Genomic DNA, 257213 nt, shown 5'->3' on the forward strand with positions numbered 1-257213 from the left:
GCTCCTTCTGATTCCCAGCGCTCTCCAAAAGCCCTGGGATGTCTCTTCCACCCCTGCTGACACCCACACTTCTCCCAGCCAGGATGAACACCAGCCCTTTGGTCTGCCTGACCCTTTCTCTGCTCTGTGGTGTCTCCTTCCCTCCCTTGCCCCACCACACTGTGTTTCAGGTGCATTCATGGACCACAGCAGCTTCTGCTTATTCCTGCCAGAAGAAATCCAAGCCATGCCCAGTGTAGCAGCCCCCATGGCCTGCCCACCCAGATTAACCCATGGGTTAACAATGAATAAAACAAGACAATGACGTGCACTGAGGATAAATTGTGCCTATGAAAGTGAAATCTGTAGCAGTTAATTTGGACACCATGCAGGACAGCATGTCCCATACTTGTGTGGATTTACTTCTGTTATTTCCAATACACATGTAAATATCCGCTCTCGTCTCCATACCTTCTAATTAGGGAGGTTCTAGGATTCACAGTCATTACATTTAGTAATGACTGTGAATAAACTTTTAAAATGTCTAGATTGCAGGGCACAAAAGCTCTTTCATGGCCTTCATTCAGAACCGGACTTCTGCTGCATTCTTGCCATTTAAAAAAGACCCTGATCTTGAGCACTGCATCTTGTGATGCACAAATTGGCGACAGGAAAAGGTTTCTAAACCAACATAACTCATTATTGATAATACAATAGTTGTATTTTATCTACAGATCTCTGATTTAGGAAGTCATTATTTTTCAGAGCCTTTGCCATAGCAAGGGAGAAACACTGCACAGCATTGTTCAACATTATTGTGTAAGAACAGCATATTATTTTACAGTATTTTCATAACCTAATTCTGTTCCAAGTACCAACTGGATCATGCAGGAGGGCTTTTAAACACTAGCTACAAATACCCCATTGGTACCTGCTTCAAAGCAGTGAAACCTCCCCACTCCTCACACACGATTCTCATCTCATCTGAAATGCACATATTTACACAGAGCCTCCCATGACTACAAGGAATCTGCTCAGATTTATCAAGTGTGTGTCCCAAATTCATAAATTATCTGTATACTCATCTAGACTATGGACTCCTCTCATACATGAACCCTTTTGACACAGCTCCTTCCCCTCTCCCCCTCTCCAGCCTCACCTCCTGCCTCCCTGCTCATTCTCCTGCACATTTGCATTCCTGGCTGTGTGTCTCCACATTCCCGCATGACCTTTTGGGAACAGGGGGTCACGATGTCTGCTGAGCCACCCAGCCCTTGTTGAGTGAGCCTGCGGTGCACGAGGAGCACGTCTTCAATTCACAAAGAAAAGCCAGCTCTTTATGGCACAGGGGCAGTGATGCTGAGGACAGTCAAATTCCTGCTGTATCTGCAAAGCAGCTCCTTTAATTTAAGCAGGAAAAAAAAGTGTCAGTTGTTTTCATAACAGATCTAGAATACTTGTATAAATTATACTTCATTTTATACTACACTAATTACTTAACTGATACTAAGCTGATACAGCACCATGTGAAGTGCTGACTAAACTAGTCCCATAACCTGTTCCCCAGAAGTTCACCCTTCACATGCAAACCTACTCCCAGCTTTTGTCTCCTTCCCCAGAAACCTTTCAAAGCACACAGGTCAGCCACATGAAGTTGTTTTTCTGGTTCAATTTATGCTGCAGAAGTGAATCCCAGTGTGGCAGGACTGAGGGTGGGCCCTGGTGTCACTCTTGGCCAAAGCCATGGCATTAGCAACGTGGAGCATCCCTGTGGCTTTTCCAGACTGGGGGTTGAGGGAGGTGAGGAAAGATCCCTGTCCTTCAACATAATCAGATACAGCAGCAGGGCCCCCTCCACACATTGCAGAGATGAAAATGCATACAGGAGAAACACTCAAAATTAATAATTACACATTACAATGGTCACTGTTGTGCAGGATCACTGCCCCACTGTGCTCCTGCCTCCAGGTGGGTGCACCTCTGGCAAAGTCAGTGTCAGATACACCCCAGAGCAACCAGGGCAGCCCTATAAAGAAAAGACATCTATTCTTGCTTACATTGGAGTCCTGCACATCTATTCTTGCTTACATTGGAGTCCTATTTTCCATCTTCTCTTCACAGCTGTGAGGGGCTCTTTTCCCAAAACAGCAGGTCAGAGATGAGCCTGGAAGGATTAACTTCATCTAAAGTGTTTGTCCGTACAGATGTAGAGGACAGACATGGACGCTGTTCTCAGCCAGCTTAATCAACAGGAATCCCACTCCCTGTCCGTATTTTAGATACAGATAAGGTAGCAACAAAGTCTTCTATGCAGTACTTTGGTTTTTGGCTCTAGCACTGAGAAGTTTACCACTCTCACATGGCTGTCCCATGGGCTTGTAGCTCCTCCCAAGAGTTTGTGTTTTGACAGCTGGTGCAAGTGCCTGTTGCAGGGTTCTGAAGGTCACCCTGAGCTGGCAGGAGAGGTGCAACCACAGCGGTTCCTGGCAGTGCCCCGACTGCTGCAGGGAGAGAGATGTATTTTCCACCAGTCAGGTCTCCAGACTATTCAAACCTCTCAAGCCAATTTCATAAAATCCCTTTGACACTGACTTTCTGCTGTGACTGCATGTGAAAGCTGCAGGGGAGTGCCTCTGTACCATCACTGGCACATGCAAGAGAAAGGACGGTTCTGAGAACCAGCCTTCCCCTCAGGAGCATGGGTGAAAGTCTGTTGTAGCCTAAAATGGATGCAAACCCAAAGCACCAAAAATACAGCTGAAATGAACTTGCTGTCAGCTCCTCTGTCACACTCATTCTGTTCTCAGTTCCTTCCTACACTGCTTCAGGCATGGCAGTGCCATCAGGTTGCGTATTATTCCTTTCTGTTTGTTTGAATAAAGGCCTTAGACTTTGGTATCAGACTGTGGGTCTCATCACACCAGGACATTGAGCATACATATAAGAAACAAATATCAAGGTTTGGACAATACAAAAATCAACTGGACATGAAACTCAAGAATTTTTTTTTCACTTAGGAATGTGTTTTTGTGACTTTGTAGAATAATTTTCATTTTCAGGACATAGAGAATATGTTAGCCCTGGGCAAAGTGCATGCATCCAGCTTTAGGTACCGAAAAGGACTTGCATGCCCACCTGGCATGACAGGTGTCTCTCCAACAGGAGCCATCCTGGCTATTTTCAGAGACAGAGATGCTCCAGGGAATTTGCTGAGATTTCAGTGTCTGGGAGGACAGTTGCAGCTGTTCCTCCAGCTGGCCAGAGGAACAATGCTGGCTCAGGATAACCCACAGCTGGGGTTGGTCTCTGTGGGCTCCTTGAGGCCAGGCTATGGTTCTCCTTGCTGGCAGCTGTACTGATGTGGAGGTGAACAGCACTGGGTGGCTGCAGAGCAAGGGGTGTTGGCTCATGCACTAGAGAAAAATACTTGGAAACAAGCAGACAGTGCTGGTAAGTGCCCTGGCAGCTACAAGCAATCAAACAACTAACTAACTAACTAACTAACATTCTTTCTCTCTCTTTCTTTCCTTCTCTTTCTTTCTTTCTTTCTTTCTTTCTTTCTTTCTTTCTTTCTTTCTTTCTTTCTTTCTTTCTTTCTTTCTTTCTTTCTTTCTTTCTTTCTTTCTTTCTTTCTTTCTTTCTTTCTTTCTTTCTTTCTTTCTTTCTTTCTTTCTTTCTTTCTTTCTTTCTTTCTTTCTTTCTTTCTTTCTTTCTTTCTTTCTTTCTTTCTTTCTTTCTTTCTTTCTTTCTTTCTTTCTTTCTTTCTTTCTTTCTTTCTTTCTTTCTTTCTTTCTTTCTTTCTTTCTTTCTTTCTTTCTTTCTTTCTTTCTTTCTTTCTTTCTTTCTTTCTTTCTTTCTTTCTTTCTTTCTTTCTTTCTTTCTTTCTTTCTTTCTTTCTTTCTTTCTTTCTTTCTTTCTTTCTTTTTCTTTCTTTCGAGGGTTATCTTGAGGCACAGATTTCTTCTGTGGGACCTAACCAACATTTTCCACAGGGCTGGGGAAAGTGGAAGGGAAATGGTGGAGTGGGGCTGGCATGAGCACCACCAACCCAGCTGCAAAGTGAGCCCAAGAAAGAAACCACAGGGGCCAGATTGGAAACCTCTCTTGGACCACTCTTCCTCTCACTCCTGCCCCTGGGGCTGGTCCCTGAGCTGTGCTGGGCTTGCCCTGCCTGTGTTGAAGCACAGTGGAGTTTCTAAAGCCAACATTCAGGTTTCTGTATTAGGACTGAAACAAGGACAAGTCCACACTTCACCACACTTCATTAAAATAATGAGTTTATTTGGGCTTGTGCAAGTATCATGTGGTGTTCAAGGCCCAAAGCTGAAGGTGTCTGTGTGACAAGGGTGTTGCACTCAGATTTTAGTGAAATTCTACCTCCTGTACACACAATACTCCCTGGGCATCTTCACAAGTGTATGCTCCCAGAATTGCTCTCCCCAACAGTGATGTGAGCTCTGATTTATTCTGTGAATAAAATCCAATCTTGATGAATTTTCTGGTCAGAAATTATTCTAGTTTTAACACTACTCTCTTGTGTCCAGGACTCCAACATGAAGCTTCCTGCACTTTTCCCCTGCCTGGTGCCTTTTTCTGTGGGTCAGTGTCCCTTGAATTTGCTTTCTGGGAAATATTCCCTGCCATGACAGAGCATCTTCAGCAGTCCCTCCCATGCTGTGTGTGGGATCTCAGCACCTCAGGACCACCCTTGGGGGGCTCGGAGGTCCTGGAATGTTGCCAGAAGCGTCTGGTGGCTGGACTTTGATCCTGCACGGGAGACGACACCTGTATGAGGATGGGAGGATTTCACTGGGATAAATGGTGAAGAGATAGGTTAATTAGAGTGTACAACACAGGTTTTAGAATTTCGGTACAGGGAGGTCTAGAGAAGTAAGATGGAGGAATTGAGGCGTGTCCTGTCCTTCTTCTTCTTCTTCTTGGCCTCCATCTTCTGTGGTGGTGGTGGCACTTTGGGATTGGTTCTTACCAGAAGTGCACTTGTCAATAAGGGTGAAAGGTATTGGGGAAAATAGGTAAATATCTTATACGTAGTTTTGGGTATAAAGATAGGTGACCGCCCCGAGGGCTCTCAGTGTGCTCATGGCTGGCGTGCTGTGCAGACCTCTGTCGGGCCGAGAGAAAATCTTATAGATAAAAACTAATAAACACTGAAGACCGAGAAAAAACCTGAAGACTCTTTTCGTCCTTTGGAGCACGAGCTGTCCAAGGCCATCCCGAGCCTTTCCAGGCCATAAAAAACAGCCGAGAAAGAGACACTGTGGAGCTGAGATCCCACCACTGGAGGTGGGAATATTTGTTTTAAACTTCTTTTTCCTTCCTCTGAGACATTCCCTTTATTTTCTCATAACATAAAAGCCAGAGCAGGCAAAAGTCAAGCACTGATGTATAAATTTACTTTCTGCAGTTTCCCAGACCTCGCAGAAGACACAGCAGTGTTCCTACATAAAGCACTTTTCACTGGAGGGCAGTGATATCCTAACTTTGCATTTACTGCTTCTTTCTCCAGCAGCAGGTGCTTCCCTGGTCTAGATGGGTGCATAATGAGAGTGTTAACCAGCTGTGGCTGTGCCCTGTGTGGCTGTGAAATGCACCCACCTCCCACATCCTGTGCCATCAGGTGGCAAGGATATCTGGAATGGTATTGCCAGTTCCAGGCAGCCCTCACAGGGTCTGTCTGCACAGGAAGGAATCCTCAAACAATTTTGATGAGTATTTTTCCATCAAAGCCTGCTATGTTATTGAAGGTGAAAACTTCTGTGAAACAGCCTTGATTTTGGACCAAAATCTCAACATGAAAAGTGCAAATAAGTAACCTAATGTAATTCTGAAAAGCAGGTAACAAAGACAGAATGTTTAATTTGTGTGCTTTAGTTTACTCTCTTTCTGCCTTTTTAAATCTTCCCTTATCCCCCTTTTTTAATATTGTCACACTTTTACAGTGGGATGACAAAAGGAAAGAACCATTCCAAAATAGTTGGAAGAATGCCACCTTTTTTTTTTTTAATTTCTCTTCACATTTTAAAACTTGAAGTGAAAACTGAGACTTGATGTGAAACAAATGTCAGTTTTATTCTGATATTTTATGTAAGGAAACCAAACACTTGAGTGTGGGGAATGAGGAGGGGATTGGAGGAAGTCACATTTTCCACCAGGCACCCTTAAGGTATCTCGACCGTAACACCGATATCCAATTTTCCAAACATAACTTTGAAGTAAAGGAGAACAGCAGCTGCCCTCTCCTCTGACTCTTTCAGCACCCTCCTTCAGTTGCTCAGAACAGTGAAATTTGTTTTCCTCGCCTCATATTCAAAATTCAGACAAAGGGAACATTTGGCCCTCATCCTGCACAAAGCGATGGGCAGGGACTGCAGTGGGGAGCAGGTGTGCAGCTCCTGGTAGCTCTGCTCTGCTCTGGGATGGATGCTGGAGGTCCTGTGGCAATGCGTGCCACCAAGCTCTGTGCCCTGAGGAACACAGCACTGACGCAAGACTTCTGCCCTGAGTGTCCTCCTGGGTGCTATGCTGCTGCAGACACATGGATTGCAATGACTTGGGTTACTCCAGCGCCTGCAAAAAGCACATTCCGTGCTGTGCAAGCAGCAATCAGCCCTGGAGATCATAATTGCCAAATGCTTTTCTGAGCAACTTAGACTGTAAGACACTCTTTACAGCAGATTAGTTGAAGTAAAACATGCCCTCTCCCGTGTCTGGTCTGTGAGCACGCAGGGTTTGCCCAGCTTGCCTTGGCCCCAGCCCTCTGCAAGGCAGGCACTCCCCAGAGCAAGCTCTCACCAAGGCAGCAGCAAAACCTCCACAAACAGCAGCATTCCTCCCAAAAGCCACGGACAAGGGTCCCCACCTGTAAGAGTGAGCTGCAGGGCAATGAACAGCACGAGCCCAACAGCCCAGGAGATCCCTGCTCGCATTCCATGGTTTGCCCACGTCTGCTCCACAGCCCAGACACTCCTTCACATATTGGCTCACGCTGCTCTGAGGGAAAGAGAGAGGAATTTTCCACCCTTGCTATCAGGGGCTAGCCACAGCAATGTGAGAGCCTGGCTGCCAGACAGCTGCCAGCTGGAAGCAGGGCTCTCAGCACAGTGTCATCCAGCCCTTCTGGGAGCAAGGGGCAGGAGAGCAGCCCAGGGAAATGCAGCTCCCCAACCAACCAGACAGCGATGGGTGGTGCTGCTTGGACAAGAGTCATCCTGAGGAATAGACTCAACCTGATGTTTAGGGATCAGAACGAGCCTTGAATGTATTTTCCATTCTCAGTGGTTATAACTTCTTGTAGGGTCATTCCTACACTGCAAGGCTGCTGGAGAAATGTGGAATCAGCACTGCTTTTACCAGGTTTTAAAAAAAGCCTCACAGATAGGGCATTGTTCCTGTAAAATGAAAAAGCAGTTGTGATTCAGCCCTATGTGTCCAATGGATCAGGTTAAATTATTCCAGTCTAAACCCACCTTGAAAATAAATATTTTCCTCCTCATTTAATTTCTCTAGCATATGGTTCATTTCTCCTAATCATCTTCTGAGCAGGAAAAAAAGCTCCTGTGATTGACAGCACAGACAGCAACAGATGGTGCTGCCTTTGTTCAAGCAAGACGAGAGAAATAACCCCATTCAATAGCATTGCTTTATCTTCTTAGTCACTTTTTTTTTGTGATGAGCTATGTCATTATCTTTTGAGTCAACTATTCAGATACACACCAACTTTAAATTTAAGAAAAAAATAACAGAATAACCCATAATTCTAGTTTTGTATTCTTTTCCAACACCTCTCACAAGTTTAAAAGCAGATGGTTTCTCACACAAGCATCTGTAAGTGTGCTGTAGTACCCTGCAAGACATTCATGGGGCAAAATTCCCCAGTGATTGCTCAAGGATGATGGCACTACTCACTACACTGTACCATGCAATGCTTATGGGAGGTAAAAAACCCAAGTTTCACAAGTACAAAATAAGTTAGTTGTGTAAGTATGTATCCAGAGTAATTGTAGACACTGTTTTGAAATGGATTAGCATAAGAAGATAATTTAGATTAAAAGTGTCCAGCAAGTTTCTGCCTTGATTTCTCAAAGAGTGGGTTTTCTACACACAGTTTTTTCTGTGCAGTCTAAATATAGCAGGGCTGGCAAGCAAAGCCCCAGTAATCCTGACACACAGGAAGTATCCTGAGTAAAGGAAAATTTCATATTCTTAATCTATGGTTTTGGTCATCAAAACTAGTGATCTCTCTGTATTTTCTGATCTTGCTCTTTCAGAAGCTTATCAAACCCACACGGCTGCTCAGACACATCCTCCTCCTGTGGGCTGGAGGAAGGTTCTGAATGACCTTTACAAGCCTCCACAAGCAGCTCTGAGATACAGCCTAATACTGAATTCCCAAATTCTCCCTGGTCCTTGGGGCCAGCAGCTCCTTCTGGAGCCCCTCCAGCATCCTACCTGCTGAGCACAGAGTGCAGCTCCTGAAGGAGCCCCAGACCAGAAAACAAACAACCTCTAGGCTGAGCAGAGGAAGATGAAAACACAGGTTTAAGGACTTTCCTCAGGTGGGACTGGCACTGGAAGTTTGGTGCTGTGCTGGAGGACACGGGCTCCATGCCCACCCATGCCCAGCCCTGTGCCCGTCGCAGAGCTGGCACAGGGAGAGCAGCCCCTGGCAGTGCCTGCCAGCAGCAGCTGCAGCTGCCCAGGCTCCCTGGCAACATCCTCCCGCAGACCTCATGCCATGGCTCACGCCAGGCTCAGCTCCAGCTTTTCCTCAATTAAAAGGGATGTGTGGCACCGGGCCGGATCTGTCTCCCTCATCACCAAGCTGCAGGCACGCAATGCACTCGGGGCATGGAGACAAAGGGGGCTGCCTCCTCCCTCTGGTGATGAGGCTTGTATCAAATAATCATATTTTAGATAGCTGGGTCTGGCCTCAGGGGAAATGCTGCTTTCCCCTTTTTCACCCTCTTTGCCTTCCCTCTGCTCCAGTGTTTCAGTCCAGGGCAGGGATCCATACTGGATTCCTGGGAGCTCCTGTGGCAGCTCCTGCTGCTCTGCTCACTGCACACAGAGCATCCTAGCTGCTCTGATAGTAATGTCAGACCATTAGAAATTCTGGTCGTTTTAGGGTTTCCCTTCCCCGAAAGCAAATATTTCCTCTCTGCAGCACCCATCATAGACAGATCCCGTGTCACATAGCAAATTCCTTCAAGGCATGAACCTGTTTGGATGCAGAAATTAATTTACAGCAGAACCTGCAACTAAGCCAAGCAGAAGAGTGTATTTTAAAAGAAATTTGCATATGTGGTGGGCAGTGTCTGGCTCATACTGAGGGCTCAGTTCAGGCTTGCTGCTAGAAAGGAGGCAGATGAGGTCCCTCTGCCCTGTGGATGCCTTGCAGAAGGGGGCTGGCACAGACGTGTCTGACAGAAGCTGTGAGTCTAGCAAAGTGTTTGTGGCCAGCTATAATTTCAACTTTAGCAGATCACTTCAGGTTTTCCCAGGTCCAGTTACATTCACTGCTGTGGAATGGTAAAATCTGTGTTTCTGACTTGCTGGGTTGGGTGAACTCCTTTAGCCTCAGTCTTTGATGCTCCTCTTTGCTCTGCCTGCACAACCTCCTGGCATCCTTCTGCCGAAGGGAATTGATTTTTCCTAGTTTTCAGGAAAACTCATGCTTTGCTGTTTCCTAGGACACAGGCAATCTGTGCCACGTGGTATGTTTCAGGAGGCAGGGGGAAATGGGAATGAGAATCCCATCAGCTGCAGCACATGGTAATGATATCACTTTTAGAAATTACTTGAAAGGATTGAGTTTCATCTTTCAGAGGCACCCTGACAAATGCATATTTTCTCTGAAAAATAATTACTTAAAGCAGGGATCCGTGGCTGGTCTCCTGCATCAATTTTGTCAGTAGACAAGTGACACTGAGTCTTCAGAGGAGCTAAACACTGCTGCCCTGGGGAGAGGGGGTAAAATTTGCCCCAGCCCCAATTTGCCCAGCTGGTGGAGATGATCCTTGTCACTGCCATCCAAGTTCCCTAGTGAGGTTGTGTTCCACCAGCTTTTGGCAGGCAGGCTCTGCAGCTGCAGCAGCAGATCCACGTCCAAAGGTGCAGAGTTTGTCTCCCTTGCTCACCTTGCTGGGGCTGGAGCTCCCTGGGAGCTGCCTGCTTCACCCGTGCCTGCAGCTGGGCACAGGGAGCAGCAGAATGAGCTGATGGCAGCAACAGCTCCGCTTTTCCTGCCCCCACCCACCCTCCTAACCCAGCCTGAGGGGAGGTGGAGGTGAAGGTAGAGATGGAGGTGGAGGTGGAGATGGAGGTGGAGGAGGAGAGGAGATGGAGATGGAGGTGAAGGTTGAGGTGGAGGTGGAGGTGGAGGTGGAGATGGAGGTGGAGATGGAGGTGCAGATGGAGGCGGAGATGGAGCTGGAGGTGGAGATGGAGGAGAGGCTGGGCTGGGCTGGGCTGGCTGCTTCGTGCTTCGGGAGTGTCTCTTCTCACAGATTTGCTGACAATCCTGTGGCTGAGCCTTTCATAAAAATACTCAGGTTTCTTTCCCACCCGAAACTGAATTTGACATTACCGAAGAAGTTAATAGAAGTTACAGATGTGCAGTGATACTTGCTGAGCCAAAAGTGTCCCACTGCAGATGAACTCTTGGCCATAATTCAACATCCCATCTGTTTTTCTTAGGAACTAATGAGCTACATTAAAATCAGATCATTCATTTAATGTCTGCTTTAGCAGCTTCTGTGTCCTGAGGTTTTTTGAGGCTTTTCTAGAAATGTGCTAGAGAAATCAGCTCTCTTTATTTCCCTCCAAGGCCTGTGTTGCCTGAATGAATCTGAAACAATGATATCTCTTATGAACACATCCAGACTTCCACTCTTGGAATCATGGAATGGGTTGGACTGGAAGTGGCCCATAAAGGTCACTTGCTCCAATCCCCTGCAATTCAGCCTTGAATGTTTCCAGGGATGGAGTATCCACCAACCCTCTGGGCAACCTGTCCTACTGTTTCACCACCCTCACTAAAAATTATGTCTTTATAGCTAATTTAAATCAAACCTTCTTTATTTTAAGGACTCTTTTCCTATCACAGCAGACCCTGCTAAAAAGTGTACCTCCATTGTTTTTATAAGCCTCCTTTATGTATTGAAAAGCCACAGGAAGGTTTCAGCAGCCTTCTCTTCTCTGGACTGAACAATCTCATCTCTCAGCCTGTCTTCACTAGAGAGGTGCTCCAGCCCTCTGACCATTTTCAGCCTCACCAGACAAGAAACTCCACCTTGTTGTCTTTAAATTGCCAATATGCCAAGATGATTGACTTCTCAAAAAAAAAAAAAAATCAAAATAACCCAAATTTTTTCCTAAAAATAGCAACAGTAATAATTTAACAAAAAATTAAATTAATTAATACACCTCAGCAGCAATTGATGTGGAACAAAAGACTTATCTGAGTGAGCTTTTACCTGGTAAGGCTTGTAGAAGGAAATGGTTTATTTCCATAAGGTATTATTAAAAATTAAAAGCAGCATGTCTTTCCATAGCACGCTCCTAACAAAGCAAATTGACACAGTCCTACTGTGGGTGGCCATTACATTGCATTGCATTATCCTGGAGAGGTGATTGTGAAACTGAACATTCTGGCAGGGGATGGGAGCAAAGGCACCAGCTCAGAGTCCACCCATTTCTTAAATGAATTTAATACTTTTACTTTATTATTTGGAGTAAAACCTCAGGATGTGTGCACTTCTCAGGGATCATTTTCTCCTGGAACTGGTGATGAGGTAGCTGATGAGGCAGGGCCTCACTGTCCAGTCTCTGTGTTTGGGCTTACACTTTACTGGAGACAATTATTTGCTTATACAAGGTCCTCAGCTTCTCACATGAATTTTAGTTTTTTGTTACTGAAAGAGAAGCTTTTTGGCTGCCCTGTTTGTTGACAAAACCACAGCATGGGAGGAGCAAAGCAGAGGCTCCTGCTGGCCTCAGCAACAGGGTAATTGTGCCAGGTGGGGTGGCATCACCCACCATGTGGATCCTGGCACTACAAGCTTGAGAAACATCTAACCCTTCCTAAAAGCAACAGGGAGGTAAAAAGGAATGAAAGCAAAGCATAAGAAATCACTCAATTCAAGAAAGTTCACAGATTTCCCCACTTACGGAAGCGCAGGGAGAACAAGAACCAGAACTGCTCTGCGAAGGATTTATCCACAATCCTACAACCCCATGGCTATTTCTGATGGAAACACCACTCTCTGAGGCTGGGCCACCACCAAAAAGACTATTCTAACCCACTTTGGGTTATCCAGGGCATTTGTCTCACCATGAAGGTGAAAAGATGACTCCCGGTGTTGCTAGCAGAAAGAATTTGGGGAAATCCTTCAGCATTTGAAGGCCTAAAGGGCAAATACCTTAGGCAGCGTTGTTTTCACCATTAATTTTTACACTGCCTGCTGAACTGTAGCCTTTTTTATTTACTCCATGACAGAGCATTTTATTCATCTTCTGAGGCTGTGCTCACAGAAATGGATTCACATGATGCATCTTCCCCAAGGGCAGGCACCATGGGCTGGAGACACTGCCTCACTGTGATGCCTTGGGATTTTGGCTTTCATAGTTCTCAAACCCTGTACTGCTTTAGGGTATAGCTCTAAAGCTCCATAGCCTGTCAGCCACTGTTCTCCTGTTTTACTCAGACAAAACAATTCCTGTCCAGGCTGGTAGCTCAAGGACACCCTACTGCCCCAGGCCCCAGAAGGTACAAACAGAAGTGAATTGTGGGGAGAGGAAAACTGGGGGTGTATGACTTCATTACCTGAAGCTGTAATTGGAGGATTAATCCCTAATATGCAAATAGACCAAACTTATAATTGTCTGAAAAACTCATGACCATCCTCCACCTTGATGTAGCCCCTCTTGGAGGCTTTTGACCAAGGTGCATCTGCTGAAGGCCTTTAATAAACACTGACTTTTATTCTCTTAATCCTGCCTATATTCTGTCCTAGGTAGCCACTCCAAGGCATCAGCAGTGCCTGGGAGCAGGAGAAGGATCTTCTCCAGGACTGAGGGACACTCTCTCCATCACCTGACCAGTGCTGAAATGGCATCACTGCTCTCAGAGGCCCTCTGGCTCTGTGCAGCACCTCTTCCCACCACCCCTCTGTCCCAAAGAGGCTGTCCTGGTGGATCTGGCAGGGTAAAACATCATTCCCTTGATACACAGCCGTAAATAGGTTTCTCACAATCCTTAACTGGCAGCAAGGATGTGGCAGACTGCTCTTGTGTCTTTGACAAAGGGAAAACTCCAGATGACGCAGACCCTTGAAGCAGCAGCAGAAGTAGCTGTGCCTGTGGCACTGCTAGGGAACAATCCAGCCAAACCCTTTAGGTCTAGCTTGCTTTTATTTCCACTTCACTCCCTCCAAATCAGTCCAGGGGCTGTCATAAGGGCATGAACATTTGGTAACAAATGTGGCAGAAAAAAGCTGGAGGAACTCCAGAAAGTCTTGCAGGAGCTGTCCCCTCAGCCAGAGTCATTGCTGACAGTCTCGAGACCAAAGGCTGGATGTGGTTGGTAACAGGTCTAGAAATGGTCTGCAAGTGTCTGAACCATTGTATCTATCCTCTCCTATGGATGAATAAGGGATTCCTCTAATGTATAAAACCATTGTATAAAAGTGTAATATAAACCCCCCACCAGGGTGATATAACATATATAACATCTTTTTCAAAATACCTTTTTTTTTTTTCTTCACCCTATGAAGAATATTTAGAACCCAAATTAGGGAGACAAGCTTAGCTTTTCCTTGTAGGAAACTCATTCTTCTCTGTTATAAATGGTGCTAGTTGGCTCGGCTTTAACCCAGCAAGGGCTGCGAGCCCTCTAAGACAGTTTTACTTGTCTTCATTCCATGTGGCTCTTTCCCAGTTCTTATTACAGCATAAATTTTAAAAAATATTTTTAGTTCAAGCAGGCAAGCAATGAATGAAAGTGAATGTGCCAGATGTCCTCTCAATTCTGTCCAGTCTACCCATTTTCTCCCTCTTCTAGGGTAAACAGATGGTTGTGGACAGGGTATTTATCACAAACCTTTTACAAGGAGAATAAACAGAACAAAAAGCTAGGCCTTAGCAGCACATTGAGCTGCTGGCTTTATTTCCCAAACTTTTTCCCAACCTTCCTAAGGCTGGTTTCTTAGATCCTCTCTCAAGCTGGCCATTTGGGGTCTGTATTGTTGGTAGGTGGTGATGGACATGCCTCCTCCTACCATAGTCTGATTTCTTTTATCCCTTTCACGACCCAGGCATGGTGACACAGGTTTTTATTATTTTGACTGCAACCTGGACATAGTGTGTTCACACTAAGCAAGGGCTTGGACCTTTTGCCTAATGATCTCAGCAGAGCTCACCAGGAAGCTGAAATGCAAACCCAGAGTGCTGCCACTTTCCTGACAGCCCCATGTCCCAATATATTAATAAAACAAAGACTTGAATAATCAGATATAACCACAACAGTCAACAACTATCCCAGTAACAAGATCTTACCATGTTAATGGATTATGGATCTGCCACAGTTCATTTTCCTCCTGGGCCCAAGCAGGAGAGGGAAAGCTGGGAGAGTTTGACCATTAATATAAACTCTGTTTTTTGCTTGATAGTCTGCTTTCTTGAAGATGTATTGTTTTTCAGAGACCTTTGGAATCTGAGAAACTCTGTTAGGAATTATTTGTGTGACACTGGGTCATGCAAACTCTGGAATTCTGCTTACAGTCCCCAGACAAATATTTTACAGTTTATTCTGAGTATGAGAGCACACTGACAACCTTTTGTCTTTGTGCCTTTCATTGTGCAGGGCATAAAAAAAAAATCTGCAGACCTGAAACTGCTTCTCAGCTTCCCACCCAAAACCAGCACAGCTCACCTGAACTCAGGACCCCTCCTGCATGTGCAGAGGTTGAGTTGAGGGTGCAGTCAGAACAGGGGCTCTCACAAGACGTTCATTACTGCTTGTTGGGTGGTTAAAATAATGAGCAATTGTTTCTGTGGTATTTTAGCTGTGTACAGCTTTGGTCCTGGCCAGGGCAATGGAATTGCAGAGAAGAGCATATTTCAAGTAATAAATTTAAACATTTTGAAACTTGAGGGGAAAAAAAAGGTGAACTAAGAGGAAGCCAAAGACTAGGGTTAGATCTTGTTTAATCCAAACTAGGATATCTATCCCTGACAAAAATGTTGACCACGGCCATTCTCTTGGCACCGTGTCTGTTCTCTCCCCACCCTGCTTTCTTGGAAGTCACTGTGCTCTGGCTCTCCAATTAGAGACGGATAACTGATGCATTGCACACTGGAAAAAGCTTATCACGCTGCATTATTTGTTCCATCATGAGCCCCACCACCCCTGTGAAATCTATTTCTTCAAGTTTGAAAGGGACTTGGATAAACCACCTGGCCATCCCATCAAGTGTCTGCTCCAGGCAGTTTGTCACAGACAGTGAAAAGGGCATTGATGGAGTGAATGTGTCTCTGGTACATATTTTGGAGCAAGGGTTTGTGCAATGAGCTGGCAGAGGCCGAGCTGTGTTTTGGAGCATCTGGAGCTGCAGACTGCAGCTCTCCCATAGCTGGGAGCTCAGGCCTGAGCTTCTGCCCTTTAGAGGGTCACTCAGTTTGGGTATATGCACGGGGTGAGAAAAATGTTTTCAGGCTGTGAAAATGGAGGGATGGGGTAGCAGTGGTAATCCCAGGCTGCTGGAGCATGTCAGGGTACTGCCCCAGGGAATCCAAGGGGTGCTGGACAGTGCTGCAGACACAGGACCTCAGCCCCAGGTCTCATTTCATATTGGAAAGGAAATTTCAATGTCAAGCAAGGCAAGAGAACTTCCTGACTGATGGAAAAGTCAGAGTTAGGAAGAACCCACATCTTTTTGAAACGTCATCTGCACTGGGTGAGGGCAGAAGCCATGTAATGGAGCTGGATTTGCCCTCATTCTCCACAGCTGGTGGGATGGCTTCCTTTTGTAAGTTTGGGAAACACCTATAAAGCACACTTCTCTGCTGTGTACCTCAGGGAGCTGGTGTGACTGCAAACCACACACAGCTTGGGCACCACAACCAAACTGCACAAAGCACTCACTGCCCCACCACTGCCTGCAGAGCTCAGTGGCTGCAGGTCACAGGAGGACAAAATGTTTAACCATGGAGAAGGTGATGCATGGGCAGTGACTGTAAGCCCTTTTTGGGTGACAAAGACCTGGAAAGTCCCATGAATCTGTCCTCCCCTTGGTGGCCCACCCTGGAGCCTCTCCTGCGGAGGAGGGTTGTGGGTTTTGCCTGCATCCCTGTTACTGACCAAAAATGCCACAGAAAAAGGAGCAGATCGCAGAAGATTTCAGTGAAAACTCTTCATTTGTGGGTTTGGAGTGGTCTGCACAGACATGGGAAAAGATTTCAAAGGTGCCAGGATGGGGTCTGAGGGCTCTGCCTGAGGCTGCTATAGCACTGAGCCAAAGGGCAGTGCAGTGCTGGGTGCTGCTCCTTGGCACCAGAGAGAGAAGATTCCATTCCTGTGCAGCTGCAGGAGGGGTGGAAATTCCAGCCAGATCAGAGGGTGGGCAGCCCTATGAGGGCAGGATGAGGAATGTACCCAGGGAGCAAAGAGCCTGGAGAGCTCTTGTGGCCTGGGAATCTGGAGTTGGTCAGTGTGTTATGGTGGCACAGGACAGGCTGACCCTCATCCCTCCTCATCCCTTCAGCTGTGGCCTGTCTCTTTTAGTGTCTCAGTGGAGACCTGCTTGTGAAACTGCAGGTGCAGATTATCTCTGTGTCTGCTATGGCAGAATTATCACTGCAAACAGGATTATCTGCAAGCAAAGGAGCCACTAATGTTTGATTACAGATACAAGCCTCTCTGGGCCACAGAATACTTTACATTTTTTTTTGGTAGTAATACTTCTGTTTTGTTGCCTCTTGAAACAGTAGCCATCAATTTTACATACTAACCTCACCAATAACCCATTTACCCAATGTCATTATGAATAACATGGTTATAAGAGCCAATCCCCTTTGTCATGGAGCAGTTTTTGCCTGCAGACAAGGTGGGAAGCAGCTTTCCCTCAACAGTTTTTGTGTTTTAGCAGAAATCTCATTACCTGACATTGACAGACGCATGTGCTTCACTTCCTCTTGGAGTGCTGATGAGCAGAGAGAGGCACATCCTGCTGCCAGACACCAACGGGACAAGCACAGTGGCAGCCATGTGTGAGTTCAACTGGCAAAGGGTGATACTAGGTGTGCAAAGAGGAAGGGAAGGGGTCAGATTTTATTTTCTTAGTCAGCACACCTGCAACACACACCAGCCTTGCACCTAAAAGCAAAACCAAACCTTTTAATTCAGTCCTTTTCTCCAGATCAGGAAGATCTGTTTATGTGTGAAGAATTTTCAGTGTTTCATTTTCGTAGAAAGTTAATTCAAAGCTCTTCTATTTTGATGTCTTTTTATTTTAGATTTGGGCCACATGTTTGAATGAGTGTATTTGATCATTTGGAGATTGAGAATGGAGAATTAAATCAATTCCTCCATTGTTTTTTTTTACTTCTGAGTCCAGAATTTCTGCCTTCTGACAATGATTTTGTGGGACGGCTATTCCTAGCTGAAGGCACAGAGCAGAATAATGGGCAGCAAATATTCCTGCAGATGGGATTCTGTTCAAAAAGATTGGAAATAAAAGAGCAAAGTCTAAACTCTGCTATAATTGGGACCAAAAAAATGTATGTAGCATCAAACCACAAGAGCAGGGATGGGCAGGGACCAGGTGCACTCTATTAGTGAGCAAGGAAGAGAAGGAATCTTTCTTCCTCCTAATAGCTGCCAAGAAACATACTTGTTTCAGCTTTTGCATGAAATGATAGATGGTGGCTTTGAAGCCTGAATCTCTTTGGTTTTATTCTTTCTCCTTTTGGGACATGGGTGCTGGGGATGTTCATTACTCACATTGGAAACATTTGCCACAGGAAGCTCCTGGAACAGACTTTGGAAAGCTATGAAAGCCCTAATGTCAGCCCAAAACATCAGGGCTCTCCCAGCACTTGCTGAATCAAATTATTAAGTGCCAAGATAAATTAATGTTTTTCATCCCAAATTTTGCAAAATCCAGGGTTTTCAAACCCCCTTCCTACCAAGAAAGTCCTCTCTGTTTGAAAAGTGAACCCCATTTTGGTGGCAGCAGCTTCTGCAGAATCTGCAACAATGTTTTCTGAAATCTTGCTTCACTCTTCTGTAAATTCTCTTCCACCTCAGTTCCCTTGGTGAAATAGCCAGAATATTTGCATTTTTTTTTAAATCAGGGTTTTCAGTAGTCATAAAGCATAGGCTAATGAGCATCTTCTGCAAGACAATTTAGTTAATTAATATTTATATGCTGCAGCAAGGCTCAAGAGCTAATCTATGAAGTGTTATTTAATAATTCTGAATATCTGCCTTGGGAATCCAAGATTGAAATTCACTGCAATTGAATTAAGTTTCAATTAAGGGTTCCTGCCATTAAATCTTTAACACAGGAGCAATAAACACAACAAAAGCATGAAGCAAGAAGATGCAATTCTGCCTGGCCAGCCTGTGGGCTGAGATAATCAGGATAAGCACCTCTGTTCCTGGCAGGCAAGAGTGAGTGTCACTGGGACAACTCGGTCACGTTTACCCTTGGGGCAAGCACTGAGCCCACAGGAGCTGAGGTTTCTGCTCCTGTGCCACTCTTGGCTGGTGGAGAATGAGCAAAAGGGAAGACTCTGTCCCAGCCCCGTCGTGTCTGTGGGGGCCAGCATTGTCCCTGGGGGAGTGCTGCAGCCCCACATCCCTCTCTGTGCGCTGCCGAGTGGGAAACGGCCCCGGCCAGCGGCAGGGTACGTGCCCACAGTGGCACTCTGTGTGCTGGTGACACTGGCCAACAGCCCCAGCTGCAAAGGGCTCACCCCCCTCACTCCTCTGCAGCCAGGGCCTCTCCTGTGGCATCGCCCTGCTGTCTCCCAGACAAGGAAGCAGGACATGGAACAGAGAATCCCTTCTCACCATCATTCAGCAGCTCTCTTACCACCACTCAGCAGCCAGCACCTTGCAGGGCTGGGGATCATTCCTGGGAATAATGGTGCCTTCCTCAGCAATGCTGTTGCAGCCAGGTACTGGTGAAGACTTGCTCACAGACCAGGGAGCTGCTTGCTTTTGGGGAGGTTGTGGATGCGTGTGCAGAACTGCATCCTGCAGTTATGGCTTTCCAGAGAATACCAGTGGGTGGTTCAAGAAGTAAAATAAGGATATTATTATTATACACATATAATTTGATTCTTTTAGTCTGAAATAAGCCCCCGGTAAATTTATATTTACTTGGCAGTGAAAACATACAACTTGGTTTGGCAATTACATTTAGGAAAACATTAGGAACTCAGGGGAGAAAATACTACTTGGCCAAGCATGTTTAACTAATGCTGAGAAATGGGGCTCTGTGAATCTGAATTCAACCCAGTTTTTTAAAGCTACTTACCCGGTCTCCTTCCACTGCTGGCCAACTGACAGAAATTCAATATTTTTCTTCTAGTGAATGAAAAGCATAGTCAGAAACAGTCATTGGGTCAGGTTCATATGCAAAAGCTCCTCTTGTGCTTTTGTTTCCTAATTGCTTTTGGAAGGGTTTTTCAGACTGGGCTGACGCAGTTGTGTGTGTGAATTTCCTGGCAAATAAGAAAGGTGACTGTGTCCAAAAGACATTTAAGAGTGTGAATTCACAGCCTTTCCATGTCTAATCAAGGAGCGTAAACCATTAGCCACATGTTCCTCATTTCCATCACATTTTTTCACACTTAAACAAAAACATGCCAAAGGAAAGGTGCTACATTTTTTAATGCCCCCAAATAGGAACCACAGGAGTCCATTAAATGCTGTGGTCATTTCCAGCATACAAATCAATTTTCCTTGTGGTGGTGAAGTGGTGAATAATGCCTGGTTTGTTTAAAGGAGCATGACTGATTTTGGATGAAGGATCCTGTCACTTTGGCATTTTTAGTTTTATTTATTGCATGCAAGCATATAAAACCTGGTACTGGTCTCAGTGCCAGGCTTACTAGTGGAAAAGCTGAAAGGACCACATAACGTCTGGTGCAGCAAAGAAGTTCTCCTTCTGCAAGGCATTTGCTGGACTCCTGAAAAACTATTTTGATTAACATGGCAGAGAAGGATTTCATCAGTTGGCATCTGCTGGCTTTATTTTTTCTTCCATTTTGCCTGTGTCAAGATGAATACATGGAGGTGAGCAGAAGATCTTATAAACCAGTGGCCAAAATATTGCAAAGTCACCACCAGACTGGTCACAAAGGTTCCAGAAGCAGGGAAATATTGAAACAGCGGCATCAACTTATAGAGTGGACTGTTGTTAATAGCACATCTACAGACCACAATGTCCTGAGACCAGAGGTAGATGATGTAGAACTGACTACCTCAGATAGAGTCCAGGTACTCTGAATTAATCTTTTAAAGATATCTTTAAAGCTAATGAGAAATTTTTTTTTTTTTTGCTAACATTACTAGTGATATATTTATGGAATAGTTTTTATTAAGGCTGTGTATTGGTCTGTATCCTGCTGGGCTGCTTTACAGGATCTTTTAATGAGCTGGTAGAACCAGCAGTGGTTGGGGACATTGATTTCAACACAGGCAGCAGTGCTTTGTTCTGTTGAAACTGTGAGCTTGTGAAATCATATATGCTGAAATACAGTCTCTTAATTATCCCAAGGTATTAATTATTTAATATATTAAATATATTAGATATTTCTAACTCATTCAGATGTGAAGGAAAAGACAGCATTTCTAGAGGTATTTGGAGAGATTCAATTAGCAGAGAATAATTTTACCTTAAAATGATGTATATAAAGAATATTTCTTGAGCTTGAGACAAAAATAAGGAAATTCTGAATGTTCAAAAATTTTATTCTAAGGAGTAGCTTGAAAAAAACAGATAGTACTGTAATGAGTAGATTTAATAATATAAATCAACTGAGAATTTATAAAGAAAAAAAGCTTGCAATGAAATTGTAAATAGTCTGCAGTATCTGCATTTGAAACTGAGAATATTTTTATGCCTTTCATGGCACTTTACATACTATAGTCATTAATTTATAACACAGGAAAAATGGCATAACTTGATTTTACACAAAATATTGCAGTCCAAATTTGAAAGAAAAAAATCTGAAGGGCAGAAGATTAAGCTTTTTCTAGCACTAGGCAAAACAAAATTCCACTCAAATGAAGGAGCTTTTTTGATCAATGTGTCTTATTAACAGCAAGAACATGAGTGGTTTTTCCTACATCTGATACAAATATTTGAGTCCTGTTCACCTTTTATCCTTTGGGGTTTTAAAATTTATTCAGATCAAAATATGATATTTTGAATTGCCAAAATCAAAGACATGCAGATAAGTGTTGAATAATACGGTTATTATTATGATAAGCAGAGAGGAGGTTTGATTTTCATCCTGTCCTGGGCTTGAAGAACTGAAACACATCCAAGTAAGGGAATAGGTCTAATACACTGTATTCCCTGTATTAAAACTCCACAGTGCCTTGCATTTTGTATTTCTTGGGCAGGAGTTAAATGTTCCTCCAGTGCAGTCAGCAGAGCAGATATTTAACTGTAGGCATGTTAAACTGTGCTTGCAGAGTGTAAGCAGTGTAAAACATAAGCTGTACAGTCCAAAGAGCCAGCCAGTGTGCAGACCCCTTTGCTGCAGGGAGAATTCTGTGTGCTGCAGACCTTGTACAGAAGATTCCCCTTTAACACCACACAATTTCAGATAATGCAGGGTTTAATGCAAAACCACAGCTTTTTAGGGCTCAAACTTTCCCCCACAGAAAGTGTGCTCAGGCTGCATGTGTCTCTTGTCAGAGAGTTTAATGCAACTTGTCTGGAGCTGCCTGCTGGGGAACACGTTGTGACAATAAAATCAAGCCCAGTGATCCGAGTACAGCTGATGGCAGCCATTTACCTGCCAGCCCATCTCCAAGAAGCAATCTTTTGTGGGGAAATGATGCAATTTTTGGCTTACCAAAATGAAATGGAGCACTAGCAGATGCGCGACAGGGATAATCAATCACACAGTGGTTACGCAATGTGTGTTTTCCACTTCCAGACTCCAGGAATTTCTAGGCAGAGGAAGAACAAAGGTGGCACTGACATGTTTTAATTCATGTCAAATCTCTCTCTTTCCCTTGAGTTATATGGAAACTATTCAATTCCTATTTCCTGCTTTCTTAGTTATTTTAGATGGAATAACTCTACCCAGCTAAAGAGAATTTAGGCTGGGGAATTTCACCCTCTTGATGAAGTGTTTCAAAGGTCTCATTCCCTGCTGTGGAAAAGAGATGATAGTATTTGTTGTTACTATCTATTGTATGTTATTGCTATTTGTTGTCTTTGCTGCACCGAGTGCAAGGCCAGCTTCCACACTGCTGTTAAATCATGTAAAATATAACATGCATTTTTCAAGAACAAGAACTCTTAGTGACTAAGCTGAGTCATGTCAGACCATTTTGCCACTTCAGGTTGCTCTTTGAAAATCTTTCAGTATCACTAGCCAAGCAGTGTTTTAGCCTGAATTTTGGCAACTTTTGTTTGTTTCTTTGCTTGGAGAAGGGCATGGAGGGCCTAAGAGCCCACAGAGACAGATATTTTGCATTCAGAAAGAAGCCAAGAATGGTGGAGGTGCATCACTCATCTTCTGCTTTGTCTTCGACAATAAAACAGAAATTCATAAAATTAATCAGGAAGTCAAAAAGGGTCAAAGGTTGGGTCTCCAATTATGACTTGTTCACAGCTTTAATTTAAGGGAATTTCATAGACCATCTGTTGCCTAGATTATTCTCCTACATACTAAATCATGGGAAATTCAGCAGATAGCTTCAGAAATAGTTCCAGTTTTCTATCAGTGTTAGGATATCAATGTGGCAGATGCATTTCACAACCTCCTAAATTATATTCAGGTTCTGGCAGCAAAGCCAAAGATTCACTGACAAAAATTATGCACAAATGGCTGCAAAGGATGCCTTTGGCAAGTAGATTGCAACTAATCTCTATGTCACATTTGAGTGTAACTTTATTTTAGGAACATGTTTTTCATTTAAATGTACTTTTCATGAAGTTCTCTGATTTTAAAGATTAGAAGAAAATCCTAAATATTACTCATCCTTGGCAGCTGACCACGAATAATTTTTTCTCCTAGTGAAAGAGTAAAGGTAATAAATTAATTACTTTATGACTTGCATTAAAAGCTATTTTTAAATCAGTGGAACTGTTGCATACAACCAGACTGGCAGGACTTGCCTTATTTCACACCTAAGAACCTGAAGAGCTTTTTTGGAGGTAATGCCTGATAGCACTTGGTTATGACCATTGCTAGTATCTATTTTATTTTAAAATAGCTGTTTCTCTAATAAAGTTGTTCAAGATTTCACTACATTGTCTGAAAAAGACAAATTGCATCTGCACAGAGAGAGTCTCACCTGCAGTCCACTTTGCTGGATTCATGTCTTCCCTCAATTACAATCTCTTCTAAGTCTTTGGATTTTTTTAGGCTGATATGACTTATTTGCTCTTGGGAGGTGTGTACTTAGCTCACCTTCCCATTTAACGTGAATATGAAACACTATCTAAAAGAAGATGGAGATTTTAATCTCAAGGCAAAAATCAGTTATTCTTTTAGGGGGTACAACATGCTTGCACAATTCCAGTCCTCTTGTACTTGGCTCCCTTTCAAGGACTGAAAATGGGCTGAAACCAGAGCCACTTCTTGTCTCATACCAGGAATGTTATAAAAAGTGCATTTGGTGATTGTCAGTTATGTCCTGCCTAACAACTGGAAGAGACAAAACAGCCAGAAAAATACAAACAGGTTCTCCAGGAAGTGGGAGTTCAAGAGGCAGAGCCTATTTTTCTCATTAAGTATAGACCTTGTCTAGAATTAATCTAAAAAGCATAGCCTTGACCAAACCCCATAAGTATGAAGCCCTTCTGCCCATTGGCAAGTCTTAACTTTTCCATAACTCTTTGAATAGGAAGGATATTTGTTTAGCTGTCAACTCAGCCTTTATTCCCATGGTAACTTCACCATCACTGGTTCCAGCTGGACAGGGCTGTGTCTGTCCCCTTGGAGGAGCTGCAGTATTTTGGTGGTGTCATGAAATGAATTTCCTATATCCATAAGTCCCTAAGCCTCCTGAAATCAATGAATTCCAAGGGTTTGCTTGGTATTATCCAAAACACAGGCAGAGTGTTTCAGATGACATCAGTGATGACACTGAGGGCAGGAATACAGCACATCTGTGGGCTCATTTCACAGCTCCGATCCTGACAGGGGCTCGTTTTCTGACACTAAACCAATAAGTCTGCATTGGGCAAGGAATTTGACAATGATAAAGATTAGGGAAAAGAAAGGGAAGGAAGGCAAATAATAGAGTGATTAAAGAAAAGTAGTAGTTGGATTGGTGTAACTATCCATCTCCAGATTTTAAGAACTGAAGGTTTGCATCTCAGGATATTAGGAAAGAATTGTAGGGAAAAGAAACAAAGATGGAACAAATGAGGAGGTAGAGAAATAAAATCAAACACTGAATCTTGGCTTTATCTGACATACTGGAAAATCTATGATAACTAAGTTATGAAACTCAGTCAGAATTGAATGAGTCTCCATTAGTACAAACACAATAATATGGAAAAGAAAACCACTCAAACAAAGCCATTATTAAACTGATTGCTACAGTAGTAATGAACTGATTACTTTATTTGTGTTGCTGTATTGGTCAGCATATAGGTTTTCATGGGTTCACATTCACCATTACAAATGATCAAAAACCCCTAACACCTTGTGTTAAGTTCAAATTGTTGTCTTGTGTCTTGGCACTTTTTTAGGGTCTCCCAACTTTAGTAGCCTGTAAATACACAGGTCTAGGATCATGAAGAGGAATATGCTGCACAGAGATTTTCTTAGTATCTTCTTTGTGTGGTCCAACACAATTTTATTTATGTTTAATAGAGTTCACTGCTGAAGGTCAAATCAAGTCCCTTGTGTCCTACTACTGGTTGTACATAGGCAAGTTTTGTCATCAAAGGTCAGTTAAAATGTGGGATCAGGATGTGAATCTAATTGAAATATTCATCTAAATTTCATTAGATGTTATTGATTTATTTTAAAAACATTCATTATTTAACAGGATAAGCTGGGATTTTTTAATATTCGTTATAGATTTTTGAATGCTTCAAGAGCTATTCCTTTAAATCTTCCAAAAATAACACCTTCAGGGATCACCTGTGTGAGAATTTCATGCCAGATAAGAACTGTTTTAAAAACTTACCAAGTATATAAACAGAAATACATAATGAAGACCCTGTAACCAACATGCCTAAGATTGATGTCCTCCATGAATGAGCTACTTAAAGCTTATTTTTGTGCACTTAGCCCCCCCAGCCTGGACCGCAGAACCCAGATTGCAGCTCCTGCTGCCGAGGTGACTTTGGAGTTCGACTCTACCAAGGGCCCCCAGGACCTCCTGGGCCCCCCGGGATGCCAGGTAAAGATGAAGTTTAACCCATTTTTTTATCAGTCTAATTGCAGGCCATAAATTACAGGCTATTCTATGAAATATCAGAGAGTGGTCCAAACATCAGTATCTGGGGATAGATTCAGGAACAAGTTTTTCTATCATTTCAGAGGAGACAGATATTTTCCATTGAAAACCTATTTGTTATTAAAATTCAGCTTTCACAAATTCATACTGAAAGTAATCTTATCACACCTCTAGGAAAAACTGGTCTCTCTTAAAACAGCATGAAGCTCCCAATAAACCTGGAAGAGCTTGTTCCCTGGAGCTGATTATTGTCATCACCTTTGTATATCCAGCTGTTACTGTGTTACTGTTTTCAAGGGCTTTTCTTCATCTAGCATACTGCTAGCTAATATTTTACAGAAACACAATGCTTCTGTTCTCCCACAGAAATTCCTTCACTTTCTTCTTTCATCTTGTCTTTCATATTAAAAAAGAAATCCCCTTTTTTAACATAAAAATGTCTTCAGTAGAACAGCATACACAAGAAAGTATATACTTTGATCTGATAATTGATATGGAAATATAAGAGCCTAGAGACGGGAAAATGTTTGTTTCATGCTGGTGTCAGTTTGTTATATCATCTGCCTTCAGAGATTTGGAAATCACCATTCCTGAAGCAGAGGTACAACATAAATTAGCAGGTCACTGAAAGACAGACTTGTCTCTTCTTGAAAAACTTACATCTTCTGTTAACACAATGAAAATGCAATTCAGTGATCCCTTACTTACTAATAAATTGTTGGATTCTTAGAAGCAGGATATGATTTCATACTAGAGCCACGTTTTCAAGGCTGCAGTGGACACACTGGGGCATGGCCTGGTCCCAGCTTTGAGCTTCCTTCCTGTCTCAGTTACACTTTCTGTCACTGCAGGATACCACAAATGTACATCTGGCAGCAGCCTCCTGCACCCTGGGATTTCTGTCTCCTTCATTTGCTGGATTTCATGTTGCTGTGCCTGTAAGGGGAACAGCAGCAGTTGCTTTTCCCCTTGATTGAATCAAATGTTGCTTGCAGACTTCTGTTCTGAACTGGTAGAGCAGCTCTGGCTTCATATAAAGGATCTTGTTATTTTTAAGAGCTGCAGATTCCTCTATTCAAACAAAAAAATGTGCATAATTTCTTTCAGCATTTGGCTTCCTTGTTTGAAGTTTTTTTTCTTAATAGAAAAACTCTGAAGGATCACTTCATCATCAGATTTGATCTCAAACAACACTATTCTTCTTGTAAATTTGTAACCAGAGAGAATAATCAAAGAACAAGCAGAGTGGCAAAGAACCTAATTTCAATTCAGGTTGAATTAGAACAATGATGACATTAATTAATCCCCTGAGCAGAAAGATCAGGCTTTTGCTGCAGGACGAATAATAATTGCTCAGTGGTTCTAGCCAACTTTAAAATCCTGTCAGCTGCATAGACATTTGCTTAGTAATTTAGTCAGTCAACACCAGGAAGCAAGTAATACTGCAGATGCATGAGTATGTTTTGCAATGAGTTGTTTTACTCATTTACTCATAGGAAGCCATCTCAAAAAGTGCTTAATTATAAAAATTTTGTCTCTCTTTAAATCTAGGACTATGTAGTCAAATGGCCCCTAGCCAGCAGCCTGCAAATACACACTGTCCTCTTTTTAGCACAGATTTTAACAACTTTAATGCTACAGCCATTCATCATTTGTGTGGATTGTGTGTTTTAAAGATAGCAAAATCTTATTCAAAATTAGCTTATCCTATCATGATTGACTTAACTTACCAGAAAATTGGTGTTTATGCTAAAGCAAAACTACTTCTGCAGGCTACTTAGTATGTGGCAACTGAAAGAGGCTTTTGCTTTCCTTGAGCCTTCTCTCTGCTGAGATCTTCCTGCACATCTCCCCCACAAAGCAATTACTTGAGACACCACCAGTTTATAGAGCAACATGAGGGTTAACTCCCAAAATCTATGTCCTTCATCAAAACCTTTACCATCAACCTGACCATGCAGCAGTTTCTTATCCGGTTCATCTCAGCCTGGGGTTTATGGCGCTGAAGAGCTGGTGGAAGAGGATCCTGTCACACTTGTCTGTTAAAATATGATAAATTCTTTAAATAAAACAGAAAGTTTTGCTTCCCTTCAGGAAATCATGGAAACAATGGAAATAATGGAGCAACTGGCCAGGAAGGAGCCAAAGGTGAGAAAGGAGACAAAGGAGACATTGGACCAAGAGGAGAGCGAGGCCATCATGGACCCAAAGGCGAGAAGGGTTACCCTGGGATTCCCCCAGAGCTGCAGGTACAACATCTCTGGCTCCTAATGGCTGCAGCAAAACTCAGATTATGGTTTTCTTCCCTGAAAAAACAGCACCTTATTACTGTAAGATACTTAAGAAGCAAATCCCCTTGTAAATTAATACTGTAACAGGCATATACAGCCCTTGTCCTTACTGAAAAAAAAGTGCTCTGCCAGATCTTTCTGGAAAAGAAAAGCTTTAGTCAGAATCCAGCTGAGAAATAGGCAGGAAGAAACATATATGCTTCCCTTTGAGGGCAAAAAGCCAGTATCTGGGTTATTAAAAGAGAATAGCAGGGACTATCATTTTCCTACCAAGCTGTATCACATAAATAATTGCACTTCCCACAGCATATGGAAAGAGTAAAGGAGTCATGTTTCTCAGGGTAGCCGGGCTTTATGAGACTCTCAGAAGCACATGTATCCAGCTACTCAAATTTTTTCAGTGCAGTAAAAGTCCTTTAGTTTCAAAAGATACCCCTCAGTAGTTGTCTGTATATTTATATGTCTAGGTATTTTAAATATGTTTAGGGCCATGTAGGTTCTGCCTATGAATGAGTAATTCAAAAGCCAGATGAGCAATTAAATATGAGTTCAAGCCTGACTTGTTGAGCTCAACTCTTGTATTGGCACAATTTCACAGCTCTTGGATTAAAGCCTCTTCAAATCCCAGGAATCTCGCAGATGGCAGTTAGTTTGTGTATGTATATATAAATATAAACGTATGTGTATATAAATCTCTATACACACTCACACAGATACACATATATACATATTCATACATGTGCATATACATATAATATATGGATGTAGAAATATATATAATATATGCTCATGGTATAGCTGAATATCTGATAAACATACCTTTAATTACATTCAACATACATCCTTCTACAATTTTAAAATTAACTACCACAGTTTTTTTTCCTTACATAAAGACAATGGTAGTATTGTAATTAAAACTGAGTGATGACAGAAGATGAACAAGGAAAGCTCATATTGTAATACCTATTTCCAATACTTAAAATTCCATCACTCCTTTTATCAAATGTGTTTAAAAATGTTTACAGTATTTCTTACCACCATACTTAAGAATTTTAAAGTCAGTGGTGGTATAGGAGGAAACACTTTTGAGTACAAAACTGTTTTAAGTACAGGATTATTTTGAAAAACTTTGTGTATCCATGTTGACCTGCTACTTCATAATGAGACCTAGTGAGAAAAGACATATTTTTCTGCTGTTCTGTTCAGCCCACAAAATGTTACTCAGGGTCAAAGAGACTGTGAAATGGAATCTAGACAAAAAGCAATAAATTCCATCAATCTGCCACTGCAGCTGCTTTCCTTTAACAGACTTTGATGTGATCCTGGCTGAGAAGCCAGATATTAACAATTTGCCGTAATAGAAAATGCATCCATGCAGGGGTAAGGAAAATCAGCCCAAGCTTTCAGCTCACATCTGGAGCTCCTTAAATTTCTGAACAGATGGCTAACGATTTCCGTTGTTGGATCCAGACTTGCATTTGATCGTCTGTTTTCATTTTGTTCTGGTTTGGATCTGAAATCAAAAGGAGTTTGGGCTGTTTTTTTTTTTTTTTATTTTTTAAATACCAGCATAGCTGGAATCTCACAAAAATGTCATTTTTGTGATGGGCAGTAACAGATGCAATTGAACACTTGTCATTTAAGAAGCTGAGATAGAAATAAAAAGCCAAGTCTATATGTAACCTTTTGGCAACAAAGTGCAGCAATTCTGATTCTACACCATTTGCTCACATAATGGGGGCAGGGGAATGATAGACTTACAGAAAAGGTCACTCCCTTCCCTAGCCAGGCCAGCTGGCAGGGTCATTCCTGGTATCTTCCTGAGGATAATTTAAATTGTCTGGTGTGGGATGTTTTGCACTACTTCCTATGAAACATTTCTATGACAAGAAGTGAAACACGAAGTTGAAGCACAGTTTTAATTTTCTTATTTTCACCTCTTGGTCTCCACCACCCTCTGTTTTCAAAACTGAGGGCAACTGACAAGACAGAAAAACCATGGAATATGGAGTGTCAGCTGCAGCACTTCCAGAGGACCTCTAATAAAAGTCCTTCATGTATCTCTAAGCAAGAAACACTAATCTTCATGGATTTTACTGACCATTGTTCATTTTCACACATGCAATTAAAAGCAATATCCAGTTTAAATACATTGAGGAATACATAAAACTATATAAAACGTTTTTGTCAGAAACACCATTTCAATACTATATTGCTGTTGCATCATTCTAGCAAGACTTAAAAGTAAATAAAATCTGAAATTAAGGTTCTGAACTGCAAACACTTGACCATACACTTACTTTACAGTCATGAATGGTCCAATTGAATATGAGAACCCTAGTCTTCTTCCAGTTTCATTCAATGGGAGTTTTGTTAACTGGAGTTTATTGGCCTTGGAGCAAACCCTAGAAGAACATCTCTGTCAGGAAAATAAACAGACTGCAAATACAGGAAAAAAATCTGTTGCCTCGTTGTTCTACACACGTGTTTTTCATGAACGACTGCCTGATTAAGAACTGGATTTTTGCAGGTCGCATTTATGGCTTCAATGGCTACTCACTTCAGCAACCAGAACAGTGGAATCATCTTCAGTAGCGTTGAAACCAACGTTGGGAATTTTTTTGATGTCATGACCGGGAGATTCGGTGCTCCAGTGAATGGTGAGCATTTGCAAAACAGAATAATGTGATTATTGGAGCTGTAGAGAGACATGTGGTCAAAAAGGATGAGGCACATTTAACTGCCTTTGCACTCCGTCTGCATAGCTCTTGCTACCTACTCTCCAGAAAAATTAATTGAAAGCTGAGCAAGCCAAGAGTGGTCTTGCCAGCCAGTGAGACCAGTGCTGACACAAAGGCAGGAGGAAGAGGCATGGCCAGAGCTGGGGAGGGAGCAGGACTGTCTGCTTTGCTGTGGCTCCTTAGCCCTTCAGCCACTGTGATGACAGGACCACAGTCTTAATGTTATAGCAAGCAGCAGCAGCTTCACAGTTGCCTCCTCCACCTCCTGCCTCCTGTCAATCTCTTCATCCTCATCCTCCCCCATGCCAATTCAGCTGAGAGCTGACCTGCAACAGATGTGTGGCTGGAAATGAGGCACTACATCTCTTCATGGTTATTTCTCAGCTGCATCAATCCCCCTCTTATGCAGCTGTGATGCAGGAAGAACACTTGCCATATGCAGAATTAAAATTAATCAGATTTTGGAATGCTATAAGCAGAAACAAAATATCTGCTGACAACTGGAAGGCAGTTTTTGTCTACAGCTGTTATGGTTTCTAACCAAGAAGCACAAATGTGCAGCATGATTACTTCTTTCTATGAAGCAAACAAGTTGTTTTTTATAACCTTTTCAGGGGTATATTTCTTTACTTTCAACATGATGAAACATGAAGATGTGGAGGAAGTGTACGTGTACTTGATGCATAATGGTAATACAGTGTTCAGCTTATACAGGTAAGTAAAGGGCCAGAACATCTCAATGTAAAAACATTTGTACGGTTGTGACAGCTTGCTCATCTTTCAAGAACTGTAAAATTGTTCATTTTTTTTGGAAGAAATTCTCTAGGGTAAAATAACCAACAAGAAAACCTATTTTTTTGCAATCCTCAGCATGCATATTTGGACCATACACACCACAGATGCTGGACCTAAAGTTCAGCCTTGATCACCATTTCCTCAAACTCAGGGTTTAGCACAGCAAGTCAGGGTTGAAGTTCAGTGGTATCATTCTGCTAAAATATGTCTTCATCCTCATTTTGCTTGTCAGAGAAAGGAAATAATGAAGTGTCCAGTGACTACTTACAGTCATGTTAACACGAGGGAAGAGGAATTTACTTTAAAGTTGGGAAGTGTTTAAGCTGCAGAAGTAAGGATGAGTGAGAAGCAAAGGTCTTCCATTTACTGGCCTTTTTATCATTAGCACACCACCACAGGCAGCTTCATCCCCAATAGATCTCTGCAAAAGGAAAAGTGCTTCATTTCTGTTTCCCCTGAAGCACTGATGTCAGAAAAGGCAAGAGGTAGAAGAGAGGAGGCAAAGCCAGGAGGCTAGCCCACATCAAATGTACCCATATTCCAATGAAAGGCTCAGTAGGGAGCAAGCTGCCTGTGTCTGCTCACTGCCTGTGATGGGAGTACAGGGACTCAGCTCTGAAAATTAGTTGGGATGAACTCAAGGGGAAAAAAGCATCACAGGAAATCTGTAGTGTTGTCATCAATGAGCAGCATTTCATTTTAAACAAAAAATTTGTTCCTGTGCCCTGGAAAAAAAATAAGTTTCAATTCCAGAACTTCAGAAAGGAATGAAATAATGCATTTAGGTACGGTGAGAAATTTGACTAGGAGATCAAATGCAGAAAGTTGCCAAAATTTCCTTATAAAGCTGAAAAAATGTTGGAAAGTCTTTCAACAAAGTTTTGCTCAGGATAACAATGTACTTGGATTTTTTGGTAAAGCTGTTTCTTTGGTCACTATTGAGAAACAAAAACCTGACTTGTTAAAATATTCATCCTTAGCTATGAATCCAAAGGGAAAGCAGATACTTCAGGAAACAGTGCAGTCCTAAAACTTGCCAAGGGAGATGAAGTTTGGCTGCGAATGGGAAATGGAGCCCTCCATGGGGACCATCAACGCTTCTCCACCTTTGCTGGGTTTCTTCTTTTTGAAACCAAGTAAAAAAAAAAGGATACAACCCAACAGATGTTTATGTGAAAAAACATCTTTTTTGGAACTTGTATATTTCACTGGACTGTGAAATAACTTTACAACATTGGAGGATCAAGAAGCCTTGTTTTGATGCAATGTGCTGCTACCTGTGTATCAGAGATAAGCTGAATACATTGGGTAGCTGACACAGATTCACAGAGTATCTATTGTCATCTGAGTTGCACCTATTTAATCATCAAATGTTGCTATTGCTCTCTTCCCCAAAAGTGATGAAAAACAAAGGAAAGTGAGTTTAAAGAATTTAAAGAGCGGTTTACATGAAGTCAATTTCATCTCTAAATATATTTTAGTTATATGTCAGGAATTGAACAACTGATTCAAAAGTTTTGGATCATTTATTCAGTTCATCTTAAATGTTCATTTAAATTTGCATCATGGAAACAGGCCTGAATGTATTATAAGCCAGCTCAGGTGAGACCAGATCTAAAGGAAGAAGTTTGTACTGGATTGGAATGAGCTCAAATCAAAGCAAAAAATGTGAAAATATAGATGTCAAGGATTCAGGTTTATTGCATTCCCATCTCAAACCTCTGAAGATGTATCTGGTGTCATTTTTCAAAGATTTTTAGCACATATTTATGCTTAGTCTCTCTCTGTTAGAAGAAGAATGTCAGTAGTTCTTGCCTTAGTAGCAGCTTGAAGCTAAGGTTTAGTTTGCAGTGTGAAGGGGATCAGGCAGGGGAACTGTAATGTTTCCCCCTAGCCTTAGAATTTTTAAAACCTGATGTAAACCAGTGCAGGGTGTCAAAGCAAAGGCAGATACGCTAGAGAAATCAGGATATACCAACAGCACAGAGATAAACAAACTTTGTGGTGTTTGGAGGTCCTCCAGAAGGATATACCTTATAATATTGCATATTTACTTAACAGTGAAGTTGTTGAAACAGTTTTCCTAGCAGTCTTCTAAGAATCAGAATTTCAGGAAAAACCATTGCAAAGCAGCAGCTAAGCCAGTTCAGTATTTAAACTGGTGAAAGTAAATGCTAGCTGGCTTAGTAGTTCTGGTCCCAATACACTGGGCCACTCTTCAGCATTCATGCCACTGACTTTTCAAAATTTGAGTACCTGAAATTCTATCTTGCTATTTTCATTTGAACGAGCACTAAAATCAATACTGAAGTTTGAATGTACCTTGTTCTGACTCTCCACACAAAAATGAATGAAATATAAATTCCTTTTTACAGACATTACATTTTAATCAGATATGACCTGCCATTAATGTATAACAGGAAGATGGAGTTAGGAAAATATTTACTTGAAATTCTTTTATACTGGATACAGGTATCAGTAGAACAACAATAGAGCAAATGAATTGAAATCTGCCCCATGAATTTATATGTCCTTGTACACGTTCCTAGCGTATGTAACCACATCTTATGAAGAAAAATGCATGTTGATACTTGATGATTATGACTTGTGATTTTTTCAGTTTTATGCATCAACCACTGAAAATATTAGCTTTAATGAACTGTTGTCTGATGTGTTTTAATAATTTCTTTATCAACTTGGATCAGGTCTGTGCCACATAGGTTTTCAAAACCTGAGACCATGTTATTTTGTTAAGCTTACTTTGTAAAACATACATTTATTCAATAAAGATTAATGGTTCAAAGCTATATTGGTTTGCTGACATCTGTTTTTACCAAGGACATTACCATTTGGAGACAATAGGGAGATGTTCTTTTTAATATGCTTTTCCTAAGCATTCATTTGCTACTGAATGGGAGAAAGTCAGTATTAAGGATTAAAATACATTTACTTTATATGTGTGTATATATATACACACATATATACATAAAATTTAAATCTGTAAGGTTTCCTTTGGGGACTTACTCTTCTTTTGTAACATGGCCATTTTAAGCCATTTTGATCAGAAGGAAGCACTTAGAAACTGTATGACAAACACTAATTTTAAGCTACTTTTTATCTTATTATCTACTGTAATAGCCATAATATAAAAGAAAGTCATGTTTTGCCTTAGCCATTTTGTATTGTTTTCATGAGTTTTGTGCAATGGCCTGTTAAGAGGGGAAGGTAACTAAGAATTATCACAAAAGCTCCTTTGACAAACAAAGAGCAGTTCCAATGTTAAAGCTAAACAGTTTTTTACATTAAAGTTAAAATTCCTAGGTTTTGACTGAAATCTCAGCAGTCTTTTCTCCGCAATTTACTGCATGCAATCTCCGCTGATTAAGTGTCACAATACTTTACAAATAAACAGTTAACTTACGTATTCATTTCCTTCAAAAGAAGAAGGAAGATCTTCAAAATACAGCAACTGATGTGAATACGAGTGTGTGTGTGTGTGTGTGTATGTTCTTCTCTAAAATTAACATGCTTTATATTCAGTAAGTCATGTGGAATATATGATCTTTTTTCTCAGAAATGTTCATGAAGATTAGTCATCTTTCCATTGCTGCTGATAACTGAAAGACTCTTGCTTAGCAGATGCTCAAGACAAAATGTCTTTTACAAGAGGCTTTTATCCCCTGTTATAAAATACATGGTATCTTGTAATTTGTGTTACAGCTGAAAAACCTTCTGGAAACTGCAAAGCTGTAATTTGGAGTATACTTAATGGCTTCTTGTCTCTGCTAAAATGAATCTGTATCTCTCCCCCTTCCTGAGCTCCCAGATTTAACCAAAACTTGGCAAGACCCACAAGTCCCTGCCTGCCATGAGAGCTGTGGTTTGGCAGGTGATATTCGACCTCTGTGGTAGGTGCTGGCATCCTGGCAGCAGAAAATGCTTCTCAACACGGAGCCAAGTCCTGTTCCTCCCTTCCCCCAGAGTTCCAGGATCTGCAGTGACATCCTTGCAAGCCAGCAACTCTCATCTCCAGCTCTGTCATGAGCATTTTGCAAAACAGGGTTGCGTTCAACTCAAGAGATGCTGAGTGCACCCCCTTGGCAGGGGTAAAACACAACCTCTGTGCAAGAAAAACATGAATTAGAACGAAACCAAACGTGAGAAAAATGTCACAGGCCTGGGTCTGAATTTCATGAATGGTGTTTAAAGAAAGTTTAATTAGAACTCTGTGAGAAAAGAAATAAGTTTATGGTTTTACTTCCAGAAGTTAAGTCTGTGGACTGACTAACTGAAAAAGCAGCTTAGACTGACAATAGTTTGCGGGCTCAGCCTCCCTGAGAAGCCTGCCAAAGGGAGATCTTTAAATAAAGTAGTATTTTTCTAAAGAGAGAATAAGGAAAAAACTTTACACTTAGGTCTTTCATCTTCCCCTTTCTTTCATTGAGCTACCCATGTTACAATCTACTGTTTTCTGAAGCAGCTTTTAATAGAAGTAGCTTTGAATTAAAACTTTTTTGCCTCCTTCTTAGTTCAGATTATTAAAATGATTCTTTTGTGCTCAGCACAAAAAAAAAAAAAAAAAATCACACAAGGACAAAACATGCAGGGAGTCATTGAGTGGTGTGTGAAAAGACCTACAGTTCTTAATTTTGGTGAATCCGTTGCAAAGTTCCTCTATTTTGCAGTTAGTTCTGCTTCAACAACCAAAGAAAATACCTGGGTGATCACTTCAGATTTAAAAATCTGAGACAACAAAGGCTGTCATGTTCACATACCAGTGAAGAAAACTCTAGAAACTATCCTCATAAATTAAAAGAACTTGATAAAAGTGCACTTCCTAGTATGACCAGGTTCACTCTTACACCAAAGGGTGAGCGCTCCTTTAATTCTTGGGCCAAACCACACAGTTTTAGAAGGAATTAGAGCATCTGCAGCCCCCCATTAATTTCCAGTCTTCTGCCACTGGACTGATAAACTCAGTGCACAGATGTTGACATGAAGACTTAAGGATGAGAGTGGGAGAGGCTCAATTTTGTGCATCTGCATTTGGAACGGAGCAAGTTATCCTCCATGAACACATTCACAGAATAATAAAACCCACATGTGGCAAGGTTTTATTAAACAGAGACTCCTTGTATCAGCTGCTGAAAAATTGCACAAATTGAGGGCTATTTTCCTGCTTTTCTGGAAACAGTCCATCAGACATTAAAAAAAAAAATCCACAAAAAACAGTTTTTAAAAAGAATCACATTGCTATAACACTAAGAGTGGAAACACCCATGTTCAAATTATCTTTGACATCTCAGCTTCTGCTTCCTGTGAATGTGTCTCATGGTGTGATCCTCCCATCATCTAGTCACATGCTACCTCTTTGGCCCTGTCCAGCAGCAAGTATAAGATTCCTGCTGAATAAGGACTCGCACATATACTGGAATGTGACAGGAAGAAAAATATAGAGAACATCTTCATTCAGTGACTCCATCCAAATGTACAGTTAACAAAGTGACTTTACTGTAAAAATAGTGAACACTAATATGTAAGAAAGATTAGCAGAATTAAATTAACTGCAGCTACCTTCATTTTAGAATACTTTATAAGAGGGCTTTTTTTCCCAATCCTGGAAGTTTTTTGACAGAAAAACACTTCAGGCTCTTACAGCATAGTAAAGATGATGAAAGTCAAGGAAAGACTAGAATTTCAGGCCAGGAAACGGGAATTCAGAGATTGTGCCATTCTGCCTTGTGCAAGTCCTGGTCTGCAGCTGGAAGCGCTGGATGGAATTTAATTTGTCTCATGTTCATTTTTTAACTAGAAAATAGTAGAAGCATAGTTGTTTTAAGGAAAAATTTTCATATACTGCATCATTTCAGATCAACATTTTCTTTCCTCCAAGACAACCTGCTCCTCAGAATGCATGTTCTCTCAAATCATTAAAGACTCACAAAATAAGTTACAAGTATTAGGTATGCCATAAGACACACCGTAAATGGCTAATGGGCAAGATGATGGAAACAGTTAATAAAAATAAAGATTTCTCAAACCATTGCCCTAGCAATGCAGGAGAAATTGTCTCTGGTGAATGTGGCAGACAGTGTTATCTGGCAGGAATGGCTCACTGGAGGTAAGTTTAGGGCACGGTGGCTAATCAGGAGTTCATGTGGCGTCCAGCACAGATTTCAAGCTCAGTATTCAGGCAAATAAAATGTGGAAATAATCCCGGTCTAGAGTTTCCAGCCTCTACAATACTAGTTAACAATAAACTCACAGGAAAGTATTCATTTTCTCCTGATTTCCAAAAATAAAGATTAGCTATATAAAGTTTCTTGCCATTCTCTTCATTTAAATCATGAAAGCACATTAGTACCATATGCTCTGTTTCAAAGGAAAGAAAAATATTTTGCTTCAGGTACAAGGGTTGAGGTCCAAAGTACAGAAACCACCGTCACAGGCATCAGTAATTTGTAATCCCAGTAACCTGAAATTCATACTTACCAGAGTAGGAGAGGGCAAATTTCGGACAATGTGAAAGTTAAAGGCAACGCCTGTTCAGCAGAGCTGGGACAGGTCACCACCTCAGTGACTGACTGGACTAAAACAAATTGCAAACTGCAGTTTTTCAAGAATATGTCTACTTTAGTGAATAGGGCAGCTTATACTATTACCTTCTGTGGATGAGACAGAGATTTTATTTCTGCATCTGTAATTCATGATTTCAGACAGACAGCCAGATTTTCAAGTAGCATGAACTCATAGCTGCTTTAGAAGGATGTAATGATCTCAGGATAGATTTTTTTGCTGCTGAGCGGTGGGATGTACACTTGGGAGAGCAGCAGTGCACAAATCCACACTCACACAGAAGCACGGAAACACAGAAAAGCAAAGTGATGCTCCAAACTGATGGATCCATTGAAATGGCAGAGGTTAAGGTGCTGCGTTTAGCAAGAACATTGTATAAGGGACAGTGTGTCTGTCACAACAGCACAAGGAACGAAGTTAGAAATGTGCAGGATCCCCCACACCACCTCTGTGGGTATCAAGCACTATGAATGGAGCACAGCTTCTATTCAGGCAAGGCATGAATGCAAGCTTTGGGATAAAGCAACCATGTTTCAAAGCTTTTACAAGCTTGGGGCACAAAACTATCATAAAATTCCATGACAATATTTAAAGTTCTCAATTTCAGTTTAATGCAGGTATCTTTCAATTTAGTAGAGAAATTTCACCTGCTACTTACATCTTCAGGCAATTATAGTCACAAAGATTTGAAATATTATAACCAATGTAATTTTTGCTTCCTCCTTTAACAAAATCAATACAAACCCTACAGATATCATGTATTTAGCCATGCATTAGGATGGACTAAATTGTAAACAATATACATGTGAAAGAGGAGAATCCAGACTTTGTGTACATCTGTAACTTCACATTGCTGCCTTAGTATTTTTCCAAAGGACTGAAATGTATGGATAATTGTAATCAACAAATCTGAGACCAAAAGTAATAGTCTGGCATGCAGTGTGCATTGCAAAAGTGCCTACAGCTCTGCAAGATATATTGATATAAGTCACAGTAAAAACAATTTCAGTCTTTGCACACTGACTGTGAAAGATGCATTTCACAGGATGACACAGACAGCAACTCACTGATGCAACAGAATAAAGCACACACGAGCACTCTGACAGTGTGGATTCAATCCCAAAACAACTCCTTTCACATACACATTACCTCTGCAATGGTGAATTCATGTGCCCTTCCCTTTGCTGCTGCTTATTAATTAGAAGTATTAAATGGCATCACACAGATGAACATCACACTGTTTTTTGCACACTGCAAGCCCATGGTAGAGAAGATCTTATTTATAACACATATTTTCTGCTGGCCAACTTGCTGCTTCAGGAGAATTTGCTGGACTCAAATTATTAGCCTTCATCTCATGGTTGATTAGAATATCTGTTTCTCTCTCATGCCTGTTTATTTTTTGGTTTGGTAAAATCCAATTTTTCAAACTGGAGTTAATGCTCATAAAATGCTGCCCTCACCTCCCTGAGACTGAAATAACTTAATAGGGTTCTGACTTAAATGTTTCTGCCACAGATCACTTGCTGTAATTCTGGATGACAACTAAACAGCAGGTGCAAAGGACTGCTCAGTTAAACCATAGCAAAATCCAGACATTTTCCAGTGTGTGATTATGGTGTTATTTAGATGGGGTAAACTAAAGAGCATCAGGTGAAATCAAAGGTGATACAACAGAAATTGCCTGTTCGTATTCAACACAAACTCCAAGACCTGAAGGTGTGAGGAGACAAATGAAACTGAAAATTAGTTAGAGAAACACAGTGTCACAGTGACATCCTAATGTCTCTGAAAACAAACCCTTACATGGAATGGCGTCTCTAAGGGAGATGGATAACAAACAAAACTAGCCAGCTTCATTTGAATGAAAATGCAAATACTTTTCTCCTGGCCATTTCTTGTGGGTACCACCATAGTAGTAGACATAATCAGCGCCTGCATTACAGGACCTGGTGTCTGCGCAAAAAATGAAGGGTGTATAACAGACCTGTTATTATAGAATGAGAAAAATTTCTGCATTCAAATTAGCAGACTTTACAGGTTTTCACAGTCTAACCAATTTAAAGAAATTTATAATGTCAGCATGAGTTGCTCTGTCTGTATCCCGGTAACCTGAAATACTGGGAGCAGAGCCTAAGTTTGAAAAGCTGTGTCAATACAATGCCAAAGATTTCATTACCCTTTCTGGATTTATGTCGGTTCCTGCAAGCAGCTGATGCCACAAGAGTAACAGGGCCAGGCAGCCCTCCTTAAGGAAACATCTGGTGAAAAGAAATCCCAAGTTTTAATCATGTGTCCAGCTAATATCCCACCCTGTGACCTGGGGGCCTTGGGTGTGGGGGTTTTGGCCCATGCAGGTGCCCCGGGCACGGCTGGAGCCCCAGGCTGAGGGCTCCTAACCTTTTTCCTAGCAGGCACAGGGACCTGTGGCCCGGCCAGGAGACCGGCTGGACACGATGGCACCCAGCGTCAGACTTCAAAGTCTGGACTTGACGATGCTGGAGGTCCCTTCCATCCTGAATGGTTCTGTGATTCTGTGACTTTCCTGCCCTTGGGCTGTAGGGATGTAAACGCCCATGGTTTCCTTTGTTCGGGGTCCCTACATGGAGGCAGCGGATCACTCTTTGTTGTTTGGTTATTGCATTGCGATTAAATTATTTGAAGGATTTGCTCGTCTGGGCCTCTTCTATAGGAGAGCCAGTGTGAGTGTGAGGGGCTGCGCGGCTGCCAAGGGCCTCGGTCCCAGCTCCGGTGGTGCGGGTCTGACGGCCAGGGGGGCTGGCTCCTGCATGGTCGGACAGGGAGATTCCCCCAAGAGCAGCTGCGTGCCGATCCCGCTGCAAGAGAACGCCTACGCCTCCTCACCGCGAGCCGGCGCGGCGGGCAGTGGAGCCGCCCGCGGGCGATCAGGGCTCGGGGTGAAGAAACACCCGGAGAAGTGGGGCCGGTGCCTCCGAGCGAGGGGCGGCAGGAGCCCGCCCCGGCCCCGGGGCCGCGCGGGAGCGGGCGGGGCGGGCCCCGGGCCGCCTCCGCGATCGGTGTATGGGCGCTCGACAGCGGCCGAGGAGGCCGTGACGATGGCGCTGAGCGGGGTGCGGGTGCTGGAGCTCGCCGGGCTGGCGCCCGCACCGCTCTGCGGGATGATCCTCGCCGACTTTGGGGCGCAGGTGGTGCGAGTCGACCGCCTGTCCCAGTCCGCCTCGGCCTTACCGCACGGAGACGTGCAGGCCCGCGGGAAGCGCTCCTTGGCGCTAGACCTGAAGCAGCCGCAGGGCGCCGCGGTGCTGAGGCGACTGTGCGGCGGGGCGGACGTGCTCATCGAGCCCTTCCGCCACGGTGAGGGGCCCCGGCCGCCGGGAACCGCGCCGGGGCGGCGCTGCGGCCGCGGCAGCCCGGGCCGGGCCGTGGGGGGCGAGCGGGAGGTTGGAGCTGCGGGGCCGCGGGTCCCTTGGTGAGGGGCTCCGGTCAGTCGCTGAGGGGCTCCCGTTTGTCTGTGGCCTCTGCGATTCTGAATGGGAAACGGGTAGGGAGCAGCTCTGGAGGCGCTAGGGGCGCATGCTGTGTGGGGGATTTGCGCAGTGCAGCTGCCATGTGAAACCACAAGGAGGAACCGCCGAGAGCCCTCAGGCAGGGCCGTGCTTCTCCCCGGCCGGGCTCTGGAGGAGCCGGAGGGTGTCCGCGCCGAAGGGTCACACCGGGCTTGGAGCCCTGAATGAGCAGAAGGGTGTCTGAGCCGGGGGGTTACACCGAGCTGCGAATCCTAGGCGAACAGGAGGGTGTCCGAGCCGAGGGGTCACACGGAGTTTGGAGCCCTGAATGAGCAGAATGGTGTCCGAGCCGAGGGGTCACACCGAGCTGGGGGCACCATCCTGTGTGATATGCAGGCCTGTTGCTAAAGTGCAACTCCATTGTTGCTGTGCCGGTCAGAGTTTGATCTTCAGAGTTCCTCTGACGACAGGAGATCTGACATTATGGGTACACATTTACAAAGCACAAATCCCAGGGAGAGGAATATAAGAGTTGTATGTGTTAAATAGAGTAGTATGATTATGTTATACAGGGTTACTCTGATTCAGGATCAAATCCAGGTTATGAACTACAGTCTTCATCTTTAAACATCATGTTTAATTTTGGAAAGTTGCGCTCTACAAACTGATCACTTCCTGCCAGTCTTAAATATACTTTATGCAAAACTTCCTTGTGTTTTTGCAAGTACTTTCCATTTTTAACATTAGGTTAAAAGTAAGACAAATTCTTCAAATAATCAATTACAGAATTTTTCAAAACGAATTTTTTAAAGAGAACTTTCAGTTCATTTTTTAATTATAGTGTGCATATTTCCTAATTTACCACATATAGGCGTGCATAACATCTGATTTTCAGTAGCAAAATTGATGCCATTTTAAGATCAATAGACGTCTCATGTTCCCTCCATGTTTCCTCCATTTATAAACCATACACAGGCACTCACCTAATGGTTATGTCAGTATCCCTGCGTGCTCCTTGAGGGTGCTGTTCTGTTAGAAAAAATGCCGTTAAGGTCAGGTTGGACAGGGCTCTGTGTACACAAATCTAGTTGAAGATGTCTTTGCTCCCAACAGGGGCTTGGAGTAAGTTACTTTTACAGGTCCCTTCCAACCCAAACCATTCTGTAATCATGCTTCATTGATGAGCTAGCTGAAATGTTTTGGAGATTTTACAGACAGTTTAGAAATAGGATACTGTTGTTTAGACATCATACATCGTGGACAGATCGTGTGTCACAAGTAATTATTTTTCTTCAGAAAATGGGTTTATTCTTACCTTACCTTACCTTACCTTACCTTACCTTACCTTGTTTTTTACTCTACAGAAGCTGAGCAAAAAGAAAACGGAAGTTAAATTCCACTTTTTCCTTGTAGCTAGTCTCCTGGTTTTTTTGTTAATGAAATTTTGTTTTCTTTGTTTTTATGGGCACTTTGATGGGTTTTTACCTCGGCTGGAGGTACAGGCAATTTTGTAAATAGATAGTAGGTTGTAAGGGCCTGTAAGTGAACTACATAAATCTGTGGCCCATCATGAGACAGCTGGAAAACAGAAGCTGGGGGCCCGAGCTGCAGAACAGTTTCTTGCAAGGCCTGTGTAACTTTGCAGCAATGACTTTGTGACAACAGAGGGGTTATTTGTCACCCCGTTTCCATTTGTGTGCTTGAAAATCATGCATTTTGCCAAATTTCACTGCTTTCCTCTTGGGAGTAATCACTTGCCGCTGCCCAGTAGTTAGTGCAGTAGAAATGGATCTGTATGAAATTGGTGATGTAGTAAAAATGTAGATTAATTTTGTGAAACAAGCTGGAATAATAGATTCTGGGGTGGAGCAGGAATTGAAATTATGTTATCCCTTCAATTCTGAAATATGTGGCCTTGCAGTGCCATTATAGACTATTGGTAAAAGTCTGACCAAACTGCACTGAACCAGTAAGAAAGTACAATTCACATTTGCAATTCAAATTTCTTCTCTTAAAACCACTGCAAGATTAAAATATTAGTTTTGATTTCTGTAAATCCATGCTGATTCAGCTTATATACCACTGATTCTAAAAATTCTTTATTCCCTGCAATAAAAAAGAACACATTTACTGGTGTGTGGTTCCTACAGATCATCTGTGTGTGGTTCCTACAGATCATCTGTGGAATAGTGGCATGGTCCAGTCACATCAGTGAGTTAAAACACACAGGAACAAGAGCTACTGAGAAATGGTGAGGAAGGTATATTGCAGAAAAGTACAGATGAATATTCAAGGGATTTGGATACAGAAAATGTTTTTTTTCCTTATTTTACTAGCCTTGGGTGGCTTTCTCGTGGTAAAACAGGAATAAAAGCTGAAAAAAAGATCCCCTAAAGCCTAATTTCTGCTTGGTTTATATTAAAAATTTATGCAGTATGTTGGTAATTGATAATGTTTGTGTTGTAACATGGACACTGAAGTAGAATGTGCTACTTCAAAAAGTGCAGTTGAGTTCTGCTGTTGCATAATCTAACTTTGAGCCATTATGTTTTGTGTAATATTAAATGTGAGTTTGAATTCCTTGCTTATGTCTTTTGAAGGTGTCATGGAAAGGCTTGGGCTTGGCCCAGAGGTCCTTCTACAGGAGAATCCCAGACTCATCTATGCTAGACTTACTGGTTTTGGCCAGACAGGAAAATATGCCAAGTCTGCGGGTCATGACATCAATTACATGGCTTTATCAGGTAGGCTGTAAAATTTCCTGTTAAATAAAGCATCTTTCCTCCCTTTGATCAAGACTCAAGGACTTGATGAAAGCAGGTAGCTCAAAATTTACCTGACGTACAGTGTGATAAAACAGCTGATCTGAAGTGTCACTGTCGCTCTCAGTGAAATGGGGCTTTCCTTTCTCTGTGCTTTTCCTTGATGCTTTCAGTCAGCTCTGGCACTTGCCTAGCCCCTCTGTAAACTTCCTCACAAGTCAGAAACTGGTCAGAAGAAATGAGGGTGTCTGTGCCAGGTTGTGACGGTGAAGCATTCAATGAGGGATCCAACCAACAGTCAGCACACCAAAGGAGGAAACATGTACTGGACATGTTTTCCTGCAGCAGCCAACTGTTACAGGCTGGATCAGCATGTCTTCCCAGGCTGTACATGATTTTCCTTCCTTGGTGCTATTCTATCTGAATAAAGTATCCGCCTGTTTATCTGAAGGGAGGACTGAATATTTTCTTCAGCACCCCTCTCCTAGAAACTCTGTATACTTATAATCCTGAAAGGGCTGCAGATTATTTTATGTGCTTGTGAGCAGATTTTTTTGAGCATAGAAAAACGAGGCAGCACAAGACAATTGAGATCTTGTGCTTTTTTGCTTGTAAATATGTCTCCACTGATCCCAACTGAAAGGAAGTAGGCTTCAAATAAAGTGGAAATGCTGCATTTCATTAAGGTGTTGTGGATATTATGCTGGTTTTAAGTGGTATGGCTTTACAAGTATGCAGTAGCAAACAGAAACAAAGTACACACCTCAGGTGCTGCCCATCCATGCATGGCCCTACCTCCTGCTCTTCATGCTGCTTTCTGTCACTGATGCCTGTGAAGGAGGAAATTGGCCCAAAAGTTCTGGGCTTCCCACTGGATAAAGTAGTTCTTGTAGCCCCAGGAAAGGGACGGAGCAGAGGCAATGCCAACGTGGTGGTCTGGTATCTGCTACTATGAGGAGTCATAGTGATGTGGAATTAAATTTCTTTAGAAATGGATTCAATCTTCCTTCATGGAAAATTGTTGGAGAGTAGAAAAGATTAAAGAGAAGATGTCTCATTTGAAACACTTTGATTTCATGTTAAGATGATTTCAAAGAATTAGGGTATTTGTGTCTATTAGTGGAGGGAAAGACTTGGTACAGAAACAGCATGATCCATCCCTACCTTAGTTTGTACTACTTTCTGGTTTACAAATAGAGTGATTTTTAGCTCTGGATCTGATTTAATCAGTAGTCTTTTGGTTAGTGATAGCTACCTAAAATAATTTTGCTTGAAATTTCACAGATCAAGTTTTTCTGCCTAGAAAGAAAAAGAAAAAAAAAATAAGAAATAGAGCAAGGTGTTTGAGAGGGGTCATTCCTCAAAAATGAGATCTCATATTTTGAGTATTTTCTAGTAAGCTTTGTCTTTCTTTAAGTAGAAAAATATTTTGTGTTAGGAACTCTAAAGAAGTCGGTATATTAATTTTCTGGTGCCTGTGACAACTTTTTAAACTATTAAAAGGAAGGTTTTAGGCAGCAGCAGGGGTTTTACTCCTGCACTACAGGATTTGGAAATTACTATACTGTGCACTCTGTTGCCCATAGGAAGTGCATTAGACTATTTGTTAATTAAACAGTCCATCAGAACCATGCAATTCTCAGGAATTTCTGACCATGTATTCTGCAAGTCTCAGGCCGCAGATGCAGGAGAGGGGTGATCACACTGCAGTTTCTTGCTTGCCCAAAGGGAATTGCTGTGTGGGAGCTATAAAGAGTAAGGTTACAGTATAGAGGTTGCTCAGGGTGGCAGAGAAATGCTAACAAATTCAAAGCTCTGACTGAAGTAAACTGGCTTAGCCTTTGCTCTAATTCCATTTGTTTCTGCATAATTGCTGGCATAAACATAGGTTCCCTGTGTTTACATTGCATGCAGTCAGAGATAACCTTCCTGAGTTAGTCACCTGTTCCTATGTGCAACCTTTTTTTTCCCAGACGTAGTTGGAGAGAGAGGATAGGACTGAAGAACAGTTGTCAGTGTGACATCCTTTGTTATGATTATTAGTTCCTTTTTTATGAGCACATAAGACTATACATCTGCATTTTTGTTTTAAAATATTCAAAGAAGAACACTTTATCAAAGTGGCTTTGAGACATTCATAGTGCCTCTTTATGGGTGAGATCCAATGCATGTACAAAGTACTAATATAGAATTACTGCACGCAGGGTTGGATTTTTATAAAATTTTATTTAAACTAAAATTTTGTCCCTCCTTAGTCAAAATATCAACGTTTAGCTGTGAGAGTTTTGTTAATCTCTTTAATTAATTACATCTTCACTATTGTGATTTCATATATTTTCACTCTTCTGTGAATTAAAGAGTCAGCCAAGCAGAAATAGGAAACATTAGAAGATTGCTTTATGCCTTATTTATTAGCATGGTTTGAAAAGAATGAAACTTTTACATGTAGAAATGAATGTTTATAATAATTTTATGCTTATCCTCGCTTTGTTTTCTCTTTTGTCAGGTGTGCTGTCAAAGCTGGGTAGAAAGAATGAAAATCCTTTTCCACCTGTAAACCTTCTGGCTGATTTTGCTGGTGGAGGTGTCATGTGTGCACTGGGCATTCTTATAGCCCTCTTTGAACGTGCCAAATCTGGCAAAGGGCAGGTCATTGATGCAAGTATGGTAAGTTCTCAAGGAACTTGGGGTTTCTTAGGCTTGCTTGGGTGTTCTCCTACTCAAAATCTGGGAAAGGGAGGACATTGTAAGGTTTAGAATTGAGAAGTTGGGAAAGGGAAAGTGAGGGATCTCCTAAAATGGCTGTTCCTTCACATGCAAGCAATTCTCATGTATCGCTGCTGCCATAACATCCTTATGTCACGGAACACATACTGCAGCCTCTTCCCCTCTCCCTGCTTTTGCCTGTCTGCCTACTTCACAAAGTATTAGCACTATGTATTTGAAGAGTAAGTGTGGTGTATGGAGATAGGGTGTGTAGTAAACAATTGGCTTACTGCATAACAGCAAAAATTGCAGTACTCTTGGAGTAAAATCGCATTAGCTTTCTTCAAGATACATCTTCTTATGAATTTGTGACAGGTCATATCTTATTTAGAAACACTGTTTCCTGGGATAGTTACACTGCCTGTGGATCATTGCCAAGAAGTCAACTTCAGACACTTTGTGAATGTGCTGTAAAATAAATGAAAGGCTAAATTAGCTTAATGAATATTTTTCCACTGAAGGCCACCCACTTAAACACAGAGGAAAAATAACTATTTACATTAATTTTTGGAACTTATGTTATCTACGGTTGTTGTTCCTCTCTTGTTCTTCCATTTTTCTTTTTAAAGAGTGTTGCAATTAAAATTGACCTCCATTTGAGGCATACTGCCTTAGTGAAGACTGAGGTTTGGCCTTAGATATAAATTGAAAAAAAAATTACATTAATTGAAACAAATCCCCTTGTTGAAGGGGTCTTGAAGAGAGTAGAGCAGCAAGAGATGTTGGATTTCTTGATTTCGGTAAGTTTTTTACAAATTCACAAGATGTTTTCAGAAGCAGTCCATGGCATTGTGGTCTAGATCAAAATTTTATGGGAACAGTGCAAAACAGGACTAATGTTTTTACTGCAACACAAGTTTTTAGTACCTGATTGCCAAAATGAAAAACTTAACAAATGGAGTTCTATAGATGTTTGTTGGGACTTTCTTCCTTTTGTTTTTGTCAATTAGCTGAATGATGGATGAGCGACTGTGTTTAGTAAATTTACAGATGATACACGTATGTGAAGGACTGCAAGTGTGCTGGACTTGGGTTAGAATTGAAAATGACCTTTTCAGATTGGAGCAGTGACCTGAAAGAACTGGCTGCCATTCACAGACATTGCTGCTCTGTGGTCCTTTGTAGGCAGAAACAATTTGCTGCACAAATGCAGTAACAGTGAGAGAACAATTGGCGAAAGTACAATCCCGGGGGTTCGTAGTAGTCACAAGCTGAACATGAGTCAACAATATCATGCTGTTACAAAACACACACATACTGTATTAGGATGTATAAACAGGAAATAGAGCCAGCAAAGTTTCTGAAGCAATTATTCTAACCTAGTCAATGTTTATGAAGTCTCAGCAAAACAATGTTTCAGACGCTGACCATCATCTTTCAAAGTTGCTAATTTGAGGGAGCCCAAGTAGCACAACAAAAATTATGACACTAGAAACATGATCTAAAAGAAGAATTGAAGGAGACTGTGTATTTGTGAAAGAAAAACTGTGGAGAATTGTGACAAGCCTTCAAATACTGAAAAATATATTTCTTGTAGTTTGTAGTATTATCAAATTTTCCTTATCATAATTCAGAGAATTAAAGGAATTTGTCAGAAGAGAAACCAGTTAAGTCTGTAATGTTCTAATGAAATTTGTAGCTCATTTGGAGTGGAATGTATTGTGGGGCTTTTTTAAGCCCTTAAGATAGTCTCTTCCAGTTTTTTCTTGTCTCATTAGAATTGTGGAATTTACAGTTCCCTGCTGATGTGCCTGGTGACCTGTGACATGGACAGAATATTGTCCAGTACCACAGGATGTACTTTACCTGATATTTGGTCATATTCCCCATTTCTTGAATAGACTTTCACTGACACGGTTGATAAAAATTATCCATGCATCATCAGCAATAACGACTGCAGTAAATTGACTGGTGGATGAGCCTGGTTTTACACCTAAGTTATTTTTTTTGTGGAAGGAATTGTTTTAAAAATCACAACACTATGCCATTTCAGCTGTTTTGTTTTAAGACTGTTTTTTGTTTAAGAGACCCTTTACTTAAGATGTTGTACAATTTAGGTAGTCTGAATATGTTAAAGACTCAGACACATGGTAGAATTTTCTGTAGTAGAAACTGTGCAAAAAGTAGACACTGGGTTCAGCATTTCATCTGTCTGTCTCAGAATTGTGCCTGGCCTGAGCTGATTCCTGCTGGTTGCTGTCCCTTCTCATTGACCCTGTGGGGATCATGGCTGTCTTACAGGAAGCCAAATAGTTGCCACGTGGAGTGAACACTGCGACGTGACACAGTAGGCAGAATTGTACCTCTGCATTCCTGCACCACGCTGGAACAGAGGCATGTGAGTCAGGCCACAGCTGGGGTTCTCTAGAGTTTCAGCCACAGAGCCTTCTGCTGGTGGTGGGCATCTGACTGAGCATAACTCACTCTTTGTGAAGAGACAGCCACAGGAAGGCATGCTGGTAGCGATAGCTTGCATAAGAGTCTCGTGGCAGGAGCATTTAGCAATGCAACAGAAGACTTGAGGTTCCAGGTTTTTCTCAGCCTGGAGGTACTCAAAACCAAAACTCCCACATCCTAGAAGCCTGCATCAGTCACGAGGATAGTTTAGCTTGGTATGGATTCATTCCCACTTTTGTTTGAGCTGTTCTCAGTCTGTGGAAAGAACAGAAGGCTTGCGGAGCAGACAGGTCACCCATTAGGGTGATGCCTCTGGATTCTTGTGCCTGCTTCAGAGACTGCAGATGTTCTCTAACGTGAGGGAGACATGAAACACATAACTGTTATTATAATCATTCTGCAATTAGACTTAAGTGGAGTCTCTCCATGTTACCCTTTTCATGTTGTAAAAGAAAGTGACCACATTAGTGAGTGTGTGATGTTATTTTTACATGCCTTTGGAGGTCTGGTGCAGATGTTAAGACACTTTTTTTACTTGTCTCTGAATTGTGGTGGGCCTCAGGCAGAGCCTAACTGTCCAGTTGCCCAGACAGGGGTATTTCTGAACTCCCTGTACCAGTCAAAATCAGATGTGCTGTTTTAAGTGTTTCCTGGTAAGTAGCACATAGTTATTGTACAGCTGCTGACTAAGAGTTTTGTCAGCACCAAAATCTAATTTTCAGTTAGAGCTTATTCTAATGTTTTCCCCATATTTTATTATCCTTACTTTTATTATCCTTACTTTTTGTGTAATATTATTTTTTGTTAATATGAGCAGTGCAAGATCAGGTCATTAGTAAAACAAACTTTATTTTAACATCCTTGCAATAATTTTGCAGACATGTAGATGAAGGTATGCAGTATTTTCTCATATGAAAGTACTTTAATTGACTTTAACATGTGGCAATGAGGATGGAAGTATTCCTGTCCTTGAAGCAGAGCCCAAGTAACACACATTAAATGAAGAAGCCCTCTTGACTGCATGCTTCAGCAATTTGCATGTTTTAAATTTTTGCATAGAAAGGTATAAACTAATAGTAAATTTAGTAGCCTGCATGAAAATTTAGTAGCCTTTTTTTTTTGGCACAGTATCTGTGCTTTTCTCTGTAGACAGTGTTAGGTTAGTTTCATGCAGCTGAAAATGCATGAATCAAGTGATACTGAGAATAATACAGCTCAGGTTTTAATCTGTTCTGCTGGTGTGTTTCTGGCCATACACTATTAGCTGGCTTATCTTTGCTTACAGTAATTTCAATACATTTGAAAGAAAATTAATTGTGCTGATGAGCAAAACTGTAGTATGTGATTTATTTTTAAAGACTTTTGTACACTCTTGGTAATTATTGAAAAGCTGAACAAACTGAATTTTCATCTAGGTGTACTGCACAAAGACAAAAATTTGAGGAGCAATTTGGAATGGGATTAATCATGTTTTCTAGCACTGTATTCATCAAAGTCTTGTCTATGTAGAGATTCTGTTGCTGTGTGTGTAGCTGCCAGTGATGACAGTGGGGGAATAGTTTTTGTTTTAACTTAGTGTTGAAGATTTTATTTTACTTCCTTCAAATTTTCTGCTAAAAATAGCACTCTTCCTATAATCAGTGTATTTATAGGAAATAAAAATTTGGTATTTATGGGATTGTACAGATACCTTGTTTCAAGAGGTTTAGAAGGTGTGATTGCTGTCTGATGCTTAATGTTGTATAGAGGCAAGAAGCTTTTCCCTCACTTGAAATTACTCACTCATTCTCTAAACTTGCTAAATGAGGAAGCTTTGTGCATTGAAGGTGTGTTGTCCATCTGAAGCTGCCTGACTACATTTATGTTCTTTCTTATTCTCTAATTCTAGGTGATTTCACATATGCAGTGTAAACAGTAATTGAAAATTTTAAGAAATGGTTAATGACAGAACCTTACCAGAGGTTCTGTCATTAAAAATCTTAGCAAAAGGCAGAACTGGTAATAGCTTTTTGTTGCTTTGTTTTATACAGAATTTAGGTAACATGCCAGCTAATTTACTGGAGCTTTTTTTTTTCTCTAAATCTTCAAGGTAGAAGGAGTATCATACCTAAGTTCTTTCCTGTGGAAGACACAAAATGTGGGACTTTGGGACCAGCCTCGAGGTGAAAACCTGCTAGATAGCGGTGCACCTTTTTATGAAACCTACAGGACCTCTGATGGAAAATACATGGCTGTTGGTGCCATTGAGCCTAAATTTTATAACCAGTTAATAAAAGGTGAGTTAGTTGGAGCAATTGTTTTATAACAGCAAAGCATGATTGAGAGAATTCTTTCACAGTTGGTTTTGATTCATGATGCACGGTTCACAGACCTTCCAGATCATCAAGTCCAGCCCATGCCCTGCACCTCAGCTATCCATGGCACTGTGTGCCACATCCAGACTTTTTTTTTAAACACACCCAGGGGTGATGACTCCACCACCTCCCCAGGCAGACCATTCCAGAACTTTGTCACTCTTTCAGTAAAAAGCTTCTTCCTAAGAAATGGGAAATGTGATTTCTTTGTAAAAGCCAAACACTTCCTGAAGTTAGCTGGGTAGTTGTGTAACAGTTAATTATCTTTCTAGCCATTAATTTATTTCCTTTTCAGCCCCAGCAACTACACTTAAATTGCAAGTCTTCTTTTGGACTTATTGTAATGGTGATGCACTAAAAACTTTTTCTGCAAATCACTTTGTTTAAATGATTCTTATACTTTAAAAAGACCTTATTCTTTGCAATTGCAAATAGAATTTCAAAAAATTTCTATTATTTGTACTGTAATTAAAAATAAAACCTATTTAAATTGTTTCAGAAAGGAATGTTCACAGTAAGTAGTTTTAGTATTTCTTGACAGAAAAAATTATTGTGGAAGCAAATTCTGCTTAAATAATTAATTTTCTCCACACAATTTCAGACTGCTTTTAGTGTCTAGTTGTGGATATAATATTTATATTTGACTAAGGCTCTTTAAATATCACCATAAATCATGATTTATCTTTTCAAGAAATTAGAATGGGTTATGCAAAATGTTTAACTGTATGAAATGAAAACAAATGTTCAGGTGCATCTTTACTTTTGAACTTGTTTTGTGCTTCAACCCTTTTATCCCATGGACTCTTAGCTTCTTATTGGTTATTTAATTAAATTTTTTTTCTGTTGTGGTTCTCTGGTAGATTGCCATGCTTTCCATACAGAATTTATGAAAATATAAAAAAATCTTGAAAGAATTTAGTATTTATTCTTTCTTTGCACAGAATATGAAGGCTATAAGAAGTTCTCAATTTAGTTTTAGTTTTGTTAATGAGTTCAAGGAGTGTCAGCAAAGGATTCCTGAAGTGGGCGCACCCGGCGTTCTGTGAACCGCGTTATTCGATGCATGGCTCCTGTGGCCAGTCAGTGAGCCTGCCAGGGGAGTAGTTCCTTATTCTTGCCCAGTCTCTTTCCTCCTGATTTTTCCTTGAATTTTAGCATTCCTTGAATTGTATCCATGCTACAGTTTGTACTGGTTTTGCCTTGGGATAGCACTGAATTTCTTCCCAGTAGCTAGCAGGGGTGTGTGATTTGGGTTTGTGCTGGAAGCAGTGCCATTACACAGGAGTGTTTCAGAAACTGGTGAGCTGCTCTTGCGCAGCACTGAGGACTTTTCTCCTCCTTAGCCCACTGCACCAGTGAGAAGGCTGGGGCTGCACAAGAAATGGGAAAGGATCACAGCCAGCACGACTAACCCCAGCTGACCAGAGGGACATTCTGTACCGCAGGACATGATGCTCAGAAATAAAACTGGAAGGGAGGTTGGTGGGTGGTCACTGCTCAGGGACAGGGTGCGCATTGGGCAGTTGAGGGCAAGCAGTTGTTCTCATCTGCAGCTCTTGTGTTTCTTGTGTTATGGGGTTGTAAGGTGGGGTTTGGGAGTTTGGGATCCTGGTGAGCAGGATCCCAAAGAGAGCTTGTTCTTTATTCTTTGGCTTTGTCTCTTGCAGCCTGTGGTGCTCCCCAGGTTCTTGTGCAGCTGTAGCTGTGAATGGCTACTTCTCTTGTAGCTTAAAAAAGTCCATGCTGTTGTGTGGAATATGTAAATTGGGATATGCTGCTACATGAAATATATGAGGAAGGCTTCTGGAGTGACTCAGGGACATGTCCAGCATTATGTTGGACAGATCAAATGTCAAGTCTGGAAATGCCACTTTCTTGGCTGAAGAGGATGATGCTTTTTTGTCTCTGAGAGTCCTAAGAATAACTTGTTTGTGAACTCAATTTGTAAGCAACTTGACCTTGAAAAAGAAAGTTGAAGAACAAAAGTAAATATAAAACTATATCAAAATAAAATGCAAGCCCTTGCCCTTGGAGTTAGGTAATTTGGAATTCCAATAAATATCTTCAGGGAAAGTGCTTGTATTAAGTACAAAGCACATGAGAAAAAAATAAAGCTGTATACTCAAATACCTATATGTTTGGCTTAAGTGATCAAACACTGGCCTGCAGTATTCATGGCCTGCGGTATTTTGTTCTTTGGAGACTATGTTGAATCACAGTTAAGCTACAGGACTGGGATAGAATCTGTACTTGTCCAAAAAGCACCAAAATTCTGCAATGAGGTGTGGTTCTGTTTGTGACTCTTTGTCAACTTTTTCTGGACAGTCCTGCTATCTTTTATTGATCATTGTTATGGGGCAAACTTGGGCTTTTCCCTTTCAGCCAGGTTATCTAAAGATAAGCCTGTGATGGATGAAACCAGTGGCCAGGTGATACAACATGGTCACTGATGGTCTCTGTCTTCTTTAGATGACTCTTTACTGAGGAAAGTGCTAAAATTCTGGTTTTCTTGTAGTTGTTTCTCAGAAATTTAGAACTTAGAGCAACTGTGAATTCTGCTTTTGTTGGGGCACCCACACTGGACAACTTCATTTTCATGTTTGAAAGTACTCCTTATGTTTACAGTGCAGAGAAGTTGCTTGATTTTAACAGCTGAGGTTTCAAAAATAGTTATTCCAGCAGGAAAGAACTAGTGTGTATCAACTTCTAAGTAGACAACAACTGCAGTCATTGTTGCATGTGTTTCAGTCTGTTTCTGCCATATTTAAAAAATCCAACATATATGCTGCAGTCTTTGAGGAAATTTTGCTTTTTGCCATTAATTGTATCCCTATCTTTGCTTGTTTACACTCATTGAGTTTCCTTTGTTTATTTTGTAAAAGTGTGCTGTTTAAAGTAAATGACCAAAATCAAGATTTTCTCACAATATTTAATTTAAAGCAGCTGGTCTTTTTGTTATTTTGTTTGAGGTGCATATTGTGATCTGTTCAGATTTTCACGTAGGAAATATTTATTCCTTTCAGTACTTATGATTTAAATCTTTCTGAAGCAATAGTTCACTAAATTAGAGCAGCAGAACCTTCTTGTGACTTAGGGATTGTTTCCTTTCTGGGATACCTATTGCAGAAATTAAATACAGAATTTAAGTCTTTGAATATTATAGGGAAAAGTGCTTGTGAGAATTGTATTGCTTTTTCACAAATCTGAGGATCTTTGATTTAGGCTGTCATCTGTTCCAGGCATTAACTCCAGCTTTGAAGTGGGTTTAATGGTGTGGTCCAGTTGCAATTTCCATCATTTTGTTTCATAGCTTTTCTCCATATTTCTGGTCACTTCTGCTGGTGAGCAGTTTGGTGCTGTTCCAGATAAAATATATTCAAAAACCACTTGATGTTTCTCTGTCCATATTCAGAGGGTAGATTAGTTTTGCCACTCCCATAGAATGAGAGTACAAGCATATGGGTGTTGCAGATGTCAGCTGGAGATTTGAAGACTGCAGAATTGAGAAAGGAGTGTGATGTCTGAACAATTTGTCTCTGCTCACAGAATTCTGCTTAGCCAAAGCAGAACTGATTTCCTTCTGGTTTTGGTTCAGTGTTTCCCTGGAGACTTCCTGCAGGAACCCAGTGCTGGACCCAAGTGCAGCTAATGACATGGTGAGGAAAGTTCTAAAGGAGGCTGCAGAGGGAAACTAAATTTAAGAAATTAGAGCACATTAGTTTGAGAGTATTGTTGGCTTTGTAAATTGTGCTCAGCAGGGGCAATTGCCAGAAATGTATTAATTAAATAAATTTCAAATAAATTTCAAAAGTCTTTATGAAAAACTGAAGCTATGTAAAACAGATGAAGTGGAAAAGTATTTTGAGCTCACTATTGAATATTTGCTATTAACAGACAAGCTGTAGTCGTTTCGCTGGTATTAATTTTATTACTGCAAAAATCAGACAATAAATAGCTAAAATGCCTTGGCATCTGTTGAAAAATCTGATAGCAGAAACATTTGCTACTAATGTTAAGCCTTAATCTTTCAAGAGAAAGAGACAGCATGTCTTTCAACTGGCCTGTGAATTGCTTCTGCGGGTTTGTTCTGTTTTTCAGCAATAGATGCTTAGTCTGCTGCAGCCAGACTACAAGGACTGTGAAGAACACAGTAAATACTGTGGAGCAGGTGGGAGTAAAGGTTTGATTCTGAGTTATATGGTGTGAAATCAGTTACACAAGGTGAGCTTAGTGTCCACTTACATTGATGTGGAAAGCACTGACAGTCACTGAAGTCCTGAACTTCAGTTCCTACTCTATAGTACCCCTTTCATACTACTTTTCAGTACTCCTATTTGTATTACTTCTGTTTAAAAAAATATTAGGAAAAAATTAAGAAGCCATTGAAAAACATTGTTTATATAATTATCAAGGATTTCCACAGGACTCTCCATTTTGTGATTGTTAAGTATTGTGTACTGTATTAAAAATCTGCCGGTATACTGAGTGCAATATCACATTGTTATTGAGACATTCAACATGGGCAAACACTTTCCTCATTATGTTTTAGACTCAGTTATACATAATGTTATGTTCTGTTTTATTTTAATTTATTTATTATGATAAGCCTTAAACATTGTACAAATTCTGTAGAGGGCCAGTCTCTGCTGCATCAAAACATTTGCAGTTGTGGTAATTGAGTATGGCAGCTTGGAGTACAGCTGTGGATGCATTTGCAGTGAGGCCTGGTAGTACTGTGGGCCTGATCAACTGTCACTTCCTAAAAAATTCTGAAGTTTTAGAAACCTTGATCAGAGAAAAAACTTTACATAGTAAGTTTAATGAAAATCCACTGCTTTCTTCTGAAATGTGGGATATTCTGAAATTCAGTTCCCTCTCACACTGAGAACAAATTTTATTTAGCCAGAAAAAGAGCAATGGCCTTCACCTTGCAGCTGTTATTTAGGCCAAAATTAAGGTTTCCCATGCTAGATGATTTTATTCAGTCATGTTATGACAACATAATTTCAGAATGACTCTGCTATGACCATACATTTTTGAAAAGAAAATTAGCAAGTTAAACCAAGAAAATCCTGAACAAAACTCTGCTTTTAAAATATATGACTGAAATAATATAAAAAAACTGTTTCGATTTCTGACATACCAAACCAACTTCACTGATTGATCTAATGAATTTTGCTGGTTTCTTTCTCTTGAAATCAGTGCCTGATTTTACTAGAGTTTTTTAAGAAGTTCTGTAGAAATAGAGATTTCAGTTTGCTCCATCAATAAACGATGTGGGGATATATGTCAATAAACTATAGCATTTGAAGGAGATTTAAAGCTACATTATTATAGGGAGACAATTTTTCAGTTTTCAAAATTAATTTCAAGGTGTGCTAAAGTAGGTTGATTAGGCTTTTCCATACAAAAACTCCTAGATGAAAATTTAAACCAAAAGACTTGGAACTAAGTCATGATTGCTTTATAAAATGTTCTGTGTAAAAGAGACTTTGCTTTTGATTACACTGAGCTCCTGTGCTCCTGTGGTATCCCAGACAATTATGTGCTGTGCAATAGTTTCCTTGTTGAGTCAGTCACTCCTGCTCTGATTCTGCTCATCTGCACCACAAATGGTGAGCACAAGCTGGAAAATGAGGAGCTGTAGTGCTTAAATGCTCTCAGTTCATCCTGTTTAAAGCTGAAGTCTTCAGTGGTAAGCAGAAAATGAGCATGTAATATTAAATTCCAGGTTCTGCATATTGTTCCAGTTTGCCAGAGAATGTGCAGTGAGGCTCAGCCAACTTCCCATCTGCCACAATCATCAAAAATAATTGTGTAATGGGATAATGGTAGAGCTCTGCTCATGTTGGACTGGCTGCTAGAAAGCAAACCAACTTAATAAGAAAATGAGTGCTGTGAAACAAAGTTTCCACTTGACAAGATTTCATGCTTTGAGACAGAAGCTCAGGTAGTGAGTATTTCCTTTTGTGGAAGGTAAATTTGCCTCACCTCATAGTTCATAAGTAAACTATACTGCGCTGTAGGTCTCTAGTAGAACACTTTGAAAATCAATAATAAAATTAATTTTGAACATACTGCTAGCTTTTATGTGATCATGATGTTCAACCAGTGTGAGTTACCTTCAGCTGATCTCATTTTTAGGATTACATGAATGGTTATGGACACAAGAGTGTAAGTTCAGTGATTTAAGGTGCTTGATAAGGGCATTAAGGGCTTGATAAAACCATGAGGACTGATCATTTGTAGTATCATTTATCCTGATATCCATAGCTCTTTCTAATAAGATGTGAGAATACTCATTTTGTCTTTGACTGTGATGAATTTCTTGTGAGAGCGAACTGCAAGGCTGTGTTTCTGAGTCTGGAGACTGGCAATTTCTGTGTGTTTTCCTTTGAAGTACCAAAGTGCAATTTCAAAGCATGTATTAATTTTCAAAACTATGTTTAATAATCTTGTGATCAACAGTGAAATTCTTAAATACTGTGTTAAACTGGGGGGGGCACTGTGGGCCCCAAGTGTATTGTACAGTTTATGAATGGAGAGAAAGAACTTACTGAGCAGAAGAAAAGGAACTATCTCCCTTTCTTGTATGTTTAAGCAGCAATATATCTACCTCACTCAGTGGTAAGGAAGCTGTAGAAAGACAGGATATTTAAGGTGTTTTCTGCCTATCTGCAACTAAAGGCAAGAGGAGATCTGCATAAATTCTGCCTGCAAACAGCCCTCTATTACCCAAGCTATATATTTCCTTTGCCTTTTATAGGGAACTGCTGTTTTCTAAGAAGCTAATTTTTTTGTTACTTTGAAGCATTATGATAATAGTTGTTTTTTCATCTTTTGAATTTCTCAAATTATCTTCTTTTGTATCCCTGCTTTTTCTGAATTTTTCCTGCTGTGTTCATGCTCCTGGATTTCAAAATGTGACTGTTAGAACAGCCTTCAGTATGTCACTTCTGATTTCTATTCAGTATCATATATTCTGCTTATACCTCCATTTGAAACTGTAGTTTCCATTTGAAATTGTCTCGATTTGAAACTGTAGTTCAATTGCCTTTTCTCTTTCTTGTGTTTTGCCTCCTTTTTGAGATAATCTCTAAAATAAGTGATAAAAATTCTTGCATCTCCTTGAAGTAGCGGAATGAAAGGGCAGAGACTTCAGAGAGCAGAATCCATGAGAACAGAAAGAGGTATTGGAAGCTGGCAGCACAGAAGAGCTGTAAGCTCCCCAGTGGGAAGGGATGCTTAGTTCAGGGATAGACCTGGGACTTGCCTGGTTTAGGAAATTGTCATTACAAGGCCTGTGTGCCTATGCTTTGCCCTGGTGTCTCAGAAGGGATGTGCTTAGTGCTTACCTGGGTGGTCCTTGCAGCTGAGATGGAAAGCAGGGTTATTGAGCAGCTGGTGAGTGGAAGGGCTGAGGGAATTGGAACCTGGGGAGTGAGCTGGAGCAGAGCGAGGAGGAGACGCTGCTGGAGCCTCTTTGGACAGTGGAGTGAAGAAGCAGATCACTCTTGCAGTAACCAGGTCCAAAGTCTATCATCTGTCATGTGTGTCCCAATAGTACAGGATCCATTCAGCAGATTTCTGTGTTGCCAATGCCAGGTAGAGAATATGATCCTACTATCAAGCTTTTCTCAGGACATTATTACCTCGAGACAGCTGCTGCTTCTGTAAAGTGTTCATACAAATGAGTGCTTGTTATAGGTATGTACTTAAAAGGCTGTAGCTGATGCAGTTTAGTCTAATTGCAAGTATCATAGAACATTTTATTATTCTGCTCCTTGCCCTGCACAGATACCCAAATAAAGTTCAGAGTGACTGTAGTATTGCCTGCAAAATACTGTCTTCTTGAGGAATACACTTAGTTGTGAGAAGCACTTAGTGAATTATCTAAGCTATACTATAGTTAAACTTTACTTTTCTCCTTTCAGGTCTTGGGCTAAATTTAGATGAACTCCCTGCTCAGTTGAGTTTCTCCCACTGGCCTGAAATGAAGAAAAAATTTGCATCCATATTTGCACAGAAGACACAGGCTGAGTGGTGCAGCATATTCGATAGCACTGATGCCTGTGTGACCCCTGTTCTATCCTTCGAGGATGCTGCCTCACATCAGCATAACAAAGAAAGAAGTTCTTTTATCAAAAATGATCCGGGAGAGATAAGTCCTAGACCTGCTCCTGTTCTGTCTAGGACTCCTGCTGTTCCATCATGTAAAAGAGATCCTTTTGTAGGAGAGCACACAGAAGACATACTTCTAGAATATGGGTTTACTAAGGAAGAGATTGCTAAACTTCGTTCTGATAAAACAATAGAAATCAAGGACCTAAAAGCTAGTTTATAATCTCTGACTATGCATATGAGATAAATTTCAGGCTGATACTGTAAGCTTTTGTGCTTTAAAATTGAACTATATGACAAGTAAATGTTGGCATAATATTGATTTTAAGTAATTTATATGTTTAAAATTGTTGGCATTTTAAATTTAATTTGAAAACAGTGAGACTTGTGTACTTGTGTACCTGGATGATCTGTTGTCTAGAATGATACTATAGTTGTGTTCTGAAGATCTACACAGTTTACTTGTTGAGCACCTGTAAACTCTCAGAATGTTGTTTAAATACTGTAACCTTTGGTTTGATTATTTTAATTCTTGGTTACACCATTGATTTGTAATACATGTTGTAATTACTTGAAAGCAATTATTTTAATAAAATATAGTTATATTCTTCTTAAATGAGTGATTGTGTTGTTTATTCATTAATTAGAAGGGATTTTTTCATCTATTTTCATATTAATTTATGTTTCATATTAATATTTTTCATATTAATGAATTAATTAATTAAAGTAATGTTTTATCATGCTGAAACTATGGTCTAATTAATGCTATTCTTTCATGTGCTGCTGCAGAGCTATTATCTCAAAGTTGATCTGTTTAACAGCCTGACTACATTTTCTCAATACAGTCTCCTTATTATGCATTACATTCGGACTATCACCTTGGCTAGAAACTAAATTCAGAATCAAACTTTTTTGTTTTTAAAATATCTGCCAACTAATAATCCTTTCCTCTCCTTATGGAAAAATGGTAGGCAACTTTGCTGTGCAGGTTTTAAACAATGGTTATTTGGTTTTCATTTCCTTCAAACTTAAACTTTCATTTGAAACTATCTCTTTCAAGACAAAAGAAAATATACTTTTAAAAATAATTAATTATATGGCATTATTACAGTATTGTCCAAGGTGTGAGGAGTTATAACATGAAGGGTTGGGTATTTAGATAATTTTGAAGTTTGGTTTGTTGGTTACAAAGGCTTCCAAAGCTGAGCTATACTTTAGCCCATTTTAATGTGTTGTGCAAAAATGTCAACATTATTACCATAAGAAAACCTTTTACATTCTACTACATAAACTACAGTCTGGAAGCAAGAATTATCTAGTAGGTCCTGGCAAGTTGTCTAAACCATCAGCAAAAACACCTGGGGTTTCCAGCTCATAGTCTAGTGTAAGCTACTGAACATTATACACAGTTGCCATAGGACTTGACAAGTTTCTTAGTCCCAGATATATCTGATTGTGTTGGAGAAAAATCAGCATTGTCAGATGTGATGTCCATCATGGATAAGTTCTGAAACCAGAATTACTGATGTCAATTTAAAACCTTGTGTTTCTTCAGGATGGGTTGGATCAGCTGCCTCCCTCAGGTGGCTAACCTGAAAGGTACAGTTTGAGTAAGGTCAAGAAAGTCTTTCAAGGCAAGAAAGACTGTTTAAAAAACCCTCTTATAAGTAATTCTGATACTCTCTGTTTTCAGAAACCAAGAAATAATCAGTTCTTGTGAGGGCAGTACACATCACATACAAAAAAGTATTCATCAGTTGCTGCTTGACAGATTCCTGCCAAGTGTTATATCTGCCTCTAAGGCTCCAAGGCAATGGAGCCTTTACTCATCCTTATGAAGTGCCTTGAAATCCTCTTCCAGAGAGATAGGGATTTTTTCCCCCCAGGATAGTCAGTAGGGAATGGTCTGATGCTCATGTTTGCTGAATGGGAAGATGAAGACTGGGTTCCTGGTGTCACTGACATCTTACAGCAAGATCTTTCAGCAAGAGGAGCAGCTTTGTGTCAGGCTAATCCTGCTCCCGGACCATGTGATGTATGTTCCCGTTGTATGTGTGCTTCGTGCGCAAACAGTCATTCCTCAGTTGTGGATAGTCGGGAGCAGCGCAGACGCCCAAGAGCTCAGATCAGCTAATGTGAACACACGCTTCCCCGCCCCCTTCCTGGCATAACTTGTGATCGCAGAGCCATGAAAGTATGTGATCCCTCCCCCAGCACAGACCGATCCCACCCGGCATATGATCTGGGCCCCATGTCAGCCAGAGCAGGCAGCACCAGCCTGCCACGGCGCTGCTCGCAGCCGGAGCTATGACCTTAACGAAGGAGAGCTTCCACGGGGCTCTCCTGCCCGCCTCTGGAGCGGCCAAGGCCGACATGGATGGCCCCAGAGAGAAGGAGGAGGCCCCAAGGCAGGCAGTGATGAGGACTGGAGCAGCGGTGCCCAGGAGGCGAGCGGTGGGAAGGCTGGTCATGCACAGCATGGCCATGTTCGGCCGGGAGTTCTGCTATGCCGTGGAGGCCGCCTTTGTCACGCCGGTGCTGCTCAGTGTAGGGCTGCCCAAGAACCTCTACAGCCTCGTGTGGCTCATCAGCCCTATCCTGGGCTTCGTGCTGCAGCCCGTGGTAGGTTCAGCCAGTGATCACTGCACCTGTAGCTGGGGCAGGAGGCGACCTTACATTCTGGGTCTGGGCATCATAATGCTGTTAGGCATGGCTTTGTACCTCAATGGGGACGTGATGATCTCAGGTGAGTGAGGGGCATGTGCTGTGCTGACAGACAAAACTCATCCTAGCCTTTCAAATCAGAAAAAGGAGAGGGGTTCCCCTTTTCCTTCTTAAAATGCACTGTTAAAATTTGGTATCGTGTGACTCGGGTGCACTGAAGGAGCTGGGGAGCGCCGTAATCTCTGTGTACATTCAATTCTAACACTGCATGTTATGTACCCTGTGCATTGTGTTCTGTAGTCTGTGCATGTGATTGCAGTCTGTTGTATGTTGGTTTGGTTGCCTGACAAGCTCCTTCAGGTAAAGATTTGCTTAGGCCATAGAAGTTTTCATGAGCTAAGATCTACCTTGTTAGCTTAAATGATAGTATTGTTTTTGTGATGTAATACATACCCAAACTGAATCCCTGCTCATCCCTGTTTTAGATGGATTAGTATTCAAAATACTCGCCTTCAATTATTGCAGCACTGGCTTGACTCTTGTACCGTGCTGGTGAAAAACAAAAATCCTTAACTTCTTGAAAACTCAGTTGCAGCTGAAACAAGCAAAATCAAATAGGAGTGACATCCATATTGTTACATTTTGGCTCGGGATATGGCTTCTTAAAGTCTTGATACAAAGTTGTTGCTGACTAGGCAGATGGGGGAGGTGTGTGTTTTATGGATTGATTTATTCTCTCTTCCTTGATATTATTGATATATACTTGATTTGAATATTTGAATATACTTGATTTCATTGACCCAGAGAGAGATGTTGCAGTCAACTCTTGATTATCTAAAGCAATATAAGGGTTGCGCAAAGAGAACAGACTGAAAGTATTACAAAACGCATGTGTTAGGCTACCAGAGCATGCCTTGGAGGTGTTAAGGAATAGATTTAGGATAGTGATGCTCTTGGTTGTGGAGCTTGAAGCATTCTGAGCAGTGTTGGCTCAAGGCAGTAAGTCAGCCTAGCCCAGCTCAGCACTACACAGACTCAGCTCTCCTGCTTCTCTGATGAGATTCTGGTGTCACTGGACTCTCCTGTGTAACCAGTTGTTGTTTAGATTTTGAAGTGTCAGGAAAGACTAAATGTGGTTTTGCAGAACATGGCACTGTTGCTGTCAGAATGAGGGTGTTTTTCTTTTTTTAGCTTTCATCGCTGAGAGAGACAAGCAGCGGACGTGGGCAATAGTCATTACCATGCTGGGAGTAGTGCTTTTTGATTTTGCAGCTGATTTTATTGATGGTCCAATCAAAGCATATTTATTTGATGTCTGCTCTCATCAGGATAAAGAGAAGGGTCTGCATTACCACGCCCTCTTTACAGGTACACTGATCCCTTCTTTTCCTCCCTGCCTCTCAAAGGAGGGGAAGGTAATTGCTTGGGTTTTATCCTCCCTGTGTTTCTAATCTTGAATGAACTGATCATCTGATCCTGCACTTCAGTCACAGGACTTTTGTTGCTGGGTTTTCACTACTCCAGAGAACAGCAACTTGTGATTGCTGCTGCAAAAATCTGAGGAAGGCTGCAGGCACAAATAATTACAGCAACACAGGCATGATTTAAGAGCAGTTAGTTATTTTAAAATGTGAAATAGGGTTTGTCAGTTTGTTTTGGGTTTTTTTCAAGTTTTTTGCTGAGGCAGAAATTCATGGATGTAGCTTATTTCATTGCTGTTGCACATAAAAATAACATTTTTGATTTGTCATGTGACATGCAACAAGAGCTGCGCAAACCAATTGATTCCTATTCTTCAGCAGTGCTCCAGTATATGCTGCATAGAAACAAGAGTTCTGTGTAAAATTCAGAAGGTCACAATTCCCACAAAATAAGACCAAGTGGTTAAGTTCAAACTCCTGCAAATGAAGTTACCAGCTTCATTTGTTTTAGTACATTTTTTAAATGTTATTGTGTTACAGAAGGACATAAAACTGTTGGAACAAGCTCAAAGGAGGGCCACAAAGTTGATAAGGGGACTGGAGCACCTCTCCCATCAAGATGGGCTGAGAAGATTTGGGCTGTTCAGCCTGGAGAAGAGAAGGTTGTCTGGAGACCTCCAGTATCTGAAGGGGGGCCACAGCGAAGCTGGAGAGGGACTCTTCTTTAGGAGGATGTGGGGAAATTTAGGCTGGATGTTAGGAAGAAATTATTCCCTGTGACAGCGATGAGACACTGGAATGAGTTGTCCATGGAGGTTATGGCTGACCAGCCCTGTCAGTGTTCCAGGCCAGGCTGGATAAGGCCTTGAGCAGCCTGGTCCAGTTGGAGGCATCCCTGGATGGGTCTGGATGATCTCTAAGGTCCATTCCAACCCCTGAACATTGATTCCATGGAATCATCTGTACAATGTGAGCCCTGTGTTGAGGAAATGCACAGGGAAGGCACGTGAGGCCGTGTACCTGTGGAGTGACCCAGGAGGAACCTCCTGCCATGTCTGAGAGTAACCCCTGTGAAAACACTAGACAAAAAGCAGACTAGATGAAAAGTCATGCAATCTTTTTACAGCAGATTTTTGTGGGTACTGAACCCCCAGCAGGAGCAGAGACTCATAAACTCAGTAGCAGTTACTCTGTTGAAGGAGGGAGGTGTAGTAGCTAATGAAAAAGGCTGATTTTGGACACATGAAATACCTATATCCAGGAACACAGTTTATAAGGGAAGCTTAAAGCCACATGGGAATTAAATCTGTATTATCCATTGAAACAGATAAAATGTTAAAGAATCACTTGTTTGGAAAAAGAGAGGAGTGAGTGTTTATGTATATTCAGCACAACTCTGGTTGCAATATTTTTTTGGATGATACTGAAAAGTCTCCAAGTTTGAAGCTACAGATTTAGCTGACTCAGTGTACTGATCTGTGAAAGGGAATGTGAGACAAATAATGTGAAATAGGACAGAAATGGGGCAGAGTGTGTGACTTGGCCCAGCATCCTGTGTTCTCCACAGCAAGTTCATCTCAACCCTTCCTAACAGAAAGTTCCCTGGTCTGGTGTTGAAATCCTCCCTTGACTGGAGTTCTACAGCCTCCCAAGGCAGTCTTCTCCAGTAATTTACTGGCCTTGGTGTTTGTGTTCCCTAAACTGCAACATTATTATAAATTCCCTACAGTTTACATTTATCATTGCCCATTTTATCCTTATTAGACACAGACAGCAATCTTCCCATTTCTTGTCCAGGTTCTGTTTTAGATATTGTTTCTTTTTCCTACTTTAGTTCCTCCTTTCCTTTTATGCTTAATATTTCTGAGATTTTACTCTCCAGTTTGCTTTCTGTTTAGGGTTTGAACATGAAACTTGATAGCTTTGAAGTTATGAAACCCATGGCCACTTATTCAAGTGGAAGAAAGAGTGCACACAATCAACATTTAGGCTGCATTCCAATATCATGATGCTTCTTTTTCAAAACAGCAAAATCATTCTCTAATGTCAAACATTCTGTCTGCAAGCATACACTGAAAATAATGTTGTGTAGATTTTCTTTAAAAAGTTATTAATAGCGTAATTGGTTTTTATGAGAACAAGCAAGGATACAGTCCCCTGTGAAATGCCCAATAGTGCACAATGAAAGAGGGCCGTAATCAGACCCAGGAGGGTAAAGAAGGTACAGAAAGCCCAGAACTCAATCAAAATCCCATGGTTTTGGGGGAAGCAAGTGCAGGTGCTGTTAGTTTTTGTCAGATGCAGGGCTTTGCTGTAGACTGTTATCGGATCTCCTAAGCAGAAGGGTAGAAATGCTTCTGAGTTCTGGGGAAGGGGCTATCCCATGGAACTCCCAGCCATCCATGCCCTAGTGCCACCTGGTTAAGGAGGTGTCAGGACCCTACAAAGGTGCCAGCCCCACCAGAGCCTGTGCTGAGTGTAACAGAGGGCACGATCCTGTGCATCTCTGTGTGTGCTTATAGTAACAGAGAGGAGAATTGTAAAAAAAACAGACTGACTGAAAACTGGGTTTATTAACATCAAGGAACAAAGTAGCATTCTCATTTTACCCGTTAGTCTACCTCTTCTGAGAAAATTAGTAAATGGGATTACACACTTATACTTTTTTCCTTTCTGTTTTCTTTACCAAGTGGTGTTGTACTTGGATTTGTGTAAGTAGAAAACAATGCCTTTGGGTTTATTTCCTATTTTAGAAAAAAATCACACGGAGGCAGTATTTCTGTTTGGACTAAGCTAAATACATTTTACAAATTCTAAACTATAGAAACTCTCAAAAGAATTTTAAAAATGTTTGTTCTGTGAAAATAAAAAATGAAAACCACATATTTCTTGTAGGATTTAATTTAGTTTTACTTGCATTATTTACCATTTCAAAGAAAATAGAGCTTGAAAGAGTCAAAAAAAGAAATGGACCCTATTTTGCTGTGTATTCAGCCTATTTCTAGAGAGCTCTGCCTGACAGATCTGAAGAGAGTTTTCAAGAGATGTTTTAGTAACTGCTCATGTATGTGTTTAGCTCAGTATTCCTATTTCTTGTGATAAATATCTGAAGAGTGATTATTCCATCAATTCTAGAGGGCATCACATATTGAGGGTATTATGTGCTCTTTGTTTATTTTGTCAATGCCAGTAGACATTTATTTTTTCCTTTTTTTTTCTCCCACCATTGTAGGTTTGGGAGGAGCCCTGGGTTACCTTACAGGTGCTATGGATTGGGGTCAAACCATACTAGGATATACCTTGGCATCAGAATTCCAGGTGATTTTCTTCTTCTCAGCCTTGGTTCTCATAATCTGCCTTACTGTACATCTGTGCAGTATTCCTGAAGTCCCACTCAGATACGAAAACGAAGAGGCAAAGTTCTTGTTGGAAGAGACTGAACCCCATAGATACCACTCCATAGAGGAGGAAATAAGGAATGGTCACTTAAAACCAACCTGTATGGAAATAAGGGCTGCAGCCAAGCCCGGGAAATGCGCGGCTGCGTCACGCACACAGGTGAGTGCAGAGGAGACTTTACAGCTTCTATCTTGGCATCCTTGGAGACCCCTTAATTAGCTAATGCTGACTGTTTGTAAGGCCCAGGCACAGAAAAGAACCCTCCACTGGGATACAGAGACAGGAGAAAGTCTGCCTGCCTTTTTTTTTCTTTTCTTTTTTTTTTTTCTTTAGAAAGTATTGCCAGCAAGAGGTATGAGACCGGCTAGTTCTGATGCACTGATCCATTGGCAGGGTATGAGGGAGAAACTGGCTCCATTTTCTGCTCAGTGCCAGTCTCCTGATGTCCTCTTCATGTGAATTTTGTAGATAGGATCTACTTTTTCCTTTAGTCTTGGTATAATTAGAATAAAGTTGTGGGCAAAGACTACAGACCATTAATATTCAATGTAGGTCTCTAATTCTCACTGAAGTCCACATGGTTTTGTACATAATACATGTGAAATGTGTGACACTTGGATATTCTGCAACTCAACATTTTTTTGAGCACTAATGTCTTTAAAATTCCTACAGCAATTTAAAAAATTTTAAAATTGTCTACAGCAGTGTTACCTTGCTACCAGAGTTTGAATTTTATTTGAGTGATATTGTAGCTGAGCCTTTGGCAAAATTTTGAGGTGTGAGAAAGCAGTGAGTACTTTTAAATCCTCACTGTTATTTTGTTTCTGATGCATTTTTGTGAGAGATTTCTTCAACCTAAGGCACATAGGAAGTGGTGAATCTACCAGAAAAGTATCTGGAGAGCCCACTTCTAGTATGGTGTTGAGAACTGGTCCAAACACATCCATTTTCTGTTGATGATTGTTTTTACGGTTTGGTTGATGACTTTTAGTGCTAGGAAATCCTCATGGCTACCTCATGGTACCCTAGGTAAACAAAGTATAACACAACAGTGGTGACACAATTGCTTCTCATTTTAATTCCATTTTGATTTCTTGGCATTATGCATATCAATCCCTGATAGACTGATACAAAGGTTTGATAAATCAGGTAAAATATACTAAGCATGTACAAACAGTTATAAGGAGGAAAGCAATACTCTTGTTTAATCTGTAAGTAAAAGGGATCTGTTATCTTTTACTATTTGTAATTTATTTTATAACAGCACTTGGTATTTCTAACTGGAAGAAAAATATTATGAAATTATTAAAATATTATTAAATTATTACAATATTATTAGATGCAAGACATATGAAATGAGCATTGCCTGATGATAATGCAAGGCAAGCACAGAGTGGGGCAGACAGCCAGGCAACAGCTGTGGGCAGAATCTGACAGGAGCACTGTGATGCTGTCTGAGCTTCCCCATCTCAGGCCAGCATGAGCAGCCAGCATCAGCCCTGTTCACTCTGGGCACCCTCCAAATTGTCAGAGATGCTGAGCCTCCCCGACTGCTTGGACCATGCAGGCTCTAAAAAAAGAGAAGGCAAATGAAGATGAGAGAGCGATGCAGTGAAAGTGGGGGGAGCAGTCTGTCGTTTGGGGTAGCCTCTGCCTCGGGAAGAAATAATTCCCTGGAGTCAGTGACATGGGAAACGTGGAGTTCCATGTCTGGCACAGGAGGCGAAGCTGTGGTGGCGAGCCTGTGCCATTGCCCTCCTCTCTGCCTGGGCTGGGCAGCCTGTTGGAGTCCCCCAGTGCTTTGATCAGTCTCATGTCCCTTTGATGTGCCTTTCTTTGTGTGCATGAGTTCTAGACACTCACTGCTTTAATGATCTGTCTCCTGCGGCACATGTTTGCTGAGTCCATTCATTACCATAATCACTTCCTTGAAGAAATGGTTTGGCTTCCTGATTTTCTGTCTCTTTTTTTTTTAATTGTAGGCATCATGGCTATATTTCTTCTAAATTAAGGCCTATGTTCTCACATGCTAATAGCTAACATGATTATTAATGAGATTTGACCTGTTACAGTATGAACAGACACCCAAAGCAATTAGCCTTGTATTCTTTTGAATGGTGCCAAATTATTCAGGGTCCACTGCCATAAAACCTGAGTCATATTGCTTCCTCTGCATTCTTATCATCTTATGCCCTGAGTTGTAGTGATTTTGTAGAGATTATTTGGTATTCTGAGCTTTTGAAGGATAAGGCGCTTAAACAGAGCCAAACTTCAGCACATTATTTAAATTAGCATGCGGTTTGTGTGCTGGTATGTTTTGAATGGTTGCATTAAACATTTTTGGTTTCCATTTCCACTTTCTGGAATATCTAAACAGAAAAAAACCCATTTCTATCTAGCTGTCAAATTACTGTTTGTAATCACTGCAGTGTCCTTTGTAATTCCATGACCTTATCCTCAAACTTTGATTGGAAAGTCTGTTTTAAAAAGCAGGTTGGAAGAATTGCAAACTAAATAAAACCAAGTCAAACGATAGTAATTATCCTTGAAATAACACTAATGAGTTAATCTGGAATTATTTTGTATTCTTTTTATAATTGTAGAAGAATATAAAGCTCACCCTGTTTAAAAAAAGACAATGATGCCAAGTTCCAAGGGATTTGGACAATATACAGTCCAAGGTGGAAGCCAGCAACTTGAATTTTGGCATTCCTATGAGGATTAAAAACCTCACACTGAAGCAAATTATTTTCCAACTTTATATGTGGTGATTATTCATAGAGTAGCTTGCAGCATAGCCTAGTTCAAAGGAAAGGAGATTTGTGAAAAGTATATACAAAAATGAAGAAAGAAAGGAAAAAATGACATCTTACAGCAAATTGAAGACAAGATCCAGTCCAGGAATTTTGAGTAAATTAGCATAATTTTTGCAGTTCTCCCACATTTCATAACATACCTCTTCCCTTACCATCTCTCTAAACACTGTTGTCTTCAAATGTCTTCAGAGAAAACTGGAAGTTTTCCATCATGCACAGTTAAAATAGTATATATTTTTTTCTCTTTAAAAGCAGTGAACCATGCAGGAGCTTTAATACAGGAAGAATTATGTGTAAAAATACCTGATATCAAGCACACCTACAGTAGTTTAAAAAAAAATTAGAAATACAAATGATCTGATGAATGTGACTGGAGAAGAATCTGAGAATTTTGGGGCACAGGGCTGAGACAAGGAGGGAGATTACATGGGGCATTAAAGGCAGTGAGAAAATTTGATTTTCCTCATCAGTGAGATTTGTTAACCAGCACTAATTAAGTTTTGGTTATGAAATGAGTTATTTCTCCCTTGGTATGAGGTGCTCAGATGCTGGAGCTCACATTCTCTGTGCGCTACCATGGGGAACCACAGGTTCTCCCTGCTTCAAGGACAGAGCATAGTGGAAAGCTCATGGTATGCTTGAAGAGGTAGAAGTTTCCCTAGAAAAAGAAGTTTCCTAGGGAATTTAGCACATAGAATGGAAAGGGAATAAAAGGTCTCAGGAATCTGACACCTTTTAATTTTCAGGAAGTATTTTGAGCACAACTTTCTTCTGCGGCAGCTTTAAATTTTCAGTGTAAAGCTGATGGTTTCTATAGAGAAATAACTTTTGTTGCTTGTTGTTTCTGTTGTTGGTTCATTGGGTTTTTTTTTTAAACTCTCTGAGTCTGCTTTGGCAGAAAATTTCCCTGTTATTCTATATGTAAATAATTGTCCTACTGATAATAACAGCAAAAAAATGTTACATTCCTGCTGGTATATTCCATCTCTTCTATATACTTTATAGAATTTATATAAATTGAAGAAAACTCAGTACCCAAGCAACCCTTCCTAGCAAAAAATAAAAGACTTTGGAAGTTTAGCAATGAAAAGATACTACTAAGACCTTCTTTATTTCCTGTCAGCTATTTCATTAGCATTCAGGACAATAACACTGTATTATTCTTGAATATTTGCTTTTAGGAAAAGAGGCAGATGACACTTAAATCCCTCTTGAAGACACTTTTAAGCATGCCATCCCACTATCGCTGCCTGTGTGTGAGTCACCTCTTTGGATGGATGGCTTTCCTGTCCAACATGCTTTTCTTCACGGATTTCATGGGACAGGTAAAGCATAAAATGCTCTCACTACTCCTTCCTTGTAGCATCTCCTCCTCCATCAAAAAGAAGTGAAATGGTGTTTCTATCCTGAGGAAATGACACAGGTGTCAGAGCCATTTGTATCTGGATGGCTCAACAATAGTTTTGTAAACCAGCTAATTGAGGTCAGGCCCTTGTTCCAAGCCTGTCTGGGGAGATCACTGGGGAAAAGTGTAGTATTTGTAAGGCTATTTGTGTCTAAATGTTCCAAGTGAAGCTCTCAGAGCTGGCCCAAACACATCCATTTTCTGTTTTGGTTTCAGAGCTGCTCCCAGCTGGGCAGGTTTTCTGGCTGGGCAGTGCTTGGATGCCGCTGGGCTTGTCCTGGTGTGTGTGCAGCATCCCCACAAAGCCCCTCACCTGCACTGCAGCCTCCCTGGCCTCAGGATGCAGCTCTGTGCACACAGGGAGCTACTTGGCAGCAGAAAGTTTTATCTTCCTGCATTTGTCTGTCCTGAACCCCTTTTCTCAGCAGCTGTTTGCCTTCACAACACCCCCCTAGTGCCTTTTCCGTGCCATTCCCACGGACTGCATGTCCTTGACAGTGACTCTTGCCTGTATGGCCATGTCTGCCTCCTTCCTTCCAGAGCACTAATATGGTCCTGGCACCAATATCTCACTGCCACTCCCTGCTCTTCTGTGGTTTCCACACAGTATTCCTATTTCCTTGCCTTTTTTGTCTATTCAGGCAAGGCAAGAGGGAGGGTTTTTTTCCCTGCAGCGTAGATGAACAACTGAAAGAAAAAAGTTTTGCTTGTCTAAAATAGTAACTGAATACGAGAATAACTGTGTGGAAAAATAAGTGTGTTGAGGAAAATCTGAAAGAGAAAACAGAAAAAAAATTGTAGATAAATTAAGGAAAGAAAGGCTAAGGCAAGAAGACTGAGAGAAGAGAGAAAGTTAGTTGGAAGTGAGACACCTAAAAGATAGAAGAACAAATGAGTAGATTTAAAAATCTGTACAATAGACAGTCCAGGAAAAGGCAGAGGGTAAGAAATGAGGTGGAGCCTGGGATGTGACAGTCCAGGAGATGTGAGTGTGACACCTGGAGAGTTACAAATGGGTGGTTATGGCATGGTCAACAGATCTCGTGGGTGCTCCCTACCAGGGATGGACCCTGTGCCCATGAGAAGGAGGCATTCCCTAGACAGTGCCATTCCTGCCTGCTGTGACTTCTGTGGTGTCTTTCAGGTTGTGTACCACGGGAATCCCTATGCACCTCACAACTCCACACTTTACCTGACCTACAAAGCAGGGGTAGAGATGGGATGCTGGGGGCTGTGCATCAATGCAATTTCTTCATCAGTCTATTCTTGTAAGTACCCATGAATAAACTCCAACACTGTGTTTGCTGTTTGCCATTGTTCAAAAACCATAAGGGGATGCCAAATTACCTGGAATTTGTTCTACATAAAGGCTTAAGGAATGTGACATTCTCAGCATTGTTAGAAAGTTGTATCTTAGCACCAACAGTTCCTGACCACATCATGAGGGGTGACTTTGGAATTAGGATATTGTTCTGCACATGAACTGACCCTGAACACTGAAAATCATTCTGTAAATAGATGCCACACTAAATTCTTAGGTGCTCTTTCACCTAGCAATGCTGTAGGTGTGGGCTCCTGAAGGTGACCTCTCCCCATTTGCATTCCCTGTGTAGAAGTTCTTGCCAGAAGCTTCAATCTTGCTCTCCAAAATTATGCATAAACATGCTAGCACAGCTCTCCAGGTAGTTTTCACCATAACTCTTCCAAAGAATTAAAAACCACCTGATCTGAAAACTCATATACGTAGCATTTTGGGGGTTGATTTGAGCATCTAAAAGAGGCTTGAGGGAAATGTTTTTCCTTTGGAGCTTAACTGCAGGCATTTCTGTGTAGCCCTTCTGTGGATAAACTTCTATTCAGCACAAGCATCTCTGGGTGCAGCTGCAGTGCAAGCTGCAGGTTGAGCTCTGGGTGGTGTGAGCAAGTTTTCTTTGGCAAGTTTATACCTACAATAATCTGAGGTAACTTCTAAAGTCATTAAGATTATCTTCTTCATTGCGTTTTACAAAATACAAGTTTGGGTTTTTTTTCCTTAAAAGGAACCTCCTGATAAAATGTTACCTATTTCTTTTAATCTTATCAGCATTTTCACTTTCTTTCCACAGACTTGCAGAAAGTCCTTCTGCCATACATAGGATTAAAGGGACTTTATTTCATGGGATACCTACTTTTTGGACTGGGTACTGGATTAATTGGCTTGTTTCCCAATGTCTATTCCACTCTGGCTCTTTGTTCACTCTTTGGAGTCATGTCCAGCACACTGTACACAGTGCCATTCCACCTCATTGCAGAGTACCACAGGGAAGAGGAGGTGAGTGCAATGTCCCAAGAAGCATTAATTTTATATCTGTCTGTGTCTGTTCAACCTGTTTTGGGGGTAAACTGGATGGAAAAGAGCAGCTTTTAATTTTAATTTTGAACTATTAACAATGACACATATGAATGGGAAGTTTCTGACAGAGAAAGTTAATATCCCAGCTCCAAACTCTCCAAACAGGCCTTCCATTAAACAAATAATTATTTATCATCACATCTGAAACAAAGACAATCACAGAACATGTTCAGGCAGTAAGCAGGGTGGTCCACTTGTGTTGTCTTCAAGTCCTACCTTCCTCATATCCTTCTTTCCAGCCACATTAGCAGAGGACTTCTGAGGGCCTGAGGTTTTAATAACAAGCCTGTAAAGGCTGTCAGAATTTTTAGTTAACTGAAAAGTGTTACAAAAGCTTATTAGCTCTTAGCTAATAAACAAATGCCATTCAAGTAGAAACATCATTATATAGTACAGTATTAAATCTATACCACATACTCATTATCTTTCTAAATGTCTGTGGTTGGGTTTTCATCCTCCATGGCCTTAAATCCTGTTTCCAAGGAAAATCTGGAAAAACTTGCACTCCTTGTATCATGTTACTGGGCACAGCAGGATCTTCATGTATTGTAAAGTGTTGAGTTCTTTAATGGAAAAGTCCTCTCAAGTCCCTCAAGTTAGTCAAACAGCTGGAAACAAGAAAAATTAAGGAGAGTTGGAAGAAATTAGGAAAAGTTCCAGTATATCTTGGAACATCTGAAGAAATTAATAAAGGCAATGTTGAAATATTGGAAAACCACATAAAACATAGTTTTAAGCAGCAGAGGGGTAGATCAAGTGCTAGACAACACGTCCTACTGTTTTGTACAGCTTTCACCAGCACCTTCTGAGGGATGAACACAAATGAACTCTTTAATTATTCTACTGAATGCTAGGAGGAAGTCTCAAAGTGATTCAATATTTCATATATATGATTAATAATTTTTTGGTTAATTTCTTTGCTCCTTCCAACAGGGAATGATCATGATGTATTATGAACACAAAACAGAAGACTGGGAATGAGCCCAGGTTAGGGTGAAATCTCAATTCTTACCTCAGGTCAGCCAACTCAGAGAGGAGGAGTAAATGCAAAATTTTTATCTGTTTCAAGACAGAAGTGAAATAAAATAAGCTAAAGTGTGCATGAACTTTATAGTTAATAGGCCAATATATTAATGTGTTGCTTAAAAGACAACCAGTTGTTTCTTGTTTGATGTGTGGTATCTGCTATGACAGATGTTAAATGATATATAATTCTATGTTAGATTTTATATTAATGGGTTGAGGCTTAGCTCAAATCTTCTATAATGTACAAGACAGGAAAAAAAAAGAATAAACGTCAAGCACAAGAGTGCATTCATTTACAGATTCATGTATTTGTGGTCAGAACTACTGCCACATAGGAAGACTGGGAACAGCCCAGCAAAATAAATACAATTTATTTTTCAAAGTGTCTAAAATTGGGGCTTTATCATTTCAGAACAAGGAGTGGACATCTTCTCCCACTATGCATTCTACCAAAATCATGTGCTGTGTTTTATAATGCTGCCATTTCAGCTCGTGTTCTGTGCTGCTGTTCCCTAGGATCCAAATTCAATTTTTTTTTCTACTGGATTAGGAAGAGACTGTTTGTCTCCAGTACTTGTGAGCTTTGTGTAGCTCAAAGGCAAGGTAATAGGGTTTGCAAAAAGCAAAAAGCATCTTAATGGCTAAGAGAATTTGGATACCAGAACACCACAATGCCGCTGACCTGCAGTATTGGAACTTCTTGTTGTTGGAATAGAACCTCCTCCATTTAACAGCCTATGCAGGAAGGAAATAAATATGTCAATTATCACATAATTTCCCAGTTAAACTGAGTAATTTCTTTCTGGAAGAAGGGACCCCCAGAGATCATGTAGATCCTTCTCAAGGAGAGCAACCTGGAGCAGGCTGCCCCAGTTCTGGTTTAATGATTCCAAGCAAGGAGACTCCACAACCCCTCTAGTTAACCTGCTCCAGTGACCCACCAGCAGCCTTACAGGGTGCTACTATGTAAGACACTTGTACATAATAAATGAAGGCTTTTGTTCTGCTATGTATCGCAGCAGATACACAGATTAGTAATTAAAAGTGGTCCTCAATAGTGTAGAAGAATCCTAGTCTGGATGTTTGCTTTCAGGTTGCTTTCATCCCCAGCAATAAAAGTATTACATTTGTATTTTAGTGCTGATTTCCTTTATGTGCTTTGAGCCATAACTTCAGGTTCCTGCCTATATGTGTGTGGGGCACATCAGCACTGCTGTAAAGCCTTTGGATGTGGTTCCTCACAACATCCTTCCCTGTAAAGTGAAAAGATGGATTTGATGGAGTGGACTCCTAGATGGAAAAGAAAGTGGTTGGATGGTCACATCCAGAGTGTTGTGGTCGATGACTCAGAATCCACATGGACATCAGAGACAAGTGGTGCCCTCAAGGGTCTGCACTGGGACCAGTGTGATTCACTATCTTCTTTAATGACATAGATGAAAGGATTGCACACATGAAGGACAGGATGCCATCCAGAGGGACCTGGACAAGCTGAAGGAATGGGCCTATGGGAATCTGATGAGGTTTAACAAGGCCAGGTGCTGGTGCTGCCCCTGGGCTGGGACAGCCCCTGGTGCCAGCCCAGGCTGGGCATGAGCAGCCCCAGAGCAGCCGTGCCCAGAAGGGCTTGGGGGTGCTGTGGGTGAGAGGCTGCACATGGCCCAGCCATGGCACTCCCAGCCCAGAGAGCCAAACGTGTCCTGGGCTGCACCCAGAGCCCCGTGGGCAGCAGGGCAGGGAGGGGATTCTGCCCCTCTGCTCTGCTCTGCTGAGACCCACCTGGAGCCCTGCATCCAGCCCTGGGCTCCCAGCACAGGAACCACAGGGACCTGCTGGAGCCAGCACAGAGACATGAAAATGGTCACAGGGCTGCAGCACCTCTCCTGTGAGGAACAGCCGAGAGAATTGAGATTGTTCAGGCTGGAGAAGAGAAGGTTTCAGATTGGCACAATTGTGGATTGTCAGTATTTGAAGGGAGCTTGCAAGAAAGATGGAGAGAGGTTTTCACAAGGGCACATAATCATAGAACAATCAGAAATGTCTTCAAACTTAGAGAGAGTAAATTTAGGTTAGATATCAGGGAAAAATTATTTAGTGTGCAGGTGGTGAGGCACTGGATCAGGTTGTCCAGAGAAGTTTTGGATGCCCCATCCCTGGAGGTGTTTAAGGCCAGGTCGGATGTACCTCTGAGCACCCTGGAAAGTGTCCCTGCTCACAACAAGAGCATTGGAACAAGATGATTTTCCAATTTCCTTCCAATACAAACCATTCTGTGATTCTGTGATGATTCTTTGATAATATGATAGTATGGTTCCTTCAGCCATGAGTCAGAGCGAAATTATTCATGACAGGATGACCTGTACTGTTTAATATCAGTTTGACAGAGATCAAGTTGACCTGAACTTGAAAATCATGTATAGTTTCTCCAGTCAATTTCCAATTCCTTCCTTAAGAGAAGGGATAGAGGGAAAAACTGCAGATGAGAAAAAGTTTGGTGGAAGCTTGGAAAACTCCTGTTACTTAAAATCTCTGTGGTGTAAGAAGGGGAGCAGCGAGCTGTTGACCGGCCCGCTGCCCCGGGGCTGTAACAATGTCTCGGCCAAGAGCTGCGTGTTGCTGACACTGCCCCGTTTCTGGGGCTTGTTCTGTGCTTCTTTGCAGAGCCAGAAGCTGCAGGAAGGGGAGCAAGCAGGGGAGCACGGGCGAGGGAAGGGCATCGACTGTGCCGCCCTGACCTGCATGGTGCAGCTGGCCCAGATCATTCTGGGCGTGGGCCTGGGGCTCCTGGTCAGCGTGGCCGGCAGCGCCGTCACCGTCATTTCGGCATCCACGGTGGCGCTGGCCGGCTGCTGCTTCGTGGCCTTCTGCATTCGCTACGTGGACTAGGGCTGCAGGGAGCCGTCGGAAGGGATCTCCCCGGGGGAGCATTTTCTTTCTGGGTCAGTAGCACTGGTGCTGTTGCTGTGCTGACACTGCTGGCACGTCATCCTCTCTTACCTCCTTGGATCGGTTGCAATTCCAGAGCTTTATGAAATGGAGACTTGATAGAACTGGCTGCCTTATGCCTCGGACACACACACCCACACTCTCCCCCACAGTGTGTTCACATGCTGTGGCATGTGATGATGGTGTGTGTGGCCACGGTATCTTGATGCTCTACACTGGGAGTCATTATGGAACTCCTCGTTACCAATTTGTGAAAGTTAATGGATGAAGAATGTGATAAATTGAAATAATGTAAAAGGACAGAGTTAGGAAGAAAGTTTTTATTTATCTTGTTCTTCAAGCGTCCTAAGTTGGGGGCTGTTCCCTCCAGTAGTCAAAAGCCGCAGGAGATTCAAACAGGTGTCAGAGGCCATGCAGGGTGCAGTTCTGTTATCATTAGTGGTACTGTTAAATGGTTCAGTTAATTACCAGCTACTGTCAAAAGCAGATTTGAGTGTGAAAAATGACTGCAATATAAAAAAGATTGAAGCCTATTGTTTAAAAGCATTATTGTAAAGTAATTATCTTGTACTGGATCCTGCTGCTTCTGTATGAAAAAAGTGAAGGTACTAGCTGAGCTTGTCAGGAAAGTCTGCCTAAAGCTGCTTTGCAAATCCATGTGTAGGTACCTAAAAGTCTGTCCATGGGAAACAGCTGCCATTTTTGCCTTCTTTAAAAAGTGACTTCTCAGTTCTGATGCTGTAATTGAAAAAATGAACTTGGCCAATGGAAGAATTTGGCAGCTGGTTGACCACATAAATCTTGACATTGGATATGACAGCATTTATCTTAAAGTAGCATCTCTCTTTTCTCTGTTTTCCTTCATGCTTTGCCTGAAATGTCATTTGCTCTCTACAGAATATTGTAGAGGAATTCAGTTCTGCAAAGCAGTATCAGGAATTACTGTACAGTAAATACACAAGCCCAGTTATTTGTATTTTATTGCATATGAAGCTTCTTTCTTATTTTTATAATACTGCCAGAGTTTTGAAAACCTGTTTGTGAAAGCAATATACAGTATTTATGCTGTGCTTCCTCTGTCCTGAAAACTGTCATATCCATCCACTATGTTATATGTTAAGCCACCTGAAGCCATCTGCTAATGCAATATTGTTAATGAACATGGAGAGACTATGGGCAAATATGGTGTTTATGGTTGTTTTTGTTCTTAATGTTGCACATGTATCATCAACACTGTTCAGAGAAGTGCAGTGTTGAGCTTATCAGCTCTTAGAAGCTCCGCAAGACATGAACTGACAACATCAAAAATAAATGGTTACATTTCAGCATCAAGTGCCTCTGCAGAGATGCTTCAGCTTCATCCTTTCTCTATGTTTTCAAGAGTAGAGTCACATATTCTCAGGAAAATCAATTTTCCCCTAGGTAAATTCTTATTAATTTTAACAAGCCTGTGGGAGCCTCAGATACCTTTTCTTGATGCTGACTGTCTCCACTGAGGGCCGCAGAAAAGGTTCAGTGTGTGGCAAACCTCACCACAGCATCTGCATCCTTCCTGCCTTTTGAAGAAGCCACATTTCATGGTTTCTTTTGTTTTGTGGCTCTACATTTCACACCCACTAAGAGAAAGACTGGGAAGACAGAGCCCCTGGACTGTGTTTGAAACAGTTTGCAGGTGCAGAGACAGCTGGAGCACCAGGGCCTCAACAGGCACAAACAGGAGGAAGACAGAAAATGAAGGATTGTTGTCTTCCCAATTATCTTTATGCCATCATTAAGTCACTAACTTCCATTACCTCCGTATCTCCTGGGAGGATGAATTTTCAAGGGAAGAGCAAGGCATCTATGGAGCCATAAAAACAGATAAAGGAGGAAGTGATCTGGTTTCACAGGACTGCACCACATAAACTTGTGCACGAGGAGATGAGGTCATAAAGCTCTGATTCCACTGTGAGGCTGCAAAAGAAATTTTGCAATGTTTACTATGTCTTTGTCAATATTTTCTTTGAGGTTTAACACCATTAGAACATTAACATTTAAATGGTCAATGTTGTCCCTGCTCTGTTACACAAACAGAATGCTGGCATTGATTCAGGCCCACAAAGGAACCACAAAGACGGGTTCTGAACCTGCAGAGAGAAGTAAGAAGTGCTTTTATTTACAGATCATGTATATCAGAGCTTTTATTTACAGATTTATTCAGAGAAAATTGTTTCAGGAACTCATCATTTCTCACGACCTCATGATCTTTCCCTTTAAAACCCACTGTCGGCTACAGATGACAGAAACATTAATGTCATCTTTTCTCTGGAAATCTCTATAAAGGCATCCTGTATTGTTCCCAGGACTTCAAGACAGTATCTTTATGAGTCTTTGTTAGAAATGGCAAACTGACAAAAAAAGTATATACAATTTGGAAAAGAGTGTCTAAACAAAAACAAAAAAAAAAAAGATGGTGCTCATTCTGCAGTTGAAAATGTATCTCAAGTGTTACTGAAAACAATATAAAATCTTACTAACTCATACAAGGGGATAAAATAAGTATTTCTTTTAGCAATAGAAATGTTACTAATGTATGTCACTAATATAATATATTACTAATACATGAAAGGGGATAAAGTATTTATTTCGGCAAAAGAAATGCTAAAATGTTAAAAGTGTTGAAGGTTTTGAAGGATTGTACTGTAATGCTATTAATTTAGGAAGTTCCACCTCTTCTGTGCCTTTACACCAGTTCTGGACTTGAGCCATTATCGATATGATTATTTACTGTACTTAACATCAACTTTATAGCAGAGATGTGAGTATAAAGTTACAAGTACCCTGTGCCTGATCTTTCTCATCTGGTTTTATTTCCATATACATAAAATCAAATAAATAAAGATCCTCTCTGTATCATGTTTATGTAAATGATACACTTATCCAAACCACACAGAATCACAGGATGGGTCAGGTAGGAAGGGACCACAGTGGGTTATCTGCTCCAGCCTCCCTGCTCCAGCAGGGCCACCCCAGAGCACACGGCACAGGATTGTGTCCAGAGGGCTCTAGAATGTCTCCAGTGAGGGAGGCTCTACACCCCCCCAGTCACCTCTTCTTGGGGCTGAACAAGTCCAGCTCCCTCAGCCTTTCCTCATGAAAGAGATGCTCCAGTCCCTCATTTATCCTTGTATCCCTCCTCTGAACCCTCTCAAAGATGAGCTGTCCTGTGATAACCAACCCTCCTCCCTCCCACTCTCACAGAAACAGTCATGGCTAAACGAGGCAAGGCGGGAGACAAGTCTGTCACCTTATCTTCATGGCACTTTACTTTTTCTTTCTCTTACCAACATCTGCCACTTACTTCCCTTTAACAAGCAGGCATGTGACGCAAGCAAATCCTTAAAGGAACTTCTGGACTCTTCTTTAGAGGATTTGAAGTCTTATTAATGTCAAAAGTATTCTGATTTTTTTCCTCAGTGTTCATTCTGTGTTTCATAGTGTTCTCATTAAGTTTCTTTGACTTGCTTGTAAACAAGCAACTCAGGTGGCTTGTGGCAGATAAACCTTTTTTTCCAGAAAGGCTACACAAGTCAGCATGAATCATAAATGTCTTTGCCTTGGGAGAACTCACAGCTTTCACATTGGTGCCTATGAATCACTACCAGCCCCTGCAGCATGTCAAAAGATGGTGCAAGTGAATGTGGCAATGGTGACATTTGATATTTTTGAACTGTAGAAGGATTGGGTGGAAGTATCTGCTGTAAAATGTCTGTAAATGTTTTTGGCATGACAAAGCTATAAATAATGAGCTATAAAACAAAATTTTCCCCTCTAAGTTTCCAGCATTCATTTCCATTCTCTAGCTGCTCTATCTTATTTATTTAAGAGGCAAATGTTCAGGGTCACTTGTTCAAGACTGCACTGTGAAAAGTTATTTGTAATTTTTATGGGCCCTGACGTGATGCATCCACGAATGCTGAGGGAGCTGGCAGACATCATAGCCAGGGGGCTCATGATCATCTTTGAAAGGTCATGGAGATCAGGAGAGGTGCCTGAGGGCTGGAAGAAAGCAAATGTCACCCAGTCTTCAAAACAGGCAAGAAAGAAAGAGCACACAGGGAACTGGAACCAGTGAGTCTCACCTCAACCCTTGGAAGGGGCAGTGGCCTCCTCTGGGTGTTCACTGATGACACAAAGCTGAGGAGTGGCTGACACCCCAGAGGGCTCTGCAGCCCTTCAGAGGGACCTGGACAGGCTGGAGAGATGGGCAGAGAGGAAATGTCTGAAGTTCAACAAAGGCAAGTGCATCATCCCGCACCTGGGGCGGAACAACCCCTGGCACCGGTACAGGCTGGGCCCAACCTGCTGGAAAGCAGAAGGACGAGAACCTGGGGCTCCTGGTGGACAACAAGCTGTCCATGAGCCAGCAGTGCCCTTGTGGCCAGGAGGGCCAAGGTTGTCCTGGGGTGCATTGGGAAGAGCATTGGCAGCAGGCCGGGGAGGAGATCCTGCCCCTGTGCTCAGCCCCGGTGAGGCCTTGTCTGGAGAGCTGTGCCCAGTTCTGGGCTCCTCAGTAAAAAAACCATGGAGCTCCTGGAGTGGGTCCAGCCAAGAGCTACAAAGGTGATCAAGGGACTGGAGAACCTCTCTTGTGAGGAAAGGCTGAGAGGGCTGGGCATGTTCAGCCTCTAAAGAGGTGACTGTGAGGGGACCTCATCAATGTCTGTCAGTGTCTGCAGGGAGGGGTCAGAGCAGGGACCAGGCTCTGCTCGGTGGTGCTGAGCAACAAGGCAAGAGACAATGGGCAGGAACTGAGGCATGGAAAGTTCCACCTGAACACAAAGAACTTCTTTACTTTGAGAACAATGGAACGCTAGATTGCGCAGCAGACTGAGATGAGCAAGCCCTCTGTTTCCCGTGGTGCGAGGTTCTGGAGCACGGGGAGCTTTTGGCGAGGCTCACTCCCGAGGCTCACTCTCGAGGCTCACTCTCGAGGCTCATTCCCAGGCCCACTCCCGAGGCTCATTCCCAGGCCAATTTCCAGGCCCGCGCCCGAGGCTCCGGAAGGAGTCGGGCGCTCGACTGCCCCCTGCTGTTCAGCGCCAGCACCGCGCCCTCCGGAGCCGCCCCCCAGCCCTGCCCAGCCCTGCCCAGCCCTGCCCAGCCCTGCCCAGCCCTGCCCAGCCCTGCCCTCAGCCGTCCCCTCCCCTGCCCTCCGCTCTCCCCTCCGCGGGTTCCTCGCTGCTGGCATCCAGTTCTCTCTTCCTTTTCGCGCTTAGACAGCCAAGGAAAGCTGCTCGTTGCCAGCTTGCCCGATGCATTGCAGGCGCTGCCCTACGGACATGCGGTGGTGGGAGCCCCCCATGGACACGTTTAGCATCGAACTCATGGCAGGATCTGGCCTTGGAAGCCTTCAGTGCTGAAGCCAAGAGGCAATCCTGCAGTGCAGCCTTTTCCCGGTTGTTTGGCAGAGGAGTTTTTGTGGCATTGGCTCACAGCAGCTAAAGTGCATCAGGAGGTATGAGGAGCAGCACAGAGGGAAGCAGCACCAGTCTTGGACACCTCGGATTTCAAGGCCCCTCTGCTCGTTAGACGGTGAGAAGGAAATGTGACAAACGGCAGATTTGTGGAGTCTAAGGAGTGACAAGAGGGAAGGGAAACAGTTCTGACAGAGATGCCTTTTGCTGAAGTCTGGACCTTTACACTGGGGTTGCACAGCTGGCAGATCACTGTATAAGTGCAAATGTATCTCAGATTATTTGGGGTTTTTCCAACATTCAGATCTGATTGAAAAAAAAAATTAGGTTAGCTTGCAATGCAACTTGGAAGTTATTCAGTTTCCACAGATTCTGAGGGCTGAGCCACCTTTTTCTTTAGTAACTGCTGCAGTTCCAACAAAACACCAAATTTCAACAAGTAGGCCTTTAAGAAATATATCCCAAATATTGTTAGATTGTTAGATTACCATAACACCACAAAACATGGCAATAAAACAGCTTTTGGAACTATGACTCTCTCTGTGAAAAAGATGGCACCTTATCAAAGGGTGATGATCTTTTATGGACAGGGATTTTGCATTTTGGAATATTTTCCTTGGAATTAGTTTATATCAAGTGTGCTCAAAATTGAATATTTCAATTTACATCTCTGAAAATGAGATCTGAAATTTAAACCAGATTCTTCTTTTCCCTGTTATGATCCACTCTATAGACTGAGCAGTTATTTACTACTCCTAAACTGAGCAGTTATTTACTACTCCTAAGAGAAGGATCTCTTTTACCTTCAGGACCTCATGGTTTGCTCTCTATACCTCTATATCCATACTGGATTGGCCTATGAACAAGGGACTGGATTTCAGCAGGAAGTGACTTTTGATGGGCAAGAGGAAGACTATATTTACTCTAAGCCCCCTCCACCATTTCAGCAGAAATTAAAAGTAATTAAAACATTTTTAAAACTCACTGAATAGGTGATTTTAAATACATAGTAGTAGATGATTTGAGGGCATAAAATTTGTAGAGGTTTTTCAGAATGAACATTAAGCAAGACAGACACTAATGCTAATTCCACTGCATTGGAACAAAGACACATCCAGAGCAATCTATTTGCTATCAGAAAATCACATAAAAGCACAGAATAGTATGGGTGGCCTCTGGAGATGACCCAGTCCAAGCCCCCTGCTCAGCACAGGGTTGCTAAAGAAATACAATAAGCATTAAGTCAGATTCTGAGCACCTCCAAAGTTGGAAACTCTCCAGGCAACCTGTTCCAGTGCTTGACCACACTATTTGAGAGGTTTTTTTTTTTTCTTACATTTCAATGATGGAATTGAAAGGCCTATTGCCTCTCGTCCATTCCTGAACAATACTGAGAAGAGTCTGATTTCATCTTCTTCAATCCCCACCCACATCAGATATTTACACACACTGATAAAGCCTTCTGAGGTCCAGGCTGAGCACCTCTAGCACAGCCTCCCCTCGCATGGCAAATGCTCCAAGCCCTCCGTCCTACTGCAGCCTTCCTGGTAAATACTCCAGAACTGGGTGACCTGCCCAGGACTGGGCACAGCATCCCAGAGGTGTCTCACTGGGCTGAGCAGAGGGGCAGGAGCCCCTCCCTGGCCTGCAGGATTCCCCATCCCTGGAGATGTTCAGTGTCCTGCCCAGTGCAGCCCAGGATGCAGCTGGGCTGTGCTGCAGGGGCCCTTTGCTGGCTCATGTCCACCTTGTCCCCAGCTCCTTCTCTGCTTTCCAGTGAACTGGGCTCCAGCCTGTGCTGGTGCAGAGAGTGCAGGACTTTGTGATCCCCTTGGTGCAGATGCCTGAGGTTCCTGTCACACCATTTCTTCAGCCCAGTAAGGACCCCTTGAGAGGTGGCACAGGCCCCTGGAGTCACCCACCTGATGTCAGCGTGCTGATCAGACTTCTTCACAAACACAGACACAAGTCATTTTCCACAAGATTCCAGTTTCATCCAGTGTGTGGTTCAGCTGAGCAAAAGTGGGAGGGTTCATTGAACAATGATATTAGAAGTCAGTGTTGAACAGGTAATTTGGCCATTGTACAACTGACCACACTCATTCAGCTGATCTGAAGGAAAACCACAAGTCCTTAGAGAAACAGTATCTCATTATCCCAAGAATGGGATGAGTAAGGGAAAAAGCTGGTATCTGAGTAAGATGCCTTTATTTTGTGATTTTCCACACAGAATAGTAATCAGTCCTTTCCAACCAGCAAGTCAATGTTTCCAAAAAAGTGTTAACTAAAGAAACTGCTTCTGTCTGCAGCTGATTGATTGGCCCAATTTTCTCAGCCATCCTGTGAATCTATATTTTACACTTAAGATTTTGGGAAGGATTCTGAGTCTATACACAGACATTGACAGAGAAACCAGCTAATGAGTAGTATCAGCTACACTTTAGCATGGGAATGAGTTAACTGGCTACTCATGGTACTGACTGATACTGGGATTGTACCTACAAGAGATTCTTTTAACTGCTCTTGTTAGCATTCAAAAACACATAATCACGTAGCAATTATATGTGGTGCTTTTTATTTAAGAGCTCCGGGAATCGGGATATTACCCAAATCTGATTCTGACTATACATTCGAGATGAACGTGTTTTATACTCTACTGTTATATAACTTTCATGTTAATTATTAAACTTATATTGTTCTATTGTATACATAAGTTTCAGCTAAACATAGCCCCCCTTTGAATTTCCAACATAGTTTCTCATTATTCTTCTTATGATTATATAATAATTATATTTAATTACTAAACAATCATCCCATCTAACAAGTATATCATTTATCTTACTGCTTACACAGGTGCAGTTGATCTGGGAAAACACAAAGCTTAACATTTTAGATTCTATCTTTAACTTTTTCCAGGGCTCCACTATCACTCTCATCATTATAAAAAGATATTTTCAGTAACCCCCTTTAAATGAAAAAAATAGGAATTCTCTTTTGAGAAAAAACTCTAACTAAGAAAAGAAGTTCCAAACTTTCAATCTAATGTCCTTGAGCTGCACCACACCCATATCTGCTCTTGCTCCAGCTCAGGGGCACAAATTAGATCAGAGCTTCTGTGCACACACTCAATTGAATAATCAGTTTTAGAGCAGACAGTCGTGAATGGGAATGAAGGGGACTGGGCTTTTTTTTACTGTTAAAGTGAGTGCCAGAATAACTCACTGAGAGAGTGAAACAGCATTTCCACCGAAGAGGCATTTCAAAGGGAAACCTGGAAATGCAATTGGAGGTTGTTATTGCATTAAGACCTAGGTTAGTTATTTAAGGGGCTGAAATACTTAAACGTCCCTAAAGAATCAAAGTCTTTGCCTAATGAAAATATCCGGTCTTTAAAGGTTCCCTCAGTTTGTCACTAGATGTCAGCCTGCACCTTCAGGTCCCTACCCTTCTATAACCAAGCGCACCTCTCCACCAGCACCCCATCAGGACTCCGTAACAGAAGGAGACAAAGCAGGCAAATCTTGTCAAGAATTCTATAAGTATTGTTTTGCATCCTTCAGCAATGTTTATTTTAGTAAATGAAAAGATGATTGTTACAAACAAAGACATGAACATTTGTAGGAAACAGAGTTTTTGAAGGGTGTTGTCATTACTTAAGAAACCCCGGGATACTCAGTAGGATTTGTTGTTGAGCTGGAATGATCCTCTGCTGAGGCCACACACCCTATGCAAACAGAGCAACTGCAGCTTCTGCCAAGACCTAGGCTGGTGCCCGTGCCCATGCAGCTCACAGACAGATTTCAGGCTGTCAGCTGGGCCTCACGGCCAAGCTGAAGCGGGATTTCTCCCTGCTCATGCATCGCTACAGCAGTGCTCTCTGCTGGCCTGGACATGCACTGACCTCCACAGCCTGGGCTCCTGCTCTGCCCTAAATCAACATTTGGCCGAGTGTGGACGCATTGTGCCTCTTTGAAACAGCAGATCCATGACTTACACTGGGTGGATCAGTGGCTTGTGAGAGAGCTGCCCACTAATTTCATTGTCCAGTCCCTACATACTCTCAAGGTATTTCGATGTTTGGGTGATTTGCCAAATGGGAGGTTTTTATGTCTCTAGTGATCAGACACCTGGGGTTTCCTCTGACAATGGTACACACTCTGGGCTAACTATGTGTTGTTCTGAACACCACCTGTTGTATTTACTGTGTTGTTTTCCTGGCACAAAATTATGTCTACACTGACACCCACAAAAGCACATGGGTTTTGCCATGCTGAGCACCACAGAGGCTGTCGTTCAGGCAGCTTGCTATCTACTGAAATTCATAGTTACACTTCAGATGCTTGGAAAGCTGTTTATTCAATGCACAAGAACAGTTAAACATCAGATAGGGAAAAATTTTCCAGCAAGTTAAGCAAGAAATTACGCTATTCAAAAGCAAACAGTAAGAAGAGCATCTGGCTGTGAGATTCCTCCCATGTCCTTAATTTAGATACTTTCTCCTGGCCTACAGAAACATGAATCTCTCTCTGAACTCTGGAATTAAGAGCTTATGGTATCCTTTTCTCATACAACTGTGCAACTTTCTTCACCTGCAACACAGAAATTAGGGCTTTCTCCCACAGCAGAAATGCATTTTTTGCAAATCCTTTAGCAGATTAAGCTGCTTTACCAGCAGATCTAGAAAGACCTCGGGTTCCTAGATAGCATACTGGAACTTTAATTGAAACAGGAGCTGGGAGGAAGTTGATCACTCTCCTTGGGAAGGGGAGACCTACAACCCAGATCCGGATCCAATTTCTATTCTGTATTTGCTGAAAAATATCTCTCCACAGTTCCTCTTTGGAGATTACACCCTAACCACTGTGCTGCCGAGTTTGAGGGCTTTTGTTGCCATAAAGATCCAGCAACACTGAGCAACTCAGGCAATAGGGAACTGTTTCAGGCCAGAGAATATGAGCACAGTCACAAAGTGGCCCAGAGATTTGAGCCACTCCCCTGGGATGTGGAAAAGGGAGCTGAATCTCTCAGGCTGTGGGGGATAGCTGTGACCACTAATTTAGCATTTCACAAGGGAGGGGGAAGGAGCATAATCTGCACATACATTGAAGCTGGAGCAGAAGCAGCACATCCAGGCACAGATTCAAAGGGATGGGGGAAATGAGTTGAGTTCACAGCCGCTTCTGACTTAGTGTGGCCTGGCACAGGGTCTTCTGTGTCGGGACGCAGAGTTGCCTCCCTCACAGGATGCACACTGTGGCCAGCCCCAACAAAAATATCCCCGTTAAGCACAGAAATAAGTGCTACAGAATTAAGCAGATTTAGGCATGCTCAGGAACAGGTTTCTAGGCACAAAAATTTTACTAGAAAAAACTTAAGTACCTACAGACTTCACCAGTCAACCAAGTCAGGATTTAGGAGGTTAGAGAGGCAGTTGTACAGTACTTAGATGCTCAAGTTCTTCTGTGGATATGTCTGATTTCTTCGGAGTCTTTGCATCTGCGTAAGTGTGCCCGTCAGCCGCCAGCTCACTTCTGCTGCTCTTCTTCAGACAACTTGTAAATCAGTATCTTCCTCGTGAGCAAATGCCCAAGGCTGGAGAAGTCTTTTCTGCCTTGGAAAAAAAGATAACTTCTCCTTGCAGGTAGCAGAACCAGCTGCTTTCAGACCAAACAAATTTTACAACAGGAGTTACCAACACATTCAGTACACCTAACAGAGTCTGAAAAGTGTAATTGCCACTATGGTGTAGCAGCTTTCTCTGGACAGAAATAGCAAGTTTGCTCCATGTCAGTACTTAGAGGTGACACACAACCCTCTGCATAAATGCCTTTATAGCAGAATCAGGCAGATGTTGGAGTTAGACTGCAAGGAAAGGGTTTGGAAATAGAAAACAGTTTTGAAAATTGTATTTATATAATCATTTTATATGCAGTACTAGGGATTAATGAACTTGTGTTCTGAAATCAAAACCAGAAATGTTGCACCTTCCTATCATTTAAAACAAATGCTTTGAACTTTTGGTTTCAAATCTTTTTCCTCATAATAAAAAAAATATTTTAAGTAGATATATAGCCTCATCATAAAAACTTTCACAGCTTAAAATTACACTTTTTTCATCCCCCTAAAAGTTCGATTCAGATAAGCCTCAGATTATTTCTCAGGCATTTCTGTGGAATAGAGGCTGGTAAAGGCCAATCCCTGACATTCTCTAGGCTCCATAAGCACTGCAGGCCCTAGGGCTGCTCAGACTGGAGGACCTGAACTGAGCTTCGCTTGAAAAACTGGCAAGAGTCAGTGCAAACCCTCAGCAGAACTAAAGCCTTTGTGCTTGGTTTTAAGTGAACTCAGAAGTATCCCAGAGCAAGTGATTTGAAGTGGCTAGGGGTGTTTCTTTTTCCCCTTTTTAAAATATTTTATTTACAGTTGTGCTGATTTCCTGAAGTGAAATATGAACAGTCTGAAGTGCAGCAAAAATTAAGCCTGCAACCTCAGTGCCCTGGGAGAGATGCTGTCTTGCATCTCCATGGTCTGGGGCTGGGAGGTTTCCTTTCCCCTCAGTGGCCTGGAGAGAGGCTGCGGAACAGTATCACGGGGCTCACACCCTCCCTCCAAACCCAGGCAAAGGAACACCCCATGAAGCTGCAAATTCCATCCCTTGGGTTTCTCCTTGTCTGTCTGAGTTGCTTTATGCCCTGGCAGCAGCTGGGGGGATGAGGGGTAGCTAGAAAAGCAGATCTGCACTGATCTGGAGGGGAGCACAGTGTTCCTGGTCCCTGCTCTTTCCCACGTCCCTAAAAGAGGGGAAAGGCGCCAAGCCTGAACAAGCAGGAGCTTTGTACCCACTTGTGCTGGCTGTTCCCCTCAGGGCAGGTTTGAAATAGAAGAGAGGCTGTCTGATGCCCAGCCCTCAGTGGAGCCCAGGAAGCAGTGACGTTTACAGGGTCCTGCAGCAGGGAGAAAGCAGCTCAGCTCCCTCTCCCTGCCATAGACAAGCACACAAGGTGGGAGGGCTGCTTGCAACTCCAGCTTGAGGGGACGTGGTTGAGGCCTTCCAGCCTCAGTCCACCCCAGCCAGCCCCTCACCTCCCTGTGCTGCTTTGCACATCCTGCATCCTCCCTGGCTGGGATCCCATCACCCTCATTGGTCCTTGCTCCCCAGCACAGGCAGAAGCACTAAAAAGCATCATAGAGACATCTCACCACTACCTCCTCCTAGTCCTGTTCTCCAGCTCAAGGTGCATCTTCCAGACAGCAACATCCATCAAGGGTCTCCGAGGGCAGACAAAACCGCAAAAGAGCATCTCTCACACACAAGTCCTCCTTTACTCATCCCTCCTCCCCTTGTCCTGACCAGGCATTCAATATCCCCAGGCCACATCTGGCACTGTGCCAGCCCCCAGAGCCCCCTGCCCTCTCAGCAGTGCTGCTCCATGGAGCTGGCAGGCAGCAGGTCGTAGCGGCTGCTGTACATCACCACCCCGGGCGGGTAATAGGCCACCTCTGCCTGCACGGCTGCAGCACGGGGAGCAGCGGGGACAGGCTGGACAGGCATCACGGCATGCAGGGCCTGCTCCTCCTTCTCAGGCTTGGTGGTGTCAGTGAAAGGGCGCATGGTGGTGAGGGAAGGGGAGGTGATCCTCCAGAGGAGGCTCTTCAGTGCCTTGCGGAACTCCCTGCGCATGAGGCAGTAGAGGATGGGATTGAGGCAGCTGTTGGAGTGTGCCAGGCACACGCTGATGGGGAAGAGGTACACTTGGGAGAGAAAGTACTCGTTGCTGAAGTGCACCACGTTGAGTTTGATGAGTATCCCCCAGGTTGTAAGTGCTTGGTTGGGCAGCCAGCACAAGAAGAAGGACAGCACCACGATGGACACTGACCTAGTCACTTTGGAGCGGCGCTTGATGCTGGGGCCGCTGCAGGTGCTGCCCACGTGCTTGTCACTGATGAAGCGCACCAGGAGCAAGTAGCAGAGGCTAATGACAACCAGCGGCACCAGGAAGCCCAGCAGCACCTTCTGGATGTGGTACAGACCCAGCCAGAATTGGGCATTGTTGCCTCGGCCCTCTGGGAACTTGACAAGACAGAGGACATCATCAAAGACAGTGGCAGTGGTGGAAAAAATGGCATGGGGCAGGGAAGCCAGGACAGCAGACAGCCAGATGAGTGCACAAAGCCACTTGGCAGAGCAGCAGCCACCCAGCGGGTCTCCCCGACGCTGATTCTTCAAGGCTGAAGCCACAGAGCGGTACCGAGCCACACTCATGGCAGTGAGAAAGAACACACTGGCATACATGTTCATTGCTGTCACATAGGAGACGATCTTACACATTGCCTTGCCAAAGAGCCAGTTGAAGTCCAGTGCGTTCTCCACTGCCCAGAATGGCAAGGTCAGCACGAACTGGAAGTCAGTCACTGCCAGGCTGGTGACAAAGAGATTGATGGAGGATTTCCTCCAGCCCTGCTTGCTTTTCATCAGGTAGAGCACCAGCAGGTTGCCCACCAGTCCCAGGGCACACACCACGGAGTACACCAGTGAAATGACAATCCGCACCACGTCAGAACTGTCCCCCTGCATCCCGTCGGCTCGCTCCAGGTTGATGGTCTTCAAGAACTGCAGGAAGGACACGTTGCTCCCGTTGTCCATCTGAGCGCTCTCCAGGAAAGCCAGCGGCGTGTCCCAGGACTCCCTGTCCGCTCCTTCCTTTATGCCAGCGGCAGGCGAGCAGGCACCGCGCTCGCAGGGCTCGCCCATCCCATACTAGGGTGGGAGACGGGTCCGCGGGAGCTTTTTCCCCAGAGGCTGACCAGCGGCGGCGGCGGGCACGCTGCTGGGGCAGCGGCAGGGTCCGGGCACGGCACGGCGCGGTGCCGGCGGCGCGGTGACACGGCTGGAGAGGTGGCACGGCTGGAGAGGTGCCGGCTGTGCGGTGGCACGGCTGGCACGGTGACAGGGCTGGCGCGCTGGCACGGCTGGCGCCGCTGGGCTCCGCTCCGCGCTTTTATCCGCGCCGGCGGGGCGGGGCATGCGCGGTGGGCGCGGAGCTCTCCCCGGTGCTGAGCGCGGCCCCCGCGCCCCCGCTGCCCCCACGGCTGCTCCCGCCGATCGCCCCGTTCCGTCCCGTTCCGTTCCGTTCCATTCCGTCCCTTTCCTTCTCGTCCTGCCCCATCCCGACCTGTTCCGTCCCTTCCTCTCTCGTCCCGCACACCTGGCCGGGAACGGCGCCTGTGACTCAACCGGGCCCTCCCTCGGGCTCAGTGCGGCAATTGCCCGGCCTGAGGCGATGCCCTCTCTCCCCCGCCGGTGTCATGCTGCCTTCCCCTGTATTATCCCCCGTCTCCTGATGTGATCCCCGCTCCCCCGACGTGATCTCTCCCCGACGTGATCCTCCCAATCCCGATACGATTCCCCTCCCCGATGTGCTCCTCTCCGATCAGCGCTCACAGGACCTTTCCCCTCCTGCGTGGGGACAAGTTTTGGGGATGTCGCCCCTTCGCTGAGCCGCAGGATGACCCAGAAACCACCCGCGCCTTCGCGCTTGAGAAACCTTGGCACGGAGCCGGACCGCGCCTCCCCTGAACGACCGCACTCCGGACAGCGACCCACGAACGCCCCTCCTGCTTTTGGGACCTGGGGAGACTGCGTCTCTCGCTCATTTTAAAGCGAAGGCGCGGACAAGGCAGCTGTAAACGCCGGCTGTCCATGGCTGCCGCGCTCGGGGGAAGGCGAGAGCAGCAGCCGCCGCTCCCCGAGGCAGAGGGAAGGATCCCGCCCGCAGGGGGCCCCCCTGTTCTGCGCGGGGCCCGAACATCGCTTCCCCACCAAGTCTGCCGCAGAAACACACAGCAAGCGATGGGAACAGGAACCGAGCCCTTCCTTCTTCTGTTCCGCTTCTAAATAAATCAAGATAACGGCGCATTTTTAAAACCAAATAGATTCTGAATATTCCTAAGTAAAGCACTGTGAATCAGCCATCCGGGGGAGATTTACGGAACATTTAACAAGTATATTATTTTTGCATTGATTTATCTCACTGAACTTCCTGCAAAGACATAGTCGTGTGTGCTATTCGTTATCAGCAGTCCACTCGTCACTTTGATTTGTACCTGCAGGGACCCTGTAAAAGTATCAGCCAGATGATGGTATGGGAGTGTTAAAGGGGAACAAGACTAATTAAAAGTTTTAGACATCATTCATATTGCTTAGAGTGAGGGTGCAATTTACTGGAATTAGCAATGCAAGGCTCTGGAAAGGTTTAGTCTGCAGATTACTTGGTATAACAAATAGCTTGGTACCAGAATGACCAAAAAAAAAAAAAAAAAAAAAAAAAAGAAAAAGAGAAAGAATTGACTGACCACATCAGGCCTCAAAAAATGGACCCCTGACATGGTTTCCTGGTTTAAGGGTTTAAACAATGGTTTCCTGTCATGGTTTAACCCCAGCCAGCAGTCAAGCCCCTTGCAGCCACTCATTCACTCCCCCACCAGCAAAACTGGGCAGAGAACTGGAAGGGTAAAAGCTGGAAAACTCGAGGGTTGGGATGAAGACAGTTTAATAGAGAAAGCAGAAGCCACACATGCAAGCAAAACAAAACAAGGAGTTAATTCATCACTTCCCATGGGCAGTCAGGAGTTCAGCCATCTCCAGGAGAGCAGTGCCCACCACACCTCAGTGTCACTTGGGAAGACAAATGTCATCATGCCCAGCATGCCCCCTTCCCTCCTCTTCCCTCCCCTTTATACCCTGCAGGTGATGTCGCACGGTCTGGAATGTGCCTTTGGTCAGCTGGGGTCACCTTTCCCGGCTGTGTCTCCTCCCACTCTCCCAAGCAGCCCCAGCCTCCCCGCCAGCCTGGCAGGGGAGAAGCAGAAGAGGCTTTGGCTCTGTGTAAGCTCTGCCCAGCAGCAACTAAAACATCTCTGTGTTAGCATCACTGTGCTCAGCACAAAGCCAAAACATAGCTCCACACCAGCCACTTCAAGGAAAATTAACTTCAACCCAACCAAATCCAGCAAATCTTCTCAATTTTTCCAAATTATGGATTTTCCCCCTAGGTTTTCATACCTCTTAATCACTGATTAGGGTGGCATCTGGGTGGCATTTTCAATACACAGCATTAAGCTGCATCTCGCAGCCTGCTGAATGGCAGCAGTCTTCCTAATTATTTCAACTAGAGGAAATCATCCTTGCAGTGAAATTCAACAACCCCATTAGTCCCATCAGCGTTGCAGTCAACTGTACAACAGCACATGCAGAAGACAAAGCCACTGATCCCTTAAAACCAGCAGAAGAACCATCATATAAACCAGCAATGTGAAAATGCTGAGTTTCAGCCAGACCTGCAGAGGTTCTGTAAACAGAGCAGAGGGTGAGGTGCCTCCCACCCCACAGCAGCAATGACTGCCTTAGCACTAGAGTCAGCACTTATCCAAAACCAAGATTAGTAAAACATTTGAAATAAGCAAGTTCTTGTTCAATTTTCCCTCTCCACTTAGCCCTGCTACTATTATAGCCCCTGAGGAAAAAACAATCTGTAATCGAGCCACGCAGAGACTTGATAAATTATTAGTGAGGTTGATAGTGCAGAAGTTGACTTTTTCTAGATTGAATTCTATCATATTCTCATCACATTGCTATCTTCACACCCAATTTTAAATATGTCTCTGGAAAAATTGCAGCAAACATGTCTTGCATAGAATAATTTCTTCTACCATTTCTTCTGTTTGGCACATCTTGCTGATGATATGTTGCTGAGACTGAACAGTCATAATGATCCAGAAAGGGGAAGAGGAGGAAAAAAATGTCCAGCCTTATATTGCTCTTTCTGTTAGTCACCCAGAGAAAGCAATGGAGTGTGAAGTTGGGTACCTCCTGGGAACACTGGTAGTGGATTTTGAACTCAGGTCTGCAAGTGTGAAATGACTGTCCAAGGTTTCTGCTCATGTTTGGACCCTCAGAAAAATTCCTTTTTAGTTTTGGGTGGGGGTTTTTTTTGTCATTTTTCATTTCAGAGATGTTTTAGAGGCAGGTAAGGGAACTTGCAATACCTAGATGAATAATAAAAGAAATATTTGCTGAATTATTTATTTAACACACTGCCAGAACACTGCCATAGCTGAAAAAAATGTTAAAGAAAGCCATCAGCTACTTTCAAAAAGTATTGCAAAACTCATCAGATACAATCACAAGCATTATGGTTCTGAAAGACGTTGTTGTCTGTTTGCTCCCTATTCATTGCACCCATGCTGCCAAAGCTGTGCTGCCAACATGCACCTTTCCAGAGCCTTCTGTTTATCCGAGTGTCAGTGCAATTGGTATTACTTACTCAAACTTTCTGAAAAGTCTAGGAAGGCAGAGGCTTCCATGATGCACTCTGGCAATAATGGTGTAAAAATGGCGACTTGTGTATTTTGTCCATCTCAAACAAATCAGGCAGAGGCTTTTTTTTCAATATAATCCACAGGGCTGAGATTGCTAGTTTGCCTGCAGGCAGCATCAATCAGTACAGTAGACTTAAAAAGGCTTTCACTTGTTCAGACCACCAACAGAAACTGCCCACTGGTTTTGACTATATTGTGTCAGTGTCCTGCAGGTGTTTCTCAAATAGCATTAAAATATGTTTTAGTTAAATATGCCAAAAAAACTTTTGCTGAAATGGTAATTTTCCTACAATTTACCTCAAAGAATTCCTATAATTTTTCACTCCCTTTGCAGACTTCATACACAAACAAAAGATTTATTATAATTACAACAGTGACTGAACCAGCTGTATGCTCCTCTGAAATATTTTGGCAAGGGAGATGGTGTTCTGTTTTCAATATGAAAGGCATTTTTGTAGCTTAGAGCAGATTTTTAAAATATTGAATGTATCACTAAATACAGAAACATGGGACTATTTCTCAGGGTATTTTTGTAGCAGTAAGAGATTTTAATTTTTTTTTTTTGTATTTGACACACTGAGGCAAAAATTAGTAATAGTAAAGCTCTAGAACAGATTTTATTAAAAAGATTTACTAGTGTGTGTGTGGCTTAAATGGGCTTTACATTATTTAAATGCTGCATTCTTGCAATTGAATTCTGTTTTATGAATAATTCTTTTTATGGCATCCTCTCTCAAACAAAATTCTGGATCAGGAGAAGGAAACTAGAAAATAGGAAAGGGATATTTCATGTTTGTTTAGTTTTTCAGTTCTAATTTCTGGAACTGATATGGCCTCCTCTTGATTTTTTATAAGCTCATGGCTACAATCTCATCCTTCTGACCAAATTCAGACAGTAAGTGTTAACAGTTTCAGTCCCAGTTTCAACTGGGTTTTACAACTTTACCTTCTCCATCCTGAGAGTGAACTTGGTGTGACTCGATGTGTGTCCACCATGGGAATATTTTCATGGCAATTCTTCTCTTAAAAGTCTATCAGGAAATGGATACAGGCTTTCATTACAAAATCTCAGATAACACAATGATCATACCACAATTCATGAACCACAGAAATATCCTCCAGAAAGTATTATTTGGACACAGAAATAGGTTTTAATAGAAACAGAACAAAACAAAATACCCCCAAAAATACCCCCAAACCAAACATATAACCTTCCAAAATCCTTGATTATGTTCATCATCCTCATAATTTACTTTCTAGACAGACTACTGAGAATGTATTTTTTGGGCACCAACTTAAAAAGATAATTCAAAGTGACCTTTGATAATTCAAAAAGTTGCTCCAGAAACATGCTTTTATTTGGTTAATATGCATAGTATGACAAATCAGCTTATAAATTCACATGGTACAAGCATGAAATTATAATTTTGTGAATTAGCTCACTAGTCATAAAAACCAATCCATAGTTGAAGACTGACTAGAAATCTCAGTGTGAGCACACAAAAAAAAAATTTGAAGTTAAAGAATCACTGACTACTTAAGAGTTTGCTTCATTCTCTTACTTAAATCTGCCCACAGACATACCAGAAGTGGAATGTCAGAAAATACATTTTTGTTTGCAAGAGTAACTTATGAAGTTCCAAAAATCTGTAAAGATTATAATGAAATGGAAGCTGAGAGATCCAATAGTGTCTCTAGCTCAGTTACCAATAGTTAGCTGTTTTAAGAGGCTGCACCTCTAATGAGAAACAGGGAATAAGACTAAAGAATAAAAAAAAAAGTACTCACAAACTTCTTTATAAATCTGACAGAAAAAGAATACATCAACAGTGGCAATTATCCAGCAAACTCCACAGGGTCCTTGGTATTCAGAGTCATTCTCTTTCAGTTCATCTTCCTGCCAATAGTCACAGTATCACAGAATCACAGCAAAGTCTAAGCCCACCACATCATGTGTGATCCATGTTCTTAGCATTTCTAGTGCAAGCAAGCTGTTAAGCTGCCAGGATAGCTAACAATCAGGTCTGGACAGTGTTTCACCTTGGATGTGACAGGCAAGGATCTGTTATACTCGAGAGGTATCATCTCCTCTCCCTGTTGACTGCAGGAGCAGAGCAAGTGTGTACTATACAATTTTGTATCTTTAAATTTTGAGTAGCAGACTCTCATTCCTAGTAAAGCAAAATATCCTTCTGTGTCTGTCTTCACATGGACTTCATTTAACAGCAACTCTCCTATTCCAAATCATATAATTTGTGTTTTAGCTCTTCACTGCTCAGAACCTCTGCTTTTCTGGCTCTCTGGAAACATTTCTACATACATGCAAATTGCAATGCATAAATTTATTTTATGGCTGTCCTGGAAGTCTACTTAAATTTAAAAGAGTCCAGTATTGTGTCTGGTTTGTCAGTCCAGGATTGACTGTGTCTCTTGATTATGACCTTTCAATAAATGTACAGGCTCTTCTGAGTGGAGCTGCACCTACTGAACTGCAACAGCTTTGTTGCCACAAGAACACAACTGATGTGGTGATGTATTCTTTTTATAACTGAGGTTGAGTCAGCAAAAACAACCTGCTTTCTTTCAAAAACCTTCCAAAACCTCAGGTTATGCCTCTTTGGAACAGGAAAACCACTGGGAAGACACAGCACCATAATTTCTGTTCCCTTAAAATGGTCTCAGTGTGTACTCACATCAGGAGAGTGCTTTCTACTTGTGCCATTGCTTCACATCCTGACAGTTTTTAGCTGGGATAGATGTAGTTTTCTCCTTAATAGCTGGTACAGTGCTGTGTTTTGGACGCTGTGTCAGCTACAGCCACAGCATCCCTGAAGCAGGAGCCCTAGTGTCCCCCAGGGTATTCTCTGACACTACACCCAGTGAATCATTTTTTCTGTGTATGTGCATGCTGGCATAAAGCCCAGGGAGTTATGGATGTCTCAGACCAGATTCCCACAGCTCTCTTTCTCCACTCTCTATGACTTTTCGATCTACAAATTTTTGTCATTAAAAAAAAAATCAAATCAAAATTCATTCCCACAAACTCTCTTGAGTTCCTAAAGCTTTTAGTTCTCCACCACTTCCAAGGCTGGGGAGAATTACAGGCAACAGGAATTAAGTTTTCCTGCTGAGGAAGAAACCAGGATTGAATCCTGCAGGAAATTCCCATCAGATTCACCTAGCAGGGAACACCTAGCTAAGAGATGACTGAAATGGAAGCAAATAGTTAAATGTCTCTCACAGAAGGGTTATTTTTCTGATGGCCTTCAAGAAGTATGTTAAACCAGTACTTTGCAAACATACGCCCATCCCTTGGACTGTCATACCTTCTTTCCACTGCTCCTATCCTGTTCTCCTCATTTTGCAGTATTTTTCCTTTTTTATTTCATTTGGCGGAGATACTTCCTTATTTGCCAACTGAATTATTTTAAAATATTAATGTCAAATTGTGTGGCTTTTTCTATGCAACAATTGTCAAGTCTTTTTAGATGCTAAATATTATATATATATAATATCAATTTCAGGTCACACTTAGCTTTAAATGAATTTAAGGGAAGTACTGATACCCAGTCTCACAAAATAGCCTCATGCCCACTGTGTGACTAGACTAAGACTCTTAATGGCAAGAACACCAGAAAACTTGTCACTGTAACAGATGAGATAATATCATTTGTGTGCAGAATATATGGACAGAAATATTGAAAAAAATACCTCGCAATTAACAAATCTTCTCTTGGCAAGTGCTGTTGGATATCAAATAATCCATGTTGAATATCAAATATTCCTTTTGCATGGTCGGTGTCCTTCCACTATCTAGAAGACAGCACATGATGATTCCTAAATCAATTATCACTCTTATAAATATGTCCGTTTCCAGAGTTACCTGTCTGAGTCCTGGGGGAAGCCACATTTTTTTGCTGATTTAGAAAACCTTGGAGCTTTAACTCTTGTTTTGCATTTCTGTGCTCTGGAGTTCACAGTTCTTACAGCTAAGGCAGTTGAACTGTGGCAGCCATTCAGCTTGGGAAAACTGAGCAGAGAAACAAGGATAATTAAGCACAGATTGCAATGAAAGTATACAAGAAGTCCATGGTGGAGCCAGCTTTAAGCAGGAGGCTGCCAAAGCAGGTGAGGAGCCCAGCCCAGGTCTCAAGCACGGGACAGCACTGAAGTGTGCACCCACCTGTCGATCCTTGGCCTGGCAATGACCATAGCAGATGCTCGATGAGGAGACTTGCCAGAGAGTACATGGCATGCACTTGAAAATGTAGATGCCAAGGTTATTTAGGAACTTTCTGTTCATAGGGAGGACATTCAGAAGTAACTCCTATGTGCCAGCACATTGCTAAACACAGAATGGTCTCGGCACCCTGAGGAGTCTTAACCTGCATCAGGGGAGGTTTAGGCTGGACATTAGGAAGAATTTTTTCAGAAGGAAGGATGATTAGACTTTGGCATGAACTGCCCAGAGAGGCGGTGAAGTCGGCATCTGTGGAGGTGTTTAGGAAGGCACTGGATGTGGGTCTTGCCACCATGCTCTGGTTGACATTTTGACATTCAGACACAGGCTGGACTCAATGATCGCAGAGGTCTTTTCCAACCTGGCTGACTCTGTGATTCTGTCAGGCAGCCTGGAAACCGGGCTCTGGCTGCTGGGCCCCGAGGGGCCACGGGCTATGGGATGCTTCAGCCGGGGAAACCCCCTATCCCCTCCCACCGCATAAGAGAGCGGTAGGCAACGGGACAAACTACCGCCTGCCTCCAACACCTTCTCCTGTGGCGAGGGAACCTCTGCCAGGGCCTGTGAGGGGCTGCCAGGCGCCCTGCCCCGGCCCCTCGGAGGAGACACCGGCGTGACCCAGCGAGGGGATGCAGCCTTGTGCGGGCGGCCCTCCCGGAGGGCGGCCGGGCCGAACGCCCCACTCCGGCCGCGGTGAGGGCGGAGAGGGGCGGCCGTCCCTGTTGGCGGCCTCGCCTCTCCTCCCTCCCCGCCGACCCGGCCCGGTTCGTCCCGCCGCGTTAACCCCGGCGGCTCCGAGGCGGGGGCTCCCGGGAGCTGCTCCCTCCCCACAGCCCTCCTTCCTCCGCCGGCAGAAACCAGACACCGGGACGGCCCCGCGCAGCCCCTTGTGCGGAGCGGCGCCTGTGTCCGGCGGCGCCGGGAGCGGCCCGGCCATGCCGCGGCCCCGATAGGCGCCCCGCTCGCAGCTGCCCGCCCGCACCATGCCATGTGTGCCGCGGAGCCGGGCCGCACGCGTGCTCTCCCTCTGGCTCCTCGTCCTCCACGCCCAAGCGCCCTGCCTAGGCAGGGCCCCGCCGGCCGGCAGCTCCCCGTTCCCCGACGGCGGGCAAGGTCAGTGGCGGCGGGCGGGACGGGACGAGAAGGGACGGGACGCCGCGGGGAGCGGGTCCCGCCGAGGGTGCGGTGCCAGCCGGAGCAGCGCAGCGGCTCCGGGGCGCTGCTCGGGCGGGAGGGGCGGCAGCCGGGCCGTGTCGGCCCCCGGAGCTGCCCGGGCAGCGCTGCCGGGAGCGGCTCCGCACCGGGGCACGGCGCTCTGGCTGCGCCTGCTGCGGCTCCCGGGCAGAGTTTGGCTGTGGAGAGAGGAAGGTATTGCTGAACTCTGCCTGTTACAGATCTTCCCCGTTCGCAGGCGGCTCTGTAAATGCCGGGATCGTTCTGTGCTACTAAACCGAAGAAATTTACTGCCCTGATTGTTTATTTATTTTAAGCAAGCGATCGCTTCTGTACCAAAGCAGCAGGCGCTGTAGAAGGATTGGTCTTATCAGGGTTCAGCACCCGCTGTGAGTTTCTCACATTTAGTGAGGATGGTAAATTACAAATCAGACTTCAGCCGCGGGAGGAGTTTCTTTGAGGCTGCCCTCACAGTTGGGTTATTTTGTCCTCTTTTGGAGTGGGGAGTGCAAGGAAATTTAATTTTTATTTTAGTTTTTGCCCGCTTAAGGAAAATCGTGGCTCCCAAGGGAGAAAAGTTTTGAGTAGTTGGAAGACTCTGCCTGGCAGTAGAAGATCCAAAAGTATATGAAGAAATTTTGCTTCCTGCAGTCAACAGCTGTGGTGCTTTCAAAAGAGCTTGAACACAAAAGAGAAAATCTTCTGTATCTGTCAGAGAGTGTGGAAAGGTGTTTAAATAAAGTGCCTGAAAAGTGTTTCAATAAGGTGCCTGAAAAGTGAATTTTCAAGTATCTTGAAGTTGGTTCCTGTTGGATTCATTGAAAGTGGATGCTGTAATTACATCCCTGTGACTGTACATGGGACAGAACAGGGATGGTTGTGTTAGCATGTAGCGGCTGTTTAAGTGTTGGGCATGTGGCAATTAATGTAGAAGTAATTTCACTTTCTAGGCATTGAAAACAGTCTTTTCCAAGAATTTGCAAATATCATTGAGTAAAGGGGCAGTTAAAAATGTGGCTAATTTTTTACACAGGAAGGTTTCTTGCAGGGTGAGGTGTGGACTGAAATTTGTATGTGGTAGAGCTGAAGTGTTCTCCCCTCACTACATCCATAAGTGTGGTGGATGGGACATTGGGATGCCCTTGCGGAGTGCCGAAGGCCTGCTCTCTGCTGTAGGGCTTTGGATGGAGCTTGCTGTGTTTCCTGGGTGTGATGCTTCCTCACAAGATGAGCCCACACTATTTCCTATCCCAGGGAATGGTTTGAAAACAAGCCAGAGGGTCTGAGGGGCACATGTACACAAACTACAAAGATGGAGATGAAACAATGGCAAATGATGGTGCGTCACATTTTAAAGGAATTTTGTCAGGGAACATGTTATGTATTTGAAGTAAATTGTGGTTTTCCTGTCATGTGTGACAGATCATGTATGTTTTTATCCTAGTTTAATCACTTTGTGTACAGCCATTCCTAATAAGGCAATTCTCTGCCATGTGTGGTGAATTTGAATCCACAGAGGAGCAGAACACACAGGAGTGGTTTTGAATATTATCAGATGTTTTCACTGATGTGGAATTCGAAAGGTCTGCAGAGAAGACTTCTCTGACAACTTAAAGAGTGCTTGGGCTCCTCAAAATGAGTGTGAAGAGCCTGAACATTGCCTGCCCTGTGCGCCCAAAGGTCTGAGCAGACACTACGATTGCCGAGCAAAGTTGTGACTCAAGTGTGTGCTGCTCGTTGCCACGTTTCGGTCTCATTCACAGCACCAACACAAGCCAGCATGCCCAGGCTGTAGTTCTGGAAAGACAAAACATCCTCTGGAGCTACACAGCCACCTTTCCTGGCCTGTAAGTCCTGAGCAGTGTCCACACGACAGGTGGGACTCCCCTGGAGTGGAGAGAATGCTGGATGGCCAAGGGGGATGCTGTGACTTGCCAGTGCCACGGCTTGTCAGTGGCATTTGTTCTCTCCATTTATGTTTGCTGCTGCCAAATTTTATGGAAACTTGTGGTGTTTTAATAGGAATTCCTGTTACTCTGTGAAACTAGAGGTATTCGGTGGTGAGGGATGCAGCCCTTAATTTTGAGCAGTCTGTGTTGCATGAATTTTGTTCTTTCCTAGAAGGGCAGAAAGGGATCACCAAAATTATACCTCTTATCTGTTTTACACTCTTCTCCAGGCAGAAACTATGCTGTATTAGGCTTAGTGTGGAGCTCAGTAAATTTTTCTCTTGTAGTTAGGACTGAATTTTACCCAGTCTAGGCAAAACTGTACTGATAGTGATTACTTGCAGAAATATCATTACCCTCATCATGTTAGACTTTTTTGTTGTAAACTTATTCCCTCTGGTCTTTTGAAGGGTTTTTAATAATTCATTTCTGCAGTTGTATTACAGTACATTATTATTGCCGCATAATTCGCCAGTGACTACACAAGTATTTAATGTGTGTATGGAAGAATTTCAGTTTCTCTGCTTTGATAATCCAATGCTTCCGCCTTATTTTGCATCTTACTGATGCTGATGGCCTACTTTTCTTTAACCTCTGTATACTAAGTGATGCTATAGTGATGAAGTAAAAAACTTCCTTGCATAGTTTTAAATCCAAAACCAGAAGTCTTTGGTGTTGCATAGAGTTCAGCAGTTAAGCCACAACAAATTAGGTTCAAGACATCAGGCAGAGGCAAATGGCACAGTGACAGCAAATGAGTGAGTTTTCCTTCAGGCACTGGATTTGTTTTTTTAATGAGTTGTGCTGAAGACCATAGAAATGGGGCTGGTCTTGCAGCATTCTCTGTTAGTCTGACTTTGCTCGCCATATGGAAGTCCCATGTCTGGGAAGTCCCATATCCCAATATGGGATGTGAGGCATCTGGGAAGTCTCACAATTTAGCCTCTGCAGATCTTACCTCTTCTACCTGCCTTTTTTTTTTTCTTTTTTGCTTCCCTGTAGAGTGTGAGGAGGCTTGGGTTGGCTTCAGCTGCTGAATTATCAGGCATCCAGCACCTTTTGTGTTGTCCACAGGCTGTGCAAACTGCAGGCATGAAGGTGTGCACTGAGTTTCCAGTGTCTCCGTCCCATCAGTGGGCAAGGGCAGATGTCTCTGAGAACCTGTGGTAGGCATTATTGTCCACGTTGTCAAGACCTGGCTCTGTGAAGGCCCAAAACCCCACTGCTGTGGCTTGTCCTGCAAAGGCTCCAAGTCACTGCAGGCTTGTATACAAAGAAATCTGTTGTGTAAGAGAATAAGTTTGCTTCTGAAGTAGAGGTGCTGCTGAAACTAGGCCAGATTTCTGATGTAGTTCTATATGTGCTGGGAGGCCGGGGACTTTGTGTGTTTTGTTTTGCTTTCCTTTCAATTGGAAGTGTTTCAGTGCATTTGTCTCAGGGGTCCTTGGCCTGAGGAAGCTCAGGCAGCCACGTCTTAAACTGCAGCTAATGAGGGCAGCTGAGATGTGCTCCTTCCAGAAGGGGATGAATCCAGACAGCTGCCTGCTTAGGCAGGATTTTTCCTCTGTGACTTTGAAGGTATAGGCAATGGAGGGAGAAGTGCTTCTAAAATGATTGTCTAACTAGACCTAGCCTGGAAGCAGCTGGAACAGGCTAATTGCTTTGTTAAGCAGCTTAGTTAATGAATGGGGTGTAGTCACTTTATGTGTGAGTGGCTGGGACTTTGGGAGTGAAGAGCGACTCTGGGTAAAGAGGAACTGGATTAATGCGTGTCATCATAACTTCTTTTTAATTAAATGTGTTCAGACTGTAATTTCTTGGGTAGAATTCAAGTTATCCCAGCAGATCTGGCCCTTAGGGTATGAATTCTTATGGATTGTGTTTTACGTGGATTTGTTATTTGCATGGGGCTTTTGCGTTTCACATTAATTTAAAAAAATAAAATTGGGTACAGCTGGTGTTTCTTCTGTATCTTCTTGTGCTTCCCCTGTTGTAGCAGGGGACAACAATGTCAATAATGCTCTCTTTCCCTGCTAGATTCTGAGAAGTGATAAGATTTCCAATCTTACCCTGCTTGGAACGCCTTATACAACAGAGCAGGATTACTTCATTCTCTTCAACCCCTTCTTTGAAATTCTGAAGCTGCAGCTGTAGCAGCTGCTGAAGCTGGTGCTACTGAGATGCTGTTACTACAGATAATCAATTTGTGTTATTTTCACCTTTATGTCTTTGCAAGGCTCTCTGTCCAATTTCAGGTGGTCAGTTTTTTGCATGTGTGAAGATCACACTCCTTGATCAGAGTATCATGTGCTGGAGACCTAGGTCAGGAAGGGTTCCCAGCCCTAGTGGGACTGGGAGAGGGGAATGTGCGTGACAGTCAGTCTTTTATATGAATGGCAACAAATGTTTGAAAAGAAGAATGTTTAACTTCTAAACTGACGGTTACAATGGGAGAATAGAAAGCTCAAATGAGGAATGTATTCCATAGTAGTCTGTGCACTGCCTGTCAGTAAGGTGTTGTGGTGAATTGCTCTCACTTCCGATTTTTCCTTTAAATTATGTGAGATCTGAACAAGCTAGTACTCACTCTAGTTTTGTTTCTTTTTTTCCCCCTCTTTCTCTCAGAGCAATTTGTGAAGACAGTGCCAGAATACCACGTGGTTCATCCAACAAGAGTAGATGCAAGTGGGCATTTTCTTTCTTTTAATCTACACCCTCCCATCTCAAGTCTGAGGAAGAAGAGACATCTCGGAAAAAGTGAAAATGTGGTATATTACAAAATTAATCACAAGGAGAAAGATCTGTTTTTTAACTTGACTATCCACACGGGATTTCTTTCCCACAACTATGTAGTAGAAAGGAGACGTGGCAACCACACCAGGGCGAAGATTTCAGCTCCCTCAGGAGTTCCTTGCCACTTCCTTGGCACAGCGTGGCAGCCCGGCTCCGGCAGTGGGACAGCAGCCATCAGCACTTGCAGTGGCCTGGTAAGTGGTGTGATCTTTACTGGGGCTTTGGGCTATTTCTGGTGTCATTAGAGCTGAGCTGGTATGAATATGTCTACTGAAAAACTGGATGAGCCAGTCTGATACCTTGCTCACTCAGAAAGAATGTTTAATTCTATGAATGTTGTTTGGGTTTTTTGAAGAATCAGAAAGTCAGAAGGTGATGCCGAGGCCCCTTGGCATTTACTTTTAGCTAGATTTCTTTTTTAATTGGTGATCTGGACTGAAGGTTTCTGTCAGGCATACAGCTTGAAGCCATCCAAATATCGAGTCATTGCTTTGATTCCATTAGTAGTTGGATTGCCTTACCAATGCATCCAAATATGAGCTTCTGTTCTGTAATCTTTTAAAAGGAATGTAGCTCAAGTACACTGAAACTGCTCTGTGAATCACACCCATGCATGGTAGGTTGGGAAAGCACAGTTGTTTCCTAATGAACTGCACTGCAGCTTCAGATATAAATGATAGATGCAGCCTTAGTCAGAGCTCTGAATTCAAGTGTTAGCCATTGCCAGGCACCTCATGTCAAAGAACACCCCTGAGGCTGGAGCTTGAAGTCGAACATTTCTCAGTATCCTGTGGTTCACACTGAGACAAGGAGATGGAAACCTTTTCTTTTCCATGCTTTGTGTGTTTTTAATCACAGCTATAGCTTCGGTTTCTGTTTGTGCTAGAGCATGAGGCTGAGAATGCCTTTCTGGAGGGGAAGAAGGAACAAACTGCCTGAGTGTGAAGGGGATGTAGCGAGGTGTGTGAAGTGGCACGTGTGATGTGTGAGAGGCAGAACCCAAAGGGTTTGTGGAGTGTGCAGGCAGAGGTGATGGTGAAAGATGTGCAGCATGCACATGCTGTCCTGCCTTGACTCCACATGCATGGAGTGGCAAATGACAATGTTTGAGAGCCCCTGAAGCAGGGGACTGATCCCTTCTGGCCAGCACATCTCAAATCTGCAGCAGGCTGGAGATTGTTGCTTCATTTCTGAGCCTGAACGCCGGGGCGGGTGAAGTGTGAAGTGTAACCTTTCCCTGCTAACCTGTCAGTACCAAAGTGTGTTCCTTGCTGTTGAGCTGTGTGAACCATCCAGAAACTATGGAAAGTCTTCTGGCAGTGTGTAAGAAACAATATGAAGACAGTGCTGGTATATATGAAACAGGAAATTCTGGAGTTTTCGGAGGTGCTGAGAACACATTTGGCATGTTTCCTGGAGAATCAAACACTTGCTTGAGGGAGGAAGTTTCAGTCCCACAGGTATGAAGATTCATGGATTTTATTTTCTAAGTTACATTTCCAGTGGGGACCAACTTATCAAAATTTCTCCAAAACATATTTTGGTCATACAGGGTCAGTAAATAAAAGGAGGTATGATGATACAAGTAGTTCCTTTGGTTGTTTTGTTTTGTGCTTTAACAGAATGTCTTTGTTATTTTTCAGTAGGATGAGAGCTTGAAAATGAGGTGCTAGATCTTCATTGTATCTTTGGAAGTATTTAGTCTGCAACAAGAACTAAGAAAAATGCAATTGGCATTTTAAATTCGGCTTGGTAAAATCTTTTAAAGTTACCCTTTCATTTGTGTTATAAACTTTTTCACTTTTATTTTCACTTGGAGCTTTTGAAAAAACACTTGTATTAGAAAAATCACTGTTGAGGTTTTCTGTTCCCATCCTGCCCCAAAATGAAACTTTGAAAATACATAATCACAAATTAATTCAGGTTGAATAAATTAATTTTGCCTCTGGATAAAAACATGATGGTTTTGATGTGATGATTTTTGTAGTCCAGAAGTTGCTGCTCTGAAGACGTTGCAGTAAGAGTTGGGTCTGTATCTTGATTCTCCTGTGTGCCACAAACTGGGGAAAGGGGTTTGAGCTTGCCTTTCCCCTGAAAGCTTTCCAAAAGATCGAGTGTCATATGAAAACATCTATTGATGAATAATTTTGTCAGCTATGAGAAATGAAATCTGATTTTCATAATAAAAACCAAACATTTCTGAAACTTTTTTTTGTCTGTGGTTTGTCTCCACATTTCAGAGCTCTAGTGTTGATCTGTTTTCATCCTGGTGATCCTCAATTTTTTGCTCTTCAGCATCAGGTCTATTTGTGTCTTTTTTTCTTTCTGGGATGAGTTGTGTTTGTCTATTGAAAATATTTTTTTCCATTTACTCTTGTGAAGGAGGGGAGGAGAATGAAGGAGAACTGAGGGTAAATAAACACATGAAATTAGAGAAACTTGTTTCAGATACCAAAGTATCTGAGGAGATTAATAGATGATGGCATGAGGAGAAATGAATAGCTTGTTTGCTGTTGTAAAATTGTGCTGATGTGCTCAAGCCTCATAACCCCAGAGCTGGTGAAAACCAGTATCTTAGCTTTCAAATACTGGGAGCAGGAATGTTAGTGATGCTCCTTCCCTGGTGCTGTTTGGTCTTGACACTTCAGGTTCATCATCAAATTAAAGCCTACTGTGCTTTTGTTACTGAGGCATTTTTTAATAAGCTCAGCGAAGCACCAATTTACTGTGGTAATGAATGACAGGAAACTCTGTTATCCCTAAACTTCAGTTGTTCTGCTTTCTTAGTCGTTGGAGCTGGTAAAAAAAATACAACTGGAATTTACTGATTTGATTAAATAAATATGTTTTATGGAATATCCTCTTGGTTGTCATTTTTAGTGTCAAATGTTGCATTATTGTTTTGTATTCTGCCCTAGTGAATTTCTTAGAATATGTCCACCCCAATTTTACAAATGGTGGCCTGAACTGGAGCAAAATAAGATCCTCAAGATGCCTGTGGGAGAGTGTTCTAGAGTGTTCCTAGTTCTAGTCCTCTTTGTGGAATAGCTTCTTCTCATTTTGAGTCTGTTTGGTTTGTATTGGACAGTTTCTTGATTTCCAGGACAATAGTGGTGTATAAGAACCAAAAAGATGTGTGCTGTAGGTTTGTGTCGGTCATAAAAATCACTCACAAAGTGCACTGAAAATAGAAAATCTGGAAATGTATTTTCATCTCCCTTTCATTTTCACTTTGAAATGTATTCCTACTTCCCTTGGCATTACACAGGCATTGCTGATGTATTTTTTAGTGTTCACAGAATGGCCTGCAAAGGAAATAACAGAGTGATAGATGTGAGATATGAGAATGGGTGGCACAGTCATTGTGTGACATTGTTCTTTTTTAAAAAAAGTAACTCTGTCTTTGTTTTCAGAAGTATATGTGGGAAAAAAAAGATTCATAAAGGAATTTGATCAGATTTGGGCAAGGAGATACAGAGGATAATTATCAAGAGATCTGGACCGAATAAGATGTAATTTCCAAATCCATTTTTTTCTTACACCTTGTGAAATCTTAGTTTCCCTTCCATGCTAAATAGATCATGACCTTCTTAGCAGGTTGAAGAACATGATGCTGTAATCTCTGCCTCTTCCTCTATGGGTCAGTTGCTTAGTGAAGTCTTTTGCACTTTGAGCCATTTTGAATAATGCATGTGTTAACATGGGCAGAGTGAGACAAACCTCGCTGTTTATTTTGGGTCACACTTGGATGAGGGAATCCCTGTGGGGGAGTCACTACTGGAACACAAGAACATCAAACTGTGGCACTTGGCAGGGGAGCAGACGTGAAATCACTTAGATACAGGAAAATTTCCAAGATGAAGTAAAGGGAGGAATTTATTTATTTTTATATCTTTGAGTGAAAATGATGTTTGGATTGGCTGTCTTGGCAGTCTATTTAGGGCACTCTTCTAATAATGCTATGAATTTTCCCAGTGCCTTTCCACAGAAGGCTACAATGAACTTTCCCAATACTAATTTCTTAATTGCCAGTTGTGTGCTAGTGCTGAGAACCCCTTGTGTCGGAGCTGTGGTGTCAGCTTGTCCTCTCAGTAGGGCTGGGAGCGAGCAGAGCCCAGTGAAGTTGAATGAATACCCTGGGTTTGTATGCACCGAGTCCTACAGAGCTGGGAAGTGGGTTTTCCTCTGGTAGTCCATCCTCTTCATTAGGAACAAGGCCCCCTTTTATCCATCAGTAACACAGACGTTGTTTATAGTATTTTTAGATGACAGAGCATCATTAAGGCTTTGTTTCCTTGACACTTGTTTACAGAGCAGAGCTGTCAATCTGCAGTTGCTTCGGGGGATGCATTTGTCTTCAAAGGCATTAGCATGGAAAAGGGAGGAGAGTGGAAGGACATTAGCATGGAAATCTGTGCACCTGTATCTGGCAAGGTCCTGGCCATACAGGGCCTGTGGCCAGATCCTGCTTTGTCTGTCTCCAGCTAGTCTGAGGGCTGCCTCTGTCCTGGTGGACATCACTCTTTTTAAAAAGTGCTGGGTGTCTTTGAAAAGATTTTTGAAATGTTTCCCCCACCTCCATTCTCTCTGTGCTGGGCCACAGTCAGGGCAGAGTTTTATGGACCTTAAATTGGTGGCTGTATGACTGTTCGTGTAGCAGCTGGTAGGAGATGCTCCAAGTGGGACCTCTCTGGGCACATCTTTGTCTATCCTGACACCGGTGGCAAGCTTGTCACTGAGGTGGCATGGTGGCTGAATTCTGCTGGAATGTAACCATTCCCTGTTGCAGGATATCACTGTTGTATGAAGCCCAGAATGAGCTCTGGTGCTCATCCAGTTCCACCTGTCTTCTCCGTGTAGCTTTATCTTTTGCAGACTTGCATCAGTTTTGGGGAATTCAGCATGATCTCTGTTCTCCTGCTACATGCCCATAAGCTTTTCTAGGTAATGTGAGATGCTGTTTTTCTGTTGACCCACATGTTGCTGTCTTATGATCTGTCCCAAGTTGAACAGTTCTGTGCAGGTATCGTAAAAGTATTTTAGTGATAATGGGCTCCGTGACAGATAGTGGTCTAATACTGCTGTTTAGACTGTCCTCTCCTGTAGATACAGAAAACAGCCTTTAGCATGTTGGACTTGGTGATTTCCTTAGATGAGGTTTAAGAGTAAAATCATCTTTAAAACAGTTTTATAATATTTGTTCTAAAGTAATGGAAGAATAAAATGTCTTGCTAAGCTTATAATACATACTTTTATCTGCTTCTGTATCTCCCAGCATTTGAGCTTGTTTGATTACTGACCATTTGTTTGCTAATCTGTTGTTAAAGGTAGTTACCAGGGTTTAGCAAAGCTAAAGTACTACACAATTCACTTCTATAGCCCAGAAAAATATCCGTGTCTTTTTATTCACTTGTCATACACATGCAGCTAGTAGAGTTGTTCCTCTTCCAATGGAAGTGTATTTTGATTATTAAAAGTGGCAAGATCTGTGGCCGTGAGAAGACTGTTATGGAAAGGAGGCATGTAATGTTTTCCTCACTTAAACTTTTGACCACCTGAAACTGGATTCAGTGCTCATCCCTGACTTGTGACTGGGCAGCCCCAGAACACATTTGGGCACACGTGCTGTTTAGGTGGCTGTTTTAATTTTATGAGTTGAATTGGAATGTATTCCTATAGTGGTTCCTGAGATACATTAATTCCATTCTGTGAACGTGGCTTCTGGGAGACAAAACCAGTTCTTCAGGGTCTCCTGCTCTTCTCTCATCTCTCCTCCCTTCCTCTGAGACAGTCTCTTGTCTTTCCTCTGAGGGATAATACTGGGTGGGTCCTGCTTGTGTTTGGAAGTATGGCCATATCTGCCTCTCTGCCAGTGGTATCTCCTTACTTTGGTGTCAGTGGCTTCTCCACTGCATCCTCCTTTGGTTTGTCTGGCAAAGGATGATCTGGTGGAACCAAAATGTAGGAATATGGTGTTTGGAGAGAGGCAGGAATGAAGTCAAGCTGCCCGTGTTTTCCTTGGGGATGGGAATTGCTCCATGGCTGGATACCACGGAGCTTCCACAGTCTGATTACTGCAATCTGACTTGTGCTGGTAATCCTAAAGAAGGAAAGAGCTGCCAACTAACCTGGTTAGTTGCTGTAGCTGCTGTACATCTCACATGCAGTAGTATGGAAAATACTGTAAGTAGAAAAATATGCACTGAAAGTAAATGCAGTTTTTGCTGTGCATCTATTCTTTGTCGTGCTTGGTTTGCCTTGTTTCTCCATTACAGTAATAAATATCTGGGTATTCTCCTTGACTGACTAGTATTATGGTTGTGTTGCATAGTTTTGTTTTCCTTTTTGAAGATGATCCAAAGGCAGGGTGTGTGGTGGTCAGTGGGGGTCTACCCCCATCCCCCAATAGATTAATCCTGCAAACTTTCATTAGTATTTGCTGCAGTACTTTAACATCCATCCCTTTCTTTGTGTTTAAGCTTCAACTATCCATCTGCCAGCTCCCTTCCCCCAGTCTTTTGTCTGCAAAAATACTCTTAATTGACAGGTCAAACGAATCTCATCAGTGATCTCAATACATGAGAATCTGGCTGTGTCTGTGGCTCCTGCTTTTGGCCTTGTCACCTTTAACCAATATGAAGTTGTTAGACCAGAAGCTGGGTCTGACCAGAGCTTTTATAACATTGTGTTACATTTCAGTGAAAGAGTCATTGATGGGGTAATTTAAAAAAAGGATTAGTCTTTGTGAGCTGGTTTGGATGGAGTACTCAGATTTAGAATGCTCCTTCAAGATAATGATTTTTTGAGAATATGAAAGGATGACTCTTATAAGGTAGTTTTAATGAATCTTAATCTCTTGTTTAAATATATATCTATATATTTGCTAATTATATAGGAATAATGTTCATGTGCAGAGCTGTCAATCATCTTTCCAGTTTCCATGAGTCTTTGTAACCAATCTACTATGTCATGATTTCATTACTTTGGTGTCTTTTTATAAAATGTTTATGTTTACTGAATGAAATGTGTGAGATTCTGACTTCAGGTTCAGGATGCAGAAGTGAAAAATGTGTATAACACCTATTTTGCTTTGATTCTTAATAATGTAAGGTTTGTAAAATGGGCTGTTGTTTATTTCTTTTAGTATCTTCTATTTGGATTTTTTTGTCTCATTCTCTGAAATAAAAGTGGAGGCATCAAAGCCATTAAGTTCTTAAGAATTTTGCAGGTAAAGGTGGGAACTTTTGATCAGGGAAATGGCACATGTGCACACTCAGCTTGGCCAGTGGCTCAGCACGGCTCTGAGTTGTTACTGAGTGAGGTGCAGTGCTGCCCATGTCCCTGCTGATGGTGAGGAGCACTGAGGGTTCAGGAGAGATTGGAGGAAATTGCTTGGACTGGGAGAAGGGAGCACATGTGAGAAGCAAACCTGTGGGCGACCAAGGCTTTGATAGTTCTGCTGTTCATATAACATTTTCTTCTTTACTTCATTTTCTCAATGGCCTCTTCAATTCTCTTTGTCTGTCAGAGAGGAGCAGCTGCAGTCTCTGCACAGGGTCAGCATCAGAACTTGGTTATATTTGCACAAACATCAGACACACACACACACACACACACACACACACGCAAATACATATAGCCCTGTCACTGCAGAGCAGCTGCACTGCAGCTAAAGCTATTGGGTTCAGATCTCTTTGGTGTGCTGAGAAGGCTGCTGTCCTGCTATGTATGTATTTCTTGTTACCAAACTATGGCCAAAAAAAATTGTTGTGTTTGTTTTTCTTCCCAAGAATCTAGTACTTATCAATGGACTTGCCCAACTAATTTCTTAATTGCAACAGAATTCTAGTATTTAGTGATTTAGTCTAGGGTGTTTAGTTGCTTTATATCCACACTGGCTCCAGGTGTGCTCTGGAGAAGGACAAGCATTAAAAATGAGTAAGTAGTCATGAAAAAGCTTGTGGTCTTGCTTAAACAGTGTCTGTATTTAAACTCGTTTGTGGTGTGTTCCAGTTCTCATGGCAAACAGTAGATCCCTAATAAACTGCTTGTGGATGCATGGAAAGCCCAAGAGTAGATCTAAGTTAATTCTGGTTAGCACTCACAGTGAAGGAAAATACAGACACAGCTTTGGGTTTCTAGACTCCTTTTTGCAAATTTCACTCCTCCCTCCCACCCCCTTTTGAAATGTATATATTTGAAACAAAGGCAGTTTTAAATGATCAGTCCAAACTTGAATATCTGCTAACTTTTATGCAGTGTTAATTCTGTCCGTTTCCTTATCTAGAACAGTCATTGACCAAATCTGGTCAAAACCATAAAAATGGAGACTGTGGATAGGGTCAGTGTCTGTTTTATCCAGCATCCTCTGTCCAGCAATGACTAAGTAAATATCCGGATATGAGTAAGAGCATGGCAGTTGGCCATCTCTCATTTGGTCATCCTTGCTTCTGTTTTCAACTCAGATCAAATTTTTGGAGGAGAACCTATTGATGTGTTAGTATGGCACATATTATCTGGGCACTGCTTTACTCATTGTTAGAAATATAAATCTTTACATATGAATTATAATACTTAAAAAATTATTTAGATGCGTCTTCATTTGTTTTCCACTAGCTTTTCCAATCGGTTTCATTTGATGCTTCCTGGAGTTGTTGTCATGGATGGCACAGTGAACAGTGAAACACTGAACTTAGTGTTTAAGATTATTTACTCAGTGACATTGTGTATTCCTAATTCATTTTTTGTTTCTTGGTAATTCCAGACACTTGACAGCTTTGTTGGACAGCTGTTAAGATTAGTTTGTTATATAGTTCTAGTTTCTTTCCTCATGCAAACAGTAGCTCAGGTTCTTTCTGCACAGTAGCAGGTAGCTCAGAGTCCATATGCTGCTTTTCCCTCTTCACTGTACAGTGCTGTATCAGTTTTCATTCATCTATTAATTACATTTTTTTTCTTTCTAGTCCAGCTGCTCACTCTCAGGAGTTTTCTGACATTCATTGGTTGTCCTTTGTCCTTACTTTAATAACTTCTTAGAGCTTTCCAATATCCTTTATAACAGATTGTAAACTAATTTTTAATCCAGATGTTAAGATAAGGAAATTGGTTGAAGGAGAAAAGCCATAGTCGAGAAGCTTCATTATTAATAAAAAAACCCACAAAAACCATTAAGTTGCTTTTCCAAATGAACTAATATAAAATTGCTGAATTGCTAACTGTGAGATCTAATCTATCATTTCAGTTGGCTTTGTAGAAGGTAGACAGTGAAGTATCTTGAATGGCAGGGGATTAAATGGGTAAAATGAGCAAGTAGTGGGGAAGAACTCCAGCAAAATGATGAGAAAATAGCCTTTAACCCAAGACATCCCAAACTGGAAGTTTTCCAGAACATCTGGAGCTCAGTGATTGTGTCCTTTTATCTTTGCTCTGTTCTTGCAGCCTTTCCATAAAAATCTGCTTGTGTCTGCTGATAAAGGCTCCTGAGTTGGAAGGATCTTTGTTTTAATCCATTCTGGCCATTGCTGTGTTCTTATGGCACAGGGTTTACAGCAGGTGTTCACCAAGCCAGAGTATTTTTGCCATATCTGTATTTTAATACAGGTGCCTTCTCTTGAAAGTTGTGTGTGGAGGGGAAAGCAATAATTGGTTGTTGTTGCTGCCATGAGGCATCAGAAATTATTTAAAATACAGGTTCTTTCTGGCTTTACTTTCTCTATGGAGTCTGGATGTCCTTTTTTTGGATCTTCCTCAGTAGATTTTAATGTTTATTAGACTGTTTTGCCATGGCTATATACAACACCAAAATGTTTGAACTGCATTGCCTGCATATTTTACAACAGCTGTTGTCTTTTTCCGAATAACTTGTAATCAAAAAAGAGAAACTGTATTTCTTATTACATCACGTCAGTTCAGAGTGGCTGAGTACTTGCTGGGATTTTTAATGTATCTTTATGTAATGTTGTTAAGTCACAGCTGGTGGCAGATGCTTGTCAAAAAACAACAGGTGTGTTATAATCCTTTTTTCATCAAAATGCACAGCACAAGCTACTGCTGCTTCTTGGAAGCAGGACCCCAGTCTCAGCTATCAGAAAAAAGGGGATAAATTAGAAAAGTTCAGGTTTTCTCCTTACACAGAGAACTGCATGTTTCTTATTTTATTGCTAGCTAAGCTCCAGAGACGGCATGCCACTTGTTTATCGAATTAAGTGTTCTCTTTCAAATCAGGAAATGGATTTCACTTGGCTTTGGAAAAGAGATCAAAAGTCTGAGAGTAGTAGCAGTTCAGGAGAGAAATGCAAAGGAGTTTTATGAAGCTAAATGACCATTACTGCACCTGTGAAAGCAATCCAGTTCTAAGGAGGGAATGAAACAGGAGAATGTAAATCAGCTAGAACTAACCACAAAGCCCCTGCCTGCAGTAGCAGTCCCTGCCTTCCAGGAAATTGGTAGCTGTCTATTCAATGAATATAGATTTTAATATTAGTATTTTTTAAGATGAAATAGAAATAACATTAAATTCATTAAATGTCATGCCAGATCATCAGCTACAGTTATTTACCCAGGTGAGGTTTTAGGATATTGAATTTAGTTTGCACCAGTATTCTGAATTGCTTTAGAAAGGAATGTTATCTCCAGCCCAGTTGTGTTATCTTTTTGGCCATTTTCTCATCATTAGGACACATCATCTTCTGGCAAGGCAGCAGAGCAGCTTTTTGGCATAGTCTCTTCATGTTATGGCTGTTAATGTTGCTTTATATGGTACTATTTCTAGTTAAGTTGATTATCATAACACTTCTCAAGAAACGTGTTCTGTAAAGGACTGAATGACAACTAGATATTTTAAAATATAAACAAGCCAAGTTTGTTTATGTCAAACTTCTTGATGGAGACTGAGCTAGCTGAACTGAGTTGCATTTTTTCATCTTTTACAAATGTTTTGTGTTTCCCCATTACTAAGAACTTATTTTCTTTGAACTATAAAGTCCTATGTAAAAAATGAATTGAAAGCTATTATTCATCCAGAGAGTCCAGTGTGAAGAGTCAAGATGCAGAACATAGAGATGAGGTGATGTACAAAGTCTGTAAGTGGATAAATGGTGTGCGAATTAGAAGCTCAGATGAGAAGAAAACATTAGGCATAATAGCTCAGCTTCTCACAGTGGATGGATTTCTGTGAAATGTAGGAATTCGTGAATTGTCCATCTACCTCTGGCATTCGTAGCCCTCACACAGGCTATTTTTGTGTACAAGTCAGGAGATCAGAATTATCTAAATCAAAAATAAAACAAAACCAGAAACTCAAAGCAGAAAACCTCCACTAACTCAACCCCTCCCCCTAAACCCTTAAGCTTCAACCAGGTTTCTTAGGACCTTTCTTTTTAATTTTTTAACCTGATTACCGGACAAGGTCTCTTCAGGAGTTTGCCCTGAACATGGCAGTGGATTGACCTGTTTATCTGTATAGAATCTGCAGCAATGCCACAGAGAATGGAGCAGTATCCTTCGCTGTGGAATTAAATCAGGTCACTAATTTATACTTTCATCTACCACTGGCGAAGTGCCACTGTGGCATTGCTGACTGGAGTCCTGTGGGGCATTTGGGAGCTGCCCATCATCGTCCCCACCCACCTGGCTGCATCCCAGTAACTGGGCTAGTGACATCTGGCACAGTGGGTGTGTGTTTATTTGTGTGTAGCATCTACTCTTGTGTATTTGGGACAAGTCAAGGGTGCTGAGAGCTCTGCGTTTTGGAGCACTGTGTCACTTGGGGTGACACATTGCAGTTTCGTGGTATTATTATTGTTATTTCGTGGAGAAGAAAGACTGTTCATGTAGTCCTTTAAGTCTCTGTTCTGGGGCTGCTTTTATTTAAAATTCTAGTCACGAGACTAGAATCAGCTTTGCTTCAGGATGCAGATCTAGAAAGTATCATCAGCATGGAGAATCACCAGGATATTGTGTCATTTACCAGAAGATGGTAGATGTGAAGTTGAAGAAGGGAAAATTCAAGTGTCATAGTGTGGAGTCTAGAGTCACAGACTTAGCAATTAATAGACATTTCTAGCTTGAAAGCTCATCTGGTATAAGTGTGAGGCTAAGACTTGAATATATTTGCTTTATACTTTGTGGATTTTTTGGGGGGTAAGTTGTTAGTAGAAGTATGTTACCTTGGAGGGAAAAAAAAAAGGAAAAAAGGTCCTGGGATTTGAGCAGAGATTAAAAAAAATACAGGAAAATGTGACTAAAGGTTCACTCAGGATGCACCAGGCATTTCTCATCTCCCTTTGAAAAAGGGTAAGAATCTGTGAGAAGTACCACACCTTATTTTACTTTTCTCCAGATGTTTGCTTTCAGCAGTTTTGAGAAATAGGATGGGGGTAAGAGATGTTGGTCTGAGACCATCCTTTTCCTCTTATGTGAGATTTAGTTTTTGTAGGGTAGAACTGGCAGCTGGATTTGTAGATTTATGGTTTCCCTTCTTGTCTTGTTTCTACCTTCCCAAGTTCTGTTTTGAACACTGGGACAACAGTGATTTGTCAGGATTCACAGTCTCTTCTTGAAACAAGCAGGCTGATATCCATGGGAAGACCTGGAAAACCAAAAAAAACATAAATAAAGTTTTAAATTGTAGCATAAGAGATAAGGTAACAGTGGGAGATGATTTAGGCATACTGGCACTATATGAAGGTGAGATTTCAGGAAGTCAAGACATCCTCTTTCAGCACTTCTCTGAAATGTGGTTGATAAACATCTTGTGTCCTTCATGAGTGGTCTTTTTTCACTTCAACCTTATCTTTCTTTTAAGGATAAAAAGACTAAAATGAAGATAATACTCCAGGGTGCAGTGTATCTGTATTTGTATAAGTCTACATAATGTGATTGATGTAAATAATAAAACCGACACTTTTCCCAAATATAGCCCTTTGATTACCCAAAGGTTTCCGAACCAAGTGAGACACCTATATATGAGCTAAATTAACACACTTGAACACAGGAAGGCAGGGGAGACAGGAAGTAAAGGAGAGACAGAACTTTAAGACAAGGGAAAAAAATAAAAAAAGAAAAAGGGTGTTGTTCATGCAATTGATTGCAGAGTAAAGATCTTGGCAGCCATAAAGTTCTGTTGTCTGGGAACTGTTATGCACGGAAGCTGAGGCAGCGCAGAGTGAGTGCATCCAGAGGGAGAGTGAGCATGGCAATATTCCTGCAGGGCTTGCAACAAGGGGTGTTTTGCTGTGGTGTAACTCAGCCTTGCAGCCAGGGAATCTGGCACACGCTGTTTGTGGCAGAAAAAATTGTTCTAGGTAAAAAGTACGTTTGTAATGAGTTTGTTTCAGGGTGTTCCATCTGCTTTCCTATCTGAGGCATTTCTGCTCCTTAGTGTTAAGTGTTTCTCTACTGATCACCACAGGTATACAGCAAGAGAAAAATGAAGTGGATCCTGAAAACGGGGTTTGCATGAGGACTGTTCTCTGTATGTCATCCAATATCATCCTTTTATCCTCAGAGTTTTGCCCAGCCTCTTTCCTTTGGGACAGCCAAGGAAAGGTTACTGGATGGTTTAGCTCAGAAAGGCAGGGGAGTGTATCTCAGTACATTGATGTGAGAAATGTGTGGTGCCCACAACAGCAAGTACTTTGACATTTGATCCAGTGAAAGGAAGGAGACAAGTATGAGGTGCAAGCAGGGCTTAGGATGTTTTTATAACATCTTTCTTCATCCCATTCTGAGACTAATCTACAGATGCAAATATATTTCACACCTGTCCGCTGTAAACAGGGAGCCCTGGGGAGCCGTGATTGTATCACATCTTCTTGGTCAGTCTTCATTTAAGAAGAATCTGTAAGCAGACCAGTGAGGGTTGCTGCATCATTCAGGCAGGATGCACTAAAGAACATGAGTCCATCATAATTCTTTTTACCAATATGTAACAAGAAAATAATATCTCTTAAATCTTTCCTTTTGCTTTGGTCCTGCTGTAGTTGCTGTGGTATTTTGCATCCCTTAGAGTGTATGCTGTCTGAAGCAAGTTAACATTTCTGTCTTCGCATAACCTTATCTTAAGACCCCTTCATATAACCTTGTCTTAAGATGCCTTTTGTCCCTTCATGGCTGACACACTGATGCTGTGTTGCTTTGTGAGTGCAGCTTCCAAGTTCTCAGGATCTCAGGTTCACTTCTCACTCTGCCCTGTGTGGTGTGGCTCAGCCCTCTTTCTTCTGTTCTTCCCTTGCTCTGGCTTTTGTTGCTCCCTCTGACCCGGCTTGCAGGTGTGGCCACTACTTGCATGACCTCTCTAGTCCAAAAACAAGGACAATGTTGGATTTGGAGGTAGTCTGGGCACTCCTTTCCCCTTCCAGTGTCATCCCATTATTCTCTTCAGCAAGGTGCTGTGGCGCCTTTGGGCCACAGCAGAAATATTTGATGGCAGGAGAAGGCTGCTAGGCAGCAGAGGTCCCATACACTGAGGGAGTGTGGGGATGATGGGGTACAAGCCAGTCTAAATACAGCCTCTGACTCCTGCAGTTAGATAGGCTCCAATTACTGCTTTCTGTCTTTTGTTGGTGTCTCCTGGGGTCGTATCCTCGCTTGTCAGCAGGAGTTGGGGAAAGCTGGGAGCGACTGGAGGTGCTGCCCAGAGTGCCCTGGAGCTCACTAACTCTTTGTCCAAAAGGCTTAATAGTACTACAGTTTCTAAGACTATCATGTATCTTTTTGGTGTGGGTTTCATTGTGGATTCAAATTCATTTCTTTCTCTTGCTGGAGTAAGATAATGTATCCTACATTGGTTTGTTACATGATCACAGTGCACGGAGTTGCAGAGAGAGAAGCCTGGGCATTCTGTACTTGCATGATGAATTCTCCAATGTAAGAGCCAGATTAACTCTTTAGAGAATTATTTTCTGAGCAGTTTGCCAGGGCTGGAAAGGCTTTTGGAGGTCATCTTTCACTTTAAGAAGTTCATGAGCAAGTATGTGAGGCAGCAGACTATTTACTTTCTGGCTTGGATTCTTTTCTGCATAGACTTGCACTGGTTTTAGTCACACAGCAGACATGGTGCTTACTCTGTAGTCTCTGCTCTTTTTTAAATTTCTGAAAGACTAATTGGTGCTCCAGCAACAGTATTAAAAACAGAGAGGTGAACTTGATGTGAACAATAAGAAATTATAATTGTTTGTAGTTCTATTGTCTGCATAGGCATTGGATAAACATCACAGAAGATACACCTTAGTATTTCCAAATCTGTCTAGTATGGAGACTGAGGCAGTGACCAGTTCTTCTGTTTTACCCTAATGCTGAAGAATGAAATGTGCTGCCTGTCTTCTGCAGCAGTGTAAACTTAATGCCTGACTTGTGACACAGTTCTGTGTGTTGTGTTATGTGTTGCCAGAGCAAAGGTTACCCAGAGGGACATTTTCATTCTGTGCAGTTGGAAAAAAGAAAGTAGTTCCAGGTTATAACGTGTGCTGGTTTTTACTCATCAGTTGTGCCAGATTTTTTAAATCTGGGAAATGGTTAGAACTGCTCCCACTGGAGATGAGAAGAGGTGTGGGGACAGGGCTGGGGTGGGAGGAGTGATGGTTAGCGCTGGGCAGCAGGGTGAGTCGGTGTGGTGCGTGACCACGAGGGACCCGTGGGTGCTGCTGGACACCCTGCTGTGTTTTCTTGGCTGCCTCTGTGGGCAGTCTGACGGGTTCCTTCCATGAACCGGCCAGCTGGCTCCTCTGCCCAGACAGCTGAGTGGCTTCTTGCCCAACCCACTTGTGAAATACAAATTAAAGGCAGTAGTGAAATGCAGAGGATTTGGTTTTGAACATGAATTAACTGTAAAAGGTCTAATAATATAGCAGCAGTTTGGCATAGTGTCTCATGGGGCTGTTGGAGTATGAGAAGAGAAGGGATTTTGTTATAAGCAAAACATTTTTGAGCCATAGGAATGATAAGATGATTTGCAAAAGTCTATCACAGCTAAGGGCCAAGTTCTGCTCTTGTTGCATAGCCAAGAAAAGGGCAAACACCAGTGTGATGTTGAATGTTTTTGTATACTCTGAGAATTTTAGATCTTTGAGTATGTTGATGCAGATTTCCTTGCATATAATGAAGGAAGAATATAGTGCTTTTAAATAATGTTGCCATTTTTGCAGGATTATTAGGCAACACGACGGTAACACAAGAGTGGAATGTATAATCTGTTTTACTGAAGAATATAATGTCAGCCATCTTCAGTGCAGCTCAAGTTACTTGCATGGTTTTGTCAAGAACTGTGTGTAGAAGTACTGTTGCTATCTAGAGGGCTTTATTAAATATAGTTCAGTATCATTTGAAAATGGAGCTGTTGCTTAGCAGAAGATTTGAAGTGAACTACTTGTGTCTGTAACTACCAGTGGCAGAAGTAAGGGTACAGGAAAGTTTTCAAATCTGTGAGACAAATGCTGGAATTGTGTCTGATAAACTTTTAAAGGAACTAGAAGAGACAGGCACGAGAGGCAAAGGATGGAAAGGAGCAGACAGTTTGGGAACAGCATCTTTGTCTGTGGGCAGTAGTGAGGGATGCAGGTTACCAGTGAAGGGGATGCCTGTGAGAGCTGGAAGTCTGCTTGCTGCAGTTCAGACTGTCTTGTGTTCCTGTGTCTCGTGAGGTGTAAACAGCTGTGGAAATTGCAAGTCTGACATGAGAATGCAAGACCAGCACATTCCCATTTCTGTACTTCTGTTATCGGAACAGCTTGCACACATTGACACTGGTTGGGGCTTTTTTTGTGTGTTTGTTTGTTTACTTGGGGGTTTTGTGTTTTTTGGTAGGCTTTTTATGTTTGTTTTTTTTTTTTTTTTTTTTTTTTTTTTTGCTTAGTTTTGTTTTGTTTTGGTTTTTGTTTGGTTTTGTTTGGTTTTTTTATTAATCTAATATTTTAATTTTAAAGTAGAAAACAATCTCGTTATATACAGAAAACTACAGCAGGCTGCAGATAATACTTACTGAAATAACAAGCTCTAAGAAAGAGAGGAGGCAGTGGGAAAGAATCTCCTGGGAATATAATCACAGTTGATTTTCAAGCAGTTGTATTTTTTTATGTTGTTCCTGCTTGCATGGTAATGCTTTCAAACTCACTGGGAAAAATAGTAAGTTCATGTCCTTAGGACAAGATGGACTTGAGGCTGGTTTAAAACTCATAGGGTATTCTTTGCTGCCACACATCTCTTCCTTCTCCTTTTACTCTGGCCTAAAAAAACCTTGTGTGTGTCACTGTGGAAGCACACATCAGAGAGTCGTAATTGAAGGTCTGATAATGGGGACAGGTTTGGATAGTTCAGATAATTGATTTTCAGGAGCTGTGTGTGCCTTTCAAAGGAAGTTAACTGCTGCATTGGATTTGCGGGAGAAGCCAGCAGTGGCAGTAATTGTGCCACAGGGAAAAGTGTTTTTCTGAGAAAACATGAGTCTGCTCATGTGAGCAAATCAACACTGACAGGTGAAGGAATAACAGGGCGGCAATAAGTATATTTTGAGTAAATTAAGCTCTAACTGTACAGACAAGAAGACCATGGAGAAAAATACAAAATACTGTGTGGTAGGTAGATAACAATGTGCAGTTTTGAAGTGAACGCCTCTTCTTGTAATTTGTTGTGGCATCTCTGTTGAAAGAGAGCAATTCTAGTCTGGTACCTGCTTTCTAGCAAAGCTCTTCTCACCTCTTTTGTGTGCTGGGAAAAGCCTGGATGTTGGTGAAAACAGAATAAATGTATTGCTTAGGCAAAGCAGAGGTGGCTTTGCCATCAGAAGAGATGTGAAGTAGCACTTGCAACAGGAGATGGTGGTGCCAGGAGAGATTCCCAGATGCGCTGTGCATCTCCCGGGGATCTGTTAACCCTTTTGGCTGCAGGTGTACATTAAGGACAGTTTTCAGCTATCCTAAGGTCAAACCAAGACTTTCAGAGTTTCTGCTTTGCAGACAAGAGCCTTGTTTCCAGAACCACAGTTTCTCTTTTGTGTGAACTTTTTGTAGAAATTGGACTGTTTCCTGGAGGTCAGGTTACAAATGGCAGTAGTGGTTGTGTGTCTTTTCACCTGTTTTCCTGAGAAAGATGTGCTCCTGCAGTGTTTGTACTGTCTACAGATGGGACCAGGAGCATTTTTACGTTGTTTTTCAGACCTTTGTCCGAATGCTCAGTGCCAGAAGGGACAAAATTGATAGCACCAGAAAGTTTTGGTGGAAATGTACCTGTTTGGTAATGGCTCCTCTTTTCTAATTGTAACTTCAGCTCTCTCAGTTATCAGGTTTTGAGTCAGAGGAGTGAACATAGCAATGATTTTTTTTTTTAACATTCTTCATAAAAATGTGTGAAGACAAATGCCTTAGAAAACCTAAATGTGTCATAAACATATGTTTTCTGGTCAAACTTGCAATCTAATTAGGAAATGTGATTAGAAAATATAAAAAATGTAATCTCATTAGATAGAATCTGTTGGCTTTGGCCATACTTCCTGCTGTTAATTCTTTACCAGTCTGGTTAGTATCAGCTGTCCTTCCTTCTTTCCCTTCCTGCCCACCCTGAATCATGTCAAGCTGACATGACTGTGGTGTTCTGTGATGTGCTGTGTGCCTGCAGTACATACTATACAAGCACTGACTCTTCTGAGTTCTTGGAAAAAATTTCTCTCGTTCCAAAATTTGTTGAACACCACCTTAAGCTCCCAGGCGTTCTTGACCTTTCCCTTTACAGCTCTTGGATACAAGTTATAAAAACTTGCTGGCCCTAGAAATGTAAAGATTTAGGGATCAAGCTTTGCTCTTTAACACTCTCTTTAGTTATTTTAAAAGTAGGTGTAGTATGACTACATTGCAGGACTGTCTTCCCATCTACAAAACAGTAACACTTGGGTTAACAATTCTGGTTTGTTTTGTTTTGTTTTGTTTTGTATTCTTCTGTGTGTCAACAGTTCGTGATTGCAATTTAAAACCAGAGGTTGTATTTGTAATTTGTTATTCCCAACAGGTGTTTTATATTTGTATTTCACTTCCTGTGTAATCAGTGTCTGAGGGGTAGAAAGGGTGTAGACAAGGTAGATGCCTACAACAGTTGAGCTTTTTTAGTTCTTACTCTCTGCTGACCTAGGTATCTGTTCATGTAACCTGGGGACACTTCTGGGAAAATTTGTAAATACCAGTCCTTTGTTTTTGAGCCAGGTAGCATAGCTTGTTCATAGTGTCAGTGGGTGTAGGTGGGTTCTGTTTGTTAAGGTGAGATTGCAGTTAAAATAACACAGCAGCATATGGGCAGCTTTTCAGCTAATTTTGTTTAAACTCGGACTGGACTTGAAAAAAGCTTTAGTGGGCAAATGAAGAACTACAGCTTAGATTTACCAAGTTTTGATTGCAATTTGAGCAGCACTGAAAGAGTTAGACTCTTTTTAAAATAGTGCTTTCACAAGTGTAGTTCAGAGCAAATGAAGATTTTCACATTGTGCCATCTGCATAAGCTTGATCCTTTAAAATATCTAATAAAAAAGCTGAAGAAATGGAGACCTGCACATCTGTCTTCCTGAAGGTTTTATTGCATCAGTTTCTTCTCTTCAGGGATATTTTATTTTGTTGCTGTGTGACTGTACCATGTTTTAGGATGACTTTGGTTTTGGCTTTTCACTTTTAGTTTCAAAAACCAGTGTGAGATTAAAGTACAAAATAGATAAACCATATGAATACCACACATTACCAAAATTTTTGTTTTTCAGGAAAGGCAGAAATGCTCTAGTAATGGCATTATGGCTTATGTGTCAAATTCTCCCCTGTTGATGATAGCTTATGTTCACTCTCTTGGGTCTTTTATAAGTTTTGCTTCATTGTGCAGGCTTGTAAATCTCAATTATACTAATGGGTGTCATGCTTTCACATTATAGGAAAGAAGTGCCAAATACAGCCCCCAGCGGGATGCCCTCATCCAGCAACTAACTCTTACATTATGGAGCCTTTCTCTTAGCTATCACAAACATTTAACACTGGGGAAAAGAACATTAATACAGCTTGTATTTGAGTCCAGGGACAATGATCTGGAAAGCTGTTTGCCTTTGTGTCTGTCAGGCTGCTGCGTATTGAAATGAGAGGTAAAACAGTTGTCATAGGAAGGGAAGTAAGTGGCATTTGCAGGGTTGATGGTCAGTTAATTATTGCTAAAAAATACATAGCAACTTGCTCCTGCTCTTTTTAGAGATGGTATTTGATATGCTACTCATTTACTGAAATGTCTTGTAAAATAATTCTTTGCTGTGAATTAGAAGGGCAAACATTTGTGCTCCCCTGTTTCTGAGAAACCAGTCCTCAGAAGGGCGTGAAGCATAGGTTGACACCATGATGTGGCATTTTAATGAGGCCTGATGTCCTGTCTCTATTTTGAAAGAAATCGAGTCACAGATGTTAACTGTGCTTTCCTGAGCAGGACGGGTAACTCTGGTTGTTTCCCTGCTGCTGGTTTGCTTGCAGCATTTGGGAGAGAGGCTGAACCAAACCATATACATTCAGAGAGATGTATGGCCCAGTTTTAGGGAGTTTTGGTGCTTTAAACCAGTGCTCTTAGAAGAGGATTCATAAGGGTTTATTTCAGGCACATTTGTGGGTTTATTTTAGATGCTTTACCCAGAGGATGGTGAGGTGGGAGCATGTTTGCATGGGATGGGGGTCCAGCCTGCTGAGGGTCATCCTTATGAAGGCCTCTAAAAGTGTCCTTCAGCAGCTGAGCTCTGAAATGAGGTTATTAGTGCTTCACAGCCTTGAAAAGACCTTTTCTAGCACGGGTCATGTTTATTTTTCATTAATAATTTCCATAGGTATTTCAAGCACATCAAATTATGTTGAGGGAATCTATGATCTTATCTCTGACTTAAGCAGAGTTCAAGTCTGCACATTCAGAAAAGAGTGAGGTTACTACAGCCAGGATTTTTGCATTGGCCAGTCTGGTTTTACTCCAGGTTTATGCCACCCCTTGAGGCTCCTAAAAGTATACTCTGAAATCTAAACCTTTGACTAATTTAATGAGATATTTGTCTAGTCAAGGCTCCATAATTTAACATTGTCTCTCAAAAAAATGGTGTAATTTTGCCCTTTTCTGTCTGTTTCCCTTTACTTTCTCCATTCCAGCCATAACAAATTATCTTGACAAATATTTGACCTCACTGAGTATGCTTGAGACCATAGCAGAGCTGATGGGGTTTTTGACTCTGGGGTGCAATAAACAGATTGACACCGGAGAGATTAATGTTCTGGCTCTTAGCATTCCTTGAAAGTCTCTGCTGCAGGTGATGCAGCAGTTAGGATTTCTTAGAATTTAAAAACATGTGCAAGCAAGACAGTAGAATATTTAATATGGTGGAGTAATGATTTCATATTATAAACTTGTAACTCAGAGGGATAACCATCTGGTTAAAAATACGCGCATTTTTCACATTTCAAGTATAGCTCCAGGGTTGTTTTTTTCTCATTTTATTTCATACAGCTTTTGATTTGGTTGAGAAACTAGTTAATGATGTGTGGCAATCGAAGTCATCAATAGCTAACAACAAAAATGAGAGTTAATTTTAGAATACTCTTTTCTCTCACTCCCCTCTGTTATCCAGTAAAATGCAAAATGAACATGTTATTCCTTATCTTAAGTTAAATTATTAGAAACAGACACTGTGGTTTTTAGTTGGATTTTTTTGGGGGGGTTGATCTTTCCATCAGTGTCTCCTACAGGTGTTTAATGTGTATGGTGTGGAGATATCCACAGATGCAGGAATAGAAGGATGTCAAATAAATAGAAGTATGACTTCCTGCTCTGTTTATAAATGCTTTTATATTTTAGAAACTGCTTTTATGGTGTGATTTTTTAAAATGGAGAGTGAACTGTCTCTAAACGTGTAGTAGAAAACACTGGGTTTCATAACTGAGGCCCAGTTGTTACTCTTGATGTAACAGATGTAAGTCTGCTGTGTTCAGGAATTATTTCTTCTGAGGTAGCTGTAGTGAAGGGAGCAGACTCTGTAGTGATATTCCAACAGTGAATGGAGCCCTGGACAGGGGTGAGAGGCAGTAGGGCTGCTCAGCTGCTGCTCAGATGGACAAGAGGGCTTGGTGGCCTTGTGTGAAGTGTGGGGTAATAGAAGGAGAATATCTCAGAGCCTGTGTAGCAGCTCACCTCGTGTGCACTTTGTGAAAGTCAAGGTGCGTGAGCAGGGGGTGGATGAGCTCAGGTACCAGGAGGGCCAGCTCCAGCAAACGCCACCTCCTGACAGCAGCCCAGACACAACTCTCCTGCCTGGGCAAGGTGAACTCAACACCAGCTGTTGTGCTTTATCCCATGGCTGCCTTGTGCTGTGCTGTAGATAGATACAGGCCTTGCTATGAGTCTTAAATGAGAGGCAGCTTATTGAAGTCTAAAAATATATTAAATAGCCAAGTATCCAGGTTTATTCTTATCAACAGCTGCTAAGTTACCATCTGATGACACTGGTTGCTTGAGTCCTATCACTTAACTGAACTTTAGAGATGGTGTGGAACTTTAGTTCTGACATAAACATTTCTGTTCAAAAACTTAATAAAGTACAGAGTTTTCTCTCTGTGTTTTTGCCTGCTTTGCAGCTCTGGTGTGTGAAAGTAATAAATGAAATTGAAATGGCTTTTTTTTTCGCTCTGGGCTATAAGATTTTTCAGACCTGGTGGTATATAGGAATGTCTTTGAAATAATAACTCATATTTTTAGAGAAAGTGGAGGGATATGCATGACTGACACAGATGGCCTTCCTTCGTATCACCTTCAAAGAAGCTCTTCTTTATTATTTTTCTTGTGGTCAAATAAGAGGTAAAACTTAATCTAGAGAAATCCTAGTCTCCCAAGCATTTTTATAGACTCATAGTTGTTGGTTTGGGTTTTTCCCCCTGGTCACAGTCCCCTTATTGTATATGCTGAACTTTGGAAAACTGGTGAAGCCTCTTTAGCTTGCATGGAGAGGGTATGTATAAGAAGAGTGGATTTTCCAGCTGAAGCGTGCTTGAAATTCATTACAGCCTTCTTTTTTCCCCCTTTTTTAAAAGCCTGTCAGATCTAAGTTTCCAAATATATTCTCCTTACAGAGTTGCAGGAGCATGGACTGTCCCTGGAGTTGTCAGTGATTGCATTTCCCTTCCTTTGGTGTGGCAGCTCCAATCTCAGTCACTCCTCCTTTCTTCTGTGAAAGCAGTATCTGAAAAATGCATATGGTGGGTGGTACCTGGTCACCCTGTGTTTGATACACTCTTATTCTGTATAATACCTCTGTAACTCTGTTGTATGATGAACTTGTGACAAGTGACTAATAAAGAATTTTCGACAGGGGTCACTTCTGTGCATTGATAGTGCTGCATTAGTGACAGAGGTAAGGAATTTTATTTCAAAGGTGTCTGTAATGCTCAGTGAAATGGATATTAGTAGTTCGGTAGGTTCAAGACATTACCTACTTTTCAAAGTGGTTTTGCAAACAGGTTTTGCCAGAACCTGTTGCATTCTGGCAAAAGTTACTACAATATGTGTTTTCATTCAGTCCTGCTGAAGGGAAAAGAGGGAGGCCAGAAGGATGAAGATAAGATCCTGAATCCTATTCAGTTACTAAGGCAGCTATGTAAAATCCTGCCACAGTCCCATAAAAGGACTCAGGTTTTATGGATGTGTCTTACCCTGACAGCTCCTGCACACCAACATCTCACCTGCAGCTTGGTTGCAGACATTGATTCTAGTGAGGGCAAGGCAGGGTTAATTGCAGTCATGGTGATGGTTTTGGGAAATAACATTTATCTTTTGTGTTGCAACCTACCTGGGAGAATACAGTGTTCAGTAAATAGGTGAGCCACATTAAGGCTGTTCTCAGGAGGTTTTCATTTTTCCCTGGCACATCCAGAAAAGGCAGGACTTACTTTAGCCTTCGATCTCTACTATCTGTAATTGAATGCTTAAATCTGTGGTGTGTCTGCCTAAACAGGTGACTAAATTGATTCCACGTGAAGTATTCAAACCCACTGAGCTGAGAGGAGGACTTCTTTATGTTGCTCTTTTCTGACACAGACCACATGGATGTTAATGTTTTCTTTATTCATTTGCTTTTCAAAGGAAGATCTCCAAGCTTTCAGAATGTAAACATCCTGGAGATAGAGAACTGAGCCTTCAGCTCCAGCTTTTATCTGAATGTCCAACATCAGCAGCTGTACAGATGCAATCAGATTGGGAAGTGAGACTGTTTTTCTGGTTTTGACTGTAGTTTTCTTTAGACTGTGTGGTGCCCAACCCTTAAATATGCAGTTTTTGGGGAACCAGAGCAGGGAAATGATCAGGAAAGTTTTGCTCTTTCTTTTATCTGCATATACATAGCTCAGTTCCTGTTCTTTTTAGGGAAAGATACCCATTCTCTCTATGGAAATGAAGAGGGATGCATAGCCATTTAAAAAACCCAGCCCCAACTCCTACAAAGAAAATCAAACCAAAACCCACAATAAAAAAATCCCTGACCAAAAGTAGCTGGTGCTGTGCATGCTGAGGAGAAGCAGTGTGAGACAGTACAGTAATAAAACCAAAATGGATGATGTGCAGCTTCTTGTATTTTTTCTTAGTGCTTTAATTACCCAGTCTGCTAGACCTAAGAAAGATTTGTGATGTTCATAAATGTTTTGACCCAGAGATGGGTCAAAATGCCATTTGGAAAACAAGCACCTTACAATCCTAGCTGGTGTGGCTTTTACTGAAAATATGTCCAGGCTGTACTGGACTGAAATTCATATTTTCCTTTCCTCTGGTTAAGATTGAGAAGAAATCTCCACTGATGCAAAATGTAACCATTTCTTCTTTAGAAGGACCACTAGAAATGAGTAATGGCTCTTATTTCCAGTGGCCTTTGCAACTTCATTGTGGCTGTAGGTGCAAGGTGGCAATTCTGTGCCAGAACTGTGTTCCTGCTGCTTCCACTGTATTTAAATGAGTGAACTAGATGTGTTTTATCCTTCTAAGCTTGTATGTTTCTTTGCCAAAGGCAAGTTTTCATAGAAGGCAGTTTCTCTAGGATTTTTCCACAACCATGTGCAGCTAAAATGTGACTAGGCTGTTTCTGAAGGATATTACCACAATTGTTTTTTCCAATCTTTTTGCTGGAATGCATTTGCATCTGACTCATCCCAAATGTCAGCAGCTAGAGAGAACTGGTTTGAGTTTAGAATTCTGCATCTGAGGCCTGAAGATACTCAGATATTCTCTTTCCTTCACTAAGGTCACCTCATCCATCATTGCTGTTTGTTCTTTCAATATCTTCTTTGGTGAGGTTGAGAAGTGCTGTCCTTCTCACAGGTGGTAAATTTTTGCTAAAGGGTCCCTCACAGGCACTTATTGGAGCTCCTGAGAGAGAAGTTTCCTGGGAGAAAGGTTTCTAGGACCAAGGTTTGTTTCTGGGACCAACCATCTGCTGGGTGTGGTTGGGTGGTAGAGTCTGCGCACTGAAAAAGTGTGCACAAAGAAAAAATGTGGGATATGACATGAGCAAGACAACAGTGGGTGACTGTTTCTTTCTGATCAGCTTTCACTTGCTGGAAACTCTTGCTGGACTCCCCTGGTTCTGATTGTGTCAAAGTAAACTGAGTTAAAGAACTGTAGGTTAATCTGGTGAGAGGGACTGCTGCATTTCCTTCTATAGGAGAAATTTTATCGAAAGCTAGAAAATTTTTCCTCAGGTTCCAGGGATAGGATGCTGATTGTATGCAAAATAAATGAAGAGGAAAACAGATCCAACATGGCAACAAAAAAGGATTATTGTATTCAGAAGTTTCTTTGAGATGATGAATTCCTAGTTATGTCTGAATGTTCATTCAGAGTAAAAAGCTCAGTCTCTAGGAAGCAGACTCAGTGTCCTTCATCCTTTTGTGCTTTCAGAAAGAAGATTTTGCTGATTTCATGTGTTTATGAGTAGCAGGTACTGGAAAGCTGTATGTATGGGTTTTTTTATAATTCTGTAATTCTGTTACTGAGAATTAGAACAGTTGTGTTAAAGCAGTTCTTGGTGAGTTGTTTTTGTTTTGCTTTGTTTTCTTTCTGATTTTGGTTCTTTTTTTTTTAATAGATGCCATTCCATGTCACGTGGTAATCCATTCTGCTATATGCACTTTATTATTGATGGAAGATGCTTTGGAGCAGTAAGCATAGTGTACTTTTCAAATATATCACTCCTGCAAAAGATGGCAGTGTGTGGGAAAAGTGCACAGCAAATTAAAAAAAAAAAAAAGAAAAAGGTTTTATTGAAGAAATCCACCTAAACAGCTTTAAGGTTGAGAAATGCCTGCTGCAGTGTTTTTGTTACAAGTAGTATTGAATCAAGGGTGCATGTGGTATGAGATCTTTCAAACACTTGTTCATAAATGCTTTCTGTATTGATTTCTTTCAAGTGTTCACAATGACACTCAATTGTTGCTAATTCAACATTTTCTCATTGCTTACTGTGTTTTGTTTGATGAGAACATGTTTGGGGTTTTAGTTTTGGTTTCTTTTTTCTTCTTTTGGAAACAGACTTGGGTAGTTCTTTTGAGTTTTTCTGTACTCTGAAGTGTGACACACAAAAATTCATGAATTTTTCACAAAGTTAAATTAGCTAATGTTGTAGTACTATCCCGTTTTATATACCAACTGAATACAGAGTGATGAAAATCAGATGTGCTCACTGCTTTAAAACATTTTGTTATAAAGTATCAGAGAGTTCATTTATTCTTTCTCTGACAACTTAACATCACAAGTTTTTGGATGTTCAGTTCCTGTCAGTTTCCATTGCAGTTTTGATGTAAAAACAAACAACCAAAAAACTGATATGTTATCAGGGCTTGCTTATGAGGTTTTATGTTAGTGATGTGCCCATGAATTCTATATTGATGTTTAAAGAAATGTGAGTTAAATACTTGCACAGGGCTTGAGAAACTGCTGATTGTATTGGGGATAAATGGAGTTACTGCAAAAAAACTAAAATGGAATGTGCCCCTGCTTTTCTTCTGTTCATTTTATAACTTGGCTGATGAGGAGGATTTTATTCAGAAATAGCCTATAAGCACAGTGCAGTGGTCCAAAATCTGAAACTCAATGCCATATTAGGTATAGCTGCAATAAGCTGCAACTTTGTTGGAATGATTACACAGGGGGACTGGAATTTGGAACATGAACAGGGTTATTAGCACAAAAACGCCATTCTGGTGTTATTTAGTGCTTAATTGTTTGGACAAACTACACTTCATATTAATGGAGTTTCTAACACTCCCTAGTATCTTGCATCACCAGCCTGTGAAGTTGTTGCACTGGCGAAGCAAAACAGACAAAATTGGGACTAAAAATTCATGCTTTTCTCAGCTGAAAACTTATAATTTTGACTAATGGAATCAGTGGAGTAATGGAGAAGAATTTAAGAAATACCCTGAGAACTCTGTTGTATGCACCTGGTAGTGAAGACCTTGTCACTAAGCCTGTGTACAGTTTTACCCACATTGCTGTTTTAAAACCAGTTAGAATTCCTAAATAGTCAGGAAAGATCCCATTTGTCTAATCAGCACTTCTGCTCCAGGAGCAGACAGAAATTCCAGGCAGAATTTCTGGAATGGGCTGGAATGGAATGGGCTGTGTGGGACACTGCATAAATTCCAGTTTAGCTGCTGTTTGCCGTTACTGGAAGGCTGGTAGGGAGCCTTAGCTAGGGATAGGGAAGAGGGTTTGAAAGGGATAAATAAACATTAGGTTCTGGCTGCGTTTGCAACTGTCTAGGAAAGGATTCTGCAGGACAATAAGGACCTGCAAGGAAGGCTTTGAGGAGATGTGTTTAGCTCAGTAGTATTTCTGTAGCACTGCAGAAGCCAGACAGAGGAATGATTTTAATCTATGCTGCACCACATAGTACGTAACAGCTTTATTGACATTATATTTTGGAAGAAGAAGGTGTTTGTGTTTTCCACTGACATGAAACTGAGGATTGCCTCCCCTTTTTAATGCAATTGTCCTGCCCCCAGTTGACAAGACCTCTTTAAACCTTGTTCCAAGCACAGGCTATGCTTGCACTGGAAAGTACTGGCAGAGTTCTCTGTGACTGAATTCCCCTTCATCCATGCACATCTTTGAGGAAGGTCAGTTTACATAAAGGTTTTGTATTCTTCTTGGTTGTCGCAGACATTTTTTCATAGAAATCTTTCTTTGAGATTTGTTCATCTTCTGGGAAACAAAGGCCCCAGAAGAAGAATGTAAACAATTGTTATCAGCTGCTGTGAAATGTAATAGGATGCACCTGTGATTGGTTCATGTTCCATGTTTTTAATTGAGAGCCAATCACAGGGCAAGCTCTCTGAAACACAGGGACAGCGAATTCTTTTGTTTTAGGTTCTTTTCTATTCTTAGCTTAGCTTAGCAGCCTCTGCAACTTCTCTTCTTATTCTATTTAGTATAGTTATACTGTATTATATACCATATATCAATAAATCCAGCCTTCTGATCAAGAAACAAGATTCTCATCTTTCTCTCACCCCAGCGACCTCCTCAGGTCGCAGTAATACTTGGTATCTGAGATAACACTGTTGGGAAACAAAAGCAGACAACTCTCAGATTTCATGTTTCAGTCCTCCAGCAATCTCAGGCAGATGAAAGATTCGTGCAGACTCTGGCTGTTCTTTCACAGACTTGCACATCTCTTAAATTAAGAATCTAGCTTTAAGAAGCTGAGTGGTCTGAAGGGGTAGTGTTTCCCAACTTTATCTGCTTTATGGGGTTCCAAACCTTATGCTTTGGGAATTGACATAGCATATGTCGCACTATGTGCTCTGAACTGTACCAAGAGGACACATTTAAGAAGCACCATCTATATGAATTAGTAAAAATAATACAGATTAAATGACATCTTTTTGGGGTTAAGATCTTTCAGTGTTTATGCAGTGTAATTTTTACAAACTTCTTTGTCATGTTTTTATCTCATTATAGCTACAATTTGCTGATGAAAATGAGCACTGTAATTCAGTTGTATTGGAATGAGATGAAAGAATGTCTTACAGGACTGCTTTGTGAGGTAAACACAGTACAGGGAGGTAGTATTCTTTGGGTAGTGTTATTCACAGCAGCAAAAATTTACACAGAGGCATAAGAACCACACAGAGGGTGAACTGTCTGATCCAGTATTTTATTCACTAGTATTGCCACTGTTACTTCAATATTATGAAATCGTCATCAAAAGGAAATAAATGAAAATAATAAATTCATAAAACCTACATTAAAAGCAAAAAAGATCAGAAAGCTGTGTGGAAAAAAATTCCACAAAGACATTCATTTACATAAATTAAGGAGAATCTTTAGATATTTTTCTCAATTAAATACTTCTTGTATTTTGCTTCCAGTGGCCTTTCATTTGCAGTAACTCCTCATTCATCAAACTAATGTTTCATTAGTTTGATGAATGTGGAGTTAGTGCAAATGATCATAATTTAGAAATTAAACATATTCCAGAATCTCCATCTGTTCCTCGTTTGATGATTAGGATATCTCCATACAGTAGAGAGTATTCTCAGTATTACTTGTAGGGGTGCAATGTTATGTACACATGCCAAATTTTATGTAAGTTAAATGATGACGTTGTGCCCCAGGTGTGTGAATTTCACACCAAGACAGGCTTGGCAGCACTCAGGTTTTACAGCTGAATAGAGATGGTGTTCACCACTGTGAACTGTGGCAGAAAGAAAGGTGCAGTGGAACACAAATTACTGCAATGGTATCCCAGGTCACTGTAAATGAGATGTATTGCAGCGCCCTGCATGGGGTCGCTGAAGGTGAGAGAAGGACGAGAATCTTGTTTCTTGATCAGAAGGCTGGATTTATTGATATATGATATATAATACATTATGACTATACTAAATAAAATAAAGAGAGAAGTTGCAGAGGCTTCCTAAGCTAAGAATAGAAAGAAAGAATCTATAACAAAGTTGTGTCCAGGGACTCTGTCCCTAGCTTGCACTTGTGATTGGCCCTTAATTATAAACATGGGAACATGAGCCAATCAAGGTGCATCCCATTGCATTTCACAGCAGCTGATAAAATTTGTTTACATTCTCCTTCTGGGGGCCCTCAGCTTCCCAGAAAATGCAGAAATCTGAAAGAAAGGAATTCTGTGAAAAAATGTCTGCGACAGAGATGTATTGGATGGAATGTGACTCTGTCCCCTTCTCAGCTTGTCCAGACTTACAGGATCAGTGAAGACGACACTTGCAGAGCACTTCTTTGTGTGCAGACACTGCAGGGACAGGGAGGGAATCCAAAGGGATAAAATTGACAATGAAAAGCCTCTCCAAAAGCAGTCAATATGTGGCCTCTTTTCTAATGCAGGACATCGGTTTACATGATTAAAGTAATAGTTTCCTTGGTAGTTCTGTAATCATCTGGCAGGTAGCCACAAAAGTTTTAGATGTTCCTTGGTTCTGCTGTAGAGTATCTTCTGAGTTACTTAAGAACTGCTGCTGAGGACTCTGCAGTCACTTTGCTGCATAATGTGGGCTCTGATGGTTGTTGGGAAGGATGAGAGTTTGACAAGAAAGTCACACAGATATCGATGCTTAGCAGAAAGATTTTTAAATGTAGAGTCGGATGAAGGAATAGAGATGGAAGCAAGTTTTGATATAGAAGAAAGGAATTGCTGAGCCAGTCTTATTGGATAATCAAGAAGGCAAAAGGTATGTTAGTTAGAAGGGGTTTTTATGACTTAGAGCAAAGCATAAACCCACCTCAAACAAGAAGATGTTTCTACCAACCAGAAAGACAGCACAGGCAAACAAGTCAGCAAAGTTGCAAGTAGAAAAAAGGTCTCAGAATTTTCCACTGCAAGAAAACTGAAAAACAACTTCTAGCTTAAACTGTAATGTACTAACTTTTAGTGATTGGAGAACAGTAACATGAATATGGTAATTATAGTAGTTATGATAGGCTATAGATAATAGTTAAGGTATAGATTGGTTCTCCTGTATTAAGATGCTAAGCAAAGAAAACTATATAATGCAATGTAACCAAAACCAAAGGGTCTCCACACCTGCCTGCAGCTGGAGCTGACAGCTGTAGGCACAGGCTCTGTCACCCATGACCCTGCACTGCTGTATCCTCTTGGATGGAATAAACTGCATTTTGGAGAGCCCCTGGAGTCCTGCATCTCTCATTTAGGCTCTTGCAGATGGTGGCATGAGTTCTTTTCTGTTCACAACCAGTAATCTTTCTTCCATTTCAAACTTAGACTTCTGGCTTGTGTCTCAGCTTGGGATCACTGACCCTCAGAGTGTAGCCTTGAGTCCATTCTCCAGAGTCCAGTTCCCACTGATGGGAATTTACTCAACAAGATTTACAGTGAACTCCCTCAATTTACTGTATAGCATAGTTTAGAAAAAAATCAGAGTGTAAACAGGGTCAGTATTGCACAATGACTTGTTAATGTGGTCAGGATTTGAACTGATTGCGAGCTGTAGCCAGGGAATATATTTCCTTCTCCTGCTGTAGTGCTACACATAAAGACTCTTCATGGTGTTCTTGAGCTCCTTTTTGTTTTATGTCACTGCAGGAAGCTTGGTAAGATGGCATAAGAAAAACTGATGTATTTCAACTCTGTCTGTTATTCATTATCATATGTATTGCATCAGAATTGTAAAACAGAAGTCAGACTTGCATAAGTCAGAATAAAAAAGGGACTTCCAGTATTGCATTCTGTGTGTTGCAGATTAAAAGAAATTAGTGTCTTTACCTCAGACAGAGAGCAGGTGCTTCTGATCATGATGGTGACAAAGGTTTTATCAGTGAAGAATAGGGATAGGCAAACATTACTAGTCAATGCCACAAGATTAGAGCTCTTTAATTGAACTGCCCACAGGCAGTCATTGTCTGGGGAGGAAAGCTGTTTCTTTCTAGTTCAAGAAGAAAACACAGTCCATTTCTTGAACCTTTGTGACTTAGTACTCCCCATAGTTTCAAGCAAGTGGGTTTTGGTGCATTAAACAACCAGGAAAGGTTTTGAAACTTTTTATCCTGCTGACTATTGACTGAATCCATTATTAAAAAGAACAAAAAAAATTCATCTTGCGGGAACTTTCTCTATCAAGTCAAATTCTGTCTGGAGCAATCACTGGGTCTTGGTCTGTCTCTTAAATCACACTCTCAGACTTTGAAAGTTTGAGGACATTCCACTTGTGAGCCTCAGTAGTCTCTCAAAAGATCAGAAAAAGACCTTTTTTTCAAAAGATCTTCCTGACAAAACATTCTGCTGTCCTCCAGTGCTACGCAGTTACATGGAAACCGTGGGCTTGTCTGTTCACTGCAGGTTGCAATACCCTGACTGGGTTCTTTTCTGGGAACCAGCAGCAGAACTTCACATGAGCTCAAGGGCTTTGTGTAGTAGCTCTTTTTGCTCCCCAGCCCTCTCTGTGGGCTTGACCACTCACATCCCTCCCAGGCTCTGAATTTTCAAAGATGCTTTGGTGTCTCAGTGGGGAAAGGGCTGAGTTCTGCTCAGCCTGCCCTATCATTTAGCAACATTCAGTGTTAGAAGGAGCAAAGTAAGTGTGGATGAAGGAAGGAAAGAAGACTTTAAGATTATTTCTTGCACCAACATGACCTAAACATTGCTTTTTCAGAAAGTTGGAAAGTTTCTGGCTTATGTCCAGCTTGACTCACCATTTACCACCCCACAGCAATTCAGTCTGGAATCCTGCATAGAGCACTGACCTCAGAAGCATTTGGGGAATACACCAGAGATACAAGGATGCCCAGAATATCTGCTTGAACAGAAAAACAGAGCCTCCATGATGAAGTCCCTCCCACCAGACTCCAGATCTCCGCCATTGACACTTGTCATGAGGTGACATGCCTGAACAGTACCTTTAATCACCCTGATGCATACAACTCCTCTTCTGTGAAGGCTTTCAGAATTTCATCACATCGGGCCATGAGCCCTCAGAATCAGTCCTTGTCCTTCCAAAATATATTATTGAGGTTTAGCTCAGCAGGTGGTTTTAGGTAGTTCTTGGATGGCAGACTCAGAGAGATAGAATTCTGCTGCAGCAGTCTTCCAAGTGAGATGAGCAGAAGCACAAACTTTGTTACTTGGTTCCTTTATAGCCCATGAAAACAAAATACGATGGCAATACCACTGACTTCTCCAACATTTTAACTTGATTATTTGTGTCCAAATGGACAACTAAGACATCCAGTGCAGGTGAAAGGGCTGTCAGAAGGATAACTACACCGTGGGGCAGTCACAAGAGTACTCACCTGGACACGGAATGAAAATACTGTGGGATATTTTTCAGCAGGGTCTTTGAACATAATAAAGTTTTCTGTGTACTCCTCCAAATATTGTAAAACAATGTTTTTCTTTGGTGGTGAATTACAAAAAGTGCCATTTATTAAATGGATGTACTTTTGAAATCCCAGATGTTGGTAGGGGATGCTGTGGTCTAAGTGGATAGGTCTGAACTTGGATAGAAATCTATTAGGAATTAATCCAAAAGTACTTCTCATGTGCATTTCACTATTCCCCTTGCAGATTATTTTTCTGTCTGGGCTTTTCTATTTGAAATCAGTCTGTAGGCTTTCCTATTAGAAGTCCCCTTGGAAGCCCTCTTGTGATGAAACCCATATTCTTTTGCTCCTTGCAGAGATGTCTTGTGTTAATTTTCCAAGGAAAGAGTGTGTTTCATTTGCAGCATAGGGATTGTGAAACGTTTCTGGGAATGTGATACTATGTTTGAAAAGTAGTAGATGTTGCAAAATAAGGATGAGAAGGTTTACCCTAGACTTTGTTACAGTTTCGGAGGAAATGAATGGAATGCTGTTCTGGAGGGCTGGAAGTGGGGTGGCCTGGATCCGTGAATCTGTGGAAGTACAGGCACACAAACTTTAATACACAGACAATTGTCTCATTTATAGACAGGCTTTCTGATGTGCTTTTGATTCCTCTGTATATTGTGTATCTGTATATGTTTAACAGATCCTGGACTCTGGCAAGCATTTGAAAAAAAAAAGAAAAAAAGAAAAGGCTTAATTGGTGGCCAGTCTTAGAGATCAATAGGATGCATGTTTTTATAATGAACTGTGCCTTGGCTACCACACAGAGTTTGATGGGTTCCTCAAGTGGCAAAACGTGGCCCATAACATCTTGTAGCTTTGGCTGTAACATGGATTTTTTTTTGTTTCTGAGACTCACAGGGAGGTCTGTAAGCCCACATATGCATCCCATTGTGGCAAATGAATGTACATGTTATTGTTTATTGGATTGTTTTTCAAGACATATCTCTATAGGGAGCCTGAACAGTAAAATAAACCTTCCTCATGTGGGGTATTACTCATTTTTACTGTTATTGTTATAAAGAGTAATAATTCACATGGCAGTAGTGCTGTGAATTATTATTAGTGCTGTGTGTCTGAGTCACAGGCCTTGTGGTAGGTTCTGCATAAATATCACTAAAAACTGCTGTGAGACTGTGAGTGTGGAATAAAAGGCGGCAGGATGAGTGCAGGCTGGAAAGGGATGTTTTTCTTTGGAAGATGTTATGTTAGACATACATTTTGATGTTCCAACTTTTCCTCTCAGCAAAAGGAATGAAGTTTTCTGTTTGATTTTGAGAGTTTGTTGAGCCTTTCAGTTCAGAAGCTCAGCTTGCAACTGCTGGCAATTCTGTGAGTGGCCCTAAAATGTGCAGATGGTGCGTGTCACTTAGGAAGCAGTGTTTGCTACTGGATATTAATGCCACTAATATTAGTGTTAGAATATTTTGTTTGTTGGCTGTTAGTCCTACAGGTAATTTGGAGCGGTGGGTTTCACTCTATTGTCCAAAACTCCATGTGGATTCCTTATGTAGAAGAATCTGTATTAGTGGATCAGTAATACTGGCTGATACTCTCTGTCTGTCTCTTTTTCATATACAGGCACACTTGCAAGCAGGAGTATGGTATTTCTAAAAGATCTGTGGCAGTAGAAGAAAATAATTTCTCTACATTTTGTGAAGGGCTAGAATATATATGTATTTTTTCAACAAATATTCCATCCGAAGTTCTGCAAATTTGGCTCAACTGGCTTGTGTTTATGCATTATCAGTAATATGAGACAAAGGTCAGAAGGTTTGTTGCAAGTTGAGGATTGATTGTGCTGAGTTCTTTTCTCAGTTCTAGTGTAGCTGTAGAGCACAGTTTCTCAAATCTTCTGTTATTGTAGGGATCCTACTGAGATGCCTGTTGTACTTCTAGGGCTTTGTGTGTTCGTGATTTTAATCTCTGTGTGTATGTGTAATTGTATCTTTTGCTTGTTCCTCATTTGCTTGCTTTCTCCACTAAACGTTGCTGTGGCTGAGAGCTGAACATGGTTTCAAATGCTGGAGCTAGAGCTGATCTTTCACTTCTGCAGCTGTGTTACAGTCTTCCTGAATTAGCAGGATTATTGTTTAAGGATGTCAGACAATCAAATCCCAGCAGCTTCCCTGGAGCCACAGAAGGTAAAGGCTGAGACTTGAACTATGGAAAAAACCATGAGAAAAGACTGAAAACTAAGGAGACTGAAAATAAAAGCATCTTACCTTTATATATAATTTTTCTAATGCTTCTAAGTGAAAGGTAATCTAAGACTGTGCTAAATTAATGGGATCACATTGTGTGAGGAAGCCAAACATGGGGTTTTGGACAGTTAGGGCAGTGAGTGCGCAGGGGAGTCTAGAGCCAAAGGAGGAAGGATCTGAGCAGTGTCTGGGCAGGCATAGCAGGAGAGTGGCTGCTGTCCTCTCAGCAGCACTGGGCAGAGCTGCTGAAACTGTAAAAAGATTCATGTGAGTCTTGATGTTTTGAAGAAAAATAGGCAGAATCCAGAGATCTCTGTCCCAACAACTGGTTTTGGCTGTGGAAGGACAAAAGAAAGTGTGACCTGGTCTTGGATTAGGTCATGTAGCTGTTGGAAAACAGCCAGCAGCACTAGGGAAGGAAACCTCCCAAAAGGGGATTTTCAACAGCCAGTTGCACTAAACTAGCCCTGTAATTCTTGTTTGCTCTGGCAGAATCTGTCTTGAAAGTCTTCTCATATTCAGTTTGAGTTTGGGACCTGTAAGTGCTGCTATGTTCTGAGTACTGAGCATAGAGTAGTATGGTCGAGCATACTTTAAAGTGACAGTAGAAGGGACGGGAACAGTGCATGTGTTTTCATCTGAGCCTTCAGGGGATTATTCATTGCCTTTGGAATCCACATGTGGTTTGTTGTGTGATGTAGGCTGTCAGGTCCATTGCTGTTGCAAATAAATCAATGAGGTGGAGAGCCACAGATGTATTTGTTTATTTTCTGGTTTTCATTGTCATAGAGGAGAAATAAAAAAGGCTGACAGAGAAACTTGAGAAAATCTTGCCTGAATTGTTTTGGAGAGGAATACACACACACATGCATGCATGCAGGGGGGGGAAAAAGGCAAAATAAAAGCAAAAAAAAGAGCACCTTTCCCTTCCCTTGTTCAAAAACATTGTTTTTCAATTATAGCATTTCCATTACTGATGATTCACTGGAATTGTCAGGATCTGGCATCATCCTGTAGAAAAAACCTCATTTGAGAATGTGTCTTTCAAAAGGTCACAGTCTCACGTCTCAGTTGAAAAGATTTCTGCAGTAAAATTCTGGTATTTACCTGTGCAACTCCAGCCAATAATGAGAGCAGAATGAATTGCTTATTGTATGTACTGCTTGTCTACATTTGAGAGAGAATGATTGTGAAATATTGATGATTCAGTCCAGAATTCCTTCATAAATTTGTTTGTAAACTGTTCTTCGGTTACACAAAAGCCTGTTAGAGGTTTATGAGTCAATTACATCTCTTTTTTAAAGAACTTTTAAGTCCAGTGAAGTTCTGTCAGGACTGCTTATGTACAAATATCTAGTATCTTCTATTTCTTCCAATTGTTACCAAATTTTTTAATTTTTAGTATTCCTAGATTAGTAAGAGTCATGCTGAATAGTAGCTGAAGATGCTTAGTGTATTTTGTGTTTATGTAAACTTCTTCAGTAAAACATTTGATTTTGCAGAACCATGAGCATGTCTTGAGGAACGTGTATCATTTGCAGACAACATCTCCCTTATCTGTACAAAAAGTATTTTCTTATTCTTTTGCATGTTTCCCTGCATATCACTGTGTCAGTGTCATGTAAAAAGTATTGAAAGTCCTAAGGGAAAAAACAGCTGAATTCTTAGAAAAGCTGAACATCTGTGCCCTTTTTTTTAAGTTTAAAGGGTTTGTGATTTCTGAATTCCTGGGAGGTACATTATGAGGATTTCAAAACATGCCAGTTTTAGAGAGAAAACTTTAACACCCTGTGAACAAAAGAAGACAGTGGAACTTTAACAGAAAGAAAATGAGTCCTTTTATTATTATAGCAAAATACTTTTCCTCACCTGCTTGGTTCCAAAGAATGTTTTACTGCAATTTTTTCTCCAGATAAATAGCTCAATTCTTATCTATTTTGGCCTTTTTTTTGGTGCTATGGCATACTGCATCTAAACCTAAAAGGCTGACTGCTGCTTTTAAGACAAAATGAAATGCTTTTATTGCAAGTGTTGTATTTCCAAAACAGGAAAACTAATCTCTTTGCAGTTAAAGAATGATTTTGATGTAAGGTCTAATTTTTCTCTGTTTGAAATAAAACTAGTAATTTTTTCAACCGTCAAAACCTGTTTTTTTACAGAAATAGTTTACAAAGAAAAAACCCACACATATCCACACATATCAAAACAGTGTGAAATGAAAATCTTAAATTAATAAGTTTTTAACTGAAACTGTATCCTTTGAAGTCATGGGTGAGTTGTACAACTAAGACATTTTCTTTTTGCGGGCAGACAGAAGTGTATTTTCCAGGAATGGTTTGTGCAATGGAGAATTCTTTTAGAAGTGGTTGCTGCTTGCCTGAGGATCTGAGCCCTATGGCAGTACAAGGTCAGCCCAAAAGCCCAGCCTGCCCCAAAGTTAGTCTGGGACAAGAGGGATTAGTCTGACGTGAGAGAGGTGTGCACAGGTTCTGCACTGACATCCCTGAGGGGTATCTGAGGCTGGTGTTACAGCTTCAAGGAGATAGAAACCTGGAGCATGAAAGGTACAGTAGGGACAAGCCCTTTGGTCTGCAGGAAGAATGAAGAAGCACTCAACCAAGAAAGGCTCTTTTCCTATTCAAAAAGCTCCTGCAAAGACAGCATCTGAGCAGCAGATGGAGGTTTCCTTCTTGGTGGAGGGTTTTAATTTTCCCGACCCTTGGCTTTGTTGAGTATGAATGACTGACTTTCAGAAGGAAATCATGATCAATAGCAGATTCCTGGCAAGAGGAGTAAGAAAAGGATGGAAAGTAGGAATATCTCCTTGATGTGCAGTCTGTTTCTGAGCTGCAGTTGGTATTTTTGTGTTCAAAATACCAACTGAGGGACTAATCTTCCCTACATAAATTTATCCAGCCATTTCTGGTACCTCTGTAAAACATTTCTGATTTCCAGTTTTTTATGGCATCTAGGAGGACTTGAGCAAAGCATTTGATACTGTGCCACATGACATCCTTGTTTCTAAACTGGAGAGACATGTTTGGGCCAGAACCCAACTGTTTCCAAGGCTGCACCCAGAGCCCCGTGGGCAGCAGGGCAGGGAGGGGATTCTGCCCCTCTGCTCTGCTCTGCTGAGACCCACCTGGAGCCCTGCATCCAGCCCTGGGCTCCCAGCATTAGGGGGATGTGAACCTCCTCTGACTTGGGTGAAAAAATGTTTTGTTTCCTTCCAGCTTGTTTTGAAGCTCCCTACCTTTTTTTACTAGGGCAAAGAGGTAGGAACTCTCCAGACCACCTGTGCCCCATGTTGTCTGTTTTCCAGCCTTTATAGGTGCTTATTACAACAGCCTTTCTCTGGAAAGTGGTGAACTTGTTGATTTGCTACAAGCTTCAGAAGCACTTTAAAGTATCCATCACCTCCGACACCTTTGACATTTCATCAGATCACTCTCCCAGAAGAAGCATACTGGAAATCACCTGAGCTTTTATGCTAGTCTTTGTTTAAGTAGTTTACTAGTTACTGGTTTTGTATCAAATTTGATTTGTTGTTTTACTGAGTATGTCCTGCCAAGGAGTATTTGTTTGTATTGCAGGCTTTTGCTTTTACTGGAGTGGGCTTTTTGCACAACTTGTATTTCACAGTATAGGTCATCTCTCTGCAGCTCTGAGATAGAAGTTAATTTCCTGCCTGTGAGCTTTAGTGTCTCGTGTGCCCAGGTAAATCTGATGATATATCAGTGTGCACACTGTACCTCTGATATTAGTGGGAATGGATTTCAGTCAGAATTCAGACTTCAAGGAGGGCTTTACATCATATTTGGAGGTAACTCTCTTAAAAGCTTTGTGCTTTTAAATGGACCTGAATCCGGTGCTGAATCAGAACAGCCTCCACCTTTGTTATGTATGAGAGGGAACTGGGATTCATAGATTTGTAAAAAAAATCGTGGTGGTGTATGCCAGATGCACTCATGAAAGCATATCACTCTCCCTTCTCAGGCTGCCAAAAATAGCCAGGAAAGTCAAGTGATTTGTGTGTGCTTTGCCCCAGGCCAGAAGGAGTTCAGCACATCTGTGGTGATTGCCAGTTACCATCATGCTGCTTCCCAGAGTGGCACGTGCTGAGCATGAGCTGTGTGCTAGAGACTGCACTTTGTCCTGCAAGCACTGGCTCTCAGTTTGAATCTTGTTTTTATTGTTTCATTTAATTTCTTCTCCCCTCTCCTTCTGCATCCCAGTTCCTGCTTTCAGTCCCTTTCTAAACAGAGACTAGTTTGTGGTGCAGAGTAACCTTTTTGGTGTAACGTGTCACTCACCACAGCTGCCCTCAGCTGGGACTGAATTTTCCTGTTTTGTAAGGTATTTGGTTTTGATAAGCTCCCTCCCCCTTCCTTCCTCCCCAGGGACAGCACAACAAGCTGCAGCTTGAGTATGGCTTGCCGGCTGTCACAGGGCTGTGCAGAGCAAATGGAGCAGCTGCTTGCACACACCACCCTGGATACAAGGGCAGTGTGTTTCAAGCTGCAGTTGTTGAGCAGAATCCATGACTCCTCGTGGATTCATTAGAGTATTCTTCCATGTCACTGTGCAGCTCCTTTGGTACTGGGAAGTTGCCTTCTGGAATGGCACTGGAAACGTGAGTGGGAAGTAAAGAAGAGGCTGAGGGCATCAGTACAGGCTGCCTTTAAGGGCACTGTGAAATGACACTGATGTTAAGTGATGGAATCGCCCTTCCATAGCATGGTGAAATTCATTCTTAAGTCCTGTCTGCTGTGACACTTCATGAGTTTGGAAAAAAAAGAGGCAGAATCCTTTTCTTTCAACACACCTATGATGACAAAAGCAGACCTAAAATATCCTGTCTGCTTCTGATACCACTTCTTGGTTTTGGGCTGAACAGAGGGAAGAGAGGAGAAGAGCATCAACAGGTGGCTCAGTCTGATGTTGCCTCACAGACTTAATTTTCATCAAGAAAAATAATTTCTATTGAGAGGAAGAAGTTTGGCTGTGACCTTCCCTTGCTCTGCTCTTGAGAGGAGTAAGGTTCCTGACAGACTTTCATCCCCTGGAAAAGGGGATAATTGTGCTTTCTTCCATCCATCTGCACACGTTGTGTCAGCTGTCATCATTTGTATCTCTGCTTTCTGGCTGTTGACTGGGGGTCCTGTAGGTCAGAGTAATACAAACAATACTTGTCAATAGAAACAAAGCCACTTGTCATTTGATCAAATGTTTGCATTTAGTTATTCTCTAATAAAGTTTGAACTCTGCAAAATTAACATTGTCATGCTCACTGGCTTGAAATTAGTTTTAGAGTATAAGTGAGCGGGAAGCCAAAACAACTGTGGTGCTTTCTGTCTCTGTGATTAGAGATCATGTCTGCTTTGTGAATCCTCTTGCCTGTCTTTTCATTCTTAATAGAAACCACTGTTTAGGCATGGAACTGTTTAACAATCTGGTGTTAAATCTTCACTCTTCGACATTAGATAGGCTTTAAATCATCAAACGTAACCTGTTTTGCAAACTGTGAAAATGTGCTGGATTCCAAATCAAAGCTTCAAAACTTCTCATTCAAAGTGTCAGAGGAGATTTCAAATGCTGAGAAGTACAAAGTATTTTTACATAGTTAATTTGCATTTTCATGAACAGCAGTTTTAATATCAACAAGATAAAAATCCCCAGTTAGTACCATGTAAGCCCCCTGGATACAGTGCTTTCTGAACAAATTTGATTAGAAAAATTATAATGAGATATTCCAAGAGTATTTTCCATGAAGAAAACAGCTGTGCTCTTTCTTACTCTCCCAAATTGTCTTTGGAGGGATTGGGCAAACTCTTTGTTTTGTCTCAGAACAGTAACACTTGCCTCAGTTGTTTTTTGATCCCAAATGAAGTAAAAACTTGATAATCTCACCCTCTTGGGACTAAAGTCAAAGGGAGGCTCTTGCTCTTGAAAAGGCAGCGGGGGTTTTTATCACTTTCTTCCCCACTAGTTACCATAAAGCTTCCAAAATAAAAACAGGGGAGGAGGGGAAAGGGCAAAGCATAAATATAGGGAATAGTAAAAAACTCATAAAAGGTATGTTATTGTTCACCAAAGAGCATCCTTCAAGCTGGATAGCAAAGCTGATTGATTTTAAAATTTATATTTAGCTTGCTATTATATTCACCCTGAGACAGAGCTTGAGACTTTATTACTTTTTCATAGTCCTTGCTTGATGCAGTGCAAGTGTGACCTAGCTGACTTTTGCAGGAGGAAACTCATCTGGGCATATTTAATTCTCAAGGTAACATCTCCAGCTGGCGTAGCTTGCTGTGTGGCTCAGAGCTCAGGCGAGGCACCGTGCACCCAGGCTGTGCTGGTGGGATGTCACCTCAGAGCCTTTGGACAGAGCAGGCAGCCCAAAGAGCTGTGACCTTGCTCTGAGACCCAGGGCACTCTGCAGCAGTTGGGCAATGAGGAAATACTGACAGAAGGAGCCTGAGATCTGCAGAGTGCCCTGGACTTCAGGCAGTCCTTGGTGGCCTGTCTCAGCTGCAGTGTGAAAATCACACTGGTAAATAGAAGAGGGGTTGAAACTGTGATTGAGTTAATGAATTTTAATCAACTGTGTGCCATGCCATCTACCTGCTGCATGCTCAGCATGTGGCAAACACACCTTGTTTCAGCTTACTAGAACCAGCGCTGAGTGCTGTGTAAAGTTTATTAAATACTTTATTTGCTCTATTTCAAGACCATAAAAATGTCCAGTTGCTAGTACTCTAGTGGGCAAAAAAGTTTTACCCTGTTGGAATTTAATGGTGTGTCTGAGCTTTAAGTGCAGCAAAGAAGGACAGTTTTGGCTTGTGTGGATCCAATGGGATGTATTTCAAAAGGTATAAAGTGAGAATGTGGAAGGGAGCTGGACAATATGAAGTGACTGCTGCTGGGCACAGTTAGAGATGTAGGAGCTTCATGTTCTTCATGAACTGCTGGATTTCAGAGCTGCAGAGATGCTACCTAACGAGGCTCAAAGAAATTTAATGGCCAGGCAATTATCATCATTTGTGGATCTTCTGTAATGAGAAAAGAAGATGGGATATTTCTACGATGCAAATATAGCTGCAGCAACAGGGTATGCGCAAGTAAATAGGAATAAGATACTTGGACTCTTTATTCTTAAAGGAAATCACAAAATAGAAGAAGTAATAAATGTTTAGGATAGACAGTAAAGATGCTGGTGGAGGATGCCATGACCTGAGTGAAGCATGAACAAGACATCTTGTCTTTTTAAAATTACATGCTCCACGTTGTACATTTTCAAGTGAGCATGCTGCAGTCTCTACAGAAGATTAATTTCACAAAGAATTTCCTTCAGTAGAAATGAATGTACTTAGGCTGTTTCAGATTCTGTATGAGATGCAAAGCTCAGAGTGAGTTCAAGGTCCATAGAAGTGACACCTGATTCAGAATTATTTAATGAACTGTATCTGTGTCATAGCAGAGGGGCAAATGAATGCATATTTTGGATTGTTTGCTTCTCTTACATGTCTTTATAAAAGTGAGGGGCTTTAATGCCATAGGACTTATTCTAGATAACCTTCATCCAGAAAGAGTGAATAGAAAAAATGAAGTTGAATGTAGTCACCCTCAAGCTGGTGCTCTAAGCCAGAGGATTGATTCTCTCCCAGGTCTCTCTGAGTGATTGTGCATCTTAAGTAGTTTTGTGGTAGCTGATAGACATGGCCCTAGAGACTTGTCTTCTCTCCTTGGCTGAGGATATCCTCCCAGCCAGAAAGACCCTTCTCTCTGAAGTATCCAGAACTGATAGATCCCTTAGGAACCTGGGAACTGGAGGATGTCAGACAATCCTTCCTCTCCAGATTCCTTATTTCCTTCCACAAAAGCCCTTCTAACTGTAAATTTGGCTGGTTTTCCCCCTTATCCTCTGTGTCTGAACTTTCTGAGCTCACATTGTCCAGGGCATAACTCTGCACCTCTGGCCAGTTTTCTGTCAGTTCCTAAAATATTATAGCAAGTGTGACAAAAGTATGTAAAATCTCATGGAATTATAGTATTCTGTTCTTTCACTTACTTTGTCACAAAAAATAAGCTGGTTTTGTTTCAAACCAAAGCTATGTTGAACCCAAGGCTATGTTTCAATATCACACTTTCTTCACTAAATTGTGCTAAAAGCATAGATGTTTTTCTGTAGAAGTGTGTTAGAGTTAGAGTGGGTGGTGTTCATAAAAATCTTTCATCAAATTACTCAGTACCTAAAAACCCCAATCTCTTTCTGTTCTGAGCAACATCATGGCAAGTGGTTTTTTTTCTAGCTGTGTCTGAGGATGTAGTAAAAAATCTCATCTGGATGCTAGGTTTTTCTTTTGGCTGAAATAGGAACAGATGAGAAATTCAAAAAGAAAGATCCCTGGGGAAAAAAAAAAGGGACACACAGAAAGGAACTAAGTGATTAGCTAAAATAAATTTAGCGTGTGTAATGCTAACAGATCATTTACTTTACCAGTTGTGTTTAGATTATTTGCAGCTGTAGTTCTCTGATAATGCATGTTTCATATGCCACAATTTTTTCTTTAATTCTTGTATTCAAACCTAGTTTCTCTTACCATGTATTACAGTTATAATAAGCACCTGGAGCAAAGTTCCTAAAGATAAAACTCAAATCTTGTCCTCCTCTTCTTTCATGTTGCTTCTAAAAGTTGCTGTATTTTCAGGTTCTGTCACTGTCCTGTCGTCAAAATTCTTGTTTGACTTGTTGTCAGAAATATTGTTTAATTTCATGGAGTTACTCACTGTTCTCACTATAGATGTAATTTTTATGAGCATTATTGTCAACATACGGTTATTGTAACTTTAGACTACAGATTGTTGTTTTTTCCCTTCCCTTTTTCTCCTAACAAACACCCACTAATTCTAGGCCCTCCTGTCTGGTGCAGTATTGCAATTTCATAACCATAGACAAGAGTAAAGCTGCTCTTTCCCTTCCCACAGGACTCAGCTTCAGCTTCCCATGTGGAACTGATTGAAAAAAACATGCCAGAAAATGTGTTTTGACAAACTTCTGAGCTTTTGACTGAAAGAAATATGTGAAAACTATGTGCTTTCCACTGGAAAATGCAGATTCTACTGGAAATCAAAACATTTTGAAACATGGTTGAAAACTTTTAAGTTTTCAGAGGTGTTCCAGGATCATCAGTGTTGTTTTGGCATGTGACATGCAGTGTAGGAGACGTGATATGTTCATGGAGCTGTTTGTGTCAAAATAATGAGGCACATGAGTTAAGAATCCCATGAAGTGATGTAGCAGCACTCCCAAATACAGTATGGTAAACATTTGCAGCCACAGCATGTCAGAATCTGAGGGCAAAGAGTGAGATTTGAAAGAGAGGAGAACAACAGCCTATAAAAAATGCTGTGGTAGATTTGTAGATTTTTTCACCTGTAGGCTTTGAGGGAAACACACACCCCCCAAACAAACACACACCTGGACACTCCACCCCTATTTTCTGACCATGACTGTTGCTGTATTACTTGGTAGCTTTACATAAGAAAGTTCAAATGAGGAAAGCTTCTCTGCAGTAATTTTTTTTTTCCTGTGGTGATAACTAAACCCTTTCATTAATGTAAATATGAATGGCTGTTTTCTAATGAGGCTTTCATAACTGCCCTTCCTTGTGTGTTCTGAGGCTGTGTGAATGCACTCAAAAGCAGGTGAAGCTCAGAAAAAGCTTATATTGTATTTACGTAGCTTGAAATCTGATGGACTTTAAATGAAAAATTCTTGCTTTTATATTTGTGAGTCAGAAAAGAACAGCTATGAAGAGCAAAACTAAAGACGTATTTAATCAGCAAAGGGAATTTTGCCAGTCCTCAGTGCTTTGAAGTAAGTTTAATGCGAAGATTGGTCTTTTTTTTTCTTTGGTCTCAGTTAGTCTCAGCATTTAATTTATTGGTGGATAGCCTGTGCAGGGTGAAAGTGCAAATGCAGAGCAAGAGTTCAGTAAGTGCTGGAAGTCTCTAGAAGCTTTTGGAACGCCTCTGTGTGTCTCTGTGGAAATGGGCTTTTACAGTCCTATTCATATAATGAAGTTTTGCTTTTTTTTCTGCTCCATACAGCTTGGATAGACAGCTGAATTTTAACCTGCAAGCATTGATGGAGGAGCTTGAACTTACCACTGATAGGCTTATTCCACCTTTTATAGGATTGTCTGGCCTTTCTTGTTGCAGATAGACATTGACACAATAATCCGGCAACTATTGCCACTTGCTTTCAAAAATCTGGGTCTGCAAATGAAGATGGCTAGTTCTTCTTCATCCCAGCTGGCTTAAAACCCCACCAAATTAATCAAATAATCCAGTCAAAAATTACAAATATCCAGGAAAGACTGAACCCTGTGGAATGAAAAGGAATGGGCAAGGATTTGTGAAGGTGAATTGATTCCCTGAGCAGCATGAGGAAAGCCACATCACAGTTCTCCTGGTATGACCACTGCAGATGCATTCTTGCTGTATGGATTCACTCTTGCCTGAAAGTTTTATCCAATGTGAATGTGGATGTTTCTGTGTCTGGCTCTGGTCCTGTGCCTTGATTTATGATTTAAAAAGAAACATAAGCATTTTTTGGTATGTTGTTTAATAATCAAAAGTCCCAATCTCTTTTTTCTTAAAAATGAAACAAAACCCATACAGGCAGTAGCTGAAATCCCAGATGAACAAACACATGTGACTATGAGTCCTGAACCTTTGATGCTTTAGGGGTATAAACACAGCTTCAAACCAACACCAACCTCTGGCTTTAAAGCTTTGACTTCCATTGGAAATAAAGAGTTTCTGATCTTCAGAGCTGTTAGGTAAACTGTGAAATGACAGTCACAGTTATTTATTTGCACAGGTTTGCTGTGGGATGTACTGGCCCTGTGGCAATACAAGGTACTTTAGTGAGCTGCCCCTTGTCTCCTTGTATGTAGAGCCCATGGTTATTTTATAGTTTCATAAGAGTGCTTTTCTTCCATTCATATGATTTCTTTCATATCCTTAATCTCATACTGGCTTTCCCAACCATCCAGAGAAACTCTAAGGCTTTGGAATATTTAAAAAGATTTGAAAATTTGTCTTCCATTCCATGTTTGAATACAACAGCTGCAGGAACAGACTGTTACTGCATTTTTTCCCTCTTCCAGAATAGGCTAAGAGGGGTCCACTGACCACAGCAAGAAAGTGAAGAGGAAACACAGCCAAGACTGGAATACCCCAGCCTCCTGTCCCATCCCCAGTGTGGTTTGGGTTGTCAGTAGATCCTTTGCTTTTAGATTCAATATTGCTCCGTATATCTTGACATGGAAGGGGCAGTACAGTGGTTTTGCAGTGTTTGCAGTCCCTGCCAAAACGCTGAGACACAATGGGCCAAGGCCATGCCTGGTTGGAAGTGAGTCCTGGATCATGGCAGAGTGAGGTGTGAAAGGATCCTGTGCGCTCCAGATGGGTATCAAGGGCGCTGTAGCTTAGGCAAAGCAGGGAGGCTGATACAGAAGTTTCAGCATGTGCAGCCTTTTTAGCTGATCTCCTGGATGATCTTAATGGCTTGATAATTCACAAAAAACTTCTTATTGCTTCCATTGTAGTGTTGGCCTGGGGGCCAGTGAGGGTTTATGGTGTGAGGCAAAGTTGGGCCATACAGTCCAGCCCGTCTGATGGGTTGGGTAATTGATTGTGGGACTGCAGCTGGGAACAGAATTTCAATCTGCACTTATGAAACAGCTTCTATTCCAGTCTTGATCTCTGGGGAATGGATGCAAAACACCAGAAGAACAAGATGCAGCTCTTCCTCGTGCATCATGTTTGTCAAATCATCTTTTGACCTTTTACTGGCTTTGTAAAAATATGAGAGTCTTTGACTCAGTTTCAGGTTATTAGGAAGGAGATACTTTTTTCTGTTTCATTTTGGGCTGTAATGACTGTGAGGTATGAAACAGCCTAGATGTAGGCAGCAGAATAAATACTAAAAACCTGTTGTGTTCATATTTCTCCAGTGTAAATGACTGGCTTGTGAGGAAAGCTTGGGGTTGGTGGTATGAATGGTATATTTATTTTTGTCTTCTAGTACTGAACAGAAGAGATTAACTCTTTTGTGCTTATTTTCAGACTGGATATTTCCATCTGCCCCATGGGGATTACTTCATTGAGCCCATTAAAAAGCATCCACAGAAGGAGGGAACACCCCATCCCCATATTATCTATGGTGCAAATAACCTTCCAAATGCTTTAAGGAGAAGACGGGCCATCCCGATGGAAACGGAACGAACATGTGGACTGAATGGTACTAATTTTTCTGCATTTCAGCCTATTTGCTTTCTGAATCTTTTTAAGCAGCTATTTTCCACTGGTGTGTGCCTTTCCTTCTGCCAGGCTTTTAAAAATTCTGTTAGAAAAGATTATGCAAAATGAGAGCATCTTAATCAAAACACCATGGGAGCCACCCATCTGTGTTCCTTTCTGAAAAGTTAAATCCTCCTTATGACTGCTGGGATATGTTTTTCACACCACTGATCCTTTCTAGCCCTCGATTTTTCTCCAATCAGAACTGTTCAGTGAGTTTGAAACCTGAATTCTTGAGGAGCTTTGGAATAAAAAGATTTGCAGTCAGCATTATTTTTAATAAAATGTTCTCACTCCATGCCAAGTTCTGTCTTCAACATAAAGCAACTCCCGTCTAGTCCATGGTTTAAATTTAGGATTTCTAGATTTTCTGTGATTGTTAGCAGATTATTTAAAGAATTTTATTTAGCTATTCTGAAAGTGAAGTACAGGGCATCAAGAGCAAGATTTTTTTAGTGGAAGTAAAAATAGCTTGAATATTGGTGCAGTAATACTCAGGATCATGTCTTTTATGAAGACAAACTAGTACACTATGCTGGAAGGGAAGTCTAGAGGGTTGTTGGCATCTCATAATTACAGAATTAGTTCCTTTATTTAGTTAAATAATTTCCTTTATTTATTTCATACCAAGAATACACAGATTTTGTGTTAGCTTTCTGATGTTTGAGGCCTTGGATCTGAGTCTGCACCAAACTTAAGAAAGGCATAGTATTGCTAGGGATGAATCAGTAATTACTTACATGACCTAAGGCCCAAGGTATGTACAAATAGAGCTGCAGAATACACAGGAATATGTTTCTGTCTTTCACAGGTCAGTGGTTCAAGAGAAGTTGGTTCCTTTCCAGGAATGGAAAATGAAAGGAGGAATGTAGGAATTTTTAATCCCCAATCATGACTGCTGGTGAAGTTTTACTGCTGAGTAATATGGTTTGGTAAATTAAAGAAGCAAAGAACAGCTTGACCCCCCTGTATTTCTAGTCATAGACCTGAAGTGCACTTCTTGCTTGCTGGCCCAAGGTAGTGCAAATGGTAATGGGGAAAAAGTGAGAAATTTGATGAGGGAGTTCTCAGTCTTCTGTGATAGTGGGAAGGTAAAGGTGAAGCCATAAGAATTAATATGAATGCTGCTCCATTTTATTATTCATCAAGTGAAAATATGTCTACTTAATAGGAAATAACCCTGGATTTGAAAAAAACAGGAGTGTCTAAAGGTAATGTTTATATTGGTATCAATTTCAAATAGCTCCCTGAAATTTCATTCCTTCTGATGACTGCTGGGCTAGACAAGAGAAATTAGTTTAGATTTGCCTGGGAAGAATGAGGAAGTTGTTCTTGCCTACTGTTTTCCAGGTTTCTTTTATGGATGAAATAACATATGGATGAAATAACATCTGCATGCAGTAATTAAAAGTGTGGAGAGGACATAGGAGATCCTTGGGAACATGTTGTTTGCTTGCTTTGTGTGATCTGCTTGTTTTCTTTCTACTGCTCACATTTGCCTCTTGTATCTTTCTTCAAAGTCATGCAGAATGGGACAGAAAAAGACTGGCTGTACCAGGACACTGTAAAAAAGAGAATAACTTCTCTACATTACTTAGATTAGCTAAGTCTGCTCTAATAGACTTGTCAATTTAAACTCTCTGTCTAATGTTACTCTTTCCAAAGTGACAGAATTATTTCTGGTGATAGTATATTCATTATATTGCACCCAAACAGAGATGGTGCCTTATGAACTAACAAAGTAGTCAGCTGTAAATTATGTTTCTTTTTTTCAAGTCAGCCCTTGGAGGTAATATCTGCTTTTAACCAAACCAAAATCTTGGCTGTCATAAAAGTTAAAGAATCAGTGTGAAGAAATGTATGGGGGTAAAACCATTTCCATCATTACATTTTTCCCCTTTGTTCGACAGCGTATAACAATCATAGAATCCTCAAAATGCCTTAACATTTAAGCTGTGTGTTATGTATCCTGGGCTGCACCCAGAGCCCCGTGGGCAGCAGGGCAGGGAGGGGATTCTGCCCCTCTGCTCTGCTCTGCTGAGACCCACCTGGAGCCCTGCATCCAGCCCTGGGCTCCCAGCACAGGAACCACAGGGACCGGCTGGAGCCAGCACAGAGGGGAGACACCAAGATGGTCAGAGGGATGGAGCATTTTTCACCCTGGAGAAAAAAAGGCTTTGGAGTGAGCTAATTGTGGCCTTCCAGTACCAGAAGTGAGCCTGCAAGGATGGAGAGAGACTTTTTACAAGGGCTTGGAGTAAACGGAAAGGGGGAAATGCTTTAAACTGAGAGTAGATTTAGATAAGATATTAGCAAAAAATTCTCTGTCTTGAGGGTTGTGAAGCTCTGGAACAAGTTGCCCAGAGAAGCTGTGAATGCCCCATCCCTGGTAGTGTTCAGGGCCAGGCTGGATGGATCTCTGGTCTAGTGGAAGATGTCCCTGCCCATGGCAGGGAGTTGAAACTAGGTGATCTTTCAGGTTCCTTCCAAAGCAAGCCATTCTGTGTTTTGTTATCTCATTTCTGAGTAGCCAGCTTTTCAACAGGGATAGAAGAAAGAAAGAATTCAGTGTCATCTTCTGTTGATACTGTGCATTGCCAGAGCAGTTGCTCTTGTTAGAAGTGAAATACAGAAGAAAAAGGGAAAGTGTTACAATTCTTGCTTTCTGTGCCAAATGTATTCACTACTTAGGCTTTAGTGAATACCTTGTGCATAAATAAAATTTAAAGGTAGTAAGTTGACTCTGCCATCTTTTCAGGATTTCATGTACTTCATCCTTTTGAGGTTGGTACCAGAAATCTTGTACACCTATGTGACATCACAGATAGCTTAGAGTAATGCCTTTTGGGATCCCTTCAAGGCAAAGCATTTTTAATTTGCAGTTCACAGTTAGTTGTAAAAACTAATTCTGTTTTATAGGTTAATTTCCATTTTGTGTTTTCAACTCTAAGCAACTGCTGAGCTGGGGCTTAGCTGAAGAAGAGTTGCCTATTGTATGTCTTACCAAATATTTTAATCTCGTGGGCTGAGACTCATCATGAAAGTGTCTGCATTTTCATTTCATTTGAGCTCTGAGTTTGTTAGGCTTTTTTAAATTAAACTAAGATTCTTGAGTTATTTCTGTGACTTACACTTGGTATATGTTCAGGTTAAAGTTAGTGACGATTTTTTCTTGAAGAAGTTGAATCACCTCCATGCTTACGAGTCAGTGCACAGAGTTGAGTGGTGATAATAGAAATCTTTTAGTCAGAAACTACTTTGCCTGTCAGGCAAGGACTATAAGGACTAGTTGCACAGACAAAATCAAAGTTAAGGAATTACTGCTGGGGGGAATTGGTAGAGGATGCTAATCCTCTGTGCAGTCTTTTTCCAGGTTTGTTTTTTTTTCTTTTGTGCGAGATCTGTGTCTCTTGGAAGAAGCATTGTGCAACAGCAACTTTTAGAAGTTTTACTGTGGCAACAACTGCATAAATATCAAGGGTTCAATTTGTCTTGCGTACACATGCAGTAATGTTTTAGAATCACTGACTTTCCTGTAGTCTTGCAATGATTACATTAATTATGTTGTAATTGGTATTGTCTTTAACAGTTTCAGATACTTGGAGAAAAATCAACACAGTAAATTACGTAAACTAAAACTTATGTTTGTTTTGCACACTTTCATTGATGCTCAAGCAAATGCCAGCTGACTCAGTCATTAGCTGCATGCAGAACTGAGTTACTAATACTGAAAGCAGCATAACAATACTGGACTCTGCACTCTGTCTCACTGCACTATTTGAAATACATGTGAGAAGTGGCAGAAAAGATAAATGAAAACTGTCCCTGTGCCTTATAAAAAACCTCTCTAATCCTTTGTGCCCACAGGAGAGGAAACTGAGGATCTGGGAGTTTGTTTTATTCTTCTAAATAGGTATTTTAAAAGCTTGACAGTGCTCTGAGACATAATTTAAGGAAAGAGGAATTTTCCTACCTTCTGCAGAAAAAGAAGTGGCCTCCTATTTCTTCTGCTTGTTTTCATTGCTACCAGGAGGGGACTGGTGCAAGCAGAGGGAATTCTTTTCCTTGGGCTGGAGAGAAGGACAGGTTGCTGTTGTTCAGAGGGTGAGGGCAGTTAAGTTTATTCAGATTGAAACCTGGTGATTGCTGCAGAGGGCTGTGAAATGTAGCTAAGGAGTGAAAGGTTTAAGGTATTGAAAAAGATCTTTGAGAATGTTTAATTGGAGCTTTAGTTGTAGAAAAAATGGTTATATATTTTACCATCATTTTGGCATTGAAGTATTTGATTAGTCTGAAGCTAGGGTTAATTTGGGTTTGACATGGGCCTCCACCTCCTTGTCTGCAGAGAAGTTACAAATCTTGAAACTTATTTTTTTTTTGCATTTAGAGCAATTTTGCTCCAAAATTGTAATTGTGATGTGATAAAGCTGGGGTGAAAGAAAGGACAGAAGAGGCTGGCTGCTGTGTGCAATGATGAGGAGGGGAGAGGGAGTTAAAGGAGCAGAACAACATTGTGCAAAACTGTTTTTTAACAGTTTTCCCATCATCACTCAAAATTTAAGTGTTTTGAGTGATGATGGCATAATTAATTTAACAGAAATCTAAACGCCATTAAGCTCTTTCAGACAATTACTACCTGTTCTACTTCCTCTGACTGCAGAACTTTATTCAATTATGGTCTTGCTTTTTGACGATTAACTTGATACTGTCAAAGGCTTCTCTTCAGTTTTTATGCTTGCAAAGTGTACAGTATGAACTAGTGATACTGGCTTTTGACCCTGAAATCCTTTGTTTAATCACTTGAAAGAAGGAGGGGGGGAAAACCCAGGGCAATATTTTATTCTCAAGCGGTAACCTATCTTCTCTTGTTTGAGAAGGACATTATGGCCATTGTAAGCAGCTTTGCTTGAACTCCTGGTTGTAAGCTCAGAACTCCTGGTAGAGATTCTGTACCTTCTGTCTGCTTCTAAAGAAAGTTGCTGATATTTTCCCAGTATTTGTTTATCTTGTATTTAATCACATCAGTTATAATTCTTCTTAATTAGCTCGGTTTCTCCAGGACATGGAGACAATTATTCATAGGATGGTAAGTTGGCACATAGAAATTTAATAACTGAGGTTAATTCAGCCTCAATTTAGGGAGGAGCACCTTTCTCCCTGCATGGCTCTTCCTACAGCTGGCTCTTTTAAGCTGTTTATGAGATGCTTATCCTGAAAAAAAGAGCAAATAGGGACATTCAGTCAGAGTGACCTCCATTTTAAAGCAGGTACAACCTAGCAAGCAGCTTGCAGAAGAACACAGAATATCCCCTCATCTCTGAAACAGTTTGCACTGAACTGAAAAAAGTGAGTGCCACCTTGTGTGGACAGCAATATTAAGCATTTCAGAGACGGGGACCTGGGAAATGAAGAACATGAAATTGGCTTATCACAGCAATCAGTGTGACAATTTCTGCTAATGGATATTAGAACACTTCCCCCCCCTCCCCAGGCAACCTCATGGAATGAAACCAAAAGATTCTAACGTTCTTTCGGTTTTCAGGAATACATGGGAGGTTTTTTTTAGTTGTTCTCAGTACAGGTAGAGGAAAAAGGAATAAAATACTGTATTTTCTGCCATTCTTCCTCTCCAGTTAAATAAGTGAAGAGTCAAAACTAAGGACTGTGGATCGAAGTTTTTGCTGAGCAAGGGCCTGAGATGGCTCAATGCTGGCAGAGTACTCTTTCCCTGTACCTGATTGTTTTCTCATTTTCTTCTCTTTTCTGATGGAATTTTACTTTCAGTATTTCACTTGCTACTGTTAACTGAAGCAAAGTGAATTCCCTAAGTGCTTCTGTTATGCAGGAGGTGGGGAACAAAAATCTGGCAACGCAGGATTGTTGTTATAAGGTCATAATTGTTACTTGTCACCACTATACATGCTACCTCACTCAAAGACTGAATAAATTTTAAAGTTCTATGACAAGCCATTTTTGAAATAATATGAATCGAACCTGTTAAGGAGAGAGAAGTTTTTCTTCATTGTGATTCACCTGTCTTTCTGTTCAGTCACTGTGCCACTGGAAAGAAAGTGTTTACTATACCGTGCTTGCTTACTTTATTTACTTTTGTATGGTTTTAAGGGTAGTCTGTGATCTCTTCCATTGAAGAGATCTTCATTGAAAGTTTCCTTAACTGCTCATCAATTGAGGAGTCTCAGTCTGCATCCAGACTGACTTAATTCAGCATGTCTAACAGAATTCTGTCTTAGAGGAATATATTGGGCTCTTGCTCTGTACCTGTAGCTTTCCTTATCAAACTGTGTGTGATGCTATTGCACTTCTTGAGTTTAGCAGTTGATTTGGTAAACAAATGCCTTGGGAATATAAATGTTGAATTGCTGCAGTATTGATTCGGAGAGCAATAGTACATATCACATCCATCCCTTTCACTTTTGTAGAATAACAATGACCTTGAATAATTGTAAACCACATTTTCAGAGGTGAAATAGAAAACTCAGAAAGCCAAGCTGCATTTGGTTTTGTTTCCTGCTGCGTTTCTGATGCAGGAATTTGAAAATTTGGTCAGAACACTTCATCCATTAACAGAGTAGTATTTGCAGAGATGTTCAGCCTTCAGTCTGGTTAGAGCCAGATTTCTCAGTCATGCTAAGCTCCCTGTGACCCTTCTAATAAGAAACTATAATTACCTTATTATTTCAGGGCAGATGACAGATTTCCAGTTCTTAGGAGTACTGGACTCATTCTGTGGGGCTGATGAACTGATATTGGCTCAGTGTTCAGAATTAGTTTCTCTGGAGTCATATATCCTTGATGAGCCTCCTGTTGCAGATGACCTACTTTAAACAGGTGTCTGAGTTCAGATTTTCTGCATGAAACACTATGTCCTTGCTTGTGGCTGTGTCCTCTACTCTTTGTGTCCCTGGACTTGGATCCATTTGGTGTGCTTGGGGAGACACCTTTGGAGCAATTGCACTTTAGAGATATTCATAATATTCCTCTAAGCATAGGTTTTGGCTTTATGGTTAGTTGGGAATGAGAGGAACTTGGGAGGTTATTTATTCTGTCCACTACTACTTCAGTTAACTTGTAAGCTCCCTCCTTTTTAGGGATAAGTGAGGCCCCGTTTGCATTTATCACACACCATGCACAATTGCTTGGGCTGCACAAATATCCTGCACCCCTGTGGTATTTATGTACTGTCCTGAAATAAACTGTATGTAAATAACAAGCTGGAGAGATGCTGTTCACTGAAAGGACATGTAGATTACACACTTTTTTTTTTCTAATAAATGGAATTATCCCAAAGAGTTCATCTTTATGCAAAAAAAGGTGGACAGGAGATTGCTGTGCTGAAAGATCTAGAAAATGTTTTTAGTTGCTGCCCTTAAATACTGCACTTGTTTGAAGATTTTGTGGAACTATTTTCTTGCATGTCCAGATTTCTCTATGAAAGACCATAGGAGAAAATAGTGATTTTTTTCCTCTCACAGTCTCATTTAGACTTATCACTTCCCTTGCAAATACTCAACCTAAACTTACTTCAGCAAATGGCATGTAATGTGTCTTAGCTGAAAAAAAGGTAGGTGTTCCTATGCTCCTTAAACAGCAGTGATGAGGTCTTTGTACACATAAATTAGACTCCTACAGAAAGTCTCTTCTAAACTGTTCTAATCAATTTCAAGAAACACTGTCCCAGAAATAATCTTTTTGCAAAATAAAAAGTCCAAAGTTTTTTATGTCCTTTATTATTCTTTCTTGTAAAAAATGTCTTGGTCTAATACTTGGCTCTTTTGCAGAACAGCTTTTGAGTTGAAGCTGCAAAGAGAGATATTTTCATATTTTAAATACTTTGAAAACACAATTAAAACGCAATGTCAGCCTGTCTCCCATTCTGCCAAAGTTGAAATTAGCAGCAAGTTTCTTGCCTGCCCAGACTTTAAAACAAGCTGAATCAAGATCCTTCCTCTCTGATCTGCACTGTTGTTGATTGAGCCCCCAGTCTGGGTTCCCTTCAGCTCTCTGGAGGTTTTGGATTTGAATCAAACTCTTCTTTCAAATACTGTGGTTTCAACAAGGGATCATTCCTGTCATTTTCTGTATGATTTGCTTGACATTATTTTCCTGATGTTCTCCAGCTGAAACACTCACTGAACCACTCTCTACTTTGTCACATTTTCTTTTCAGCATCCCAGCCGCATCCATTGCCCATGGTGAGATGCTTCTGTCAGTCAGGTCTTCCTCAGAATAACTGGAAGACGATGGGAGAGTTGAAATTTCATCTGTCAGGGTGGTCACAGCAGAGAAGGGCAGTAAAAGAAGGGAGTTTCCTGCAAAGCCTGGACTGGTAACATTGATAGGCAGCTGGAAGTTGTCCAAGCAGAGATAGCCTTTATATTGGGGAATTAATTACTAAACAACCTCTTCCTCAGCTTAGGGTTGTAACTTGGTTTTGTTCATAATTATCTATTTTTTGTATATTTTTGCCTCCTTAAGCTATAATTATTCGTAATGTTTTCTGGTGAATGTGAACTGGATGCTTCTTTCAGCTAACCTGCATTTTTCCCTCTTTCTGGTCCAATGCATTTACATACCTTTAGCATCTTAAGGCTTCCTGGTGAGAATAGTAGTCAGGGAATTTTTGCAAATAAAAGCTGAAATTGTCATTGAAAAAAAACCAGAGGCTCAATGTGTTGGCAGGGCTTTGTTTAATTCTCTTTCCATAGGAGTAAAAATTTCAAAGTTCAAACCCAGTTCTCAGCAAGCACTTTCAAACTCCTTGGCATTTAAGTTTGGAAGCGCCCAATGCTCCTGTCTGTGAAGGATTCTGGCATAGTTTTCTGTAAGTAATGAACACAAGGAGTTCAGTTAATTAAAGTAAAGCTGGTGTTACTGGTGAACCTCCAGTCCATGCATGACAGAAATGCAAATAAACTAATGGACTTATGACATCCAACAGGTTATAGTGTCTCTGACAGTCAGTCTCTAATAGGAAACTGGAATAAAAAGAAAAAGTCACCCTTAAAACTCTGGCTAAAATTGGAAACATCCTTTAGCCCTGCAGTGGGATTCACAAAGAGCTGAGTGGACGCAGCTCACCTGAAGCTGGTGTTACCTCAGCAGGGTAGCTCATGCAAGCTGGTGGCAGGAGTTATTAACCTCTCACGTCAGAGGTGCTGTTGGCTGCCTCCCCTGAGATGATGAGATTTATGCTGTTCCTCCCCTTGCTCCTTCTAGGAGTTTACAGATGCCTCTGTCAGCTGCCCCCAGCTGCCGGATCCAGTCTGTCCCTGCTCAGTGTCTGTTGTCTGTGTACAGGTGCCTCTTCAGGGACTCAGTCAGAAAAATGAAATCTTTTCCCAGCTTGGAACAGGAGAACCTCAACAGCCATCTCAAAATGTTGTGAAGCTGGATAATGTTGTTATCAGGACTTGCTTCTAAGGATAGAAAATATTAACAGCAGTGTGTGCCCAAGATTTTCAAGATATTAGCATAATTCATTTTGGTGACTGACCAACCCCTTCCCTTCTTCAGGGGGGATGTTCTCATCTGCAGGAGCTGTGCTTTAAGTGCTGATGTTTGTAGCAGAGGCACAGCAGGGTTGGGGCTGAGCCTGAGCCTTTGAAGGCTGTATTGCTTAGTAACATCATCTGATAGTTAAGACATTTGGCCTCTGCCAGGGACAAGGAGGCCCCTCAAAATGCTTTTTTCTTTGAGCACACTGGTGTGATTGGTATTTTAAAGGCAGTGGAGAAATTGAATGGAAAAAACAACAGCTGGTCCAGAGAAAGGCCAAATGAACTCTGTTGTGTAAGCCCAGGGATAAGAAGGTTATAGCATAAGCAGTGTTTTAAGAGTGATATCATATCAAACCGTGAAAGAATATAAGTTCAGGATATAAATTTCAGGATTAATTCCAGATTGCCTTTCTCTTATTTTTTTTAGTAATCTAATCCAAAACCGAGCTAATTAAAAGCCGTTTTAAAACTACCACTTCGAAGACTATTCTGTTTGTCTTTCTATAACTGTTTGTCTCCACATCACAGGCATTATGCTTTAATTTAGTTGGGGTACTTTTCACTTCTTGAACTGTGGTTTGAACATTTAGAACTGAGATGTCAAGTTTCAGGAACTATGGGTGAACTATAGTAGCTATTGTTGATGAAAAATGAACTTTGGTGCAGGGAATGTTTATTTGATGAGGTGCTTTCTTGAGAACGTGGCCTCTGTGTCTGCAGCATACCTCAAGCATGAAGGTCTTCAGATAGGTGCAAAAAGCCTGAGAGATGGAGAAAATGGAGCTCAGAATTTCACTAAGTTGATACCTGTTAGTCAGTGCTCCCCCCTTTCCCATCTTCCTTTCAAATTTCATCTCATGTGAGGGTGCCAAGAGGACTGAACGGCCTACAGTATTTTATGGAAATGTGTATTTGTTTTGGATGTTTCTAAGAATGGCTGATGAGGCAAGGAATAGGATCCAGGCATTCTCTCCAGCCTTCACCCTTGTTTATACATATTGGCTCATGCTCATCTTGCTCCTCACAGCCCTTTCATAATGAAAATAAGTCATGATAGCTTTGAGTGATGTCTGGGAAAAGTTCTGTTTTCTTCATAATTTCAGAAAAGCAAGGGGGAAAGAGCAGTTGAAATTTAAGTCTTGTAAATGTGACATTACGAGTCAAGCCTAAGGGCTTATGCAGTCCATTAGAACAGCTAATTAGTTCTGTTATAAAACAAATGGCATTACCTATTTGCTTGCTCTATTAGTTCCTGTAAATGATTTCTGAATGTTACTATCAATTGGCATCTTTAGAGTGATTTGTAATTTTTAAGGTTTTTAGGTAGTAAAACGCAGTGGTAGCAGATGAAGTGGTTAGAGATGCTTCTCTTTCAGGCTTGGGTCTTGCTACAGAAATTGATTTGGTACTGCCCTATTTCTAAGACCCTGAGGTGAGAGCAGGATGGTGGCAGAGTGGACGGGGTGAGGCAGACGTAGCTGTCAGATAAAATGTGTTTGCCAGACCCTGTTGGATTACCCTTTGCATTGGAAGCACAGCTCTGCTTTATTTGCTCTCTAATCACACTTTGTGGTCCAATATGTGGTTTACATGCCCTCCTCAGCATGGAGGTGCTGTTTCTTCTGGATCTGCAGAACTTTCTGAGCTTGCAGTTAGCAACCAGCTTTCTGCTTTGCACGGAGAGAACAAAGGGGAGAGCTGAGCATCCTGTGTGTAGAGAGGGTTGCAGTGGGGGTGCAAAAGCTGCTGGGGGTGAAGGCTGCAGGGAGCACAGCTGAGATGGCTCTGGCAATATGGGAGTCTCAGAAAAGGCTATTTTTCTTTGATTCTCACATGGAACTGGCACCATGGCCTGGATTCTGTTGTGTTTCAGCCCGTCTGCTGGGCCATGCCCGTTGTGCTGCAACAAGGTTCCATAAATTTAGCCTTAGTGAACTAATGAGCAGGTACAGTTTGTAGAATGGGATCGTTGGAGAAATCCTGAGAATGTCAATAACACATAAAATGGCTGATGTAAGTACCAAATCTCATCTTCGCTTCACTAAAAGCCAAGGACACCTGTTTTTCCCATGAGTTTCAGAGCATTTGTAGAACACTTATTACTGTCTTGCTTTCTAGCTTTTAGAATCACTCTCAAGTCCTTTTAGCGCACACTACCTATTAACTGTGAAAAAAATATTTTTGAGAAAAAAAATGTGAAAAGGAATGTGTTTATACCAATAAGCTAAATAAAATGCTGAAATGCAGCACTAAAATAAAATCTGGCGATTTGTAAAGGGACCATAATGGACCTTCTGTTCTTGGATGACTGAAATAGTTTTGTTTAAAAGTTATGAGTAGTGCTGCAAATGCTTTATATCTGGTTTTAGAGTACATTTCTTCCACCTTCTTGTCCCTCTGTGTGTTTTGCTAACAAATTGTATGATATATTTTCTTTGCTGTACTACAGGTGCTTCTACAGCTGACATAGAGAATACCTTCAGGTTAGTTCTGAAAAAAGCAGGGATCTGTCTTCCTACTTAATAGACTTTAGATAAGATGCTGGAAAAAGGGGGGAAGTTTAATCTAGATTATTTTTTCAACATTCTCGTGCCCTTTTGTGTTATAAGTCAGATTTTCAGGGCAGCTAACTGACAATTTTTAACCTATTGATTGTAAGCCCAGGAAATTCTCATTACAAGTGCTCAGTGAAATAACCACGTTTATTTTACTGGATGCCTTGTTAATTTATGTAAGAAAATACATCCTCATACATACATAAATATTTAGTCAGTGAGGTCAGATTATTTCTTAGTCAGTCAAATCTGCAAGTACAAAGACAAACTTCTATCTGCTTTATGCTTAGACTTGAAATGATATATTTCTATCTAGGGCTTCGTAACTGGACTACCATGTGACAACTGGAGAACTCTCTCAAATCCGTGTGTTTTATTCTGAATTATTGACTTAATTTTACATCTGAGGGAGTTACAGTAGATAAATCTGTCTTGAAATCTGGCCTATGTTTTTGTGGTGGCAGTTCCAAAAAGTAACGGGGTAATAGTGGGGATAGTTTCAACTAGGCTCCCCAATTCTTTGCATGTGCATATTCAGTAACCTCTCTGTTAACATCTTGAAAGAGATTGTTTGAAATATGTCACAGTCAAAGCCGTACTTTTTGAAGGCTGAACTAGAAACTTTTATTTCTTATAAATGTGAGTGTATTTGACTAACTGAATGATAAAATACACAATCCAATACTAATCCAATGCCAGAATATGTGGCAGAAACCTGACACTGTAAACATATAAAATAGCTATAAAATCAGGCAGTTTATATGGTGAACATAAAGACATGATCTTTAATAACTTTGCCTGAGAAATTGTATTTAAAAGATGCCTGTGGTATACTCTACAATGTGTATTCTGGTTCACCATGTAACTTCTTTATATGTAAGGCAAGTGCTGAGCTGGCATTTGTTCTCATTGTGGAACACTGTGGATATTCATGTTCACCACTGTTCCCACACAATGAGATCATGTTTGTGCTAATCACTGAAATACTCCAGTGTTCTTTGGCATGGCAGCCAAGTAGCATACAGCTCTCTTTCTGAGTACATCAAATTTTCTCCGTCTCTTGCTCAGAGCGGCCAGATCCTGACTGCTGAGAGGAATGGCTGGGCTGTGCCTCTGCCATGGACATTCACGCTGTCACAGCAGGTCTGACAGGCACAGCTATCTGCTTGCTGGTTTTGACTCTTAGAGCTGTTTGGAGATTCCTGGGGGATGAGCTGAACAGCACTTTCCATGCTGTCTTTGGCCCAGAATGAGTCTGAGCGCAGTGGAGGCGTCAGGGCAGAGAGTGCTGACATCTGAAAGAGAGTTGGCCTGAGAATGGTGTGAGGGGCTCAGATGCTTGGACTCCTGGGGGTCACAGCTGAGCTGGAACCTGGCCAAGTATTCAGTGAGGAGTATTGTTTGGTGTTTTGGGAAAGGAAGATGTGCGCTTAGGGAAGGAGGTGCAGATGAATGCTGTAAGATCAGGACAAGGAGCAGTTCAGTCGTGGGATGACGTGAAATAGCTTTAGTTCATCAGCCATGCCTTCACACATAGTTTCTAACCAAACTGCTGAGATTCAGCTTTTGTGAGGGTGAAGCTGTGAGCTGGAGCAGTGTCTCAGAGTGCAGGGAGGCTGCATCCTCTTCTGGGACCACTCAGCAGCCTGGTAATCACAGAAGTGGTAGCATCGCCCAGCTGTGCTGTGCTGCCTCTGTGTGTTTGCCTCTGACTTCCTTCCTACCCCTCCTGGAGAGGAGGCAGGAGCAGCTGGTCCCAGCTGGCTCTGCACTCATCATTTGCAAGCACAGAGAGATGCAAGTGGCTGATTCTGCTTTATTAACTTGAAGAGAAATGATGAGCATGAGTCCCTGTGGTGCACAGGTTGGGTCTTGGGGGCCTAGAGGAGGCCCTTAAACCCACTTAAATTTGGGATTCTGCATGGGGTAGCATAAGCAGGCAAAACAGTGCTGGGGGTATGTTAAGATCTGATTTGTGAGAGATGGTTCTGCCTGAATGAAGGTGCAAACAAGACTATGTGCTGAAGTTAACAGTCTGGATCTCATTTAACAATTAATGTGAGGTAGAGAAATAGAGAGAAGTAGAAGGGATGAAGGAGGGTGAGATCAAGCAGAAGATAGTCAGCATCTGTGGAGTGAGCACCATCCCCTTGGTCCTTCTTCACCTGGCGTCCTGGAGTACCACTTTCCTACAGCCCAAGTTCCAGGGAGCCACAGGATGGTCACAGATGGTGTTCCCACAACTTGGGGTGATAAATGGATGAGCAGGTGTTTTCTTTTCCACCATTTGCCACAGGAGGAATTTTTGTCCGGATGTGTTAACCACAACGTGCTAACCAGATCCTGCCTCCAGGCCTGGAATAGCACCTTCCAAATTCCTCTCTTCTGTGCTTAATTCAGGTTCTCACTGTGGTGATTTATCTTATGGCAAGTTCCATCTGTGGCCTTGACAGTGTTTGAAACAGGCACCTGTACTCCTTAAGCCCTTTAAACATAGTGGTTTTGGCATGAAGAGGATATTACAGGGAGCATTTTGCCAAGGGTGCCCGTGTGGAGGAAGACCTTCCTCGGTTGTTGCTGAAAGCCAGTATGGGCCCCTTGGGTGTATCGAGCAGCATTCTGTCCTCTCCAAGGAGGGGCAGTGACATACTGAGGTCTTTGCAGAGGGCTGTTCTTAGGTTCTGTGAGCTAAACAAGAAAGCACGTGTGAGCAGAAGCCTCTTGTTTTTCTGCATGGGGAAACCCAAGTTCTCCCCTTCAGTTCTGCATCAGTTTATCCCTGGTAAAATCTCAGGAAAGCCTGGCTGAGGATGGACCAGTGGGGAAGAAAGCACATTACAGTTCAGAGCAGAGAATTATGCTGTCATAGCTGTCTCCTTTGCTACTTACTCTTCAGCTTCTGATTCTGTTGGGAACAGAACAAAATGTTTCTTCATATTAGGATTTGATAGGTATCAGTGCTGTAGGGGCTTTGTTGTCTGATAAAAACGGAGCTGCCAATTTCTGAAGTAAGAGGAAATGCACAAGTTTACTTAGAATCCATGAATCAAATGTGATTATTCTCAGTTACTCTTTCACGAGGAGATGACTGCTAATGCTTATTGGGCTTACATTCAATTGGTCTGGTGAACTTTCCTATGAATGCTATAAGAGGCTCAAGTTGCTTTTGTGCAAGAGAAATGACTCTCCCCAGTCCTTGTGGCACAGCACCCAGCCTGCTGCTATACTCACAAACTTATTAAAGCCAGTAGGTGGAGGCCCCTTTGAGCTGCCTCCAATCCCTTTAGAGGCTGGTTGCAATCTTCACAGCTTGAAAACCACATTCTCTGTTGTGTGAGACACTTCTAAAGAGCAGACCTTCCATGTAAAGCATTCACAGTGCTCAAATCCTTGGAATTACAATCTTTAGTAGTCCCTTCTTGTTCTTTGCTTCTTCCAGCGTAATTGTTGGAGATTTTTTCTGGCACCTTTCCTTGCCTTGGTGCTCTGTCCTCCATTCCTATGGCCTTACCAGCTGTTGGAGCTTGGCATTAGGGCAGCCTGCAATGAGTGCCTTTGTGAAAATCCCTTAAGTGATCTTCAAGAACTATTGGGCACTCCAGAGGCCTGTGCTGCCAATTTCTGAATCCTGCTGGTTCATAACTCGCTTCCTATCCACGAAGCCCCATAAAATACGTACCCTTTGAATGTTTCAGCACTTTCTTTCACTGCTGAGTTCCCTAGTGCCAGCACAATCTTACCTGCAGCATACAAGCTAAGGGAACAGAGTCACAGAATCTTTTAGGTTGGAAGAGACCTCTAAGATCATGGAGTCCAACTGTTATTCCAACAGTGCCAAGTCCACCAGTAAACCATGTCCCTATGTGCCAACATCTACATGTTTTTAAATACCGCTGCCCTGGGCTTCTTCCAGTGCTTGGCATGCCTTTTGGAGAACTTGTCCCTAATACACAACCTGAACTTCTGCTTGCTCAGCTTGAGGCCATTTCCTCTCATCCTGTCCCTAGTTCCTTAGGAACTTCTCCCTACCTGGGAGAAGAGACCACCTCCCACCTGGCCACACACTCCTGTCAGGGAGTTGTAAAGGGTGATGGGGTTCCCCCTGAGCCTTCTTTTCTCCAGGATAAACACCTTCAGCTTCCTCAGCTGCTCCTTATCAGATTTGTGTTCCAGACCCTTCCCCAGCCCCATAACCCTTCTCTGGAAACTCTCCAGCATGTCCCCGCCTTTGTGGTAATGAATAAGAGATTGTAGCCTTTTACCCTTGTTCTTGGTCCTGACTGCAGCTGGTTGGTGACCTCTGATTGCCAGCATGTAACCAGTTTGGGGGTTTTTTTCGTTATTATATTAATTAAATTTATGGAACATAATTTTTTGGAACAAAAATAAGGAACAGAAATTCTTGGAGTCTGATTCAAGAGCTCCTGGATACTATTTGGAAAACCAAACTGAAAATCAGATAAACACAATGCAGACACAACTACTTTAAGATATCACTCCAAGGTTTTCTGCATAAATTTTCTGTGAATGAATTTTTAGAGAGACATAAAAAGAGAAAGATTATTAATAAAGCCCGTATGTTTTAATTCTCATTTTCATCATAATGGTACCCCAAAACTGCATTTCTCTATTATTTTTAGGTTAGCAGTTCTTAAGTTATTTGGCAAGAGACATTATTTATTACATAGATATAATTCATTGGGAGTTTGTAATCTGCAAATTTTTTTCACAGTGAGTGTATTTTGTTTTAGATGATACTTGTTTTTCTTTAAAATTTAATAGAATTGTGCTGCAAGTTAAATTGTCTTGAGATGCCATTTTACCAAGAGCTAGATTAATACATAGAAAGGTTATTTCTAATCCATTTCATTAGTGTTTTCACTAAAATAAGAGGGACCAGACACTAAAGTTGCCAAATGAATGAACATGGAAAGTTCAAATTACATGGAGTAATGTACTCCTAGGAACACATCTGACGCAGCTATAATTTTTAATTGTCCCTTATTGTCTTGGGTTTAATTCCTAAGTAAAAAAATAAGAACATTCAGTCAGAAGGACAATCTTTGATGCAGAGCATTGGCAACTTCAGGCATATGTCTCCCACGATATTGTTCTCTGTGTACCTCCTGATGCCCAGTGCATCTATCATTCCATCTGTACAGCCTGAGTGGTAATGAGCAGCAGACACTCAGCAGCAGTATCTGACTAAGTGCATCAGTCAAGACAGGTCCAGTTTTAGCTTCATTCTACTTCAGAGTGGTGTGACTTCACTCTTTGATACGCCGTGTTTTTGACAGCAGGAATGTCAAAGTTAAACAAACCTTGCTGAGTTGTAAGCTTGCTTTCTCTTTGCTTGTTTTTGCTGGGACCTGGGGGATTGCCAGCATGGGCTTGTATGTGATTAAGGAGTTGTAATAGTTTCCTGTGTGAACACTTCTTCACACTCAGAAAGCATTTGTGTCTTAGCTTGGCCTGTTTTAGAAATGCTTGTAAAAACACATGGTTTGGTTATCTGTTCAGTTTTAAATTCACATGCTCGCTTCCATTTTTACACCAATTTTCCCATTATGGCATGTGAGTCCTTACTCTCACATTGTCATCATCCAGACTTAGTTTTGTCAGATCCTGTCTATAGAAAACTACGTTGTTTATTTCAGGAGGGGAACAGGGAAGAGGATTGCTCACTGCATTTGATTTGTAAGCAATTAGCAAGTTCCCGCTAGTAGTAATAAGTAGTAGCTAGTAGTAGTAAGTAGATCAGCCATGGAAGTTGCTCGCTTTTTATGAGTGAGAGTATCGCTTGTGCAGTGACTGTGCTTCAACACAGTTTATTGACCTCTTGAAAAACTCACCCCTAAACGGTATCATTTTGTTAATACTTAAACTAAAGGCATGTCTTAGAACAAAGTGAAGGGTTTTGAAAGAGTCATATGTAGCAAGTTATGAACAGTGTGGAATTTATTCGTCTAGCATCATTCACACCTCCTCTTTGGGCTTGTAGTATTTTGACTGTGAACAGTATAAGAGTGGCAAAAATGACAGAGCTCTTGCGCAAAGGGAAGGGAGCTGAGAGTAGAAAGTGAAGACACAAATCATTTTGTGTGACAGTCTTCACTTGGAGAGTTCTCCTCTACAACTCAGTAATCCTCCTCTTCTGGGAACTTCCAGACATTTTCCCCTTGCTTCTGCAAAGCCCTGTGTACCTCCAAAGACATTGGAGGCTGGCGATGTGTAGTTAGCACCTGGAGGTCCCCTTGTGCTGCACTGTACGCTGCATTCTTCTTTGAGAAGTACCAGCAGCAAACAAAGTGGGAAAAAGCTTGTTTTATGGAAATCTCACATAATGCCTTTAAGTGAGGTGAGTCATGTTTGCTCTTTTAAGGAATTTGGAGTGGTAAAAGACAAGCAGACATTAACTGCTTATCAAGCTCATTTTGATTGGGTGAGTTATTCTAAGTGAAGAAGAACTTTGGTGGAGGTTTTTAAAGTGAGATCATCTATAGTTAACGATTAGAAAGGTACTTTCTTACAGAGGACTGGCAAAGAATGTTGTCACCTGATGAAAAATTAAATTGATTTGTTAGAGGGTAGAGCTTTTTTTTATATACACAAACCATGCAGCTTTAAATTGTCCTGAAGAAGCTTGTGCAATACTGCTTTTTTTCTTATATGGGTGAATCTTACAGATAACTCAAAATCTTTCCTAGTAACTGAAAGTTAAGGGCCTTTTATGTTGTTGTTAGTCAAGTACGATTTGTAGGGTAGTTTCAAGGGATGTTTTTATTTTCACTAAAAATAATTTGGAATTTGATCTTAAAACCCAACCATTTTGCTGAAGTTTATCAGCCATTTCTATCTAGAAGCTGATGAAATGTTGTAATCTACACTGTTGCTTCTGATTATGCAGTCAAATATCTGGATATCCCTTATCCATGTTGGGACATGGTATGTTACTTGTTGGGCTGCATCAGTTTTTGTAATGAAAGCTTCACATCTGCAAAATTATCTCCCACAACAGCTAGAAACTTCTGAGTGTTGCTGCTTGAATTTCATGTAGTTTGTTACCTGAATCTCTTACCAGCCTTGTTTTTGTTTAGTCTTAGACTGTCCTGGCTACTCTCTCAGCACTACATTCCTTTTCTGTTCCTAAGGACTCCAGCACTATTCCTGTCTGTGTTATACCTCTTCTTCAGAAATCCATGGAGACCCTCAGGATAGGAGTGCCCCCTTTCTCCCTTCTGTTTCTTATGGAATGAGCTGTGCTCTGGAGTTAAATGGAAAAGAGGTTTTCCCCAGGCAGCACTGTTCCTAGTGTCAGGCCATTCCTTGCTTCTTGGATAGTCCTGAACTGGTGGACTCCCAGTCAAGACTTCCATGCCTGGACAACAGGGTACCTGTGATTTCTCAGTAAATCTGAAATCACTTGTAACACTTTTCTCGTTGAAGGTAAAGTTATTTAACTTCACAGCTGGATGGTTAAAAGAGACAGTCAAAATTTGGAGAGACATAAAGGCAGAAGTAGAACTGTCCTTTGTAGCTGCCTGTATTTTGGTGTGGCTCAAGAGGTTATCCTCTCTGCTTTGTGTAACTAAAAAAGCTGCCAGGAGACGTCACACAGTGGGGATCCATCCTTAGATGTCACCTCCCCAGGTGACACACCCTGCACAGGAGGTTGTCCATCACTGAGGAGAGTTCTTTCTGCAGAATCCTCTGGATATCTGGCATTCATTTTCACCTCTTCTCAGATTTTCATACAATACAGAGCCTCATTCTTCCAGGACTCCAAACATTTCCCTGAGGGCTGTTCACCACTGCAGTCCCTATGACTTTAAACATTTTTACCTCCACTGCTATCAGCTGCCCAGACAATTAAAAATACTTTTTGCTAGCTGTAAACAGAAAACCTGACAGCTGGCCTGAGATTTTATTTGGCCATAAACAAAGCACTTAACCAGCAGTTTCAACGGAGTTTTTTGTTCAGATAGCTGTGGGGAAGGTTTTTCTCAGCACAAAACCCTTAAAAATGTAGATAATTAGAACTGTGCTTCATAGAAATAAGAATGCTGAAAAATGTGCAAATGTGCAAGGGAGGTTAATGAATACCAGCTCATAAATAGCCCCTCATTGGGGAGATGATTGCTGTAACTGAACAGAGATTGAGGGAGACAGCTGGAGTGGTGCTGCAGTGGGGGTTAGTGGGGTTAGGGTGCAGGTTATAGCAGTGATAGCTCACTGCTGGCGTGTACAGGACACTTGAGCACGGTGGCTCAGTTCTAAATGTGGTCGGTGTTATTTTGTTTATTAATGTGGCAAATTTCAATTGCACACATTATGTGTTATCAGGATTGAGGCATCTTTCAGGCTTACGTCAGAGAACACTTTTCTGAAAACCTGAATATATAAACCATCTTTTACACCAAGAGATACGCACATCCGGTGGTGCCGCGTTTTGTTAGGTACACAAGATGCCGTGATTGTTCTGTCTGTGCTTGGATCTGAAGGGCAAACAGCTCATTCATGACAAAGGTGTAGCTGGTGTGAAGGGACCCAGCTGCCAGGTCATCCATTCTTCAAGGGCAGAGTGTCTGGGTAGCTGCTCCTCAGCACTGGGAACTGGACATGGAGGTGATGTTGGATAAACGTCCCCTGCCCCACAGTCATGGAGGTGATTCTGGAAAGGCTGTAAGCACTTAAAGCTGCCTTTCTGGCCTGTGGATGTGCCCCATCTGGAATTAGGACATCTTCTTTCATGAGTGAGATGACAAGGGACTACTGCAGTACATATAACAGAGACAAGTGCTCCTGATCCTTTGTAGGACTCAGGAAATCCCACCACTGTAGTAGCATTTCTCAGGGGCATGGGTTGGAAAAATGCCAGCAGTTGCTGTAAAACTGGCATCTCATTTGGTTTTTAGGCCCTGCATTATTTAAGTTGCTGGTATTTCCCTGGTAACATGGATAGCTGGCATTCCAAGCTAGAGTGAGTGGAGAGGCATTCGCCCCACTGAACACAGTGCAAGGTTGCTAGCAACCCTACAGAGCAGAGACTTCTTCCTGAAAAGCATTAGATGCACAGATCCCAAAATTACAGTGGAAGCCGTGTTTGTCCTGTCATTGGGCAGGATGGCAGCAGGCAGGGATGCCGTGTCTGCCCTGCTGGTATTTAGATGACACCTGCTGGTCAAATGTCCCCGCTTGTCACAGATATTCTCCATGCACAGAACAAGGCATTCTTGGATGTGCCAAGAATGTATTGGACCTAATGTGCCATCCTAATGGGAAAATGAGCTCCTTTGAAGAAAGCATGTCCCTTATCTTAAACTATCAGCTGATGTCTTTGGAGAGGTTAGATCCAAACCACAGGAGAGAAACTCCTTGAAAAGGGCATCCCCAATTCAATTTTTTTTTAGCTTGGCTCTCTCTCACAGTGTTAATCCCTTGTGTTTGAGTGCAGTGACTTTTTGGTGCGTGTTTAATCCATCTCAGGAAATCCAGAATTTCACTGGGCAGCGCCCTTGGTAGTCTGGTGTGCCTTTGGAGTTGCCTCTGCAGTGGGTCAGGTGGGTGGCAGCCAGAAAAGGCACTTCCAGCTAATATCATGCTGTAAGTTTTACAGCCATACAGTTCAAGCTTGAAAATATTTTCAAGACAGAATTGCTTTTTGCTCTTCCAGATACCCACAGCTTTTTCAAACAGCAGCAGCATCGGAGGGAGAGATGGGAACAAAACCACGCAGCTGCCAGGAGGGTTTCCCGGCGCTCTGTCAGCAAGGAGCGATGGGTGGAGACACTTGTGGTGGCAGACAGCAAAATGGTTGAATATCATGGGAGTGACCATGTGGAGTCATATATCCTCACCATAATGAATATGGTATGTGCAATGTTTTGGGGTTTGTGGGTAGGCGAATGAAGCAGACCTGAATTTGATTATGCTGCTGATCTTCTAACAGGTCTGCAGTGTTGCTCATGGAGAAAAGCGTAGTATCATTAATATATATGAATTGAAATTCTATTTTTAAGTAATTTTTTACTTTGTATTTTGTGTAGGCACAATTTTTCTCTGGATTTATGTGAGATAAGTCTCATAGCTGTAAATGCTAGCACTAGCTTTCTTTTCACTGAAATTCTGTCTCCCTTGGAACCTATTTCTCAGTGATTTCAGATTTTTGACAGTGGCAGAGAGAAATTCTACATGTTTTAAGTAGATAAATTCTTTCACATATTTGTGGATGAGAAAGGTACACAGAAAGCCTGCTGGAAATTGTAGTCACTTTGCAAACCATTTTAGCTTTTTTTAAACCAGCTTGTTACTGTTTTGGTCATAAATCCAAACAGCAACATATGAACTATTATGAAGGAAGTTAACTGTCCCAGTTGAAGCCAATATAGCTTTTTTTTTCCAGATAAGTATCCTTGGAGTACAAAGTTCACATTGGAATAAAGAAAAGTTGAACTTCAAATGCTTTCCTTTGTGGCAAGTTTCCAAGTAAAAGTGGTCCTGGGTAAAGCCATAACATCTGCCCATAGATATGCCTTCTGTTATTAATACCTGTTATCAATATTATGTGTATCATGGTAGATACTGAGCTTGAGAGTACATTAAGGATGCGTTCTGTCTGGTTATCATGAAAATGTGCAATATTTGTGGAGGTAATCAGAGTGTAATTCTAGCCATGGTGACTGATCTGTCCTGTGAGTTTATACAGTATGTTCCCAGCTGTGCCCCAACTTGCTGCTGAGGCAATGAGCCTGAATAAACAGGTGCAAAGGTTGTTCGAGCACGTGAGGTTTTGTCCACACAGGGAAAAGTGCCTGGAATAAAACCCAGTCATTATCAGGTTCAGGAACAAACAAGACTCGACAGTCTGACCTTAGATATTAGGGTTATTTAGAATGTTTCAATTTTCAGTAGAGTACCTTGAAAAAGATCCATATCCAAATCAGACCTCTGTAAACACAATTTCGACTTCATTTTGGTATTTCTCCTTTAGTGATCTTCTCCATAACAGTTTTGACCCAAAGACATTCCATTTTGTTCATCCGTATTTCCTGTGATAGATGGCATAGGTCACATATAGATATGTATAGATACATTGTGATTACCTTCTGCTATGATTCCTTTTCCTCCTGCCTAATTCAACATTTTGATGATGTTTATAACAATTGGGTCACATTTTTGCAGAGTTCAGTTCTTGTTGCTTTTTATGTGGAGTCTTTTTTGAATGGAGTTGTTATCTTTGCTTTTGTACTTGTCATCCTTTCCTGTACTCCGAGAACACAAGAGTAGCCATTATTCAAATAATTTCTCTTTGCCTAGTACTGACTAAATTTGCTTTTTTGTGAGAGGATCCTGTTTATTTAAAACAGGACAATTTGATATGCTGGTTTATTTGCACCCTGAATGTACCTTTCCGCCAGTGTTGTATTACTGTAGATGTGTTCCTTTATGCTAGTATTTTTTATGAACTCAGAGATTTTTGAATCTTTTTAATCTTGTTTGGGCTTTTGCTCTTTAGCTTAGTAGCTTTAGCCAAAGGCTGTATCATCATTCATTAGGCAGAGTTAGCCTTTGCAGTAGTTGTCATATTTTTGAATTTCAGTAAACTTTCAATGATTTGAGAATTTAAAAAGCAAACCAATCCCCAGATCAACAGTATGCTAGAAGCAAATGTATTTTCTCTCTGAAGTTGTGTTCTACTGTAGAGGAATCAGTTAATCTCATGTCTTCTGGCTCTGGCACAGGTCACAGGGTTGTTCCATGATCCAAGCATTGGCAATGCAATTCACATTGTGCTGGTGCGGCTCATCCTCTTTGAGGAGGTGGAGGTAAGGTTTTTATTTACTTCAAAATATCTCTTACAAAACTTCTGTGTTCAATGCACTGAGCTGTAATTATATTTGCTTAAAATAATGTTTTAAATTTACCCTGTTAAAACCTACAACATGTCCGGTTTTAGGAGAAATGGTGCCCTGAATAGCAAAGTATTTTAACTGATGACTTCGGGTATTTCTGCATAAAATTGCATAGGAAACTGTAATTATAACAACCAGGTTAAGAATGGGGAAATGAAATCTCCCAAGTGTCAGAAGAACATGGGATGCCAAAGAAGACTAGGTAAGAAACAGAAGCTACACATCAACATTCAGGATTTAATTACCTAGCATTGCCTAAAATGTATTATGAAGTGCAGTGCTATGCTATTTGCAGATCTCTGAAGAAGTAAATCTCTTATTGGGCAGTTCAAACACATATTTTTCTTTTTTAAGTCTCTTGAAACGAAGAAAAATGAGGACAAAGTAGGCGTTAATTGCTGTAACTAGCTGTATATTGATAGTTTCCAATGTGTCTGTCTCACAAATATGTTACTATATTGAATACATGATGATTGTCATGATTTTAAGGTTATTTTTTAAATGCAGTGCGCAATAGAGCTAGCTCTGACCAGAGGTACACCTTAAAGGGATTTTCTCAGTGTCTTAGAATTTATAACACAAGCCAGATTGTCCCAGTGGTATTAAAGGCAATAAACCGAACCTCATGGCTGTGTCTTCAGAAATATTTGTTGGGATAGAGTCTGTCCTTATAGCTCTCAGCATAAGTGGGACAAAAACTTGAGGTTTCACCTAAACAGGACAATCAGGACCTGAGATCCATGATGATCTTTAATTAAATGCATTTGCTAAACTTCTGTGGCTGTTTGGATAAAAAATGTGGATTCCTGTTGAGGAATGACAGTGTTGTTTTTAGGCTCCCCAGAAATTACTGTCTGGTAACACTTAATCCCATACTTTGATGCTTGTTAAAAACAAAGCAAGCTGAGGCAAGATAAAGTGAATGTCCAAGACCAGAAATTAGAAAATTCAATTTTGGATTAATTAATTTTCCATACTTTTTAATTAAGGTTTTCAGTAATTTGCATGTAAACTGTATAATGATAAGTTGAGGAAGAAACTTTTATGACTGCATTGTTTCTCTTTGGAATTGAAAAATATTGTGAAATGAATAGTCTGTTAGAAGCATAATTGTTGTCTGAATATGACAGTGTTCACATAACATCGAGTGACAAATTTGATCACAAAGTCCCACAATAAGTAATCTTCACCTTCTCTTCAGAGGAAAATTTGATTTCAAGAGAATATAAAATGTTTGAAAGTTTCAGTTCAGTGTTGGATCTTATGAAGCTCATTTATCAAAATGTATGTAGAGTTCTGCATTCTATAATTTTTCCTTTAGTTGCACCAATTACAGGAATGTCAGCATTTTAACTTAATATTCAATGTTAGATAAATAGGTGTCATTGCTCCTCATGATGGCTCTAACTTCAGGCAAAAGCATAATCAATTACATTTAGATTACCCATCATCACAGCTGACTTCAGTGAAGTGTTAGTGCAGTGCAGTGTGGTCTTTACAGTAATATATTCCTTCATTTCCCATTAGCAAGGCCTGAAGATAGTGCACCATGCTGATAAGACATTAGCCAGCTTCTGCAAGTGGCAGAAGAGTGTCAATCCCAAGAGTGATACCAACCCCACACACCATGATGTGGCTGTGCTTCTTACCAGGTATGACAGCAGTGACTGGCTGCTGTTCAGTTGCATTTCTTTGGTAATGATACTTCCTTTATAGGCTCCAGCCATCACTTAGTTCATCCTGCACAGAGCTCAGAAACGTGGTCGAAATATTTGTGATGCTGCCATGTGCATACAGGTTAGAAGAGATGCATGTTAGTCACAAAGTAGAGATTTGTGGGTCCCAAGAGGTGAGCAATTTCCACAGCTCGGGTCATTTTCCTCCCTTGATCCTATTTCGTTTTGTGCTCAGTGACTGCTCTATTCTTCTTATGACACAATATATCAAAACAAGGTAGCATGCGGATGAACAACTCCTGAAGAAATGTGCAGGTGCAGCTCTGAAAGGACAGGTATTATTCAAAGAGGGTGCCATTCATTTTTAAGCTTTAAAACATATGATTTTTAAATACCTCCATATTTGAGGAGACACAAAATTATTTTTAATGTCTGAGCACAGGAGGAACAGAAAACTTGAAAGTGAGGTTATCTGAGGTTTTGCAGGGAGTTTACGTCATAGCATGAAATGGGACCTCTCCAGGTCTGTAAAAATTGATATAGAAAAGATTGAGTCTGTGATCTAAAAAAACCAGCCCTTGGCTAAACTCTATCAGGCAAAAAACCCCAACCTAAAACACCCCTCAAGTGGCTCAGTAAAAAAGTCACAGAATCTTAGATTGGAAGAGAACTCCAGATCATCAAGTGCACCCTTTGACCATTCCCCACCTTCTCAACCTTTTCTCAGTCAAAAATCTTAAAATAAGAATGTGAGATGAAGTCTCTCAATGATTTCAGTGAGATTTCACTGTCCAAATATAAAGCACGCAGACAGTTCACTTGAATGAAGCTGAGCTGTGGTGACTTTAGTAAACTGTGCTTGAAAATGCTGCCAGACATGGAGGTTCTAAAACTTTGGCTTATGGGAGGTGGTAGTGATTGTATGTATCTAGGCACTACAGCTACAAAAATACTGGCTGCAAATTATAAAAGTATAATATAGTAGTAGAAAAAGTGCATGTTGTTCCATACATGTTTGTAAAAAGACTTACCACTATGATTTACTCAAGATGAAAATTAGCCCATTATAAGATGGAAGCTTGCTACCCAGTGTCAGTGACACTCCACAGGTGGTTTTAAGCTCTTTAAATGGTGCTTCTCTTCTGTGATTCTAGAAAGGACATTTGTGCTGGCATGAACCGTCCCTGTGAAACCTTGGGCCTGTCCCACCTGTCAGGCATGTGTCAGCCTCACCGGAGCTGCAACATCAATGAGGACTCTGGCCTCCCCTTGGCTTTCACTATCGCTCATGAGCTTGGACACAGGTACAGTTGACAGGGAAGGGGGAACCTGTCTGAGTCAAATTTATTATTTGCATGTTAATACTCAAATTGTGAGGCAGAAACGAAACAAAAAGTGAATAAAGTGAATTAATGTCTCTATTATTAAAATCAAAATTTATTTCAAAGCAAAAAAAAAAAATTCTTAAGCCTTTGATGTGTTTTACATATACAACTATTCATCAGAATGAAATAGCATCACTCAATCGTGCTAATTTTTCCAAACACGTGCTAGATTTCTATGCAATTACATTAGAAAATCTCCAGATTATCTAAAAAAACATTTACAAAGAGATAAAAAAACATTATCCAAAAAACATTTACAGAAAACAAACCTGTCTCACTATGTCAAGGTGTTTCAGTAGTGCAGATTAGCTAGAAAACATATTTAACTGCTATAGAAAAACTATTATATATTAATCTTATCATATATTTAATATTTGTTATATCCTTTTTTTTTTTTTTTTAATGAACCAGTAAAGTCTTTTAGGGCATTTCTTAGTCAGTGGTATTTTCTTTTAATAATAAAGCTATGGTGGGTACACTTAGACTAAGATAAATAAAGTTCCTGGATATTTCATTTTAGATATGTTTTGATTTTTTTTTAATGATTGGGTATTTCTGTTTGAACTAAATTTCTTAGAATTTTATGTTTTTGGAGGTGTTTTGATTGGTTAGATGGTTTATTAACTCACTTGAAAAAACCCTGATTTTTTAAATTGTTTTGGCATAGCTGTTATCCTCAGGGCAGAGCATTATCTCATGGACACTCTGGTCTGACTGTAATGCCTGCACTTTTCAGCTGGACTCTGTTGCTTGGCTAAGTCACATGTTCATTGCTTTATCTACAATGACATTAATTTCACTGTGCACCAGCCACCAATCAGGATGGAGTGTCTGTTTCCTTATAGGATATAATGATGATGATGATGATGATGATGAAGGTAATGACCATGTTGACCATTAATTGGCCACCGTTTATTCAACCTCACCACTGTCAGAAAGGAAATTGAATAAATAAATAATTATGAAATCACTCCAGTTGGGTCTGGGTGCTGTGGGTTTGTTGCTTGGTCCCCATAGCCTGTTGCTGGCAGGAACTGTTTTCATTCACACTGATGATCTGAGGAGACTCCTTCCCCACAGCCTGATCCATCTGCGACCTTCTCCTTGTCTGTCCTGGCTGGCTGGTGGCTCTGTGTCCTTTGGGAGCTGTGGGGCTCAGTACTGCTGTGCTTGCCCTTGCAGGAGTGGTGCAGGGCCTTTCCTTAAGGACTGGTTCCATAAGGGACGTTGAATACTGCAGGGTTTGTTGTCACCCTGTTGACCTCAAGCCAGGCTAGTGTACACATGTTGAGAAGTTCAGGTATGGACAAGTTTGTAAGAACAGATGAACAAAAAATAAGAGACAGACATGCTCCCCTATCTTAGATGTATGCCAAAAGTCAGCTCTTCCCCACACTGTCTGTCTAGATGTTTGCAGCCTTAGGATTCAACAGACCCTGTTTGTGGAAAAGAGCCTGTCAGAAAGGGGAGATCCGTGCATTTGTGCTTCTGAATTATTACTGGAATTGGTTCTGACTGAAATTAGCTCCGCTTTCAGAAGTTTTGAGTCATTATACGATTACATTTTTGAGAAATGTGGTCTTAAGTATTTTGAACACACTTTATCTGATTCGTGACTGAATCATGACCTGAGTAAGCTCTCACTGTTTTCAAGAGTGAGAGCTTACAGACTCCAGATGTTAACAATGTAGGTGTCAACGTCTTCATATATAAATTTCTATGTATGTTATTATTTATATTATGTGATAATGCTCACTCTGAGGTGGTGAAGGGGCATGTGTGTTTACTCAGTTGAATGCCATCCAAACTTTTGTGTTCTTGACTTCTGGAAGCTCTTGAATAAAAGAATTTCTCAGCAAGTCAGAGATGCTGGAGAGAACCTGCTGTGGAGATCTGCTTACATAGATTGGGCAAATTAAATGGGATGGAGGAATTGAGGTTGGAGAAAAATTCACTGAACATTCAATAATTTTGTAGACAGTGTCTCTGGTGCAGTCTGTCAAAAGTTTTAGATATGAAAAAAGCAGTAGAGATATTATTATGAGAGAGTCTAAGACAGAATGTAACAAAACCTCATCTTAGTTAAGGTGGTGCAAGTTTGGGTTCAAGAGTTAGGGAGCAGTCTTAGCTCTAACAGCTGTTACCTAACTTTTAGGTTTAAACTTTAATTTCTGCCCCAGCTGTGCACTAGTATTTGGACTGCCTTAAAAGTACAGAAGTATAGTCTGTGACAGCGTGTACTTTATTTTGTGCAGAGCAGTATTGTTGTGCATAGCAGACATGTTTGAAAGCCTGTGGGGGTGTAGATTTTTCATAGATTTTGGGTCGTATGTTCTGTGTGTACATTTTCTTTTAGCAAACAGGTAGCTACAGCTCTGCAGGGGAGGAAGCAACGTAAGTGTCTTTTTAAGCACGGACTGGAAACTCTAGGTAGGTGTTGTGGTACAGCCAGTCAGCTGGAATTAATAGATGTTGTTTTTTACCTCCAGTTTTGGAATCCAGCACGATGGAAAGGAGAACGACTGTGAGCCTGCTGGAAAGCGCCCGTACATCATGTCCCGACAGCTGCAGTACGATCCCACTCCCCTCACCTGGTCCCAGTGCAGCAAGGAGTACATCACACGGTTCCTCGAGTGAGTGGGCAGGTTGCAGCATTTGCCCAAATTGAGCACAACTGTGCTGGAGTTCAAAGTATATATTGTATTGTTGCATTGATTATTGTAGGACGTCTTAGTGTGCTTGAGTTATTTATCATGGGGGACATACCACTGTCCTGTTGCTCACTTATTTGGGAAAAGCTCAGTGTAGTCTTTTACTCTGGAAGTGAACTCAAGTCCTGTCATATTGGCTCGGGTTTGGTGCAATCTGCAGCTTTTTGCAGTTACCAGGAGAAAGAAGCCTTTCCATCAAGGGCCCTGACGGAGCTCCATGGACTTTGCCTTTGGCCACAGTGCCATGTGTTTGGCTTCAGTGACTTGTTAAAATCTGTTCCATTCTTTTTAAGACCAGCAATGTGGTGCAACTTTAACCGCAGAGTATGGGGTTCTCTGAAGCCACTCTGCAAACTATGCTGAGGTCATGGTGTTTCCTCTTTGACAAGCTGTATTTTGCCATTTTAAAACCATCTCTTGCTAGACAGAGTAACTACTTTGTTTGCAGCATTTCAGCCTAACTTGGCTGGAATCTGGAAGTATTATTTACATGGGCCAATCAAAATTACCCCTAAGAAATAGATGCTAAAAGTCTGTATAGAAACATCAAAAAACTGTGGTGGTAGGGAGTTTTTTAATATGGAATTTTTGTCTTTTAGTCGTGGGTGGGGATTCTGTCTGGATGACATCCCCCAAAAAGAAGTTCTAAAGTCCCCAATCATTGCTCCTGGAGTGATTTATGATGTGCACCACCAGTGCCAGCTTCAGTATGGTTCCAATGCTACATTCTGTGAAGACGTGGATGTAAGTGCTGAATGTTTTTCTTCATTTTCCTACTAAGAATTCAAAATTCTTGAGCTGCATGGAAGTATATTCAGTGCACCTCATTTACAAATGCACTGTGTTTAGAGTCTCATAGGCTAGTGCAGTGCAGGCATTGCCTAACACACTTAATTCTGCATATTCTGGAAGTGAGTTGTTAAGCTGTTTGCATTGTATTTCACAAAATCTTTTCTGTATCTCAGCCATATCTATGGTTAAGTGCCTGTCCTCCTTCTGCAGTGGAGTCGTTTTGGTTTTAAACTTGTAATACTAATTCTAAGGTAAATTGTTAATCCAACTTAAGTCCAATTTTAAAATATTCTTCAACCTTGTGGCTTTCAATTGATCTAATAATTCTGGGAACAAATCTTCAGTTCCAGGAAGAGTTTTCTGAAGAAATTAGCGTTCTGTTCTCTTCCCATACATCCTGATTTTCATACTCTTTATGATCTAAAAAACAAAAGAATATTTCAGTCCCTGTGGAAAATACTTACTTTGAAAACCAATATTTTTGCATGGAACATTAGATATTTATGCAGAAGTGTATAATTCATAGAGTGCCCTGAGGTCTGTCTCACAGCACAGCAAAGCAGTATTGTGAGCAGATGCAAGGGAGAAGTGGAGTCACAGCAACCCTCACAAGATGGTGGAGCCCTGCAGAGTAACAGGTTGTATTGGCTAAAATACAGTGGTATGGTATTTTACTTGAATAATGGTACTAGAATAATGTTCAGAGGTCTTTGGGTCTTCACAGCATTGTCGAGGTTATCGTGGGTGCTGTGTCTTCAAAGAGACAGGGCAGTTGCTGGTTGTAGTGAAGCTGATTTTTGCATGAGTACATCAGTCTGGAAGGCAAGGAGCTCAGAGTGTTAAAGTCCATGCTGAAAGCTTTCTGGCCAAAGATGTTTTGAGCAAAAACAGCAGCAGCAACAGCAGCAGCTCCCACACCTTTTTTCTTCTTCCTTCTTCTTTCTCACCCCAATACAAGGGATTTTTTTCATAAATGATTCAATCAGCTAAAAGCACGATTCTAGAACATTTTTCTTACACCAGTCTGAGCTTAATTCTAATGTGTGAAAGTGGTGTCAGTTCTTACCCAAAAACTATGTACATGATTTTATCTATTTACGCAAAATGTACTACCTGTTTCTTTACCCAAAAACTTCGTATATAATTTTACCTACTTACATGAGTAGTTCTATCTGTTCTATCTAGAAACACAAGCAATGTTCTGCTATGTTTTTGTTATGCCTGGACCTAAGTTAAACTAGGCTTTAGGGTCCTTTACTAGCTAACACAGTCTCTTAAGGCACTTGAAATATATTTTTACTTACTTAAAATTAAAACTTACACTTCTGTTTCATGTCTGTGTGGCTTAATATATTTCAGCTTCTCTAGGGGTTCTAATTCAAACCTTGCATTTCTTTTTTCTTCGAGGGACTCAGAGAGGCTTCTATTTCCTGCACTCCAACACAGCATATTTATACATAGAACAGCTCAGCAGCAATGTTTCCAAGTGCTAGCCTCACTAAATGATCACTGATTTTCCTGTGTTTTGAGCAGCAATGTTCAATAAATGCTGGAGACAGCACCCAGGCTACTGGCCCTGTCAAACACAGATGTGTTCTGGCTGTTGGCAGTGCTGCTATGAACACAGCTCTGGACTGGGCACTGCTGATATTGACTGTTTATTCCATTCAGATAATTGTGTGCATCTCCATCTACCCTTCTCTTAGAGAAATTATTTCTGATTAATCTTTTCAACCTTAATAGATAACATGATTACCAGTGTTGAACTACAACTGCTGAATCTGAAGAAGGTACTGAAAGATTGCTTTCATTACCTACTGTTACAGTTTCCTTAGTCACTGTAATTTGTCTGTTGGTACAGATAGAAAATTAGGATGTAATTTTGCAGTACTGGCTCAGTCTGTCTCTCCTTGAATTTGAACCTAATAGGCCTTTACATTCGCATCTCCTGACTAACCAATTTTACAGCTGGACATATGTCAGAAAATTAATTGGTATCCTCTCGTTTTGCATTTTACTGAAAGGCCTTTATTTTGCTGGTAGTTGCACTGGCAGGAGATGGAATTGGGAACAGTAGGGTCAACCTGGGATGTTGAATCATCAGTCTTTTTGTCATTTTGTCTAAGAGATCTGACTCTTTTTTGCCTTTCCTCTATTTACTTGGCCTTGCTCACTGATAAGCTGCTTTTGTTTTGTACATTTTAATGTCTGACTGAATTTGATCCACAGATCCTTTTTGAGAGAACAATATGCATTTAGCTGAAGATGCCCTAGAGTTCACTTAGAAAAAGCTAGTATTTATAATTCATATAGTGATTTTCATGAAGCATTTTGGCAGCAAACTGTCCTGTGAAGTATACAAGTATTGTCCCTCTAATAAGGCAAAGAAAAGCAAAATATGTATTAGATGGAGGAATTTTCCCAGTCATAGCTAGACCCATAGCTTTCTATAGAACAGCCTGTAGGAAATCAGAATACTCATCTTAATCCCTTTTTCTCTAAAAATGCCATTGGCTTCCATGAAACAGAGGGTTTTTTTGGATTCAACTTTCTTCAAGGCACAGACCCTATTTTCAGAGATTGGGTGGAAAGTGTATATCATACTGCTGATGAGGAGAAAACCTACTTGCTTTGCAGTGAGTCCATAGCAGAGTCATGAATTTCTTTGTGTTCCCTCCAAAGGCATGCAGTACATAGTGCATCCTCTCATATTGTTCTTTTTCATATTGTAGTGCATCTCTTCTGCTGTTTCTGTAGTGCATCTCTACTGTTGTTTCAGTATTCTTAGAAGCAAAAAACAGTTATGGGATATGGAGATACATATGGAAAAATCCTTGCAAAGCTAAAGAATTCCCTTTGTGAATTCTTGACTTTGAAATCTATGGGTGCACCTAATAATAAAAGTAACTGCCAATGAAAAGCTGTGTTTCTCTGTGCCAGTTTCTCTGATATTGTCTGAGGATGGTGCAAGAGTACACTTTATACACTAAAACCACAAAATACACTTTATACACTAAAACCACAAAATATATTCCGTGTACAAGAGTTTAAATAAAGGATGACTCTGATAATGAGAGAAAATTCATCAGCCAGAACACTTGGGTAGCTCTGCCTTAAGAACCTGGCAATGATGGCTTCACAAGGCCTTCATAAGGAATGCTACCCTTGAGGTATAAACAGAGAACTGCAAAACAAAGTTTGTTCTGTGTACATTGCCCAGAAGCAGTGAACCAAGATGCCCAAGTGATCCAGGCATTATATTCCAGCTGGAGGGCTGGAGTGCTTTGAGATGTTCCATGCCATCAGCTTTTTTCTGGTGCTCTTGTTGATAAATCAAGGTAAACGCACAATGGAGGAAGTAAATGAAAGTGAACTCTCTCAAAGCTTGTGCCCAAGCTTAGCCATTTTAAACAGAAGCAGGTTAGAAATGGGCAGCCAAACTCTGCATTTCCCACTTGGATGAACATTGCTGCTAGCTCATTGGGGCTGCATTTTTGGAAGCGCGCAGTTTATATGTTAACTTCCACATCTGGTATGTGGCTTCCCCATCCCAGTGGGAGCTGCTAGTGGGATCCTTCTTATCAACTCTTTTCTGTGATGGCATTTGGAGCCATCCCTTCTTCACAGGTTGATGCTGCCAGTTGTGTTCCCTTTTCCAGAACTGGACTATGACATCCAAACAGCCTGAGTCAAAACCTGGGCTTTTGCTTCTGTTGTTCCTGTTGGCAACATGCATTCCCTCTGAGAGCCCTGCTTTCTCTGCCTTGGAAGTGGTGTTTCATGCAAAGCCCTGATTAGTCAGGAGTTCCAAGCATGCAGGGCTCCTGCGTGCCAAACAAAGAAAAGCTGGTGTGCATGTGAACTGAAGAGGGAGAAATGGCCTCCAGCTCTGTGCTCCCTTTCTGGAGAATAGTTCTGGCTGAGGGAAGTGGGTTTGGTAAAAGGTAGCGGGAATGTTTCTTGCCCTGCTTTCTTTGTTGCCTCTCAGGAGTTTCTGTCTGTTCTGTGGAGCCACTGCACATGGAGCAGCATCTGGAATGCTGTGTTTTATTGGCAACCTACTGCATTAAACTGGCAGCAGTTTCTGAGTTACTTAAAATGCAAACATTCACTAACCGGAGCCTTTAGTCTTCCCAGTCCACTATGCTTTTTTCTCTGCCAACTAGCTGACTGCTTTTTTTTCCTGATCTTTTCCTTGCCATCTGCCAAGCTGATGTTTTAAGAAGCCTAATCACTTTTTCCTCATCTAGTTTTGGGACCTCCATTAATATTGTTGGAGACATGCTGTTGTTTGTATTTGCCTGCCTGGCTCCTGTAACCTTTGATTTCACTGTATGTTTCCCGGCAGACAGCAATGCAGAATTGAAGATGGTATTGGTTAGTACTCGTCAAATGAAAATTGTTCAATTTTCTGGTCACCTTATCTGCAAACAGCAGTGACCAAAGTTTGTTAAGCCATTGTGTTTTCCTAGGAGCTGAGCAGCCAATTAGGAGAATATTTGAAGTCACACAGTGCAGAGAATTCACTTGATAGTATTTACAATAATTTTTGATTTTTCAAATAGTCCCTTTTTGCGGAGTAATGATGAATAGCTAAATTTGGACCCTTGGTAGTTCCTATCTTGTGAAAAACTCGTACCTCTCTGAAAATGCAACCCTTACAAGACTTTTTAAGTGGCTGTAAAAAACTCTGGGAAGCTTTTGAAAATCTTGGCCATAGGAGTTCTGCCCTGCCTCAGACTGCTGCAGTTTTCTTCCTTTTTCAGAACCTTTGCCAGACCCTCTGGTGCTCAGTGAAAGGCTCCTGCCGCTCCAAACTGGATGCAGCTGCGGATGGCACTCGGTGTGGAGAAAACAAGGTGACTGTGAGCCACACTGTTTGCGAGCTGTGCTGCCTGCCAAAGTGCAGAGACTAGCCATGAGTAGCTCTGTTATTGTTGGGTGTGAAGGAGGGTCATCCTGTGACATCTCCATTTACATTTCCGCTTAAGTGTTCAACTCTTACGAGCTGAAATAAAAAATAATTCATAGGAACTAAAAAAAAAAATCATAATTTCCCTGTGATAATGATCTGAAGCTCTTTGTGCTTTCTTTTCTCCCCTCAGTGGTGCTTCTCTGGTGAGTGCATTACAGTGGGGAAGACTCCCGAAGCAATCCATGGCGAGTGGGGCGTTTGGTCGTCCTGGTCCCATTGCACAAGGACATGTGGGGCAGGAGTTCAAAGTGCAGAGAGGCTGTGTGATAATCCAGAGTAAGCTGAGTGCACTATCTTTCCCTATTTTTTGTTTAAGATTTTTGAGGTTCTTATGACATTGGAAACTTGAAACTCTCTTGTATGAGACTGTTATCAGCATGTGCCACATTAAGACACCACAGATACTGACACCTCTCTTCGCAGCTAGGCATACCTGTGTGAAATTCAGCTGGCTTATCTTTTACAGTCATCTTGTTCTTTATTTCTTACCCTCCACAGAGCTTATTTCAATGCAAAATGAATTTAAAAAAACATACTTAACATTTAGGCTTTGCAGAAATAGTGTAAATATTGCTTTATTAATACTGCAATGAGTAAATAAATGTTGTCAAACACCAGGTGAGAACAGTTTCTAGCAATCTGATCCTGAGAACTCACCTTTCGTGTTTTCTTCTATTCATCAGCTTTGTTTGAGCTTCAAACACATGAGTTGTCAGGTATGGAACATGAAAGGCAGAATTCCCCACTACATATCTGAGTTCATGAAGACTCCACATCTCATTTTCACAAGTCACTAATGCCAGAAATAATTTGTCTTTTCAGAGAGAGCTGTCAAGTGCACTGCAAAGTGTGGGATTCAAAGCAGTCCATTTGATAGGTTAATTTGCTGTGAGCTCAGCCAGGTATTGCCAAGCACTTTTTTGGGATACAGGAGTTGTCTAAATCTCTGTGCTTCATACTGACATGTTTGAGTACTCAAACATGTCATGTGAACAGTATCTCTACCCTGTCAAGGATTCAGACTCACCTCGTTGTGCTAATAGGGCCTGAAATACATTGCTGGTTTAAAACTTTTTTTTTTTTTACCCAGGGTCTCATGTCCCAGTCTCATGTTCCTTTTCTAGACCCCAGTTTGGAGGAGACTACTGCACTGGAGAGAGGAAGCGCTATCGCATGTGTAACATCAGCCCCTGCCACAAGGACTTGCCGACCTTCCGTCAGATGCAGTGCAGTGAGTTTGATACAGTTCCCTACCAGAATGAATTCTACCACTGGGTTCCCGTTTATAACACAGGTATGAAGCTACACAATTTTTTAATGTCCTGTGTAAAAAGTCAAAGTTACATGCATATGAGAAATGTCTATGATGGTGAGATGTCACTGAATTATAAGTTTTCTAATGAATTAGAGAGAAAAATCTGGTGTGCTCCTGTATGCTGGTGTGCCTTTTGTGTGAACAAAAATGCAGTGGTTCTTCTCTACACTTGGGTGTTTTTACAGAGCTCTGGTGATAATGGCTGTCATTGTAACTAGTTCAGTTCCTGAAAAGATATTGCACTAAAAGAGCTGTTGAAATTATGTATGTGCTATTTGTTTAGAATAGATCTAATCCATCTTTTCCAGTGTCAACCACAGAACAAGTAGAGTAGTGTGGTGTAGAGCTGCATCCTTGGGCCTGCAGGCATCACTGCACCAGAGCTCTTCCACTGCACATATGATTTTACTACTTCCAAACTCTGAAAGGTAGCTGTACTTGACATTACAGTGGAGAAGTAATATCTGAACTATATTCAGTATCATACTGCTCTGTGTTGTAGAGGCGGAGTCAATGGCTTTGCTTTATAACTTGCTTTGGAACAGCTAGTTATTAAATACAAAGGAAATCATTATTTGTGTGTAGTTTGATTCTTGGGTTGTGCATAAATGTAAGGTGTAGATTATCCAATAGAATCACAAAAGTTTTAGTGTTGAAAGTAATATCTGGAGACCATCCAGTCCACCCCCCCTGGCCAAGGCAGGATGACCTGGAGCAGGTGGCACAGGAACACATCCAGGTGTGTTTGAATGTCTTCAGAGAGGGAAAGTCCACCAACTCCTTGGGCAGCTGTTCCCGTGCTCTCCCATCCTCTATGTAAAAAAGTTCTTCCATGTATTGAGGCAGAATTTCCTGTGTTCTAGTTTATGGCCATTGCTATTTGTCCTGTCACTGGGCACCACTGAAAGGAGTCTGGCACCATCCTCTTGGTACTGGCTTTGAGATGTTTATATGTATTGGTGAGACCTATTCTCAGTCTGCTCTTCTCCAGACTAAGCAAGCCCAGCCCCTAGAGTCTGTCCTCACAACAGAGATGCTCCAGTGCTTAAATCATCTTTGTGGCCTCTGCCAGACCCTCTCCAGTAGCTCCTTGCTTTTCTTGTACTGAGGAGCCCAGAACTGCCAAACTCTTTCCAGTGGATCCCAGGAGCCCACGGGCCCTCCTGGCTGCCAGGGAGCCCTGCTGGCTCATGGGCAACCTGTCACCCACCAAAATTCCCAGGTCCTTCTCAGCAGAGCTGCTCTCCAGCAGGTCAGACCCCAATCTGTGCTTGGGGTTATTCCTCCCCAGCAGGATCCTGCACTGGCCCTTTTTGAACCCCATTGAGTTTCTCCCTGCCGAACTCTCCCCTCTATCAAGGTCCTGCTGAATGGCAGCACAGCCTTCAGGTGGACCAGCCACTCCCCACAGTTCCACAGCTGCAGCAAACTTGGTAGCAATGTGTTTTTTAATGAAAAAATAAGACAGACAGGATGGGGAAGATCAAGATTAAACTTCCAGTTTCATTTGCCAGTAGTATTTTTCAGCATGTTAATTGCTTTTTCAGTTACTGGAAGTTCTGAATTGATTTCCTAAATTTCAGCTACTGTTTCCGTTTCGTGTAATAAATACACCATTGAAGATGAACCTAGAGCAGGCAGACTTCCAGTAAAATTTCTGATGAAAGAAAACATGGTTGATGGAGATTTTTTGGAAGAAATCCCAGTAAATCCATGACAAATGCTAACAGCCTAATGTTGAGGCTAAAACCAAGGTCAAAAAACATTTTTTGCAGTTGCCTATCATTGAAATTAAGATTCTAGACCTCTATTACTCAGGGTGTGCTAGTGCAGAGCACAGCATTCATTCTGTTCGTGTCCTTTCTGTGACTGCAACAGAGCAGGTAGTTCTGCATGTACATTTCTTACAGAAGGTCTGTTTCTAAAGGACATTGAGAATCATGAGTCAAACGCTTACTGCACACTGGAAGGCAGGGCTGTGCTCTGTCCGTGCTGTATTTCAAATAGAACAGTTCAGAACTGTACAGACAAACCAGCTCTATTTAAAATGCTATGCTACTGAGCCTGATATATTTCATCTGGAAAATCATTTGCAAAATCCTTCAAATTTCAAGCCACAGATATTTTTTTCTGTGGCTTGAAAACTTCTTGACTGTTTTCACCCATTTTCTCAGCAGCCAGAATTTCAGCATAGATTTCCATGTCTTTCCCATTACCTTGGAGGCCCTTCACGTTCCACCAGCAACATTTGAAGTTTTCTTGCTGCTAAACTCTTAACTTAAAGTAAAACTGGCTTCCTCAGACAAAAAGGCTCTCCTGGTAACACTCAAGTAGGGAGCCAAATTTGTGCTGATCTTTCATCTGACATCATTGTATGGCTGAGGGTAGGTGGCTCTTGTGGGCACACTGCTTCCAGTTTTGTCCAGCCAGAATTACCTGAAATACATCTGAGAGTTTTCCTCCCATCTCACTTTCAAATATTTTTTCACCTTTTATCAGTGGCTAAAGATGTCCTGGGCAAAATACCTGCAAATAAGATCATGAAGCAGTGCTGTCTCTGAGAGACACAGGAGTTTGAGCCTTCCTTGCATGTGTGTGTCCAAACAAACCAAGACTTTAAACAACAGCAAACAAACAGGCTTTTTAAACCCCAAATGAACTGATGTTTCATGTCTCTGGAGACTTTACTCACAATGTCCTAATATGTACGCCAATCCTTGTCAATTCCCGTACTTCTTAACTTGTGGAATCCGATTTCAAGGATTTTTCACAGCATTGTTTCTATGTTGTCCTGCTGCCAAGAAGACTTTGACTTTTATCGTGGGTTAGTCCTGCCTGGACACCAGATGTCCACCAAAGCCACCCTGTTGCTCCTTTCTTCAGCTGGATAGGGGAGAGAGAATGTAACAAAAGGCTTGTGAGTTGAGATAAGGGCTGGGAGAGATCACTCACTGATTACCGTTGTGCGCAGACAGGACTTGGGGAAATGCGTTTAATTTATTAGAAACTGAATCGGAGTAGAATAGTCATGGGAGACAGTGTTCCTTGAACCTCTCCAACATGAGTCCTTCTCTGCAGTTCTTCTTGAGCTGCTCCAGCATGGATCCTTTCCACAGGCTGCAGTCCTTCAGGAATGGGCTGTTCCAACATGGATCCCTGGTCTATGGGTTCTGCCAGGAGCCTGCTCCAGTGAGGGGCTGCTCTCTGCACAGGCCACAGCTCCTGCCAGGAACCTGCTCCATAATGGGCTGCTCTCTGCACAGGCCACAGCTCCTGCCAGGAGCCTGCTCCAGCACGGGCTTCCATGGGGTCCCAGCCTCCTTCAGGCACACCCAGCTGCTCTGCTGTGGCTCCTCCAGGGGCTGCAGGGGAATCTCTGCTCCCCCCTGGGCCTGCAGGGCCTGCAGGGGCACAGCTGCCTCACCCAGGGCTGCACCAGGGGCTGCAGGGGAATCTCTGCTCTGGGGCCTGGAGCAGCTCCTGCCCCTCCTCCTTCACTGACCTGTGTCTGCAGAGCTGCTCCTCTCTTCCAGCTGCAGTTGTGCAGATTTTTTTCCGCCTTTTTAAATACATTATGCCAGAGGTACTGGCACTGTCACTGGTGGTTTGGTCTTTACTGGCAGCAGGTCCTTCTTGGATCTGTCTGATGTGGGCTCTGTCAGTCATGGGGGAAGCTTCTAGCAACTTCTCACAGAGCTACTGTGACAGCTACAGCTGGTTTGAAGCTGCACAGATAAAATTGGTCATAACAGAAACTAATTTGGCTAGCTTAGTTCATTAAAAAGTAGAAGTGTGGGAAAAGGATTTGTCCATTACCAAGTCCCTAGATAAGACAATGCTAAGTAGGATTTGGACTCAAACAGGGGACCCCTGCCAGTCCCAATCCTGAATGCAGACGTATCTTTGGCCAGTGAGCTGGGCAGTGTCGGAACCTCGACCAGTTGGTTGTTCAAGCACAGGAATTTTGAACCCCCTATAAAAGGGAGTGTCCATCAATGAGCTTTGTCTGTTGTTGCCTAATCTTCAGTGTGTTCAGTTTTGTGCCTGTCTCCAAAAATGTGACCAAATGTGGTGACCTCTGATGTGACACAACAGCTTCTGCTACCCCTGTAGCCCCCCTGCTACCAAAGCCTGGCCATGCAAACTCAGTACAGCTCCTGTTTTAGTATCAGGCATTTTCGAACCTCTCATGCTGCACTTGGGATATAAAGGGGAAAGAAAGCATAATTAAGCTTTCCCAGGCCCTGAGTGCACATACATTTTTTATGTGCAACTGTCTAGCTGAGGAAATAGATTCCTGAGCCAGACATTCTGTGACATTTTAGACATTTTCTGTTCCTTCATCCCACTGGAAAAAAAGCAGTAAATTTTCTGGATGGTCGCAATTCTCTCTCCTGGCTTTAACTTCATAGCTTGCATAAGGCAGTTATAGCAAATGTCATGTACCTAAAGAGACTTTTCTTGTGTGTAAATTGTAACTTGTGTAAATTGCAACTTCACAAGATAACAAAGACATTTTTGAATAGCTTGTGATTTAATAAAACAACCAGCTTTAACAAACAGTCTCACAGAAAAGCAGTAAGTCACATCTTGCTGTTTCCTAGCCTGTTGTTTGAGGTTTCAGTTGAGAATTTTCTGGTTCAAATGACTTTATGCCGTGGGGGAACTTGCATAGTCCTGTTATGGAATTGCTCTGGACCTCAGAAATCCATGTGCTCAAGCTGGAGCATCAGAGTACCCCTGGGAATCTTAAAATTATGGAGACCTCCAAGTTCAGGGATGATAAACTATCTAGCAGGCTTAGCAGGATATTTTATGAATTTTTCTCATGACCCAGGCCCCTATTTTGACACTTTGGGCAGACTTCTGTACGTATCCACTTCTCTTTCCATCAGACTGACCCCATGTTTATTTATTTCATACCATTTGACAAATTCCACTGATATGAGTCTGATAGCATCTAAGGGTTTAGCTTCCATCTGTAAGTCCTACATTAAATCATATAATTACCTTTATTTTCTGTATCAGTGCCAGGATCATTTAGTCAGTCATTAGCTCAGATAAGGGTTGTGTTAAAAATGTTTTCAATTTCGTATTCCTACCAAAATATTTCTGTTTATCAAATAAGATATGTTTTGATACAGTCACAAGGGCTGAGTTAACAGGATGAAATGTCCCTGTTTCAAAATAAAACTTGGTTTGGAGTTCCAGGCTTGGTTAAAGTGATAAGTGGCTTCACCTCAGCTTTTTTTCCCATTTTGACTGTTTGGCAATTGTCTTTTCTAATTCTCTTTGTTTGGGATTTCCTCAGTCAGTTCTGAGTTCTCACAGAGATGAGGGATTGAGAGAAGAGGCTCACCTCTTTTCTTCCTTGTGAAGTTGGGAAAGATACTGAAGCCTTATCTTCTTCTGACAGGCACGTTAATCACATCCTTCTTAGTCAGGTTAAGCTGGATCCCTCCTGCATGTGAACTCATGGGAATCAGCTGTAAGGTAAACAAATTTAAATTGGGAAGGAAATATGTTCCTTTCTACTTATCGTCATGTTGTTCTGTTTACACTTGGTGAATCTGAACTTTTTAATGATATACAGAGGGGAAAAATATCACACGCCCAAATTTCAGGACTTTTACTCAACTTTGCTGATTTGCTTCTTCTTACTGATTACAGATAAGTCACTGGGCCCTTAAGGGAGCTCTGTGGCTTGGGATTCCATTTCATCTTCTATATATTAGGGATTTGATCATTTCTCTGGTCAAGTCAGCAGCAGGTGTAAGATGTGGACACCACATAAAAAAACAGGTTGTAATTTTTCTGGCCAGCTGGTTGTTGATGGCACTTCTGCTAAGATCTTATGTCCTGCTAGGAGCAAGGCACTGGCAGAGGGATGCAGCCAGACTAAAGAAGGTTGACAGGAGAGCCACATCGAAGTCAGGAGGTCACTGAGAGGGACTTTTTACAAGGATTAGTAGAGATAGGACATAGGGGAATGGCTTTAAACTGACAGAGGGCAGGTTTAGACTAGATATAAGGAAGAAAAATCTTTACAGTGAGGGTGGTGAGGCACAAGTTGCCCAGAGAAGCAATGGGTGCCCCATCCTTGGTAGTTTTCAACACCAGGTTTGGACAGGACTTTGAGCACTGTGGTGTAATGGAAGATGTCACTGCCCATGGCAGGGGGGTTGGATGATCCTTAAGACTTCTTCCAGTCCAAAAGATTCTATGATTCTGTGATTTGAAGAACACAGATTGAGCAAAGCAAGTTTTGCTCTAGAAAAGGAAAACTAGGAGTAAGTTAAATGCCAGCTACTCAGTGGAACATTGAAGGAGTGTTTAGCTTGGGTACCCCTGAGCTGGTGGAGGCACGTGGTCATTACTGAGTGCTCACAGATTGGATCTAGTATTTCATGCATATGCTGGGTTGCAGGAATTTATGTATATTTTGGCCTAAAAGTTACAAGGATTACAGACTTTTTGTTAAAATCTTATCATGATTTAATCAAATTTGCTGAAGTAACTGAACCATCTGCTTTAGTGAGCTCCTTCATCTGAGTTAAATCTTTTTAGATTTTTGGGTCTGAAATAAGAAAAAAGGCTGAACTCAATGCAATTCTACCATTTCAGGAAACATTTTTTTTCCCTGGTTTGTGAGTTTGGTATCTGCACAGTGTTTAAAATATTAGGTAACTGTTCTATGAAAAAAGTATTAAAATATTGTTTTGGAGGTCATTGGCTGATTCTGATACAGTTTATTTACAACCCTATAAAAACAGAGCCAAGATCCCTGAGCTCAACCATAATAAATAATAATGATAGGTAGATAAATAAATAATTTTAGATAGTGAATACCAAATACAGTGCCAGTATAATTTCCTCAGTGGTAGCCTAACCAGCCTTTCTGCAGATGAAAATGAAATAAATAGCAGAGTTTTAGGTGAAGAAGTAAATATCCTATAATTTCCAGAGGGTCTTCATAAAATACATGTAGAATGAAAAACAGTAAAAATTTGTGGGTTAGGTCTAATTTTACATCAGTTAACACAATCAGGAAAAACAGGAAAGCTTTCATACTTAGAAAGCATTTGCAAGTATGAAAATTTGTGTGTTGTTTTTTCTTTTTTTTCATTTTATTTTGACTTAGTAAGGGAGTTATTTTTCTTTAAAAACTGATTCTGAGTTATAGATTTACAGCATCATAATTATGGCAGGAGTATGTCAGCACTGTCTGCTTCTTCTTGTTTGGTGATTTCTGAAATGAGATTGCTTGTTTTGTCAACACACAGCGATGAAAAGGTACAGATACCAAACTTCTGTTTGACATTTTTCATTAGGAACAATGCAAAAGCTGAAATGTCTTTCTGTAAAATCTGTCTGAGCAGGTAACAGAGTACCTGGAATTGTAGGATTCTCCTTGTCATAAACATATTGTGCTTTGCGTAGAAAAGTGCTACATTGAGAAAGTAGGCAAGATGAAGCAAAATTTGGAGCACTAAAGTAATCACTTTAATCACACTGCCATAAAAGGAATTCTGCAGACAGAATTAAAATCACTTGTATTGTTTACCATGACAGGTCTTATCAAGGCAACTGGTGGGAGTTATGGTTGGCAGCTTTCAGAGTGGGGCTGAGGGTTGGTGAGGATTACAAACTTTATGTTCTTGCCTGAAGAACTTACTTAGCTCCACCTCCACTGATATTCTTAAACACAATTCACATCAGCTGGAATTCCACCAGTTGTATAACCATGGTCCATGTGTGTGCTCTGGGTCTCATCACTGTGGCACTTTGTGAAGCTATTTTTGTTTGAGAAGCCAGAAGCTCACATTGGTTACAGACCTGAGATGCCACTTTAGCGCTGCTGACAAGAGGGGGAAAAAAGCCTTCATTAAGGTTTTCAATTTCCTTTACTCTTCTGTTTTTTTTTTTAATTTATTCTTTGTTCCCAGTTCTGCAGTGTTTCTGTTTACACAAGTGAAATTCACAGTACCAAAGCTCAGGCATTGCAGGATTCCATTCTTAATCAGCAAGAACTTTGAGGGGAAGAGTTGCAGTCACCTTTGTGCACTGTGTGGTGTTATGTGTATGTTGGTGCTGCACAAACCTTTGTGCACTGTGTGGTGTTGTGTATGTTGGTAATGAGAGCAAATTTTCCTCCTTCAAAAGGATAAATCCTTTTGTTGGAAATTAATTAGTTTATTTGCATTATTGGAAGATTGCATTTCTCTCATACCAAACATTTCTTCAAACACAGTCCTTTCCATGGCACAAACAAAGGCAGCAAAGGAGGAAAAGATAAAAATAAATCCATCAACTAGGATGTGGAATGCTTTTAGTTACCCTGCACCCCTCTGAGACCAAGGCAGCAGCTTCTGTCAACTCTGTCAGGCACAGGATAAAACTCACTCAGCATTAGCACCTCTGCAGCACAAAGTTTTAAAATTATTAAATAATGGTGCCTTGAAGTCACTGCTGACTGGTGGGTTTAAGGCCCACTGCTTTTCTCAGCAAAGCATTTCAGGTTGCTGAGCATGAACAAGTTGCTTTAATGCTGGGTGAGACTGGGGTCTTTGAATAGACCAAAACCTGAAGACAAGTCTTGTGTTGGTGTCCTTCATTAATATGGTAGTGGATGATTTTTAATTCAGGCAGATAGTTCTGGTTCTGCTGCAGAGTTTTCAGAGAGCGTTACAAAGCCAGGGATTATATCAGTCCTTGCTTTGACCCTAATTTCAGCTCTAACTCATCTTCCATGCACACAATTTATTTATCAGACTTGTGTCCTTTGTCTCTCTGATGTCTCAGCTTTAAGATTTCCCATTCACAAAGGCCAGTGTCTGTGAGGCAGGGAGGTTGGTGTTTGGCTCTTCTTACTCCATAGATGTAATAGATTAAGGCCCTGATCAATCACAGAAAGTCTTGTTTCAGACACCACTTGTTGCTCTTGCTACAGCTTCTCTCTTCCCTGTTGCTTCTGTGGGACATCTGTCTGAAAACAGCCTGAGTCTGTCAGACTTGCAATATCATCCCTATTTCATAAGTTGTCACGCAGGAAAAAAAAAGTTTGAAATTATTTATTAAGTGCCAACAGGTAGATGAAAATGATGAACGACACGTAAGATCAGAAGCAGCAGCTGATGGAAAGTTTAAATTACCTCTGAAATTACTCAGTAACCAGCTGATGGAAAACTTTCCTGTCTGTCTCCTTGGTGATTCCACCCCTTCTCTAGTGGCAGCTGGGTTTGCTGGTTTCCCATCCCTTTCTCCATCACAGCTGGTGGCCTCATTGCAGCCTCACTCAGCAGTGACAGAGAGCACATATAGGTGTGAGGGGACCAGCCTGCAGCTGCTTCCCACAAATCCTCAGGTGCTGTTTATCAGGCCTGTGTCACCCTGTTTCTGCTCAATTCTTCCAGTTCTGCCAGTTCTGGCAGATGGCAGGGAAAGAGAGCAAATGTCTCAGCAGAGACCCTGTGTACTGCACTTCAGTGTCATGCTGGCATGTTGTCTGAGTGTTCTGTTTTCCTTTCAGCAAACCCTTGTGAGCTCCACTGCCGCCCAGTAGATGGCCATTTTTCAGAGAAGATGCTTGATGCAGTAACTGATGGCACTCCTTGCTTTGAGGGAAGGCACAGCCGAGATATCTGTATTAATGGCATGTGTAAGGTATTGGGTATGTTTGCATGTTTCTTTCTCTTCAATTTAATTCTATGGCAAAATGCTTAACCATTTTTTTGATAGGATCAAGGCCAAGTACTCCATTTTATCACATTTTTATAATGAGTTTATAGCAAAAGCTTTCAATGTAGACATAAATGAAATTTCCACCTTTTTAATGAGTCTGTTTGACCGACTGCTGATTACTTTTGGTGCCTTTTAAATCCTCTGGTTTTTTTCCCACTATTTTAAAACATCGGTTCAAGAAAAGCTGTTTTGATTAGAAGTTTTCACCAAGTATTGTAGCTTTAGGATTGTAACTGGTGTCATTACTGTCCGTGGGTTTTTTTATGAAAATGTGGTTTAACTATACAGGCTTAGCTGTTCTGAGCTGTCTTTTAATAGGACTTTGCAGTTGAGGGCAGTAAAAATTATTTTAGTTTACAACATTGAGTTGAATAATCTTATACAGTGAGATAATGGGCAGACACAGTGTATATGGCTCAATAATATTGTGCACTGAAGAATAAGTATAATGATGGCTGCCTATTCTTTGTGTTGGTAGCAGATTTCCAGGATGATGTGTGTGTCTGTGTGGCATTTGAAGGAGTGTTCTGTAAATTCTGTAGCCTCCACAATCTTAGCATTGCTTTTAGTCACTTTCTTATAAATAAAATGAGTGCTTTTCTTGTAGAGGATATATTTACATCTGTGGTTTATTTCTTCAGATTGGGGGTTTGTTCTGTACCTCCCTGAAGCCTAATAGCTTTTTTTGCTTTTAGCATCTTTGGAAGCATGAATGTGGCTTGTGGAAACTGCATTTGCTTATCTGGTATGGGAGTTGTATGCCCCAAGTCACTTAATTTTATAAAAATGCAGCTGGAAGGGACTTCAAGAAGTTGTCTGTTTCATCCCTTTAAAAATTATATTACTTTTTTGACATTTTTCACATTCTTTTCTTAAAGATTTCTAGTGATGGAAAATTCACATTTTTAATAGATGTTGGTACACCCTCTTTTTAAACTTCTTATTTTGTTAGAATGACAGTGCATCAGAGACCAGTAATAAAAGATGTGTTTTAAGCTTTCCTTGCAATGCTTGCATTTATGAAAGGTTACCAAGATCTTGATCAAGCTCACAGCGAAGAGATGCTGCTTAACTTTGCTGAGGGCCAGAAGGGGGCCTTGAACTATGATGGCTTTGAATGGTTCAAGCCAGAATGAATAATATCTTTAGCATATTGAAACATCTAGTAGATATTGCATACCATAGCAGTGCTTTTGACCTTCACTTGGGAGAGACCAGTTACCAAACTCAGAAAGGCTGTCCTTGTGAAACATTCATTCTCTGATTTCCAGCCCAGTTGGACTGGGGTCACTGTGATTAATTTTAGTTTCCATATGCTTTCTGTACTGAAACCTTGCCTGTGGCAGTTCAGATTTATACCTGTTTTAGAGATAGCAAGACTCAATCCAAACTGGGAGATCAGAGGTGAAAGAGAAGCTAATCTAACTGCAGTTTGTAGAGCCCAGATACTCTTCAGCATTAACAACTCTGTGGACCCAAAGTGTTTCTGAGAAATTCCCTCCAAGATGCTATCAGCGTTGCTCATGGTGACTGCTGCTTCACATCTCATGGCAAACAGATTCATTTGGAGTCAGGATCACAGAATGAACAATATAGCCATGCAAAATGAGACCAAATGATGAATAGGTAACACAAATAGCTCACAGTATTGAGGGGTAGGATGCTTTCATCTGAAATAGGTACCCAGCACAAAACCTGAGGAGAAGCTTTTTCCTATATCTTCATCTAATTTGCTGGTGTTTGATTCCAGCTAGCTAAGCACAATAGATACATTACATACACAATAGATACATTACATACAGAAGAATAAATCTGGAAATGGGTTTAGTATAATTAGTCTGGCACATCATTGTTGTAGTTTGATTGCAACATGTTGCTAATTATGTGGAAAAGACATTCACAAGTGTTAAAGCACTATTCTGGTTTTCAGAATTGTATCTCACAAGAGCACTTCACATTTGTCCTTAGTTCTAAAATAACACTTCACTTTGGTCTGAAATTGAGAAAAATATTAAATTAATAAGATATTAGATCCACTGTCTAAATTGCTCACATGTGATTGGCATGTAGAGTAGCTATTTTTTATCAAGTAAGTTCGGAGTTTTCCTACTGAGTATGTCAAAACAAGATAGATAGATCCAAAAAATAATTTCATCTTCTAAATTAATCTGATTTTAGTCTGATTTTGCAGTTTGTCATGAATTTGTTCAGAGCTATCAGAGAAACTAGTCTTTCTTTAATGGCTAAATGTGGATTGAGATGCTTCATTTTAACCATGAGAGGTATACTGGGTCCTTTCCTACCTGGCCTGACAAAGCCACAATGTGCATCTTCAAGTGAGAAGTAAGTACAGACAGACTACTGATTCACTTGGTCCTTTTAATTTATCCTGTATCTCCTAATATTTTGGAAGTGCTGCCCGTGCATCAGTGCTGAAGGAAGTGTTACAGTGAGGTGTTGTTTGCATGGTATTCCTTTAGAACTTGTGGAATCAAAGACAAGTTAAAATTGTTAGCTCGTTTGCAGGCCTGGCCTATAAAGTATCTGGGTCCTTTCTCAACGCTGACCTTACACAGAAGAAAAGTTCTGTCAGGAGATCTGATAAGATCTGTCAATAATTTAATCTCAAATCATCAAGCTATACTATGACTATTTTATTTTTTACTGTATGCCTTAGCACTCATTTTTCAATTGTCATTTTCCCCTTTTAATTTGGGAGATCTTTAAAGCACATAGCCTATATTCCTGTACTTAAATTATACATCACAACTGTATTAATTCTCACAACTCTTATTTCTTACGAGGTGAGTCAGTTGTTCCCCCAGTGTTAAGGAGTGAAGATACTGCCACCAGAGTATGGTTGTTTAGCGCTGATAATGGGGATTTTTGATTAGGTGCAAGCCATCACATCCTCTAAAAGTGAAGGCTTACATGTTCTTTTTACTGGAGTGTGCAGATGCTAAGGGTGGAGGATCTGGAAACATCTGTGATGTTTCTAACAGCCATTCATCTCCTGCACAGAATTTCGATAGGCCTAAGTGACCTTCAGTCATGCAAATCTGTGGTAATTCACAGTTGTGATTGTGAGAGACTGACATTGTACTGGAGAATTACACAGCTGTGTAGCAGGGAAGGAACCATTATTTTCTCCTTCTGAAAAGCAGATTACACAGCTTGGATTTTTATGCAGCAACTTCACCACTTTGCACTACGGTTCAGCTTTCTCCTCCCACTGCTGGTCCAACAGGACATTTGATTCAGACCCATACAGATAAATTACAAGATAAATTACTGACATCAGGACACATTTCTCTCCCTTCATGGCAATGTCATGGCCAACATGAAGTAAACATAATTTCTTTATTTGAAGACTTAGTTGGGGAGACAGGAGGAGGGAAGACCTTAAAGTTCAGTGTAGCATTCACATGATGGATATTCAAGCAGTGCCCTTCAAGGCCATACCCTTCAGTGACAGCAAGGACTTTTTGTATCTGCCTCCCACTGCCAATCTGACACAAAAGCCTCACCCTCTGGAAATGGAAAAAGGCCAATATCACTGGCTGTTTTCCCTTTAGTCACAGAGCAGCAGGAAATAAATTGTTTCTCCTTCCTGTAATTCAGCCGGGCAGTTCAGGTCATTGCATCTGCCTCTGCACTGTGTGCTGTGACCAGAAACAAAGCTGATCTCAGATGCATTAGAAAGGGCTCTTGGTGAGTGGGACAATGGCACAGTGCAGCAGGGAGGGATGGGACAATGGCAAAGTGCTGCAGGGAGGGATGCTAAGTTGTGATGCCCATGCCATGGCACACAGTGGTTCCTGTAACACAGCATGGTTCACAGGCAAAGGGTGCACAAGGACATATGTGAGTAAAAAAAAAAATCAGAGCCTAATTGCTGCTGATATTATTTCCTGCTTTATAACCTGCATTAGTCTCCAGAACCCCTTTAGCAACTGCTTGTCAGAAATTCATCATGGAGTCATAGCATGCTTCAGGTTGGAATGGACCTCAAATATCATCTAGTTCTGGACTGCAAGTGCCCATTAATGGGTCATATTGATCTTCTGGAAAGTTTGAAGCATGTTTAGAAAATGCATCCACAAGAGTAAGAATAATGAGGAAAGCAAGTAAAAAGAAGAATGACGCATCTTGAAATTATTCTAATGGATGGCAAAAATTATGCAGTATTCACTGGAGTAATAAAGGAAAACATGGTCTGGAAATTAAAGTTCATGGAAATTAAAGTATCTGGAGCAAATGAATGCTGTTTATTCTGAGACATGAGAATATTGCTTTGTGATGGTTTTTAATGGCTTTGTAAGATGAGACCCTGCTGTTATATGTGAAGGTCATGGCAGCACCAGCAGCACCCCAGGGCTGAGGAATAAAGCAAAGGCTTTATTTATTTATTATAGCAGAGTAAATTGTCTGCCCTACCTCATTCTTGAGTATTCCAAAACCCCAGGACTGTGTAGGAATGTTGCATGTATAGGTAAGGCTCATGTCTGATCAGATACAAACTGTTTCCTATATCAGAAGGACAGTGAAATACAAACTTCTGCTGCTGTTACTGGAAGGGACAAAGGGATTCCCTTCCCATCCCAGTGATGCCATATTTTGATGCCATAGATCTGTTGGTAAAGGAAATGGTCAAATGGGAAAAATCTGATCTGATGAAGCGCAGCCCATGCAGAAGCACAGATTTGCCAATCCCAAAGGCAGGGAAGGGTTGATACTGTGTTGCTGCCATCTCAGTTAGAGCCAGGGCTGCAGCTGTTCTAATCAGAACTAATTAGTTAAACCCTTGGGGGTTTTTACACCCCACACTACTTGGAAGGGAAATATGCTCAGTGATGTTCATTTCAAAGTATCTGATTGACAGTGTGAAATAGATAAATTAATTCTGTGTGCAGCCTCTCAAACAAGAATGCACAGTAAATAAAGAAGGACAGAAACCTTTTCCAAAACATGAATTTTCTACCAGAAAATGATAATTTGGCAAAAATATACAATTTGAAGACAAGTAATTTTTAGAGAAGTTCAAAATACAAGCTCCCAGCAGTCATTAATTGTATTTTCTAATGGGAAAGCACAAAGTGCAAGAGTTCCATCTTCAGACTTTCCCCACCTTTCTGTTCAAGGATGTATGTGCGTAGTATAGAAAATAAACTTCAAATTCGATGACTCTCCAGAGTGTCTTATTATTTCTTCGGTCTAATAATGAGCCAGATAACTGTGACTTCCCTATTTGCAGATGATTAACAGATGCACTAATAGTACAGTAGATGTACTGTGGAATGCATCACTGAGAAAACAGCAACACTTCAGCCTCTCTAAATTATTAGGAAGTGTTAAAGTTAAACTGGTGAAGAGACAGATCTGAACTCCTGGAAAGATAAAGAAACATCCTGTTTGTGTAGCAGTGGCATCTGTGTATTCTGAATAATAGATTAAATCCACCCCTGTTCAAATAGCTGCATACCTGGAGGCAAAAAGTTAGTCACCTTGCTGACATATCATTATCTCTGTAATCTTCTGTACTGTTCATAAGTGTGGGCCTTGGTGCCAGGATCTGTATGTGTGCAAGACATTACAAAATATTTCATTTTTTGAAAGTGGCCTTCGCTGAGAGGAGGGAGAAGCTAAGACTGCTGCAGAACCTTTGACATGGCTGTGGCTTTTCAGAGCTGGTGTGAAAGGTGCTGGATATGAATTGGCAGTAAGTGGTGGATGCATCTCTATTTTGGAGCCTTCTTTTAAGTGGTGCCGTTTGGCACCATCTGTAGTTTGAGGCCTTTCCTTGCTTCTATTTCTCACAGTTTCTCTAATTGTTCATTAAATTCATTGGCACTTAGACAAATGTTCAGGTATTTCTTAAGCTGAAAATGATAGAAAAGCACTAGGGGATGCAAGAGCCTGTATACCTAGGTTAATCTAATAGATGGATTTTCCTGTCAGAATCTTGCAGAAATACACAGTAGCTGATGTACTGAAGGTGAAATAAGATCAACGTCAAAAGAGGTTCATATATCAGATTTTCCTACATCAAGAGGGTGTTAGACAGGTTGGCAGGTATAGCACCTGAAAGCTTATTTTGAGAAAAATCAGCTGAGAAAACGTGTTTTGGGGTGACTTTATGATACTGTATCCCCTATCTCAAACCAAGACAAAACCTTGACATACAGCCAGGCGTCTGGCTATTCATCTCTATCACAGGCCTCCAGATATCTTAGACACTATTAACAACCACTAAGTGTTGGACTTTATGCTGTGTTCTGCAATCCTGCCTGTTTTTGAAAAGAGGCAGGAAAAAAAATCCCAAAACGAAATGCAAATTCTGTTGAAATTTAAAGACATCAGAGTACAGAATTTTTGGGTTGGGCAAGGAAGTTTTTTCCTGACTCAGGATGAATATATTATAGTCTGACTTTGTTCCTATAGCAAGTATAAATTGGAAAATTAGTTTTTACTAGAACTTGACCCACTTGACCCACTGTATCTGGACCCATGCCCCTATGCTGGCAAGCTAGAGAGTCATTGATGTAAAGCTTCATGCTTACTGAAGAGTTTCTCTTTGCCAGGCGGGTTGACTGTAGTAGAGGTTCTTTGCTGTGTGATGGCCACAAAAAGCTGGCAGAGATTTCAGTTCTGTTTCTGCATTGCATTCCCAGGAACCTGTGGATGGCTCTATGACATAAGGAAGCAGACACAAATCCTAGATACAGTGGCCAGTCCCAGATAATGAAGCCATTTGTGTGGCACATTTGTGTCTCAAGTGACTGGTCACTACTGTATGTTTTGTGACATGATGATGGTTATTGTTTGTTGGTTTGTTTTTCACCTTGGTGTAATACACCATACAGGATATATACTACATCCCTGCTCAGAAGCACAGTGATAGATGAGCTCTGAGTAGTTCATTGTGGAGGCTGCATTTATACTGACGCTGTTTTTTCCTTCTAGGCTGTTGGCTGTGATTATGAGATAAATTCTAACGCAACAGAAGACCAGTGTGGAGTTTGCCTGGGGGATGGCTCTGCTTGTCATACAGTGAAGATGATGTTTAATCAAAGCGAAGGATTTGGTAATTTGGATTCCTCCTTTAAATTCTTCCCTTGCTGAGGTCATTTCTCTATGTAAAAATGATTGAAAGTGCTTCTTGTTGAAAACTGAGGGATCATCTGCAGGGGAAATTGTAACTGGGTGTTATCACGTGAATCAGTGAATCAGTGTTATCATGTTATCAGTGAATCACGCTTCTGTTAGAAAAAAATGCATGCTCTGTGCATAGTCAGATCTGGTCATCGTTTGATCTGCAATGGTGTGCTAATGGCCTGAGTAAAACTACTTTTTTCTCACTGAAGTTGGAAAGGAAAAACAAGTTCTTCAGTCCTTGTACAGCTCTGCATACAGCAAAGGTTTCATTAATTTGTTCATGTCTGTTTTGGGAACATATAGATTTAATTTTAATTAAAAAGGGAAGGATTAATAGCGTCTGAGGGTTGCCTGTTCACAGGTGTGCAGAAGCACCCACAATAAGGTTGCTCCAGGATTTAATGAGCCCAGTGTAGGTAAGACAGCTGACAATTTGACTGTTATTGAATCTTGGATCTCTAGATCCTTATCAAATGAAACCACATAACCAGGAACAATTCCATATCGTCCATCCACAGAATTTTAAAACAAAAATTTATTATGTTGTGTGACAAGCTCAAAAGCTTGCTGCTGATTAGCTTTCCTTTCAAAATCAAATAATGTTTATTGGGAATCAGCAAGAGGCTCTGGGAAATCAGGAAGTAATTTAGCTGTTGGAGAGCGCCAGGGAGAAGGCAGAAGATGATATACTGAGTGAATGGTAACTTCCCTTACCAGACAGTTGCAATACGTTTAAAATAAGGTTTCGGAGCAGCAGCAGGTGATTCAGACAAAATTAACTATGCAAAATCTTGAAAGGATATACAGGTTTTTGTGTTGCAATAGAATACAAACTGTCTTATAGTTTTTATGCTTTGCATTTTGAACAAATGTTATTCTAATTAAATAGAAAAAAAAAAAACAAACAACCCAACCCTACTGTAAAAGGACACCAAAATTTCAAAGCCAAGCTGCCAGGATGTGACATAATTAAGGCTTTCCATGCTGTGCTAATTTTTTCTGGTTGTAAGTATGCCTTCTAATCAAGCCTTTAGTTACATAATCACACACTGTGTTTGTAACCTGTCTTCTCTCCACTGAATGAATTAAACATTTGGGAGAATCATTAGATTTGGCTACTTACAACAGACCTAGACCACTGATTTCCTGAATAATAGAAGTGAGCTTCCAGATTTTCTTACTTCATTCACTTAGAAAAAACTGAATCATTTAGAAAAAAATGTTTCAGTTTCCACAGTCAGTCAAGAAGACTTGCAGAAGGTAACATTCAGAAAATGTTCCTTCTTAAACATCAATCATTGGAAATCCATATATATGGTTATATAGTATCAATCTAATTAGGAAAGACCTGAAGTAGACAGATTCTGTTTTGCACCACAAGCAGCATAGGATATTTTAACCACTATTTATTACACCACAAAAGAGCTGCAAAGAAAATCCGATGTTAAAGACTCTTGGCCACTTATTTACAGCAGCAGGTTACTGTACAGCACATAAATAGTTCTGGTGGGAGAAGAACATTGATACTGAAGATTGCTTAGCATGCCCAGTGTGGTTTATCTCACTCATGTGAGTGAGTAATCAAAGGTGAAAAGCTCATTTCACAAGAAAGGTGAACAGGATGTGACTCTCAGAATTTAATTCATGACCTCAGAAAGGTGTGATGAGAACTGGGGAACTCATGTTCCAGTCTTGAAGTAAACCAGCACAAAATGCAGCTCACGCTCCCAGTGCACCAGCTTGTAACAGTGTTATCCATCCAATTTCTAGAGCTCAGCTAGGGGCAGTAACAAGAAAGCTACCTGTGTTCACGTTCAAGTATCTATGTGAACTTCCTATTTTTACAATTTAGTAGCAACAACAATAGCAGCTTCCTGTAAGGTGAGAAGCTCAGAGTCTGACATCACATATTGCCTATGATGTGAACAAAATTCTGTAATAGATGCTTTGGGTCATTCTTAACACACAAACCAAAAATCCCTGAACACATAACTATCCCTGAAGAGCCCTTGAACTTTGTTATGAAGATTGGTAGTTTACAAAAAAGTGCTGAATTTATAGTAGTAATTTGAGGCATTTGAATAACATTATTTTGTTATTCTTGTTGTTGTAGGGCAAACAGTCACAGAGAATTTAAATGCCTTAAGAGAAGGTACATGGAATTCTGTGCACACCTGTACATTGTGTACAGATGAAAATGTTCTTTGCAAATTGAAAAAAAACCTTTCCCACAACAGGCTGTTAACTTGCAGGAACTCCCTGGCATTTCTCCAGATTACAGTATGCCAGAGCCCTCAGGCATAGTTATGGAAATGTTGATGCTCATGTGTGGAGTAGATTTCCCCTGGCACAGCTCTGAAAGTCATTCACCTCCACATCCATTCTAAATGCCACTGGCATTGCCTAAACACTATTCCCCAACTGATACTAGAAACCCTGACTTGGAAAGTCGCACTATCAACAAACTGAAATACAAGCTCTGTGACAGCACATTTGTGTATTTTTTCAAGCAAAGCTGTTGTTTTAATCATCTTACAAAGAAGTAAAATGCAGTGACATTTCTGTTGTTCACCTCCATTAATTTTTCTTGTCTCTTAGGATATGTTGATATTGGGCTAATTCCAAAAGGTGCAAGGGGAATCAAAGTCATGGAAGTTACAGAATCAGGAAATTTCCTTGCTATGCGAAGCAAAGACCCAGAAAAATACTACCTGAATGGAGGCTATATCATCCAGTGGAATGGTGAATACAAAGTGGCAGGCACAATATTTCAGTATGACAGAACAGGGGATCTAGAAAATCTGACTGCTCCAGGACCCACCAATGAATCGATATGGATTCAGGTAAAGAGGAAATCAGGGGCAGAAAATATGTATATTGGTATATAAAACACTATTAATGTGCTGTCTTGAAAAAAAACAAAAACAGTTGAGCTGTTTTGGAGAGAAATAAGGGTTGTTCATCCTGCTTAAGAACTCAAATCCTGCATAGTACTCCAATATTTGTCAAAGGCTGATATAATCCTGTGCTGGCACTAGTTGGTCAGTCCTTTGCCCAAACTTTCTTGGACCAACTCATGGCTGTGATGTGAACCAGATCCAGATGAAAAATAAGTTGTCACGAAAGGGGAGCTGATGTGAGGCTGTGAACAGTGAGAGCTACGGGCAGCTGACAGCAGAGGCAGCTTACACAGAGCAAGAAGACATACAGCATTATATAGACGGGTTAATAGCTTGTGGTAAGTGAAACTGACCCATTTAACATCCACAGAGGCTGATTTGTTTCTTTCATGTTGCTTTATGGATTCTGACTTATACATAACCAGTTTCTGTCAGTTCTGAGAAAACAGTTTGGAATTGGCCTTTTGATCTTCGGAAGTGTCTCTCATGGCTTGTTTGCATCTGTGTCCACCATGCAATCAAAAGAAGTATTAGAGGTGTGATGGGAGACCCCTTTCACACTTTGAATGTCTTGTGAGAAGACAAAACTAGTGAGTGCTCAGACTTCCCTTTTAGTAGAATTGGGAAGAATAAAAGTTTGTGGCCGAAGTTTTTTTTTCCCCTTAATGATGTTTACTTTCTCCCTCTCAGGTGAATTTCTTGAGTACCCCTTCTCAGCTGGAAATTTTTCTTCTTAATTCAGAAACAATGAAAAATAATGTTAAAGCAGTGTCTGAATAGCATCTGTAATTTTCTGACCCAGAGGTTGTTTTGTAACAGCTATTTCAGCAGGTAGTAAAATAATAACTAATAATGGGGATAGGCAATAGCTCTTAATCAGCAGCATAGGGATGCTTTGGATGGACTTCACATTATCTTTTCTTATAGTCAGTAGAATACCAATTATGGTGACCCGTTTATTCTCACCTGCATTTGCAGAAATGCATGGTAAACAGCTGTGTCTTTGAAAAATTCATGTATGCCATGGTCAACAAAGAAGTGGAAATTCTGCACGTCTGCTTCTCTGAACTGGTAGCAGACTTTATGGGCAGCTTTAGTTATTCCAGTTTCACACTTTGAAAGCTCTTGACCAGTAGATTATTAATTAAACCACTGATAAACACCACTCTCTCCAGCTGCTTTTTCAAGAAACTAACCCTGGAATCGAGTATGAATACACTGTACGCAAAGAGGAGAGTAATGAGAATGAGATTGGAGAGCCAGAGTATTTTTGGCAATATGGAGAGTGGACAGCCTGCAGTGTTACCTGTGGAAGAGGTAATTCCTCACTTCCCTTTTCTCTTACTGTTTTCCTTCATTACAGATGTAATCCTCAAAGAGGTAATGTTCTTTAAATCTGCATTTGGTGGGAAATCAGATCACATGGTTGCAGAAATAATGTAAGGAATAACTTGTTTACTTTAAATGAGGCAGAGCACTGGAACAGGCTGCCCAGAGAGGCTGTGGAGTCTCCTTTTCTGGAGATATTAAAAATCTGCCTGGTTGTGCTCCTGTGCAGCTTGCTCCAGGAGACCCTGCTGTAGTGGGGGGGTGGGACTATGTGATCTCCAGAGGTCCCTTCCAGCCCCAGCCATTCTGTGATTCTGTGAATAATGTGTTTTGACTTCTAAATAAAAAAAATTAAAATTGCATAAGTCATTATGTTTCTAAAACACCTGCCCTGAAATTCTCAGCTTCTGTGAACCAAAATAAGAAGGTACAGTTCTCTTTCCGTCATAATTTTTTGTCAATACTGTTCACCATAGCCTTTCTTTCCAGCAATACAAATTTATGACCTACTGTTGTTTCCCTATTAAGAGTTTTCTGTATAATAACTACAAAAAATATTCTTCATTTCTGTCCTGCCGTGACAAGTAATAACTCTTTTCTGTCCATTATTCAATAGTTACTTAATTGCAATTAGTCTTGAGAACTTCCATGTCTTTGCCCGTTTGGCAATAGCTTGGGTAGCACTGCAGTTGTACTGTAGTTCTATGCAGCACATTAAACCAGACAAACACAGTGATGACTGTGAAGTAGGATTTAACAACAGGTCTGAAAGTTGTAGCTTCTGGTAACTCACACAAAATGCTACCAGGAGAACTTCCTCTGAAGTAGCTAACATCAATGAGATAAAGTTAATATTTATAGTAAACCAACAGTAAGGATAAAGAGACCAAATCTTTACATTAGTAATTTTTTAAATCCATCAATTGTGTGAATAATTTTGAAAATGTGCTGAAAATGTGGTATATGAAGGGAAGTCTGAACCTGGGGGTTAGGAATTGTAGCCTTCTGTCTGAATTAACTCTTGATTTTCACAGGACAGTAAAAGAATTCTGGAGATACAACCATAACATTGTTCTTTGACCATTCTGTACAGTGTGAAAGGAGTAGAAGATTAGTGTTACAACCAGACCAATAATATGAGAAAGACCTTTTCTAATGCTAGAGTATTGTTAATGGCTTTTGGTAATTACTGCCTTTTCAACTCCTTTTTGGAAGAAAAGAAAAAGGAGAAACAAGTGTTATAACAAACCCAGCTGTGATTCTAAAAGTAGTGATGATTGCAGGAATAACATTTTTGAATCTCTTCTGTCAGGGAAGACACTAAAACAATGTGTTTTTAGTGGTTTGGACAAAAGGCATTTTATGACCTAATTTTATAAGATTAAAAGAAGAATTTTTAGAAGCCTAGTGTAAAATATCCCATCCCAATAACATCCACATGTTATTTTAAAAATATTTATATATATATATATATATAAAATCAACATATTATGGAGACGTGTGTTCATTCGTATTTATGTATGCTTGATTAGATAGATGCTGTGATTTGTTTTCTGTGGGTTTTTTTTGAGAAGAGTCTCTCAGCACAAAACTTCATGTGCTTTCTGGTGGAGAGACACCCACCATTTTCTTTAAATAGGTGCACAAAACAAGTGGTTTTGCTTAATTGTGTTCTGTAAGTGTTGTTTCTGATACCTGCGTAGTTCTGAGTCATATTTAATGTAAAAATTGTTGTGATAAAAAGGGGAGAGGAGGCGAATGTGTTAGTAGACTGTTACGCTGTTTTGAGGTTCTTTTTACATTAGCTGCAGTTTTCCCAGAACTGTTTCTAGGTAAATTGTAGCCCCATGTACTCTCTTTTGGCTAGTTAACTGTGATGTGGCTTTTATTTCTGCCACATGGGTTACTTATACAGATAACTGTATGGTATGTAAAGTTTTTTCAGTTCTTATCTACTAATTGACTTCCTCTGTTAGCTGCATTTTTGCTCTTAGTAAAAGCTTAGTAAAAGCTTAGTAAAAGCTCTTTTTTGAGCTTACTGCCTTTGTATAAGTAGAAATAATGTGTTTCAGACAGGATTACCGATTTGGTGACATCAGTTGGAGGGGAACCAGGAGGTGCATCCCAGTTCATGAAGGGCACAGACATTTCACCAGTTCTCTGCATTCCTTCATGGACAGAAGAAAAGAAGTGAATAAACCTGTAGTCCTCTTTCCTCTGAGATACAGATGTCTAGAGAAGTAACTGGACAGGTGTAAAGAAGGATAGTTTGCTGATGCAGTGATGCAGTCAGGGTATTGTCTCTCACTCCCTGCTCATTAAAACAGAGAAATCTTGGCACAGAGCTCCAGTGCATCACTTGGAGTGGGGAAATCTGATATGCCAATCAGCCTGCAGCTCTCTGCTGATGCATGTTGTATTTGGTTGTGCTCTGGGCCATGGGGATGTGGACCAGCATCACTGTTCATAGCACCACTAAGGCTGGAAAACACCTGAAAGATCAGAGAGTCCCAAGCCTTGACCAAACACCACCTCATCAACCAAACCATGGCCCCAAGTGCCATATCCAGTTGTTTCTGGAACACTCCCAGGGATAGTGACTCCACCACTTCCTGGGCACCCTGTTCTAGTAGGGTTTGACTAACTTTTCAGTGAAGAAATTCTCCCTGATGTCCAACTGACTTCCATAAAATTTCCTTCTGACTTCCACAGAACCTCCTTCTGGCTGTGAACAATGCGATCGATTTCATGTGAATGTTCACTCTGTTTAGATTCAGAATTTATTGCTGTTGACACTAACGCACTTGTACCAAATCACTGACATTTGAAGTGTTCTGAGGAGTTTATAAGGTAAAAGTGCACTGAAGTGCACATCGTTTTCTGCCATGGGTGTGCTGCAGGACAAGTCTTATTGAAGATAAGCCTACAGAGAGATAAATAAGAAAAGCTGTATTTATTTAGCCTAACGTAAGTAGTAAATAGCTTTTAAGGATTATTGCAATAATAATCCTAATTATTGCAAGGACCAAGAAAGATGAACTGCTGAACTAACTTTGACAGCCACAGCCAGTGGGAGCAATTGATCCTTACCTAGACTTCTGTTCTCTTAGCAAACCTGGACCTGCCAAAGGTCCAGCACAGATCCTTTCATCACCACTGGCCAAAAACACAGCAATAAATCCAAGGCTACTTCTGCCTTTGGTGGCCACAGAAATCAGGACAATAGAATCAAATGCTTTCTGCAGCCAAGAAAGAAAATTTGCATTAGGAAATAAGAAGTTGGGCTGCAGGCAGGGCAGTGGACTGATGCAGTGGAAAAACAAAATATTCAAATGTTCTCATGGCTTCTTTCATTTCCTTTGTATGCACCCACCTATTGTAGTGTCAAAGGTGGCTCTGGCCAGTCTACTATAACACCAGTGAACAGGAAAAAAGTACTCAGAAAAATCAAGGTTTTCTGCGGCAGGTATACCTAATCCTTCATGCAGGGAAAAGGAGAACACACTGCAATACCTGATACGCATTTCCAGTGTAGAAAAAAGATTAGTTACATTGCAATCCAGTTCATGGCAAACAAGCACCAAAGGGGATAATTTGTAGTAAAAGTCATAACCCTTTTTCTGTCCTCAGTGCAGGATAGGTTGAATCTTTTCCTGCCATTTGCTTTATGCTGAAAGGAATTGCTTTGCAGTCAGAATGTGTGCACACTGGTGTCCTGCAATCTGCTGCACCCTCTGGACAAGAGCTGTCCCACCAGAGCCTGCTCTCAAGACAGCAGGTAGAGCCTGTAAGCTTTTATACATGCAGATTAATTTAAATGTGTTACTGAGGTTCTTTTCTAGACCAACTACCTATAATTCCTTCTTTAAATAATCACGGAATGGGTTATATTGGAATTAAAAGTGTAAGTACTTCTTCCTTGTCTAAAGGCTTTGGTCTTGTTTCTTAGAACCAGCTTTGAGTGGCATTAAATGTAACAAAAAGCATAGCACAGCACAGCTGCAACTAAGGGAGAATATTAGCCAATATCAAAACTTTGTTTCTACACAGATAGTATGGGTAATTGGCAGATTTTCAAAGCTCTGCTAAAATACTTAACCCTAAGATTCTTTTTGGGGTTAACTGTTATGTGCCATCTAAATCCTTTACAACTTTTATAAAAGCCACTCTGCAAAATTATTTCCAAGTGTTCCTAAGCTTGTAGTGTTGGTTTTAGAATGCAAAGGTCACTGTTTCCATTGACTGTTGTGTGTCTCAGTTTTATAGCACTGCAAATGTAAAGACTGGCACTTGTACTCTGTGCATAACTTGTATATGCACAGAATATAATTTGCTCGTTCAAATACAAAGTGAACTCCTTGCAAACTATCTAAATGCACAGCTCAGATGATTACCTGTTCAAATGAGCTCTAAAGTCAAATATGCATGTTTCTCATACACTTTTTTATATACTTGCTTATGATCCTTCCTTTCTGTTGTTTACAGCTCAAACTGAGGGCTCTGTGGCCAAAAGATTTCTAATCTCTCTTTCAAATGCCTTTCACACCCAGATAACTTTGAACTGGTAGCTTGCTTTGCCAATCAAGTGAGAAAGCAAGGTATGTGTGGGTCAGCCTCACATCTAAAGAGTCCTGCATATTAGGCATGAAGTGTCACAGGGAAGAAGAAAGAATCTCTGAGCAGATTTAGTGAAATGGAGATTATTCTGTGATCTGATGATTATCTTTCTTGGTTTCTCCTACCTTTCCCAGAAATACTTGCAAGGTTTTTTTCACTGAGCTGAGATAGTACACATCAGGTGAACTAATCAGCATTGAGTTCAGAAAAAACTAAAAGTGGTGAAGGGTCGAAAACAGCTACCTCTCAAAGCCTTTTAGAAAAAATGTTTAGGTTTCAAATTTTACTGAAGTTTCAGTATATTTAGAATTTTTAATCTGTGGCTTGAATAGGACATCACCCTCTTAACTTGTATAACTGTAAATACTCGCTGGGGCAGGGTCAGTAGTGACTAGTTGTCTTTTTCTGCAGTGTTTTCTAGTTCAACTTGCTCAAACTGATAAATCCATTTCATTATGTCATAGCATGTAAACCTACATCTGTATGTGTGTGTTGCTATAAGCATATAGGATTCTTTCCAGCTTTGGAGCTGAACTGCAAGAGATTTTGAAACTACAGTGGGAGTTCACATAACTTTCATAAAGAGGTTGTTTATTAGAATAAACTAGTTCATTGATGTCAGCTGGTCCTTTTATGAGAATGTACAGCTTCAAAGCAAAACTTTTGCAAAGGTTTATGGGGGCTTTAAAATGAATTGCAGCAGCTGAAATACACTAAAAATTTATCAAAGCAAAAGATTTGTTGTTGTTTGTATTTGGAACAGCAACATATCATGATTTTGAAAGTAACAGAAACATTTCTGCCAACTGATTTTCTTACAGCTAGCAGAAAGATTGCTGAATTTTCTAGTCACATTTATACCAGGGCATAAAAGAGAGCACTGCTCCCTGGGAGTTCTCTGCTGAGACAAAAGTCTTGCTCCTGTTTGAAGTCACCTATGAATAAGAGATCCCCATGTCCAGTCTTACTGCAGTCTTGCAGCTGCACCATGCACCCATGGACTCTTGAATGCCTCAGTCCCTTAATCGTCCCTTACAGGTGACACTAATCACTGTTCTAGAAGATCAGCCTTCATATCTGACTGGGGCAGAGTCAGTCATCAAATCTTGTGCTGTAGTCAGCAATTGTTTTATATGTCTCAGTCAGAAGCCTTAAAGTAATCAAAAAACGAAAGCATTTTCTCACATACCTGATGTTCTCAGGTGTTAAAAAATAGGGATGTAGGTTTCCTTTGGTTTCTATGAAATTATCCAAACAGGCATGCAAAACTCTCTTCTGTGTTCTTGAGCTAGAGCAGGATTAATGATTAGATTTGTTGATCCTACAGGGCTTTTCCAACCTTAACATTTTTATGATGCTAGGAATATACAGAGGAATATATTACTATTTCTCAATTATTTTCTATGGATTGCTGTTCTTATCTTCCACGTAGTTTCCCATACTAGTTATTAGGAGGCCTGAGGAAAGGAAAAGCTTGTTTCCTAAACATATTGCTAAATAGCCCAACACTTATCCTTGATGCCATGATAACAGGGCTGTTAGGCCCTGTGCATCCCAGGAGGAAGATAAAAGTTCTAGAGATGCAGTGATCTACAGTGTGTATTAATTGATATGAAAATTAATAGCACAGTTAATGGGAGTTAAAAAATGATTTTTCAGTCTTTTTAGTCCTTAAGATTTGTGTGGACTATTTTAATGCCTCTATATCAGTCTCAGTGCGGTCTTTCAAACTGTAGTCTTGCAATACTTTTGTTTACATTGCGTTGCAGCCAGAGATCTGCCTCAGATTATTGCAGAACTATGGGGAAAGCAGGCTCCTCGAAACTGGATTTCTTTAGATTCATATTAGGTTAGTGTAGTATTTTGGTTCATGTTTCTTTCTGTTAAATGAATGGAGTTTTGTATAAATTGAAATGTTAGGAAATAACCCAAATGGTTTGTGTGAATTGTTTTTGTGTGTTTCTTCATAATTGTTCTTTACCTCTTGCGCTGAATGTTGTGTATTATTTACTTAGAAAATAGAAGACATTTTTTATCATTGATTTCAAAATGTGCAAAAAAAGTCAAAATGTGCACTGAAACTTCTTAAAAGTTGAATTCATGTTAAGAGTCAGAGGATTATTCTGTGGCTCTGGTCTGTGTTCTGCATAAACAGCCTTCCCAATGAACAGAGAAAAGGTCAGCAAACCCAAGCTTGCTGTGAATAGCCTGGTGCTGCTGTGTTTCCTCTTGTCTGTGGGTAACTGGAGAACCCTTCAAAGCCATTTAAACCCGCTCGAGGGCCTGCAGGAGCCCTTTCTGAGGCCAGCAAAGCCATCAAGGAAAGTGCTTTCTAATCTGTCACTTGAGCTCTGATCCCGTCCAAGAGAGCTCCACTTGACCTTTCCAGCTTGGCTGAAGGGTGCATGTAGCTGGGGATTCCTGCACTCCATCCCCAGCCCAGGATGACTGCTCCTTTCTGTCTCTCTCTCTGTGTGTGTGTGTCTCTGGCAGGGCTGCGGCGGCAGATCGCGCGCTGCGTGCGGAGGGCGAGCGGAGCCGTCAAAAACTCCTTCTGTGACCCAGCCACGCAGCCCAAGGGGCGGCACAAGAAGTGCCACGAGCAGGACTGCCCGCCCAGGTAACAGCTTCTGGGGCTCTGGGGGTGGGAACAGCATCCTTGCTCAAAGGGAGCTGCTCCTGATGCCAGGCTGGCATGGCATCCGCGGCCTTCCATGGTGCCATGGTGAGGGCTGCCACGCCTTGCAGAGCAAGGTGCCAGAAATTATATAGTAAACAAATCAGAAGTGAGCCATCCTGAGAGGTTTCTAAGTCAAGTTACTGAGCAGTCTGGCAGAGATAGTTCTCTCATGTATTTAGATACTATTTTTGTTCAGTTTGGGTATGGGTGTGCTGGAAGACCATATAGGTTTTTATTTTAAAACTGTGTTCTTGCCTTAGCTCAAGAGAGCTAAGAAGAATTAATATATTAGTAATTAGTATATTCCAAAAACAACTAGCAGAGCCTTTAGATGTTGTTTCTCAGTATTTTTTAATGCACCTTTGTCCTTTTTATGAAAGGTGATGAGTGGAAAGGCTTACTTCTAAAACTAATTTTTATACTTTCTTTGTAACACAGTACTTGGCATTTTTTATTATGGTCCTTCTTATTTATAACTTTGAGTGAAGTGCAGTTCTCTTAATTCCGTGATCACATGGGAATAATTCCTTTCTCATAACATTGTCTTAATTTATATTCATCTCTGGTTTTTCTGTGCTACCATTCTGTGCTACCATTTTAGCATTTAGTAGGGTAAGGAAGACTAAACATTCCAGGTGCCTGCAGAAGTGTGGGCTTGTACCACAGGCACAGATGTGCTGAAAAGAGATCAATACTGGTTTTTGTTTCATGCTTTAGATACGTCAGTTTTGTCTTCTGTTGTCTTTGAAAGTTGTTTATCCTGCTGTTCACAAAGGTACACCAGTCTTTCCCTAGAAATTCTAGTTTGATCAGAATCAAATCAAAGCAATGAATCCTTGGGGTTCATGGTGTTGCATTTGCCACCAGTGAATTTCATGAAACTTTGATGTTAAAAGTTGTGTGTATTTGTTCGTTTTATTAGTTGTTTCCAAGTATCTTCATAGCAGTATGTGATGCTTCTGTGGGATTTACATCTTTGTGCTTGCAGCATGGTGTACCAGCTGCATTTCATAATTCTTTGTAGATTGCCAGGAAATCAACTGAAACTAGACCAAACTTTTTATTATTTGACTAGTTAAGAGCTGGGGCTACCCATACACACTGAGCTGTTTTTTCATGGCACACATAAACTGTACTATCAATTTAAGAATTCCCAGTTAACTCAATTTATGCCATTTGTTCTAAGTGACAACATTATTAAGACCTGCTCTTGAAAAGTCAGAGAGGGGAATTTGTCGCTTGTTGAGCAGACTGCACAATGTCATGCATAAACCAAACTCTTCTGCAGACCAGGCAGAAAAGCTCTTGTGTGCTGGCAGCCTGTGATGCTTCCTGAGCTCTTTCTGTGCTGCAGGGGAAACCAGAAGTCATCCTTCTGAGCAAAATCACAACGAAGTGCAGTGCAGGAAAACCATATGTATTTAATTCTAGAGTCGTGTTGCATATTTATTTTTCTCTTAGTAACACAAAAGTGACTGTAGGAACTTGACCAAGGGACTGAGTCCCTGTGCTGGCTCTCAGCAGGGCCTACATGCCTAAGGAGGAATAAGTCAAACATAAATCAGATTTCTTTGTAATGCTCTTCCAGCTTTCAACTGGTTTTAATTCAAGGCATTTCCAGAGGATACTTAGCTTGTCTAATCAGTAACCTCCAATGAACCTCACTCATCCAGCCTCCTTCTGCAGCCTTGAAAAATTTCTCTTGCGTACAACTTCCTGTTATATACAATGTCCTCCTGAATGTTGGAGGCAGGTGTGACTGTCCCACATGGCATTATGTGGGGTAACTGAGAGTCCAGTGGAGCGGCTGAGGACAAAGTGTTCCCTAGAGAGGTGGCTAAACTCTGAGCCAGAGGTGAGGACAGTTCTGTTAAACACAACCCTGCAGGAGACCTTTGTTTAGTGCTGCAGCCACAGAACTGAAATTGTTGGATGACCTTGAACTTCTCAGCAGTGAACCAGGTGCTTTAGAGTAGGTTCTATCAAAAAAATGATGGCTGTTCCCTACTAAATCACACTGATGAAAAACATGCTACTAGACCACTTAATAAGAAATCAATAATTTATCAAACAGAAGTTATGGACAAAGAATAAAATGGTTGTGGCTCTCACAAACCAGATCTTACCTCCTTAATCCATTTCAGGAAGTTGTAAACTGTTTAAATTGCAGATTTAAAATTACAAATTTAAATTACTTCTGAGAAGTCTAAGCCTTAACATTCTTGCTTGTCCCCTGATTTTCTCTGTATTTATTTTATGCTTATTATTACACTTTCTTCTAAAATAATTCAGAGGAAAAAAACATTAAAAATATCACAATACATGTACGCCATGCTTTGATTCAGAACGAAATAAAGGTGGCTGGACAGCTGGGAGTTAAAATGTCATGCAGCTACTCATGTACTGCTTCAGTGATATTGCCTAGATGAGTGCATTGAGACTGCAGTACAAATGCTTGCTTTTTTCCAGGTCACACTATGGAGTATGGTTTCCAGTTGAATGTTTCTTTGGTATGCAGGTGTTTAGTCCCATAGCTGTTAATGTTAAAATCAATGGATACTACTTGAAAAATAGTAGGATTTTAACTACTTAGAGCATTGTGAATAAAGTTTTGCTTCCCGCTGTAAAGAAAATTGTCTGGAGCCTTTTTAACTTGACTACCCACTTCAGCAGAGTAACCCTAAATAGATTATTTTAAAAGTACTTGGAATCTGCTACTTGTTATCTGTTGTTATTGCGTTGTCCTGCTTCCAGACTGCTTAGTACACTTCCAACAGCATAATAAGAATGAGAAATCTGTTTTCTATTCCAGTGCACAGAGTAAGAATCCATGCACCATCGGTATTTGCTGTGCCTGATGCTGGACAAATACATAAAGAAGCCAACAGTCTCTCTTTAGGTGTGACATGCCCAGATGGGAATGAGGGAACTTTTGCCCCATAGCCCCAAAATTACATGCTATTGCTTTTTCAACAGGAATCACACATTATTCACCACACATCTTCTATGTATAGCTGAGGACTATGTCATAGGCTTTTGGGCTCTGTCTAATTTGTTACAAACCTTAGAAACCCAGTTTGTGAGGAAAAGATAAGTCTCATTTAAGGCACCTGAATGCCACCTGAAGGAAGGAGATTTTCTTCCTATCTCTGTTCCAGGCTTGGTTGCAGAAGAGCTGAACACTCGCACCTGCAGCTCAAAACTACCTGAAGTTATTTTTTCACCAGACAGGCTCCTCTCTGTTCTGACAGTCTGAGGAAGATCAGTGCTCATTTATTGAAAATTAATAACCTAAATTGTGCATTTTGCTTGTTTGTTTGCTACCACAATCTTTCCATGCCATGCCTGTCTATGGAGATAAGACAGTCATTTCACTTTGCAGGGATCTGTTGATGAATTAATACTTAAGAACCACTCAGTTGCTGTAGCAGTAAATGCCAGAGGTAAAATCAGAAACCAGAGGCAGGAGCAAGTATTGGGTGCTGACTCCCATGAGGCTTTAGTGTCCACCAGCTTGTCCCAGTCTCTCACCACAGTCTTTAGCTTGGCTGGGAGATCCAACATCTTGGCCATTTCCTCTCAGAAGCTGCATATTTAGAGCTCGGATTGCTGTGTTAATTCTGGATGTGTGTTTGGCAATCACGTCCCGTTTTGGTTATGCCTGTGCACTGTGAGGAGAGAGCAAAAGCACCAAGATAAGCAGAGCTTGGCAAAGCAGTCACTCAAGTGTTATTCTCTTCTCTGTGGTGCAAAGCCTGCTCTGGGGCATCCTGTACCAAAACAGTAAAAAGGATGTTGGCAGTTTTGCCGTCCTTGCTTTGACTTTGTTCCCCTTTGGCTGAGATGCCAGAGTTCAGATCCTGAAGCAGAAATCACGAAGAGACAGGAGCACAGGTGATTCCATGTCAGGTTTCTGACTCTTGGATAATTAGGCATATGCATGAAAAAGGATATGAAAGGATGAAAATAGGAAAACACAACATCAAAAATTCCAGCTAGTGTTAAGAGCAAACTTCCAGTTAGAGCAAGTTTTTTTGAAGTTACCTGCACTGAGTGAGGAAGAAGACTACAGAAAAAATTACCTGGCTGACTGTAGTTTTATTTTTATCATGAAGATGGAATAGAATAAAATCTTAATTCTGGGGTTTTCTAACTGTGGAGCACCGGACTTTTTTGACTACTTCCACTGCTTTCAAAAGTGTTTTGTGTGCGACAGTTGATCACGCACTGTTACTGCTGCTCAAGGTAGGTTCTGTGGTAAGCTCTGATAATTTGTTGCTTAGAGATTGGTATTTCAATGTACCGATTGCTAAACCCTCAGTCAGAGCCATTTGAAAATGCTGAGGGGGAAGAGGTGTCAGTTTAGCATATCTGTACCTCGAAATATGTAATCTGGTCCCATTAAAATTAATGGAGCAATTCACATATTTATGTTCCATTTGTGCGGAAATGTCAGCAATTTACAAGATTATAGAAGAGATAAAATTGTAAAGAAGATGCAAGAGATGATAACAACCCTGAAATAGCTTGATTCAGGTGGTGATAATTTACTCCTTTTTTTTTTTATTACTGTGTTCAGCTGAGGTGTACTTGCTTTTTATTTACTTGTTAGAGTTCCTTTGTTGTTTGCAGACCTGGAAGAACAAGAAACAATCTAAAGGAAGGCAAGAGGAGGAGAAAGATATTTTGGGTAGATATTTTGGGATATTTTTTAGTTTAATTTGGAAAGATTCGTTTACTTGGAAAGATATTTTGGGATATTTTTTAGTATAATCTGGTCCAGAGACTTCACCACTGGGTTGTGGTGGCAGTGGACTGCATTCTGGAGCAAAGCAGTCAGTGCACTTTGGGGTAACTTAAAAGGAAATGCTGTATGGATATATTACTAAACAGGAAGAAGATAGGTGTAGGTACCACAGAGAGGACCAGATGGCTGCACAAATAAGCTGTGTTGCAGCTTGATGGCTCTGAGTCTTGGTTGTTTGAGTTGTTTATTCTTTAGTTACTAGGAAGGTATACCAGTGCCTTCCACATCAGTGGCAGCTCACATGCAGTGGAAGTGAAAATGAATTAAGGAACATGGAAACTGCAATAGGGAAGGGAGAGGGATTATCAGCAGAGACAAAGCATAAAAACTGTTATAAATCTGAATGCTGAACTTTGATGTATTTGTCAGAATAGGATTATTTTGTCTCTTAAGTTCATGGACCTTAAAAGAAAAGAAAAAAAAAAAGAAAAAGAAAAAGAAAAAAAAAAACCAAAACCAATAGAATGCTGTTGGTTGTAAGCCAAAAGCAATTTTTTTTCTGCCTTTTTAAATAGAAAGGTGTTTTCAAAATATATTCCTACTTTGTTTTCACTGTAAGGCTTTGTAGTGACCTCCTTGAAAACTCTGGAACAAGCAATATTTTTTAGGAGCTTTTGTGGCTTAGAGTTTAAAGCTGGGCCAGATTGTTCAAGCAGCAGCTTGAAGTTGTATTCTTGCTTAGGGCATGCTTAACTGAAGGAAAAAAGCTTTTCTTGGTTTGATGTTTTTTCCTCTTTTTTTCAACTATAAAGACAAATCTTCAGGTAAATGTCACAGTTGATGCCAGAGCTTCTCAAACTGTAGAAACCTGGAAATTTTTGCTCCCCTTTCTTATCACAGAAGGCAGATATGCAGGTGCACAATCTGCTCTGGGTCAGCATGAGAAAAAATAGTTGGATGGTGCTGGGGAAATGCTGAGGTGAACCAAATCTAAAGGGAGCAGTTCTTGTAGGTAAGGTGTTTTGCACTGGAAAACACATAACATGTTACAGAGGAAAGTTACCCTCGCTTTGGTGGAAAATTACATACCATAGTGTGAAAGACTGACTTTAATCATGACAGAGACACATAAGGGGCTCCTTTCTACTTTGTTGAGGAGTTAAGTACAGGAAAGTCCAGCCTAATGCAGGCCTGTACACCATGCCCAGAGGGACAGTGCTGCAGGGCACTGATCCCATGCAGCACAGCTCTGGCTAATCTGGTTTTGGGGCTCTGTGCCTCCCTGCTTCCCCTAATGGGAAAAGGCCTTGTGGAGGGAGGTAACCCTTGGAGAACCAGTTTGAGTATTTGTGCAGTACTGGCTGCTTAGACTGGGTAAAGGGACCTTTTCCACCTCTGTGCTGTCATTACAGACTCCCCAGTGATTCTCATGTCTTAACTCTTCTGTACTGACATAGCAATAAACAGACAAACCATAGGATAGAGTAAATAGATTACTTGCTTAAGTAGATTTCCTAGCAGTTCCTGAGATTTGGATTTGAAGGACTACCTACTCAGTAGATTTTTACACTTTATTGAAGCATGAGGCTTATTCCCCACTTCTGTCTGGAAATTCTGCCTAATTCTGTCTTCTCTCTTTCACTGACTGGCTGGTACTAGAACACAGGGTAGATGGGAGAGCTTGAGTGATCTGAAACTTACGTGAAGAGCTTGTATCTGAGCCCAGATTTTAAATTACTGGCTCTTTTTCTTCCAGTCTCTGACCTTTTCCTTGATGTGCTTGTGGTGGGTTGTTTTCTGATGTTTCTCACCCTGCTGGCTTTCAGGTGGTGGGCAGGGGAGTGGCAGAAGTGTTCAACCACATGCGGCCCAACAGGGCAGAAGAAGAGAACTGTACTTTGCATCCAGACAGTGGGATCTGATGAGCAAGCACTGGATGTCACAGAGTGCCAGCACCTGCTTAAACCAAAGACCCATCTGTCATGCAACAGAGATATCTTGTGCCCATCTGACTGGACAGTGAGCAACTGGACTGAGGTAAATTCATGTTAGCTGAAACACTGAACTTTTTCTCAGAATTACCTATTATATTCAGCAAAAAGGACCAATGACCTGCTGTTTTGCCTTTTACACTTCTTTTCTAGAATACTTTTCTATACTTTAATATGTTCACAAATCCTTTGTAGAGGAAAAAACCTCCAGCCTAGCTTCCTAAAGATTTTGGGCAGTGTTGCATGTTAACTTGCTGAGCTTTTGGGACTGTGGAATGTGGTGTGCTTAGTGCTAAAGAGTCTGTGTGAGAGCAGTGGCTGCTGTGGGCCAGACTAAGGGGATGACTACTGTCATCTCTGTAGGTCAGCAAAACATTTATAAATTCTTTACATTCATATCTCTTGCATCCAAAACTCTGCCTTTTTCCCCATAGCTTTGGAAACATACAGGAATTGCTCAAAGCTGCACCAGGAGACGTTCAGGTTGGACATTGGGAAGCATTTCTCCTCTGGGAGGGTGGTCAGACCCTGGAACACGCTACCTAGGGAGGTGTTCAATGTCCCTAGCCTGTCAGTGCTTAAGAGAGCATTTGAACAGCGCCCGTAGCAGCATGCTTTGACTTTTGGTCAGACATGAGGTGCTCAGGCAATTGGAGTAGGGGTTGAGGGTTGACTGTTGAGGGTCCCTTCCAGGTGTAAATACTGTCTTCCCTTCATTTTTGAAAACTCCACTCTCATCTTCTTCATCTTTTTTTTTCATAAGACTCACTGCTGTGAGAACAGAGTCACACACTGAACTAAAAAAATCTTGTGACTATTGGATTGGTTTATGCTGCTCACAAACCATCATCACAAAATATTTTTTTTTTTTGTTAATTGAGTAACCCCCATGTTTTAAATACCTGTGAAAAAATAGATTGAGCTTACATGACTAGCAGTACAATTATATAGGAATGGCACATTGCTTGTGCTCATGTGCTGTTGGATTGTATTTACAACTTACTGATAAAAATGCATTTTTGCATCTGCAGAAACTGGAGAGAGAGTGCAGGTATTTCACTTGCACGAAGGACAGGAGCTGATGAACCTGTCTACTGTGAGGCTACACTGGTTGCTTTCCTGCTGCTGTTGCTGCAGAGCATTGGGATGCAATATTATTTTATAGCTGTGAACAACAGAGTGCTCCAGCAATGCAAAGTCACTGGTGTTTCTACTCCCTGTGACCCAGACTAGCTCCAAAGTGAGTTAAATGTGTCAGGGACAATAAAGTCCTGGGAAAAGGAGAGTTCATCACTTCATGTTGAGCACCTGGTCAGGCTTCCTTGCTTCTTAGGAAGAATTCTTCCAGTAGGTTTTTTTGTAACATCTCCACTCCTACTCAACCAATCGTCCAGCCTTAGCATCTCCAACCAGAGAAGTGTGATTTTATAAAATCCACAGTTGAGGCACAGCTGCTGAAGGCATGGCTGTGCCTGTGGGCCTAAGGATGAAAAACATCACAGGAAAGAAGAACATCACTCCTTATCTGCATCTCCTTAGCTCCCAGCACTCTTTGTACACAGCAGTGCTCTCATTTAAATAGAAGCCAGGTTGGCTAATTACCTTTTTTAGTCTCTAATTGAGGACAGACATGCTAATAGCTCTGGCAGCAGTTCATGGCTGTACTAAGACTGAATGAAAAATCCATTTCATAAAGTCAGCAAGAGCCTGTGAGCTGCATGGATCACCACAGCAGGTTTGTGGCACAGTGAGCAGCACTGGGCCAGTCAGGTGTGGGTTCAGGTCAAGTCTGTTTTTTTATAAATCTGGTGGAAAAGGTATTGACTAAATGACTTTGTGAGTCAATGAAGAAATCAAATTCTATAATATTAATTTAATATTTTGTCTTGATCATGTAGTCTTTTTTCACTACTATTTCCCCAAGGTGACATTTACTGTTGAAACATTTGGAAAGAACTCTATGGTAGCAGAACATCACTAGGATGAAAGGCTTGTTCTCCAGGAAAAGCTTTGTAATTCATTATTTGTCATGATGCTTCTTTATTATAAACAAATGCCATCTGATACTTCTGTGCAGGGAGATTACATTAACAGGTACATTAATTCTGTTTCATTTGCAGTGCACAGTCACTTGTGGTGGTGGAGTAAGGACTCGTAATGTCACTTGTGCCAAAAATAATGATGAGCCTTGTGACAGTTCCAAGAGACCAAACTCTAAGGCCCTGTGTGGTCTTCAGCAATGCCCTTCTGCTGGAAGATTTCTGATTCCCCCACAGGCACCCAGAAGAGGCAAGATCATAATCAGGAAAACAACTGCTGATCCTGAACGGAGTCTTCCTCGCAGAATACCCAGGCCAAACCCCAAGTTCCATACAACAACAAAAATGCCCAAGCATGAAAGTGTAACTCCCTTTTTGCCTCCGTCCTCTGGTTTGGTCAATGTCTCAGGAAAAGAGGGAGCACCCAACGGGACATTACAGAGTAATTTTGCTGAATCAGGTGATGTTTACAATTACCCAATTGTTTCTACTGAAAATAGCTCATATCAAAATAGTACTTCATGGCCTTTTCATAACAGCTTAAGTACTGAAATTATAAGGCATGCTGAAAACACTTCTAAAAGTGAGCCAGTTTCTACTGCAGAGGGTGAGATGCAAAGAAGTGAGGACACTCCCGTTTCCTCTTTTACCAGTAATCCAGAAATAACTTCCAGCTATGATTACTTAACTGAGGAATCTGACAACACTGATGGGCCACTTGGAGTCAGCAAGAAAGCAGTTGATCTCTTTTACAGCACAGAGCTCAGTCCTGACATCAGGACCAGAAGCACAACCTTGGACACTGCCTCTCCTCAGAATGAGATTGTAGCTTCTCAGAGCCCACCAGCATCTCCTCACCAAGACCTTTCTGTGCGCAGTCCTGTCAGCAGAGCTGCACAAGGGCTGCCATTTCCAACAGCAGCAAACTATGTCAGTCTGCAAGTTGATGTTCCTGTTGTGGAGGTAACAACCCCACAAGCACTGGTTACAGAAATGCCCACAGAGCTTGGGCGTGCACCCAGAGACCAGACTCACAGCAGAGAAGAAATGAATCTGCCTGACACTGTAACTACTAGCACACAATCCTCAGCTCCCAAGCATGCTCTGAACAACCAAAATGCAGCATCTGAGGGTGTTTTAGTGAATGTCACAGACCACAGCCACATAATAACATCCAACAGTTTGCCCAGTGATGCCTACTGGATAGTAGGCAACTGGAGTGAGGTAAGTTATCCATTGCTTTTAAGTGGAGAGTGTGAACAGCTGTCTGAAACACTGCTGAGGAAATGGAGTTTCTTAGTTTGTCACAATTTTCTGAAATCAGTATCACATATGTAAAATACCACAAAAAAAGGTGGTAACTTGGGATATCTAAGATTAGGTTGCTTACAGAGAATGAATATAGTCATCACAGGGCCTGGACATAATTTACCAACTTTTATTTAATACCCTTTCCACTATAAAGTTTTGTTTTTATGTAAACAGAGTTCCTTTTATGCTAAAGGATTTTATATTCTTGATACCTAAAGTGAGAGATGTTGGTGTCTGAACTAATCATCTCATTTTTTGATGGCCTTTTTTACCAAACTAGAGAGGGTCAGATCTGGAAACCTCCTAGTGATGATCTGCCTCTGTGTCTCAGTGCTGATGGAGAATGCTGTCCAGGGTCTGTTTCTGTGTACCTGTTTGCTCTTGGGTGTGCTGGGAATGATTCACAATCATAGAAATGCAGAAATTCAGGGCCAAAAAGGACAGCATGAGGTTACTAAATGTATCTCATGTCAGTGGAGGCATATCTAGACCCCTGAGATGCAGCTGGATGCAGACAGTGGGTAAGATCCCTGCTCTGTCCTGAGTGCGCCAGCCCTTGTTCAGGATATGTACTCCTGATGGCAGTTTGAGCTTTCATCTTGTGCCTTCCTGTGGCCAGGTTAGAATGGCCTTAGCTTCCCTTGTTCTAGTGGGACAGGTGAACAATTCCCTCCTGCCTCTATCCCTGTAAGAGAAAACCTGCTTTTAGATCTGCTTGAGTGCAAGACCCTACAAGAGAAGATCAAGGGAATGGTTGTGGCCCCAAGCCCCCACAGCCTGAGCAAAGGCCTGTCATGCTGAGATGCTCCTGTCCCACTCATTCATCATCCACCTTGAAATATTTTCCTTATAGACAGCAAACATCTTCCTTACTGAAAATGAGGACTCTCTTCTTTAATATGCATTCTCTTCTTTTATATGCAGACTATGGAGGAAAATTGTCTTCTTAATAACTCTTTTGGGGTCTCACATCTAAATTCTTTCAAGATTTTCCCTGTGCTTTTTAAATAACTGGGGACTTTGTTTTTCTTGTCTGATCTTGCTTCAGTTTCATGACATATTTTATGTCAGTGATGTTCATTGTGGTCCCAGTAGACACATGGCATATAAAATCAACTAATTATTCACATTTTATGTATTACCCTCTTTGTGAATGCAGAAATGAGATTTGTCTTGTTTTGTAACTATCTTGCTTTGATGTATTCAATTTGTGGTCCATTGTAAATGCTGGATCCCTACTACAGTATTCTAGATCAGCAGAAGTTCTCAATTACATTTGGGAGCTGTGTGTGTGTGTGTGTGTGTGTGAATATAGATGTATATGTGTGTATGTTTGTGTATGCATGAAGAGTTTTCCCTAAATGTAGTATTTTGTATCTATTTTTTTATTTCAGGCTACTGCTTTCTTACAGTTTTTATTGTGGTGAGGTGTCACTGAATTCAGATTTCAACATTCCTGCCTACTCTCCCAGCTTGTCATCATCTTCAAATGCCTTAAATGCATGTTGTCTTTCCTCATTGAATAGTTAATGAGAATGCTGAAGAGAGCCTGGCTTTGGAGCCCTGTAGAACCATATTTGAAAAGTCTGTTCATTTTGACATTGAACCACTAAGAACCACTTTATTGCAGTTTTTCAGTTAGTTGTAATTATTTCACCTAAACTGTATTTATATTTCTAAAAGAACGCTTTGCAGGATCATGTAAAAATGCATTACAGCAGCCAGCTCCTTATTTCATTAAGCCAGGCTCCCCTGTCAGAAAAGGTTATTAGACTCACTTGAATTATTTCTTCTAGATGGGTCCATGTGGGCTTTTCTTTTGCTTTATCATCTTTGTAAGTATTTGCCAGTTTGATCTTGATTGTTTAATAATTTGGTTTTTATCTTCTTGTGAAGTGTGCTTGGATGAAGCATTCCGTTAGACCACAGATAGGACTTTTTATTTTCCTAGAGATAAATTGGAAGATATTCTTATCTAATCCTCTGGGACATTTCCAATCTATTATAAGAATTGATTCTCAACAGTTCAAACATTATTGAATAAACACTTGAATGAATGTAGAGATAAGGTTAATACATTTGCTTTCACAGAACTGATAAAATCAATTTGAAGATACTTAATGAATATAACTTTGTTATTCTTTAATAATGTAGTAGTATTTTGCTAGTCTCGTTCAAGCTGTTGTTTTTTGTTAAAATAAATTTTATGGGAAGTGTGGCACATTGAACTTCCAATTTTTCAAATTTGAAGAAGTGATGAAAAAGAGAATTTATGGAGTCTCCATCTTTGGAGATATTCTGAAGCCATCTGGACATGGTTCTGGGAAATTGCCTCTAGGTGGCCTTACCTGAGCAAAGCTCCTTTCCAATTTCAACCATTCCATGGTTCTGTTAATAAAGACAGCTATTCTCTTTCACATTAAATAAAAGTTATCTATTTCACATCACACCTTGATTCTGACATTTACAGAACCTTTTCTTTTTGTTCATTGCTTTTAATTAATTTTCAGTTTAAAGTTTTCTGACTTTATTTTTGCTCTTTCTGTTTGCCCATCCTTAGTAAAACTTTGAATCTGTTTCTAGATGACATCTCTCCAAGGCATTGGTATTTCAAGACCACTGCACCTACCCTGACAAATACCTTGCGGTGCTCATTCTCTTTTAGTAGCTGTCAATATTTTGACATTGCTTTGCTCTGTAAGAGATGTCCGTATTAGTAAATAAATAGTGCCAAGAGCAGTGATATTCACTGAGGTGGAGAAGTGTGACATGTCCCATAAGGGGGCTGGCACTTGTCCCCTCAAGGGAGAGCACTAATGTGAGTAGGGCAGAACAGTGCCCATTCCCACTAGTGCTTGTCTGTAAATTTTACTTCTTTCCTACTACTTTCCTGGGCCATTCTGGGCTGTCACTTTTCCCTTTCTAAGTGCTTTCTGGGTAGCAAAGAATCTCCATTACCAGCAGATCATCTCATTCTAATATTGGTAATCTCATTCTTCTGTTGGTCATGTCAAGTCACCTGCACTATCTCCCTCTGTGACCAACATCTGCTGTGCCAAGGGGAAATTTTGGTTCCCAAATGACAAAGGGAAAAGAACATAAAAAACCAGAAACTTATTTAGCATCAAACAACAACTAGGAAAGCTCAGGCTTTATTCTGAAACCATTTGAAGAATCATGCCTTTCTCTCTTGACCCTGTGCTGCACACAACGGGGTTTGAAAGAATCCTGCTGTTTCACCTTCCTCACACAAGAACATTAGTTTTCCTCAGTGTGATCTGCCCAACATCATCTGTGGAGCCACCTTTGCTCTTCTCACGTGTGCTCAGAAAGGGCTTTAGTCAAAGACTTCAGCATCCCTTCAGTGAAGTCCTGGTGTTGTCAGGCTGGTGTAGCAAAGCTGGGGAAGGCATCAGGCCATCAGAAAGCAAGGCAGGGGCAGTCTGTCCTCTCAGTCAGAAAAATTGCCTTGGGTAGAGGTGTCACTAGGCAGAACAGAGCAGTGTTATGCAGTTTCCTTTAATAGGACCTTTGTGGCCGCTTGGACACACATCCCAGGAGTCACCATGAGATCAAACATCTCCAGCGTTGGGTTTTTTTCCTGCCTTAGCTTCAGCTAAACTTTCCCTATTTTTCCAAGCACTTATTCAGTGTTCTATATTTAACTTTCCCACTGCCACACAGGGAGTTCAAACCACACAATAGCATTTGCTTTATTCATCATTTTGCTGACTTAATCCAAGATTATTTATGCTGTTTCTCATGCCAGCTACAGGCTGTTTAGCGTGTGTTGAATTTGGCTCTACATGTATAGCTCACTGACCCACCCTTTCTAAGGCAGAAAAAGGTAAATGGGTGTCTCCAATCAGTTTTCAACCCCTCCTGCTTCAGAATACAATGACAGTGTTTGGGATTTTTTGTGAGGAGTGTGCTCTCTTGGTATATGGACTGGAATAGTCAATATTCTCTTTCCTGAGACACAAAAATCCTCCCAGATGTTGAAAACACTCAGCCACTTCCTGAAATAATGATTTAGAGAAACATTTTCCTTTACAGTTTTCCTAAGATTACTAATATTTATTTAAGATTTTCAGCATCATAAATTCAATTAGCGGACTCTCTCATCAGCAGTATTAGGGGTAGAGAGGGAACATGCTGAAGATTGGATGTAATTGCATTTTACTGTGGATCCCCAAAGATAACAGAAGAAAACAGTGGAACAGCTGGTACAGATTGAGAATGTCTCGGTAAGCAGGAGTTTGCCAAAGAAAAGAAGTGCATCGTAGAAATCAGGACTGGTATTGTCCTAAGAAACCTTCAGAATATTAAGTAAAATTTGAGTGAATTTCAAATCTTTTTTGGATGTCTCTGATAACATATGTCATCTAAAGCAGCTCTAGATATTTATATTTAGGTTCCAGGATTGTTTCCAGAGTGATGTTCTAATGTTGAGTTTGCCCCTGGGCTTTCCTCTTGCCCTCGTGCAGTGCTCTACGACCTGTGGAATGGGGGCTTTCTGGAGACATGTGGAGTGCAGCAGCAGGAACACATCTCACTGCCAGGACATGAAAAAGCCTGACCCTGCAAGGAGGTGTTATCTCCGCCCATGTGCTAGCTGGAAAACAGGAAATTGGAGCAAGGTAACTTCACTCAGGGCTGTGTATGAACAGTATGCTTGCAGATTTCACTGGGTATGAAACTCTAAACATTTCATTTTTAAAACAATTATTTACTCGGTGAATGCATACATGATTCCTAGTTGACCATTCAGCACTAATTCACTAATTTCCTGACCAAGTTATATCTGGAAACACATCTGCTGTGAATTTTGTTCTTCCTGTGGTGGGTTGTGCTCATTAACTCTGGCATCTAGAGCCAAAGCAGGACTCACTGCTCCTGTTCTTTGGAGCTGACAGGGCAAAGCTGTACACAGTTGCTTGTGACATCTTTTTAATCTCTGCCTCCAGGGACATATCCTAATTTTAAGAAGCAGTGGTAATTTGGGAAAGGGAGTTGTTGTGTTCCTACTCACCCTTGTCACCATGTGCTGTCTCTTGACATGGTCTGTTCCCCATTCATGTAACTTCTAAGTCTGCTCTGTGCAGGATTCTGTTTGGCCCTAGTTTTGTACCCATGGCCTGTTCAAGGGACAGAAGAGTGTCCAGGGTGCTAAGTGGAACCCAAAGAATTGTGCTTGAGCCCCATTTTGATATTTTAAGCTGTGTGAAGAGCACCTGGAAGGACTTAGGTGACTTCTGGAAGCTTATTACATTTTGTCTTCATGCAGTCTGAAAATTGAGTTTCAAACCACAGGTTATTTTTCAAGACTAAAAGGAGATAAACTACAAAATTTTGTTTTATATATTGTTGATTTAATAAGGAAAACGATAGGTGTCTCAAACTTAGGCAGTATAGATCATTTCTGTGGACAATGTTGTTGCCATTGGGCTAGAGGGCAGAGTGATACAAATAAAAGGCTATAGTTACAAAGCCCGTGTTATTATTGAGCTCTTAGACATAAAATTGATTTGTACAGGAATTACATGCCTCTTTAGAAAGTTCAGGAAAGGCCAAGGCTTTACATAACTACATTTAAACCTCTGAAATTAATTTTAAGAGATACATAGACATCCTGCCCTCTCAGCTACAGTAGGGCAATTTCATCTTCACTTTTTCTTCATAAATGTCATTGCTCTTGCAACTAGTGAATGATGGCCATGTCACAAAAAATAGCTAGCAATCAGGTTTAATGATAAAATATAACAGGAAGCAATTTTTTAAAATGTCAGACCAGTTATGAAACAAGTTTGAGGCAAGGGGCTTCTCCTGTCAGACTTTTGTTGCCCTCCATTTTTTCATCAAGTGAACTATACAAACCTAATTAAAGTTTCATATATTAAAAAAGGTTAAATTTTGTTTGCTTTACAAGTGGCAATTGTTTTTTGTTACTCATTTCAAATATTTTGAAGATGTGTTGTCACAGCAAGACGTCTGGGTTTCCTGCTAGTGCAGTAGAGCTTTTTCTGTTTTTTACTTTCATTTAATTTTTCCCCTCCCCTGAAAGAAAAGTGCTTCAGACTAAATCTTAGAGTCTGTGTTTAATGCCAGATGTATTTTGCGTATATCCTGAGACTATTGTACTCAGTTTCTTACAGAGCCATTTCTATTTCTATCCAGAGAGACAGAAACCTGTCCTGTGGACAAGAGTAAGGATTCCCTTTCCATCCATTCTCCATTTCCTAGGGGCAGTATTACATTCAGGTTCCTTGCTCAACTAAAGGATGCTTATTTATGCAAAGGAAAACATCATCAGTTTCTATTTCATCATAGTGGTAAAGGTGAAAGGTGATCTAAGAAGCTTTCAGTGGTGCAGTCGGAATTGGTTTTAATTCTGCTTGAAGACAAAACATGTATTTTTCCTTATCCCTGGGGTAGCAAATTCAGTTCTTCATCAGGAGCAGGAAAGGTCCTGAATTTTGGTGCCTGGAGACAGGACCTGGTGATGCTGCATGAGGTTTGGAGAAAGCTCTGGCTAGCAAAGGGAGACTGAAGGGGTTCACGTAGCTCCTCAGCAGAGCTCTAAGCTGGGCAGTGATTTCACAGGCTGTGGGTGAGGCCCAAAGTGCCTCTCTCCTCCCTCCCACCTTCTCAAACTGAGGCTGCTCTTGGGGTATGAACTGTCCTGGTGCCATGGAGGTGTAAGGATACTGAGGGTAGGAGCTGCTACTCACTCCCTTCTCTCTTTGAAGCAGCTAAGGAACTGCTGCTGACAATATCCCTACATACAGAATCCATTTTTTGTATTTACTGCATTATGACTCTTTCACTATGGCATTTTTGCAAACAGCTGGCATGATTTCCCAATTAAATATGTATCCATAATATTAATGCCCATAGCAGTGTAGCAGGGGAATTGCTTACATGGCATGTTGTGGGCTGCTGTGAGGAAAGCCACAGCATTTAAGCCTCGGGAGAGGTTGGTGTTACAGTAATCTGGAAATTGCTTCCATTCAAGGATGCTCACAGCTCAGGCTGTCCTGCTCTGTGACTGGGGAAGGCACAACCCCTCAGCAGGGCTCATCATGTGGAGATGTGCCCCTCTCTGTTTTGTGTGCAGTGCTCTGTGAACTGCAGCGGAGGCTTCAAGACCCGAGACGTTCACTGCATTGATGTTGGGGAAAAGCGGCTGCTCAGGCCTTTCCACTGCCAGTTACTCGGCTATAAACCACAGCTCAGCACTAGCTGTAACACAGAACCTTGCTTGCAATGGCATGTGGAGCCCTGGAGTGAGGTACTGTTCCTTAAGAGAAGCTTTGTGAGTCAGCAGTCTGCTTTCAGGTAACAGCAGCTGTTGGATCCCGTGCTGTCAGGTAAAACTGTGCTCCAAGGAGGACATGCAGCTGGTGAGTTCTTGTGCATGGCTACAGCAAAAATCAGCACAGGTGTTCATTATGCTTCACAAAATCATTCTTACAGCTGGAGCTTTAAATTACAATGTCCTGAAGGGGAGAAGCAGATGGCCTGGAAGAAAATTTGTTGTAGCTATCCTATTGGACCAGTAAATGTGGTTCATTTAGATGAATCCTTTTTGCTGCTGTTTTAATCTTGTGTTCTCATTATGGCAAGTTTAGAATGTTCTTTACACTTTTGGACTGAAATTTTATGAAGCAAAGGCTTAGACCAGACATAAGATAAATCTGATTTTTGGGTCCCTTTGTAACGCAGATCTGTGCCAACCAACTCAGAGGCAGCCAGGCAAATATTTATGTCAGCTAAAGCATGTGGCCTGATTATATTTTAGAATTTAACCCCACTGAAAGCAGCTCTGGAGAACATGTGTGATGATATTTGCAGCCCTGTGGACCTAATGCTTTGGGATTTTAAGGGAGGTGACACATTTTCTTTACACTGCACTAGCAAATCACACCTGGAGGAGACCAGGGTGTGCTGTCAGAGCAGTCAGCACAGGGAGAAAAAATAAAAATATCTGAATGATTGCAATTGCTTGCCACTTAAAATACTTTATAAAAACACTACTCTAACCCTGGAAGTTGCCCTGATGCTAAAGACACTGAGTAGAAATGGATTGAAAGGGTTCATTAATCAGATGTCACATGTATTGTTCTGTCCATAGGGGTGCAATTCCTTGTAGGACAGTAACAATGCATTATTCAAAGTATATTTGATACCTTATTTCATATAAGAGTATAAAATACTTTGCGTATTTCAAGCAGACTTTGTGAAAAAAAATAGTAAAAAGTCAGTGAATAAGTAATTCTAGAATGTAGACAGAAGAATGTTTAAAAAATAACCTGAGTCGCTATCTTTGCGTGACAGTTTTACTACCAAAGAGTTCAGTTGTTGTATGAATTGAATTTTAATGTTCCAAACCACCTCATAAGAAATGAGATCTTATGAATGTGTTGTGTCTTCATTTAGTGTTACAGATTAATCCTGCTGACACATGACTTCTACTCTAATTCTTGTTAAAGATGCTACTGGTGTTGGTGATGCTGATGAGCAGTTCTGTGTTGCCTGTTCTGTGTAGCCCCTTCTACTCTGCCCTTTAGTCCTTCCAGTAGTGTGTGCCAGGAGCAGCTTTTCCCCATATAGCAGCTTCTTCTCAGTCTCCTTCCAAGCACATGGAATAAGTATCTCAGTGCAGAGCTTTTCTTCATGTCTGCACTTTAGGACTTGATGTGCTGCAAACCTGTACATCTTTCTAAACCCAGGGGCCTGTGACCCTGAGTCCTTGTTATCTGTGGCCCCGCATGTTCTAAGTGAACCTGTCCCACCATCTTTGTGGTCTGTTTGTGGTTTCTCATGCTGTGCCACCCCTGGCTGTGGCCCTCTCTCGGCAGTGTTCGAGGTCGTGCGGCGGTGGCCAGCAGCAGCGGCGCGTGTCCTGCCCGCGGGAAGGGCACTGTGACTGGAGCAGGAGACCTGATCCCATGGCACCGTGTAACAGCCAGCCTTGCACGCAGTGGGTGCACCAGGCCTGGAGCCCGGTAGGATTCAGTTTATTTCTGGGCTTTTTTTGTCATGAGCTGGCCATATTTGGTCATGTTATTCACTTGTCTCTGAACCTCAGCGCCTGTGGCAAGTACAGTTCCTTATGCACAGCTGAAGCTGCAAGAGGAGAACTTCTGAAAACATTACTGAACATTTCACACCCAGCCTGAGTCCATTTCTTCAGGTGACAGATAATGTAGCTTCTATTTTTTGTTGCTGTATTAGATGTCATTGGAAGTCTGGGATCTTTTATCTTGTCTAAGAACAAAGGGGTTTTACCATTAACATTTTTCCTGTGCACATTTGAAATATTCCACTGTTAGAGGCTATTGGAGGGGATTGGGTGATCCTCAAAACAACTTTGGGGAATATTGTATTTGCCCATACAAAGAGAGATTCTGAATTTTGACCAACAGCCTCCTACTTAGTATCTAGAAGTACCTGTGGCAGGTACAGTTCCTTATGCACAGCTGAAGCTGCAAGAGGAGAACTTCTGAAAACATTACTGAACATTTGATAGCCAGCCTGTGTCCATTCCTTCAGGTGACAGATAATGTAGCTTCTGGTTTTTGTTGCTGTATTAGATATCATTGGAAGTCTCCCACCTTTTGTCTTGTCTAAGAACAAAGGAGTTTTACCATTAACATTCTTCCTCTGCATATTTGAAATATTCCACTGTTAGAGGGTATTGGAGGGGATTGGGTGATCCTCAAAACAGCTTTGGGGAATATTGTACTTGCCCACACAAAGAGAAATTCTGAATTTTGACCAACAGCCTCCTACACAATACCTGGCAATCTTATTGGAAAATATGAGGTGTACCTTTGGGGAACCTTCCACTATCTGCTATACACAGTTATCTATTGCTATACATATTTATCTATAAAGAAACTAGTATATCTAATAAACCTTTCCCTGCAGTTTCCTTAATAAACATTGCATACATTACAAGAACTCCTCACAGCATAATGGAATATTGAAGGAATGCTAAAAGAAGGAGCCACAGATCAGGAAACATTGGAGTCTCATTTAACACAGAAAATTCAATGAGTTGGTTTTGACGCAAAGCCACTAGATGGGACGTGACTATAATGTACTGTTGAGTCAGTGTAACACTTAAATATAGAAGTGAAGCGCATAAAATAAGTAACAGAATACCAAATGTTATAGCAACTAATTTACTTATTTATTAATTCCATATTGATGTATTCATTAATAATTTTACTTCATAAAAAATATTTTAAACATCCATATAAAGTAGTTGCGAGAATACCTAAGATCTTTCAGTCTATCTCATGCCAGTACTATTGTGCTTTATGTACAGAGAGACACATTAGAAAGGGGATAATTTGCAGAAAAATTACAGAGGTTCCACTCCTGTCTTCATCTCTTGTGCTTCATTAGCTGACATTCTCTATCTTCTGAATTCTTTATCTCATTTATCTGCTGGCACTATTTATCTGTAGAGAAAAAAACAAACAACTAATTGGCATTCTCAGACGCTCTGGGAAGTCACAAGAATTAAATACATTTACAGAATGCTAGAGGAAGATATTTTAAAAGTGTTTGGGTTTTATGGCCTTCTGTGTGCAGTCAGAACAAGCGGCTGGCAGTTCTTTTGTGGTCATAAATAAAGGATAACCTCTGTTTAAAAGCCAGGAAAGAAACAAAACCTTGTTGGACTTTTTTTTTTAAATCTTAGCTTGGTCATTTGTAGACCTAACACTGCAATTGGTTATTCATGTTTACCTTAGTCAGAAAACACAGGAAGCAAAAACTGTCCTAATTTTTATGAATTTGGTTTAAGTCTCTTCTATTGTAGGACTGGCATTGCAAGACATCCCTTTCCTCTGCAGAAAACAATCCTTTCCCCCTGTTTACACATTCCAAGATGCTGTATTTATACCATTTACCCTCTGATTTATTCTGCCAAATCTGGCCAAAATGCACCACGGAGGTGTCTGGATGGAGCATACAGTACACAGATTACTGGAGTGGCATTGCTTCTGGGTCACAAAGCAGTTTTAGCTTCCTGTCACATCACAGCTCAAATATTGCCATATTGCAAAATTTCCATGTAAAAAAAATTCATGTATGTTAAAATTACTCTTTCAGTGTGCTGTTTCTTGTGGAGGGGGCATTCAGCAAAGAACTGTGAAATGCATGAATACAGAAACTAATGAAACTGAAGATGATAGTATGTGTCTGGATAAAGCCAAGCCCACAAAATACCAGAAGTGCAATCTGCAAGAGTGCAGGAAAAATACAGGTAGAGTAATACACATGCATGAAAAATTTTTCTCCATTTCTGCTGAGATTCTGCAAAAACTGGGAGCTGACTCTATCAGCTTCTTTTGAGTAGCATGGGCTCAGTAATTGCAGGTCACCACTGCTCAGTTGCTCTGTTGGCAGAACCACACTTTTGTCTCTTCCAGCACTTCTGGCCTTGTGTTGCCATGATGGGGAGCATGCATCCCTCATTTATGACCCAACTAAATTAGTAGGTCTGATTGTATTGGCCTGTTTTAAGTAACTCAGGCTGCAGGGAGGACTGTGGAAGGACACACATTAAGTCCAAACAGTTTCCATTTCTTAAGATAGATCACTCCATGGAAGCTCTAAATTCTGGACTGGGAGTGCAAGCAAGCAAATTCTTACATACACTGTAAAAAAACACTTGTAAAAAAAACAGTGTCCAATAGGATGAGACTGTCCAAAATCAAGAGGTGAAGAGAAGTGCTCTTGTGAATCAGGATATCCTGTACCTCTGTCCTTCAATGTACATGGTTAATAGCCCAAAAAAAGAGGCATCAGGGGAGGGGGGAAGCTTGCAGAAGGAATAACATCTTTATGAGCAGTGTGTGTACTGTTGCATCCAGGAGGTACCCTCAGATAAACAGCAACATCTCACAGCTCTTCTAGAAAAACTTTCAAAAGCCTTTTGGAGCATGATCTTCCCTGTTAGTCAGTGCTAAGGGTCCAATTTGACAGTGAGACATTTGTTTGAATCTGGAGGGCAGAGTGGATCTGACATGCTCTTGAGAGTGATGCATCACTCCTGCTGCTGTTCACAGAATGTTAGCACATGTTTTGCCCTGGGGTGGATTGGTCTGCTTATTTCCTGTCCCTCTCGTGTTCTGAGAGAAAAACTCAGATAAATACTGCCTACACACATTAGTAAGAGTAACTTCTGTGAATAAAAGTTCAAGTGGCCTGTAAAACATAATAAATGCCCTACTCGGTAAGCACTGGTCCATGCAGCCCACCCTTATGTCTCCAACAATGGCATTAGAAAATGCAGCTTAGCAGGAATGCAGGAGGTTGGAGCTTTCCTGAGATTCATTTTCGTGATACTCCTCCAGCATTTCCAACTGACATATATTAGGACTATTAAAAGTTCTCCATGTCGTGCCTTTTTGTTTAAACTTTCATTAATATGTTGCAACTCCTTTTGGTGCTGTGGTCTGCTTCCACCCTCTCCTGTGGCTGCAAGTTCAAAAAATCATGGAATTGTCAAGGCTGGAAGAGACCCTCAAGACTATCCAGTCCAACCATCCACCCAGCTATGCCACTGTAACCCCTGAGCCACTCAAACACATCACCCAGATCCAGATGCTTCTTGAACATCTCCAGGAATGGTGACTCCACCACCTCCCTGAGCAGCCTGTTCAATGCCTGAGCATCCCAACAGTGAAAAAATGTTTTCTAAAGTTAATCTGAGCCTCCCCTGTCTCAGCTTGAGGCCATTTCCTCTTATTCTCTCACTGTGGGTGTGGCAAGATAGGCTGACCCCCACGTCACTGCAGCCTCCTCTCAGGTAGCTGTACAGGCCTGCAGTCCCCTGGGTCATCCTTCTGACCCTCCCAGAGATGGGAATTACATTTGCTGACTTCCAGTCAGGAACTTCTCCAGTTAGCCAGGACTGCTGGTAGGAGATGGAGAGGGGTTTGGAAAGTTCTCTCACCAGTTTCCTCTTTATTCTGGGGTAGGTCCCATCTGGACCCATAGACTTGTGAGTGTCTTAATTGGCAAAGCATGTCCCTAACCATTGACAGTCCTGGGTTATGGAAGCTTCTTTCTGCTTCCCATCCCTAACTTCCAGCTCTGGGGGCTGGATATCCTGAGGACAGCCATTCTAGAGGTTCACAGCCTGGTATGAAAAAAAAAAAAAAACTGCTTTGATCTGTTTTAAATTACCTTTATACTAGTTTCCTTTGAGTTTCCCCCAGTGTTGAGGGATTTGCTGGAGAACAACCTTGCTAATATATCATCTTCCTTCTTTTGCACACCTTGCCTTCTCACAGCTGAGGACCTCCAGTTTCTAATATCTGGCTAAATCTGGCCCATCTCAGTCCCTCAGAGCTACCACAGACCCATCACCACGGTGGTGCAGGCAGCAGCAGTCCCTGGCATGTTCTGATGCTGCAGGAATCAAGGCATAGCCAAGCTGAACAGGCAGCTGCATGTGCATTGTCTGCATTCTCCTGCCTGCTCTGGCTGGCTGTGCAGCACCCTGCCAGCCCATGATGCTCATCTTAAGGGCAGTTAGTTACAAGAATGCAAAAGTACCAAATTCAAGTCATTGTTGCCAGGCTTTCTCTGGCAGTCCTTATCAGCAGAAAAGTCAAAGTGGAAAACATAGATCAGCTGTGTCTGCCACAAAAGTAAAATCTCAGTGAACAGTCATATTTCCAAAAGAGAAGGTCATGTGTTCACTAGAAGATCCTAGAATTTCAGTGGGAGGTCAAGCTGACCCATAATACAAGGGAAGAGAAAGCCACCATGAATAAGACCCTTAACAGACATGACCATCTTGCATAGAGCAGTTCAAAATTCTAGAAATACGGGGAGTGTGTCAGCAAAATACAGCTAATTCTTGTCATCTTCTTCACCACAGGGCTGCCCTGCAGCAAAGACCAGCTGTCAGTTCACTTCTGCCAGAGGCTGAGAGGCATTGGAAAGTGCCTGCTGCCATCAATACAGACTCAGTGCTGCTTCACCTGTAGTCAGCCCCGAATTCGGAGCAAAGGAAGATATGGGGATCAGCGAGGCTTCAAACAACAAAATTACACTAAATCTAGAAGAAAACCACCTCAAAACTAAGAAAACAACAACCAAGCAGCTTGGCACTAGCTGTTTTATTCTTGTTTCCTTGAATAGAGCTTCTGTTTACAAGTTTTACCTTCCTTATTTTTTTCTGAACCATCCAGCATAAATGGAAATCTGTGATCAAAACTGGGAAAGCACATCACCTAGGGTTATCAGTCATAATTTACTGCTTCCATTTTTTCTCTGTAATAGTCCAAAGTTTATAATGTAATTTTCAGTGTATCAGCAGCTAGTACTACTTAGGCATGCATAGACACTAGAAACAGGCTTGCAAGAATTTTCTGTTTTTTTGTAATGAATGTTTAACTTGTTCTTCCATCTCTTTTCCAGAACCCACTTGAAACACCAGCACTGCTTACTCAAGAGTGCTTAGTGAAGGTGGCCCTTGGGGCAACAGACACATACCTGTGCCATGGGCCAGTTCTCTTTATGCTCTCTTGCCTTTCTTTTTAGGAATCAAGGTGAAGTGGCAGTGTTTCTCTAAATTCATTGCTCACTTAATAAACTTACAAGGCAGAGTTTTGTAATATCTGATTATGACAGGCAGGAAGAATTCAAACTTGTTTTTTCAGGAGAAAAGAAAATCTTTGCTTAGTACTTGACTGAACCTCTAAAGGATACCTCAGCCATAATCTTTTCTTGACAGTTTTCTTTTGCTAGAAATGTCTTGCTGTAACCTGAGAAGCCCATAAAATGTGGGATGTTAAGTTCCCCGATATTTTTTAAGCAGCATTTCTTGGTACCACAAAAGCTAAGACATCTGCATCTACCACCTTAACAGTCATAGAATAATTTAGGTTGGAAAAGACCTTTAAGATCAACAATTCCAATGCTGCCAAGTCCACCACTAAACCATACCCCTAAATGCCATATCAATATGGTTTTTTACACATTTAGGGGAAAATCAAGCAATGTCTTTTAGACAGTTTTATACATCCATCTGATAGAATAATTTCAGTGTAAAGAAAAATTTGGTTTTGCAGATCTTTTGCTAGACAGGCAGTAACATTCTTATGTATCATCTGTAGTTCCTCTCCATTTAAAACTAACTGTCCAAGGCCATTTGAAATTGGATGAGGCAACCAGCTCAACGCTATTGCCAGTCTCTATAGCTGCAGGTATTCAGACACAAATGTTACATGTCAGCAGCACATAAAAAGCTGTCAGGAAATTGATGGAGCATAAAGGTTGTACCAGCTTGTTCTGCAGCAAAAATTTAACCTCAGAACTTACCCTTTGGAAGAGGTAGTGTTCTCTCTCTCTTGACTTCTCACTTCCACCAAGTTTTATGTGAGTGATCAGCTCCATTTAGTTCAAGAGTGTTACAGCTGCTGAACAGAGGAGCCAGGAACCTTCACTGTAATGGTTTCCAGACTTTACAGCATAAAGAATAAAGGAGTCACACAGCAAGAAAGCAAAAGACTTCTAAGCTGATGTAGGTAAGGACAATTGGAAGTTGAGTCTTTTGCATTTAAAAAGTCAAATCTTTCTCTTCTTTGACACATTAAAGGAAATAGCAGTGAGCTGGCCCAGCTAAACAGTTTTGCCAATTTCAGATTAACTTATGTGATGGAATTCAGCTTTACAGACTTAGACCTTTCCTACAGCTTCAAATGTGGCATGCAGGCATTTCAGCTGGAAATTACCCATACTACATTTTGAAATCAATTTTACACCATCAGCAAAAAGGCCAGCTAGCAACTGGAAACTGTGTAATTCACACAGATGTTCAGTGGCAGAGCTGTCATGCCATCCAGTGTTTCCTGCTAGAGCATAAGCCCACGTTCACAGGAGCACTCTACCACCTCACTCACGGGACTTTTCCCACAGTGTAAATCCATAATCACAGTGGAGCTGAGCGCTCCTGGGGCAGCAGCCTGAGGCACAGAGTAGTGTCTGCAAACCTCAGGCCCCAGGCATGAGGTCACCCCTAGTCAAGTAGCAAATCTGTTTTGCTGGTGAAGAAAATGCCAAAACAAACTTCAGGGAACCAAGACCGAACCTTTTAAACAAAGCTGGGCATTTTGAAAAGACCTGGACAAGAGCAGACATTTAGGTTTCTTCGGAATTCAGTAGGATTTAGACACCTTGGTTCTTCTGGCTTTTTTGAAAATCTCTGATTTGCACCCTACTTACCTTGCAATTTCAGATTTTGTAGTACAGGGAAATGCACATTTTATGCAGTATAGGGTGACACATAGTCATGAATCCAAGTGTCACTGTGGTTACAGAACTGTGACTAGCAGTAGCTTTTTTTCTCGACAGACTTTATGAAAGTTAATAGAAGTATTTCAGCCTGGCTATAATGTATTAACCTAGTGATGGCCACAAGTCAGATTGTCATTTTTCAAAGGTTTGTGTCCTTTGGCTAAGGACTTACTTCTTCACTTGAAGTCTCTGGGAGTTCAAAATATGCAGCATGGTAAGGTTAGATTTATTAACCTCTGTGATGGCAATATAACCCCAGTTTTAGGTGCTGATAAAACAAAATCCACTGTTAAAAGTGTGGTGCTAGGGTAACAGACATGGGGATGACTTGCAATGGTGCATGTGTGTGCATGCACACACTCTTACAGTAATGCATGTCTGTGGTGTTGCTGGCCAATGCCAGACATGATGCTTTTTAAGTTTCACAGTTTGCTTCTCTCCTCCTGGGGACCCTTTGAGCAATACAAACCTGGGCAGTTCTTACTCCTCTGGACACAGAAGTGTTGAATCGTGCAGGAGCAGAGGTGTTGTCCTGATCCAGGAAGGATTTGGGCAGGGGTCAGGCTCGGGCTGTGGGTGTGGAGCAGTTCCCTGACAGCCTGGCCTGGTGGGCAGTGCAGCTCCTCACATTCCCAAAAACGTTCTGTAGGATTTGGGCGGGACAAAGCTCCGGGTCAGATTACTCTGTGCACAGAGGTACCTGCATAACATTTTACCCACAGAGGTCAGCAGAAGGAGGCCACCAGGAATTTGGCTTAATGAGAAAGGAGCTGACTGAGTGGATGTGGTGCAGGTTGGAGGAAAATGCCTACAGGAGTTGTCCTTTCCAGTGCTCCTTAGGGCTAGTGTGCAGTTAAACCATTTCTGCCTCCATTGTTTTCTTCAGGGAGCTGTTATTTCATTTTAAATGAATAAAAATTGAATAAATTATATTATGAATATTAGTCAGAATAATCATTCTACCCAGGGAAATGCAGTCATTACTGTTTCTCAGCTTAAAACTTTAAGAAAAATACTGTGACAACATGAAGTGTTTAACAGAGCAGTGCCACTGCTATTATGACACAACTGTTCTTAAGTAAAGGTGGATTTATGATCTGAACCCAGATGGTCATTAGTCTCAAAACTGAATTGAATACTAACTGCAGAGGTGTATTATCATTATATTATTGTATTAGCCCGAGACACATCAGCTTCAACAGAGTGCTCAGGAAAAAAATGTGTATTTGTCACATTCACAGCTTGTTCTAACATTTCAAGGTTTAAAAAGCAAACTATGATGTCATATTTGTTTCAAGCTTCAATAAATGGCATTGCATATATTTGATGTCTCTGGTATTTTGTGTTTCCAGTGCAAGAAGATTTGTATAATGGAATTTCCAGGAAAAAGCAAAAACTTTAAAAATATATTTTATATGTCAGAGGTCCCCATCACTGAGTTGTTTTGGTGCTTGATACTCCAGCGTAAAAAAGATCATTACAATGGGTGAGAGGAAAAAAGTAGAAGAATACGGTGATAAGTAAAAATATACACTAAAAGGATTCATTACTTCCTATGAAATGTAGGAAATCTTACCACTTCTAGTGGTTAAGCAGATATGTCTTAATTTTTTGGCAGCAGGTGAGAGTGTCTGTTGTGTCTATTGAGGAGTTGTGTAAAATGCTACCATGCCCCTTGTCCCCCACCCTGAATCTCCTCAACACTCGAGTTTTGCCAGTCCTGCTGCTGCCCATGCCCAGAAGCTCGGTCAGACCAGCCCTGGTCCTTGGCATCTGCCCAGGAGCAGAGTTGGGCTCGGGCAGAGAGCGCCCTCAGCTCTCACTCTGTCCCCAGACCCCGCCCCAGGCCTCCCTGCGTGGGCCCAGCCTCACAACAACGCTCTGTGGAAGTCGCAGGAATTTGCTCCTCCTTGCTTTGGAGCCTCCAGCCCCCAGGGGCAGCGCCCTGCACAGGCTGAGCTGATCTGAGGAGGGATGGAAGCTCCCTCTGCTTTGCCAGGTCCCTTTTTGTGTTCTGGAGGAGCCAGGGCTCAGCACAGCCTGGTGAGCAGATCCTGAGGGAGGCTCACAGCCCGCCTTGGCTCGGCCCAGCAGCGCTGTCACACAGGGATGTGGGGCTTTGGGGAAGTCCCTGCCCTTTGCCCAGGCCTCTGGCAGCAGGCAGCACCTTTATTGAGGTGGCCAGCACCCCAAAACCCACTCTCATTTGCGAGTTCATTAACAATGGCTGATTTGCTCTATTATAGAACGGATTATTTATTTAATAGACACAAAGCTAACAGACATAAGACTTAAACCAAACTAATACTACACAGATATAAGGACAAAAAGAGACTACTAGAAGGTAAATACAGAGTGAGGTTAACCTATCGATGTTACAGCTAGTGAAGAAATAATATAACTTAGGATTCAATGTATCTTACCATCCCATTGTTGGTGAGACACACATGGAGATCCTTTCCCTCAATCCTCAGGGAAGTAACCATGTGTCCAAACTCTGGAGAGGTCTCTCACCCTTTCAGAGTGTGTGTGTAGAGGTGAAGGGACAGGGATGTAGACATCCCAAAAGAACTCCTGTTGGCTGCCCACATCAGCTCGAAGTTAAACCAGCATGGTGACAGATTGAGGTAAGAGAAGGGGATTTCAGGTGGGGTGCTCCAGACAGAGGTACTTGATGCAGTTTACTTACTGATAGTTTAATTTTGTGGATATAGAAATACATTGCAGACTTAAGAGGGAGAAATTTCAGCCTTGCTGAATGTCCTGTCCTTGTATTTAGAGGATATTCAATTCCTGTCCTTGTATTCATGTATTCTCACGTTCCCTGGAAGAACAGGAGTTGGTGCCAGACATCTCTTGGATTGGCTGATCTGACCGTGTTTCAGAATGGTGATTAATAAGAAACATGGTTTATTGCTGCTGCCCAGCACAGCAGCCTCCCTAGCTCTTATTCCATCATGGAATATGGAGAGCTCACATGAGGTGAGCTCATTTCTGCCGCCACTTATTTCTACCACACATTGATCCCAACCTCCTCTTTAGTCTTTGGGGACAGATGGAGATACCTCCAGCACACTCACAGAACAAAACCTGGGATGTGTCAGCCAAGGAGTACAAGTTTCTCCTACAGATGCAGTAAGAATGAAGTAAGAATGAAAACAGCAGTAAAAATGAAAAATAGAGCAGGGAATGAAAAATAACCACAGGACCCTCAGAGAGGACACCCACAGTCTGTAAGCTCTGTCAGGGTTTTTAAAGGATTCTCTGGAAATCAAGGAGCTGCTAAATAACCTGGGCAACACTTGATGCCAACTTGGTATCACAATCTAATAAGAAAATATCAAGGTTCTTGAAGGCTTTTTTAAATTTACTGTTAGCATTATGAGTCATCAAGTTATCATTCCTAGATAAAAGTTGAAGATTTAGGACAGAGGAAAATATTTTCCTGGTGGGATTGGGTGTTTTGAAAGGCAGTCTTTTGCTATATCTCTGGAGTTACCTCCATCTCTGCCATGTTAAAAGCAGGTGCGATGGTCTGGATTTGGTGATTCAGTGTCTTTGAGTGGGACCTGAGATATCAGAAAATGAATTGTAGAATCACAGAATGGTTTGGGTTGGAAGAAACCTTAAAGATCATCTAGTTTCAACACCCAGCTATGGCCAGGGACACCTTCCACTGGACTGGCCTTGAGCAGTGCCAGGGATGGGGCAGCCACAGCTTCTCTGGGCAACCTGTGCCAGGGCCTCACCCCCCTCACAGGGAAGAATTTCTTCCTAATATCTAATCTAAACTTACCTTTTATCAGTTTGGATTCATTCCCCATTGTCTTGTCACATACTTTTACAAATAATCTCTCTCCATTGTTCTTGTCAGCTCCCTTCAGGTACCAGAAGGCCGCGATTAGGTTACCCCAAATCCTTTTCTTTTCCAGCCTGAACAATCCTGATTGTCTCAGCTTTTCTTCATAGCAGAGGTGCTCTATCACTCTAATAATCTTGGTGGTCTCCTCTGTGCTGGCTCCAGCAGGTGCCTGTGGTTCCTGTGCTGGGAGCCCAGGGCTGGATGCAGGGCTCCAGGTGGGTCTCAGCAGAGCAGAGCAGAGGGGCAGAATCCCCTCCCTGCCCTGCTGCCCACGGGGCTCTGGGTGCAGCCCAGGACATGTTTGGCTCTCTGGGCTGGGAGTGCCATGGCTGGGCCATGTGCAGCCTCTCACCCCTCAGTCTGGGCAGAGGGCACTGCAGTTTGCTCTGGGGCTGGTGATAAGGAAAATTCCCACTTGCAATGCTGGCATGGTTGAGTGTTGGCAAATGCGGCATTAATGGGAAACTGCCATAAGGAACGCTCCAGGATGAGGGAAGCTGATCAATGAACTATCAGAGAGGGAATGTTTTATTGCAACCCCATCAGCACTCACTGTGAACAGAAATGCAGTGAACCTTTAAGCTCCTCACATGCTTATTTATACAGATGGCAGTCATGGAGATACTGTGTTCCCTGTTTATTCTCCTATATCTGTTATCTGTTTCATACAATAGCTGAACTAAAGAAGCTTGACATTTAATTACCACTGTGTTCACTTGGAAGTATATTTCCTTGTTGCTTGGCTCTGGAAGTAAAAATATTGTCAGGTTATAACAAATGGGAGCATGAATCAGACTCATAACAAACAGTGCTGGCTGATAAAATCACTGTCCTGTGCTGCAGAGCCTGTCTGAAGGCTAATGAATGGTGGTCTTTTGCAAGTTCTTTTCTATGTGACACTGTCACTCGTCCCAGCCCTCATGGTAGTCATTGCAAGTCACTGGAGTGCCACATGCGCTGCAAGACAAGTGAGATTTTTTGTCCCCTAGCAGCTGTGGGTGTAGAAGTGACTGATTTCACCCATCTGATGAGATGTTCAGCCTGGCTGGTCTCAGCTTCACAGTAAAGTTGGAGTTTTGCTGTGCATCTAAGCTGAGGGGAGGCCATGAGCACGCAGAGGCTGCAGCATGAGGCAGGAGTTTGCTTTCAGCAGACATCCCTGCTGTCAGCAAGTGCTCCCTGTGTGCCTCCTGGCAGCTCCCTGTTGCTCCTGGGTCATTCATTTCTGTTCATGCCTCTCTTCCAAGTTTGTGTTCAGGCAAGGAGGCAGTGGGGATGCTGCAGCTGCCAGATCCTGCTGTAGTTAACGGGAGCAAGAACATGCTGTGGTAATTATTGTTGTTACATGATCAGCAAACTTCAGATTTTGGCTGAGGCTTCCTGCTGGCCCCCTCTGCCCTCGCACAGGGTGGTCTGGCTGAGCAGGGCACCCCCTTTATGTGGGGGCCCTGCTGGGAGCAGGCAGTGCTGGCTGGTGTCAGGTGCTGGGGCTCTGGATCCGCTGCTGCTCTGCCTTCCCAACACCCACTCGGGCTCAGCACCAGCCTGCTTGACCTGCAGTCACCCTCCAAAGGGGAAATGTGTGTTTCATGCCTTGTTGGACTCATGGTATCCCAGAGAGTAGCGAGATGGGGAGCACAAAAACCTTCTCTACCAAGCTCACCAAATTGTTTGAGCAACCCATATCTCAGGGTTCACTGGCTGCTGTTGTAACATTCCTCTGAGAAGGTAAGAAGTGCCACTAATACATTGTAAACTTTGTTCAGGGAGCTTTTATTCTGGTGCTGTGATTGACATGGCCATGACCTTTATTGGGTCTGAAACTGCAGAAAGGTAACCAAAACTGGAGTTGGAATTTTCCATCCAGTACAGTCCCCCTTACCCTGGGTAAAGAATATGTCTGTGTAAATGGGAAGTAGCAATGGGAACAAACTGTACTAGAACGTTTAGTTTCTGAAAAGTAGAGTACTGTAGTGTTTGAAACCTTTCTTGCATTAATTCAGGTTTCATGAGTAACCATGAACAATGTCAAAACTGATAGTTCCAATATTTCTGAAATTAAACGTTCTTTTTGAGAGTGTTGGTCAGTGCTCTTCACAGGACAGAAACTTTGGGCTAGTTTGCCTGCCAGCTGCCACATCCTTGGAGTTCACATTTGGATGAGTGAGTGCCTTCAGTGCTGTTCTGTGCAGGATGCTGGAGGGGACCCTCTCCTGCCTCTCCTCTTGACAGAATTTTCCAGGATAGAGTGGCAATTATGACAGCACAAACAGCATAATGTCAGGACATAGACCATAGATAATCTCTTTGGGATTTTTGTTTAAATATATAATCAATCCACGGAGGAAGAAACTGTTATTCAGAAAAGCTATTTATTTTCTGGTGGCCAGATATGTTGTGCTGGCTTCATACAGGAAATCTGCTGGGCTCAGAGCTGAAAGCTGTTGGTTACCCTGGATGTATTTTAGTGTCCAACAGCTGTGAGAAACTGGTGCTGAATTGGCCTCACAGTTACCAAGAGTCCCCAAACAGATTTGAAGAGTCTGACTGACTCCCACTGTTTGTGCACACACACATGGGGCTCTTAGGTGCTTGAGCCTGAAGAACTTTCATAGCAAAAGCAATAAAATAAATCTCTGAAGAGAGAACATTGTGTGTCCTCCGCAACAGCCCATGACACCTGTCCCTCCTGAACGAGAGCTGCCTGCTGAGATGAAGATATTCACTACACGGAGTGCCAAACCCACTGCAAATTAGAGCCACAAGGGCAACGGGTTTCTTCTCTTTCATTATCTTTATTTATTCAGAGAATGACTGTAAATATTTAGCCCTAGATTAGTGAATTAAGGTTGCTGGTAAGAGGATTGTTGTGTCCTTAACAGTACTTGTTCTGATTAAAGGAAAATTGTGTTCTTAGTCTGAGCTATGTGGAGGTTGTGTCCTGGTGAAAGCAGCACATTTTGCATGCTCGTGAGCTGGGCTACTCAGGTGATGTGTTTCATTTAGGGAGAGAGATGGATTTTGAGAGATGGATTTGGTCTGTTAGATGGATATGCAAGTGGTTGGATAGAAATATCCAGAGCGTGGAGCTCAACACCTTTGAGCCCCAAAGGACATCAGTGACAAGTGGGACACACAGAGGTCCTTACTGGGACCAGTGTTATATCTTCATTAATGACATACACAAAGGGATCGGGTGCACCCTCAGCAAGTTTGGAGGTGACACCAAGCTGAGGTGTTTGACACACCTGAAGGACAGGATGCCATCCAGAGGGACCCAGACACACTCAAGGAGTGGCTCATGGGAGCATCATGGGGTTTAACAAGGCCAAGTGCTGGTGTTGCCCCTGGGCTGGGACAGCCCCTGGTACCAGCCCAGGCTGGGCATGAGCAGCCCCAGAGCAGCCGTGCCCAGAAGGGCTTGGGGGTGCTGTGGGTGAGAGGCTGCACATGGCCCAGCCATGGCACTCCCAGCCCAGAGAGCCAAACGTGTCCTGGGCTGCACCCAGAGCCCCGTGGGCAGCAGGGCAGGGAGGGGATTCTGCCCCTCTGCTCTGCTCTGCTGAGACCCACCTGGAGCCCTGCATCCAGCCCTGGGCTCCCAGCACAGGAACCACAGGGACTGCTGGAGCCAGCACAGAGGAGCCACCAAGGTGATCAGAGGGATGGAGCAGCTGTCCAAGCTACACTGGATGGGACTCTGAGTAACCTGGTCTAGTGGAAGGTGTCCCTGCCCATGGCAGGGGGTTGAAACAAAATGATTAACTTTCTTCCGACCCAAACCATTCTGTGACTGACTCTGCCCATTCCATGATTGATTTTTCGAGCTTTCTGCTATTTTCTAGCTGCCATTTTTGTACCTTCTTCTTCCAAACTCAGGACTGTGTTCTTTCTTTTCAGGCCAGGAATAGGTGCAACTTCCGTTAGAAATCTATTTCACAGAGGGGTGCTTGCAAGCTTTGGTCAAGTCACCTCTCTCTTCTGTTAAATGAGATAAATACACTGGGTTTCTTTAGGCTTATTCCATGCACTTTAATTTCTCTGCTCTCGTTGAATGCTTAAAAATGTAATTTCGAAGTGCAGATGCACAAACTTGCAAATCTGAATTTGTCACTGCACACAACATTGGTATTCTGTTACTTTCTCAGCCTCAAATTTTAGTTATTACACCTTTTCCATTACACTATAAACACAAAGTCAGATGGTAGTTTGTGATTACTATGATGCTATTTTGCAGTGTCATGAACTTCAGCATACAGCCCCCCCTCATATATCACCTCTCATCTTTCCTTTTCCCTTTCCTTTCTTTATGAAAGCAGATTTTTAAGTTCCACTGACTTCAGCAAGTGACCCAGTTCACCCTATCTAACCAATCTTCCTCATTTACTGTCTTGCCAATTTTTGTCTCATCTGAAAATATTCTCTGCATTGATTTTCTGTTTTCTTCCAGATCGCCAATAAAGACATTTAATGGCAGAAATATCTTTCTACAGGAGTAAAAGGTTTTGGTTGACATTTCCCCTTTATTTTTGTTATGAATTCTGAATGTGTTTGTGTTTGACATAGTGGTAGTTTTTGCAATCAAAATATCTCATGGGACAAATCAAAATTTTTCACTGATGTCTTTTGCCTTATCTAGCCCAGCTGGTCTGCTGGAGGGAAGCTGTATGAGGACTCTGGTTGTACTAGGTTGGAGAATCAAGCTAGCATAAGCCACAGCCCTAACCTTTGTCTTACTGAAACTTCAGCCTCAAGGCACACTCAGAACATGCTCAACATCAGCTTTGAAATGTCTTTGATGTCAGATTTCTGTTAGCATAACCACCGAGACATCTTTGGGTCAGATGGATGGCTGCCATCTTAAATATCCAAAATGGGAAGGAAATAAAAGAAAAGATTCCTACAGATCTATTGCAGGACATGCTTCTGTGCTGCCTTTTGGCACCTCTAGCTGTGCATTTGAAATTGTAGGAATTTTGAAACCTCAAGCAGCTGCTGTTCCATCCAGCTACAGAGTGGGTCAGGACAGCAAGACTCCTGGAATTTGCTACAGCAGAGGAAATACCTGGCTTCTCTTCGCAGTGATGGCTGATGTGCTGACTGTAAAGCTTCAGCCTCCAAATGTTCTTGGGACATCCCCTGGGCTGACATTCCCTGCCAGGACCTTGCAGGTCCAGTGCTTACAGCTGGATGAGGCCTGGCAATGGAAACAGGGCCTTGTGATGTGATGGGTCCTGGCTTTGAAGGCCTTCCTGAGCCAACATTTCTGTGTGCCTGGGGATTGGATCAGCAGAGGAAACTGCAGCAGAAGATGGGGCGCTCCAGGCTCGTGTTGGAAAAGATGCAACCCAGCCCCGCCGTGCTGCCTTGGTGCAAATATTAATCCAGAGCCTTCCTGCTCCTCCCCAGTGACCACGAGCTGGCCATGGCTCCTACAGAGTAAAACAAATTAAGGTAGGAAGGGAAACTGTCAAGGGAGCTGCCTGTCCTTATTACTGCAGTAATTGAACAAATGATGCCAAATACCTGTGTAGCTGAAGCCAGGAACAGAGCTGCTTTTGATCCAGGGAGATTATTCTAGCTCAGAAACAGCTTAGAAGGGGAAGTATTTTGTTTGATTTGCAGCTAGTTTGGTGCAAAAAGAAACCAACATGGAGTTCTGGGAAACAGTGAGGGGTTCCAAGTGAGACAGATCTTGTTGTGAATCCAGGTGCTCTCTGGATCTGCTTGCCTGTGTTGTGCTAGGCAGTGATCCCTCCAGGAGGATCCCAAAAGCCCAGCCACAGGCCTGTGGCCAGGCAAAATGGCCATGGAAAGCTCCAAAGCAGTGGTTGCCACTGGTGACTGATGAAATTAAGTCAAAAACATGAGCAGTTTTCATAAGAGAAGGATTTTTCACTGTCTCAATGAAGGACTTGCCACTTTCCCCTTGTGCCACCGCTGTATGAGCTTGTGAATAAGGAATAATTTGCCTCTGAATTGACCACTTTGGGAACACTTACCTTTGATGATCTAGGCTCTGAGCCATTTTATGACTAAAAATGCCTCTTTCTATACAAAATAATATATTTTTTCAAATGTCAATGGTACCTAGCTTGTAAAATAACAGCTGAACACAGAATGTCTAGACAGTTCAAAAGTAGCTGTTCAGGAGCTTTTCAATGAGATACTTCACTGAAGATATTTTCAACTATGAGAAGATCAGAATTCACTTTAAAAGCATGTGTATTATAGAATGAGTGACATCTTATTAGATTAAAAAAATAGTATCATAGATATAACTTTCCTTCCATAGGAAAAAATGTGGCAAACTTGAAATTTTCACTGAAATATTGATAAGCAATTAAAATTTTGACCTGTGTCCATTTGTTTGACCCTGTGTGCAGCCCCAGAAACTGCAGAGAAATAACACTTAACATGCTTATGAAATTATAGTGTTAACTCCAATATCCTGTCTAATTTCCTTTCTGTGCCTACATTTCCCTGCCATAAATACTGGAGGGGTACCGCGTGGTAACTGGTGAGCTGTGCTATCATCCACTATTCCTCTTTGCTGTTGAATATCTTCTGTATGTTACATGGCACTGGATGTTATTTATTTACACATGCATTTCAAACCATGATTCATATGAAATTGCTATCTGTGACATCTGAAGACAGCCCTAAAGTGATGTGCTGAACATGATTTCTACCTCAAGTACTAAGTCATGCTCCTTTGAAGAACAAGCTGAATAAAACTGCTATTCATAGGATTTTCAGCAGTGAGGTTCTTGCCCTTTCCCCATTTTTTAAATGAGAAATGAACTTAAATTTGCTTTACAACACTTTTTTTCTTGAAATTCCATCTGTGTTCACACACAAAAAAAAAAAAGCTTTGCAAAGCTTTGGATAATTTTGAATGAAGTTTCAGGTGTTGAGCTAAATATACCTTGGATGAAATTTGCATGACTGTGAGTTCCCAAGTTAAAAACTTCTGATAACAGTGCAGGGTTTTTTCTGAACAAGTGTCTGCATGTTTATCCTTTCCAGTCTCCAGCTCAGCTCCTGTGGCCACCTGCTGCTGATTCTATTTCCATCATACCTGAAACAGCATGTGAGATTTCTTCCTCACAGACTTCCTTCATCATCTTTGTGACCCTTGAAGTGCTCCCCCCAGTACACCTGTGTTATTTCTGCTGGGGATCCCCCCACGCTGTGCAGCATCCCAGAGGTGTCTCACTGGGCTGAGCAGAGGGGCAGGAGCCCCTCCCTGGCCTGCAGGATTCCCCATCCCTGGAGATGTTCAGTGTCCTGCCCAGTGCAGCCCAGGATGCAGCTGGGCTGTGCTGCAGGGGCCCTTTGCTGGCTCATGTCCACCTTGTCCCCAGCTCCTTCTCTGCTTTCCAGTGAACTGGGCTCCAGCCTGTGCTGGTGCAGAGAGTGCAGGAGTTTGCAGTTCCCTGTGCCCAGCTGCCTGGGGCTCCTGTCAGCCCATTTCTTGAGCCCACTGAGACCCTTTGAGTAGTGGCACAACCCCCTGGTGTGGAGCCACTCCTCACAGGGTGAACGTGCTGTCCCATCATCCACATCTCTGATGAAGATGCTGAACAGACCTGGCCCCATATCAGCCTCAGGCACATCACCAGCCACTGCCCTTTGCCCTGTCAGCCCTGTTAGGTTCAGACACCTCTCATACCCCACTTACCCAGTCCCTGCTTCACCCATTTGTCAATAATG

General features: G+C 41.5%; 5 protein-coding genes across 7 annotated transcripts; 4 read left to right on the forward strand and 1 right to left on the reverse strand.

Moving 5' to 3' along the window:
* The first annotated feature begins 20119 nt into the window (after positions 1–20119).
* On the forward strand, positions 20120–32645 carry C1QTNF3 (C1q and TNF related 3). Of its 2 annotated transcripts, none has more exons than XM_058044117.1 (6): positions 20120–20302; positions 25501–25612; positions 27764–27918; positions 30491–30620; positions 31316–31415; positions 32477–32645. In XM_058044117.1, the coding sequence occupies exons 1-6, from the start codon at positions 20219–20221 to the stop codon at positions 32634–32636; spliced, it is 741 nt and encodes a 246-aa protein (XP_057900100.1). In that variant the 5' UTR covers positions 20120–20218; the 3' UTR covers positions 32637–32645. The 2 variants fall into 2 exon arrangements, with proteins under 2 accessions (XP_057900100.1, XP_057900099.1); XM_058044116.1 differs by having other exon boundaries at positions 20219–20506.
* An 8452-nt stretch (positions 32646–41097) lies between these two features.
* Positions 41098–60576, forward strand: AMACR (alpha-methylacyl-CoA racemase). The gene is made up of 5 exons (XM_058044491.1): positions 41098–41408; positions 44161–44304; positions 46829–46989; positions 51575–51761; positions 59774–60576. The coding sequence occupies exons 1-5, from the start codon at positions 41150–41152 to the stop codon at positions 60181–60183; spliced, it is 1161 nt and encodes a 386-aa protein (XP_057900474.1). The 5' UTR covers positions 41098–41149; the 3' UTR covers positions 60184–60576.
* A 1691-nt stretch (positions 60577–62267) lies between these two features.
* SLC45A2 (solute carrier family 45 member 2) lies at positions 62268–77969 on the forward strand. 2 transcript variants are annotated; one of them, XM_058044219.1, is made up of 7 exons: positions 62268–62706; positions 63816–63992; positions 67278–67603; positions 71442–71585; positions 72810–72933; positions 73771–73976; positions 77745–77969. In XM_058044219.1, exons 1-7 carry the CDS (start codon positions 62268–62270, stop codon positions 77967–77969), a joined length of 1641 nt encoding a protein of 546 aa, XP_057900202.1. The 2 variants fall into 2 exon arrangements, with proteins under 2 accessions (XP_057900202.1, XP_057900203.1); XM_058044220.1 differs by having other exon boundaries at positions 67278–67585.
* Positions 77970–86570: 8601 nt separating this feature from the next.
* RXFP3 (relaxin family peptide receptor 3) lies at positions 86571–92284 on the reverse strand. Its single transcript, XM_058043635.1, has one exon. The coding sequence runs from the start codon at positions 92235–92237 to the stop codon at positions 90900–90902; it is 1338 nt and encodes a 445-aa protein (XP_057899618.1). The 5' UTR covers positions 92238–92284; the 3' UTR covers positions 86571–90899.
* An 8802-nt stretch (positions 92285–101086) lies between these two features.
* Positions 101087–243421, forward strand: ADAMTS12 (ADAM metallopeptidase with thrombospondin type 1 motif 12). The gene is made up of 24 exons (XM_058044083.1): positions 101087–101216; positions 105851–106212; positions 153724–153898; positions 175704–175900; positions 177772–177855; positions 179470–179594; positions 180773–180922; positions 183493–183636; positions 184314–184458; positions 189273–189365; positions 189612–189757; positions 190606–190775; positions 200326–200459; positions 207501–207621; positions 210291–210535; positions 211768–211909; positions 219032–219158; positions 225792–226002; positions 228077–229219; positions 233794–233946; positions 236424–236597; positions 238168–238314; positions 240434–240587; positions 243216–243421. The coding sequence occupies exons 1-24, from the start codon at positions 101087–101089 to the stop codon at positions 243419–243421; spliced, it is 4878 nt and encodes a 1625-aa protein (XP_057900066.1).
* Positions 243422–257213: the final 13792 nt, after the last annotated feature.

The sequence above is a fragment of the Melospiza georgiana genome, chromosome Z, assembly GCF_028018845.1.
Source record: "Melospiza georgiana isolate bMelGeo1 chromosome Z, bMelGeo1.pri, whole genome shotgun sequence".
Taxonomy (NCBI): domain Eukaryota; kingdom Metazoa; phylum Chordata; class Aves; order Passeriformes; family Passerellidae; genus Melospiza; species Melospiza georgiana.

What these genes read in the sequence shown, in the direction of transcription:
- C1QTNF3 (XM_058044116.1), top strand. Translation starts at nt 20,219, where the DNA reads ATGGCAGAGAAGGATTTCATCAGTTGGCATCTGCTGGCTTTATTTTTT. An exon ending in ATTCGGTGCTCCAGTGAATG is followed by an intron (nt 30,621 to 31,315) that starts GTGAGCATTTGC and finishes TAACCTTTTCAG; the next exon opens with GGGTATATTTCTTTACTTTC. An exon ending in ACAGTGTTCAGCTTATACAG is followed by an intron (nt 31,416 to 32,476) that starts GTAAGTAAAGGG and finishes ATTCATCCTTAG; the next exon opens with CTATGAATCCAAAGGGAAAG.
- AMACR (XM_058044491.1), top strand. Translation starts at nt 41,150, where the DNA reads ATGGCGCTGAGCGGGGTGCGGGTGCTGGAGCTCGCCGGGCTGGCGCCC. An exon ending in CATCGAGCCCTTCCGCCACG is followed by an intron (nt 41,409 to 44,160) that starts GTGAGGGGCCCC and finishes TGTCTTTTGAAG; the next exon opens with GTGTCATGGAAAGGCTTGGG. An exon ending in CAATTACATGGCTTTATCAG is followed by an intron (nt 44,305 to 46,828) that starts GTAGGCTGTAAA and finishes CTCTTTTGTCAG; the next exon opens with GTGTGCTGTCAAAGCTGGGT.
- SLC45A2 (XM_058044219.1), top strand. Translation starts at nt 62,268, where the DNA reads ATGACCTTAACGAAGGAGAGCTTCCACGGGGCTCTCCTGCCCGCCTCT. An exon ending in TCACGGATTTCATGGGACAG is followed by an intron (nt 71,586 to 72,809) that starts GTAAAGCATAAA and finishes GGTGTCTTTCAG; the next exon opens with GTTGTGTACCACGGGAATCC. An exon ending in TTCTTCATCAGTCTATTCTT is followed by an intron (nt 72,934 to 73,770) that starts GTAAGTACCCAT and finishes TTCTTTCCACAG; the next exon opens with ACTTGCAGAAAGTCCTTCTG.
- RXFP3 (XM_058043635.1), bottom strand. Translation starts at nt 92,237, where the DNA reads ATGGGCGAGCCCTGCGAGCGCGGTGCCTGCTCGCCTGCCGCTGGCATA.
- ADAMTS12 (XM_058044083.1), top strand. Translation starts at nt 101,087, where the DNA reads ATGCCATGTGTGCCGCGGAGCCGGGCCGCACGCGTGCTCTCCCTCTGG. An exon ending in GTTCCCCGACGGCGGGCAAG is followed by an intron (nt 101,217 to 105,850) that starts GTCAGTGGCGGC and finishes TCTTTCTCTCAG; the next exon opens with AGCAATTTGTGAAGACAGTG. An exon ending in AGGCTGTGTGATAATCCAGA is followed by an intron (nt 189,758 to 190,605) that starts GTAAGCTGAGTG and finishes TTCCTTTTCTAG; the next exon opens with ACCCCAGTTTGGAGGAGACT.